The sequence below is a fragment of the Mixophyes fleayi genome, chromosome 2, assembly GCF_038048845.1.
Source record: "Mixophyes fleayi isolate aMixFle1 chromosome 2, aMixFle1.hap1, whole genome shotgun sequence".
Lineage (NCBI taxonomy): Eukaryota > Metazoa > Chordata > Amphibia > Anura > Limnodynastidae > Mixophyes > Mixophyes fleayi.
The window spans coordinates 25,292,824-25,539,450 of record NC_134403.1 but is presented as its reverse complement, the minus strand read 5'-3'; the positions used below and the strand labels follow the sequence as shown (position 1 = coordinate 25,539,450).

General features: G+C 42.2%; 1 protein-coding gene across 1 annotated transcript; it reads right to left on the bottom strand.

Annotated features, from left to right (window-relative positions):
• Window positions 1–47,614: 47,614 nt before the first annotated feature.
• Window positions 47,615–220,378, bottom strand: NOX4 (NADPH oxidase 4). Its single transcript, XM_075198699.1, has 18 exons — window positions 219,899–220,378; window positions 218,756–218,851; window positions 200,160–200,270; window positions 198,293–198,377; window positions 182,102–182,199; window positions 178,262–178,289; window positions 172,254–172,326; window positions 168,566–168,646; window positions 165,739–165,961; window positions 159,544–159,708; window positions 159,111–159,173; window positions 152,098–152,158; window positions 96,661–96,742; window positions 64,379–64,498; window positions 60,055–60,163; window positions 53,987–54,055; window positions 51,696–51,796; window positions 47,615–48,120 (listed from the first exon to the last, which is right to left on the bottom strand). Exons 1-18 carry the CDS (start codon window positions 219,953–219,955, stop codon window positions 48,000–48,002), a joined length of 1,743 nt encoding a protein of 580 aa, XP_075054800.1. The 5' UTR covers window positions 219,956–220,378; the 3' UTR covers window positions 47,615–47,999.
• Between the last annotated feature and the right edge of the window lie 26,249 nt (window positions 220,379–246,627).

Sequence of the window (246,627 nt, the reverse complement as noted above, 5' to 3'; positions counted from 1 at the left end):
TGGCAAGTATGATGTAATATATTAAACACAGTGGCTACTTTTTGTATTTGGTAGGGTATTTTGTCTTTAAAGACAAATGGAATTCCCAATCATCAGTTTATGGGATAATATTAATAATCACCAGATTGATTCTCAATCTATGTTTATGGTACAAACACAAAAGAAAATGGTTAAAAGGTAAGTTTTATACCTTATTTCTTTAAAAAGTGACATAGTATCCCATTATTTTTATTTTTTATTTTTATTAATAAAAAGCTAAGTATAGAGCACAGGCTGAACGCAGCTGGGGTCATACATCATACTGGAGAAATTGGGAATAGACAAATGCAACAGGTCTAAAGGTCACTTCAAGCCCTGCAGCAGAATGTGTTTGTGTTCTCATTAGGCCCCCATGTTTTCACTTTTTCCCCAGACACCTGAAATCTTTAACTTGCAATACTTAGGGCTAGATTTACTAAACTGCGGGTTTGGAAAAGTGGAGATGTTGCCTATAGAAACCAATCAGATTCTAGCTATCACTTATTTAGTGCATGCTACAAAATGACAGCTGGAATCTGATTGGTTGCTATAGGCAACATCTCCACTTTTTGAAACCCGCAGTTTAGTAAATTAGTAAATATACCCCTTAGTTTCCTATAATACACTCCTGATCAACCTGAATTAATAGCACAAGTTAGATACAGCCCTAGACATGAAGGGTTTCATTTAGGGGTAAATTTATCAAGCTGTAGGTTTGAAAAGTGGACATGTTGCCTATAGCAACCAATTAGATTCTAGCTGTCATTTTGTAGAATGTACTAAATAACTAGAATCTGGTTGCTATAGGCAACATCTCCACTTTTTCAAACCCACAGTTTGATAAATATACCCCCTAGAGTTTGATGCAAGCCTGTGATTTGCAGTGTCTTCATCCGTGCAGGGGGATGGGATGGGATGTGATCGAGTACAGTAAAGGGTTTTAGGTAATGGAAAGACATTTGGAGGTAGCAGCGGCAGATACACATTTTGGGAGATGTATCTATGGGTGCTAGACTCCTGGAGCAAAGATCGCTATGATCATCAGCACGGTTCTTTGGAGTGTTGGGAAAAAAAAAAATATATTTTTTTGATCTACATTAATACATCAAACATCATAATGCAATCGTCTTAAGATGTGTGGAACGGCGCCCAACTCTAAGATTAAATTGTCCAGTTGCCGAGTTCTGCCATTGCTACTTTAAATTCAGAAATCTCAATGTCACTGTTTTGTGACGTAAAAGTGAAGTGCCGGTATGTCTGCATTTGTAATAGTCTGGATGTCAGTGTGTTTGGAAATGTCCTATCTGTTTTAATGTAAGTGTGGATTGAAACCATGTCTCTGTTATAGTAATCCCAACTTTTTTATGTCTGTATACTTGTCGGTTATATAGTAGTCGGAATAACAATTACCACCGTGTGCAAGTCCAAATAAAAGTATAAATGCGCCATTTCTGCGTAATGCATTCTATGTTTGCACATGAAGCCAATGCTACATGAACCCATATATACTTATTTTTGTGTGGAACATCTGTTTTGGGGGATTCTTGTTTTGGGAGATGTACGTGTATTTTATGTCACTACAGAGGCTTCTGCGGGGGAGATGTTGGGCAGATCTAGGTGCTTGTATTGCATAAAACAAGATTTTCCTTTTGTGGACGGAGGGGTTGAAAGTACATTAATGTGGGTGTTTCTGAGCCATCGTGTGGGCACAGCCTCCCTGCTCCTTACAGTAGGATTTATTTCTATATTTTGGTTTTTTTTTACACATACTTGGAATTGGCAGAGATTGAAACCTGGCCAATACTTTCAATGGCATGACTTCAAAGGGTCCTTCATATGAGAGTGCTTTTATACGCTCGGTTCAATCAATGTAATAAAACCATAAAATATATGATAATGACAAATGTAATAAAGAATCCCCTGATGTTCTCTTACACACTCTATATAAGCATTATTTTAGAAGAAAAATATAAAAGTTGATTTGAATGTGGTAGTATGCTGGACTTTCATTTGCTGTTACACTTACTGTTATGGGCATCAACAGATGGACCTGCAATAGCCCTGTAGGTCTCTGTAATGAAAGGAGGTGTATATGCTGAGTCGTTAAAGGATCAACGGTGCTATGGCCCATGGCGCCCTAGGCACACTGTCAAAATCAGCACCCCCCCCCTCCCCGGCACACTTTACAAATCAGCACCTGGCACTGTCAAAATCGGCACCCTCCTCCCCATGTCTTTCCTTACCTTGCCTCAACACCGCCGCCTCTCTGCTCCGTCTCCTCCCCTCCACTCATTGACACTGTCGGGCCGTGCTGATGATGTCACGCCCGACAGTCAGTCAGTGAGTGGAGGGGAGGAGACGGAGCAGAGAGGCGGCAGTGTTGATCAATAGCCCCTTCCCCCCTCCCCGTGGATTTATCTGAACGCTGCGTGGCAGCCGTGGAAGGTATGGTCAACGGGCGCCGCACAGTTTTATAGTCATTTTATTTCTGAGGCGCTCTCCAGAGCCGGCGTCCTAGGCAACTGCCTAACCTTGCCTAATGGGAGCATCGGGCCTTGGTAGCAGTGTTCTTGTCACTCTCCAGTGCCATTGCTCACACAGAAACTGGGGTAGCAGTGTTCTTGTCACTCTCCAGTGCTATTACTCACACAGAAACCGGGATAGCAGTGTTCTTGTCACTCTCCAGTGCTATTACTCACACAGAAACCGGGATAGCAGTGTTCTTGTCACTCTCCAGCGCTATTACTCACACAGAAACAGCATCAGCTCCATTTTGGGCGCGTTTGAATTCTACAGCAGCCGCAGCGCTGTCAAGCAGCATCCGCGGCAGTGCTGTATTATACTACAATACAGCACTGCCGCGGACGCTTCTTTGACAGCGCCACGGCTGCTGTACAGTACCGTTGGTTCGCGGAGGGGGAGGGGTTTCTGGAGAACCAGAAACCCCCCCTGCGTGCGCCACTGGCTATATAAGTAACTGATGATACGTGTGCTTTTGAAATCGGGGGCAGCTCTGCTGTGCTCTACTACACCGGACACAGTAGTATACGTCCAATACCTATGTGGATCAAAAATTTGCAAAAGAACGCACAGGAAAATAAATATTGAATTAATGTTACCTAGTAAAACAATATAGGTGTTAATGACAAAGCAGTTTAAAAAAAAAATAAAAAAAATGTTTTTTGTCAAACAATTTCTTTCCCATGAACTACATTTTTAGGATGATCTCAATGTCTACTGAACATAAAATACATTCTTTCAGTTGCTCCTGATTGCAAACACATGTTATATCGTGCATACAAGACTCATCTCTACTGATCAGGATCTAGACTAGACCTGTGGTTGGAGCAAGAGATATGGCAAAAAATCATGTAACTTTGAGCTGGCCAGAGCTGAATTCGGACGTGGCTGCGTGCGCTTGAGTTTGGCACACCCTTACTGTGAATTCACTACGGCAAAGCTCCTCTTCCGCCCCATTCACGCCCCGAAATCGTAGGCTGTTATAACTAGAGATGGTCGGGCTCGGTTCCCCGAGATCCGAACCCCCACGAACTTCACCTATCCGAGTACCGAGCCGAGTAGGCTCAGTACTCTCCTGCCCATTCGGATTTGAAATCGAGGCAAAACGTCCTCGTGACGTCGTCGGATCTCAGAGCTCGGTTCTCGCGATATTTGAAATGCATAAATACCAGCCTCCACAGCAATCCATCGCCATTTGACAGAGGGAGAGAGCAGGATTAGGTTACAGGCAGCATTCGAGCAGGGACAGAGCAATTATTGTATACCTTATTCTTTCAATTATTATTAAAATTCTGCTAGCAATTCTTCTAGCAATTGTTAGATCAGGAAGAGAGGAGGATAGAGGAGGCTTTTTTTCTAGAGATGAGCGGGCTCGGATATCTGAAATCCGAGCCCACCCGAACGTTGCCGATCCGAGCCGGATCCAAGACAGATCCGGGTATTCCCGCCAATTGCAAAACTGAAACCGAGGCTCTGAGTCATAATCCCGCTGTCGGATCTCGCGATATTCGTATTCTATAAATTCCCCGCTAGCCGCCGCCATCTTCACTCGGCCATTGATTAGGGTAGAGGGAGGTTGTGTTAGGTGGTCCTCTGTCCTGCTGTGCTGTGCTGTGCTGTGCTGTGCTTTATTTTTCAAAATAAATCCGAATCCAAAACCTTAAATCCGAAACAAAACCTTTCGTCAGGTGTTTTGCGAAACAAATCCGAACCCAAAACCTCAAGCAAATCCGAATCCAAAACACAAAACACGAGACACCAAAAGTGGCCGGTGCACATCCCTAATTTTTTTGAATATTTTGCACTACAAGTGCTTTGGGGTGTCCCACATTCCCCAGTGTGAAACTACAATTTTTCTGGCTGCAGAAAGTCTTATCTAGCAGCACTGTCTATTGAATAATTTGCACTACAAGTGCTTTGGGCTCATTAAAATGGATTCAAAGCAGTCCACATATGACCAGGATCAGCAAGCAGGTGCTGGCACCAGTCCTGATGGTAGTCTTCCCTGTGCGTCATCTGGTAAAGCCTATGTAAAAGTACATAGTCTTTTTAAATCAGAGAAAAAAAACACACCCCAAAACAATAAGTATAAGTGTAGGGTGCAATCTACCCCCAAATAGGAAAGTGACTTGGGGCATTTCTATATCACGTACAGTCTTGAAAGGCTGCTGTTTTGTCAATTTCATGATAATGGAGGGTGTCATACACAGACAGACACCAAACTGCCTTTGTCTATTTCTTTTTATATTCTACAGTCTAGACTGGCTGAATTGTTTTCTATTTTACTACTAGTGAAGAGGGGGTCTGATACAGACTGACACCAAACTGCCTTTGTCCATTTCTTTTTATATTCTACAGTCTAGACTGGCTGAATTGTTTTCTATTTTACTACTAGTGGAGAGGGGGTCTGATATAGACTGACACCAAACTGCCTTTGTCCATTTCTTTTTATATTGTTCAGTCTATGCAGGCTGCTTCTTTTCTATTTAACTACAAGTGTGGGGGGGGCTGATAAAGACAGACACCAAACTGCCTTTGTCTATTTCTATTTTTATTGTACAGTCTAGACCGGCTGTATTTTTTTCTATTTTACTACAAGTGGAGGGGGGGGGGGGGGGGCTGATGCAGAAACCAAACTGCCTTTGTCCATTTCTTTATATATTTAACTATAAGTGTAGGGTGTAATATATACCCAAAGACGATGGCTGCATTGCCAATAAGCCAAGATGGGGAGGAAGACAATCAGGTTTGTGTGCAGAGTTAAGGACGGCCTTAAACTGTTTTTTCCTAATTTATTAGCTTTAGAATTACCTTACTTATCCAAGAAACAGGTGGAGCACTAAATTAGGTTAATTTAGGGCAAATTTTTTTTATTTTTAAACCTAATTGCAAAACAAAACCAAAACACACAAGGGCGGTTTTGCCAAAACCCGAAGGTAATCCAGATCCAAAACCAAAACCAAAACACGGGGGTCAGTGACCATCTCTAGTAATAAGTATCCTTTGCATGCGAAGACGCAGCGGACAGAGCTGTGTTTGTGGACTTTCTGGGCATGTGTGTATATATATATATATGTGTGTTTATTAGTAAAAAATAAACTTTCTTTAGTGTCCGAGAAAGGAGAAAAGAAAGAATGTCTAAGGACTGTGCTGGTACCAATGTTTAGCAGAAACAAAGTGTATTCAGTAAACTGTGGTCAGGAAATCAGGTCTAAATGAGCTAATTTCTGAAGATAAAAAATGTCATGCATTAAGGCACAAATCCCCTAAATGGTGACGCCACACAGACATGGTCGCTCATTAAGGAGTAAACCTCATTCTACCGCCATTGTGTAATGCCAGACGGCAAATTCCCGGAATGAACCAGTAGAACTAGGCTAGTTGTGGTTTTCGGCTAGAGCAGTTCTCTTTCCTATAGACCTAATGTGATCACTGGTACTCACATGTCTCCAGATCGTATGCAGATGGTAGCAGAGGCTTATTCTGGAGCCGACCCTGGCATTATAAATATAGGAGACAGCAATCAATGATACTAGAACTTAAACATGAAACGTAGGTACTCTCACTGGCCAGAAAAGGTGGACAGGTACACAGTAATATGGAGAGACAGAGTCCAGGAATACACTGCAACACCCATAAGTCCAACGTAGCAGTCAGGGCAGGCAGCGGTCCAAAGAGTAGTCAGAGTCCAAGGCAGAAGTTAGAATCAGGATCAGAACTAGACAAAACGCACTACAGGAGGTCCACTGATACTCATCTTTCATGATTAAGTTATTAAATGGTCCATTTCCATGGGTATTATTGAACAAAATAAGGAGGAACTATTCTTCAATCTCTACTTTGATATTTAGGCTGATAATCTACTAGGTACATTTAAGGACAAAGGTTAACCTGAACATCAACAATACTTCCAGATACTCTTAAGAGAGCACATACACAGAACAATTTTATCCAACCGTAAATCTCTTTGCACTTGGTAAATTCAGTTCCCTAGGATATTTTCCTGCAGAAATGTCACGGCTGAATGCTTACACTACTTTGTGTTAAAATATGCTTTACATGCAAATATATTGATAATACCATTGCTACATTTACATATAATATTAATGGTTAAATGCACTTGATTGAAAGCCACATAAATTGCAAAACACAGTTTGTTCATTATTTAATGAATTGCAGTTGGGGTCTTCAGCATGTGGGTTGTACTACAAGAAGTCAGGATTTCTGGAATATCCTATGGGGATATCATTTACATAGTGTGTCTTGACACTTCAGCAACAAACATCCATAAGATCTTCACTTTCTTTCTGTTTTCGGAGTAAAGCATATTTCTCAGAAAATTGATGCTCGCTCACATTTCAAAAATGTGTGTCAAAGGGAATCACATGGGATCTTCAGATAGCAGACAACGTCCACGTGACAGACTTGTCAGATATATATATATATATATATATATATATATATATATATATATATATATTTGTGACTCTCTTCTCTTTTTCTTTCTCTATAGAATGTAACTTCTTTCTTTAACTAGATATATGATCATTTATTTTATTCACCAATTTTTTATACCTTTGCAAATATACTACCTGACTAATTGTGTGTGTGTATATGTAATACATGTATATTTATATATCTTGTAACACGAGCACATGCAACCACCTTCTTGCTTTTTTACTTTGCTTTAATGGCAAAAATGTCAAAGTGACATGAAGATTCCATACACTTTCTTGTGACCCTAATGGTAAATTATCAGAGACCAGCTCTCTAGACACCGGCTGACTTATTCAGCATCGGTCACACTGAACAATGAAAACAGATAGGTTTTTATCCTTGACACTCCTCCCACAGCCCTAGCTTGTTGGGCAGGTGATGCTCCCACCTTCCCTTTAAAAAGGAGTTGTCGTCAGCTGCTCTTCTTGATTGCTCTCACTGCAGACACACTCCCTCAGCCTGCTGTAAAAGACACCCTCAAAACATGTAAGTTAAATCAGACTTCATACTATTATTTTGTCACACATATGTCTTCCACCTGTTTATCTGTAAGTTAGGTGCACTGCTGTACAAATTTGTGGTTCTGTTGCACGGCAAATTGGCAAGTAGCCATCTTAATCCATAATCTACACATCAACTTTGTAAATGTATGGATGTCCAGCTGTTGTGGTTTTATTAGCAAATCTGGAATGCTGGGTCTTTCAGTTTCACAACAGCTGAACAGCCATTGGTAGCCAATCAATATGAAATAAGCACTGTATAACACAAGCCGGAATAAGTTATAGTGTGTAGGAGGGTGTCCTGTTGCACATTCTTAAATTATTTATTGTTACTGCTTATCCTGTCTCATTAGCAAAACCAGATCATGCTAGTTAGGAAAGGCCAGTTCTCGTAATAAAAATAATTAATTGTTTTGAGAAGAAAACAGACACTATAGCGCCCCTGCAAATTTTATTAACAGCTCAAGTACTGCTCAACCTAGGCAAATTATGACTATAACGGGAACTCGAAGCATGATGTCCCCCATTACAATGACAAGAAACAAGTTTTATCAGCACGTGGCTGGTGCTTCTAGACATTACCAGCCTTTTTCTGAAATGCGCTCGGACTCATCCAAAACCGCCGGCTCCCTGGGCAGTGAGGATCTGGGTAATCTGGGTAATAGCTTAATAAAACCCATGGAGTGGCTTCTTTGACATCCCTGTGGTCCATAAATAACGGATAACGGGTACAAAAGACCCCTGTCCCTTATGTCTAACAGTATTTGACACAACCAGCCCTATTTAATTCAATAAATTACATACACCCCCTTTTTAACTGAGGTATTGTGACTAGACTTGATGAAGACTGGAGCCGTCATGAAGGGCAAAATGACCCGTCTGTAGCACAAATACAGCTTTGGACCTTCTGTGTTTTTTGATTTGCACAAATGCGCCTTCCTCTCCATAGGGGTACATAGGTCTCTGAAGCAAAATTGGTGGAGGAACGGAAAAATACACCAGCCAATGGAAGTAGTTGGGCGGAGTGAAGGGGCGGATTCAACTGAAGCATGGAGGAGGAGCATCGAGCAGTGAAGAACCAAGATTTAATTTTGCTGAGTGAGGTTCCTGTAATGAGTAATAGGGTGGAATATGGCAATTTTCAGGGCCCTCCAAAGCTGAGGGGTGCACTCCCATTTGTACTCCGTGAAAGGACTTGATTTTTTTACCCACTTTAAAAACCCAACAACAATATAATAAATAAAGCCGGGTAGAGTATCTTTTCCAAAAGCATTTAACCAGTGCTAGACATGGGGATTTCCCATGGCCTCTTGTGTTGAAGCTGTGGGGGAGCCAGAGCATGCTGGCACTCATGGTTCCCCAAGTGCCAGCATGTTCTGGCAGCTATGGGTATGCTGGTGCTTGTAGTACTACAAGCGCCACCATGCCCAGACACTTAATGACAGTCTGGTCACCCTGGGACCTATTTTTACACTAAATTACTATTATCCCACACCCACCACTCAGGGGTGAGGGAAGAGCCCTAGTGCTTTCAGTATTGTGCTGGGTACCCCTGGGGGAGTCTGCGTTTTATGTTTGCTGACCCGATCTCCCTACGGAATCCAGCCCCGTGCTGACCAGCTTGGGGCCGGTTTGTCATTAAGGCAGGGGGATCTCACTCTGTGGGTTACATCTGGGTTAAGTCTTACCCTTTATGTCCACATTATGAGACATTGTGGCTGTTGACTTTACAATCTGTCCACCTAATGAACTTGTCAACATTCTGAATGTCAACCTTTTAACTTTGTTGACATTTTGACTTTAGCATTATGATGTCAACATTCTTAATGTCAGCATGTTCATTGTCAGCATTTTCACTACATACTGTTTTTGCTTCTGTATTTTTTTTAATGCTGTTTTCTTCTAACAATGCAGGAATGGTGTCTCAAAGTAGGTTGAGTATTCTTCACTTTAGTTTGAGTATCGGCATCATTTCTATTTATGGGGATATATTTATCAAATATTCTAAGTAAAAGTAGAGGTATTGCTTATAGTAACCAATCAGACTCTAGGTATCATTTTCTAAAATACGTTAGATAAATAATAGCTAGAATCTGATTGGTTGCTAAGGGCAACACCTCCCCTTTTCCTTTTTAGAAGGTTTGATAATTATACCCCATTGGAATAATAGAAGTAATTTTTGATTAATATTAAAGCACTGCATACCTTCATAAGTTCCCTTATAACTTAGGCGTGTGTCTTAACTCGTAAATATCCATGTCATTACTGTCACATCTGTGTGATGTCATTGAATAGGTAATTTGTACATGAATGCTTATTATTAGGGGTGAAACCAGATCAAGCGGTGCTGAGGATTCTACAATTTCAACAACAGCCTTAAGACAAGGCAAGAAACCGTATTTGTCTTCATGCAACTGTGTAATACTTCTAGAGCAATGCCCTCTTTTTTATGATATTGAAGAGTGAAAGGTTTAGAGTAGTCTGGAAAAACCCAGAAGGGGGTTGCAGAAGAAATTGTCTGATGGATATAAAGGTTTCTTCTGGGTTTTTTCCCCCACAAAAGTAGTTCTGGGGGTTCATATTAGTCAAAGCCTGAAGAGGATTGACAGTTGAAGCATAACCCAAAATCCACTGGTGTAATGGCCAGTCATACCCAAAAATGTTCTCAGCTGAGAGACAGTGGCTGGCCTTAGAACCTTGAGTATGGCTTCTATTCTTTCAGCAGAAATGAAGCGTTCGCCTTCTGAAGTGTCATGTCCTAAGTAGTGCATGTTAGGCAAACAGAGTGGAGGCCTTATTTCTTATGAGTAAGACAGGAAGTGAAATGTAGACAATTAGTTTTGCAAACTCCAAAAGATGGTGAGTCAAGCAACAAATCATCTACATACTAGACTAGGGCAGAACCTGTTGGACAAATTATTTTATCTGGTGTTTCTTTAAGTTTTGCAAAAGAGGAACTTTCAATGTAAACTAGGGGAAGCCTGGTTCTGGTATACTGGCACCCCATTAGGTGAATGCACACAAAAATTAAATGCTGGGATGATCAGGTATAGAAAAGAAAGCAGAACAAATGTCAACCACCATGAAATGGTGTTGCTGGATTTGGAACAACAGGAAAAGCAGGTAACAGCTCTAAGGTCTTGTATAAACCTATAAATATTGTCATGTGGTTTCTTTACAGGAAATATAGGGGTGTTAGAAGGAGATAGCATAGTATTATTATTATTATTATTATCATTTATTTGTTAGGCGCCACAAGATTTCCGCAGCGCCGTACACAAAGCAAACAGTAGACTATACAGGGTATAACAATACAGAACAATAAACAAAAATACCAATGCTTCAGAAACTCCAGTTAGGTCAATGCAGTAGAGGCGGAGTAGAAGAACAGGTGTGAAGACAAGAGGGAAGAAGGCCCTGCTCATTCGAGCTTACATCCTAAGGGTGGGTGAACGAAACAGACACAATTGGAGGAAGTTGAAGTGTGGGGAGAGGGATCGGGAGGAGAGAGGGTAGAACGATTGGAGGAGATGCGGGTTAGGTAGAAGGTTGGTAGGCTTTAAGGAACAGGTGAGTTTTGAGTGCTCGTTTGAAGGAGCACAGATTAGGAGAGAGACGGATGGAGCGAGGTAATAACAATATCTTCTCAATGGGTTCTGTATAATAGGTCTTATACATTCCTCAGCTTGGAGAGACAAAGAATATATGCCTTAGGTCAGACGTGCTCAAACCCAGTCCTCAAGAGCTACCAATAGATCATGTTTTCAGGATTTCTGTCTGTAGAAGCAGGTGGAATAATTACTGGCCTAGACAAATAGATTGACTCACCTATGCATGAGTGAAAAATCCTCAAAACATGAACTGTTAAAATGGCTTGTGGATCGAATTTGGGCACCTCTGCCTTAGGTAGTATCTTGTGAGGAGTCAAACACGCTCTGCAGTGCAAATTTAGCCCACTTCATTTGTTTGTTCTTACCACAAGCAAGGTGGTACACCTGCAAGAATCTCTTTCTGTATTTGACTGTTGTACAGCTGAAACAGTTTAGTCTAACAAAATATCCAGTACCATGTTCCCTGGATAATGGTACATCTAAATAAATTCCATCCATGGAACAGGAATTAATACAGCCTTGTTTGCACATTGAATCTCTTCCTAAGAGGACAACAGGAAGGTAGAACTTGGTAAGAAAATGTAATTATCAGAGATAGGTACAATGGCCACAGAATGAAGATGAGCCAGGATGGATGATAGGATGGTTAGGAACACCTACATCTGTGATAGTTTAAAGAAAAAGAGTAACAGAAGAGAATTCAGAAGATTTCAATGCAGACTTTGAGAACCTGATGTCTATAAAACATTCTACCTCTTTACTAGTATAGTACAAGTAACAGAAGGACTCAATTGACCTAATGGGTCCAAAGGTGCGATAGTTGTATCCAGGAATTAGTCCTTGTGGTAGTAGTAGTCATGGGGGTTGAGAATTTAAGGCTACAGGGAATGCTTGTTCAGTTGTTCATCTTTCCAATGCACTACCTATCAACAGTAATAGCAGGTATTAGGGACACTGTGAGAATGAAATTCTTGCCCATTACCCATACCTCTACCTCAACTTCACCCCTAAACTCTCCTCTACCCTGCCCCCTTGTGAAAACATTTTGCAATTGTAAATTCATTCATTTGGTTTATGAATCTGTCATATTATTTTCCTGACAGATCCAACAATGGATAGCGATACTTACGAAGTCTGCAGGTGGTTCAATCTGCCATCCAACTGCAATCATTGGATTTGGACGTTATTTAATAGTGCCTGTACAAATGCATTTGACACAGCGGTTTCTGAAGCTGCTACTTCAGCAATCTGGAAACACCATTGTCATTTTAAAGTCTGTTTTAGTCTATTTATTATTTATGAACACTTATTATTATAGTGCCAGCGTACTCTGTAGCTCTTTAAAATTGTGAACAAACGCAGAAATTACAGCCTAAGTAATCTAGAGGTAGGTCATCTTTGTTTTGTTATTTTACAATTGTCATACAGTTTTTTCTAGTATAAATATCTGGAATAACATTCAAGTGTAGATTTGCCTCTAACTCTTCCCTAAATTTATGAGGGCCCTGTCTAATATCAGGTATATCTTTAACCACATTTTTTTAGGTCTGTCGAATTCATGGGGACAAGCAGAGTTATTGCCCCCCTGTTGTCTCAGAAACTGCCTTAGTGTGGAAATAGGTTGTTGAGCTGATGCCTCTCTTTGGTTCCTAGTTTGTACTGGACTCAAATAATCAGAATTCTCTGAATGAGAGCGTCAATGAGGGTGGAAGGGGAGTGGAGTAAAAGAAATTACAGGTACATGAGCTATTGGAATCTGGGACACCTTGCTCCAACATTGGATTTTGGTAGGAAGGAGATCTAAGAGATACTCATTTGGAAAGTCTCTGTGCGTTGTGGTGTAGTCAGAAATATTAAGGCTACGATACAACTGTAAGAAGAAAGATTGTCTCTGGCACTCCTTAAGTTTCCCCCATACCTTCTTAAACGTATCTTTCTCTCCCTTATGTGCTTTCTCTTGAACTTATTTATTTTTACTTTTCCTGTCTTTTAATAGCTTCATGTTGCCAATCCAGATAAGCTTTCCATTGAGAAGTACAGATTTAGAAACCCTTTATCTCAATGACTCCACCGAGGATTTTTTATCTTCCCAAACCAAACGTATCTGCCAAGGGGAAATCTGTATAGTCGATTCCCCTTTTGTTAATTTGTTCCAGTCTTCTAAACACTTGCAATCCTCTGAACCGTACTGTTTACACCTGTGGGAGGATGGTGTGCTTAACGGCAGATATTTACTATTACTGGTCCCCAGCTTATAACTTCTCAATTCACACCTTCAATCACACAAATAATAGAAATTGCTGCAGTTACTGAAGGGACACAAAGGATAAATCCAGATGTCACCAATTGAGCTGTTGTATCAACAAATAAATAGGAAAGTAGAAGAAAGACACTTGATATTTGAGAAATGTATCTTAGGCATGTGAGGTGCTCTCTATACTTGGGATGGCTTACAAAATAGGCCAATATTAGCCCTTTCTCATCCTGTCATCATATTTTTGTGTCAGAGATGGGACTACTGTAGACTGCACTTTAAACTTTCCTCTCCCCTCACTCCTCTATGAAGCAACCATGGATTCTATCCAGGTCGTCCCTTGGCACACTTCATCACTTGGTTTGATAAAGGTATATATATATATATATATATATATATATATATATATATATATATATATATATATATGTGTGTGTGTGTGTGTGTTTCAAAAAATGCATTTAAAATAATTCCTAAAATAAATAGCTTTCCAGGTGCAATCACCTCAAAGGTGAAATGCTTTAAGCATCTGCAACAAAACACTTATTTTGTAACAACTGTGTATGAGCCCTAAATGTGCCCAGTGATTGGTGGTGGTTTGAATTAATAACAGTGCAGGAAGGGTTGGCTGACAATGGCATATGTGAAGGAGGGAAGCTGTACCAAGGGTTTGCTGGTGATAAAGTAAGTGCTAAGGAGGCAGGATTGGTGATATTGTCAGTGCAATCGGAAATGGCCATATGTTCCACAAAGTGATCTGAGAATGGAGCCAGTGCAAGGTAGAAAGCAGGCAATGGAATCAATGCAAGAACCACTAAAGTATCACCAGTGATGGATTAAGGCTCTGTGGGGTCCCAGGCACTTGAGACAGGGGGGTAATCATTTTAGATAAAGACACAGGCAATACAGTGTCCACTACTGTTAGGTGCATGTAGCTCTGCCTTCACAAGCAGTACAGTGTGAAGCGGGACATACCTCCGAACTGTCCTTGGCGTCAGGACAAATCCTGACTAACCGAGACAATCACTCAAATTCTGGACTGCCCCCACCAGATTCAGGAAAGTTTTCAGATTGTCCTGCTCTCTCCTCCCTGTTCTTGTCACTTCCAATCCCTATGGCTGCCTGTGTCTTTAGATCAGTTGCTGCTTGTCTGAATCCTGGAATGTTGGGGGCCCTAAATGGAAAAAAAATGGGTACATGAAATTTAAAAAACTCCAACCAGCCCTGGTGTTAAATTAGTAGCACCCACATTTTATATTTAGGCCCCCTTCAGCCCAAACATTGAAATAATAGTACTCACATTTGATGAATAGACCTATTTCCCTCCAATCAGCAAAATATTAAATTAATAGTATTCCCATTTATTAAATAAACCTATTTTCCATCCTCCAAACAGCCCCAGTAATAAATTAATAACATTTACATTTATTAAATATACAAATTTCCCACAACCATCACTGCCATTAAATTCATATTTAATAAATAGGCGTCATTCACCCCAAACAGTCCCACATTCAATTAATAGCCCCCATACCACCTCATGATTAAACTAAAGTTCTAAAGGTAAAGCTTCCATCACTCCACTTAAATTAATAGACCCCACTATTAAATTAAAATAAATAGCCCCAGCACCTCACAAATAAAATAGCACTCATTAAATAATTAGCCCCCACCTGCACTCCACCATTAAATGAATAGCCTACCTCACACCAACATTTTTATTAAAACCCCCATCTGCTTCCATCATACATTATATTAATACCATGCCTCTTCACACATTAAATTAAGTCCCCCCTCCTTACACATTTTAGTTACATAGCCCTACATGCTATCACAATGTATAGTAATATAGTAGTCCCCATTCCCTCACACAGTATAGTAATCAAGCAGCTGCCACCAGTCCCTCACACAGTATAGTAATATTGCAGCCCCCATCTCCTCACAGTATAGTAATATAGCAGCCCTCCAATTCCGTCACACAGTATAGTAATATAGCAGCCCCCCCCCCTTTTCCTCACACAGTATAGTAATATAGCAGCCCCCCCATTCCCTCGCACAGTATAGTAATATAGCAGCCCCCCTCCTTTCCCTCGCACAGTATAGTAATATAGCAGCCCCACCCCTTTTCCTCACACAGTATAGTAATATAGCAGCCCCCCATTCGCTCGCACAGTATAGTAATATAGCAGCCCCCCTCCTTTCCATTGCACAGTATAGTAATATAGCAGCCCCCCCAACATTCCCTCACACAGTATAGTAATATAGCAGCCCCCCTCCTTTCCCTCACACAGTATAGTAATATAGCAGCCCCCCTCCTTTCCCTCACACAGTATAGTAATATAGCAGCCCCCCTCCTTTCCCTCACACAGTATAGTAATATAGCAGCCCCCCCTTTTCCCTCGCACAGTATAGTAATATAGCAGCCCCCCCATTCCCTCGCACAGTATAGTAATATAGCAGCCCCCCATTCCCTCACATAGTATAGTAATATAGCAGCCCCCCTCCTTTCCCTCACACAGTATAGTAATATAGCAGCCCCCCCCTTTCCCTCGCACAGTATATTAATATAGCAGCCCCCCCATTCCCTCGCACAGTATAGTAATATAACAGCCCCCCCACAATTCCCTTACACAGTATAGTAATATAGCAGCCCCCCTCCTATCCCTCACACAGTATAGTAATATAGCAGCCCCCCCCTTTCCCTCGCACAGTATATTAATATAGCAGCCCCCCCATTCCCTCGCACAGTATAGTAATATAACAGCCCCCCCACAATTCCCTTACACAGTATAGTAATATAGCAGCCCCCCTCCTATCCCTCACACAGTATAGTAATATAGAAGCCCCCCCACATTCCCTCACACTGTATAGTAATATAGCAGCCCCCCCACCATTCCCTCACACAGTATAGTAATATAGCAGCCCCCCTCCTTTCCCTCACAGTATAGTAATATAGCAGCCCCCCTCCTTTCCCTCACAGTATAGTAATATAGCAGCCCCCCCATTCCCTCGCACAGTATAGTAATATAGCAGCCCCCCTCCTATCCCTCACACAGTATAGTAATATAGAAGCCCCCCCACATTCCCTCACACTGTATAGTAATATAGCAGCCCCCCCACCATTCCCTCACACTGTATAGTAATATAGCAGCCCCCCCTCCTTTCCCTCGCACAGTATAGTAATATAGCAGCCCCCCCATTCCCTCGCACAGTATAGTAATATAGCAGCCCGCCCACCATTCCCTCACACAGTATAGTAATATAGCAGCCCCCCTCCTATCCCTCACACAGTATAGTAATTTAGCAGCCCCCCCACATTCCCTCACACTATATAGTAATATAGCAGCCTCCCACCATTCCCTCACACAGTATAGTAATATAGCAGCCCACCTCCTTTCCCCCACACAGTATAGTAATATAGCAGCCCCCCCACCATTCCCTCACACAGTATAGTAATATAGCAGCCCCCCTCCTTTTCCTCACACAGTATAGTAATATAGCAGCCCCCATTCCCTCACACAGTTTAGTAATATAGCAGCCCCCCTCCTTTCCCCCACACAGTATAGTAATATAGCAGCCCCCCTCCTTTCCCTCACACAGTATAGTAATATAGCAGTCCCCCCATTCCCTCACACAGTATAGTAATATAGCAGCCCCCCATTCCCTCACATAGTATAGTAATATAGCAGCCCCCCTCCTTTCCCTCACACAGTATATTAATATAGCAGCCCCCCCATTCCATCACACAGTATAGTAATATAGCAGCCCCCCTCCTTTCCCTCACACAGTATAGTAATATAGCAGCCCCCCATTCCCTCACACAGTATAGTAATATAGCAGACCCTCCATTACCTCACACAGTATAGTAATATAGCAGCCCCCCTCCTTTCCCTCACATAGTATAGTAATATAGCAGCCCCCCATTCCCTCACACAGTATAGTAATATAGCAGCCCCCCCATTACCTCACACAGTATAGTAATATAGCAGCCCCCCTCCTTTCCCTCACACAGTATAGTAATATATCAGCCCCCATTCCCTCACATAGTATAGTAATATAGCAGCCCCCCATTCCCTCACATAGTATAGTAATATAGCAGCCCCCCTCCTTTTCCTCACACAGTATAGTAATATAGCAGCCCCCCTCCTTTTCCTCACACAGTATAGTAATATAGCAGCCCCCCTCCTTTCCCTCACACAGTATAGTAATATAGCAGCCCCCCTCCTTTCCCTCACACAGTATAGTAATATAGCAGCCCCCCCCATTCCCTCACACAGTATAGTAATATAGCAGCCCCCTCCTTTCCCTCACACAGTATAGTAATATAGCAGCCCCCCCATTCCCTCACACAGTATAGTAATATAGCAGCCCCCCTCCTTTCCCTCACACAGTATAGTAATATAGCAGCCCCCCATTCCCTCACATAGTATAGTAATATAGCAGCCCCCATTCCTTCACATAGTATAGTAATATAGCAGCCCCCCTCCTTTCCCTCACACAGTATAGTAATATAGCAGCCCCCATTCCCTCACACAGTATAGTAATATAGCAGCCCCCCCCCATTCCCTCGCACAGTATAGTAATATAGCAGCCCCCCCCCATTCCCTCACACAGTATAGTAATATAGCAGCCCCCCTCCTTTCCCTCACACAGTATAGTAATATAGCAGCCCCCCCATTCCCTCACACAGTATAGTAATATAGCAGCCCCCATTCCCTCACATAGTATAGTAATATAGCAGCCCCCCCATTCCCTCACACAGTATAGTAATATAGCAGCCCCCCTCCTTTCCCTCACACAGTATAGTAATTTAGCAGCCCCCCCACATTCCCTCACACTATATAGTAATATAGCAGCCCCCTTATTCCCTCACACAGTATAGTAATATAGCAGCCCCCCTCCTATCCCTCACACAGTATAGTAATTTAGCAGCCCCCCCACATTCCCTCACACTATATAGTAATATAGCAGCCCCCCCATTCCCTCACACAGTATAGTAATATAGCAGCCCCCCTCCTTTCCCTCACACAGTATAGTAATATAGCAGCCCCCATTCCCTCACATAGTATAGTAATATAGCAGCCCCCCCCATTCCCTCGCACAGAATAGTAATATAGCAGCCCCCCTCCTTTCCCTCACACAGTATAGTAATATAGCAGCCCCCATTCCCTCACACAGTATAGTAATATAGCAGCCCCCCCCATTCCCTTGCACAGTATAGTAATATAGCAGCCCCCCCCCATTCCCTCACACAGTATAGTAATATAGCAGCCCCCCTCCTTTCCCTCACACAGTATAGTAATATAGCAGCCCCCCCATTCCCTCACACAGTATAGTAATATAGCAGCCCCCCCATTCCCTCACACAGTATAGTAATATAGCAGCCCCCCCCCCATTCCCTCACATAGTATAGTAATATAGCAGCCCCCTCCTTTCCCTCACACTGTATAGTAATATAGCAGCCCCCCATTCCCTCACATAGTATAGTAATATAGCAGCCCCCCTCCTTTCCCTCACACAGTATAGTAATATAGCAGCCCCCCTCCTTTCCCTCACACAGTATAGTAATATAGCAGCCCCCCCCTTTCCCTCACACAGTATAGTAATATAGCAGCCCCCCCATTCCCTCACACAGTATAGTAATATAGCAGCCCCCCTCCTTTCCCTCACACAGTATAGTAATATAGCAGCCCCCCCATTCCCTCACACAGTATAGTAATATAGCAGCCCCCCCATTCCCTCACATAGTATAGTAATATAGCAGCCCCCCTCCTTTCCCTCACACAGTATAGTAATATAGCAGCCCCCCTCCTTTCCCTCACACAGTATAGTAATATAGCAGCCCCCCTCCTTTCCCTCACACAGTATAGTAATATAGCAGCCCCCATTCCCTCACACAGTATAGTAATATAGCAGCCCCTCCTTTCCCTCACACAGTATAGTAATATAGCAGCCCCCCCATTCCCTCGCACAGTATAGTAATATAGCAGCCCCCCACCATTCCCTCACACAGTATAGTAATATAGCAGCCCCCCCTCCTTTCTCTCACACAGTATAGTAATATAGCAGCCCCCCTCCTTTCCCTCACACAGTATAGTAATAGAGCAGCCCCCCTCCTTTCCCTCACACAGTATAGTAATATAGCAGCCCCCCTCCTTTCCCTCACACAGTATAGTAATATAGCAGCCCCCCTCCTTTCCCTCGCACAGTATAGTAATATAGCAGCCCCCCTCCTTTCCCTCGCACAGTATAGTAATATAGCAGCCCCTCCTTTCCCTCACACAGTATAGTAATATAGCAGCCCCTCCTTTCCCTCACATAGTATAGTAATATAGCAGCCCCCCTCCTTTCCCTCACATAGTATAGTAATATAGCAGCCCCCCTCCTTTCCCTCACACAGTATAGTAATAGAGCAGCCCCCCTCCTTTCCCTCACATAGTATAGTAATATAGCAGCCCCCCTCCTTTCCCTCACACAGTATAGTAATATAGCAGCCCCCCTCCTTTCCCTCACACAGTATAGTAATATAGCAGCCCCCCATTCCCTCACATAGTATAGTAATATAGCAGCCCCCCCATTCCCTCACACAGTATAGTAATATAGCAGCCCCCCTCCTTTCCCTCACACAGTATAGTAATATAGCAGCCCCCCATTCCCTCACACAGTATAGTAATATAGCAGCCCCCCATTCCCTCACATAGTATAGTAATATAGCAGCCCCCCTCCTTTCCCTCACACAGTATAGTAATATAGCAGCCCCCCCATTCCCTCACATAGTATAGTAATATAGCAGCCCCCCCATTCCCTCACACAGTATAGTAATATAGCAGCCCCCCTCCTTTCCCTCACACAGTATAGTAATATAGCAGCCCCCCTCCTTTCCCTCACACAGTTTAGTATTATAGCAGCCCCCCTCCTTTCCCTCACACAGTATAGTAATATAGCAGCCCCCCTCCTTTCCCTCACACAGTTTAGTATTATAGCAGCCCCCTCCTTTCCCTCACACAGTATAGTAATATAGCAGCCCCCCCCATTCCCTCACATAGTATAGTAATATAGCAGCCCCCTCCTTTCCCTCACACAGATTAGTAATATAGCAGCCCCCCTCCTTTCCCTCACACAGTATAGTAATATTGCATCCCCCCTCCTTTCCCTCACACAGTATAGTAATATAGCAGCCCCCCCCATTCCCTCACACAGTATAGTAATATAGCAGCCCCCCTCCTTTCACTCACACTGTATAGTAATATAGCAGCCCCCCTCCTTTCCCTCACACAGTATAGTAATATAGCAGCACCCCTCCTTTCACTCACACTGTATAGTAATATAGCAGCACCCCTCCTTTCACTCACACTGTATAGTAATATAGCAGCACCCCTCCTTTCACTCACACTGTATAGTAACATAGCAGCCCCCCTCCTTTCCCTCACACAGTATAGTAATATAGCAGCACCCCTCCTTTCCCTCACACAGTATAGTAATATAGCAGCACCCCTCCTTTCCCTCACACAGTATAGTAATATAGCAGCACACCTCCTTTCACTCACACTTACCTTATTCCGGCAGTATTAGAGACTTCTCTCCCTGCGTCTCACCTCACACACATGGGACGGTACTCTGTCACATGGTGCGTGTCCCATGTGACATGTGACTGCACCAGAATTGGAGGAGGCCACACAGGAGGCAGAGGGAGGAGATCTACTAGAAAATGAAGTAAGGTGGCTGGTCCTGGAAGAGGGAGCAGCCACCAACCTCCATCCTATCCCTGCACTGGCACCCCCTGGCCGCGCATCCTGAAAAACAATTCCCTTTAAGAAAAGTAAAAAAACATTAGACGGCCTCATTAGGCCACCGGCCTACCTGGACAATTTCCGGTAAAGCCTATTACCAATCCACCCCTGGCGGCCTGCAATCAGCAGACAGAGTGATAGTTCTAGTGCAAGTCACTATAGAGCTTCTCCCTTTTCAGTTTTAATATATGCAATTTTATGAGCTCAATTCTACTTTAAATGCATTCAAAATTCAAATCGGCGCACAATGAAGTGACAAAGGCCTACAGGGTCTAATTTCTCAGTGCGCTTTATCCTGAGTGTATATTTGCAGTTACAACCCATGATTTATCCTCATTTTACTGTGTAATGTGAAATGATCCTCAGAGTCTGGAGTTTAAAGCTCTTTTGAGAGCCGAGCTTTCTGCTGTCTTAATCCCCTCTCTACAGTTTAATCCATTGGAGACAGGTTCTGCTTACCATGCTGATCCATATAAAATGTAACTTTTGTCCAGGGACGTACATTTCATTTTGCATTCACTGTCTGAATTGTGTCTCTAAAATAAATGAATACAGTGTTATTTATCACTTAATACACTTGCAGAATATATATGGTGCTCTCACATAGACAGATAGAACAGAACTGTGATTCTAAAGTCTGCTAGATCTCTGAGATATTTTGGGATATATGTAAGAAGAGTAAAAGAGAAGTTACTGTATTTGAGAATGTCAGTCACGATTAAGGAAAGAACTCCAAGCAAGTAAAGCAAATATTTGGTATTCATATATATATATATATATCAAAGACTGTGTATTACTGAGCTGAATAATATATCTGAAATAACTGAAGTGTTAATACTTAACTAAATATATCAGTTCATATTTTGATCAAAACATTTAAGCCTGCATCCCAGCGTCAAGGGCACCTCATTATATACATTATATATATGTTATTATTTTATTTTTATTGTTCATAGATTTGTGCTCCTGTTTCTTTTTAATCTTGTGTGCCTGACGTTAGTTGGCCACAGAAATCCTGCTGTGATTTGCTGCAATATTTGCTACAAAATGTTTACGCATACATGTTGGGTGAAAAATGTGTCAGACTGTAACGAAGGCCCCATATGTTTGTGTGGATATTATTACTATGGGGGGGGGGGGGCATAATTTAATGTCTAAAATATTCTATATTCAAAAGTTTTGATTGGCACTGCTAATCAATCAACCTAACAATTTTCATGATAGTTTGGCTACTGGGCAGTGACCCCTGCTGGATTTCAAGTGTAATTACTTGGATAACGTGCCTGTCTGAGATCTCTTTGTCCCCACATCAGGCAGGCTGCACCTGGGTAACACCAACTCTGGTTGCTGATTTGGCCGCCAATGTAAAACACTCCCCCTTTCCCTGCATACATAACCCAACTATGTTCTTTTCTCTGTACCCTGAAATAAGACATTCCCTTTATTCCACTTATTTCTAGCTCATACTTACTAGTGTCTCAAAAACAGTGTTATGTTAACATTTTTGTATTACTTTTAGTGATTTCATTTTTTACTGACAGATGAAAATCTGGCTTTGACTTAACTGTTAGTAAATCTGTTGATAATTGGTAACACTGTCATAATTAAAGATGGGCGGTTCGATTCGGAGAAATCCAACAGATCTGAGATTTGGGGTTCCGAGTGAAACAAAGTCATGACTCAGTTTCACGCACCAATTTTGAATCTCAAAACAAAGGAAAAAAGTAATTTCTGGGAATCTCGCAAGAGTTTTGGATCAATATTTTATATCTTCTATATATAAAAAAGAAGTTTGTTTATCTGTTTGTTTGTTTGTAGGCCAATATCTTCCACACCCCTGCACCAATTCGGATGAGACCAAAGTGAAGTGGTCCAGTTGGGTCCTGAGCAGATATTAAGGGATTTAGGGACCCGGTCGGACCTTCCGTTGGTGTACACTGGCCAGAAATTTGACCCGCAGAGCCTGTTCTGAGTCTTCCACTGGATGGATTTGGACGAAAATTTGAAAATACTTTTAACATTGGATCCCAGAACACATAGTAGGTGTAGGTCTCAGTCACGCCTCCCGTTGGTTTACGCTGGCCAGAACTTTGAACTGGGGAGCCTGTTCTGGGCCCTCCAATGGATGGATTTGGTTTGTTTGCATTCAGACACCTCTGTACCGATTGGGATGAAACCAATGCGAGGTGGTCCAGTTAGATTCTGTCCAGGCTTTAAGGGAGTTAGAGTCCTGTTCGGACCTCCCATTGGTGTACACTCGATAGAACTTTGACCCGGGAAGCCTGTTCTGAGCCTTCCTCTAGATGGACCGAGAACAAAAAGAAATGGACCAGGTGCACACTACTCTCTAATATTTACAATAAGATTGGGAATAGAGAGAGGTAAACATAAAACTTAACTTTTATTAATACAAACAAAAAAGCGAAATAAATCCGACTGTACTAATTTAAAAACAAATGTCTGTGTTAAAATCCACCGATTGAGTAGTTAAACCTCTTATGGTAAATGTTAGGGATTAATCCTAGGTAGTCTAGTAATCAATTACTATTGTAATGCCATCATACTGCATGGGAAATAATCTGTCTGTACACTATGATAGATGATTCTCAGTATGGTAACCGCTTCCCATACAGTGATGTTGCATCTATAAGTAGATTGTGTAAGCAAGCTCAGCTACAATAGGAACCTACTAATGAATTAAAGCACTGTGTCTTGCTAACTACCTAGCTGTTGCTCCTTCTAGCTTTGGATCTAATGGAGCGATATAGGGCAATAATCCCTGTCGTGTTTTGCTAGCTACCTAACTCTTGCTCTTTCTAACTTGGAATCTATTGCAGCAGTATAGGACAAATGATCCCTATAATAACAGAAAGCAAGGCACTCAATCAGCAGAACGCCGACGCGCGTTTCGCTATGTGTGCTTAGTCGTAGCAACCGAGGGACTGATTTGGAGGGCTTAAATACCATTAGTGTGGAATCACCATATCTGACGTCAGCGGCTTATCTCCAATCATATGAGTCTTAATATGATTGATGGCTATATCGGCCATTAGTGGAAGAGTTAAGTGACGCCCACTCTAATCCTATTGGTTCTATTATACGTTGTTATAGTAACTGTCATAAGCTGACTCGCGGTGATGTTTAAAATTAGCTATGAGATATGACCGCACGATCGCATACAATAATCTCAGGTAAGGTTCTAAAATAACTATTGTGGAGGAGGACCTTTGAAAACTCCCTATGGAACTATACAATTTGAATCAATAATAGTATCTCATCTCCACCCGAGGGTTATGTTGGAATCACCCTATCTGCCCTTAGCGGTTTATCACCGATCCTGTAAATCCTCATGTGATAAATGGCTATTAGGGTCACTGGTGATGGAGAGAGGTAACAACTATTCTGATCCTATAGGTTCTATGGCACGTAGTTATTATACCCTCCATATACCAATTCTCTATCTGTTTGTGTTAACTGTGACATATGACAATACAGTCTTCTACAAAATTCAAAAGTATGATTCTAAAGATAACTATTTGTGAAGGTGAAAATTCTTAGCAATGTAGAGTCTGTCTATGAAGCGATGACAATATATGATAGTTCACCTCCAGTTAGGGCTTGTATGCCTTTTAAAGTAGATGATTTCCTTGACACTATATCATGTTGCAGAACCAACAGTTTAACATGCTTAGCATGTATATATTGGTTGGGATAAAAACATTCTCCTCCAATAGCAATTAAGCTCTCATACCATGATTCCTCATTCATATTATTCATTGTGCTCATGTGTTAACTAATATGTTAACTAATATGCATTATAGATCCATCCAACTGGTATGTCATATTAGTTATATCAATGTAATTTAGAACAAAATGCTTGAAAACAAATTCAAGCCCGATTTATCTAAAGTATAAAAATAATAATTACTCTTGGATTATTATAGTGAATAATGTAATTAGTGCCTGTGTATATAAAATAATGTGAATCTAAATTCGAAAATTGTTGAGTGTAAGAGTCAAGCATGGGTATTTAATACCTCATACAATCAGTGTTAAAATAAAAGGATAAAGTGACGTAATTGGAATTACTGACGTGATAAACAAAACAAGGAAGAAAGGATGCTTCACAAGGAGCATCGAATGGAAACTAGTGAATCACTGATATACAAGTGAAAGTATAGGTTATAAATTAGTGAATGAACTATATGATGTCCAATAGGTTATTAGCTAATCATGTATGTGAAGTGAGAAATATAAAGGACAGTATCAAATATATTGTAGACATGTATATGTGCGTTATGTCTCTTTGCTTAATCGCTATTAGAAAAGACTCTTGACTTTTTACAGGAAGACAGTATAATTGATATTGTTATTCAAACCATTTGGGATAGCTGTACCCATCAAAAATATCATTTTTGCTTCCTGTTGTAATAATGATTGCTTAAGATCACCTCCTCTAATTCCAAGATTAATTTTTGACATGCCAAAAGCTGTCAAATATTTGGGGTCACTTTTGTGTACTTTTAAAAAATGTCGCGCTACATTGGTTAAGGTTTTCATCTTCTTAGCATCTTGTACGGCATTGCGTATATTGCCAATGTGTTCCAATACTAGAACTTTAAATGGTCTGGTTGTCATCCCAATGTAGCTCAGTTCACATGGGCAAGATAGGCAGTATCCTCTAGATCAGGGGTGTCCAACCTTTTAGCTTCCCTGGGCCACATTGGAAGACGACGAGTTGGTTTGGGCTGCACATAAAATACACTAACACTAACGATAGCTGATCATCGAAAAAACCATGGAAAACATAGTTAACATATTAAACTTACTTGGAAATGAAGTTAGTAAGAGTTAGGAAACCTGTTGCAGAATCATGATTAAAGCAGTAGTCCCATTACCAGCTGCAATTTAACTTACCCGCATCTGTCCCTTAGTGGGGTTCGGGGAATTAAATGCCAAAAACGTTTTTTTCCTCTCTTTCTGCACCCATGAATCATTTTTTTTATTGACCAGTTTGAAATGGTCACTGATATAGGTAGCATCAGGAGGACTAATAGAAATCTACAGAGATTTAAAGATAGGGTGGCGGGAAAAATGGCTCATGGAGCAGCCTCCCATAAGGGTAACAGTGGGTGATATTTTCACCCGACTCAGCAATGCACATTTAAAATGGTTTAAAATATATAAAATACAATTATCTCTTAATATTTATATTAGATATATACAGAGAACACAGCTAGTTCATAATTGCATGGTGCAGAAAGTCCAAATTCAGGGTAACAACAATAAGATACTGGATAATCTTTCACTGCTGCTGATAGTTCGCGCGGGTGACTCCTCTGTGCTGCGCTACGCAATAGATGTCGGGTGTGATGACGTCACCCCAGACATTGACTGCGAGCGCCACACGGAGGAGGAGACCAGGGAGGGAGCCAGAGCGCAAGCTGACGTGACCGCAAGGTAAGTATTTTCTTTTTTTTTTCTTTTTTAAGGATTTTTTTCTTCAGCCCTGCCCCCTTGCCACAACCAAAACTCCTGTTGGGCCACATTTACAGGCATGCTGGGCCGCATGCGGCCCGCGGGTTGGACAACCATGTACTAGACCTCCCATTGGTGTACGCTGCCCAGAACTTTGACCAGGGGAGCTTCTTCTGGACCTTCCACTGGATGGATCTGGATAACATTAAGGATGAGCGGGCTTGGATTCCGCAAATCCGAGCCCACCCGAACAGTGCGGATCCGACGGGATCCGAGCACTGTTCGGGAATTTCCGGGCGCCAAACCGAGGCTATGACAGCCAAGTCTCGCGTTGGATCTCGCGAGACTCGGATGTCATAAATACTCAGCTTGCGGGCGCCATCTTCATTCTGGCTGTGATCACTCGTGAGGGAGGTTGTAGTTAGGGAGCTCCTGATCAGTTTAGTGGTTCTTTGTGCTTTGTCCAGTGCTCTGTCCTGCTGAGTCAAGTGGTGCTTTGTCTAGTGCTCTGTCCTGCTGAGTCCAGTGGTGCTTTTGTCCTGTGCTCTGTCCTGCTGAATCCAGTGGTGCTGTGTCCTGTGTTCTGTCCTGCTGAGTCCAGTGGTGCTGCCTGTGTCCTGTGCTCTGTTCTGCTAAAGGCATTGTTATTTCAAAATTATTCAAAAGTTATAAAAAAAAAAATTTTTTTTTATATAAAAAACCTATACAAAAATATATAAAAAAATTAGTTAAAAAATACTAGGTACTGCTATTTAAAAGTCAAACTACGTTCTCTGTTGCTGCTGTACCCAAAAATACTAGGTACTGCTATTTAAAAGTCAAACTACGTTCTCTGTTGCTGCTGTACCCAAAAATACTAAGTACTGCTATTTAAAAGTCAAACTACATTCACTGTTGCTGCTGTACCCAAAAATAACTGCGGCCTTAACAGCTATGTTGGTGTTAGACGTGCATCCCGTGTCTGCCATCTGTGCAGTGGAATTCAGACCGTTGGAGGATGTAGGAGCAGCTATCTGTGCAGTGGAATTCAGACCAGTTGGAGGAGGTATTGTGGCCCCGGTACCATATTGGGTACCCGGGCCACTCCACTACGCAGTCCAGATAGATGCGTATCAGATATTAAAATACGTTGACTGTTGCTGCCAAATCAAAAATTTATGAAAATGACCTGTCATCGTCGAAAACAAGAGGTAGTGATGCGCTCGAACTACACCCTCTATATGCCGCAGAGGATGTAGGAGCAGCCATCTGTGCAGTGGAATTCAGACCGGTTGGAGGAGGTATTGTGGCCCCGGTACCAAATTAGGTACCGGGGCCACTCCACTACGCAGTCCAGATAGCTGTGAGGTGTTCAGAATAGACTGGAAATTAGTGGAAATGATTCTTATTGAATGTTATTGAGGTTAATAACAGCGTAGGAGTGAAAAAAAAACAAAAAACGGGATTTTAGCACTTTTTATGCTTTTTTAAAAATAAATCAGAGCCCAAGACCCTAAATCAGAACCAAAACCTTGAGTGGGGTGTTTTGGCAAAGCAAATCAGAACCCAAAACCTCAAGCTAATCAGAACCCAAAACCCAAAACCCTAAAAGTGGCCGGTGCACACCCCTAGATAACATTCAATATAAAAACAAAAACGAAACTGGGCAGCCATGTAATTGGTGTGTTGGAAGAGCTTTTAAGCTGCTAATTATTTTTAAAATGTTGACAGTTACAACCAACTCATTGTTAACTTAATAAGCTGAAGATGTAAACACGGGCAATGCTGGGTACTTCAGCTAATATATATATATACTATAGCCCCCCCTCGCTTTCTCAAGTGCCATTTTAGAACAGACCGCGTGTAAGGAGAATGTTGGCTGCAGTGCTCTGCTCTTAAAATAGCGTTTAGGGTGAAAGAGAGGCATGGAAAACTATAAAATTGTGTGATTATTGTAAAGCAGTTCTGTAGGGATCAGTCAACTTGAAAAGTTTACTGGTCAATTAGGTTTAATTTCTGTCTGTCAAAGAGTTTAGACATAGTAGTGGCTACTGGTTGTTATTAATTCATATATAATAGTACTAGTATATAGATTGAGTAAGATATCATTCTGAACTAAGTAGTATATTTAGTGGAGAAAAACAGTCTGCTTTTGCTGTATGACTATAAGCAGCAAAATCCCAAAAATTAATCATTTCACAATTTTAAGTTATTATAGTGAAAGAAATCCTGAGGGGGGTAGTGACATCTGACTTAAGTTTGAAAAAAAAATTGGTTGTTTGCGTGTCAGTATCAACGCAGCTACACCCCCCAAAAAAAGGCTATGTATTCTAAACATTTTTCTATTTTTCAATACTTATCAATTTTGAAAGCGTCATTTGGTGATGTCTATACTAAAAACTGGGTATTTGCGTGTGAGTTTCAACGCAGCTGTACACCACAAAAAAAACGCTATATATTCTAATATTTTCTTTTTTTTTTTCAAAAAAGGGTGTTTGCATGTGAGAGTTTTTTCTGGGGATTTTCCATTGCAGCGACTGTAAAATAAATGTCATCAGCTATGCCAGCACCTGAAGCAATAGATAAAAATGTTGAAATGCTACGCACACACTTAATTTGGAACGTTTGACAGCATGCATCATGGAGAGTGAAGAGACAGTAACAATCAGATATCATTAGATGCATCAGTAGATATTTACACAAGTAGATTCCCAATTGTAAAGAGCAACATAATTTGAGTGTTGCTATATAAATAAATGGTTATAATAGACAAAGGTGGCCTGCACTCGTACCAAAAACTTCAAAGACTATTCTTGATAAGTAGAGCATTCATCGTTAACCAAGGTTGGAGCTTTCAAGTACCTTGCCGCTATATAAATAAATGTTGATGCCGATAGATGAAGGTGGCCTACACCTATACCACAAAATGTCAAACACTGCTATGCACACAATACATTGTCAATGTTACAAGGAATCTATTATAGACAGTGAAGCTACAGTAACATGTAGTGTTCAATGGATGGACAATGGTATGAATGAATAGAGTTAGACATTTATAAAATTAAATAAATGAAGGTGGGCTGTACTCATACCAAAAACTTCAAAGACTAGTACTATGCACTTCTTGATAAGCAGAGCATTCATTGTTAGCCAAGGTTGAAATTTTCAAATACCTTGCTGCTTTATAAATAAATGTTGATAGAATGTGGCCTGCACCCATATTACAAAATTTCAAAGACTATGCACACAATATATTTTGAAAGTTACAGGGCATAAATTATAGTCAGTGAAGCTACATAAACAAGCAGAGGTCATTGGATGAACAGTGATATGAATGAATAGAGTTAGATAGTTATAAAAGTAAAAAAAAAGTCATTAGTGAAGTGTAAGAAATAAGTAAAACAGACAGTTCAGATAGGCCAATAGTTGCGCTGCCCACACATGTAAGTAAAATACATAGATGCAGATTTGGTTGTCCAAAACATGTCTTGGCAATGCAATTAAAAGTACACATTCTGAGAAATTAAGAAGATGGATTTTGGCCCTGGCAAAGAATACATGTATAGATGGAGATATGATGGCTGACAATTTACACTAAGTGATGGGGTTAGAGCACTGTAAAGACTGATTAATAATTTTTGGAATTGAATGGGAAAGCAAATGCAGCAATGGCAAAAGTACAGAATCCTTCGTTAAGGCAGCTCTCAGCAGACATTGTCCAAAATTGGTGACAATTGAGACAGTTGTGAAGGGATCATTAGAAAATAAGACTGGAAATGACTGGAAAAGAATGTTAATGCTATAAATAGTAGTATAGGAGAAAAATAGCTCAAAACGACATTATTTTACCAATTTTCACAATTTTTAATTTAATCCAAAACCAAAACCTTTTGCGACTTTTTGGCCAAACGACATCCAAAACCAAAACACGGGAGTGAAGTCATAATGCTGTTACATCAAATACTGAATATTTTATATTGTAGGTTCCCACAAATAATCCCATTAGTATATGAATGTATTTTTAAGTGTAAAATTTAGGTATTAGAACAGTGAAGTAAAATCATCTACATGGACTCGGCCTTCTGCGAACATGTCTCCAGCTGTCACAGTGTATTCCATTCCTGCCCTTTATCGTGTAGAACAGTGACGTCAATCTCCCTCCGATCTGAGCACGTGCAGGATGTCACCATCCTCTCCAGTTTAATACATGATGTGATGCACTAAGGTGGCAACCTACACTCAATTATCTCATGCATGGCATATTCTGAGTTATGACCCACATTTCCATTACATTTTATGCTCTGCTACAAATGTTACGCAGATATTCCTGTTGCAGACAGAAAATGTTTGAAATAACCATTCAAAGACATGTATATCCAAACATGAGTGCAAAAGATTTTATACACAATATATACAATACACTCCAACCACACCAATCAGCAGAATGAATTCCCAGTCATCCAGCTCTATTCATAGACTATCCCGCAAAGGACAAACTTCACAATCACAAAAGGACAACGCCAGATATGAACATTCTAACGTCTTCTGACTTTTCTTGAAGTGTCAATGATTCTTTGGACAATTGTCCTGGAAGTGACTTGATGTCTTAAAGTTTACCTGTCACCTACACAAAGAAGAGGAAGCCCTTTCTTGAGCAAATATTCACCTTAGTACTCTGTCTGAATTATCCCAGTATCTGAATTCCGATAGGCTGAATACTTGCAATCATGCACATTGGCTTCACCTACAAAATAGCTTCCTCTCTTGTGTGTAGATGACTGGTCCTCTTAAAGCTCAATTTAGTCCAATATCAGCTTTTGTCAAACGTTTATACTCTGGTAATGTAGGTAGAATGTTTCCAGCATAAAGAATACTCAATGCTAACACAGTCTGCCCAATTTATGACATCTCCTACAACCCCTAACCTTTAAAATAACAATTCTGTCCAGGCTCTGCATCCATTGGATTTGGTTAATTAAAAAAAAAAAATGCCTGAATGCTTTATAAAAATGTATTTTGTGACCAAGTCAGCAAGTTTGACCTTTAAGAAAGCAGACAGACCGCCAGACAGCTACATTGTGCATATAAACTACTGGAGGAAGATGCCTGGCAAAGGAAATATAAATCTTATTTTTATGGGAGATGAATTACTACATAACGTCATTATTCATTCAGGGTAGACCTATTCATAGATATGTGAACCTGTACAACAAATGTCAAACAATATTTACAGCGTAGCCTCATCCTGCTATGAATCCCTTGCATACTGTAAGCTTAATTAATGTTTTTCTCTAAGGGCACGATTTAGTCTTAAATGTAAAATTGCAAATGTTGCTCACATGCAAAAATGCATCCATACCCGTTTCTGGTGGTCTTGCGTCCCAATGTGCGTACTATACTGAACACCTACTCTCTAGGCACAACTGGGTGCAAGTGTACGCTGGTACGCTAAACTCAAATATGGGTGAGAGATGTGTATATGCACAATGCAACACTTTTTACACAAGTCCCATCTTACGTGACGTAAGTGGACTCAAGGGAAACCGTAAATCAGGCTCTAAGACGTATTTAATGTTGTTGCATCGCCTACACATAGCGGAAGGAGACATTTTGCTAAATTAACCAATATTTATGACAATGCAGCCTGTGAATTCACTAGGAACCAGTGACATCAATAAAGTGTGAAGCACATTGTGACGGGGGCACTTTAATAACGTGCTGCCTAGAGAACAAAAGTGTGACCACATATAGCTCAGTGTTTAATAATTTTATGTCTTGCTGGTAAAAATTGGATTTGACAGACATTTTTGTTCACTTATTTTCCAAGCACCAAAAACCAAATTGTAAGCTTGGATTGGGCAGGGGAACTGTGTCTCAACAATTCTGTGTACAACATGTATCATACTTGCCAACCTTGGAGATCACCCCTCCAAAGCTGGGCGTGTCTGTGGCGTGATCACGCTAATCGTGTCATTAGGCACCACCCCCTGCTATACAACACCAATTTTGGCCTATTACAGCAGGGCTCGAGGCCAGGATGACAATTCACCCCGCCCCAACCCACTTCACCAATGAAGTGGGCAGGATTCGGGAGGATGTCCTGCTCCCAAAAATTTGTGAGTCTCCATATATATATATATATATATATATATATATATATATATATATAAAATTGAATTCCCCCCCTTTGAAAATTGATTTGTGACCCAAATAACAGAAAAGCTCTTTGAAATAGATAGATCAGTGGTGAAATGCATGGAGATGTGGGTCCAGGGTTTACCAGGAAGGGTACGAGACTAGAGGTCCAATAGGAGACCGATGTGAGTGAATTGATAGGCTGCTTTCTGCACAAACAGAACAAGCTGTATTCAAAATCAGGGGGTAAATGTATTAATGTCCGGATTCTTCAACTCCGGCGTGTTCAGCGTCTTCGGCGATTAAATTTAAAGCGGCGCTGCATTGTAAAGGGAAGTTTCCCTTTACAATGCAGCGCCGCTTTAAATTTAATGGCCGAAAACGCTGAACACGCCGGAGTTGAAGAATCCGGACATTAATACATTTACCCCCAGGTTTCCCAAAAATATGGCCCCCAATAACTTTGATCAATAATCTCCAAGGTTTTCTTTATCCCAGGATGTCCAGGAAGCCAGGACTTGTGGGCTGAAGAAACTAGTTTACCATGAAGATCCTCAGCCCCAAATGTTTGATCTGGGGTCTCATTAAAGGGAGATGGACATGGGTGAACTATACGGTACTTCCTGTGCAAAACAAACGCTAACAAGCCCATAGCTCAAACACCAGAGAATAGCCTGAGCTGGTTAAAGTAGGATGTTAATGTCACAGACATGTGCTAGAGCACCTAAACAGATAAATAATTAGATAATACGCTCATAAAAAGACATTCTATCAGCTGGTCGCACTTTTGAAAGAGGACATATATGGACATAGCGTCTGGGGCAGTGGGTACGGAAAATGGATGTATTAAACACTTACAGGGATAACTCCTTTGCATGGGAAACTTATTTATTAGAATAAAACATTTTAAATGCAGAAGTTTAGTTAAAACATTATGTATGTAAAAAAGTATTATTTTATGCGATTGTTTATGTATGTTTGTGCTTTTTTTTAAATACTTTTGTATTTATTTTTAAGAAATCTGGGTGTTCCACTACGGAGATTGGCCTGATGATGTGGGAACTAGTGATAACACTTTGCGATTGGTGGCATAACCAGTTCCTGGTGATTTGATAGGCTGCAATACTACATAAACTTTTTTTTTTTTTTTTTAAAACAATAAGTTTTTGTACCTTTACAACATGAAGCTGATTTTTACAGCATGGCATTCTATAAGTCAGTCAGTTGCCTACTGGGAAAAATCAATCTGCATGACAAGTGTGTCACAAGTGCAAGAATTGGTTTCTGCTTCTTCCCAGAAGATCTCTGAGTAAAGTGGTCACATGATATCAGAGGAAGGGGGTGTGCCAGCTGAAAAGTGGGACATTTCAAAGCCTCTCTGCTGATTACATATGTCATGTGACTGTGGTCACCATGGTAACTGCATGGCAGTGAGCAAACTATAAATTATTAAAGAGGACTTGAGTCAAAGCAATAATTAACAAAATGAGGTGTCTTCTTACAGGTAAACAGAGTGATTTATGTTAAAGAGATACAGCTTATTTTTACAAGGGATTGTACCTTTAAGCATCTCAGTGTGAGAATTATTTCCTCTACAAAACCAGGTTTTATTATCTGGGTTTCCTCTTCTACATAACACGACAGTAACCTGATTGGCAGCAGTTTGCTAGTCCTGTCCTCACTGCATAATATATAGGTATAGCAGAGCTTTACATAGCATTATAGAATGACTTACTGGTGCTGTTTTGGACTCCATGATTGACACCTCAATCCGATCTTCGTCCATAAAGCTTGCATGGTTTAGCTTGTTGCCCCTATTGTAGTTCTGCTTCGACAATGGGTATTTGTGTAAACTTGTATCATTACATTTATCAGACATCCATTATGCTAATATCACTCCCACCTCCACCCCCCTCAGAAAAAAAACATAATAAGTTCAGACTCACAGTTCTTGTAAAAGCAATATGTTCACATAAAAACATAATAGCACAATTCACATAGAAGCAATTTGCATTGTTTTCCCCTCTATCTTCTGTATGAAAATACATTTTGAGCTAAATATAACGCTCAGAACCCAACATGAACGTCATATGTTGCATCTTGTGTGATTATTTCTAATCTAGATCTTAACTGGTAGAATTAGTCGCTGTGTATTTTGCAAAATATAGACTAGTTAGACCATCTATTCTATTAATGGTTAGTTTCAGGAATGAGCTGTGTCTATTTCATGAATGTTTCTTTAACTACTAACAGGGATATCACCTGGTACAAGGAAAATCCGGGTCACGTGTGTAGTAATCAAAGCTCTAGAAATATATGGCTAAAATATGGATACATATGTATGTCTAATATGGGAGTTGCTTTTACACGATAGACTAAATATGAATGATTTGGAGTGTTTTAATCAAATACACTGCAGCCACATGTGATCAATTTTCTTATGCAGTCTATTTTACTACGTTACACTACAGTGAGCATTCTAGTGACCCATAAACAGTACAGAAAGCATTCTACTGACCCATATAAAATACATAGAGGATTCTAGGGACCCATATACAGAACAGAGAGAATTCTAGTGATCCATAAACAGTACAGAGAGCATTCTAGTGACCCATGTACAGTACAGAGAGGATTCTAGTGACCTATATACAATACAGAGAGCATTCTAGTGACCTATATACAGTACAGAGATTATTCTAGTGACCCATATACAATACAGAGTGCCTTATGGGGACCCATATACAAAACAGAGAGCATTCTAGCAACCCATATACAGTACAGAGAGCAATCTAGTGAACCATATACAATACAGAGCACATTCTAGAGACCTATATACAATACAGAGCGCATTCTAGAGACCTATATACAATACAGAGCGCATTCTAGTGACCCACATACAATACAGAGAGAGCATTCTAGGGAGCCATATACAATAGAGAGAGCATTCTAGGGACCCATATACAGTACAGAGAGCATTCTAGAGACTCATATGCAATACAGAGAGCATTCTAGTGACCACATACAATACAAAGAGGATTCTAATGACTCATATACAACACAAAGAGCATTCCAGTGTTGATTATAATTCTATTGCAATGCCTGCAATAACACGCATTATGCCTGTTAGGAGGTGTATGTTTTGCAAGTAAGTTACTCCTGTTTTGCATCCAATTCTACATAAGTGCCCTTGTTGTTCCTCTGTATGTATGCCACAGATAAGTCATGTTGGTATCCTGTATACACTGAGCTCACGTCCTCAAAGTGTGTTCATCTGTCCCCGTTGCGAAGAACATGAACTTGCAGATCAGTATTCTAACACCTGAGAGCACACAGCAATAGTATTTCATTTTATATAGAGCTCAAAGAAACTGAATAATAGCTTTTCTCCTCATCAATGACATATGCAGCAGCTTAAACGCACAACTGAGATGTGTTTAATTATTACAAAACCACATCCATAGAAGAGTGTCCTTAATGTTCTAAGTTTATTTTTAAAATAACAGTATAATGAAAAAAAAACTGTTAACAGAATAATATGCCATTAAATTGCGTTATTTTGGCATGGTGTTACAGAGTATTGTTCTCAACAAAAATGAAGAACTGTTTGGATGAAATGGCTCAGGGTTTTAGAAAACATATTAAATGAAATCTTTGATCCATAAGAGATTAAACTGCTGGTTTATCGGAAGGTGCTAAGGTTTATCAGGCAACAACTTCAATAAATGTCAGCATAAGCGGCTTATGGTTTATAGAGCTGAATAAAGTCGGAGAATAACCTTGAACTTGGACCCCATTTACGAATCACATTGGATCCACGCCGAAAATCTCCTTGGATTGGCGCTGGTGCATGCCTATTTACCAGTCTTTGGTTTTAAATTAGACTGTTCCACATTTCTACTAAAACACTACATAGTTTAGTCAAATTATTGGGGTCCATTTTTAAAATGGAGATAAGACCTAAATCCGACACCAACTGGAGTTTTTTTTTTTGAAGGATTTATGGCTTCTCATTATTTACCAAAGCACCCAGCCAGTGAAGGTTGTGGCCAGTGGAAGTCATCTCAAGGGACCTCCTATGGGCATTATGGTGGCTCAGTGGTTCGTACTTCTGTCTCACAGCGCTGGGGTCATGAGTTCAATTCCCGACCATGGCCTTATCTGTGTGGAGTTTGTATGTTCTCCCCGTGTATGCATGGGTTTCCTCCGAGTGCTCCGGTTTCCTCCCACACTCCAAAAAACATACTAGTAGGTGTCAGGCGCCGCTCGGCGGCCGCCCGCCCGTCTGCATAGCACGTCTGGTTGCCTAGCAACCAGACGCGTCACTTCCCCTTCCGCCGGCCGGCCAGCTACTGACTTGAAAGCGTTTCCGTTGCTAGGCAACGGGACGCTGCATGAAGATAGCGCTACGGCGCTAAGGAATGACTAGCGCTACGGCGCTGGAGTATGACAGCACTACTAGTGCTGAGGGCATTGGCTAGCAGCACTATTTAAGCCTCTCTGACCCCACTTCCTGTGCCAGAGTTTCAGGTCCTTTCCTGTCCTCCAGCGTTCCAGTGATTATCTGTTTCCTGACCCTTTCCTTCCTCCAGTTTATTGCCGTTTGCCTGTGACCATTGTGACCCGGATTGCCTTTACTACCCTTTTGGATCTCCCTTTTGTACCTCGCTGTCAGAACGTTATCGACCCGGCTTGACTCACTACCCCTTTGGATTCTCCTTGTGTACCTGCATTGTCCGCACCGTTGCCGACCCGGCCTGTCTGACATTCCTCTCGTACTTCGCTATCTGACTCGTGGAAGGACCGCGACCTGCGTGTTTCCTGCAGCTAAGCCCATACCTCCTTGCGGGGGTCCCTGGTGAACACCAGCGGCACGTTAGACTCCGCACCTTCCTCCGAGTAGTGCCAACGATAGCAGGTACGCTATACTAGTCGTGACAGTAGGTTAATTGGCTGCTATCAAAATTGACCCTAGTCTCTCTTGGTCTGTGTGTGTGTGTGTGTGTGTGTATGTTAGGAAATTTAGACTGTAAGCTCCAATGGGGCAGGGACTGATGTGAATGAGTTGTCTGTACAGCGCTGCGGAATCAGTGGCGCTATATAAATAAATGGTGATGATGATGTTGGTGCTTGCCCATGCAAAGAATTAGGAAGCTTATTTACAAAGGACGACAGCATAGTATCGCAGCTGTCCTCAAATGGCTAACGCTATCTCAGGATAAAGAACATTTTTTGCTTTTTGTTTTAATTATTTACTTTTTAATTTTTTTTTTTTAACTTTAATATTTTTTTTATAGAATCTGGAACCGGAAGCCCAAGTCCTGGCTTCCAATTCCAGTGCGCAGAGGGTTCCAGGACAGGTTTGGCCAACCATCATCACTCTTTATTACATGAGACTTTTGTGTGTTTCAAGTTTCTATTTTACATTGGACAAGTGTGCCCAAAAACGCGCTTCTCTGTTGAAGTGGAACTGGAAGGAGTGAAATGCGTAACACTTATAGTATAAGTATAGTATTAGTATAGAATGATACCCAATTTCATACAGCATTGAGCTGGTGCAAAATTCAAGTGTTTTTGCAGAGTCAAATTGGTTGTGTGACCTTCTTCCAAGCAGTACAAAAAAGTTCCCCTTTCCACCACTATATTTCCCTTAAATAATCTTACTCTGCAAAATGAAACCTTGTTTATGTCCGGATCCTAAAAACTAGGTGCCCAAACTATACTTTGCAAGGATTGCCCATAATCCACCGTCTGCTTTTCTCCAAACACCTTATAATACTCTTAGATACACCATGCAAATGCCACAATTGCCAATAATGACCTGCCACACAGTTTTTCTGATACTACAGCATAGTATATTCTTTGCTGTCAGTATATACAACAATATGCACTTTGAGAAGGATCAGGACGGAAAGCCTTGGTTAACACAAGCAGGGAATTATTATTATTATTAATTTTTATTTATAGGGCGCCACTAGGTGTCCGTAGTGCCGTACAGGGACAAACAAATTACAATACGAGGTGAGACAGCACAGTACAGTAAACAGTAAGCACAGTAACTCAGTAAGCTCAAAGCACAGCTAGAGAGGGCAGGGGAGGGGAGAGGGAAGATCCGCATACGACGGAGCCCAAGAGGGAGGGTGCGGATGACAGGGAGACCCCCAGAGAGGAGAGGAGGGAGCGAGAGGGGGCGGGGGGTCCTCGAGGAGGAGGGCTAAGTAGCTGGAGAGCAGAGTTAGAGTGGAGGAAACAGGAGGAGAGATGGCCCTGCTCAAAGGAACGTACAATCTAAGGGGAGGGATAGACAGACAGAGAGACGCAGGGGAGAGAGGGATTGAAGGAGGAATGGAGGCAGATAAAGGGAAGGGGAATGAAGGGGAGAGGCAGAAGATAAGGTAGGAAGTTAAGTGGGAGACTGGAAGGCTTTAAGAAAAAGGTGGGTTTTTAAAGCCCGTTTGAAACTGGACAGATTAGGGGATGTTCTGATGGAGGGAGGGAGCTTGTTCCAGTGGAGGGGGGCAGCGCGGGAGAAGTCTTGGATATGCGGAATGCAGAAATGATATGACAGCAGCGTGCCGTACATGAATTTGCTTGTTGAGCCCTGTTTTTCCTGTACTGAGTTGCAGCGCTGCTAAACACTTTACGCCAAGGCACTTAAATCATGCATCCCTTTCAGCATAATACAAAACATACCGCATACGATGTAACAACCTACACTATACATAATGCACTATTCAGACAGTACTGAGAACAAAACAAAAGGAAGTCTGCACTAAATGTATCTCACCAGACTCAATAATAGAATTATAATCGGTTCAGAAGCCAACATATATTAACAAAGTAACAATTTATTCAACTTAAAGCAACATGTAAAATAACAGTAAGGATATCTCTGGCAAAAAAACTTTTAATACACGTGTATAATGAAGTAAATGCACATATCACAGCAATAAATAATCTCTAAGGATGCAAATAAGCCGTTAGGCTGGCATATCACGATACCGAAAAGGTTCAGGATTCAAAGTCACTTGTGTCTGTGTAACTTGATGTCAAAGATCCCCAAATGTGTATTCATCTGAGAAAATGCAAGTAATAAGTTATATTTTTAGTACAGAGCCTGTACAAGCACAGCTGATGCAAAATCCAACTAAAATGTAATGCATAATGAACATAATTTCCAATAATATAGAGCAAAAAGTCACATATTACGGAATCATTTAGCCTGTAGCTGTCAATGTTTGAGCGGGGTTGAGGCGACAAGGGTCAATACTTTCAGTACCGATACAAGCGAGCCACTAAGGTGCCACAATTGCAGGCATACAAATATCTGTGGTTTTCAATATAGAAAGATATAGCAGCCACAGGAACTACGCTAGTGCAAGACGGAAGATATCAATCCCAATACAGGTGTCTGAGCTTAGCGATCTCCATCTCCCAGTGCACATGCATTAGAAGTAACTATATTCTATATCAGCAAACTGTCAGTGCCTGTGAAGATACCGGTTTTCTGGTCCAAATCTACCCCCTTCACTCTGGCTGGCCACCCCCAGGTGTCTTCCTAGGCCAGGGAAGCCTACCCAGTACCTTCTAAGGTTCTTATTAGTCACTCAGGCAAATGCAGTTAGAAAGTAAAGCAATACATTTATTGTAATAAAAACAATCACTAGATTATTATATACACATAATGCAGTAAATAAATGCCAGACAGATTTACCACATTATCTGTCCCTTACCCCACTAGCTTAAGGAGTTCCAATCACCTGGCTTTCCGGACTTGACGACCCGTGGATCCAGGGCCGCCATCAGGGGGGTACGGGGGGTACTGTTGTACCGGGCCCGGGCTCACCAGGGGGCCCGGTACAACAGCTTAGCACAGACTTACCTGGGGTCCGCCGCTGGTCTCCACTATTCTGTCTTCAGCCTGGCTGTCACCGTGACAGCCAGGCACCAGGATCCGATCGCAGGGGTGGAGGATTCATTCCCCCTGCGATCATGTGCTCTGCCTGTGACAGATCACATGATCGCAGGGGGAATGATTCCTCCACCCCTGCGATCGGATCCTGGCTGTCATGGTGACAGCCAGGCTGAAGACAGAATAGCGGAGACCAGCGGCGGGCCCCAGGAAAGTATGTGTTGCTCAGGGGGGGCGCTCATGGGGGAAGGGGCCGCTCATGGGGGGGGGGCCCGGGTGGCACGGGGGCCCGTACTGGGCCCGATGTTTTCTGAAGGCGGCCATGCGTGGATCTGATGATGTATTTCACTGGTAGAAAACGGCAACTCTAAAACCAGCCACTCTGCAGCTTCCAGTCCCAGAATGAATCTCCCCTCCCTGCCTGTAGTGGCTCCTTATATCTAGGGTCTAATTTCCACAGTGTTTTCCCCTCCCTGGGCAAACCCCTGGGTCTATCCTTCTTAACCACTAATGGGTGCTGTATCAGGGGGTTGGAGGGGGAGTGGAGATGAGCTGTACTTCCACAGAAGGTCCCCTGCTGGGCTCTAGACAAAATGTCTGCACTAGTCATGTTGAGAACAGTGGATACTAATTGGCCTTCTCCCTCACCTGTATCCTGCAATCTGATCCTTACTCATAACCCACCTAGCTTCACTTTAAGGACAATGACAAACAGCTTCCATGCAATATCAACAAGATACAATAAACAATACACAAAAGAGCTACAATGTCCCCTTATCCACATGTAATTAGACACTGCAGTGATATTCTTTTAAGCTGGGGAACAAAAGCAAGGGCTATAAAAAGTACATGCTCTAATCCACATTTTGTGAGAAACGAGGGACAGGCTGGTTACGGTGTTATCAATCTCGTTTTGTCACAGTGCATATTAAGCATTCTAATATAGATAAAGTAAAACGGACACATATCATAGCAATAAATCTACAATGCTACCTCAAACTAAGGTACAACTGGAAATATTTCATTATTATTGCTTATAGGGAGATTTTAGAAGAGTGTTTCACAATGATGTGTACAGCTAGAGTACAGCATTCTACAGCTCAACTTCCAACACACCTACTGATTGTGAACCACAGCTCCCAAGTCATGCAGTAGCACCTTGTCTCTTAATACTGTGCATTAGAATGTAAGGCATAAACTCTATTTTTGTGGCAATACTTGGGCTGAAGATTGCAGGTTTCCGAGAGCCTCATCTGACACCATTAGAGTGGGTTCATGTGAGCACCTTGAGTTCTAGAGCTTCTCCATCTTGAGATGCACTAAAGTTCTCGTGTTGGCAGGTTGAAGTGAAGGAAAGCAGAAATATGTATTGCAGGTGAGCAAAGAGGAGCAATACAAACATCAGATGCAATAATATTACGCTACATGACAAAGTGCACTAAAACAGTAACTAGATCCATACAATTAAATATATACAAGACAAGAATATGCAAAGATATGTAACAAAATCTCAGCACAGATCCCTCTGTCTCATCAATTCCTCATCCCAAAGCAAAACATGTGACCACAATTTAGTAGATTTCCCCCTAGGTCTTTAAGGTATGCAGCATGATCACTTGGGTAAAGACCTTATATGAAGCAATTTTATGACGTCCGAGATTGGCCTTCCCTATAATAAAAAACATTTGGATACTGCTGACTCAATTATTTGTCAGTTTTCTTCTGGAGATGTAAAATAATAGACAGGCGACCCAACTGTTGTATTCAAAGCAATTCTGTTTCCATGGTTTTAATGAATTGTATTTTTGGAGGTAGAGGTAATTGCAGTAGCCGACGGCTCTTCATCCTGTAGTCTGCAGACTTGATCTTAAACCGAACGTAAAAATTGGCTACCTGTAGCAGACCCTGGGCTCCGGCTGGGTGTTGGGTTGCACTATCACATTTTACTAGTGCACCTTTAACAATGGTTACTGCACTGGCAGTTTGGGTTTTCAATCCTCTCCTCTTGAGTACACTCATCAGAGGAGGAAGTTGTTGCAGAGAGACACCCAATGCCTGTACTTATTACTTGAATGCTTATACCTATTGGAAGGTGACCCAGTGTCATGCTCCGGGCCCGCATACGGGGACCAGCGTCTGTAACCTTCTTCTCACCCACGGTGATACCGGCATAACGTTGCATCAGTTCCATTGCGAGCACCATCTTGCAGTCGAACCTGCGCATGTGCAGAACCGCAGTCCTCTTTTGAAACCTTCTCTCTTCCCTCATTGGTCGCAGGATCATAGAGCGCTATTTAAACCACCTGTGTTCACCTGTTTGGCGCCTGTTCTTCAAGCTCACTTCCTGCAGCAGTAGAATCTGGCTCTTTGTTCCTCTGTGTCCAGCTACCGCTGTTCCTGTGACTCCTCAGCTGTTGTCCCGAGTTACCATCACTGCATCAGCCTGCTCTCATCTCCGTGGCCAGCATTGCACTACCGCTGTTCCAGTATCTCTGCTACTACCTCCTGAGTTACTACATTGTGTCAACTTCGGTTCTCTCTCCGCTGCCTCTCTGAGCTACCCCTGTTCCTGTGACTCCTCAGCTGTTGTCCTAGTTACCACCAATGTATCAGTCTGCTCTCCTCTCTTGGCTCCTCCGTACCTCTCTGCTGTATACTCTCTCACGAGGCCGCGACCTGCGGGTTAGGTGCCGCTAAAACCATACTCCCTTGCGGGGGTTCCTGGTGAATACCACCTACCCATTAGACTCATGACTGAGCCTTGTCATATCCAGCAGAGCCTCGGGATCCACAGCTCGGCCAAGTAAACCGTGATACCCAGACACATGAAATAAATTGGTGAATGAGAAACATGGATCACTCTTGGCCTTAGCTATGTCTTTAATGCATTTGCAGAACTAGCAGAAAGTTGGGCGACTTGATTCTCCTTCTGGTATCTTAAACCTAACATTACCCACTTCATTTGAAGGTTATAAGATTTTATCCCATGAGCATTGTCTATGTAATTGTGACCTGGTAGATGAGCAGCTGCTTCAGCTGATTCTAGCTCAGCTTCTGAAACGCGTGATGATCTTTGTTGAATATATTTGGGAAGCTCTGCATCCTTTTGAATAAGACATTTTCAATAACTTCTGGGCTGCATTTAGCCTGGTTGAGTCACTCCCAAGAGATGCCAAGACTTACAGCAGGAATATGTATGTGAACAGCCCATAACTTGGAGACACACTATCCCATTTGTGGACTCAAATACCAAATCGGCATATCAAGTTTTTCCCTGGACAGAATGTCCAAGTCTTTACCTGCAGTCTTGTTTGTGGATCTCCAATCTCTATAGTTCTCACGACAATCAACAAGCTATGTGAGAATAGCATTAGTAAGCTCACAGCGAATCATATACCTTGCAAAGTCTGACATATCTGTTTTCTCAGTACAGAGGTGCTGGCTGAATACTACGGCTGATCATGTCGTCTGACACATAAGTGTTAGAGGGAATTACTGAGTTGCAGATGCGGTCAGTCATTCCAGGAAGTAATCTAATGCCCAGCGAACTTGATGTTTGTTCTTGAAATGGTCTATGACTACCATGAGGTTCACAATTGGCATTGACAATGAATACCTCACATATTCCTGAATAGAAACAAACTTGGCCCCATAACGATCCACCAAAACTATCAATGCAATGCCCATTCCCATTGGGGCCACACACAATTCTCTGCCAGTCCCCTTTAGCTGTTAAGAGGTATGCCAATGTGCTTCTCAGGCACAGGTGTCAGCTCTGTGGGTGCTTGGGAACCCCCAATATTTGTATTGCCACTAACCATGGAATTTTTCAGCCATATGGGGAGGGGAATAGCACGAGCAACCCCAATCAGTTTTAAAAGGTGGCTCCTACGTCATGACCGTAGTCTTGTTCTACTGCAAAGTGAGGCCTATAAGGCCTATAGAGTAACCCATAACAGCCAATCGGGTGTCTTCATTCATTTTCCAAGCTGTACTAACAAACTTAGTTAGAGTTGAATTGATTGCTGTATGTGCACCAATTTTCAGAAATGCCCCATATATACATTACAAACTAAGCGGATTTTCAGTATAGTGTTCTCGCTTTGCTATTTGATTTGTGGTATTACTGCAGGGTTTCTAAGCTCTTGTTGTTTGCCGAGCAACACAAACTATGCTATGTGCTCTGACTGTAAAACTCGGCGCAATCAATGAGTTGTGTCAACGGAATTAATTCTTCCAAGATTGCCGGAGTATTTATAGAATGAGTAATGAGGCTGCGGGTTTAATATATTGCAGAATGGGGATTTGTAGGGATTGGAAAATATCTGTTATTTCTGGTGTCGCAGAGACAGGGGAAAAAAAATAAACAATGAAGCAAGATTCATAACTGGACTGAAATAATTCAATTGTATACAACTGGATTTCAGAGGCTGTTGATTACTGGTAATTAGCTGGAAGTCAGGTAATCGATGAAGAATTGCCTAGAGACCGTACTGTAGAATGTAATCTAAGACACTGATGTACAAATGCTGAACTCAACTTGTGAATTTCGCTTCCTAAACTGAATTTAATTAGTACACAGGGAGAGTATGTTTTATTAAGGTTAATATTTTTAACAGATAAAATGGTAGTTTCATAGTTGTAAGAACTGATCAATTATTATTATTGTATACACTTTTACAGTAACTGTCTATATATCTGTAACCACAATTGTATCTTTTATTTTTAGGGGTATTTCACTAGGATCAGAGGATCTTTTATCGTTATCAATCTTTAGCTCCTGTTCCTCTTAATTTTGAAGTGGGCGGGGACAGGCAAACCTGTAGCCAATCAGATCATTGGAATGTTCAGAGCAGCTCAGTGCGCTGATTTCGTGAAAGGCAGTGACCAGGGGAGGGCTTAAAAATTGTAGCCAGGGGGTCGAGTCTGTACTCAGCAGCATATTAGGAGCAAGGTAGCCCACTCTGGGGCCGGCCCTGGGACATATGCTCCGTTGTCTCCCAGCCCCTGACAGTGACCTTGGAATGTGCATCATTATGTAAATGAGGACAAAAGTGCCTAATGAAAAAAGAAAAATTGCGCTAAATTCAAGCACTGCGAGCAAGTTCATGACATGTTCAAAAATGCTCAATATGTTTGATCTTATATTACTACACTTAAATACTTTTCTAATGAGAGCGACGAACCTTGACAACAGTTATTTTTGCTGTTTCCATTAAAAAAATTGTAACATTACTGAAAAATGTGAACTTCAAACAGTATCATCGAACCTCAAACGCAAATTGTTAATGCAAGTTGCAATTTTGGAACCGCAAAATCTAAATATCAAAGACTATGCTACAAACATGTTTGAGTCCCTGCCAGTGATATTTTTTTTACATGGGATGGGCTTTTACAGAAGTACGGCATCAAATCATCCGATCATTTAAGATACCTGCACAAGCAATGCAACCGGGTGTCTGTATGCGTTTGAAAAAACAGGTTTAATAATCTCCAACAATTGTAGGGTTGCAAAGATATAAGAACATGTTAACAGATGTATTCAACAAATGGTTCTCCCGAGACAAAACCACTGCAAGATAATTCATTCTGGGAATACTTAAAAGTCGGCAGAAGAGCCTAGTTACTTACATAGCACCAGGCTTGGTGATAATTACACCTGAGCATCATCAGAAGTTTCCCTACTATCCCATGCCTTTCTAGATCTCCAAAATGTAATTCTGGTCTGGCCTTTATAGGGGAAGGGAACTGTCAGCAGAGAGCTTAATGTGACTGCCAACACCAAAAGGGATTTAAAGCTCTAGAACACTGTTTCCCAACTCCAGTCCTCAGGGACCCCTAACGGTGCAGATTTTCCAGGTCACAAGTAAAATAATTATACCACCTGTGGATCTTTCAAAAGGTGTCAGTTAGTAATAAATACACCTGTGCTCCAGCAAAGAGATATGGAAAACATCCACTGTTAGGTTTCCATGAGGACTGGAGTTGGGCATCACGGTGGCTCAGTGGTTAGCACTTCTGCCTTACAGCACTTGGGTCATGAGTTCAATTCCCGACCATGACCTTATCTGTAATGAGTTTGTATGTTCTCCCCATGTTTGCGTGGGTTTCCTCCAGGTGCTCCGGTTTCCTCCCACACTCCAAAAACATACTGGTAGGTTAATTGGCTTCTAATAGTCTGTGTGTGCATCTGTGTGTGTGTGTGTGTGTTAGGGAATTTAGACTGTAAGCTCCAATGGGGCAGGTACCGATGTGAGTTCTCTGTACAGCGCTGAGGAATTATCGGCGCTATATAAATAAATGGTGATGATGATGACTGCTCTAGAATGTCCTGTGTCCACGATAAGTTTTCCTATATCCTTTAGAAGTCTAGGGACCCCCCTTCTACACCTCCCTAGTCCGGGGGTAGGCAACCTGCGGCTCTCCAGGTGTTGTGAAACTACAAATCCCAGCATGCCTTGCACCCATCTGCTGGTTATCTACTGGCAAAGCATGCCAGTAGTTTTACAACACCTGGATAGCCGCAGGCTGCCTACCCCTGCCCTAGTCAGTGTGGACACAAACCCTTTACATACCATCCAATTTATACACCCTTAGAAAACCTTCAGATCTTGACTTAATAAATTCCCGCACCCGGGTTATCTTGTTCTGGGGGGTTGACCCAGAAGAGGCCATTTCCCCTTTCGTGTTGAAATATTTTCCCATCTCGGTTCAAAATTGTACCCTTAGAAAATAAAAAGTGCTGCACAGTTCGAATTTGCTGAATGTCTTTGTTCATATAAACATAAACATTTTACCTGTAGTTTCTGTGCAAAGAAAAATAAAAAGTATATAAACAAAAAAAAAAATTAAAATAAAATTATAGTGCTCTGAATTGTCAGCGATTATTATAGTCCTAATATAATAATATACCATGGCTGAAATTCTGTGAGGATTATATATAATAAAAGTTAATATTTAAATAGGTCTGCATAAAAAGGTAATCTATAAAGTGTCTAGATTATGTCTCTTTGGTTTGTCCTGTCAGTATAATACATAGATGGTGCTGAGGACTTCAGCACAATGCCCTCTCCGATCGCTACATCCTTGTAAGATTCCAAAACATGTTACAATCTCAATAAATGTATGTCAAGTTATGGTTTAACAAAAAAAAAAAATACAGTGCATTGACCAAGCCACAATAAATGTTGTTTTGTAGATAATAATCCCTTCATTAAATAGCTCTAATGTGATTTTGAATCTCTGGGTTGATTAATCTTCTTTGGTTCGTGTTAATTGCACTTCAGTTTCCCGTCCATTGATTTCCTTTCAGCTAAAAGATTCTTTGTTATATTCAAATCTTGTCCCGTAGTCGTTGAGACGATTGCAGAGTTTGTGGAGATCCTTAGATAGACTTTTAGGGCCACAGCAAAACACTCCAACCGATTTCCTGAAAAGACAAATAAAAAATAAAATGATTTCATATTTTACTAATGTTAAACACATACAGTAACGCTCTGTCTTCGTCATCATTCATCATTTATTTATATAGCGCCACTAATTCAGCAGCGATGTACAGAAAACTCAATCACATCACACGCAGACACCTTCCCAATCCCATGCAGGGGCAGAGCTTAATGGAGCAAATCAATGCACTCAAAACTAGTGTCACCAGGGTAGCCGAGTAAGGCTCTGCTGCCTCTGCCATATTCAGTTCATAAATACCATCCAGAAGCGATCTTTTTGTTGCTGTGATAAAAATATTAATCACAGTAAATGGGCTTAATATTAAATACGCCAAAAAGTCCTGCCTCATTCACTCATCTCTAGTAAGAGTATTTTCTATCTCAGTATAATTTAATTTCTCTTTGCACTGCTTAAGCCGAAAAGCTCATTTTATGAACAAGAACGACGTAAGAGTCAATAAATATGGCTGATTATGATAAACAAATAAGATTATTTCCCGTGTTACGTGCACATACATTTAATTACACAAACTGGTTATTTTTATTTTATCTCTGCTATGCTTAGATGTGACTAATTCATACAGGCCTGGGGTTTACTAGCAGCTCACAAATCACTTCCCAGCAGTGTATAAGACTATATGCTATATAGAAAACATCGCCCACGCCCCACAATCAGTAGCAGAGGATGCTCTGGGCTCTCTCACGTGGCTGCATGCTGATATACATCGATGGAATCATGAAACCTCAAGGTAACAGGCAGCAGAGTAATGATTCTTTGTAGGGGGTTCAGCTTACTCTAGCACATGGGCCAGAAGATCTGGGTATAAATAGAGATTAGCACAATATACAATGATAACCTACACAAAAGGGGATCTTCACTTTCAGAAAACATTCTGGTATATTTAAGGAATTTAGCGCCGTCTGTCCCGATTTTCCAGACACAGTCCCAGGTTTTAAAGATTTGGCCTGGGAAATGTTTATGTTTTTCAGTATTAACAAACTGCACAATAAACGTCCTACATGTTAGATTACCATCTTAATATCTACTCTTACTTTCAAAGTTTTAGAAGTAACCACTTATTGAAAAGAAGCAACTATAGCAGCAATCAGTGTGTGTTTGTTTTGTTTTTTTTAACATAAATCACTGTGGTGGGTTGTAAGAAAAAACTTGACAGCACCTATTTTCCTTGGTTTGTTTCTTCTGGCTGCTATAAATGAACTATAAATTTGCACAGTTTCCACAGTGTCTTGTGACTAGCATGGCAACCACAGTCACATGGCACATGATGTAGTGACCAGAGCGTCAATGCCCCTTTGAGCTCTGTCTACACTTTGTACTGTGTACTGTAGAATCCCCCTGTAGTATGTGTATATGTAACTGGCAGCCATATTGTCTGCCCTCTAGAGATCATTTGACCAAAGCCACAGTTATCAGCAATGAAATAAACCTGCCTTATGATAAAAACGACTGACGGTTCCCCTTTCACTTTCATTGGAGGGCATTTGACCAATGAGACCTGTACATGGTATCTATGGTAACCGTATAAATTCTTCTTGCTAGTTTCATCTTGTAGATGTCACCAATACACCATATGTAGTTAGCATGTAGCAGGGTGCCTGTGATAGAAGACACTAGTTCTATAGGATAACAGAATTTTTTTGCCAACTTACTAAAAATAGAAATTATATAGTTATCCGAATTTTAAAACATTTACCAATAGATGGCGCTATAACTCTAGCACCGCAGTCTTTAAACTTAAAGCCACTTCACATGAACAGTACTTTCCCCATCAGTGGTAGCAGATAAAAGAGCCACAGCCAATGACATTAAGGAGAATTTTTTATTTATTTATTTATAATACTTCTATTTCTGCTCTTCTGTCTTGATCTCTCGGTCACCTCTTCTCTTGGATGCAAAATCTCTCGTGAAAAATGTTATACTTACATACATAATATGATAGTGTAATAAATGTGAAAGTCTCATTTTCCACATAAAATGTAATGAAATACAAACACCCTCACATTTGTGGTTTTTCTGCTCTAAAAAATTAATGTGAATCTTCTTTCGTGCAGTAGTCCAAATGGAAATGAAAGTATCCTGAATACTACAGCCGCAGTACAATCAGAATGAGGGGGCAATATGCTAACAGCCAATCAGAAGAGACTAGATAGCCCTGTTGGTATCATCACCATCACCATGTATCGTCACACCGCATCTCCAGGACCCATAGAAGGTAGAACTCTGAAGAAGCGCATTTCCGGATGCAAGCTAGTCTCATTGGGTCGCACCTCCAGGGGGCGTGCTACACTTACATGAACATTCTCCTTACTGTACTCAACTTACCACTGTCCGACCCCGTTCCATCACTCCAAGCTCAAGTGGATATAAATACATCTAGCTACGGACGTATTATGGTATTCATCTGCAGTATGGAAATACGCATATTGACAAAACTTGACATACACCCTAAAGGAGGCCCTTTGTGTTTCTCTTCTTCATTTGCACCTTGAGTGTTGGGTAACCAGATGTGGATCCACTTTGCTGCTGGATGTTTGGTCTGGCTCTGGGCTTGGATTCTGGTTTTCATCAGTGATCCCTACAAGGAAGTATTGAGCTTTGCTGCAGGATGACCACAGTGGGGGTCAGTACAGGTAGATAAAAGATCAAAGTCAGATGTCAGGGTCACTGGAGAATAAATGGAGTCAAGAGCTAGCCATGTGATAAACGGGGCCTGAAGACAAGGTCTCACATAACAAGATGCACTTCAACTGGTCCATTCATGAATGAAAGAGAGAGGTCCGGAGGATGGAAGGAACGTTCATGGGCCAAGAAGAGGAGAAGCGTCGCTGCAGACGAGGGGATCCCACAGAAACAGAATTGTATGTTATACCTTCTTAATCTGGTACCGAGGTTTCTTCAACCCTCAGTCCTCACTTCTGAGAAAGCCAGGACTCATTTTATGCCTATAACACGTGAGAGGTCATCTGTCAACGTTCCTAAGAAGGAGACTTAGAGACTTGCAGCACAAATCTTCGTACCTCACATTGTCGGCCCACATGAACCTGACTGGTCTATGCATTGGAGTGGGCCTTGGCTACACGAAAACTAGGCCGCTAGGACCATGTGAAGATGAGATACCATCCTGAGGGATATGGAGAGGTATAAAAGGGAGCTTTGTACACAATAAAGCCAAAATAAATCAAATAAACTTTATGTTCCCTTTTAAGCAGAGAAAAAAACAACCCTGGTTCTCCCTAACAGAAACAGACTAACTCTTTCATTTACTTCACAGCCGCATTCAGTGTAAAATATTCATATTCTAATCCGGCTGTTAGTTACTTTTGAAAAATGAACCCCCTTATGGCTGTTCAAATTGAAAAAAAAAAAAGGTTTTGTGACTGTTCTCCTATAAGCTGAGAAAAACATTACAGAGATAATTACATGTGACATTAGTTTATTAGATAAAGCCTGCAAACAAATAGCTATTAGACTGTCTAAAAATGCATTGCAGTTGCCATCCCTCCTTATCGTCCCACAATACCTGGGAATGGTACTTACTGTCTGTTAGATTTGGCTATCTCATCAAACAAAAGTTTCCAGCGAGGGCGGCCGATAATAAGACGAGAGTTCAAAGCCTGGTATTTTTCACCAATTATTTTCTGCAAGAAATATCACAGTGGGATCCATAAGAATTTGTGAACTAGCAGATTACATATTGTGTAATGCTCTGATAACAGCCTCCGTTGTATCACTGCTGTGTGTGTCTTCCTATCTTTAAAGGAGTGTAGACACAACAGGAGGGCAATAGCTAATAACGATCCTGCAGTGAGACAGACACAACGACAATACATCAAAAGGTGAGTTAATAAGAGACCTGAACTCTGTGGACATCATGCCACAAGCAGCTGTTCCTTTTCAGACACACCACAATCTTTTTTTTACTGAAATAATCATGGTCTAATATAGACTTAGCAGCCTTTGGCAAGCCAGGTGTTGTAAAACTACATGTCCCAGCATGCCTTGAAAATCAGAAGCATGAAGGAGCATTCTGGGACTGCAGCTACACCTGAGCAGGAGAACCACAGGTTGTAGAATATACTACATTATAACAAATAATGAGCTATACACAAACACAGAATAAGTATAAGCTGAGATTGACTTGTTTTTATTTTATCAATATGGCTTCTATCGGACAACAAAGCATTGGAATCATGTATAACATACTTAAAAAGAAACTAAGGGAAAAAGGCTTATTAGGCAGCGGGCAGTTTTACCATTGACCTGTAAGGGGGTGAATAAAAGTACTGTGTAGCAGACACTGTGCATGATAGGGCAATGTGCATTGCGTTCAGTGGAACAGAAATACTATGAGATATTACATATAGGGAACTAGAACACTGATGATCAGAGGGAGAATGTTAAATGTTTAGAATTTATTCCTCATATGAAAAAGTATACAAAACACAGCCTAAGTTACAGTGCACTTGCCCACTCTCTAGGAAATGTCCGGGAGACTCAAGAATCCTGGATCTCTCGGACTCCCGGGAAAGCAGGCAATTATCCCGCAACCTGCCAGTAGGGAGTCTAAATGCTGCCATTCACCAAGAATCACATCATTTTAGTCCCGCCTCCCACGACAAAATGACGAGATTGGTGGCGTCCCATCCCCTTCCACCCTCCCACTCCACCCCCCTCCGGCTGTGGCACTCCTGACAAGAGGACTGAATCTTATGTTACACCCAGGGACGGGCTAGACCGGGGGGCAGGGGGGCAGCGGGCACCCGGGCCGCTCAGTCTAACGGCTGTTCGGGCCGACCGCCTCCCCCCGTCCATGCAAAAAATAGGTTAATATTGCCAGCGGCTGGCCTGTGCGCTCCCCGGGCTGATACCTGCCAGCCCGCACCTGGTTACACCCCAACCTAGTTTTGGATCTGTAATATGATATTGTAGCCTTAGCCCCAGACATTAACCCTTTCATGTTACCCAGGCCTTTATCAGAGCCAAGTACTATAAAACAAAGAAATGCTCTATGAAAACTAAGGACACGCCTCACCCTATGCTAAAACACATCAAACACAAATACTGCTTTTCATTCTGGATTACAGACAATGGTAGTTATCTAGAAATACATTTCTATAAGAACGGAGTCTTGAAAAAAAAATCTGCTTTCCCTGGCAGGTAAGACACATCACAGACACAGCAATAATGGAAGTTTCTGCTGTAAATCTAAAATTATACCCATATTTGCCAACTTTTCCTCACCGGCATCAGGGAGATCCAGGGGGAGGTGGGCATGCGGGGGCGGGTCTTGATGAATCGCATCATTTTGGCACCGCCCCCTAAACGTTTGTCACAATTTTGGCCAATTACAGCAGAGGGTGGGACTAAGATAACGCAATATTTGCATCATTAAGCCCCTGCCCTGCTCTCCCGGGAGGTCTCCCAGAAATGCGGGAGTCTCCCGGTCATTCAGGGAGAGTAGGCAACTGTACATTAAATAAAAGCAGCTAATGAATCTCTAGAGACTGAAGTGTCTTTTACATTTCTGTCTCCATTACTGAAGTCATGTTGTCTTAGCTGTCAGTCTTTGATTAAATCTTGGTCTCCATGAAAATGGCCACCTCCATAGGCATCAATACATGAACATAGGACACAATTTCTGAACTGTGTCATCCTGCCACAGATGGCGAAGCCAACCACGTCTTGTACTGGCTCAGCATCAGGGAGAATGCCAGACTCTTCAGGGAGTGAGGGAGATCACCCCTATTTCAGGGAGTCTCCCTGACATTCAGGGAGAGTTGGCAAGTATGATTATACCTAGGACAAGATCCATAAGACAGAGATCTTACCTGTATCCCATCTGTCTGGCTGAGGTACAGCTGGATGTTCAAGTAGTCTGGTCGATTTTCTTGCCAAAGCTGACAGATAAACATGATGAACACAACATGAGTTCTAATGCCGGGGGGACATGTTTTCATTACCTAAATGTTCTTTTGCAAGATAGCAAATAATTTCTAATGGAAAAGCATTAGCCAGAGATTAAGGAATCCACATGAAACATTTTGCAATGAATTAAAGGACGGGAACATTATCCTTATTCTAAGTACTGAGGCCTCATGCTATTGCTTATTGTCATTGAATTTTGATGTTATCTGTGATCAGTGTTCACTATAACACTTGTGTAGTAAAGAAATTAACACACCCCTGACTGTAAATTATCCCAAGTATTATAAGACTCCTTGGATTTCCGGACCTGTATAATAGCAATCAGCCTGTGGCCTCACACCTTATAGGGTCGTAGAACTCAACAGTGCTTTCTAAAATAATATACAGGAGGGGGATACTTATCCCATACACACACATTACACTATGCGTCCCAACAGGCTCCATGTGGGCAGGACTGTTCCGATTCATGGATCCAGAAGGGGGTGTGGCCTTGTGGTAAAGTGGGTGTGGTTTGGGAAGATCTAGGTATTTTTTAGGCGGACTGTGGAAGGGGGTTATTTGTGTACCACTTTTTCAAATGCATTACATACACACATCACACTCTTACTGAAATTATGTTACCACCATGTCAATAAGGTATTGGGGGATGCTGCCAAAGTATTGATTAGAGATAGAGATCAACACATCTTATATCACAAAAAGTAATATCTCTTTCTCTCCTGCTTACTCTCTGAGGATGACACGGGTGCTTAGAGGAATTCAATGGGACATTTAGAACAATTTGGATCTATGTACTTTGACACCACAATCTGCCTTAGTATAATGGGAGCCTCACATATATAATGTTGTATTAGGGACCCTGCTCCTTCCACTATATAACTCTCAGTCTGTGGCTTCCTGCTGCCTCCATTCCCCTCCTCACATCATGTCACTGCTCCGGTCACATGCAGCCCTGGCCTTACTAACACATCACTTATCTCCTGATATACTCTGTGCTGCTGGGGGACCCTGCTTCTTCCACTATATAACTCTCAGTCTGTGACTTCCTGCTGCCTCCATTCCCCTCCTCACATGATGTCACTGCCCCTGTCACATGCAGCCCTGTCCTCACCAACACATCACTTATCTCCTGATATACTCTGTGCTGCTGGGGGACCCTGCTTCTTCCACTATATAACTCTCAGTCTGTGACTTCCTGCTGCCTCCATTCCCCTCCTCACATGATGTCACTGCCCCTGTCACATGCAGCCCTGTCCTCACTAACACTTCACTCATCTCCTGATATACTCTGTGCTGCATACTATGACGGCACTATATAAATAGAATAATAATCTAAATTTCCACAATTAGAGTTAATACAACCATGCGTAAAACCCCATATGTTTACGTATTCAATACCTGCTCAGGTATATGTACTATACTCTATATTGATTTTCTTTTCACAATGTTCTAGTGATGAATATAAATATGATCTGAGAATTCTCCATGAGCTTCGTTTTATATCTTTTTAACAGTCTGCTTAGATTTTCAGATACTCCGTCCAGCTTGATCGTTTTCTCAGAGAACTACTTGATTCATCTGAACAATGATCGGCATCCAGGCTGCGGGGGCTGCCAGGAGCCAGGTTCAAGATGGATGGAGTGTGACAATTGGTATAAAGATGTTATGAAGCAATCAGTTTGGTTTAATGGTTTAACAGTCTTCTAAAAAGAGGGACTGTAACAACGCTTTATTCAATATCATAATGACAGGCTCCACATTTTCTTTGTACGTCTGAGCCAAGGGGAGTCATGCAGGGATGACAGCCGGGCACCAGTTGTTAAAAATGGCTAAAAGTCAAGCGTTTGTAGGTTATTATTTAGGAAGTGACCTAGTACGTTTTATATTAGGTCCACCAAGATGTATTTCCCACTATAGTGAAAGTATGAGCACAATGGAATACTGACATTACATAACTTGTTATCATTAAAATGGTATTGTTCAATTTATGTTGTATTTAAAACTTAAACTATCCTGAGATAACAGTGTACCTGTCTCCAGGGGCCTATTTTGAGCGCATCGTACACAAAATCACTCTGCGCAGAAACTTTCGTGAACGCAATCCTGTTCCGTACACTAGTGAGTGCAAAGGACACTTACTACAGTCTACAATTTTGGGGAGTGATCTGGGTGGGAAGAGGCGCTTTGCCGTAGTGAATTTACAGTACGGACGTGCCAAACACAAGCGCACGCAGCCGCATCGATTCAAGCTTCGGGCACCTCAAAGTTACTTGTTTTTCTGCCGTATCTCTTGCTCCAGCTACAGGGCTAGTCTAAGTCCTGATCAGTAGTGATGACAGTCTTGTGTGCATGCTATAACATGTGTCTGCAATCACCAGCTACTGTGAAAATGTATTTTATTTTTAGTAGACATTAACAACCTTGTAATAAATGTATTTCATGGGGAAAAAAAATCCTAAAAACTGGTTTTTTTTTTTAACATTAATGCCTTAATAAATAATGCCTTTATTATTATCAGGTGACAATAATACAAGATTTTTATTTATTGTTCTGTGCGTTCTTTGGAGAATTTATAATCCACCTCGGTATTGGACGCATCCTGCTGCATCCGGTGTAGTACAGCCCAGCAGACCTGCCCCCGATTTCAAAAGCACATGCATCTAGAGATCCGTGCCTTGCTGAATTTGGGCGAGCGCAAAGCCTAAATACGTGGTGTAATACTGAACGCGGATTGCGCTCAGAATACGTGCCTTGACGTATCAGGCCTAAGGTTACCGAGGGCACCAGTATTTTGTGCTTTTACTTTTACCCTGCCTCTGCAATGATCACCAGCTACCCTACGGATTTAAACTAAAACACAATACCCATTGGATGACAATGGGGGATAATATAGTGTGTAGTGTGTGAGTGATGGCACAGGGGGCTTGTGGCAGTGTGTGTGTGTGTGTGTGTGTGTGTGTGTGTGTGTGTGTGATGGCACAGGGGGCTCTTGGCAGTGTGTGTGTGAGATGACACAGGGGGCTTGTGGCAGTGTGTGTGTGTGTGTGTGTGTGTGATGGCACAGGGGGCTTGTGGCAGTGTGTGTGTGAGATGACACAGGGGGCTTGTGGCAGTGTGTGTGCATGGTGTAACATGGGGCTTGTGGCAGTGTGTGTGTGTGATGGCACAGGGGGCTTGTGGCAGTGTGTGTGTGAGATGACACAGGGGGTTTGTGGCAGTGTGTGTGTGTGAGATGACACAGGGGGCTTGTGGCAGTGTGTGTGTGAGATGACACAGGGGGCTTGTGGCAGTGTGTGATGGCACAGGGGGCTTGTGGCAGTGTGTGTGTGTGTGTGATGGCACAGGGGGCTTGTGGCAGTGTGTGTGTGTGATGGCACCGGGGGCTTGTGGCAGTGTGTGTGTGTGATGACACAGGGGGCTTGTGGCAGTGTGTGTGTGTGATGGCACAGGGGGCTTGTGGCAGTGTGTGTGTGAGATGACACAGGGGGCTTGTGGCAGTGTGTGTGTGAGATGACACAGGGGGCTTGTGGCAATGTAGTGTGTGTGTGAGATGACACAGGGGGCTTGTGGCAGTGTGTGTGTGAGATGACACAGGGGGCTTGTGGCAGTGTGTGTGCATGGTGGCACATGGGGCTTGTGGCAGTGTGTGTGTGTGAGATGACACAGGGGGTTTGTGGCAGTGTGTGTGTGAGATGACACAGGGGGCTTGGGCAGTGTGTGTGTGTGATGGCACAGGGGGCTTGTGGCAGTGTGTGATGGCACAGGGGGCTTGTGGCAGTGTGTGTGTGTGATGACACAGGGGGCTTGTGGCAGTGTGTGTGTGAGATGACACAGGGGGCTTGTGGCAGTGTGTGTGTGTGTGTGTGATGGCACAGGGGGCTTGTGGCAGTGTGTGTGTGAGATGACACAGGGGGCTTGTAGCAGTGTGTGTGTGAGATGACACAGGGGGCTTGTAGCAGTGTGTGTGTGTGATGGCACAGGGGGCTTGTGGCAGTGTGTGTGTGAGATGACACAGGGGGCTTGTGGCAGTGTGTGTGCATGGTGGCACATGGGGCTTGTGGCAGTGTGTGTGTGTGTGTGATGGCACAGGGGGCTTGTGGCAGTGTGTGTGTGTGAGATGACACAGGGGGCTTGTGGCAGTGTGTGTGTGAGATGACACAGGGGGCTTGTGGCAGTGTGTGTGCATGGTGGCACATGGGGCTTGTGGCAGTGTGTGTGTGAGATGACACAGGGGGTTTGTGGCAGTGTGTGTGTGTGAGATGACACAGGGGGCTTGGGCAGTGTGTGTGTGTGATGGCACAGGGGGCTTGTGGCAGTGTGTGATGGCACAGGGGGCTTGTGGCAGTGTGTGTGTGAGATGACACAGGAGGCTTGTGGCAGTGTGTGTGTGAGATGACACAGGGGGCTTGTGGCAGTGTGTGTGATGGCACAGGGGGCTTGTGGCAGTGTGCGTGATGGCACAGGGGGCTTGTGGCAGTGTGTGTGTGAGATGACACAGGGGGCTTGTGGCAGTGTGTGAGATGACACAGGGGGCTTGTGGCAGTGTGTGTGATGGCACAGGGGGCTTGTGTAAATGTAATGTGTGTGTGGTAGGTGGTGGTTAATTAATGGGTGCTCTTTTGTTTGTGGGGTGATGGTGGGGCAATTGAATTTAATAGTGGGGACTATTAATTTAAGATGGGGTGGTTTGGGGGCTATTAATTGAATGTGGGGGTGAGTTTGGGGAGAATGAGGTCTATTTATTAAATGTGAATATGAATTATTTAATGGCAGTGACGGCATAGGTATATTTATTATACGCAAATAAAATTTATTTATTGCTGGGGCTGTTTGGAGGGAGGGAAATAGGTTTATTTATTAAATGGGAAAGCTATTACTTTAATGTTGGGGCTGGAGGAAGGCCTAAGTATTAATCGTGGGTCCTATTGATTTAACGCCGGAGCTGGTTGGAATTTTCTAAATGTACCCATTTTTCTTTTCCAAATAGGGCCCCCAACATTCCAGGATCCAGTCAAGCCGCAAATTAAGAAACCAGCAGCCACAGGTGGTGAAAGTGACAAGAACAGGTAGGAGAGAGCAGGACAGTCTGTGAAATGTTCTGATTCTAGTGGGACAATCCTTATTTTTGGTGACTGTTCTGCCCAATATAAGGGGCAGGACAAGACTGTGTACTCTTTATATACACACTACATTCTTTATATACTACACTATGGTTCTAGCTGTCCGTAGTGGGCTTACCACACCCACTCTAGTAGTTTGGCTACACCTCTCTAGTGGCTGGCCACTACCCCTCTGGTGGGCCTCTACCATTATATTCCCCCTGTCAGCCCTTCACGCCCCAGTCCGACACTGTACCCAAGCCCTTGTATACGACACACACTACTCCCTTCATTGTATACAATTGTTTCCAGATATCGGCTTTCTATAGAATCCCAGAGGAACAAAAATAAATGTGTCTGCCTGATGATATCAACATATTCCTGAAACACACAGGAGAAAGTGAGCCAGAAATAGCCCTGTGCTTAGTAAAAGTTATAGGAGGGGCCTGTACAAGCTGATAACAAGGTCATCTAAAAGAAAATATCACTAAGTGAAAAACATTTGAAAACACATTCAGCAACAAATAAATATGACTCAACCATTTCCCCCACATACATATTAAAGCCATTCTTGCATTTATTTATTTTTTACATTGTAAAGGGTAGTGTTGGGAGAAGCATATTATATCGGCATAGCGGACATGATGACCGAACAATGTGAAAACAGTAATAGAATATCAGAGACCTCTGTATATTGTGGGATGAGAAAAATGAGAACACAGAACTGAGTAAGGAATGAAAGGGATCTGAGCACAAAAAATATAGTCACAGCCTTGGACAGGAAGGCAAAGTAATTGGCTCCATTAAACGAGGCTTTCACATATGGAATGGGAAAACGTCTATTGCTGCAAACATTCAATTACTTTCTTTACCTTTTTGTGTAGAGTACACAGCAGATCAGCAAACCAGAGGAAAGACTGGATGTCTCGGCATATCCACACGAAATACAGCCTCCGCAGCTTGTATTCTGCCCACTTGTCTCTGAATAAAGGAATTCAAACATAATTAACAACGAAACTCGGTGTGAAAGGGACGTTACAGCCCGAGAGTGCAGACAATCCATTTATTTAAAAAAATAAAAAAAAAAAGAGTGAAAAAGAATCAATTTGTGATAATGCGCTTAATGAAACTAAATAATGACGCTGTTTAAATGCATTGCTGGCTTATTCACATTACTTTACCAATTAATTGTTCATCAACACAACATTGTAGTTTGAGACATGGGCTCAATGCCAAATGGCACAGAACAGGGATTCTCTACCTGTGGTGCAGCTCTAGGGGAACAGCAGACGTATTTAAGGGGTACTTTCACCGGTTCACAACCTCAAAATAACAATTTCATATGGAAGTGATAAACAAAATGTATTTAGAACAAATTAGAAAGGTGATTTTTAAACAATGAATGACATAAAAGGTGATTGTCAAACTGTAACATATTTAGACACATTCGAGGGTCTATAGAATAAATATACACATTTTTGGGGTACTTGGGATAGGCTGATACACACTGGGGCAGTGACACACAACATTTCCTCTTTGGGGACTGCACAGAAGAAGGAGGGAGAGCACACTTCACGCCCTCCTTCTCCGTATTGCTGCATGACCTCCCTGTGGTCATGTGACATGGAACTCTGCTGCTCCGGTCTTTCAATCCTTATCTTTGCAATAAGGATTGAAAGGGATCACGTTTAAAATGCAGACGTTAATAAACAGGGGCCATAGGGTGTGAACCAGGAGAGAAGAGTGCTGTAAAGGTGAAGGGATAGAAGGATGTCCAAGAGAAGAGTGTGGTTGTCTGTATGGAAAGTGATCAAGGGAAATGAGTAGAAAAGCCAAATGAGCGCATTAGTTCATGGAGAGAAGGGGGATAAAGAGATAAAAGCAAAGGCTGAGAACTGAGCCTTGAGGGACCCCAACAGATAGAAGAAGCAGAAGGGAGGATGTATCAGAAGTAGAGACTCTGAAGGAGCTTTTAGAGAAATAGGAGGAGAACCTGAGAGAACTGTACTGTGGAAGCTAAGGGAGTGAAGAGTATTCAGGAGAATAGGGTGGTTGACTGCATTATTGGATGAGTAGAGAGCAGTGGCCCTTCGACTTAGATGTGAGTAGATCATTGGTCACTTTAGTGAGTTCAGTCTTGATGAAGAAGAGAGGAAGAAGTGAGTGGAGTAAAAGCGGAGGGTGGGCTGAGAAAGGTTGGCAAAGATGCAATAGGGATTGGTTACCTGGGTAAAACTTAGAAACTTAAAAAGTAGGTTTGCTAGGTGAAATAAGGTAGCATATTAAAAAGATAGGATAATTTTATAGTGGAACGAGATTTTCTCCACTGGTGTTTGGCAGTATGGGCGCACCGTGGCAAGTGATGGGTATGTTCGGAGCCAGGGTTGGGTTTTTGTGTGGTTTTGGGTGTGTGTGGTGGCTGTAGCTGCCTTATCTATGGCTGCAGTGACTGTAGACAAGGAATAGGATTGGGCCAAGGCCGTATAGGTGTCGTTGTGGGGGAAGGGGGGGGGTGACTCAGAATGTGCAGCCAGGGTACAGTATGCAGCTTTCTTCCCCACCTTACCGGTCACTGGGTCAAAGATTGTGGCTCCAAAGGCTAGAGCAGCTGCAGAGTAGAGAGGAATAGGTCGTGGATGGATGGAAGTTTGCTAGGGACACATCCAGTGTTTCACACTGCATAGGGAAAGGGGGGGACGTATAATGGAGAGATGAGAATGAGGTTGGAAGAACGTTGTGGTTGAGAGATTTTGAGGTGGAAGGAGGAAGGTGAGCAGATAGTGGGGATTGTGTGGTGCCTGGGTTGGGAGCTGTCGCCAGGAAGGCATGGATGAGAAAAAGAACTGGGGAGGGAGATATGTGGGTGTTCCTGATTCTCCAGGATGTTTACAATATTAGTCACTTATATTTTCACAAATATCTATTATTACATGCCACCATTGGTGCCACATCACGGGGCCTATATTACAACGGCTGAGTGACAACAGCGACATTAGTAGTACAAATAAACAGTTTACAATACCCCCAAATGCGGAAAATCCTTAAGCCCTCCAAATTAAATACAAATATCTCATGTAAAAATCTTCAATATTAATATCAGACATCAAAATAAGTAATAAAGTAGTTAAAGTAATTACCTTCTTCACCAGAAGTCCGTGCCTCAACTTGTTAATCAAAGAGTGAAACTGGCAACTCAGCCTCACCCAGACAGACGCCCAAGAACCTAACCCCCTTACTAGTAGGGCAAGGAAGGTGTTACTTAAACCCCCATACCAAACTCAAGGGTGGACAGACCCTGGTAAATGGGTTTTTAACATGAGGGGTTAATATCTATTTTGGGCATTATATTAATTTGAGGGACGATCTTATGGGTTTATTAGAAAGCAGAGAAAGCCCATTACTCAATTCATCCTCTTTTGCAAGCTAGAATATTGTCGCACACCATCAGTAGGCTACGTGGCTGCTACTGATCCCCAAACGTAATGTTTCCACCTAACAACTAAAGCTCTAAATATAATTTTATAGCACTGCACAATCAATAAAAAAAAGAGGTAAATACAATGGGTCAAAAAAGGACAGCAATCGAGTCTGCTGCTTCTTGCTGACCCCGAATACTCTTTACAAGCTGCTAAAGACGAAACTCCAGGGAATCCATTTAATAAAGCAGATAGGAAGCTAAAAGTGTCACACAGACCTCATCAGAATTCTTGTTTGCAGCCTAACCCCAATATGACTCTTGAGAAAGTAGATAATGAAGTGGGCCAGACAGAGGCGTCTACTCCTCACATCTTTGCTATTACAAATCCAGTGCTCGGAATCATGTCAAGATTACTGAGCGCTTCTGAAATGTGAAAAACAATCATAGTAAAGGAATCTAAATGTAAATATACATGCCAGAATCATATCAATCCAGGTAGAAGACCAATGTTGCGGAAAGAAACACGAGTTCTCTATAAATACTAAATAAATGACAGTAATGTTCCTGAAGGGAGAACATCTCTACTATCTATACTGCATGCACTGCTTTGAAGATTCTATTCTCCTGTTGTTTCAGGTGTGTATGTAAACGTCACATGTAATGCACTCTACACGGATAGACCCCTTTATATGCCCCAGCATCGACATAATCATCATACATTTCAAATGCATCTTAATACACAACTTCCTGTACATACAGAATAAGAAATTATACTGAGAGCTGCATCTGGAGTAGTGGTATTGTGCAGCTGTCCATAAATACAGAATAGGAACAAGTACAGAGAACTGCATTAATTATACAGAACTAGACATTATTATTATTATCGGAGATTTGTAAGGCACCACAGTGCTCCGCAGCGCCTTTCACTAGGGAAAACAGGACATACATAAAACACGGACATTCAAGGCAAACAAAATAAATGTAGACATGAAAACAAAGGGTATGAAGGACCCTGCTCATTAGAGAGCTTACATTCTAAGTGGAAGAGGGCACAGCTGAAACAAGAGGAGCGAGTGTGGCTCAGAGTGGAGATTGGGACAGTTGTGAGGGTGTATTATTGTGAGTAGTATCATCGGGGATAAGATAAGCTTTAAAAAAGAGATGGGTTTCTAGAGAAAGTCTAAAGATTTGAAGGCTGTGGGGGAGATTGATTGGGCGTGATAGGGAATTCCATAAGTGGGGAGCAGCACGGGAGAAGTCCTGTAGGTGGGAGTGAGAGGTGGTTACCAGAGATGAGACAAGGAGCAGACCAGATGTAGATCTAAGTGGGTGGGAGAGAGAGTATTTTGATATGAGATTTGAGATATATGAAGGGGTAGTGTTGTTGAGGGGTTGGGGGTATGTGTAGGTGACACTTAAAATCCGGACAGCACATACTACGACATCATGACATTGAGGCCGGCATGCCTGACACACTCTTCATTCCAAAGCATTCCAATGAATAAAGATGCCGGCGTCTATAGTGACATCACTTTTAAGCCCGTCTGGTATTCTTGTTGCTGTTAAGGTGGTAATTTAAGGAAGACACGGCTGTACAATGTGCTTTACAAAGACTTGTACATTGTACAGCCGGTGTCCTATGAATCAGGCCCTAGATCTTTTGAATCTATTATGCATATTAAATCTTAGGCACATTAATGAATAAAGCGTTGCTAAGTCAATAAGGTAATTATCATTGTCAGCGTAGTATATATACACACAGAAGTTGGCATACGTACAATAACTGGTTGAGAATTGATGCAAATGGCGTGACACCAATACCTCCAGCGATACAAAGGCCGACCTCGTAATTCAAGGCTTCTTCAGAGGCGCTGCCAAAGGGACCATCAATATAAATTCTGTGAATACAAAATACAAATGTGTTTATATTAAACTTATATAACTCCAAAAACCTGGTAATGGTTTGCAATACTTGTTTATTTATTTATTAACTTTCATTTATATAGCGCTAGCATATTCCGCAGTGCATTGCAACTGGGAACAAAGACAGTAGACCAGGTATTGACAGACAAAGTGGTAGGAGTGCTCTGCTCGCAAGCTTACGATCTATAGGACAAGAGGAAACTTTGAGGTTAACTTTCTTACTTTCTGTGGCGTTACTATATATTGCAAATTGGTCCAGATATACAATAATGGGAAAAAGTGCTTAGTGGGCTTTATGATTCTGTAGCACAGTCAGTTTGGGGATCGGAGGGTTGTTTGAGAATACAACATACTTGCCAACTTATTCTAGTTGGCGTCCGCCCTCGTGGCGCAATGCTGCAAACGCGTCATTTTACAACGAGGGGCCAGGCCAAATGCAATTGCGGCATTTTGGACCTAAATCTGCCGACTTCACTAGGAAGTGGGCAGATGCGGGAGACTGCCATATACTCCCGGGAGTCTGGGAGACGCACCTGGAATCCGGGAGTCTCTCGGACATTCCGGCATAGTTGGCAAGTATGGAATAGAAATAGAATAAATGTAAGGTTGAGTGAACTGTGTAGATGGGTGTTGATCGGTAGAATAGCCTAAAGAGGCTAAGAAGAAGGTTCAGGGATTTGATGAACTTGCCTAAAGAGGTTTTCAGGGAATGCTTGATGGTTTGGAACAGGTCTGGCCAACCTGTGGCTCTCCTGATGTTGTGAAACTACAAATCCCAGCATTCCTTGCACGTTATTAGCTGGCTATTTGCTGGTAAAGCATGTAAGGGCTTGTAGTTTTACAACACCTGGAGAGCCACAGGTCGGCCAGTCCTGGTTTGGAGGTCAGCGGGAAGTCTTGTTGTACACAGGAGGGAATTCCACAGATACAACCCAAAAAAAAGTAACGTACCCGGGAATAGGAGCAGATAATGGTTGTGGATGATAGACGCAGATCTTGAACAGAGTGGAGATGTTGAGATGGAGATATTTTGAGATAAATATATGTTGGTGCAGTTTTGTTAATGGCTTTGTATGTAAGTAGAAGTATTTTAGATTGATTCGGTAAGATACAGACAACTAATGTTAGGACTGACAAAGTGAGGCAGCAGAATAAGTCTAGCTGCTACATTCAATATAGACTGTAGGGGTGAAAGTCATTTTTTGGGAGGAGCAGTAAAAAGGGAATTGTAATAGTTAATGCAGAAGATCGTGAGAGCACAAATTAGAGTTTTGTGTCTTGAGTGAGATACGGTGTATTCTAGAGATGTTGCTTAGATGCACGTTACAGGACTTGGATACAAAGCAAGCTTGATGGGGATAGTGTTTATTGTACAGTTATCTATAGAAATAGAGGGGTCAGGTAGGTAGCTTCTGTTGGCTGATGGGAATATTATTAGTTTAGTTTTTGAGAGATTGAGTTTGAGGTGACAAGAGGATATCCAAGTTGAAGTGGTAGAAAGATTTAATGGGGGCTAAGACATATAGCGAGAGATCTGGAGAGGATAGATTCATTTGGGTATTAGCCACATAGCAATAGTCATAGTTTAAGTGATACTGAAGTCTAAAGGAGCTTATTAGTTTTTCAAAAGAAGTAGTATAGATAAATAAGATCAGGGGACTAAGGACTGAGCCTTGTGATACTCGAACAGATGGGCAGCATGGTGGCTAAGTGGTTAGCACTTCTGCCTCACAGCGCTGGGGTCATGAGTTCAATTCCCGACCATGGCCTTATCTGTGTGGAGTTTGTATGTTCTCCCCGTGTTTGCGTGGGTTTCCTCCGGGTGCTCCGGTTTCCTCCCACACTCCAAAACATACTGGTAGGTTAATTGGCTGCTATCAAAATTGACCCTAGTCTCTCTCTCTCCTTCTCTGTCTGTATGTGTATGTTAGGGAATTAGACTGTAAGCTCCAATGGGGCAGGGACTGATGTGAATGAGTTCTCTATACAGTGCTGCGGAATCAGTGGCGCTACATAAATAAATGGTGATGATGATGATGATGATAAAAGAAGCTGAGAGTAGGTAAATCCAGATAAAGGAGTAATTTGAAGAGAACCAGGATAGGAGAGACTGCAGCATTTGCATTTAAAGTGAGTGGTGAACAGTGTCAAATATAGCAGAGAAGTCAATGAGACATACAAGCGAGCAATGACCTTTAGACTTAGCAGTGATCAGATCATTGACCACATTAGTCAGTGCAGTCTATGTGGAGTGTTAGGAACTAAAGACTGACTGAAGAGGGTCCAATAGGTTGTGTCAGGAAAGCTTCTTAAGTGACATGGGAGCTGAGAGATGGGACATTAATCTGGGAGAGATTTTTTTTTTGAATAGGAGTAATAACCACATTGCTTGATCATAATGATGTAAATATACCAAGAGGAGAGACAGTTTATAGCTGTTATGAAGGAGTTGAGCAGTTTGTTGTTCAGGGAAGAGGATCTTGTTTAAACATCCAATTTAGATAATGAAAACTACCCAAGAAAGTGCACGTATCATCTACATACAATGGAACCAGTCATTTCGTAGGCTGGACCAACATCCATCCATCGAGTGCTTCCTCCAGGTGCTCTGGTTTGCTCTGACAGTTAATTTGGATGGTCTGGATTTAGACTGTAAGCTCCACTCTGATTGCACAGCACTCCATAATAAAACGTTGGTGTCATGTGAATAACAGTTAATAATAATAATGTGAGTTCATGTGTTACCTGTGGCCCTGTGTTTTATCATTCCATCCCTGTGTTGTTCCAGTGTTTGGATTTGACAGCGCAGACAAGTCATGCTGTTTTACCCTACGCACATTAAATACAATTCTTGTGTGTCCATCTGTCCTCATTTACAAAGATCCTGAACTTACAGATCAGTATTCTAACAGCCTGATCCTCTATTCTCATCAGCATATGTTCTCTATATTTCCCTGTTGTACAGTGCTGTGGGATATGTTGACTCAGTATAATTAAGGTATATATCTCTGAACAATGAAAGGCCCTGGGCACCACCATGAATGTGGTAGATAAAAAGATGTCACTGAGGGATGAATGTAATTAAACAATAATGGAATGTGTACTCTGGGGCATAAGGTTTTATGACACAGTGATGAGTGAGAGTTAGGCGGTATGTTAAATATTGGTGATAACTTAAAGCAGTGTTTAGGGTCAGCAAACAATATAAGAAGTGTCCATTTGACTGAAATCCATGGAATTGGAGAGTAATCCTAGGAATGAAGAACAGGAAGTAGAAAATAAAACAGGGAGAGTAGTCAATCATTTAACCGACTGGTAGGCAATCCACTGGTGCATCCAGTTGCTGTAGAACTGTAAGTCCAAGCTCTTTCTTCCGAACATAGGAAACCTCATTTTTTTTAGCATTTGAAGTCCAGCAAGTAGTGTGAGCCAGACAAAGGTAACCCTCGACTCTCATGCTTTTGTGGATGTTGTGGAACTAAAAATCATCATCGGCAGCAGCTATTTATATAGCGCCACTAATTCCGCAGCGCTGTACAGAGAACTCACATCAGTCCCTGCCCCATTGGTGCTTACGGTCTAAATTCCCTACATACACACTGAGAGAGAGAGAGAGAGAGAGAGAGAGAGAGACTAAGGTCAATTTAATAGCAGCCAATTTACATACTAGTATATTTTCTTTGGAGTATGGGAGGAAACCGCAGCACACGTAGGAAAACCATGCAAACTCGGGGAGAACATACAAACTCCCCATGTTTGTGTGTATGCACTGACAGCCACAGGTAGGTAACATGCAACTGCTGTTGCATGTGAAAAAAAAAATATTCGTAGAACACTTCAGCACAAATACTATTAATTAACCACAGCATACAATGTTTCTTTTTTTTTTCTTTGTTGGTTCCTGGGTAAATCATAATTATTCATGTAAATGTAAACTACATCACTTAAAAAGACAATATGCTTAATTTTTTTTGTATCCACCATCCTTTGGTTACTAAAATTAAGGATCACATTTCTTGCCGTCTTCTTCCACATATTTAAAAAAAAAAAAAAAAAAATTATTCTCCTACTGACTGACATCCTGTGTGCGGGTCACAGTCGGCCCCAAGAGGTCAGAGTGAGCTGTCTGAGAACTGTTTTCCTAGTGCAGTGAACCACTACATCAACTATACCTTTAAGAGGATAACATAAGAGATTACTGCCCCGCAGTCATTAAAAAAAACCCACTAAAAATATCTCCAAGGCAAAAAAAAGTTCAAGAAAATAATATGCTATTGAAGATATAGCACGTTATCACCGACATCAGATAATGAAATAACGAGGCTGACAATTAAATGTCAGCTTAGTTATAATTCAGCATTAAGTTATGTTTGCAATCAAAAACAGCACATGAGAGCAGATGACAGGACAAATAAAAGCGTAATAGGGTTTTTATCTCTTATCTAGGAAGTAAACCAGAGACATATTGGTATCCGACCCTTTAGGAGCCAAAGCTTTACTTGCAAATTCCACAATGCATCCTGTATAAGCAGCACACAGCTGTTGGTTATATGTGTTTGGTTGTCTACTGGGACATGCAGGCAATGTACCAGCCTATGAGCTAGCCAGCAGCAAAAGGTAGAACACTATACAATATATCATTCTATACTAATATTTTAGTGTTTTAAGCCAATGTTAGGGTGTTATCGCACTCCATAAGGGGAAGCTCCTTCTTCCAATCTGAAGGTTCAGTAGATTTCCTTTAATTGAACACTAACGGTGCCAAGCTATGATTGCACAGAGCCACAGCATTTTCCTGACAACCCATTTGTATTCAGAATTCTCCAGGCCGTCATGCCTGGGGAATCACCCGCTATGCCGGTCATAAGACTACAAAGAGGAAAATGGCCTTAAAAGTGGTCTTGTCATCTAAATTCTACGTTTTATAGTGGCTGAATTATTACGGAAATACAGAACTGGCTTAAAATAACATTTATTTCTGCACATTCAGTAGTATAAAATGGTATCAGTTAAAATAACAAAGTCCCGTAAGCAGAGGGAAAAAAATCAGAAGCAATTGCAGATAATAAATAAAAAGCTATTGATCAAATATGTTAAAACACAATCAGTGTTATATAGTAACTAATAAGTACCAGGTATCATCGCAATGGATAATCCATCTGGAATAGTAATTATATATGTATATTAAACGCCAATGGGCTGATTCCACCAAACTGTTCTAAACCCTAAATACCTTAAAATAATGACTCACATAATGAACCTGAAATAAACCACACAGACACAGTAATACATTTTGGCTAACTAAGGTCACAGTTTATTAATTAGTTAGAAATTGTGGAACATTGTGGCAATAAAAGCGGATGCAGGCGGGCTACCGGTCACAACGAACTTTATCAGAATACTTTAAAAGGGGTTGGCCAGCCGGCCCAAATACTCCGGAGCAAACCTTACGGCGTCTGACAGACTCCGCCCCCTCTGGCCTCACAGGTACGCTTACTAAAACGATACCCAGGGCACCTGCAAAGGTGACCCCCTAAAGAGACAGGATCGAAGGGAGGATGACTCCCGCGGCCAACCAAACTAACTGCGCCCTGTGTTAACCGCTGCCTGCACCGCTGTCCCGCCTACTGGGCCTCAACTGAATGCAGAAAAAGAAGAATGGTTAGAACACATAAGACATTCTACATAAACCACAAGGGAACCTGTAAAAACACAGCTAGTCTGCAGCAGCAGGCTGCAGTTAGGGTTAAAAGTTCCCTGGGATCCTCTTTTAGCACACACACACAGGTGTTCCACATGGGTGTGATTGGTTATGCTTTGCTGTGATGTGTTTGTAGTGCTTGGGGTGGAGGATAAAACACTCTCTGTATGTGTGGGTGGGACCACCGATGCCAGTAAGTGGCCAGCTTGCAGACAGGGAAGTGATGTCTAGCCAGATGTAGGTGGGATTTTTGTGTATTGTTTCTGATATGATTGCTGTACCAGCCAATAAACAGTTACCTGTGTCGGATTCCCGTGAATGCTGTACTTTCTCACAATGCATATATATATATATATATATATATATATATATATATATATATATACACAGAGCCGTAACTTAGAATTCTAGCGCCCTGGGCGAGAAAGACAAGTGCCGCCCCCATAGCCCTCAATTTTAACCAAATTAACCTAAAATATTCCTAAATTGCGCCCCCCTTCAGCGTTATATAAACCCACTCTTATACTTGCTGAGGACCTCGTTCATCTGACAGCAATATCGATTGATTAAAGAATACTTTGTATTCATAACCTCTCTCTTTTCACAACTTACACATTTAATCACCACAGCACCTTCCTCAGAGGTGTACAGCATGCTCAAGGAGTCCCTTGTATTTAAACTCCCCGGAGATGAAATTTTACTTAATTAATTAACTAATATTCAACTGTGTATAAAGTAAACTGCCAGTTCTATGTAAAATTCACTATTACACTTAATATATGGTTTAATAAAAAAAAAGATATTTTCTATACAATACTTTTATTTTATTCATATATAATAATAAATAAAACAATATAATAATAAATAAAACAATGTCTTCAACCAGCACGGAATCCCAGGTTCTTTGTAGAGATACCATGCTCATTACACATGGGGGCCTATTTATTAATGACTACATATGCTCCCCGTCTGTACTTAGGTTGCGCATGTGCAAAGCCACTTTGTGATATAAACCAGAGCAGGAAGCCTGTGGAGAGGGATCCAAAGATTCCAATGCTCTCCCCATAGGGTAGAAGGACTAACGAAGATGGCGTTAACCAACTGGCTCAATCTCTGAAAAGCTGGGCTTTTTGGAGCTCGTTAAATTGCCCCAGACCGCAGTCCCCATTGAAACTTATGGGGACTGTGGTTTAATGCAAAACTTATCCTAATGCAGGATATATCTATGATATCTGCTGCGTTAGACTTTTATTAGATAGCTATGCAACTTCAAAATACCTTAATCAGGTAGAAAAAGTTGTTTCTGCATGGTTTATGGCTTATAAAACACAGACCCCATGGTCATACAACGACCAATACTGTTGCTTGGTGTGAGCAACAGGATCACTGTCCAATCTGACAATACAAGTCGGTAGCCACATCCAGCCAATGGTTCTCTTCAGCCAGATGGTTTCCGGCAGATCTGGGGCTTGTTAGTAGTAGAAAGATGAGCACACAAGGCTGATAGTGGTCACCTGCAGTCATCACCCGAAAACATTTGCCAACATGCTCGTTATCGACCTCCTTATTATTATTATTATTATTATTATTATTATTAAGTATCGCTGTCATTTTTGGGCTGCACTGCCCGATTTTGGGTGTAGTATCCCAGGATTACCCCTTTACCAACATGGGTAAGTTCCTCATGAATCACAAAGTTTCCAGTTATGAGACAGCCATGCTTCTACTAGGTTAGTCAAATGGGTATAGGATTAAAAATGAACTACTCACTCAAGCACCACTTTTTAACAGCCCCTGTCAGGACGGTACATTGTGCCCCGTTTGCAAAGGACTACAGGCCAACACTCAAGCTCTAAACCCTGTTTTCGTCCTAAACACACACCACACATGGTACTATTTAGTACAGCAGTAAAAAGAAACCTGCTGACAGATTCTCTTGTAATTATAATTAAGTTGTAGGCAAGGACAACTTGGGATAATTCAGCATATAAAAGTAAGGTTTCTGTAGGTTGAATTTGCAGTGATGCGGAAAGTTAGTGACTAGGATTTCCTGAAGACAGAACCCCATCTGGAAACATGGTAAACAGATATTTATTTTTGGTGTTAAGCTCCCCCCCCCTAAAACCAAACAAACAAGAACTCCTGTTCCCACTTAAGAAAAACGTGTTAGTACCAATCGTTGTAATGGCGGCTTCCCTGCCATGTAAACATATTTCAGAACATAAAAAAACATAGCGTGCAAATATTATCATGTGTGAAGTAAACAAGTTGTGGGCTGTGTGTAGGGGATGACAGTTTTCTTGACAACTAGTAATTCCGTCTGTGATGACAGAAATGGAATACGGAGGAATTTTACAGGGAAGTGCAACCTTTAGTGTGACAAGGAAAATAGTCATGCACTTCTGAAAGAGAAAACACGACGAACATCATGTCCCCAGGAACATTAGGATAATTGATGCCTTGAATAAAGCAATAGCTTTTCTCCCAAGCAGGATAGAGAGAAGAAAATGTGTATGAATGGTTCTTTACGGAGCTTTTTGCTGTATTTCCTTGCAACAACATCAGTGATGGGCAACAGGCGCCCCCTAGAGTTGCACATGACCCTTCGAGCCTTCACCTGTGGCCCCTCGGATCCACCTCGCTTTATGGTCAAATGTGCTAGTTATAACTTGTAACACATGTTTAAATTAGAGAGGTGACTCTTTGCATTGATTCAATATATTGCTTTAACTTATTATTGAGATTAAAGGGTAATGTGTGTCCCTTTTGAAGGTTAAATGTCTGTACCATGCGGCCCCCAAAGTGTTTCAGGGTGCCCCTCACTCCTCTATATACTATATTGTATAGATTCTCACAACATGTGCACATGAACAACCAACTTGCCAACTCTCCCTGAATGTCAGGGAGACTCCCTGAAATAGGGGTGATCTCCCTCACTCCCTGAAGAGTCTGGCATTCTCCCTGATGCTGAGCCAGTACAAGACGTGGTTGGCTTCGCCATCTGTGGCATTATGACACAGTTCAGAAATTGTGTCCTATGTCCATGCATTGATGCCTATAGAGGTGGCCATTTTCATGGAGACCAAGATTTAATCAAAGACTGACAGGTAAGACAACATGACTTCAGTAATGGAGACAGAAATGTAAAAGACACTTCAGTCTCTAGAGATTCATTAGCTGCTTTTCTTTAACGCATAGTTGCCTACTCTCCCGGAATGTACGGGAGACTCCATCATTTCTTGGAGACCTCCAGGGCTCCCGGGCAGGGCTGGATTAAAATGAGGTCTTGGGCATCCAGTGGGCCCTTGACAGTGCTCAACAGCGTTATTGATCGTTGTCAATGCTGCTGAGCCTGACACTGTAGTTCTTCCGCGACGCTCAGTAATCTCCTTACTGAGGAGATCTCGTGAATCTCACTCTCACGAGATCTCCTCAGTAAGGAGCTTACAGCGCGCTGCGGAAGAACTACAGTGACAGGACAGCAAAAAGAGGTAAGCGCTTGGGGTGGGGGGCGACGGGTGGCTCACGGACGGGTGGCTCACGGGGGAATGGAGGCCCCATTAGCCCAGGCTTTAATCCTGCCCTGCCGGATTAAAGCCTGAGAGCAGGGCAACCTCCCAGTTCTCACCCCTGCAATAGATAAGTGGCGGGGCTTAATGACGCACATATTGCATCATTTTATCCGCGCCCCCTGTTGTAATTGGCCAAAATTGTGACAATCAGTTAGGGGGCGGTGCCAAAATGATGCAATTTGTCAAGTCCCACCCCCGCACGCCCACTTACCCGGGATCTCCCTTAAGCCAACGAGGAAAAGTCGGCAAGTATGATGAACAGCCTCTATGGGTGCAATAAAATGTGATATGTTCTCATTATTTATACATAGTTGATTGTTAGGGTGTTTGGCCTTTGTATGTTTTCAGCTCACATTATGCTGGAGGGTTGCACAACACCGTGTTCTGTGTACATACATAATTTAATTGCGATGCTCATCTCATATATTATAGAACTCAATAAAACGTAATAAGTAAAAAAAATATATTATCAAAGTATATTTCTTATATATAGTAAGTAAATTGACCCTTCCCCTGTGCTGTCTGCACTATATTGTGTTGTAAAGACTTATAAGCATTATTATTTTTTTACTTCCTCTGTATGTGTTATGAGCGGGACAGACGGAGGGAAACGGCAGGAAAACGTTGTAAATGTGCTTCAAAGGGATCAATTATCCCTTTGCTAAAATGCTGTGATCTTTGCTCCAACAGCAAGCACAAAAAAAATCAGTATGGACTAAACGAAGTAAAGAAGATTGAATATGTACAAATGTCTTAAATTTGTGCCCATGTTCAGCAGTTGGTTGATGAATGTGTGCTAGCATAGTAATTAACGATCTCTCTATCCTGTGTCTGCAACATTTTTCTTGTAGTTTCACTCTGTGTGGATTCTGTTCTGGGTACAATGAAACCTTTTTAAGAAAAATGCTTGTGTAAATAAGCCCTAAGTAGAATAGAATGCTGCGGAACCCTTGCGGTGCCTAATAATTAAATGCTAATAAGAACTGGAGAGGAGCAATCAATGGGCAGCACAGGAATGGGATGAAATGCTGAGCTGTCAACTAGTCTCTTGAGAGGATTTGAGATGACAGACAAATTAAGCATTTCCCTGATCGCACCTGGTTGATACTCCCTAGAACAACTGGTAGTTTTGGGTTTCGTTAAGCAGATCTTGGAGACATAACTTCTACAGTTATAAGCAGTCAAATTCTCTGATCACTTTATGCTTTTAATGTCAGTAAGGGGACTATGGTTCTTATATTTGGACAGTATAGCAATCTTTTGTGACTTCTTCCAGCATCAAGTGTCCTTAATGGACATTTGCAAGCAGTAAATCACAAAGATGGGAGATGATTAAAAAGATGATTATATTATATTGCAATGTGAATCTGGAGCCTTTATTAAGTGTAATAAAAGTAGAGATGCTCACTGAGCCCCGTGTTTTGGTTTTGCCAAACCATCATTGCGTGTTTTGGTTTTGTTTGGTTTTGTTTTGCCATTTTTGAAAATAATACAATTTTTTAGGTCTAAAATAACCTAATTTAGTGCTCCACTAGTTTCTTGGATAAGTGAGGTAATTCTAAAGGTAATAAATTATGAAAAAAACAGTTTAATCCCTGGTAGGCCGTCCTTAATTCAAACACTTACCTGCAAATTATACAGAAAAACCTAGTTGTCTACCTCCTCCATCTTTGATTATTGGCAATGTAGCCATCGTCTTTGGGTGTATATTACATCCTCCACTTGTAGTTGAATAGAAAAAAAGCAGCCTGCATAGACTGTGGAATTAGAAAGTAAAAATAAATGGACCACAGTAGTTTGGTGGCCATCTATGCCCCACACCCCCGCCCTCCACTTGTACTTGAATAGAAAAAAAGCAGCCTGCATAGACTGTGGAATTAGAAAGTAAAAATAAATGGACCAAGGTAGTTTGGTATCTGTCTGCATCAGACCCCCTCTCCACTAAGAGTAAAATAGAAAACTATTCAGCCGTTATAGAGTCTAGAATATAAATAGAAATTGAGAAAGGCAATTTGGTATCTGTCTGCATCATAATCATCAACATCATCATTAGCGCCATCGTCGATTACACAAATCTCCCCCTCATCCTCTTCTAATTGAAAAGTGGCATCCTCAATTGGTGTATCAATTGGTGTATTACCGACTACACTCGGGCTGTTCAGGCACACATCAGCAGAACTGCTGAAAGGAACCTTCTTTATGGGTACACTAACAGAATGCTCACGATTAGACATACCACTGGTGGATGGACTCTCCACAGGGATTGGTGTCATTTCTGATTCAGAGCATACATTATCCTCTAATGCCTTACTGTTATCTTGCAGCTCGGCTTTCACGCGTAACAGTACTTGTGCACCACTTTTAGACTCCAAATTACTTGGTTTTGCTTTGTCACGAGTGTCCGTACAAGAAGAAGGCTCAGTAACATTTTTTGATCTGCCACTAATAGAGAAAGGCGAAGGCCTCATTCTTTCTTTGCCACTGCGTGTGTAGAATGACATGTTGGCAATTTTTTTTTATTGGCAGTTATTTTTTTCTCAGTTACACTTCTTTTTCCTTTCAACACGGTAAATTTTTTTTTGGTGTGTGTTTTTTTAACTGATTTCAAAAGACTATGTAGTTTGAAATCACCTTTCCCAGATGACGTACTGGGAACACTACCATCAGGACTGGTGACAGAACCTGGTTGCTCATTCTGCTCATATGTAGACTGCTTTGAATCCATTATGAGCCCAAAGCACTTGTAGTGCTACAAATTGTTTTAGATACTGCTGACAAATAGGACTTTTGACAGACAGAAATATTAATGCAAAAGAATGGGGGACACCCCAAAATCACTTGGGAGTGCTAAATATTATTTTTTGAGACTGCTGACAAATAGGACTTTTGACAGCCAGAAATATTAATGCAAAAGAATGGGGGACACCCCAAAGCACTTGGAGTGCCAAATATTGAAAAAAAAGACTCCTCTATCCTCCTCTCTTCTCTATCAATGACCTCCCCCACTCTCATCTCGCTCCCCTTCGATCTGTTCTTAACGCTGCTGCTAGACTTATTTTCCTTTCTCGCCGCTCCTCTTCTGTCTCCCCCCTCTACCTAGCCCTTCACTGGCTCCCATTCCCCTTCAGAATCCTCTTTAAACTCCTCACACTCACATACAAGGCCCTCGCCAACTTCACTGCGACCTACATCTCTACCCTCCTCTCTATTCACACTCCATCCCGCCCTCTCCGTTCTGCCTCTGACCGTCGCCTCTCTTCCCCCCTTATTACCTCCTCCCACGCGCGTAACCAAGACTTCGCCCGCGCTGCCCCCCTCCACTGGAACAAGCTCCCTCCCTCCATCAGAACTTCCCCCAATCTGTCCAGTTTCAAACGGGCTTTAAAAACTCACCTTTTTCTTAAAGCCTTTCAGTCTCTCACTTAACTTCCTACCTTATCTTCTGCCTCCGTCCCCCTACTCTCCCTCTCTCCCCTGCGTCTCTCTGTCTGTCCACCCCTCCCCTTAGATTGTACGCTCCTCTGAGCAGGGCCATCTCTCCTCCTGTTTCCACCACTCCTAACTCTGCTCTCCAGCTACTTAGCCCTCCTCCTCAAGGACCCTCCACCCCCCCCGTCCCCTCTGGGGGTCTCCCTGTCTTCCACGCCCTCCTTCTTGGGCTCCGTTGGTTGCGGATCCTCCCTCCCCCGCCTTCTCTAGCTGTGCATTGAGCTTACTGAGTTACTGTGCTTACTGTTTACTGTACTGTGCTGTCTCACCTTGTACTGTAACTCGTTTGTCCCTGTACGGCGCTACGGACACCTTGTGGCGCCCTATAAATAAAAAGTAATAATAATAATAATAATAATAATAATATCAATTGTTATCAGAATTGGATGAAGAATAAGATATATTCTCTGTCCCTGCTCTAATCAGCCTGTGACTACACCCTGCTCTGTCCCTCTGTCAAATAGCGATGGATTGCTGTGGAGGCTGGTATTTATGGATTTCAATTATTGTGAGAACCGAGCCCTGAGATCCGACGACGTCACAATGACGTTCAGCCTCGATTTGGATTCCGAGCGGGCGGGAGAGTACCGAGCCTGCTCGGCTCGGTACTCGGATAGGCAAAGTTCGGGTGGGTTCGGGTCTCGGGGGAACTGAGCCCGCCCATCTCTAAATAAAAGTATCCTGGATTTGAGATTTTATGCTGATTTTTAAAAATGTTCTGAGCTGGACTCAAGATGGTCAAAATAGTCAGCTTCCTTGGAGATACCAGAGTATCATTAAACTGGGAATTATCTTGTTTGGACAGTGGAATAATAGTCAATGAGGTCAGGATGGCAAAGAAAGAAAAAAAAAAGATTACTCAAGGCAGGACGTTATCAGACAGATTTCATAAATAATTTTCATGTAATTCTGAGTTTTGAATGGTGTCCTAGATGAGGAACTTCACTCTCCCTCTATAAGGGAGTCTGTCCTATTTCTACTATCTAAAAGGAAAGATCCAACCAGAATTGAGATTGGTGCTCTTCTCAATTGTGATACTGGCAAAGATTCTATTTAATCATTCAATGAGTCTTTGAGGTCAGTTGTTGACCCCTCTCAGCACTGCTAAGTGAAGGGGAAGAACACATTTTCTGTTGACCAAGACAATCGGAGAGTTGTTGGACTCAGAGGTGAGGCGAGATTGATTCTTGAGTTCTCTATTATATTTCCTTGCCATCAATCTCCTGATGAGGAGGCTTGACGGTGGACCATTGGTAGAACTATCTCTAGGCCCTGAGAAAATGCCACGAGTAATCGGCTTAGGTCAGCCATTGTCAACATGATACACTTCAAGTGCTGCAGTTGCGACACTCTATCCTTCAAAAGAACCATTAGAACAATACATTTGTTAAAAAAAAAGAAACATCACTCAACAGCAGGTATTGCAATGTAAGACAAACAAGTGTTATAAGCTCTAACAAACAAAGGTGAGAAAGAACCAATGGGGCACAAAGGAGGAAAGAGTTGGGGGTCGCAAATGAAGACTCGGAGTTGCCCATCACTGGTCTAGTCCAGCTATTGTCAGTCGCATGTTGGTGTTTAAGACTAGCTTTGGTGGTGGGCAAAAACAACGTGTTATCGATCAATTTGGTGCTGATCAAGTAGTTATTTTATTTATAGCCTTTGGAGAATTATAGTTTAATTGTCTTTGTATCTTATCCTGTCAAAATTAAAAACTAACAAGTTCTAGGCTACTTTGTAATGATGGCTGTGAATCCGGTATAATGTCATTTGCAATCACTTAGTCGTTACATTTACTGTTTATATTATTGTGTAGATGACATTATATTTGGTCACAAGAATAATAAAGCTATTAATCAGCATATACACAGTAATGAGAACGTGGGATGCATAATTAGTGATTTAGGGCATATTTATCCCCAGCACCTAGGGCCCCGTCAGCTCTAATCACGGCCACTCTTATGCAATATATGTGCACATCCGCGACTATGAGCTTTAAGGTTAAAGATGCAAATGTAAAATAGCGTTATGATTCCGACAGATCAGCATTGGTATGTAAATATATGTATCATTCCTGTTCCCTCGCTGGATTCCTCTTAATGTTAAAAATAGCTGTAGGAAGTAATCAGTATGTGAGGCATTTACTCTGCGTTAATCATTCAGTCTCAGGTCAATCTCGTTTCTTTTCTATTTTTTTAATTATTAGCCTTGTCTTCAAATGACCTCACAGGTGACCAACTAATTATTATTACAGACTGCACAATCTCGCTCATAGTAGCGACTTGGAAAAAGAAAAAAAAAAACATTGCCAAGTCACCAAGAATATCAGCATTAATTCCTATTATCTCTACTTGTTACTTGCATTGGCTGGTTTCCAATCGAGAGGCAAATTCTTCCCATTTTAAACAGCTGAAACAAGCTTTGGGTTTCTGCGTCCGATCGTTCAGGGATTGGTTACTGTAGTTAACGATACTGCTGCTTGCACCGGCAGTAGAATTGTTTTTGCTTTGTCTCGACGACCAAACTAAACTAAATATGTGTGATGTTTATATTGTTTTGTCTTCCTACTTCCATGCGGGTGTAGTTCGTCTCCTAGTGACAACACGCAATGTAAATTGTTTGGTTAAAAGGCCAAAAAAACATATTTGTATGAGAAGAGAGAGACAGTCCAGCTACTCTGATGTTTTACTGTAATTTATTTTTGTTTTGTTTCTTTTTAGTTATAAGTACTCATGTTTGTTCCATGCGCCTTTGAATTATTTTAACTGTACGAAACCCTACAACGTATAAGAAAAAAGATGAAATAATGCCCACATACATACTGATAAACTCTCTAGGTTCTGTTCATTTTATGGCTATTAAACAGATTGTTGGATGCCCAAAAGCCGGATGGGTCGCCTCTAATTCCTATTATTGTGGTGGATGTTCTACACAGGCTGTTGTCTGTTTCTACTGACCCCGCCACGGCTAACACAAAAGATTGTTTAATGTGATATGTGGAGTGTAACATTCAAAAATGTACATATGAAAGATTTTTGTCTCCATGAAGGGCAACATTGATTTATTTACGTATTATATAGTGTATTGTGCAATAAGGGCTTGACTAAAATTTGGACATGCGTCAATTTTTTGGGGAACACATATCTGTATTTCTGTACCGCGCGTGCGCACCAATTGGTGGTTGTATCTAGATTTGTGCGCATCTTAAACTTGTGTCCCCTTACGACCGTTGAGGCGAAACGTGGGGGCAGGCAAGCTTAGGTTGAGTACAGTAAGAGGAGTGTGGCATGCCCTCTTAGTGTAGATATGGCATATTTATTTCCATATACGCTTCCAAGTACGTGCATATTTTGTGGGTAGCGAAGGCATGATGTAAAGATACTTGATGATGATGATGATAACAACACCAGTAAAACCATCTAGCGGCTTCTGTTTGCGTGTTGACCCCTCCAGCTAATTGTACTTAGCGTTGCGGATATATCAACTCGCAGCCTATTTGCCTGCCATTTACATTTGGACTAAATTTATTTATATAGCGCCACTGATTCTGCAGCGCTGTACAGAGAACTCATTCACATCAGTCCCTGCCCCATTGGAGCTTACAGTCTAAATTCCCTAACATACACACACACACAGACAGACACATAGACTATGGTCAATTTGATAGCAGCCAATTAACCTACCAATATGTTTTTGGATTGTGGGAGGAAACCGGAGCACCCGGAGGAAACCCACGCAAACACGGGAGAACATACAAAATCCTCACAGATAAGGCCATGGTCGGGAGTTGAACTCATGACCCCAGTGCTGTGAGGCAGAAGTGCTAACCACTAAGCCACCGAGCTGACTACTGCGGTAAAGGATATACCCATTGGATTTTTAAAGGAGTGAGCCACAGATGTTGGAGTGCATGCATTTAATTCCATTTTATATGGAAGACGCAACTTTAGTAATAATACTGTCAAGATACTATTTTCTCTTACTCCAGGAGAGCTGGTAGTGTAGTGCTCTCTGTATACTAATTGGAAGACAAGTCGGAGTTTAGCTTCAGCCTCCTCTATGCTCTCCCCCAGGCTGTCTTCCTTGATATGTCACCAGCGCCAGTAAGACAGTGGAGCTGTGATATATGGATGAAACTGGTCTGGGAGAGAGAGAATAATTAGCATACAGAGAGGAACATTTATAAAAAAAAAATAAAAAAAAAGGCCTTTGCAGATGAATACACCGACATTTATGGTGCTCCGTAGAATGCAGAGTGCACAGGGATTTTTTTATTGGTGCAGAAAGGGGCGGGGCTTATGAGCAGTACGGCAGCGAGACACTTACGGAACAGTAAGCCTCACTTGCAGCAGAAAAAACCTGCACCAGTCAGATTTGGCATAGAACAGGCACATGGGGTAATTTGGACACTATACAATTATTTAATATAACACCCATGGATTTACAGTACCTTATAGACACAGTTAGCATTGCACCAGTTTTCATAAATACCCTCCTGACCTAATCCCACAAATTCCTGGATCAATGTGGACTAAAATAATAGACATTGAAAAAAAACCTGAAATAAATAACCCAGTATGAACATATCTATTTATTTTGTTCAAGCTTCCTGCATTTATGCAGCAAAATGTATTATATATTTTTTTTATTTCAGCAATACCCTTTGTTTTGTGCCTTCTAAATGTACAGCAACAAAGTGTTTGGGCAACGAGCCACAGGGAAAAAAAAGACTGAGTGAAATGCTTAAAACAGTTGCAGCTGTATTTAATTAAAGCCCAATCTTCGTCATAATAATACATTTCCAACATGGGCTTGTTCTCATGACATGAACACAGCTGTCGTCAAATCAAGGGTGTTTTTTTCTCTACTCTCTTTTTAGAAGCAGCTGCACTTGGGTTTTTGGATTTAAGAGTAAGAATCTCGTCAATGACTAAGTGTCTACATATCAAATGTTTTCCACTTGTCTTTGAGTTTTCCGCCTCTCACCCCCCCAGGCTCAGAGTCTACTGTTTGAGCTTTTATTAAGTCGCTTATCCAACGCCACTTGTTTCATTTTTTTGCATACATTTTAAAGCAGAAAAGCTGGATAGAATTGTATTTTTCCTTTGTAGTTGGGAGTGTAAAGTCGACACTCACAGAGACGAACGTATAAAATATTACCATTATTGGGCTTTACCATACCTCTCACCTGTTCCAGTTAGAGGGGACTGTGCAGCCATCTATACTTATATATCTATGTCCCTGCTCTTCAATTCAAGGGAGCTTTCAAGGGAGGAGAGGTGTTTTTGTGGCACCTAATGCTAGGTACACTTGCCTTCCACCCAAACGTGACCAAGCCCCCCATGTTATGTGACAACACCCCCCTTTTTTTAACCACACTCCTTTCCATCTTGGCAGGTATTCTATGGTGCTAGTCAGTTTGTTTGCAGGGCTCATCAGTCAGTAGAGGTGCCATTGTTTGCATTCCTACCTAATCCTTTACCTTCTCCCAGAACCATCCTGGGAGTCTTATTAAGAAGTGATAATCCTCTCACAATACTACAGCCTGGGGCAAAGCCTAGGGGCGCGGCAACGGAGTGAAATAATTGTGGGTGGGGCAAAATACCTTCGGGGGCAGGTTTGATAAAATAAAACATGTTGTGTGAACAGCACAGGTGTCGTCACCCTGGATTGTAATATGTGTAAACACTGATAGGCAGTTGGGGTACACAGGATAAATATATAAACAATTCAGGCTTCCAATAGATCAAAACATATTTTATTACAATGGTTAAATTAATAAAAGAAAACATTGCTCCTACAAACAAGTGCCCATGTATTGCACTGAAGGACACTTAAGGTTGTACTCCAGCATGCATCATTGGAATATCAGTACAAGTGGACCGCAATCCATGCCAGCAGCCACGTTTAAGATCCACATCTGGGAAATCTTATCTGAACAAGCCCTGCTACATACTTTGATGTCTGGCCGTAGTGTACTGAGCTATGAGAATAGATAGAAAGCAAAAACATGTCTCTTAAAAGGTTTATTTAAAGCCACTGCAAAAACTGTAACAGACCAGAAGGTGAACACAGCTTGAACAGTCCTAGGAACAGCAGTGTATAGATCCCTATGTGGAGTACACAGACAATAATGTCTGAAATGTTCAACAAACTCTGAAAACTGCTTGTTCTATTTTTAATTCATAAGGTGAAAAAATACCAGGGACATGTCACGTAACCGGTCATTGACGACTTGATGTTCATTTATTTTATTCTTCATCTCAGATATAATGGTGGGCACACTATGTAAGTATAGTGGTTGATCGTGACCCAGATTCCCACCCTCCGAATATAGAGATCTCCAGGCTTTATGACCTCAGGCTTGATACTGCCTCATTTCATTGTTGAGCCCCAGCGAGTTAAGTTGTACAAAGTTTACAACCCCGGTTCTAATCCATATTCCCTAGTAGTGGCCCTATATATTCGCTATCTTCATTCCTTAGAGTTGAATATAGCAAGTGAAAGAAGAGTAAATTTAACGGGTAAGGAGTCGATCTCCTAAAATAGGCCAGAGGAGAGGAAACTTGACCTGCTTTAAGGGAAGGCTCAATAACTGAAACTTTTATATTATTGGCTGCACAATTCTGGAGGAGGTGGAATCTGGGCCTGAGTGAAGGAAAACATGGCTGGTTCATGAAGGGAGCATCAATGGAGGCTTTATGCTAAAGTAAACGATACATTGCTCAAAGGTGCAAAGCTTCACTAACTCCATAGCAATCAATCAGTCATTAGTTTTTGCTATTTTAGTTAGATGACGAAAGACAATGTCTGATTGGTTGCTTTGGCTTTAGCACAGATTTGCACCTTTGAGCAATGTTAGTAAATAATGTTCTTTACTCCTACCAAGGCAGCTCTCTTTCATACAGGTAGCAGGTAGTTATACTGACAACAAGCTGCCAACAAAAGTGAGGTCAGGCTACCCAGACAGGCGTAGATGTCTGATAACCCGTTGGATCGCGACAACGCAGGTAAGTATTATGTTACATTTATCTTAGACTTGCGGACTCTTGTGCTTGAGCGCTCACGTGTAACTTGAGTACGGTAAGTGCATGGATACGTATGTCAAACCACACCTAAACGTGTTTGCATTTTGATTTACACGTATCCTTAAGATAGGCAGGGTGGCATTTGGGGTCATTTTGTTGTTGATGATGATGAAGAACCGTATTTGACGAGCCACCATACATTATTCTTGTAACCCCTGTATGAAGAGAGTGCTGATGATTGACAGCAGAAGTAGAGGAGGTACAAGGGATGGAGAATACCTCCTACCCATCTCCTGATCCTCCTCTACACCTACTACAAGTCACTGCACTCCTCATATAGTGACTGCATAAGGATGGGTGTAGTGATTGTATTGAACACAGGCCGGTCACCGTACACTCAGTGAGTGCACATACTCCTATACTGACTGCATGAGGAGTGCAGTAGCGCTGGTACAGGGGGGGGGGGGGGTGAGAAGCTGCGGTAGGGGTGGGAGGAAGAGGAATAGGGAACCAATATGAGAGCTCAGGAGACACAGGGTAAAAATGGCCAAGTTACCTTAATAAGAAGCACATGTTTTCCTATATGCATGTAAAGAAGCGCCATCAGCTGCCTCTAAACCAGGCAGGGCCATCTTTTCCATTGGGCACGATGGGCAGGTGCCCGGGGGCCCCACGGGCAAGGGGGCCCCATATGCAGGGCTCTTAATTAGAACAAATAATCCTGCAAAAGAAAAAACCTTAAAAAAAAACCTTCAAGGGTCACTGAGCAAGTACATCTATCTATCTATCTATCTATCCATATCTATCTGTATCTCTATATCTATATATATCTATATATATATATATATATATATATATATATATATATATATATATATATACACACACACACATATATATATATATATATATATATATATATATATATATATATATATATATATATATATATATATATATATATAGGGGCCCCGGTGCACTGCTTTGCCCGGGGGCCCATAATGTTGTTAAGATGGCCCTGACAGGGGTCTTCAGCCTTCTAATACCTACCACCCACCTTGGTATCTTTGTTGATGGTAACATTTCCTTACTGCCCACCGATGCCGCAGTAACTCAATTTAGTGTAAGTGCAAAGTAATTTTTGGAGGGGAGGGTCATTGTATTTAACTATATAAGCAGCAATTACTTGCAAAAGCCTATTTGAAAGTGTCAAACTCTGCAGTGTCGCATCTACAGGTTACTGTATTCACATATATACATGCAGATACACACTGTATGGTACGCACTGTAACTGTGACACAGTCTCTGCACGTCCCTGCAGGATACATTTCTTGTTGTGATGGACAGGCTCTCTGATACTTATATTAAGTATAAGTATAATATACTTATTAGGTGCCTCCAGTCTGTACCTATGACTATCACTAGTTAAGGGGAAATCCTCCCAAAACTGTCAATTAAGTTAAACCCAGCAATAAGGAATATGTACGCAGCAGCAACGTGATGCGTCCACTCACTGCGGGCACTAAGGCAAGACGCGGCGCTAAAGCCGAACTTCCGGTTTCGGGAGCATGCGCAGTAGCGCATTTCGGAGACCAGAGTCCTGCCCCACTTCCTCCTACCACCGGAGATCGGGCTGCCATGGAAACATGAAAGCTGAATTACCCACTAGTGGGCGGTAGGGACCCGGCTTACTACCACTGCTATAAACCAACGCTGTGTCAACATATCAACCTACAACACTATTGTCGTAATTATTTTCTTTTGCAGAATCTGGTTCAGAAATATGCTTATATTACAGACTATACGTGCAGCCGTCTTTATTAGTAAGTGAACAGCCGTTCTGTAAAGGACGATCCACGGACATATGGTATATGTAAATTGGAACCAAACTCACAAAATCATAGAAAATGATAAAAAAAAATTAAACACACGGTGTTTAACTAATATTACAACTGTCCAAGTATAAGGTTACTAGGCAACTTGTTATAAACAGCACAATGTCCTCCTACACTTGTCAGTATGACTTAGGGCTAGATTTACTAAGCTGCGGTTTTGAAAAAGTGGGGATGTTGCCTATAGCAACCAATCAGATTCTAGCTTTCATTTATTTAGTACTTTCTACAAAAAGATAGCTAGAATCTGATTGGTTGCTACAGGCAACATCCCCACATGTTCGAACCCGCAGCTTAGTAAACCTAGCCCCTAATCTAAATGCACTTTTGTCATATATAGCTATAACGCGGTCTGCTGTATGAAGGGGATTTGGGGTGTACCATCCAGAATATATCAGCACAGGACTGCTCACCATATAACGATCTCCCAACACAACGCAAACTGTTTTACCAATACACAAAGTAGGCGATTGGTCTAAAGCTACAACTTTATAATGTAACATTACTCGCATGCTACTCTTGTGGCACCACCGGTAAATGATCTCCATAGACATTTAGCAGAATTTAAAATCAACTGTATTTTCAGATTAATGGTATGACATTGTATGCAAAAAAAAATAATTCATATCCTCGTATTAATATTAGCAATCTATATTATATTTACTTGGAGCTATCGGATTTCTTTACACGAGTCCAGTAATGAGGCTTTATGGTGTTTAGATTGGAAATCACATATTCCTGTGTCCTTAAATGATTATTGTAATAAGTAAAGACATGTTTAATTCCTTCACATGGCTGGAACCTGAGAGCAGATTAATGGGTTCAACACAGATGAATTACAAAGAATGTTAAGCGAAGCCATTAAGCTGAGGGCAGTTTAAGAGCATTGGTTCATGTGTTTCAGGCACTTACCCATTCGGGGTTAAAGTTTTGCTGATATCCAGCCAATAGGATCCATGGGGAGTGGCATAGTCTCTTCAGTATTAACTCCCATGGATTGCTGGGTCTTTTCTTCCCGCACTTTCACGGATGCCTTCCCGCCCGCCCAACTAGCTGTTTTGGTTTGTTTTAACAATTTTTACTTACGGAGGAGGCGCAGTTGGTGGGAGAGCAGTGACTCACTGCCCCTTTCCAAGAAACATCACTCTTGATGCTTCTGCGTGGAGGATCCCTTGGAGTGCTTTACGTGGCCGTCAATGTTGAGTCCAGGAGGGAGCAGTCACGCTGACGCCTGTTTTAGCACCGGCCAATGTTAAGGGATTATTCCTTGAATAGTTTGAATGCCATCTTGGCATTGCAATATTTGGTTAGATGATTGGTTGTTTAGTTGACTGCAGTTTGCTCTCGCCACCACCAGGTGAATTTCATATAATTGATTTATTATTAATAAAACTGCAACCTTTTTGCCAAAGTAGCTATACGTGTCCGTGCGTGAAGGAAAGGACATTAACCATATGCATTTTATCGTTTTTATATTTCAACTAAGGGGTCTATTTACTAAGCTGCAATGAGCCAAAAACATGGAGAATGAACATCACAGCTGTTCTTTTAATTAATCAAGGGGTTAAATCAGGAGAAATCTGCTGCCCTAACCTGTCTAACGCTGGTCACCGCAGTCCCCATAGACTTCTATGGGGACTGCAATGTGACCCAAATTTAATAAGCGGTGAAAAGCTTTCTGGAGATGGTGTTATCTTACCTTGTTAATAGGACTCCAATGCTGCTGGATAAGCCTCTCATACTTGCCAACTCTCCCTGAATGTCAGGGAGACTCCCTGAAATAGGGGTGATTTCCCTCACTCCCTGAAGAGTCTGGCATTCTCCCTGATGCTGAGCCAGTACAAGACGTGGTTGGCTTCGCCATCTGTGGCATGATGACACAGTTCACAAATTGTGTCCTATGTCCAGAAATGTAAAAGACACTTCAGTCTCTAGAGATTCATTAGCTGCATTTCTTTAACGCATAGTTGCCTACTCTCCTGGAATGTCCGGGAGACCTCCCGAGTGAGCAGGGCAACCTCCAGGCTCTTGCCCACCGCAATAGATGAGTGGCGGGCTTAAATGACGCAAATATTGCATCATCTTAGCCCCGTCCCCAGTTGTAATTGGCCAAAATTGGCCAAAATTGTGACAATCGTTTAGGGGGCGGTGCCAAAATGATGCAATTCATCAAGCCCCGCACGCGCGCTGTCATGTGCAAGCTAATGTTTAGGCATAAATCTGCAAATATATGTTTGTGTATTACTTCCTAGAAATAGTGTGACCTGGTGCTCTTAGAAGCTGTTAGATCAATGGGTTTTGTGGATGTTAAACCACTCAGGGGGGCTGGTAGATAAGGATAGCACCTTATACCATTTATGGCAGGATGGCAAATGTGAATGCCTTTGAGGAGATCTCTTGCAAGACAATGAAATCTCACACATGTTTGGGAGGCCCCAGACAGGCCGACTGCAGAGACTGGGTTGTATGTTAATGACAGATTCAAGCTGAATAAGGGCACAGGAAAAGATCATATCATTTTCTCCAATATCATACATACCAGAGGCATGTGTGGTATGCAGATGAAGGGAAACTTAGGACCTGTTGTGTGAAGGTAAAATCATGTTCGTAAACCATACTGTTGAAAAGTTAGGACGGTGTAAAGAAAACTTGACTTAGAGGTATTCAAACAGCAAAGTCATAAGACCCTAATTTGCATTCTCCCCTCCTGTTGGTTCTGACTTCACAGGGAAGGGGGGCTGGGGGGCCCTGTAGCTTGACTTTAAAACTGTATTGAAAATGTAACCCTGGGTTCTTCTTCTGAGGGAGTTTAATTGAAGAGGTTCCATTTTTTCCTGCTCCTCCCGGCACCACAAACTTGATTCTAAGTGAGGTATCAATTCTGTGTTTTATCCTTTTTATTTTATAAGAAACAACTGCACTCTATTTGTATGTCTTTTTATTATCTTTTTATCTTAAGCATTGTGGATGTATTTTCCATATTAAATTACACTTAATAAGTTCTAGTCTCTGTGTTCTTATGAATTCACGCGACAGTTTGGTCCAGACGCTACCTAATTGAAACTGTGCAAACCTTGTGGTTTAAGTGAACTCTGATTAAAGTAAATTGTGTTGGATTAATGCTAGGGAGAACCGAAGGCTTCCTAAATAAGAGTGTCAGCTCTTATCCGAAACAACCTTGGTGGTGGTAATTAGTATCGCAAAGCTAGTGTGTGGCATAGATAGGGAAGGATTTAATCATTTTAGACAGACCAGGTGGTTGTCTTTGTGGTTGACCCTGTGTCACGTAAGCGTCACGCAGACTCAGGTGAGTGCTGTTCGTGACAAATTGGTGGCAAGCTTGTGGGATATATTTTTAATTTTTTTTTAAGAACTTAAGTGAATTAGGGTTGTGTGATCCCTGAGAGAGGAAATACAGACTAATTCACCAGAGACTGAACTCAATGCTTAAAACATTATAAGACATACAGCAATTGTTTCTTTCCCTCCCCTTCTCTTTTTTTTCTTATCTTTTTTTTATTTGGCATTAAGCGGAGGAGATGGCGGCTGCATATAAACGCTTGACAAAGGAGGCGCTGATTTCAGACTGTGAGGATGGAGGAATTCCCACCAGTGGCAAAAGCAAGGAGCAATTGATTGAAGCTCTTGTGCAGAGGGATCAGCAACTCACAGCTGTGTCCGAGGAAGAAAATAGCCAAAACTCAGAAGTGGACCTGACTGTGGGTATTCCTCAAAACCAGGGACTGTTAATTTCGGATGATTCTAATGGTTCATGTGTGGACACTGCTATGGATGTTTATTTGCAAACTGCCCTAAAATATTTGGGGCCAGCGGACATTACAACTAAAATGCAACTCATACAGCAGTTCCAGGAGAAGGAAGCTGCTGACCGTCAGGAGAGGCGTGCTGCTATGGAGGTAGCAGAGAGGCACGCTGCTATGGAGGCAGCAGAGAGGCACGCTGCTATGGAGGCAGCAGAGAGGCGCGCTGCTATGGAGGCAGCGGAGCGACAGGCAGAAAGAGAATCTGCCGAGCGAGAGGCAGAGAGGAGATATGAGCTGGAGCTTGCGAAGCTCAAACGCCAGCCAGAGACCAGAGATGCTGGTATTAGCAGACCCCGTCCTGAGAATTTCCCTGTATTGGAAAAAGATGGGGATTTGGATACTTTTTTGCGGGGTTTTGAAAAGACATGCAGACAGTATGGACTGGCCAAAGATCAGTGGGCACAATATTTAACCCCTGGTTTGCGAGGTAAAGCATTAGAAGCCTTTGCAGATCTTCCACCTGAGATGGACGGAAATTATGAGGCAATCAAAAGTGCCCTGTTGCAACGCTTTAACATCACCCCAGAGGCGCATAGGCAGAAATTCAGAGATTTAAAACGCAGTGCCTCTGACACATATTCAGGACTTGTGGCCCAGCTGTGTGCTTCATTCAAACAGTGGGTTGGAGGGCTACAGATCACCACCTTTGATGCTCTGCAAGATTTGATGATCCAGGAGCAGTTTCTGACTTTGTGCCCAGCTGATGTGAAGGAATGGGTAGTGGATCGTGATCCTACATCATCTGCGGAAGCAGCTAGACTGGCTGACAAGTACACTGTCACCCGGGCACCTGCAGCTAAAAGAGGAACTTTTGTGCCAGGACAGTCTGCCTGGAAAGGGGGCCGGCCAGGAGGATCAACGCCACCCCCCTCAACGCCATCACCCACTGTTTCTTCATCTTTTGGGAGGGTTGGGGCAAAGCCTGCTGTGGGAGACACCCGCAGGTGTTTTGTGTGCAACCAGGTGGGGCACATTAGTACCGCTTGTCCAGAGAAGAAGACCAGTTCACCCTCCGCTGGGGGGGTACCTTCCCTGCAATCTTCACCAGCTGTCCTGTGTGTTGCGGGACCAGAAGGGGGCCGGAAGGACAACATACAAACAGTCACTGTGGGTGACAAGGTAACTGTGGGGTTAAGAGACACTGGTGCGGATGTTACATTAGTTCATTCAGAACTGGTAGGGTTAGAGGACTTCATTCCAGGAAAATGTATTTCTGTGAAAGGGGTTGGTGGAATTCACCTAACTGTACCTGTAGCCAAAGTTTACCTTGATTGGGGTGCTGGAAGAGGTATAAGGGATGTCGGGGTCTCAGATAATATGCCTATAGATGTGTTACTGGGGACAGATTTAGGAAGAATGTTGTCTCAGTATGTCTGTAATGACGATGTCAATGCCACCCCTGTTACTGTGTCAGAATCAACTGAAAGTACCAAAGTTTGTTCCCAGGTAGCAGGAGGTGACAAGGAAAAGGTCTGTTCAATTGCACCTGAAAGGTGTAAACCAGGATGTGACAGGGACAGGGAATGTCTTATTATACCTTATGTAGGTAATGATGCTAATGTCACTGTGTTAGAATCAGCTAAGAATACCAACGTTTGTTCCCAGGCAGCAGGGTGTGACAGGGAACGGAAATGCCATATTATACCTGAAGTGTGTAATGATTTTAATGCCGCCCATGTTACAGTACCAGAACCTGCTGAGAGTAACCATGTTTTTTCACAGGCACCAGGAGGTGACAAGGAAAGAGAATGTATTATTGTACCTAATGCGAATAATGAGGATAATGCCAATAACAGTATTGTGTTAGAATCCAAACCTGTCTTCACACTGACATCTTGTCATGGGATAGGGACAGCGGACATTGTTATTGCAGAAATTGGCATTAATACTGGTGTAAATATTATGCTTACTAGAAATGGGTCAGATGCCCATGTGATTACTTCTGTTGTGCTAGAGAAAGACAATGTCTCTACCCAGGTAATATGCCCAGAAGATGCTGTACAAGGTAACTGGGAGGGCGGGCAGAGTGAAGATGTATATTCTGTGCCTAAACCAGCTGCACACAGAGCTAGTGAGCATGGGGGGGAGACACCTAGTCCTGACCAACGGGAAATAGCGAGTGACAGCAATCCTTACCTTGCTGCTGGGACCTGTAGTTCGAATGTTCACCACTCAGATCTACATCTGAGTTCTGACCATTCATCTGAGTTTTCTATAGAGACAGGGGGGTCAGTGGCTAGCCCACTCTCACTTAGCCAGCCGTCTAACAGCTTAGAGGAGGTAGATGAGGGGCCCAAACTCCCTGTTACTCTACACCCCCAGATAGATGAGTCCAAGAGGGAGGGGAGCATCCTGTTCCGTAGCCCCCAAGATAAGAATTGCATAGTGTGTCCCCACCTAGAAGTGCAGTGTCAGGAATCCCAGGCCATTGTTCCCTCAGGCTTTAACTTAGAGGACATGAGAATTAGAGACAAAGGGCACACTGCAACAGGGTTGGTACATGAGAACATGACGCAGGCCCAGACAAGCCAGAAGCAGTGGTATGATCCCCCTGCCAGGATGATAGAGACAAATTTTCATGATAATCTGTTGAAGGCTCCTAATGACAGTGATGCGTGTGCCCTGACAGTCTGTAGATTGCCAGATGAGGGGAAGAAGGACTTGCCATTGGATCTAGTAGCTGCAGCGCAAGGGATAGGACCCTTTAAGAATACAGAGGTTAGCCCACAGATATTGCCAGACCAGAATTCCCAGCAGTCTGAGATATGTAACCCCTTTTTAACCCTTCTCCCCAGAGAACCTATTGAGACCCGGCTAACAGCTATTCCATTTGAACCAGGTGGGATCTGTGGGAGATGGCTTGGGCTATGACCTGTCAGTCAATTCCCATGCCATCTCTTAAAAAGGGAAGGTGTCATGTGCAAGCTAATGTTTAGGCATAAATCTGCAAATATATGTTTGTGTATTACTTCCTAGAAATAGTGTGACCTGGTGCTCTTAGAAGCTGTTAGATCAATGGGTTTTGTGGATGTTAAACCACTCAGGGGGGCTGGTAGATAAGGATAGCACCTTATACCATTTATGGCAGGATGGCAAATGTGAATGCCTTTGAGGAGATCTCTTGCAAGACAATGAAATCTCACACATGTTTGGGAGGCCCCAGACAGGCCGACTGCAGAGACTGGGTTGTATGTTAATGACAGATTCAAGCTGAATAAGGGCACAGGAAAAGATCATATCATTTTCTCCAATATCATACATACCAGAGGCATGTGTGGTATGCAGATGAAGGGAAACTTAGGACCTGTTGTGTGAAGGTAAAATCATGTTCGTAAACCATACTGTTGAAAAGTTAGGACGGTGTAAAGAAAACTTGACTTAGAGGTATTCAAACAGCAAAGTCATAAGACCCTAATTTGCATTCTCCCCTCCTGTTGGTTCTGACTTCACAGGGAAGGGGGGCTGGGGGGCCCTGTAGCTTGACTTTAAAACTGTATTGAAAATGTAACCCTGGGTTCTTCTTCTGAGGGAGTTTAATTGAAGAGGTTCCATTTTTTCCTGCTCCTCCCGGCACCACAAACTTGATTCTAAGTGAGGTATCAATTCTGTGTTTTATCCTTTTTATTTTATAAGAAACAACTGCACTCTATTTGTATGTCTTTTTATTATCTTTTTATCTTAAGCATTGTGGATGTATTTTCCATATTAAATTACACTTAATAAGTTCTAGTCTCTGTGTTCTTATGAATTCACGCGACAGTTTGGTCCAGACGCTACCTAATTGAAACTGTGCAAACCTTGTGGTTTAAGTGAACTCTGATTAAAGTAAATTGTGTTGGATTAATGCTAGGGAGAACCGAAGGCTTCCTAAATAAGAGTGTCAGCTCTTATCCGAAACAACCTTGGTGGTGGTAATTAGTATCGCAAAGCTAGTGTGTGGCATAGATAGGGAAGGATTTAATCATTTTAGACAGACCAGGTGGTTGTCTTTGTGGTTGACCCTGTGTCACGTAAGCGTCACGCAGACTCAGGTGAGTGCTGTTCGTGACACGCGCCTCCACCAGGATCTCCCTGAAGCCAATGAGGAAAAGTTGGCAAGTATGGTTTAGATGGGGGGGGGGGAAGATTTTGCACTGCGGTATACAGCGACATTAAATTAATCTAATTGCTGTCACTGAGCACCAATGGTAAACAGACCCCTTAATGTGAATGCAACTATCTGCCTCAATCATTTCTCAACGGCTCTAGGTCATTAGTATAACAAGACAAGTGTGCTGACAAACCAACTGTATGTGGATTTAAAAAGAAACATCCACATAGCTGTTTTAATGGAACGTTTTTCTGCAGATGCAAATAATGTAAGGACATGATATAAAACTAGGACATTTGTCGGGACTGGTGTCTGGGGCAGCTCTCCAAACCCCCGAGACTGACTGGTGAACTATAAATTCTCCTGCACAGCGGCAGAGAGAGTATCTCACAAACAGCAGGTCTCCCTGAGAGATTGGGGGGCGGAGAAGGGTGCTACTGTCTATGCCCCTAGTTATGCATGCAAGTGCAAGAATTAATAAAGCATTTTTTATTGACTTTAACCTGCTATCCTGAAACTGTGATAAAGGAACAGATATTGCTGCAGTACAAGTACCCTTGCGATTCTTGTGAAATATGCTTATGGGGAAGTGAAAAGCTGGTGAAATGTACAGTATAACGTATAAGGCGAAACTAAAAAAAAAAAATGGATAACTTCTGTTAATGCAGCCACAAGATGACCACACACACACACACACACACACACACAGACTGAGGTTTCAATCATTATTGAGCATCGTGGATATGCACATGGCGATGTCGGCAACTGGCGTGTATATCTGTCATAACTAAAATCAACACTGTCCGAACCAGTAGTGGAATTGAGTGGGTATACAAGGTATATCTTCTCCTACTGCCTTCATTGTAACACTATCACATTACAGTCACCTACTATACTTATATAATTATATATATATATATATATATATATATATATATATATATATATATATATACACACACACACACACACACACATATACACACACACACATACACTGTAATACCGCCACTTCTCCTACTGCCTCCATTGTAACACTATCACATCCCAGTCACTTACATTTGTGGTGCCCCAAAGCCCTGGTGAACAGCACAGAGGAAGTGCATAAACACTTTTAAAATGCAGGGCTACAAGGGGTTAATTGTGCTCCTGAAAACTTGTGCCCAGGAGTGATTGACAGGAGGAGGATAAAGGCCCTGATTGGCTGGGGGAGTAACAGGAAGAGGATGTGCAGGAAGGAGGAGAAAGAGATAGCAGCATGGTAGAAGGAACAAGGGGGAGGATATGAAGCCGAGCAGAGAGAAGACTGAGCTGCTGCCAGAACTGGTGACATTGCCAGCAAAGCGGACGGAGAACAGCTGAGGACACGCAGCGGGGCGCCAAAGACAGTCTCCACTAACTGCAGAACCCTCTCAAGGTAAAACCCTAGCCTGCAGTGTATTGCACACACCCCAGTGTCAGAGGGAAGAGTGATGAGAGAATCTATCCAAAACTGCCAATGCATTCTTTTACAAGGAAGGATTGTGAGAGTTTTTCCCCCAGATCATACCTTTACACAGGCTGCAGGGAACAATTCAGACTGTCGTTTCAGCTATATCCTATGTGTTGCTAATATCTGGACACTATCCCCTGTTGCAGAGCAAATGTGCTAATAGAGCTTCATTGACTGTTGAGAGAACAGCGCCATCTTGTGGCTGAAGTGAGCAACAGCCCTGCTTTCTACTACAATACTTAACCCTTCTGGAAACCTCTGCAGGACATTGGAACACTACCCAAATTCCTGTGCCCAGGTCAGCCCAGGACTGAGTGGAAAATATGGTAACGTTACCGGGGATAATATTGGTGCACCAAATGTTTTAGATGATGTTAATGTTATGTGATTTACCTAAGAGTTGATTTATTGATATTGAAGGTGTGACATTCAGCGTTAGCGGTACCGCTGCGATTCAAGTTAACCCAGAGGGAATACCACGGTACCCCAAACACCTGAATAAAGAGGAGCCCTCTAGTGGGCGCGGTAGTGACCGTAAGAGTCTTGATGGGTTATTATTGATGGTTCTTGCATCATCACCAGTCAGATATTGTTAACTTGAAAGTAGTAACTGTGATTACCAGTGTGCCTTATTAGACAATGTGCATTGAAGATGTTATCGCTATTGTGCCTTATACTCACCAGGTGTATGTTATATGTTAAATGCTATTGTGCTCTATGCTGATCAGACGCATTATTTTGTCATTACTATTGAGCTGAAGGGGTCAGTGGCGCGGTGGCTTACCAAAACTATCCTTACCGCATTCTCAATAAACCCAAGTTGTTTGACCAATCCTTGTCCCTTTCATTGAAGTATTTATCTCCTGAGCACCGGATATCCGAACAGAAAACAACCTGACTCAAGTCTGGAGGACAAGGTAAGGGAAGGATTTCCCATCAGTACTCGACCACCACACATTCCCATTACATTTTTCATACCTTCACTTTTAAATTTCCACTTCCACCACTGGTCCCAACATCATATTAAGTCTTCTGTATCTTTCACTTACTTTGGGTCTTTTCTCTGCTGAAAAATTGGAATGATTTCCGTTCCTTGGTTGCTCTGTGATGTCAATAAATCACATAATCTCTCTGTTAAAGAAGAAAGGAGCAAATATAATTAAAATGCAAGAGCTATATAGAAGAACATACACAAATGTCAGTGCAAAATGTCTTACTGACTGTATAAGTAATAAATATATAATATATATATATATATATATATATATATATATATATCTCTAATATATAAATGCTTAGTGGCATCTGTCTGTCTGTGTGTGTGTGAAAAAAAAAAAACCAAGTTGCAGCGCCACCTGCTGGGCAGAGTTATACACTGACCTACTAAATTCTTAGTGTGTGTGGGAAAAAAAAGGGCTGAAATTTGGTAGGGCTCAAACTCATTTTCGTGAGGTAATTTTACCTCATGAACACACATGTGTAGAGGCGTGCGTTAGTGTGTGTTTGTGTGTGTGTGGAAAAAACTATTTTCTCAGAAAGGGCTCATCCAATTGACCTGAAATTTGGTATACTGACATTATTTGACAAAAAAATTAGAATAGTCAAGTCAGTTAACTTCCATCATTCCCCCCTTCCCCCCGTGGGAGGGGTAGTAAAGGCTAAATTTACGAGTTGAGGGGTCAAACTCATTTTCGTGATGTAATTTTACCTCATGAACACACATTAAAAAGGGCGCTTGCGTCGGGAAGTAACGCTCTTCCCCTGAGGAGGCCTGGGCTAGGCCCAAATGCATGACAAGAACCTTTTCAAGACCTTAAGTATCTTGATTTGACTAGAATGCATGAGTATCATGCACGGGTTAACTTGTATATATATATATATATATATATATATATATATATATATATATAGAGTAATAAATTATATATAAAAATGATTTGAGCAGTTTCTGCTCACAGGCAATATACTAAGACTGATCAGTGGGGATGGTTGTTTCCTTCCTCTAATTTCGACCTTCAAATTAGTTAAATACACTTTAGAGACAAAATGGAGACCTCTTATTTCTCTACAGTTGTTGTGGTTGTGAATTACCTCACTGATATCACTGCTTCCTAGTGAATTGATGAGCTCCATTGTCATAAATACTGGTTTTGCCAATAAGGCTGTTTTTCACTATGTGATGACAACAGCTGCTGTATAAATCAGGCCTGTCCAACCTGCGGCCCTCCAGGTGTTGTGAAACTACAAACCCCAGCATGCTTTGCCAGTAGACAACCTGTTGATAGCTGGAAAGGCATGCTGGGACTTGTAGTTTCACAACATCTGGAGGGCCGCAGGTTGGACAGGCCTGGTATAAATGCAATACAAATTGCCGTGGAAGCTGTACATACAGCACAAGAGTGTATTTTATTGTAGGAAACAAGGATGTTGCAGTGAAATAACAATAAATGTAGAATAGGAATGGTAATTACTTTCAAGTAGGGGTGCAAAGCGGACATTTATTTACCTTCCAATATTTAGAATCACGAAATCGGGACAAAATAAGCACCTCCCCCGTTCATACCAAACACTGCCCACAAACATGCAAATTTGTGTAAAACTCCACCCACTTTTTGTTAAGCCATTGACAACCAGCAAATGTGGAGGTCTCTACCCAAATTTTGTGAAACTGGATACACTGTTCTGCTCCTGGATTGGGAATACACACTAAAGTGTAAGTCATACTTGCCTACTTTCAGGCAGTGTATTCCGGGAGAGGGGCGTGACTAGAAGGCAGGAGGGGCGGGGGACGGTCAATCGCGTCATTTTGGCCTCGCCCCCTCGATGGAAATTATGTTTTGTCCAAAATGACGCGATTCACAGCGAATCGCGGTATTTTGAGCAGGGAATTGCGGGATGTTGGAGACTTGCCTGCTCTCCCAGAAGTCTGGGAGACCGACCCGGATTTCGGTAGTCTCCCAGTTGGCAAGTATGGTGTAAGTTGGGCCTACATGCAGAGCCACCCATAGGGAGGGAGGGGGGCGGAGGGACATAAGGAGAAGCCTATAATCTCATTGGGCCTGTGGCTATTATTGCAAGAACATACATTATGAAATAACTTTTGATAAAAGGGGGCTTTGTTCTAACCCATCACCTGTTTACTTTACCTATCCCCGTCACATGAGTTATTTATGAGTGAGCCAACATATATTTTAGATTTGTTAGATGTAGAGGAAGTTGGAGCCATTGAGCTTTGTGACGATTCCAGAGCCAAAAATTTAAATCTGGGCTTCACTGATCCCAGACCCAACATACTTAGGGACCTAAACACATGAAGTACCCTCGCACCCCCACCTCACATACGTGCAATTAGCTTGATGTACTGCTTCATGATCCCATAGTCTTATGCTTTTATTGCTATTATACTCTGTTTCTTACATAATACCACATATTTATTGTCCCGAGCTATGAAACTTAAGTATAGAGTCATCATCATCATCACCACCATTTATTTATATAGCACCACTAATTAAGCAGCGCTGCACAGAGAACTCATTCCCATCAGTCCCTGCCCCATTGGAGCTTACAGTCTAAATTCCCTAATATAGACACACACTCACACACAGACACAGACCAACAGACAGAGAGGGAGAGACTAAGGTCAATTTAGATAGCAGCCAATTAACCTACCAGTATGTTTCTTGGAGTGTGGGAGGAAACCGGAGCACCCGGAGGAAACCCACGCAAACACAGGGAGAACATACAAACTCCAAACAGATAAGGTCATGGTCGGGAATCAAACTCATGACCCCAGTGCTGTGAGGCAGAAGTGCTAACCACTAGGCCACTGTGCCTAGTACTGTGGCAAGTATTGCACGAGGGAGCTATGTCAGGTGTCAACAAAATCTAAATTTAAATTCATCTGTAAAATGAAACCAGGGAGTACTTTTTCCTCCTTTTTCTCCAACAACAAAACAGCCATCACAAAGTCTGCAGTTAGACTAAAACTCTACTGTTAATGACAATAACACTTAAAAAGCAAAAAGTAGCCATACCAAGTTATAAGCTTTAGGACCTGCGTCGACCTCTGAAGTTATAGGAGTGCTGAATTGTATGAAGCATTCCCGTTACCTAGGAGACTGCACATTTTACCCTGTATTGGCTGTCAATCATTTATCATTTATGAGACTCTAGCCTATCATTCTTTAGAAATCCGTGACATCACTGAGTTTTGTGAGGCACCTTGTGCCTTATGCCTCACATTTGCTTCTCGTCCCCCTGTTTTAAGCAACCAACCCAGGCTGAGGCACAGGTGCTACTTACTTATTTTAGGGTGTTTCATTTATTTATTTCCCCCCCGATGATCATCACAATCGGATTTCTAGTCTCTCGGTTGGATTTACGCCTAAGTTTAAATGAGGTCCCTTAAATGCATGTAAATAAGGAAATCAATACAAATGTGAAGTCCATATAGATATTAGAGTGGACCTATCTGTTTATTTCACAAATAGATTACACTGCAAACTCCATTAGCTGCAAATGATTAACCTCCATTCTAAGGGAGAAATAGATTTTTTTTCCGGGAATTATTCATATTATCCAACCTGGATAAACTGTATATGTCACGGGCTGGTAGCCTCATTAAGCTGGAGGAGATAAATAGTTTCATCACAACTATTCAGCTGTCACATCTAAGACCTGCTGGAAAATTCAATGTACGTATCAGGATGGTGCGGAAATTGGGTTACTCCATTCCTTGGTCTACTTATTTCCTGAAATGTTACAGAATACAAAGTGTGCTTATACTTATTAGTAAATACATTCATAGATTTAGATTTTTCTCTACAGCTGGACTGAAAGATAAAGGAAGAATATTTGAGCTGTTTTCTCCAACTTTGATTAATTGAAATAGAAATTTCATCACACACTAGGGGTTAGATTTACTAAACTGTGGGTTTGAAAAAGTGGAGGTGTTGCCTATAGCAACCAATCAGATTCTAGCTATTCTTTATTTAGTACATTCTACAAAATGACAGTTAGAATTTGGTTGCTATAGGCAACATCTCCACTTTTTCAAACCCGCAGTTTAGTAAATATACCCCTTGATCAGAACAAAAAAATAAACTTTAAAAATTAATCCTTATTTAAATTCATTACAACTCCTCAATACTACACTCACCACTGCACTTCACCTAGATTGTTTTCATAAAAGTATCCAGCCCTTTGTAACTAAACCTCTAAACCATTCTAATACTAAGTATCCCGTATGTCTCACCCACACTCTGTATTACACGATAATCTATTACGCAGTTGTCTCCCGTTTCTCATCTTACATATAAAGGAACCTTGTTCAGCTCTACGGAATCTATGGCATCTTTAACCGATGATGATGATGATTATGACCCCTAACCTTAAAATACAAGTCGATTTATATAAAAGAGCTCCCAATAACATTTACAAATACACACTTATATTTCAGGAGCTTCAGAACAGAACATATACATGGTATATATACACTGTTTGTAATCTCATTGAAGGATACTGAAGCCTGGTAGCCACAATTTGTAGACTAAGACCGACAACAGAGAACAACAGCTCACCTTCAGCTGTGGAACTCATGGAAACACAATGACAAATATCTCAAATTCTGTCAAGAAATGGGTCCTTTTACATATATTTTATTGAACATTTTAAGTAGCGTTTTCTACATAGCAACTTGTATTTTAAGTTTAGCAACTAAGGGCCTGATTCATTAAGGATCTTAACTTAAGAACCTTCTTATTTCAGTCTCCTGGACAAAATCATGTTACAATACAAGGGGTGCAAATTAGTATTCTGTTTTGCACATAAGTTAAATACTGACTGTTTTTTCATGTAGCACACAAATATCAACTTTAAATTTCAGTGTACAAATAAGCTATCATGTATTTGAGTGCTACATAAAAAAACAGTCAGTGTTTAACTTATGTGCAAAACAGAATACTAATTTGCACCCCTTGTATTGTAACATGGTTTTGTCCAGGAGACTGAAATAAGAAGGTTCTTAAGTTAAGATCCTTAATGAATCAGGCCCCAGGTCCCCAGGTGGTCAATGGCAATTAATAGCTCTGCAGTTAAAATGTGCCGACATCAGCAACCAAGCGTCCTCAGAGGACATCTATTAGAGATTTGACGAAGCAGATCAGAGACCAGCTACATTAAGAGCCATTATAGAGCTTACTAGAAGCAGAGGAGTACCCAGGTAAAAACAGTACATACTATGTGGTCTGTCTTGTCTTTCATGAGAGAGAAACAGCTTATTGGATCAACATTTCAAGATGGAAAGGATTCAAATCTTTATGCTTGTCAGTCTAAGAGTAAAGGATTTGATATTTATTTTCTCAACAGACTGGGTTTGGTTAGAACATTCTTAGAAACCCAAGATAAACAGTGATCCACAAAGTAGTACAAACCAGTCCACACTAAGGGGTAAATTTACTAAACTGCGGGTTTGAAAAAGTGGAGATGTTGCCTATAGCAACCAATCAGATTTTAGATATCATTTTGTAGAATGCACTAAATAAATGAAAGCTAGAATCTGATTGGTGTCCATAGCAAACATGTCCACTTTTTTTAAACCCGCAGTTTAGTAAATCTAGCCCTAAGACTAGGTATACACTCAAGCATTTTCGTCCAAAAATCGGGCAAATCAGTCGACATACGACCGTTCGGTCAGAAGTCAGGTTAGTAGTGTGTATAGTGACATCAGGGGCGCACGGAGGATTGTCGTCAGCTCTGTCCTATACAGCAGCCGCGGCGCTGTCTAAGAAGCGTCCGCGGCGGTGCTGTATACACTACAGCATCGCCGCGGACGCTTGTTTGACAGCGCCGCAGCTGCTGTATAGGACAGTGGCCACTTAGTTAGCGCAGGGGGGGTTTCTAGAGAGACTCAGAAACCCCCCCTGCGTGCGCCACTGGACATGATGGTCGAAAGTCGTTTTAAAGTGTCGATTGTAGGCTCATTTGATTGGTCGTACTGTTTAATATTTTCTGACCAATCATGTAGTGTGTATGCACTCATGCTCACGATCTCCATAGAGTTTACAGAGTCGGGCTCTTATCAGCCGATGCTAGCAATGAATGTCCCGGTGAATAAATGTAGAGAGTGCTGTAGAAGGAATAATTCATTTGTTCGTTCTGAGACAGAATGTTTTGTTTCAGAGTCACAGAAGCTAATGAAATTTATAAGGCATGTGGATAGCTATAACAAGGCATTTTAATCAGTGTGACAATAATGAATGAATATTGTGCTGCCATTCTCTGAAGACTAGAGGACCAGATGAAGAGCACAGATCGGAAGGTAAATCGTGTCAGTGTGTTTGGATGAATCGTCAGACTGATCGGACCTTCAGTCGTAGGTACAATCGTTTGAGATAACACGCCGGTCGGAAAATTCTTCAGTGTGTACCTAACCTAAGGGGTAAATTTATCAAACCTTCTATAAAGGAAAATTGGAGGTTTTGCTTACAGCAACCAATCATATTCTATCTATCAATTTATAGAATGTAGTAGATAAATGATAGACAGAATCTGATTGGTTGCTTTGGGCAACACCTCCACCTTTCCTTTTCCCTTAAGATGTCCAGAACTTTGTCCGCCATCTATAAAGTTTCTGTTTAATTCCAAGTCCACTAATGCTGTAAAAATGAGCAGCAGGCACAGCATGAACTGGGAATTAATAAATAAACTATGTTTATTTCCTAATAAATAAATAAAATAGATCAAGTCTTAAATATAGTGTAATTTATAAGAAATTGTAGAATGACCGAGCTATATAACTCACAATAGCCGGGTAATATAAGGTCATCATGAATATATCAATGGTGGTATTGTGCCATTTAAGAATATTAAGTAGATAAGCACAATACGGCTATTGCTTCAATATGTTGAATTGTTTTCAGTCATACGGCCAAGTAGTTTTTCTTGTGGAGTTAATGGAATTTTCAGTGAGCTTTACAAGAAGTGAAAACCGCCGAGGGGAACTCACTCAAGCAAAAAACCATCTCACTACTTTAAAGGGAAACCGTTTAAAACTATATATATATATATATATATATATATATATATATATATATATATATATAAATAAAATACGCTACATCAAGTCCTAGTATTACAGACATAGAATGATATACCTCACAATAACGTGGTTATCATCAATATAATTTATTTATATAGCGCCACTAATTCCGCAGCGCTATATAGAGAACTCGCTCACATCAGTCCCTGCCCCGTTGGAGCTTACAGTCTAAATTCCCTCTCACACACACAGACAGAGAGACTAGGGTCAATTTAATAGCAACCAATTAACCTACTAGTATGTTTTTGGAGTGTGGGAGGAAACCGGAGCACCCGGAGGAAAGCCACACAAACACAGGGAGAACATACAAACTCCTCACAGATAAGGCCATGGTCAGGAATCAAACTCATGACCCCAGTGCTGTGAGGCAGAAGTGCTAACCACTGATTCAACGTGCTGCTTAACTAACTTGATCCAGTGTGCTGTCTGTTCTATCCTCTAAAGAAAGCAGAAATTGCCTAGAAAGGTGGTTTTCCTCTATCTTCTATCACCCTGGGACAGGGCTAAGTCAGACCTCGTGTGACTGGCTTGCAGTCTCCTAGACAACAGAAATGGTCTGCATGGACTGATCCACATGACACGGTCAGTGAGGTTATCAGAAACATAAAGCGAATGATAGTCTACAATTTGAGATCAATAGAACCAGGAGAGCACATCAAGTGTGTGCATGTATAGTGACGGTTCAAACAAGCCACTGTGGCACTTAAATATGGATAAATAAAATCTTATAGTTTTAAGAATTGTACAGTATCCAGACATGTTTTTGCCCATGACTCGGCATCAAAATTACCATTTTATGGTCAAATAACCAGAATGCAAGCTCTCCTGGCTCACACTGTAGGAGCTCTGTAATTCAAATAAATAAATATATTTTAAAAAATACAAAAGAAATCAATAAGAAGCGCTTGTCTTCTCTCAGATTTAACTCTTGTAAAACAACCAAAAATCAACATATAAAATAATTATTTATTGAAAAACAGTCTATAAAATCAAAACACTTAAAAACATATACAGAAAATACAACTAAAATACCTAATGAGTTGTAACGGCAAATACACGAATCATATGAACTCGAAATATTCACAAATGTGCTCATACAAAGTAATTAATCTGTCTTGTGTGTAAGGAACCCGTAAAACAACAGAGAGTATATTTACTAAATTGCAGGTTTGAAAAATGGAGATGTTGCCTATAGCAACCATTCAGATTCTAGTTATCATTTATTTAGTACATTCTACAGAAAGACAGCTAGAATCTGATTGGTTGCTATAGGCAACATCTCCACTTTTTCAAACCTGCAGTTTAGTAACTATACCACCAGGTGTTTTTCTTAATTAATCCAAGATAATATCCAAACTATGGAATAAAGGTTCCTAAACGTCACCTCCAAACAGATACAGTGCTGAACTTTGATGGTAAAAGTCCCTTTATATGGAAGAAGCAGGTTTTCTGAGTTAGTCTCCAATACACTTTTTTTCCTTTTAGTGGTAATATATACTCCACTATAGTCCATGGGAATTAAAGGTTTGCCATCTCTGCCACTAGGAATTCCCCACTAGCAATCCAGCCGCTTTCACATATAGAAGTGCTATTATAATCACATATAGACAGGAGTCTTTACACTATGATTCATTGTTGGATGATCATTACTTAATTTTGTAGTAACCAGACCCGGGTCTTATGAATAACAAATTGAAGATTCACTTTTGTATTCAGATTCCAGATATATGTTCAAATGATTCCTTTAGATAGCTTGTTAAATCACTTACGCGTTTCGCCTCTTAAGTTAGCGGTTTCATCAGAGATCTATAAAAGCCATCAGTTGTCAGATATTTAAAAGAAAAGGTATCCAATCAGGAGGTTTTGATTAATATAGCTGACAAAGATCTAATTGATCACATTTGGTTAATAATATTATACCCATATGAATGTGCTGATATTTGGATTATAATTACAACCTTTGACTATATCATACAAGCTATTGCAGTAGACGATTCAAAAGAATCAAAAATACATACATAAAAAAAAAGATGAAAAGCCACTAAAAACAATAAAAAATATGCTTAAACATCTAAAACATCTATTGTTCTATTATCACACTCTACTATCATGATTTCTGTGTTTTTTTTTAACATCTATATCAGATTGACGCATCATGTAGAGCAAAAATATAGCTGAATCAATTGAGTTAAACTCCAGTTATAAACTGCAGTCACATCCAGAGTGATAAGGGTCTAAGAGAATAGATAATAGATCACTAGTACATTTAGTGAATCACAGATCAATTTTTGGAATATTGCCCTGTCCATTCAGGACGATAAATAAGGTTGTTGCCAGTTCCTATCGGAAGGAGGTGGGCAGTTATAACTTCCTTAATTATAAGAACTGCCATGTGAAGGCTTGGAAGGATAATATCCCAAAAGGCCAATTACTTAGGGTTCAATGCAATTGTACATCAACAGGGACTTTTCCTAAACAGGCAGATGAATTGTTATTGGCACTTAGGGATCAGGGATACCCGACCCATCTGCTTCATGAGGCTTTGGGACATGCTATTAAAATCGATAGAGAGCAACTTCTGTCTATAGACATAAATAAAGATGGGTTGAAAGGACTGATGAACTCTGAAGACAAAGAGTCATTGATCTTTGTAAGCCAATATAATACATAATTAAGTCAGATCAAAAAGGCTTTTAAGAAGAACCTTTCACTATTGGATCATGACAAGGGGCCTGATTCATTAAGGATCTTAACTTAAGAAACTTCTTATTTAAGTCTCCTGGACAAAACCATGTTACAATGCAAGGGCTGCAAATTAGTATTCTGTTTTGCACATAAGTTAAATACTGACTGTTTTTTCACGTATCACACAAATATCAACTTTGAATTTCAGTGTACAAATAAGCTATCAAGTATTTGTGTGCTACATGAAAAAACAGTGTGTAAAACAGAATACTAATTTGCACCCCTTGCATTGTAACATGGTTTTGTCCAGGATATTGAAATAAGAAGTTTCTTAAGTTAAGATCCTTAATGAATCAGGCCCAAGGTCCTTAAATCTTGCCCAAAAACAGGCCCAAATGTTGTTTTTAGAGAGGATGAACCTTGAGGAACAGACTGGTCCCTAGCATTTTAAAAGATCAACTTCTATAAAAAACTAATAATGCAACAGATATAAAGATACCAAATCGGTTACCAAATAAACCGAACGGGTTTTATAGATGCAATAGAACGTGTTGTATTACCGGTTCTTTTGTGGAACAGAACAGGTCACATTTTTCACCCTTTATAACGAAAGAAAAATACCCAATTAAAAGGATCTGTTTATTACCAGTCAACTTTCGTTATTCACCTGATTGAATGTAGTTGTGGTGAACAATATATAGGTAGAACAACTAGAACACTAAAGGGGGGTATTCAATTGGCCACATTACTGTAAAAAGTAACGCGGCCTGCGCACTATTACTGTTATAACGGTAATAATAAGCTTAAATACCGTTATTCGGGTAGAGTCAACGCCGGCTTAAATCTACCATAATAACGATAATAGATTTAGCTCTGCGCTAGTTTGGGGGGAACTGAATTCACCCTATTAAATACGATTTCTGGAACATAGCACGGCAGATAAGTGGTTAGCACTTCTGCCTCACAGCACTGGGGTCATGAGTTCAATTCCCGACCATGGCCTTATCTGTGCGGAGTTTGTATGTTCTGCCCGTGTTTGCGTGGGTTTCCTCCGGGTGCTCCGGTTTCCTCCCACACTCCAAAAACATACTAGTAGGTTAATTGGCTGCTATCAAAATTGACCCTCGTCTGTGTGTGTGTGTGTGTATGTTGGGGAATTTAGACTGTAAGCCCCAATGGGGCAGGGACTGATGTGAATGAGTTCTCTGTACAGCGCTGCGGAATCAGTGGCGCTATATAAGTAAATGATGATGATGATATCCTGAAACAGAAATTAAAACACAGCCTTTCAAGACATATCACTCATAAAAATGGTAGCGACATTAGTAAGATTAAAGTTACTGGAATTGAGCAGATCAATTCCACCAATGGGGGGGCTTTTGGATATTTTCAGGGTTTAAATGAGTCTGTGAAACTCAATGCCATCTAACATATTTCAGAAGGATGAAATAACCTCTAAATAAGGGCCACAAAATAAGAGGAAATCCCTTTATACCTGGGTCCTTGAGATGTGCTATATAACTGACTGCCACTGAGTCCATAGAGAAAACATTTACCATACTGTAGCTACGGGTTCATATTTGTTATATTTATATCTCCCCACATGAATAAAGTCTAATAAAAAAACTTTTTTGTTTACAATAAAATTTGATATTTGTGTTTATTTGTGTGATATTTGTGTCCTCTCTCCTCCTGTCTTCACCACTTTTAACTCTGCTCTCCAGCTACCTCACCCTCCTCCTTGAGGACGCTCTTCCCCTTGTCCCCTCTCGCTCCCTCCTCCCCCCTCTGGGGGTCTCCCTGTCACCCGTGCCCTCCCTCTTGGACTCTGTCTTAGGAGGACCTTCCCCTCTCCCCTCCCCCGCCCCCTAGCTGTGCTTTGAGCTCACTGAGTTACTGTGCTTATTGTTTACTGTACTGTGCTGTCTCACCTAGTATTGTAATTTCGTTTGTCCCTGTACGGCGCTACGGACACCTAGTGGTGCCCTATAAATAAAAATTAATAATAATAATATCATTTCAGATTAAAGGAGATCTATTATCTATCCTCTTACTCCCTTATCAGTCTGGATGTGACTGCAGTTTATAACTGGAGTTTAACTTAACTTAATGTGTCAATCTTCTATGAGCGTTAATATACCACAGAAATCATGACAGTAGATTGTGATATTTTAATTAAAACAAATAGGCGTGTATGCATATTTTTATTGTTTAAAGTGCTTTTTTTTGTCTTTATATGCTGTAATTATATTCCAAATGCCAGCACATTTATATAGGTAAGATATTATTAACCAAATGTATACAATTAGCTCTATGTCACCTGCATTAATAAAATGCTCCTAATTGGATACCGTTTGTTTTAAATATCTGACAACTGATGGCTTTTATAAACTTCTGATGAAACTGCTAACTTAAGCGGAGAAACGCGTAAGGATTTAGCAAACTGTCTAAAGGAATCAATTGAACATATATCTGGAATTCGAATACAAAGGCGAATCTTCTATTTTCTATTCATAAGACCCGGGTCTGGTTACTACAAAATTAAGTAACGAACATCCAACAATCAATCGGAGGGTAAAGACTCCTGTCTATATGTGATTATAATAGTGCTTCTATATGTGAAAGGGGATGGATTGCTAATTAGAAACTCCTTGTGACAAAGATGGCAAACCTTTAATTCCCACGGACTATCATGGAGTATGCATTAACAAAAAAGGAAAAAAGCGTGTTGGAGACAAACTCAGAAAGCCTGTTTCCTTCAAATAAAGGGACTTTTACCATCAAAGTTCTGCATTGTATCTGTTTCGAGGGGACGCTGGTGCTTAGGATCATTTATTCCTTAGGGTGTAATCTAGACCCAAACAGAAAATCTACTTTGGGCATTTCTATTTATGGTACAGTCTTTTCAGGCTGCTTCTTTCTCTCCTTAACTATAAATGTAGGGTGTAAAATACAGACAGACACCCAACTGCTTTTTTTGCTATGAATGTCAATAGTTTTTTTTAGAACGTTGCCTGCCACCCTGGATTGGTGTGTGTAGCTGTAGAATTAAGGAGGGCCTAGCAGGGTTTAAACAGTATTTTTCATAATTTGTACTAATAAGGTTTGCCAATAATATACACCCAAACAGAAAATCTGCTTTGGGCATTTCTATTGTGCAGTCTTTGCAGGCTGCTTCTTTTTCTATTTCAATTTTAATCTATGGGAATGATCTAGACCCAAACAGAACATCTGCTTTGGGCATTTCTATTTTATTGTACAGTCTTTACCGGCTGCTTCTTTTTCTATTTCAATTTTAATCTATGGGAATAATCTAGCCCCAAACAGAAAATCTGCTGTGGCCATTTCGATTGATCGTCCAGTCTTTGCAGGCTGATTTTTTTTTCAATTTAACTATAAGTGCAGGGTGTAAAATACAGATAGACACCCAACTGCCTTTTTTGCTATGAATTTCAATAGACCGTTGGCTGCCACGCTGGATTGGTGTGTGTCTGCTAAAAGCACACATCCTGGGGGATTCAGCGCTCGTTGACATTTATTAGCTGTAAAATTACCTCACTTATCCAAGAAACAGGTGGAGCACTAAATTATGTTATTTTAGCCCAAAAAATGTAATTTTTTAACAAATTGCAAAACAAAACCAAACAAAACCAAAACACGCAAGGGCGGTTTTGCCAAAACCAAAACACGAAGGTAATCCAGATCCAAAACCAAAACCAAAACACGGGGGTCAGTGAGCATCTCTAGTTTATACATACAATGTCTTTATACTGATATGACCTATGTGGTGCCAGGGAATTTATTTCTGATATACTTTGGTTTATGTTAAGCAGCTTGGATAACTGCTATTCCCTGAGCAATACTTTCTAAAAGATAGCTTTTTTGCCTATGTCTGTATGGCAGTATTCAACGACAGCCCATTAGCAATTTAAGGGAAGCGCTACTCTTTATATGTTTTCTTTTATTTTGATAATAACTACCTTGATTAAAAATGCAGTTATCCCCCAAAAGCTGCTGTTTACTGTCGATTTAAGGCTAAAGGGACCTTAATTAACAGGCCCTTTAGAGACTATCTGTGCATATCTACCCGTCGATGTCAAGCTCTGCTGCCACACAACGAATAACAAGTAGCCTTTGGCGAACCTTATGTTAGAGAGTGAGTGATGCCTACTGCAGCCAATACAGCCGGTTTTGACTACTGACATCTCTTGGTGTGACAACACTGCACATAAAAGAAACACAATACAAAATAATACAAAGTAACCTTAAATCATGCTTTTGAAAATGTATTTTACTCCCCATTCGGTTGGCACGAAAGCCTGCAATTCATCTTTGACAATCGTGCCCGAGATTAAACTGAAAAGATTTGGGAAGCAGAAATGATAGCTCCCAGTTCACGGCCTCCTGCGGTATCTTCTGGCACAATTCACTGCAGCTGACAGACTCCCATTGTTCCAGGAGAAGGAGACAGAATGTGACACATTTGCTCACTTCCCTGAATACAATCTTCAAGATATAGTGCTCTAGTCTGTAAAAAAAAAAAAAAAGAAAAAGCAATCCCTGGTCCACATTTATTGTTAATTGTGTACGCTGCTGCAGGGAACAATTCTGCAGAAATGCTTTAAGTAAATACCAGACATATGCTATCAGTTCCAGCGTATAATGTATGATTAAGTCAAAGAAGGATCGTGACCAGCCAACGTGATATGCCAAAGAGCGATAAAGAGCATAAAGTTAGATGTAAAGAACTATCCAAATCGAACAAAACACATGTTACAGTATAGTAGCATGTGTTGGTTGTCCAGATAGCTAGGCTGACTGTCTGGTCTATTTATCAGCATACTGCAATAACATAGATTTCAAAACGCCACTTATCTCAGCAATAGAAAATCTATTCGTGCTGCAATTTGACAAGAAAATATTCTATCAAAGTCAACAGTTTGTGCTCAGTGTTCTTGAGAAAGGTTCTTTGAATTACATGGGAGCTGTATACACACACACAGAGGTGTCCACTCCCTGATTGAAATCGTTTTAACGGTATAACTCAGCGCTACCCTTCGTAATAACCGTGCAGTGGTAATGCTATTACAAAGGATAGCGCTGAGTTATACTGTCTAACAAGAAAATATCGCCAGAGTACTCTTACCGCTTTGGCAGCCAGTTCTGGATGCACCTGCGCATACGTAACCAGACTTGCCACATGCGCATGCGCAGTGGAGCTGGAGGTCACAACTTGTGCATCCAATTGCACTTTCCAAGAAAAAAAAAAGTGAAGAAACTAAATATATTTAAAAAAAATTATTTTAATAGTAATGTACTTTGAGAAATGCTTTATTCAAATAAAGCATTTTCTTAGTGATTATACCCTTCTATGGCCATTGTCAGATGGCGATCGTGAAAGCAGGACTGCGGCAGAACTTGAACCTTCGATGTCCTTGCTGAAATAGGCTTCTCCATGGAGAGAAACCCGACAAAAACTCCTGGGCGAGGTCTACCGTTAGCTATAGTCGGACGTAATTCTTTGATAGATACGGAGATGCTCCGGCAAAAAACAAACAAACCATTTTCACCACAGAAAGTACTTTTCTCCCTTTCATAAACAGACCCTGAGATCACTTATCAGTTCCTCATCTCTGCAAGTTGCATGTGGTCATATGTTTGACAAAATCAGTTTGACACACAGTCCCAGTGGCAGCTTCAGTGTATGCCATAGATTTTTTTCCCCAAAAGGTTTCCATCCTTTCTTTATAAAAAGAAAACGAAATCAGGTTACCGGAGATTAAATTGTCTTTATAGTGCATCAAATTAATTTGTAACAATTATCTGGATTTTGTTGGATAGAAATGCTGGTCAGGAAGAAGAACATAAACTGGACATTGACCGCTACAGCTTTCAAATGGGGAAGATCATCTTATCCTTCATGCAGCTATCAGCAGAGGTCTATCTTCTTACCCCATATTTGTTCTATTAAATGCCTGTTACATCGGGTTTACAAAACAAGAGCTACACTTTTAGAGTCTGAGTCATTAAGGAAAGTAAAGCAAAAAAAAAAAAAAGGAGTAACTGTTTTCCAGGACAAACCATGTAACAATACAAGGGGTATAAATTAGTTTACTATTTTGCACATAAGTTAAATACTGGCTGTTTTTTCATCTAGCCCACATACTTGATAACTTTATTTTTACACTGAAATTTAAAGTTGATCTGCAACATGCCCTACCCCAACTATAAATCTGCCCCTACATTTTAAATTTACCTCCCTCCCCAATGCAACATTGTTTTGACCAGGTGCAAAGTTAGTCCTTTTTTCTTAGAGATGCTCAGGCTCGGTCCCTCAAGAACCGAAGACACACCCGAACTTAGGGGATCCAAGACCGAGCCGGCTCGGTACTGTCGCGCGCTCTCGGAATTGAAAACGAGGCAAAACGTCATTGTTACGTCTTCGGATCTCGCGAGTTTTGGATTCCTTTTTAAGATCCAACATAGTGGTGGGTGGGAAGGAGGGCGGACCCCATTTTTCTTTTCTGCCACTGCTGTGTGCCAATGTGTCCTAGATGTGCTAGAAACTGCCGTGTGTTTGTGTCATTGCTCTGTCGCTTACCATCCAGCCAGGTCGCTGCAGTATTTGTTTGAAAGTGTATGAAAATAATATTGTGATCTGTGAGGTGGTCAAAATTGACTGCAAATGACTTAAAATTAGTGTTATTGAGGTTAATAATAATAATGTAGGAAGAAAAAAAAGTGCAAAATTATGTGATTTTAGCATATTTTAGGATTTTTTCTAAAAAAAAATCCAAAACCAAAACCCAAACCAAAACACACGAGGGCGGTTTTGCCAAAACCAAATCCTAAACACGAAGCTAATCCAGATCCAAAACCAAAACCAGTTCACGGGGGTCAGTGAGCACCTCTACTTTTTTATGCTTTGGTCTTCTTAATGACTCAGGCCTTTAATGCCTATTGACGGACAGCTTATTTTACTGGAGGTTACTACAACCCATTCATCTTGAGTGCAATATGAGCCATCTACGATTTGGATAAAATGCAGACAAATTATATCATTCACAGTGTTGCGTTTAATAATGTCTATAATAATATAAACTGTTTCCCACCTGGTAAAACTCTTTGCAGTTTACAACTAACTCAACTGAGTGCAGGGGAAGGACGGCAAATAATTAATAGACCAATGGGACTACAGCATCCTTCACTAGTTGGGGTATGTTTATCAAACAATCTAAAAAGGAAATGTGGAAGTGTTGCCCATAGCAACCAATCAGATTCTAACTGTCATTTAAATGTACTAGTTAAATGACAGTTACAATCTGACTGGTTGCTATGGGCAACACCTCCACTTTTCTTTTTTTTATTGATAAATTTACTCAATTGGACTGTTGGTAAACAGACACACACTGTACAAATTCTGATGAAGGCACACATTAGGTTACTCCGAGACCACAATCATTCAGATCAGAATCCTCCCAGACCTCAATCATATCTGCGGTACAACGCACCTTTTTCTTAGCAGGCACCCTTCAAAATGCCTTTGAGCTGCCCCCCATACTAAACTTTTGAGAATAGGACTATATAAATAGTTTATACTCTTGGGTGTAGTTCCCCTTTAATAAATCACAAAACATTTTTTGTCTGCCTTGGAAGAAGCGTTACCAGCTATTACAAAGTCTATTGTGATCAATAACTTTTTACAGCGACCGTATAATAAAAGCTGATGGAGAAGACTAAAGCGATACTGTTGTGTCATGCTCTAATTACAGGACAGATTCCCTTCGGTGTAGGGGAGTTCGGCTTCAATGGCCACCATATGGATTTCCCACTGGCAATTACAAAGAAAGACTCGTCTAAAGCTAATCATTTCTGCTCCCTAGTTAACTCAAGTAAACTTATTGACTAACAGCGAATCCCAGGTGATCGGCACTAATTCCACAACTTGGCTAAAGTCAGAAGGAGCTGGTAGAAGCGCAGAAACATGTTATTAAAAAGAGAACGAAATAAAAAAGAAAACACTACAAAGAGGTATATTGGAAAAATCCAGGCAGAGAATAAGCATGTACAGCCTAATTAGTCCTCGTTATCAGAATGTTATACCTCAACACTTAGCCGATGCAATCTGCTTGGATGGGAATTAACCCTTTCTTCAAATGGTTACAAACTAAATTCATTCTCTGTCCTTTCCAGTCTAAAGGACTCATTTAAGAACCGGGGGAAAAAAAAAAAGAGCACCCCACAATTCATTTTTATTTGAAAAAATTTGTGAATTAATCTGCTTCGCCCATTCGTAGGTACACGACTGCGTTCTGGTACTTGGAACTTCCCACAAAAAAGTACCCTGCGTTTAATTTTACAGGACTGCGGTTAAAGCGCTGTCCTCTGTTGACGCTAGAGAGATAAAGGTTAATAATATTAATAATCATGGTGGAAAAGAGTAAAAACGGCACTTCAAAGTCCTGCTTACTATGATTTCAATTTACATGTTCCCTAAGGGACTCATTTAGAGGTTTACGTATTTGCACACCGTACGTAGAAAAAGACGAACATAAAGAAAGTTCATTTAAGCGCATATGTTGAGTGCGACGCAACTCAAGATATGTCCAGTTCAAAAACAGTAGATGAGGGTTGGCTTTGTTAGCAGTAAACGCTAGTCGCGTTACTTTATATCGGGGATAGGCAACCATATACATTTCAGGGTACGGCCCTCAAACCTTTAAGAGGGCCACGCATTATCCTTAAGCTCAGTAATAAGTTAAAACGATACATTAAATCGAAGAGAGAAACACTTATCTGTAATACATATCAGCAGGAATTTTATACATTATATTATATTTTTTATATTATATTATATAAGTGTTACCGGTGGTAGTCAGCATATCGATGCCGACTACCCCGACAAGACGACTCCGTAGGGCTCCTTCCCGACGATCAGCAATGACGACTACTCTTCAAAGAGACTTCAACGATCAATTAAGAAGCCGGCTCCACTTCGTGATGTCATTCACCATGACAACGCTATTATCGCTGTTTTTAAGGAGATAATGTAAGTATGTGCCCATCTACAATGTAGAAGCCTTTCTAAACTACATTGTACATAGGCGCATACTTACATTACCCCCTTAACAACAGTGATAATAGCGTCGCCATGGTGAATGACGTAATGAAGTGGAGCCAGCATCGTACTTAATCGTGATTGCTTGATGTCGCTTTAAAGAGTAGTCGCCATCGCTGATCGTTGGGTAGGAGACCTTCGGAGTCCTCATGTCGGGGTAAGTGTTGTCGGGGTAGTCGGCATTGATATGCCGTACTCCACCTAGTGTTACATGCTATAACCAACAATTCTGACATTAAAGCAGGAAGGAGCTGGGACCACACGTGAAGGCTCGGAGGGCCATCTGTTGATCATCACTGCTCCGTATGTACACAATATAATAATGTAACTAACTCTCACTCCCATCTCCATGTTTTCTCCTGTGCTGCTCCACACCTGACCAGACTCTCCCTTAAGCTTCAATCTTTCAAGCACTCTTTCAAAACCTCTTCACTATTGACCTATCGTACACCACCTTATACTACTCCCTCTGCATGTCCTGCCAGCTCCAGTCCCATGCCTACTCCTGTCCCATTAGCTTCTATTGTCTCAGCATTGTGTCTCCCCCTAGACCAGTGGTAGGCACAATCTGATACACTTCAAGGGCCTCATGGAGACCAGTAAAACAATACATTAAATTCAAGAAAGCGCCACCGATCTGTAATAACATATGAGCAGACTTTTTATCAAATGTTATACGCAATAACAAACAAATCTGCCGATAAAAGAGGAAGGGGTGGTGTCCACAGGGGAAGCTTCGGAGGGTCCATCACTGCTTTATACTGTACACTCTCAAGAGCAGGACCCTTTCATCATCATCATCTATTTATATAGCGCTACTAATTCCGCAGCGCTGTACAGAGAACTCACTCACATTACTCCCTGCCCCATTGGAGCTTACAGTCTAAATTCCCTAACACACACACAGGAAACCCACCCAAACACAGGGAGAGAACATACAAACTCCACACAGCTAAGGCTTTGAATCAAACTCATGACCCCTGTGCTTTGAGGAAGAGGTGCTAACCACTGAGCCACCAAGCTGACCCTTTCTACCCTTTGTCTGAAGTCTACTCCTCCTTTGTTAATCTCATCTGTACTTGTTCTCTGTTCATGCGCAATTGTATTTTTGTATGACTGAACGGTCCGACGCTGCCATGTTCTGTGACTCATTACAAATAAGCAATAATGATGAAAATTACAAATACATTTTTTCAATAACGACTAAACGAGCTGTCGCTATGGGCCTTTAAGTTTTGTAAATTGTACTCAAGGCACAATGTTGTCTTAGGTTACAACCAGTTGATTTATACCATATATACCACATTTAGTCCACAATCACCCATATAAAAAGTATAACATTTTCTAAAGGATTAACAAGGTATCTAAAAGCCCAGTTCTAAAGAGGAGAAAGATTTTTATTGGTTCTTTCATGCAATTCACATAAGCAATTCACATTAATGGACTTCCTAATGCCCTACTAAAAGTGTAACATAACTGAGAAGTAGCCCAGAGGTATGATACAAACTAACCAGCATCAATTAAAATCTTTTTGCTCTGGTAAACAGAAAGAGCGACCGGAGGGCAGAACACTGCGGTAAAAACATTTGTTTTAATTTACTGGCAGCTAAAATATTCATGACTGCTGCTGTTTCTACAAGATTTACACAATTTTCTGGAGATGAAATTATGAGGCTCAACCTAACTCTCCAGTAATTGTTTTTGTCACTGAATTGCTGAGTGCAGCAGGAAACACAAAATAAAACAAGAAGAAAAAAAACAAGATTTGCTCACTTCTAAAATCATTAATTTTATTAGCATGATTTATATGCAAATAAAAGGTAAAATATATTGGATTCTCCAATGCCTTTGCTACTTATGAGATCATGAAGGGGGGGGAAGGGAGTGCTACTATACTGTGCATACTGTGAGAGGAATGCAGGAATAGTGTAGGGGCGCACGCAGGGGGGGGTTTCTGGTTCTCCAGAAACCCCAACCCCTCCGCGAACGAACGGGCACTAAACATTGCCCTGTACTGTACAGCAGCTGCGGCGCTGTCACAGAAGCGTCCGCGGCGGTGCTGTATTGTACTACAATACAGCACTGTCGCGGATGCTTCTTTAACAGCGTCGCGGCTGCTGTACAGTACAGCATCGCTAAAAATGGAGCTGGTGCGCATGCGCGGCCGCATGCGCAACAGCTCTCTCTCTTTATTTTTTTTTGGGGGGGGGGAGGAAACCCCCCCTTAAAAATCCTGCGTTTACCCCTGTAGTGCTATAAGAGAGTGATGGACAGCAGGTGGCCCTTCAAGCCTTCACCTGTGGCCCTTAGCATATTCTTGCATTAGTCAGATTTGTTTGTTATAGTTAAAGTTTACGAGCTAAAAGTAATAAAGTTTGAAGATAGATCGTTCCCTCTAAAAAAACACACAACACTATGGAAATACAAATCAATTTAGAGGTAGAGTAGAATAACAGGTAGAATAGGATAACACACTTCCGGTTACTTCAGATGAAGAAAAAAGATCACTTGTAGTTCCCCCAATGAAAAAATGTCTCATTCATAAAGGAAAAAGAAAAAAAGAAAAAAAATATTGCAATACAGCTTTTTGTGTAGAAAACTGGAGGTAATTTAGAACAATAGGGAAGAAACTAAGATGATTAAAAGTGCCCCCTCACATTGATAATAAACAAATCACACATTAAGAGATCTATTAATCATTGGTGGGCAGCGGTCATAAAGGATCTGAGCCGCTGCGATGAAAGATGTACTGTTGCTATTCAAGGACACTTACCTGCAGTGCGATTCTCTGCGATGAAACTCTAGTTTTGTTGTGAAAGGGACAGGTCCCATTGAGGAAACGGAGTTGACTTACTGCGCATGCACAGGTGTTTCGTCACGCACGCGCAGTAAACTCAACTCCGGCCTAGGAAGGGGTGGAGGAGCATGCAGCCTGCAAAGAGGATCCTCGATTGCGGGACCACAATCCTTTGGAAAAGGTAAGTAACGCCATCCTGAGGGGCGATAAGTTTTTAGTGCTAGCCTTTCACTGCTTGATGAATTGATTTAATTCACCATCCCGATAGAGGTCTATGGGGACCGTGCTAAACAGTTGAAGAATGCTTAAGGCAGAGAATTCTCCGGTGATAAGCCTTTGTTAAATGGGATGAAACGGTGAAAGAGCCTATTTCTGGGATTTTTGCCAGATTTTAAACTCTTCACTGCTTCATAAATAGACCACTAAGTTATTCCCTCCTCTGGGGTTAAGCAATTCTCCCTACTGAATGTAGTGTTCTTTACAGCAATGAACAGAGATACGTTGATAATGCCCAGGTTCACTCATTTAGCAATTGTTTCAATAAAATCCCCAACATAAATGATAGAATCATCATCTCCCCAGTGATAGACCACGCCAATGTGTTTCAACCATAAGAGGCCTTTTTCAAGGAGATACAATGATGCGGGATAGCTTCCGTTATTTAAAGTCCTCTATTAATTAATGTCCATCCCATATTTCTTCAAAATCGTCCAGTATTGACCATAATCAATTTGGAACCTGCATTTCATAAATATAAAATACCTATAAATATCATTTACTATACAAATATGCAAACTATACATAATATAAAATATTCGCACAATGAAAGGCTCTCCCGTTACTTGGAGGGTTAAACAACCAAACATAACCACATATCAGTCCAACACGTTATTCACCAGTATAAGAGTCTATGTACAATATGAGAATTAAAAGACTTTATCATTTATGTAAATGGTAAGTTAAAACCGTCGCTATGGTAACACACAGCTCTCTAGTTATAAACAACCTCCCCCGATATAATATATCTTCAAAAAGAATTTCAATGTCAATAATTATTATGCGATCACACCAATTTATTAGATAAAGAAAAAGCAAACAGCCATTGGTTCAAGAAACAAGTATCACAGAAAGAAGACGTTAAGTTCCCAATGGACTATTAATAGGAACGGGGCTCTTTAATAATCACAGGAGATGTACAAACGAGTGACCGTTCACACACTCACTACATAAAGACTGGACCAATAGGCTGACAAGTCATTAACCGGTTACTAAAGACACTGAACACTGTCATCCTATGGACTGTTATACAAAACTTTGTAGTAAATGTACTAAATATGTTAATCTTGTGGACATCGAAATATGGTTCTACGCTTCTGAAAAACATTTTAACTCAAACTCAGAATTTAAGCCATTAGGAAGGAGAGTACTCATTGTATGAATATGCATCATCTCTGCCTTAGCCAGTCTTAAATTCCTATTCCTACAGTGACTCTCCAAACGTTCTAGAGGTCTATTTATGGATCATCGTATATTTCTCGTGTTCGATATCATTTCTTATCAGATTGATAAGAAATTATTTAACATGTCTATTTATTAACTGTGTCCAGCACAGGGTAGCATGAAGCCGGCCGGGGGAGGATCCAAAGATCCCTCTCCTGCGATGCTCTCCGCATAGACTACAACGGCAAACGTCCTCTACAGATGGCAATCCAGTCAAGCCATAGACAAATATGGGGACTGGATTGGCAAACGATGAGGCTAATCAATGTCAGGTAAAACACTTAATTAACCCCTGTGTGTGTGTGTGTGTGTGTGTGTGTGTGTGTGTGTGTGTGTGTGGTCCTGGGGTGCACAGGTGGGTAATGCACTTCCTCACTTGCACTTTCCTCTGCCCTGGCTATCCTTGGCATTGGCATAAATGACCAGAGGGTCCACGGCCATGCAGGTTTTCAGCAACTCAATGATTTGGGTGACAGTCCATAAATAAACTAGCATGTACACCCAATTTCTCACTCCAGCACATATATTCACCCTCCCTCTGTGGGGTCAGTATCCCTTGTTCTATAACACATGCCCGCTGTGCTCTCTCCTCCTCTTGGTATTCTCACACCCACTGGACATGTCAAAGCTCTGACACCATCTCCGTCTGGGGCACTCTCAGCAGTGCTATCACTAGTGTCCTCTTGCAGCCTCTTCACTCACCCCTTGGGCTATGACACCCTTTCTGGAGTCCTCTCTGCCCATCTGGGTCATAATTAAATACTGATACACTACATCTTGCAGATAATTGAAGAGCCATCAATATGGCCCCTGACATGTATCAGATTGCCCATCACTGGGATAAGAGGTATCTCCAAATATTCTTTCACAATGATAAACTAATAGGAATGTAGGTCACGTAGCAGTGGAAATCTGCTTGTTCACCTATTGTGGCTTGGGTAAAAGGCAAATAAACTGGTTTGCTGGGGAGATCCAACTCCATTCAGGCAGTCATAGTTTTGGCAATCAACGACCAGATAGCCAAGAGACAAGCCAGAAGGCTAGTTCTCCTTAAAGTGTGGCATAATGGAAACGGAGTGTTGTTTGGGTGGATATGGGTTAGGATTAAACATGATCTAGTCTATCGGTTTACCTCTGGGTCAACTCTAAGGGGAGCATTCTAACTAGTGCCCGGAGAGAAAACATTACCCTATATGGGCTACACACTATTCGGTAGGCACAACTTTGAGGACAGAGAAACAGCAGTGTAGCTATACGGTTGGCAGAGCAACCAATTCCACCAGGGCCCAGGGGGTCAGTGAGGACCACTGTGACCCCAATATGCTACATTGGCTCAGGGTTGCTTGGTTCTTTCCCACTCTTTTTAACTGCAGAAACTGCCACCATGCTTATCAGTTATCGGAGGCTTTGTAAATCAGCCGCACTATGCTAGAAAAACTAAAGAATCTCCAATCGTCTCATGAGGTTGCCTTGCTCGTACACCTATGCCTATGGGAAGATGCCGAAAGCAGTAAAGAAATTGGTATGCTGAAGTATAGGATTGGGGCCAGAGGCAGTGGATTACAGGCCCTGGGTGATACCAGCGCTATAACAAGTCATTACATGGATGTAAAACAGGCATTCTTTGAAGACACATTGAGATGTGGCAGACCCCTCTTTATTCACATTCTGGGGCTAACCCAATAATGTCAAACTACACGGTCTCTTTTTGACATCAATAGAACTAAATCTAAGTTTTGCTAACTGTTGGCGATTACTTCATTAAAATTAACATAATCTCTTGCCTATATGAAATCATTATCTGAAAGAATCATTAAATAACCATGAAACATTTTAATTGAATGAATACATTCCCTAATTATTCTCTCCAGGATTAAAAGATGAAAAGATGTTGCCCCAGAAGGACATGTTTGATGATGCACTATAGACGAAGCACTTTGCCTCTGTAATTAACGGAGGTGCAAGAAGAATGCCTGTAGTCCGGAAAATTGTACACAATGACTTATAAATCAATATAATTGATAACCTTACAGTGTTTTTTTTAATTGCAAATTGTCCTTTTTATATGAAGTCCATAAGTTAAGTGGAGATCTGCAGAATAGTGCCTTGTTATAACTGTCCACTGACAGAAACACAGATATACTTTGAAAAACATCTCATACTTTTGATGTAGGCTAAACCTTTGGGATAGATTTATCAAACCTTATAAAAAGGGAAGAGAAGAATATCACATTCTCTAGAATGTACTAGATAAACGATAGCGGGGATCTGATTGGTTGCTATGGGCGACACCTCCACTTTTTAGAAGGTTTGATAAATCTACCCTCCAAAACTGCATTTGCTTTGGTCTCTTAGTCCCGAAAAAACAATTTCTGAAAAGAGCAAGTAAAGTTTTTTTATGTTTTGTTTGTTTTTAAAACTTATTTTATTAAGATTTTTACAGCATTTTTACAGCTTAGAGATACATTCGATGAAAACAATCAACAGTGAGTAAAATAAACATTGAAAATGGGAGAAAAAGGAAAAGAAGGAAAAAAAAAAAAAGAATGGATGGAAGGCAATATATCCAAGAGAGGACCTTAAGCGGGTAAGAGGGAAAAGGGGCATGTTAGCAGGGAAGGAAGGGGAGGGGGAAAGTCCAACCTGGCACCACGTCAGGTGTCATATTTAGCCTGCAGGCTATCAAAGGGGAGACAAGTAAACATTTTTGACAGTCACATCATACGTCCCAAAAGTCTCTATTATGGCGGAGATATTCTTAGACCTTAAGAGCGGCGTGGCCTGCTGGAGAGTGATCGTAGCTGCACAAGATTGTGGAGGATGGTTTGGTTGTAGAGAAAACAGGACATACATAAAACAGGAACATACAAGGTAAACAAAATAAATGCAGACATGAAAACAAAGGGTATGAAGAACCCTGCTCATTAGAGAGCTCACATTCTAAGTGGAAGAGGGCACAGCTGAAACAAGAGGAGCGAGTGATACTCAGAGTGGAGATTGGGACAGTTATGAGGGTGTATTAGTGTGAATAGTGTTATAAGGGATAAGGTCTTCTCTACAAATCAGACGGGTTTTCAAAGAGTGTGTAAAGACTTGAAGGCTGTGGGAAAGTCTGATTGAGCGTGGTAGGGAATTTCATAAGTGGGGAGCAGCACGGGAGAAGTCTTGTAGGTGGGAGTGAGAGGTGGTTATCAGAGACAAGACAAGGCGCAGGTCAGAGGTAGATCTAAGAGGGCAGGATGGAGAGTATTTTGATCCGAGATTTGAGATGTATGGAGGGGTAGTGTTGTTGAGGCTTTGTAGGTAAGGGTGAGTCATTTGAATTTGATTCTGGAGGACACAAAGAGCCAGTGCAGCAGATGTGGAGCGGTGAGAGAGGAAGATTAGTGTTGCAGCAGCATTTAGGATGGATTGGTGTGGATATATGGGTGTCAGGAATGCCAAATAGCAGGAGGTTGCAATAGTCAAAACGGGAGATGATGAGAGAATGGATAAGAGTTTTGGTAGCATGTTGAGTAAGAAAAGGGCATATTCTGACAATGTTTATAAGGCGGAGTTGACAGGACTGGGAGAGAGTCTGGATGGGAGGAATAAAGCATAGGGAGGAGTTAAGTGTGACACCAAGACAGCGGGAGGGGACACTGAGGAAATTGTGGTGGGTTTGACAGTGAGGGAGATTTGAGGGCAGGAGGTGACTATGGCAGGAGGGAAGATAATAGGCTCTGTTTTGGACATGTTGAGCTTTAGGTAGTGTTGGGACTTCCATGTGGAGATAGCAGAAAGACAACTGGTTATACAAGATAGTACAGAAGTAGAGAGGTCAGGGGACGATATATAGATTTGGGTGTCATCAGCGTAGATGTGGTATTGGGAGGCCGAATGAGCGAATTAGTACCCCAAGAGAAGGTGTATAATGACAAAAGTAAAGGGCCAAGAACAGACCCTTGTGGGACCCCAACAGATAGTGGGAGTGGAGGGGAGGATGTGCCAGAGGTAGAAACTAGAGATGAGCTGTACCCGAACAGTGCGGATCCGACGGGATCCAAGCACTGTTCGGGTATTTCCGGCGGGCAAAAAAAATGAAACAGAGGCTATGACGTCCAAGTCTCGCGTTGGATCTCGCGAGACTCGGATTGCATAATTTCCCCGCTTGCGGCCGCCATGTTCAGTCGGGCTCAGATCAGGGTAGAGGGAGGTTGTAGTTTGTAGTGGTGCTCCTGTGTCCTGTGTCCTGTCACTCTGTCCTGCTTAATCCAGTGGTTACTTTGTCCTGTGCTCTGTCCTGCTGATCAGTCCAGTGGTGCTTTGTCCAGTGCTCTGTCCTGCTGAGTCCAGTGGTGCTGTGTCCTGTGCTCTGTCCTGCTGAGTCCAGTGGTGCTGTGTCCTGTGCTCTGTCCTGCTGAGTCCAGTGGTGCTGTGTCCTGTGCTCTGTCCTGCTAAGTCCATTGTTATTAAAAAATTATTAAAACATTTTAAAAAAATTATACAAAAATAATTAAAAAAATATATAAAAAAAATAATAAAAAAAGTATAAAAAAATTTCTACTGCAATATATAAATACGTTCACTGTTCCTGCAGTCCAGAAATATTAGTACTGCAATATTAAACTACGTTTACTGTTCCTGCAGTCCAGAAATATTAGTACTGAAATATTTTACTACGTTCACTGTTCCTTGTTGCAGTCAAGAAATATTAGTACTGCAATATATAAATACGTTCACTGTTCCTGCAGTCAAGAAATATTAGTACTGCAATATTACACTACGTTTACTGTTCCTGCAGTCCAGAAATATTAGTACTGCAATATATAAATACGTTCACTGTTCCTGCAGTCCAGAAATATTAGTACTGCAATATTTTACTACGTTCACTGTTCCTGCAGTTCAGAAATATTAGTACTGCAATATTTTACTACGTGTCCTGTGCTCTGTCCTGCTAAGTCCATTGTTATTAAAAAATTATTAAAAAAATTAAAAAAAATTATACAAAAATAATTAAAAAAATCTATAAAAAAAATAATAAAAAAAAGTATAAAAAAAATTCTACTGCAATATATATTACACTACGTAGTAGCAGTAAAATATTAGTACTGCAATATTACACTACGTTTACTGTTCCTGCAGTCCAGAAATATTAGTACTGCAATATATAAATACGTTCACTGTTCCTGCAGTCCAGAAATATTAGTACTGCAATATTTTACTACGTTCACTGTTCCTGCAGTTCAGAAATATTAGTACTGCAATATTTTACTACGTTCACTGTTCCTGCAGTCCAGAAATATTAGTACTGCAATATATAAATACGTTCACTGTTCCTGCAGTCAAGAAATATTAGTACTGCAATATTTTACTACGTTGACTGTTCCTGCAGTCCAGAAATATTAGTACTGCAATATATAAATACGTTCACTGTTCCTGCAGTCAAGAAATATTAGTACTGTAATATTACACTACGTTTACTGTTCCTGCAGTCAAGAAATACTAGTACTGCAATATATAAATACGTTCACTGTTTCCGCAGTCCAGAAATATTAGTACTGCAATATATAAATACGTTCACTGTTCCTGCAGGCCAGAAATATTAGTACTGCAATATTTTACTACGTTCACTGTTCTTGCAGTCCAGAAATATTAGTACTGCAATATTTTACTACGTTCACTGTTCCTGCAGTCAAGAAATATTAGTACTGCAATATATAAATACGTTCACTGTTCCTGCAGTCAAGAAATATTAGTACTGCAATATTTTACTACGTTCACTGTTCCTGCAGTCAAGAAATATTAGTACTGCAATATATAAATAGGTTCACTGTTTCTGCAGTCAAGAAATATTAGTACTGCAATATATAAAAATACGTTCACTATTCTTGCAGTCAAGAAATATTAGTACTGCAATATACAAAAATACGTTCACTGTTCCTGCAGTTCAGAAATATTAGTACCAGAGATTAAACTATAAAGGAGTACAAAAATTTGGAGGATAAAGTAGGGAAAGATCAAGAACCACTTCCTCCTAATGCTGAAGCTGCTGCCCCTAGTCATGACATAGACGATGAAATGCCATCAAAGTCATCTGCCAAGGGAGATGCCCAATCTCCTAGTAGAGGGCATGTAAAATCCAAAAAGCCAAAGTTCACTAAAATTAGCAAAAAAAGAAAATTGAAATCATCTGAGGAGAAACGTAAACTTGCTAATATTCCATTTACGACACGGCCCGTGTTCATGACTAGTGGTTCAGCTTCACCCAAGGATCTAAAGAGATGGCATCACAAATCCCCAAGGCGAGTCCAAGGGTGTTGGTGGTTGCGAAGCCTGACCTTCCCATCACTGTATGGGAAGAGGTGGCTCCTTCCACCATTTGCAGCACGCCCTCTGCATATCTGCATATGCTGGAAGGATCACCCACAGTCCAGTTACAGATTTGGCTAATGAAGGTGTGAATGTTGTACACCGGGAGGAGGATATTGATGTAGCTGGCGCTGAGGAGGAACTTGACGAGGAGGATGCTGATGTGGTTATCTTAAATGAGGCACCAGGGGGGGAAACAGTTGTTGTCCATGGGATGAAAAAGCCCATCGTCATGCCTGGGCAGAAGACCAAAAAATCCACCTCTTCGGTCTGGAGTTATTTTTATCTCAATCCGGACAACAAATGTATGGCCATATGTACCTTATGTAAAGCTCAAATAAGCAGGGGTAAGGATCTTGGCCACCTAGGGACATCCTCCCTTATAGGTCACCTGAAGAACCTTCATAATTCCGTGTTTAGTTCAGGACCTGTGGCTAGGACCGTCAGCAGTCCAGGGACACCTAAATCCCTTGATCCTGTTGTATACACACCAGCAACACCCTCCTCGTCAAGTTCACCCACGATCTTCATCAGAGATAGTACTGCAGGCCATGTCACCGGCATGACTGAGTCCTCTTCAATCCGGGATTCTTCCGGAGGATCCTGCAGCGGTACGCCTACTACTGCCGCTGCTGTTGTTGCTGCTGGTAGTCGGTCATCTTCCCAGAGGGGAAGTCGTAAGAACGCTACGTCTTTCACCAAACAGTTGACCGTACAACAGTCGATTGCCATGAGCACGAAGTACAACAGTAGTCATCCTATGGCAAAGCAGATAACTCCGGCCTTAACAACTATGTTGGTGTTAGATGTGCGTCCGGTGTCCGCCATCAGTGGAGTGGGATTTAGACGGTTGATGGAGGTATTGTCTCCCCGGTACCAAATCCCGTCGAGATTCCACTTCACTAGGCAGGCGATACCCGGGATGTACAGAGAAGTACGAAAAAGTGTCCTCAGTGCTCTGAAAAATGCTGTTGTACCAACTGTCCACTTAACCACAGACATGTGGACAAGTGGTTCAGGGCAAACTAAGGACTATATGACTGTGACAGCCCACTGGGTAGATGCATCGCCTTCTGCAGCAACAGCAGCAGCAGCTGCATCAGTAGCAGCATCTCCACAACGCCTGCTCGTTCCAAGGTAGGCAACGTTATGTATCACCGGTTTTAATAAGAGGCACAACGCTGACAACCTCTTAGAGAAACTGAGGGAAATAATCTCGCAGTGGCTTACCTCTTTTACACTCTGCTGGGGATTTGTGGTGTCAGACAACACCAGTAACATTGTGCGGGCATTACATATGGGCAATTTCCAGCACGTCCCATGTTTTGCCCACACAATAAATTTGGTGGTGCAGCATTACCTGAAGAGTGACAGGGGTGTGCAGGATATGCTTGCGGTGGCCCGCAAAATTGCTGGACACTTTCGGCATTCTGCCACTGCCTACCGCAGACTCGAACAACATCAAAAAAGGCTGAACCTGCCCTGCCATCACCTCAAACAAGAGGTTGTGACGCGCTGGAACTCCACCCTCTATATGCTGCAGAGGATGGAGGAGCAGCAAAAGGCCATTCAAGCCTACACAGCCACCTACGACATAGGCAAAGGAGTGGGGATGCGCCTTAGTCAAGCGTATTGGAGACTGATTTCCGTGTTGTGCAAGGTTCTTGCCACACGAGAAGTCAGTTCCGACACTGTAAAGCTTGAGTCAGGTGATTCCCATGATCAGGCTGTTGCAGAAGCAGCTGGAGAAAGTGAGGGAGGAGCTGTTAAAGCATTGCGATTCCACAAAGCATGTAGCTCTTGTGGATGTAGCCCTTCGTATGCTTTGCCAGGATCCGAGGGTGGTCACTCTTTTAAAGTCAGAGGAATACATTCTGGCCACCGTGCTCGATCCTCGGTTTAAAGCGTATGTTGTGTCTCTGTTTCCGGCGGACACAAGTCTACAGCAGTGCAAAGACCTGCTGGTCAGGAGATTGTCCTCTGAAGAGGACCGTGATATGCCAGCAGCTCCTCCTTCATTTTCTTCCACACCTGTGGCTGCGAGGAAACAGCTGAGATTTCCGACGCGCTGGCGGGGATGCAGACAACATCTGATCCGGACTGAAGGACCTGCCAACAATTGCTGACATGTCTACTGTCGCTGCACTGGATGCTGTCACTATTGAAAAAATGGTGGAGGATTACTTTGCTGACACCATCCAAGTAGACATGTCATACAGTCCTGATTCTTACTGGCAGGAAAAAAAGGCAGTTTGGAAGCCCCTGTACAAACTGGCTCTATTTTACCTGAGTTGTCCCCCCTCCAGTGTGTACTCCGAAAGAGTTTTTAGTGCAGCGGGGAACCTGGTCAGTGAGTGGTGAAGGAGGTTGCTTCCGCAAAACGTTGAGAAGATGATGTTCATAAAAATGAATTATCAATTCCTCAATCAAGAACAGCACTGGCCTCCAGAGACTACAGAGGGACCTTTGATTGTGGAATCCAGCGGGGATGAATTGATAATGTGTGAGGATGAGAAAGTACACACTGTAGGAGGCGAGGAATCAGAGGATGAGGATGACATCTTGCCTCAGTAGAGCCAGTTTAGTTTGTGCCCCCCCCCTAGTAGAAACACTAAAAGGAGCCGTTCGATAGGTAGGAAGTGTCTGCCTAAGTTTGGATGGATTGTAGACCTGGTTTGTATGGATCATGAATGGGTTTTATTTGTTGTGGTTTTACTTTTTAAAATGTTTGGAGGTATGATAAACATATATAGGACTACTGATGTCATAGTAAGCATCACTGGCATGCAATGCTTTGTATTAAAACTTTTTTTTGTTACTATAAAACAGTAGAGGTGGTCAGTGCAAATGTTGTTTGATGACGTCACAAACCAAGTTTTGCACCAGTTGCACATGGAATTGTCTGGATTTGTGGTTCTAGATGGATGTGTGAGTGGCAGTGCAAAATGTCGCATTTCCCAATCAGAGGATCTGGGGGGATCATGGTGAATGCGTCTAACTATAAACCCAATTGCAAAATAAGTGTTGATTTTTCTGAACAAGGTTATTTAAATAAGAAGGTGCGTTTAGGTCGGTGTTGCCTATTTAACAAGAAGCGCAAAGCATTTAATTCCCCACAAATGGACTTGTTTTATTGTATTTACATGTCCTCAGAAAAGGTGGAAACTTACATTGGACGCATTTTGCACCTTTCAGGCACAATTAAATTGGTAAGAGATTTAAGCACACTTCTAACAAAACAATATGAAAAAATAAAAAAACACAATACATCAAAAAATACATTGTTTAGACCCTCACTCTTAAAATTAATTTAAGCCATTGCTCTGATTTAAAGCACCTATGGATAAATGGGTGTGGTGCTGAGCCAGAAAGAAGACAGCCACAACCTTCAAAATCTACAAAATTTCAACCAATCTATCCATAGGTGTGACATTACCCATCTGAAAGAGGTCATCTTGACGTGGTAAATGAGCATCCACAGTTTGATCAAAATGTACACTAAGAACCTGTTACGATTTTGATGCCTTAGTCAGTATTAGCACAGGCTTACCTAGGGCGCGGAGTCTAACGGCCTTCCGGTCTTCACCAAGAACCACCGCAAGGTAGTGTGGGCTTAGCTGCCGAAGAACCGCAGGTCGCGGCCCCCATATTAGCCTACTGACGTAAGGGAGAAAGTTCTAAGTGATGGCAGGCAGACAAGAAAATAGACAATGCGGTGCAAGTACAGGCACTAACCGTTAATTCCAGGCGTAGTAGGTCTGGAACAGTAACCGGTAGATGCACGGAGGCAATGGGTGCGTGGCAGGATCCAGAGAATAGTTGGTAACACAGCCGGGTCGGTGCACAGAAGGTATTAGGTATACGGTGCCAGAGGGAGATCCAGAGAATAGTTGGAAACACAGCCGAGTCGGTACACAGAAGATAGTCCAGTTGCGTAGTGCCAGGGATAAGCCAAAGAATAGTCAGGTCACAGCCAGGTAGGTACACAGGAGTAGGAGGAATAGAGGGGTTAACAGGGAGCAGGTTCACAGGAGTCAGGACACAGGAACTGTAGCCAGGAACAGGAAACACATTGCTCTGACACAGGCAGCATGTCAGAGCAGGGAAGATATAGGAGTTTGAATTCCCCGCCCAGGAGTCACGTGATCAGCAGCAGAGAGAACCCGGAAGTGCGGCAGCGCTATCAGAAGAAGCGCTGAAGAGATGGACACCGCTGTCAGCTCCCGCTGACAGCGCAGCGGAACGGGAACAAGGTAAGTTCCTAACAGAACCTCATAGTTACTCTAGTTCTATCATAGAGTTTTATTATTGCAGAGTTTAACATACAGTACTGTGCAAACGTTTTACGCAGGGTCATAACTGGAAAATACCAGTGGGACCCAGGTACACCGATTTACTGTTCAGAGAAGTCTGGCCAGGAGTGGTCTTCATGAAAGAATTGTGGCCAAAAAGCACACCTTCAACGTGGAAACAAGGCCAAGCGACTCAACTATGCACAAAAACATATATTGAAATTTTTGGCTGTAACAGAAGGCAGTTTGTTTGCCGAAGGGCTGGAGAGCGCTACAATAATGAGTGTCTGCAGGCAACAGTGAAGCATAGTGGAGGTTCCTTGCAAGTTTGGGGCTGCATTTCAGCAAATTGAGTTGGGGATTTGGTCAGGATTAATGGTGTTCTCAATGCTGAGAAATACAGACAGGTACTTACCCATCATGCAAAACCATCAGGGAGGCATCTGATTGGCTCCAACTTTGTTCTGCTGCAGTACAAGGTCCCCAAACAAACAGCCAATGTCACTAAGAACTATCTTCATCGTAAAGAAGGACAAGGAGTCCTGGAAGTGATGATATGGCCCCCACAGAGCCCTGATCTCAACATCATCAAGTCTGTCTGGGATTACATGAAGAGACAGAAGGATTTGAGCCAGCCTACATCCACAGAAAATCTGTGGTTCGTTCTCCAAGATGTTTGGAACAACCTTCCTGCAGAGATCCTTCAAAAACTGTGTGCAAGTGTCCCTAGAAGAATTGATGCTGTTTTGATGACAAAGGGTGGTCACACCATATATACTGCCCCCTATATCTCTAACCTCCTCACCATTCACACTCCGACCCGCTCCCTGCGCTCAGTCAATGACCGTCGCCTCTCCTCCACTCTGATCACCTCTTCCCACTCCAGGACTTCTCCCGAGCTGCCCCCTTGCACTGGAATGACCTCCCTCGCTCCATCCGTCTCTCTCCCAACCTGTGCTCCTTCAAATGGGCATTTAAAACCCACCTGTTCCTTAAAGCCTACCAACCATCCACCTAACCCCTCATCCACTCTTTTCATTCTCCCTCTCTCCCCTGGCCCCTATCTTCTCTCCCCTTGCTTCACTGGCTCCCTTTCGTGCCTGTTTTTGTTTCACCCTCCCTTAGGATGTAAGCTCTTATGAGCAGGGCCCCCCTCCCCTCCTGTCTCCTTACCCGTTCTTCTGCTCTGTCTTTACTCCATATGTCTTCCTGGAGTTCCTGAAGTATTGGTACTTTGTGTTTATCGTTCTGTACTTTGTCACCCTGTTTTGTACTACTGTTTGTACTGTGTACGGCGCTGCGGAAAGCTTGTGGCGCCCAACAAATAAAGGGTAATAATAATAATAATAATATTGATTTGAATTAGATTTCTCTTCTGTTCATTCACTTTGCATTTTGTTAATTGATAAAAAATAAACTATTAGCTCTTCTATGTTTGAAAGAATTCTTACTTTGCAGCTTTTTTTCGTAGTGTAGCACCTTTAATATATTTGGAAATTAGGGTGTGTGGACCATCTCTCCTTGAAACGTTACATCACAGAAATCACAGTCCTACCAAGTTCAGTATTTTCTGAATGTAAATCTCTGGAGAGCCTGTGTTCCGCTGGCGATCAGCACATAATCCAATACGTGGACACTTAATAAGAAAACCATCAATACAAGTGCAGACATATTGTTAGCACTTACACACAAGCAGTAACCTCTTACAATTAAATACCTGCTACGGTTTGACAGCTTCCCCTGGGATCCTACCACTCTGAAGTAAAATAATTACTTTTCAATTATCCCAAATTATTAAAGCAATGAAAATCCCATGCTAGCAAACAAATTGAACAAAAAGGGATCGTTGCAGTGGCAGGCTAACTTTTGCATGTTGCCGCATTGGATTTCCCCTATCTAGCAGACCAAAAGCAATTTATAGTATTCCTGGCAACACATTACAGAGCACAAAATAATCCCAAGGTAAACAGCTGCCAGTGATCACTAACAATAATTGGTTAATTAACACCTTTAGCAGGCAAATGATCAACCTGACCATCTGCTGCTATCTTCTAGGAAGTGTAAAATGGAGGAAATACAGTAAATGACGGGTAATTATGTCCTAGGGATAAACAGACAGGTAGATTTCGATCAGCGATGGGCAATCTGATACGCTTCAAGCTCTCCAACCTTCAAAAGGGACGCACGTTACCCTTAATAACAGTAATATAAAAACATCCCCGAAACAATCTCTGCGTGGCCGCTCATCCCCAAATTCCCAACACGAGCCTCAGACTCCACACTTGCTCTGAAATTCCCCACATCATCATCATCACCACCATTTACTTATATAGCGCCACTGATTCCGCAGCGCTGTACAGAGAACTCATTCACATCAGTCCCTGCCCCATTGGAGCTTACAGTCTAAATTCCCTAATATACACACATACAGAGAGAGAGAGAGACTAGGGTCAATTTTTGATAGCAGACAATTAACCTACTAGTTTTTGGAGTGTGGGAGGAAATCGGAGCCCCCGGAGGAAACCCACGCAAACACAGGGAGAACATACAAACTCCACACAGATAAGGCCATGGTCGGGAACTGAACTCATATCCCCAGCGCTGTGAGGCAGAAGTGCTAACCACTAAGCCACCGTGCTGCTGCTGCCCACATGCTTCTCAGATACAGGGGCTGGAAGGCTGGCGGGCCCATAGAGGGCTACCTTGGTCTGGATCACTGGGCTACCTGTCTCTTTTTTTCCCGTTAAAATGATCTTAATAGGCTGCTGTCTTATACCCGGGGTTAAAATTTTCCAGCCTGCTCCTGCTCAAACCCCACAATTGTTCCAAAATTCCCCCACATACTCACAGATCCCCACTTGCCACATAATGCCCCACAGGCCACTGAGACCTCCCGCATGCTCCAAAACTCATGCCCATCCATGACCACTGACCCCAACTTGCCGCAAAATTATTAGTGGTTTCTGTCCTAGTGCAACAAGGCTGGGGGGGCTGCCGCTGAAGTCTGGGGCTCGGGTTAGTACCCCAAAGAGGTCATCTATAAAGCCAAGAATTTGGCTATGACATTTCACGGCTCAGATACATAGCATTTATAAATAGTCAAATAGATGCCCAAACATCCATAAACGATCTTTTGCTGAATACACTTAACACGACGCTGCTGTGCTGATATTGCTGCCACTGGGAGTAGAACAGGATGCAAAGAGCGCACTCATACCAATCATTTATTAAAAAAAGATTTAATAGTTCCTGCAAATTAAAATGAAAGCACTACAAGTATAGGATCTATTATCCAGAATGTTCAGGATGCAGGGGGTTTTCTGTAATTTGCAGTAGAGTTACAATATACAAAATTACAATTTGTCAGGATTATTTTTATAAGGATGTGGATGAGGCGCACCCATACATTAACCCTTTCAGTGCCCTGGGTTTGAGTTGAGCTTTGCCAGACCTACTGTCATTATTTATATATTTATCTTTTTAATTTATAGGGACTCCGTAAGAAAAGAAAAAAGAAACAAAATACACTTTTCCATGATTCTTCCTTCAGCAACCTTTACACAATTAATTCGAGAACACGAAATATAACCAAAGCTATATTCTACCTCTTGGAATAATCATAGGGATTTCGGATACTTTATTAGACGCTAGATTTATGTGTAAGTCATAGTAAAGGAAGTATATGGACGTTTCCTTTTTGTGTCTTTTAGAATTTTATCTTGTTTATCTATTTTTTTTTAAATCATTTTATTTGTTTATTTTTGTTGTATTATTTATTTTTACCATAGTTTAACTTAACATGCTATAAAATAGTCTTGAATGTCTCGGACATCCAAACTGTGAGCCTTATTCAGAATCGGGCGTAATATACGCCAAAAGTGTTGGCATAAATTACATCTGTTAAAACCAGGTAATTTACTCAGTATTCAGAGTCTGTGCGTGGGAAATTCCCAGGTTATAATTATTACTAAGGGTTTTTTTTATTTTGTCACGCCAGGATTGACAGAACAATATACTTAGGTGAGGAAATAAATGGTCTAAAGAGGGTAGTGTGGGTCTGTATTTATTTCAGTTCAATGTATTGTTAATCTGGTGTTTTTAATTACACTTCTCCCTAGTGCGCTAATGCCAGCATGTCCTGGCATTGGTGGATATGCTGAAGTGTGTAGTACTACAAGTGCCAGCATGAACAAACACTAAAAGAGAGCCCGGGCATGCTGAGCCCTGTAGTGCGCCATAAACAAAATGATGATACAGCCCTTAAATTTGCATTATTAAACCACACCCACCACCCAAGGTTATTCCTGGGTGGGGGAGGGAGGACACATTATTTTGTGGGCCTCTTTCTCCACCCGGGAGTTTTAGTCCAGTGCTAACTAGTTGATACAATAGAAAGGGGACCGAATTCTCAGTTTTTCCTGTTATAGTGCCACCAGCCTTAGCTGGCATAACCTAGTACTAAATCTGTCGATTTTGGAGGAACCCCAATCTTTTTGTCACCCCAATCTTGCCGATATCAATCTAGGCTGGCAGCATTATTTTTTTTTTCTTTTATTTATTTTTAAACAGGTTGGGCAACGTCCGTGCTAATCATCATCACCAACATCATCATGATCGTGCACCGGGGGGGAAGCAGACATAACAGATATGACTTCTAATTAGAGATGTTCACTGACCCCCATGTTTTGGTTTTGGTTTTGGATCTGGATTACCGTCGTGTTTTGGTTTTGCCAAACTGTCCTTGCGTGTTTTGGTTTTGGTTTTGTTTGGTTTTGTTTTGCAATTTTGTTTAAAAATCAATGTTTTTGGGCATAAAATGACTGAATTTAGTGTTCCACCTGTTTCTTGGATAAGTAATGTAATTGTACACCTAATAAATTATGAAAAAAACTGTTTAATTCCTGGTAGGCCTTCATTAATTCTACACACAAACCAGATTGTATTCCTCTCCATCTATGCATATTGGCAATACAGCCATCATCTTTGGGTGTATATTACACCCTACACTTATAGTTAAATATGTAAAGAAATGGACAAAGGCAGTTTGGTTTCTGTCTCTCTAGGCCCCTCTCCATTTGTAGAAAATAGTCAAAAATTCAGCCGTTATAAACTGTACAATATAAATTGAAATGGACAAAGCCAGTTTGGGGGTCAGTCTGTGTATGACACCCTACCCTTATTGAGAAATTGCCAAAACATCAGCCTTTCAAGACTGTATGTGATATAGAAATGCCCCAAGTCCCTTTCCTATTTGGGGGTAGATTGCACCCTACACTTATACTTATAAGTATACTTAATTTTTTGGGGGTGTGTTATTTTCCCCGTTTTAAAAAGACTATGTACTTTTACATAGGCTTTACCAGATGACGTACTGGGAACACTACCATCAGGACTGGTGCCAGCACCTGCTTGCTGTTTCTGCTCATATGTGGACTGCTTTGATTCCATTTTAATGAGCCCAAACCACTTGTAGTGCAAAATATTGTATAGATAGATTGTCACTCACCGGACCGTGAGTGCCTCTTCCCGGACATTTAGGAACCGTGGCCGTCCGCCATCCTGAGGGTCTGCGCATGCGCAGCCCTTTTCTATACTTCAGTGTATACTCCTTTAACTTAATTGGCAGATCAGGCAACCTCCCTATATTAAGCACCTGTGGTCACCACCACGTTGCCTGATCTTGGAGTCTCATTCCTCATGAGTCTCTGAAGGTGTTCCTGTATTACTCGTTTATTCAGCGCTGCTGATTCCTGTGGTTTCCAAACCACTTCTACTACTGTAGTTCCATACCACTTCTACCATCAACTGTATCATCATGACTGTTTGCTGATTCCTATCCGCTGCCTCCGTGCACTACAGTCTTCTACACCACTTCAATGTTATTTTATATCAATGTGACTGTTTGCTCATTGCTATCCGCTGCCTCCGTGCACTCCAGCTTTTACCTCACTCACCTGCTTCTCATCAAGTCTGTTTGCTGATTTCTATCCGCTGCCTCCGTGCACTACAGTCTCCTGCTTGCAACTCGCCTGTGTTCAACATCGTGACTGCCAGCTGACTACTATCCGCTGCCTCTGTGCACTACAGTCTCCTGCTTGCAACTCGCCTGTGTTCAACATCGTGACTGCCAGCTGACTACTATCCGCTGCCTCTGTGCACTACAGTCTCCTGCTTGCAACTCGCCTGTGTTCAACATCGTGACTGCCAGCTGACTACTATCCGCTGCCTCTGTGCACTACAGTCTCCTGCTTGCAACTCGCCTGTGTTCAACATCGTGACCGCCAGCTGACTACTATCCGCTGCCTCTGTGCACTACAGTCTCCTGCTTGCAACTCGCCTGTGTTCAACATCGTGACTGCCAGCTGATTACTATCCGCTGCCTCCGTGCACTACATTCTCATCTCATCTTTGCTGTGGCTTCCTCGAGACTGCCGCTTTTCATTACCATCTGCTACACTTCGTGATCTACAGCTCCTGCCCTGCGCTGCACTCCTGTTTCCCATCGCTGTTGGTTCCTGTGGTTGCTACTGGTTACCTCCGTGTGCCGCTGAGTCCTGCCGCTGTGGTCAGCGCTATCGTCCATCTCCTGCTGATCCACTCTCCACGCCTTCACGTGTTCCACTGGTCTCTACCCTCCTGTCAGCATTGGATTTGTATCTCTTCTACTACCCTCTGCTGGATCATCTCCATTCTCCTGGGTTTCCTATGAGTCCAGTTCCACGTGTTGCTGACTCCTGTGGATTCGTGTCCCTGTCGGTCTACTCACCTGTGCGCTGCACCTGCTAGACCGCTGCTTCTCCTATCCAGGGACTTCCTATCCAGTCGGTCTCCAGCCGCTCAGGTACCGCTGCAATCCCATCTGACTGCTACTGCTGAACCACGGTATGCATACTTCTCATTGACTGTGCTGTGTATTGCATATCTTGCTGGACTGTGTTTGGTTCTCTCTGGAGTCTGCTATCCGCTGAGTCTATTGCCATCATTGACTGTGTTATCATTGTGCTGGACTATTTCAAGAGACTTTCTAGATTGCAGACCTGATCAGTCATTTACATATATATATATCTATGTTGTGCATATTACTGTGGATCGTGTATAAGGTGCCTGTGTATATCCTGTGTTGCAGTCTTCCCCCGTGCACCTCCTCACATATATATTCAGTGGTACAACTTGCTGATGTCAGACCACTGATCCCTGTTTCCGGTATCACCTGTTCCATTATCCTCTCACATAGCAGTGGTACAACTTGCTACCGCAGACCACTGACTACCTGGATACCTCCACTTGGATTCCATTCCTTCACTCAGACAGCGGTACAACTTGCTACCCGCAGACCGCTGACTCTCATCACCTCCTTGTTTCCGTTGGACATTCCTCCTCACTATAGCAGTGGTACAACTTGCTATCGCAGACCACTGACTACCTTCACGTGTCCTTGTCCATACAGTTCCTTGTGTATCTTTACCTCATTATTACCAGTGTTGCTAGTCATAGACTGTCCTGAGCATCTCATCGGCCATCATTTCATGTTCCGTGATCACCCAGCTACCAGAGTACCCTATTACCATCTACATTGCTCTGGTAAGCCTACCATCTGGTGATCCCTGGGTAAAGACTCCTAGTGCCCGTGACAGTAAGATCAGGCCATGACAGACCCAGATGTGGAACCTACCGCCAAAGAGATGCTGCAACATCTGGTTAGCCGTGTGGAGCAACAGGATGCCCGCCAACAGCTGTTACTTCAGTGTTATCAGTCATTAACCTCCCAAGGAACATCTGGACAGACTGTGACAGCTACTACTGAAGCTCCTGTGCTTTCCTCCGTTTCCCCATTGCCATCCCAGGTGTCTATAGCTTCCACGCTTCACCTGCCTACTCCGTCAAAGTACGATGGAGACCCCAAAACTTGTAGGGGTTTCCTTAACCAATGTTCAGTCCATTTTGAGCTCCAACCTCAAAATTTTTCTACCCATCGTTCCAGAGTGGCCTATCTTATCTCTTTGTTTTCAGGACAAGCCCTGGCTTGGGCCTCCCCTCTGTGGGAGAGGAACGATCCAATATTACAAGATAGTGCCAAATTCATTTCTACATTCCGAAGTGTGTTCGATGAACCAGGTCGTGTGACCTCCGCTGCTTCCAGCATCCTCCGTCTGCGACAAGGATCTCATACTGTAGGTCAGTACGTCATTCAATTTAGGATCTTAGCCTCTGAACTTCAGTGGAACACTGAAGCCCTAGTTGCCGCCTTCTGGCAGGGGCTTTCCGATAAAATTAAAGATGCACTGACTACCCAAGAGCTTCCTTCGTCACTTGAAGATTTGATCTCTCTATGCCATCGTGTTGATATGAGATTTCGTGAAAGAGAGGCTGAGAAAACGACTTCTGCTAAAGCACCTTTTCGCTCTAACCCTCAATTTCGTCCAGTGTCACCCGCTGTGACTCCCATGGAGATTGGACGTTCCAAGTTATCTTCTGAGGAGAGGAAACGAAGAGTCAAGAATAGACTCTGTATCTATTGTGCTGATTCCACTCATGTCCTCAGCTCCTGCCCTAAGAGATCGGGAAATGCCAGGCCCTAACTAGTTCTGGAGAGGTGAAGTTAGGGTCCCTGGAGTCCTCTCCATCGTCTATGAAATCTAAAGTCTGCGCTTTTGATGTGACTATTTCCTTTGCTACCAAGACCTTTGAGTCACAGGCATTGATTGATTCCGGAGCAGCAGGAAATTTTATTTCCAAATCGTTAGTTAATCAATGGTCTCTACCAATGATTACCTTAAAAACTCCCATTACTGTGACGGCTATCGATGGATCACGTCTCATCAACGGTCTCATCACCCAGAGTACGTCTCCAGTAACCCTTCAGATTGGTGCTCTGCATCATGAAGAGATATCGTTTTTAATTCTTCCTGTTACGACAAGTCCGATTGTCCTAGGCCTTCCATGGCTTCAGTGTCACTCTCCCCAGATTGACTGGCGCACCCCTCAAGTCACGTCTTGGGGGCCTGAATGTCATCATCATTGCCTTTCCCAAGTCATCCCTCTCAAGGTACAGCAAGCTTCCATCTCAGCTATTTCACCGGGACTCCCTCCTCAATATGCTTCATTTACCGATGTTTTTGATAAAGCTCAGTCTGAACGTCTTCCTCCTCATCGTTCTTGGGATTGTCCGATTGATCTTCTTCCTGGCAAGACTCCTCCCAGGGGCCGGGTCTATCCACTCTCGTTACCTGAAACTCAAGCTACATCTGAATATATACGGGAGAACCTCCAGCGTGGGTTCATTCGACCTTCCACCTCGCCCGCTGGAGCTGGGTTCTTCTTTGTCAAAAAGAAGGATGGATCATTACGCCCTTGTATAGATTTTCGTGGACTCAATGCCATTACTATCAAGAATCGGTATCCCATTCCGTTGATCACTGAGCTATTTGACCGCATCAAGGGAGCCCGTATTTTTACTAAGTTGGATCTTCGTGGTGCCTACAATTTAATCAGAATCCGTTCCGGTGACGAATGGAAGACGGCGTTTAACACCAGAGACGGGCATTACGAATATCTGGTAATGCCTTTCGGGCTATGTAATGCCCCCGCTGTTTTTCAGGGCTTCATCAATGAGATTTTTCGGGATTTATTATATGTATGTGTCGTCGTCTACCTGGACGACATATTGATTTTTTCACAGGACCTGCCTTCTCACCACCAACATGTGGCAGAAGTCCTCTCCAGGCTACGGAAAAATTCATTGTTCTGTAAATTAGAAAAATGTTCATTCGAATTACCCCAGATTCCATTCTTGGGGTATATTGTTTCCGGAGTTGGTCTGAAGATGGATCCTGACAAAGTAAATGCTGTACTACATTGGCCCCAGCCAACTACTCTTCGTGCCATCCAGCGTTTTTTAGGTTTTGCCAATTACTATAGACGCTTCATTCAAGACTTTTCTTCCATTGCATCTCCTATTGTGGCCCTGACTCGAAAAGGGGCTAATCCTAAGCAATGGTCTACTGAGGCTATTCAAGCCTTTCAAACATTAAAAGAGTCCTTCTCTTCGGCTCCAATCCTTCGTCAGCCTGATGTGACACTCCCCTTTTTTCTAGAAGTAGATGCCTCTAATGTGGGCTTAGGAGCTATTCTCTCCCAACGCTCGGAACAGCAAAAATTCCACCCTTGTGCCTTCTATTCTCGGGGTCTCCTACCCGCAGAGAAGAATTATACCATCGGAGACAAGGAATTACTGGCTATCAAAGCCGCATTAGAGGAATGGAGATACTTGTTGGAGGGAGCTCGCCATCCGGTGACGATCTTCACGGATCATAAGAACTTGTCATATCTCCAGTCTGCCCAATGCTTGAACCCTCGTCAAGCAAGATGGTCTCTTTTCTTTTCCCGTTTTGAATTAATAATTACCTTCAAACCAGCTGCCAAGAACAAAAAAGCTGATGCCTTATCTAGAGCCTTTGTTACGTCCTCTGATATAGAAGAGGTTTCCAACCATACCATTCTAGACCCCAAATGTATCTCACTGGCTGCTTCATCCACCAAAACGCTACCATTTGGGAAGACCCTCGTGCCTCCTACTCTAAGGAGGAAAATCCTTTCGTGGTTCCATGCCTCTCGTTTTTCTGGACACGCCGGTGAACACAAGACTTTTGAGATCCTCTCTCGAAGTTACTGGTGGCCTTCAATGAGGAGAGACGTCAAAGAGTTCATTGCTTCCTGTGAATTATATTCGCAATTCAAATCCTCCCGCAGAACCCCAGCAGGGTTGCTGCGACCACTACCCATTCCGTCCAAACCATGGACCCATATTAGTATGGATTTCGTTACTGACTTACCACCTAGTAAGAACCATAACACTATTTGGGTGGTAGTGGACAGATTTTCGAAGATGGCTCATTTCATCCCTCTGTCTGGTTTGCCTTCCTCGTCTATCCTGGCTGAACATTTCATTAAAGAGATCTTCCGTATCCATGGATGTCCATCTGAGATTGTGTCTGATAGAGGAGTACAATTCGTGTCCAGATTCTGGCGAGCCCTTTGTAAAACCTTGGGCATACGATTAGCACTCTCATCTTCTTACCATCCACAATCCAATGGACAAACCGAACGTGTCAATCAAGATCTTGAGACTTTTATAAGGATATTTTCATCAGCCAATCAAGACAACTGGGTAGAGTTACTCCCTTGGGCTGAGTTCGCCCATAACAACATGTACCATGAGTCATCATCCAAAACTCCATTCTTTGTGGTCTACGGTCACCATCCGTCTTTTCCGGAATTTCCTGCCCTCCCGCCCACCCAAGTTCCTGCGGTGGAAACGGTTTGTCAGACCTTTAAAAATATCTGGTCTCAGGTCAGAACCTGTTTAAAGAAGACATCTGTCAAATATAAATCTTTCGCTGATAAGAAGAGGCGGGCTATTCCACCACTAAAAATTGGAGATCGTGTCTGGTTATCCACAAAAAATATTCGTTTGAAGGTTCCATCCATGAAATTCGCCCCTCGTTTTATTGGTCCATATAGGATCATTCAAGTTATCAATCCAGTATGTGTGAAACTCCTTCTTCCTAAGAGTCTTCGGATTTCTAATGCCTTCCATGTATCTTTGCTCAAACCTCTTATTATCAACCGTTTTTCAACTCCTCCCTCAGCTCCGCAGCCAGTTCAAGTTCATCAGGAGGAGGATTTTGAGATTACCGAGGTACTAGATGCAAAAATTTCGCGAGGAGTCCTCCACTTCCTCGTTCATTGGAAGGGCTTTGGTCCTGAGGAGCGCTCTTGGATCAAAGCTGAAGATCTTAATGCTCCTGCCCTTTTGAAGAAGTTTTACTCCAAAAATCCGGACAAGCCCGGTTCCAGGCGTTCTGTGCCCACCTTTAAAAGGGGGGGTACTGTCACTCACCGGACCGTGAGTGCCTCTTCCCGGACATTTAGGAACCGTGGCCGTCCGCCATCCTGAGGGTCTGCGCATGCGCAGCCCTTTTCTATACTTCAGTGTATACTCCTTTAACTTAATTGGCAGATCAGGCAACCTCCCTATATTAAGCACCTGTGGTCACCACCACGTTGCCTGATCTTGGAGTCTCATTCCTCATGAGTCTCTGAAGGTGTTCCTGTATTACTCGTTTATTCAGCGCTGCTGATTCCTGTGGTTTCCAAACCACTTCTACTACTGTGGTTCCATACCACTTCTACCATCAACTGTATCATCATGACTGTTTGCTGATTCCTATCCGCTGCCTCCGTGCACTACAGTCTTCTACACCACTTCAATGTTATTTTATATCAATGTGACTGTTTGCTCATTGCTATCCGCTGCCTCCGTGCACTCCAGCTTTTACCTCACTCACCTGCTTCTCATCAAGTCTGTTTGCTGATTTCTATCCGCTGCCTCCGTGCACTACAGTCTCCTGCTTGCAACTCGCCTGTGTTCAACATCGTGACTGCCAGCTGACTACTATCCGCTGCCTCTGTGCACTACAGTCTCCTGCTTGCAACTCGCCTGTGTTCAACATCGTGACTGCCAGCTGACTACTATCCGCTGCCTCTGTGCACTACAGTCTCCTGCTTGCAACTCGCCTGTGTTCAACATCGTGACTGCCAGCTGACTACTATCCGCTGCCTCTGTGCACTACAGTCTCCTGCTTGCAACTCGCCTGTGTTCAACATCGTGACCGCCAGCTGACTACTATCCGCTGCCTCTGTGCACTACAGTCTCCTGCTTGCAACTCGCCTGTGTTCAACATCGTGACTGCCAGCTGATTACTATCCGCTGCCTCCGTGCACTACATTCTCATCTCATCTTTGCTGTGGCTTCCTCGAGACTGCCGCTTTTCATTACCATCTGCTACACTTCGTGATCTACAGCTCCTGCCCTGCGCTGCACTCCTGTTTCCCATCGCTGTTGGTTCCTGTGGTTGCTACTGGTTACCTCCGTGTGCCGCTGAGTCCTGCCGCTGTGGTCAGCGCTATCGTCCATCTCCTGCTGATCCACTCTCCACGCCTTCACGTGTTCCACTGGTCTCTACCCTCCTGTCAGCATTGGATTTGTATCTCTTCTACTACCCTCTGCTGGATCATCTCCATTCTCCTGGGTTTCCTATGAGTCCAGTTCCACGTGTTGCTGACTCCTGTGGATTCGTGTCCCTGTCGGTCTACTCACCTGTGCGCTGCACCTGCTAGACCGCTGCTTCTCCTATCCAGGGACTTCCTATCCAGTCGGTCTCCAGCCGCTCAGGTACCGCTGCAATCCCATCTGACTGCTACTGCTGAACCACGGTATGCATACTTCTCATTGACTGTGCTGTGTATTGCATATCTTGCTGGACTGTGTTTGGTTCTCTCTGGAGTCTGCTATCCGCTGAGTCTATTGCCATCATTGACTGTGTTATCATTGTGCTGGACTATTTTTAAGAGACTTTCTAGATTGCAGACCTGATCAGTCATTTACATATATATATATCTATGTTGTGCATATTACTGTGGATCGTGTATAAGGTGCCTGTGTATATCCTGTGTTGCAGTCTTCCCCCGTGCACCTCCTCACATATATATTCAGTGGTACAACTTGCTGATGTCAGACCACTGATCCCTGTTTCCGGTATCACCTGTTCCATTATCCTCTCACATAGCAGTGGTACAACTTGCTACCGCAGACCACTGACTACCTGGATACCTCCACTTGGATTCCATTCCTTCACTCAGACAGCGGTACAACTTGCTACCCGCAGACCGCTGACTCTCATCACCTCCTTGTTTCCGTTGGACATTCCTCCTCACTATAGCAGTGGTACAACTTGCTATCGCAGACCACTGACTACCTTCACGTGTCCTTGTCCATACAGTTCCTTGTGTATCTTTACCTCATTATTACCAGTGTTGCTAGTCATAGACTGTCCTGAGCATCTCATCGGCCATCATTTCATGTTCCGTGATCACCCAGCTACCAGAGTACCCTATTACCATCTACATTGCTCTGGTAAGCCTACCATCTGGTGATCCCTGGGTAAAGACTCCTAGTGCCCGTGACATAGATACTGCTAAATATGACTTTTGGCAGCCAGAAAAATTATTGTTTCACACTGGGGAACATGGGACACCTCAAAGCACTTGTAGTGCAAAATATTCATCATCATCATCATCATCAACATTTATTTATATAGCGCCATGAAATTCCGTAGCGCTTTACATTTGGGAACAAACACTGATAAGACAATACTGGGTAATACATACAGACAAAGAGGTAAGAGAACCCTGCTCGCAAAGCTTACAATCTATAGGACAATGGGAGTTAGAAACACAAGGGCATGTGCTACATCATATTGCACAATGGACCAGCTAGAAAGCAAAGGTAAAAGTATTGAGTGGGCTGTGTGTGTTGCAATGTTGGTCAGAGGGTTGTTGTCTTGCGTTAGCAGTGTAGAGGATGGTAATAGGGTAATCTAGGGAAATTAAGATGGTGGTTGAGGAATATCATAAGCTTGTCTGAAGAGGTGGGTTTTCAGTGAACGCTTGAAGGTTTGAAGACTAGAGGAAAGTCATATTGTGCGTGGGAGGGAATTCCACAAATTGGGTGCAGCCCGGAAAAAATCCTGTAACCGAGAATGGGAGGATGTGATGAGAGTGGAGGAGAGACATAGATCTTGTGCAGAACGGAGGTGTCGAGTAGGGAAATATTTTGAGATAAGTGAGGAGATGTATGTCGGTGTAATTTTGTTGATGGCCTTGTATGTTAGTAGAAGAATTTTATATTGGATTCGTTGATATACAGGCAGCCAATGTAGAGACTGACAGAGTGGCTCAGCAGAGGAATAACGGTTAGTAAGGAAAATCAATCTAGCCGCTGCATGCAAAATAGATTGTAGGGGTTCAAGTCTGACTTTGGGAAGACCAGTAAGGAGGGAATTGCAATAGTCGATGCGGGAGATGATGAGTGCATGAATTAATGTTTTTGCAGTGTCTTGTGTCAAATATGTGCGTATTCTGGAAATGTTCTTTAGGTGTATGTAACATGATTTAGATATAGAGTTGATGTGGGGAATAAATGACAGTTGTGAATCAAGGATTACACCTAGGCAACGAGCTTGCGGGGTGAGATTTATGGTCATGTTATCAACAGAAACAGAAATGCCAGGCAGGAAGCTTCTGTTTTTGGGTGGGAATATTATTAATTAAGTTTTTGAAAGATTGAGTTTGAGTTGGCGAGAAGACATCCAAGATGAAATGGCAGAAACACAGTGAGTAACGCGAGACAGCACAGATGGTGAAAGATCAGGAGAGGATAGATAAATTTGTGTATCATTCGCATAGAGATGATACTGAAATCCAAAGGAGCTTATTAGTTTTCCAAGAGAAGTGGTGTAGATAGAGAATAGCAGAGGACCTAGGACTGAGCCTTGTGGTACTCCAACTGATAAAGGAAGCGGAGCAGAGGTAGATCCAGAGAAATTAACACTGAAAGAGCGATTAGATAGGTAGGATGAGAACCAGGATAGGACAGTGCCTTTAAGACATAGGGATTGTAGCGTTTGTATGAGGAGAGAGTGGTCAACAGTGTCAAATGCAGCAGAGAGATCCAGGAGAATTATAAGAGAGTAATGGTTGTTGTTTTTCGCTGTGATCAAATCATTGACATCCTTGGTCAGCGCAGTCTCTGTGGAGTGTTGAGAGCGAAAGCCTGACTGAAGAGTATTCAATAGGTTGTTTGCTGTAAGAAAGTGTGTGAGGCGAGTGTAGGCAATTCTCTCGAGAAGCTTGGAGGGGCATGGGAGCTGGGAGATGGGGCGGTAAATTACGAGAGAGTTAGGGTCAGAATTCTGTTTTTTTAAAATGGGAGTAATCACTGCATGCTTGAATAGTGATGGAAAAAAAACAGTAGAAAGAGATAGATTACAGATTTTAGTTAGAGGGGGAATGAGCACAGGAGACAGGGATATACCAATTTGTGAGGGAATGGGATCAAGAGGACAGGAGGTAGAGTAGGAAGATGAGAAGAGAGTAGAAACTTCATCTTCATTTGTGGGATCAAATGAAGAGAGAGTGTCAGAGAGTGCTACAGAGGAATTGAGTTGATTGCTTGTCCAGGGAGATGATACCATTTCAAGCCTGATCTTATCAATTTTGTCCTTGAAATAGGAAGCAAGATCCTGTGCACTGATGTAAGTTGGAGGATTTGGGGCAGGAGGATTCAGAAGAGAGTTAAATGTGTTAAAGAGGCGTTTGGGGTTAGAAGCCTGAGCATAGATGAGAGATTAGAAGTATGTTTGTTTTGCAGTGTCCAGAGCATTTCTATAGGAGTGGTAGATATCAGTATATGTGGTGAAATCATTCCAGGCACAAGATTTACGCCAGTTACGTTCTGCTTTACGAGAACGTTTTTGTAGAGTTCGTGTTACTGTTGTGTGCCACGGTTGGCAACGAATTCTACGCAAAGTATGTAGTGTCGCTGGAGCCACTTGATCCAGGGCAGTTGCTAGAGTTTGATGAAAATGGGGTACTGCCCGATCAGGGGAGGAGAATGTAGAAATTGGAGAGAGAAGGTGTTGGAGAGAGGTGGAAAACTGTTGAAAATCAATAAATTTGAAATTCCTCCGGTTGTGAGGAGGCTTGGAAGAGTTTGACACTAGGGAGAGTAAAGAACTGGGGGTGAGCGAGTAGCTAATAAGGTGATGATCTGAGAGGGGGAAAGAAGTGTTAAGGAAATGAGAAACTGAGCATAGTCTAGAGAAAACAAGATCAAGACAGTGGCCATCCTGATGAGTAGCGGATTCAATCCACTGGGAGAGGTCAAGTGAGGAGGTTAGAGAGAGTAGTTTGGAAGCAGCATTTGAACGTGGATTAGAAATAGGGATGTTGAAATCACCCATGATGATGGTGGGGATATCAGTAGATAAGAAGTGAGGGAGCCATGCAGAGAAGCAGTATAAATACTGCTGCTAAATATGACTTTTGGCAGCCAGAAAAATTCTTGTTTCACAATGGGGAATATGGGACACCTCAATGCACTTGTAGTGCATAATATTGAAAAAAAAAAGCCTCCTCTATCCTCCTCTCTTCCTGCTCTAACAATTGCTAATAGAATTGGTAGTAATAATAATAGAATTGAATAGATTAGAATTGAAATAATAATACAAAGAATAAGGTGTACAATTATTGCTCTGTCCCTGCTCTAATACAGCCTGTGACCTAACCCTGCTCTCTCCCTCTGTCAAATGGCGATGGATTGCTGTGGAAGCATGTATTTATGCTTTTCAAATCTCGTGAGAACCAAGCTCTGAGATTCGACTACATCATGATGACATTTTGACTCGATTTCGATTCCGAACGGGCGGGAGAGTACCGAACCTGCTCGGCTCGGTACTCGGATAGGCGAAGTTCGGGTGGATTCGGTTCTCGGGGAACCGAGCCCGCCCATCTCTACTTCTAATAGACATATCTGCTCCTGATTCTCTCTCTACACAGGCAGTTGGGGGCATTTACAAGCCTCCCCTGTTCCACCTCTCTACACACAGAGGATCAACGGCAAGATACGTCTTCCTTCTTACTGAGCAGGTGCAGTACTAAAAAACGCATTTTGCACTTCTGTTTGGACCTGCTCCCAACTCTACTTGATCCTCTGTATGCTCAAGCATATTAACATCTGCTCTAATGCGAAGGCTGGGGTGGGATATGCAGGGACACAGTGGTGATCATGTCACTATTATCAGTGGTATGTTATTCAGCCCAGGTAGCGGCTCCGGTAGCATAGGGTAGTGATCTTTGTATGTGAGCCAAGTCCCTACTGTCCGCAACCTGTGTCCCTACTGACCGCGATCTGTGTCCCTACTGACCGCGATCTGTGTCCCTACTGACCGCGATCTGTGTCACTACTGACCGCGATCTGTGTCCCTACTGACCGTGATCTGTGTCCCTACTGACCGCGATCTGTGTCCTTGATTCCCTACTGACCGTAATCTGTGTCCCTACTGACCGCGATCTGTGTCCTTGATTCCCTACTGACCGTAATCTGTGTCCCTACTGACCGCGATCTGTGTCCTTGACTCCCTACTGACCGCAATCTGTGTCCTTGACTCCCTACTGACCGCAATCTGGGTCTCTACTGATCGTGACCTGTGTCCCTACTGACCATGATCTGTGTCCCTACAGACCGCGATCTGTGTCCCTACTGACCGCGATCTGTGTCCCTACTGACCGCGATCTGTGTCCCTACTGACCGTGATCTGTGTCCCTACTGACCGTGATCTGTGTCCCTACTGACCATGATCTGTGTCCCTACTGACCATGATCTGTGTCCCTACTGACCGCGATCTGTGTCCTTGACTCCCTACTGACCGCGATCTGTGTCCCTACTGACCGTGATCTGTGTCCTTACTGACCGTAATCTGTGTCCCTACTGACCGTAATCTGTGTCCTTGACTCCCTACTGACCGCGATCTGTGTCCTTACTGACCGCGATCTGTGTCCTTGACTCCCTACTGACCGCGATCTGTGTCCTTGACTCCCTACTGACCGCGATCTGTGTCCCTACAGACCACGATCTGTGTCCCTACTGATCGTGATCTGTGTCCCTACTGACCGCGATCTGTGTCCCTACTGACCGCGATCTGTGTCCCTACTGACCGCGATCTGTGTCCCTACTGACCGCTATCTGTGTCCCTACTGACCGCTATCTGTGTCCCTACTGACCGCTATCTGTGTCCCTACTGACCGCTATCTGTGTCCCTACTGACCGCTATCTGTGTCCCTACTGACCGCGATCTGTGTCCCTACTGACCGCGATCTGTGTCCCTACTGACCGCGATCTGTGTCCCTACTGACCGCGATCTGTGTCCTGGACTCCCTACTCACCACGATCTCTGTCCCTACGGACCGCAATCTGTGACCCTACTGAGCGCGACCTGTGTCCCTACTGACCGTGATCTGTGTCCTTGACTCCCTACTGACCGCGACCTGTGTCCCTACTGCCCGCGATCTGTCTTCTTGACTCCCTACTGACCGCGATCTGTGTCTCTACTGACCGCGACCTGTGTCCCTACTGACCACGACCTGTGTCCCTACTGACCGCGACCTGTGTCCCTACTGACCGCGATCTCAGGTTTGTCAGAGAGCTCCACATTGAGGGAAAATTACATAAAGTAGAAAGAAATCACTTGACCTTACAACTGTACTTTGGTGGAACTTTGAACAATGTAATAAAATCTTTAAACATCACAAAAAAATGCCATAATGCAATAAAGACAAAATGATGTCCCCTCACTTTAATGATTATGCATAAATTAGGCTAAGCCAAGCCATATTCTTGTAATAGGTCGGACTTTAATGTGACATTTTTATGTTTTGCACAATATGGCTTTTCCGGGGCATCCACAAGCCCACCAATGCACGCACATCACAATTTATAGGGAGGGGTTACATAGATTGGGAAATGGGTGTGCATCGTGAAATACAACAAAGGACGATCTTGTGCAACCAAAAACAAAGGACTGCAGGTCGTAAATGAATTTTATTGTGTCTTTGTAGAAGTACAAGTTAAACTTGAACATTAGGAGAGCTCTGAATGATTGTCTACCATAAGGTGTCTTTAACTTATTTACTTTTATTTTAAAAAGGTTTTTTATCTTCCTAACTTTTTCCTGTGCTTTTCAGCTGTACATTTATATCACCAGGTAGTTTTGTTTTCTTGCTACCCTTGGATATCACACAGTTTTTGGATACAGCTGTATGTGGAGACCAATTTAGTGCTGTTTTAATGGTGCATGTATGCGCTTTACATACTGAAGACAAGGGGACACCAAATCCTGAACTTTGCACAAACTATTTGCCTTGTCCCACAGTTGGTTGTTGCATGTTTCACCAGCGGAATTTGAGTTAACCATTCTATGCAGAATTCCTACTATGATTTTTGTTCCACCCGGACTAAACACTCCCCATACGTACTGTATAACAACAAAATAAATAATAATGGGCAGCGTGCCCTTGACCCAGAATCCTCTATGAGCAGGTTTCCACTGTAACAGGGGAAGTGTGGAGTCTCCCTTCTAAATTGAAAACCAGCCACAGTCTGGAGTGCTGGTGCCTTCACATGGGAGTGTTAACGAAAAAACAACATCCCCCTCCCAAAGACTACTAGCCCCACGCTGAAAATAGCTGGGTCTCATCCCGACCCCAAGAGTCAAAATAAACACAGTTTTCAGATTGATAAACGAAATGCACAAAAACCCACTAAATATTCTTTACCCCCAACCCATCAGAGTTGAAATGGGGGAAAAAAAAAAAAAAAAAAATACAGAAAACTTCCCATGAAAAAAAAAACAAAAACCCTTACCCATCTGCACACTACGACCACCACTAAATAATAGCCAATCAGAAGCGTTTCTGTGCCTGTCGTTCGTGTGAGCAAGTGGGTCATTTTTATGGGGATATTTTTTATTTTATTGTTTTGGAAGCCGGTTGTTTTTCAACAATCAAGAAAATTAAAGTTTATTCTACATTTAATAAAGTGGTAAGGGAGTTTTGGCGAGTTTATTTGAAAACTGTGTATGTGTGTTTATTTTATATTTTTTTTACTCTTTTGTTATAATGGACAGGGGTCTTAGAGACTTCAAACCAACCACTGTGGTCTCTTAGACTATTAACCACTATTGCCCATAGAGGCCGGAAAGAGCACTAGCATCTGGGAGGGGGGGGGGAGGGGGGGAGTCACTCAATATTTTGAAACCCCCTCCCCAGTGGATGCAAACTGTGCTGGTGTTTACTACATGTTAGGACTTCATGCACATTTTGGGATCATTTGGGTAAGGGGACACACTGCCTGTTATTTATTAATTTACAGCATTGTACATGTATTGACAAAGCAGAATTATAAGCGTGTATAGCCGAATCTTCACACCTCTGCGAACCAGCCTATTCTGCCGTCAAACCTTGATCAGCAGAAAAACCACAATTCCACTAACCTCATAATTAAAGCACTTTCATAACGATTGTCCTTTCTGACAATATTACCATTAATGCAGCAATCCCACAGCGATTTTTTTTCTTAAAATAGCAAGTTAAGAACTATAAGGGGCCTATTTATTAATTTAAAAAAAGCTGAGCTTTTCGGAACTTGATAAAATTTCCCAGACCACAGTCCCCAAGGACTGTTATGGGGACTTTGGTTAATGCATTAATTTGCCTAATGCAGGAGATATCTCCTGTTTGTAGTAAATGAACATTTTCCTTAAAAACGCCTAAACCAAGCTGAAAAAGCAGTTTACGCATGATTTAGGGCTTCATAAGTTAAGTATGCAGTAATTATGTTAGTTATTCACCTACAAAACATCTCCTTTTCAAAAATAATAAAAAAAAAAAAAAAGGGAGAAGACAGAGCTCAGAGTGGAGATCCAAAGCCTCTCTGCTCATTACGTCATTTGTCGTGTTACTGTGGTTGCCATGGTAGTCCAGAATCAAAAATCATTAATACCAGTTTGAAGAAAACAAAACAAGAGTCAATGGTAAATACAAACATCCTTCTTCCAGCTTGCCAGATTGATTATATATATATATATATATATATATATATATATATATATATATATATATATATATACTTAGAATTCACAGATACTGAATAACATGAAGAATATAGTTCAGCATTTCTGCAGTACATACCTGTCCAATCTCCCACTATCTTTATGTGAACTGAGAATGTCGCTTTTGTCTCTGTAGGGCACTAAAATTTGAATACAATCAAATCAACTTCAAGCAACACTAGAGACATTTAATTTAAAATTAAATAAAACAAAAATGAAAAGCAAATAAATATCCTACTCCGTTTAAAACACCAGACGTTCTGATAGGGAAATTAAATGATAGTCTGTCTATTAAAACAAAAATGGCACCGTAACACCATCAATTATTTAACCAGCCACCTTATTTATTAAAGTCAATGATTGGGGATGTAGGATGGATTTTTATGGGAATATGGAAGCATGCAAGAAAAAATGTCAGAAAAAACTCAGATGAACAAGAACTGCTTAGAACTTGTTCTAATAATTGTTGAAAACCCTTTATAACATAACAAATTAAAATATTTAAGTGGTTCAATTCCACTTTAAAGGCAGCAGATAGAGATAAGTCAACAACAAGATCTTCCCTTCGCATAACAGATGCTAAGAGGTATTTACCAATACAGGTACAATATTTACCTGAGCAGCAGCCAACACTACAAAATAGTAATTAGCTTTGTACATGCAGAGCCAGCTACACACGTTCCTCGGGGGTGGGGTTTATCCCAAGAAGGGACTGCACCAACCCCTGAGGATGCCCTTGATGGCCTAGTGTACAATAAAATAAGCATATATTATCCCTGACTCATTCTTCAGGCACAGTCCTCTGAGGGATGCTCCAACACATCTTCATTATAAAATATAGGTAAAAATATAGAAAATATTAAACGTGAAACAAATTCATTTTAATAATAAACAACACAAATATTTCTGCTTTCATTAGTCTGTCTTACCCTGTATTGGAAATCAAATATCATAATATGGGTTTCAGCACAATTGTCTGCAACATTATTAAAAAAAAGGTAAAAAAAAATACAGATTCACATTGCAATATGTCGTACCTCAAACTAATAAAATGTGCTTTTGAATTTGCAGTTTTCCGCTTAATTCTTTTTTAATGAAGGAATAAATTTGATATATACAACATGTATTTCCGATGGAAGAAAATGTAGTATAACCTTAAGTGGAAGGCATCTGAATTGGCAGTTTCTTGATATTGTAAATGAAGTCACGGCCAGAATATATATCAAGAAGCTTCGAAATCAAGGCCTCTTGCAATTAGCAAGTGTTTGATTATGCACGAACAGCAGCTGTTTGCATTCGTATATAAAATCTAGCAATCTTATTTTAGTACCACTTTGGTTGGAAAATTTACAGTACTGGCAAAATGGATCTAGTGGTCCATTCTTTAAAAGCAATAGTAACAGAAAAAGTAGTTGTGTAGGTAACATTATAACCAAATTCAAATATATTGGGGAACTGAAGGCTACGGTCATACAACCACAATGCTCCGCTTTTGGGGCAGAGTTGTGTCATATGTAATATTGAGTTATTAGATATAACGCAGCTCTGCTGAAAAATGAATTTCAGTGCAGGGAGGAGGGGAAAGAGCAATGCTACACCCCGCATGGTGCTAAGTAATCTCATTACTAAGTCTGCACATCCTCCTTCTGCCATGACTCCTCCCCCTGACACACCCCCAATGGATGGCAGTGCAAAATGGATGTCCGGAGGTAAATATGGAGGTAGGTGTGGACATGCACCTCTCTTTTCTTGATATTTGATTCGAAAGATAGCCATTTATATAGCGACAGTTGGCAACCACACCAGTAAAAAGCAACAAAAGCAGGGGCAGGCTGGGCTGGGGGCAGGGGGGAATTTGACACCCCCCCCCCCCCCTTCCCCGAGCTAGTCCCATAGTGAGCTACCTTGGGCTGGGTCACTGGGCCACTTGCATTTTTTTCCATTTAAAATGTTCCTAGTAGGCTGAGTTGAGTCTTGCCCCCCGAGCTAAAATTTGCCATCCCTGCCCTAAACAAGAGTGTTACGTGCAGGATTGAGAGGAATTTGTTGGTGGGTAATGTTAATGTAGAGCAGTGGTCAGGGAACAGGGGTAAATTACACCAAATGGGGTAAAAATGAAATTCCTGGGGGTAATGCTGCCGATTCACATGCTGTCAGTTGGATTGTAGACACCTTTCAATGTGAAATTGATTTTGTACCAGAAGAGCCTCAATGGTTGGCAGAGGCACTTCTTGAGCTTCGATGTAATAATGAAGCACATATTGCATTTGAAAACAAAGCAGATCTGTTAAATTTTTGGATGTCAACAGCTGCAAAGGCATTCATTGTACATGAGGAGGCAGTCAAAAAGTTGCTGCCTTTTGCAACAACCTACCTTTGCGACCAAGGATTTTCCACTCTAACAAACATAAAAACAAAGCAGAGAAATCGATTGGACGCTGAAGACTGTATCCAAATGGCTCTGACATCAAAATGCCCCAATATTGATGCTCTCGTATCAAAAATGAAGCAACATCATTTCTTCAAAACCTGAAGTTTTGAAGTTGAAGCTTTCAAAGAAATTTTGAATAGATTCAATAAAATTTTGAATTCCAATAATAATATCAAATCAAGTGGGTAACGTCGGCGTATCTAAATATATTTTGGGGTAAAAGGTAAAAAAAAGCTCCCTGACCCCTTGGTTTAAGTGGTCAGAACGTTTGTTTGCTGCTGACTTTTCATGTTTGCTGTGAATTTCAAAATGAAAAATTAAGAATAGATTTAAAAAACTTGTACATGATTGATCAAAAAAACAACAACACATCACTAACCTCGTTTTTGTACCGTGCCACGTTAAGGGCAATATAGTCACTGTTGTAGTTTGTAGAAAAGTTTAATTAATAATATATGATTTCCTTCCTTTCAAATCAAGGGGGTAACGTCAGAGTATCTAAATATATGTGGGGGTAAAAGGTAAAAAAGTTCCCTGACCCCTGATGTAGAGGATCCTTAGTTACCACCTCCTCACTTCATCGGGACCTGTCTGCAAGGACCAAGGAGCTTTTTGCAGCCTACTTTGCTATAAACATACTTTTCCCTCCTTTGGGAAACCTAGTAATTGGATTTTATAACTTGATTACAATAAAGTTATGTACACTTATAACCTTTAGCAGGGGTCTCTGGTCTATATCTAGTACTCCCAGGGACCGGGTGTCAAAAAGCAACTCAGCCAACAAGGGATCGTGTTGGACCTACCTGGATACTTCTCCAACTTTCAATCTCTTTGTATGGGAAACTCAGTGTACAGCAATCCATATATTACATGTTCATGACCTATGGGTTTTAACCCAAAACATAACCACCCCCACCACACAGGGTTTGCTCCTTGTAAACCTGTTGCTTACAATGCACTGATGTATTCATTGGTAATTATGTACTCTCTGCTAATCATTTTTTTAAAATGTTTGTTTTGTACAAGTTCCAAAACATCCTATTAATTATATTTTCATGAATAAAGGTAAATTAGTTGTAAACTTGTTGAAAATTATTAATGAAAAATGGTTTGTAAACACTGAGTAACAGACATATTTTCCGAACAATAAGTCACACGAATTTGCCCATAAAATGGGCAAAGGAATGTCCTGAGTCTTATGGTGTGAATGGGACCCTCAACCTTCACCGTGAATGTTGAATATCTCTCTACTACTCCACTTATTAAATGAAAAGGCTTTATTCTACAAAGACATGTGACATCTAGGGGCGTGGCTGTAGACATGAGACAGTGTTCCATTGGATGACAGAATACAGAGGTGGAGCGGGAGGCAGCCTATCATATTGGATACCATTTTGCTTGCTGTTGGCTTTTCATACACCTGATGAAGGGGAGGCAGGTGCAAAGTAAATCATGTCTGTTCACTGCTGCTCTGCATGGTGATCGGATGCTGTGCACTCTGGTGCGCACGGTAATTGAGTGTTTGGATGGGAAGAGAGCATGGGGCAGCCTAGCGATTCAAAAGCAATTAGGCACGTCCTCAGGGTGTGGCCCCACCACCGCAATGTGGCCCCCCCACCCCCACCGCAATGTGGGAGGCAATATTGGGAGGCATGACATTGTGGTGAGGGAAGGGGACAAGATAAGATAACACAGTGGCACAGTGGTTAGCACTGCTGCCATAAAGAACTGAGTCCCGGGTTCTATTCCAGGTGCTATCTGTGTGGAGTTTGTATGTTCTCCCCATGTTCACATGGGTTATCTCTAGGTGCTCCAGTTCACACTTACCGACTTTTCACTCTCTGTCTGGAGATCCAGGAGGGAAGGTGAAGTGTGAGGACGGAAATGGGCGTGGCAAAATGCCTCATTCATTTTGCCACGTCGGCGAGGCCAAAATTAAGTGTTTCACTGCAAAGCGCGCTGTGGAGGTTCACATCCTGCCCACTTCCTAAATCTACCCCTAACATAGGCAAACCGAGGGGTGCTTTCTAGCGCATGGAAACCCCCCTTCAAGCCTGAGGCACTGTATAATTGAGGTGGCTGGACCCTGCTTCTGCTTTACATGGCTCTGCATGAAAAGGGAGAGCTGCGTGCACCTAATAGTAGTGCACACAGCATTGCTCATGCATATTATGGGGTTAGGGAGAGTTGGAGAGCAGCCAAGCACTGTCTAAAATTATAGCCCCGCCCCCATACATGCTGGTCACGCTCACTGGCGGCGTGGTGTGGAAACCCCCCTCTACAAATCCTGCGTTTGCCCCTGCCTAACAACATTGAATTCAAGAGCACTTTTCAATTATGGGGTAAAATCTACACACAAGTGGAAGCAGCCATTTTGTCATTTGAACAAATATTCATGGAAATGTAGACACATAGGAATAAGAGCCTAATGAATATTAGTCACGGAGTGCTTCAGTTTTGCCGCTGGTTCGGCTGCCATTTCATGAATATTGTCTCAGACCACAAAATGGCTGCCTCCACTGTGTGCAGGTGATGAATCTACTTTAATTTATGGGATAAGGAATACAGAGGTTGTGGTATGTGTTAATATACATAAACCTTTCATTGCCAGTATCCTTACTCTAGATACAAACCTTACTGTTCATAAAAGGTACAAATTAAATATTTGCTACTGAAAATAATGTAATAAACGTTGATTATTTTTTGTTTTGCTTTGTTCCAACATCCATTAGTATTAATAAATGTCATCAGTCTGTTACATTCATACAGTTAACACTGCAGGATACTGCGGAATAAATGAAATTACTCACTGCTCTCTAGCAGGTTAGGCAGTAGTCTGTAATGAGTAACACAATCAAACAAAAATACAGACTGAAAACTATTCCCTACCGCTGCCCACGGGTAAAGGATGACCTACAAATAACATCTGGAAGGACAGCTCTGTCTAAAAGTCAAAATGGAAGCTGGAAATAGCAATAATTACTTCACAATGGCTATTTGTTACCAATTAAACACAATTTAAAGCATTATGCATTAACTTTAGCGTTAACATTAACACTCTACTTAATTAAAGTGAGAACTAAAATTTTAAAAAAACAGCCCGTTTTTCAGAAATTGGAGAAATTTTATGATAAAAAAAACACTATATTTGACTTATTTTGAGATGCATTCAAAATTTAGAGCTTATTTCATAAAAAGAAAATATATTTTATTATTAAACAAAAACCCCAATAACTGATCTTAAAAGAGGTTTCCCATTTTAAAAATAAGATTTTACTAAATAATTTTCCTTAGCATTAGTAGTACTTTGGTAGTGTCCTCTGCAAAATACAGCAAAGGATGGGGGAGTTAATATATTAAAACCGATTTTTGTTTAAATTGGAAAACCATTTTAAACAACTGTCTTAATTGCAGGCGGGAAAAAAAAAAAAAGTTGCATTTACAGGTTGTTTCCTGTTTTTGTAACTTGTATCACTTTTAATTTAAAGCGGCAATGTCAGGACCCCGCAGGTTAAGTGTTCAAACACTTAACCCGACATTGCCGCTTTAGATTAAAAGTGATACAGGTCGCGATGATGTGAAAGTCTACTGACGCACACCTGACTAGTCGGAATAACTTCCAGTCAGCATCCTGCTGCGATCGGAGATCTACAGCGTCGGTTTGGAGGTAAGTCTGCTTATATTACAATCAGTTTTTGCCACAATCCCTCGGTGTCGGAATTATCCGCGCCGTTAAAGAGTACCCAACCCGCTTGTGAGATAGCTGCCATATGCACCAACCGACCAATTAAAGCCATAAAGACGTGTAAGTCCTTTAAAGTTGCCCGTGGCCTCTTGGTAGCTTTCCTGATCAATATCCTCCTGGTTCTGACATCCAGTTTGGAGGGATGGCCGGACTATGGCAAGGTGTTGGTGGTGCCATACGCTTTCTACTTCTTAATCATGCTTTGAACGGTACTCAGAGGGTAGAGTAAAAGTCTTTTAAATCCGTTTGTAGCCTTCTCCTATCTTGTGCCTTTCCACCACTTTATCCCGGAGCCCTTATAAAAGCACCTTCCAACCATGGTGAATTCTTTGGTTGGAATCCTCAAGGAACAGACAGTTTTATTCTGAAGAAATCAAAATCTCTACAACTGATATCAGGTGGTGGCCAATTAGCCTGTTGTGAAGTAGGTTGGACATGATGAGACGTACCATCTAATTAGGATACAGGCCCTAATTTGGGGGTAGGGAATTAGAGAAGTGGGAGCAGGTGAAGAGGGTAATATTTGTGGGTGTACTAAAAGGGACTTGATGTGATAGTTTTACTTTGCATTTTAATCCACCAGTTACTGAAAGTTGCCCATAAACTTTCACTTCAGTTGGAACCAGGCAATATTTATAGGCTTGTACTACATAAAGAATAACATCATCTCTACACTTTATTAAAAAGATATTTAATGAGCATCCAGTATCCATTATAAAAGCACTCGGAATGCGGTCACATAAATGTTATCATAAACTGTGACAGCAAATATCAATATAAATTATTATAGAGGTTATACTATCCTATATATATTCAAATTCACATCACATTTGAGACTCAACGGTCATGTCCTTGGACCATGATGTAAATATACAACTACAAATGATCACAGCAAGAGAATAAAACAAGTTCTCACCATTGTCAATGTAAATGGATGGTTTTCCAGTGCTGAAACTCTCGGACACTGCAGAATGATGTACTAAAAATATATAAAAGCATAAAAGATTACTTTAAGCTACATGTAAAACCTTAACTAATTACAACAGGTAATATTACAGTGGCTGGTGCCCTAACCAAATTCCTTTACCTGACAGGTGTTTAGGGATGTACTGAGGCAACATTATATATCACTAAGGATGCTGAGCAAATAATGTTAGGGCCATGTGATACCTCTGGTACATCCACACAGACCCGTCTATCAAAAATTCTCTGTACATTTCTAACACAGACAGATCAAGACAAAATTCTAGATTTAAGTTAAAGTTACACAATAGGCATCTTTACAACTAAAAAGGTCATTAATTAACAGACACATTAATCAGAACTTTTAGATCTTTGTATGTACTCACCTGTCCAGGACTCGCTTTAAAATTTTCCTTTATCATTCTGATTTCAACGACATGGCAAGGATGATGTATAACGGCGGTGATCGTCACAGGTTTACTGCTTCGGAAGTATCGATATAATCTTTCAGCGCAGTACAAACACAGAGGGGCCAAAATCCACAACCACGTCTAAGCGGGGAACAGGTGGAGAAAGAACAGAGAATGGCTCATTACAATGCATATAGAGTGTTGCTGTAGAAAACGTCATTGCTCTACGGAGCTAGGGTGTAAAAAGGACTAATGGAAGGGTCTGAGAGATGTCGTCCACTACAGGTTTCCATGTAGTCTAGATTTGGCAGATAAAAATGAAAGAGACGTTATACGGTGGCTCAGTGGTTAGCACTTCTGTCTCACAGCGCTGAGGTTATGAGTTCAATTCCCCACCATGACCTTATCTGTGTGGAGTTTGTATGTTCTCCCTGTGTCTGCGTGGGTTTCCTCCTGGTGCTCCGGTTTCCTCCCACACTCCAAAAAACATACCAGTAGGTTAATTGGCTGCTAACAAAATTGACCCTAGTCTGTGTGTGTGTGTGTGTGTGTGTGTGTGTGTGTGTGTGTGTGTGTTAGAGAATTTAGACTGTAAGCTCCAATGGGGCAGGGACTGATGTGAGTGAGTTCTCTGCACAGCGCTGCGGAATCAGTAGCGCTATATAAATAAATGGTGATGATGATGATGAGCTCAAAAATATCTGTAGCAGAAATCCATGTTTTGTTCAAAAGTTATTGTTCTGTGAAGCCAATATTATAATAATGTTGATACCATCAGACTCCTTTAATAAGGGAAAAACCACCTTCTTAAATGCTTCGCTACCACCTAAGAAAATATTTTCCTTAGGTGCCTGCTCTTTGATTTTGCTTATTTTGATTTTACCACTATTTGCATTTCCACCGAATAAAAGCCCAATTTACTAATATTGTGAGATTTGCACTGAACCACAGCAACCAATCAGATACTTGCTTTCAATGTCAAACGTGTACCGGACATATAAAAGATCATTGCTGGTTGGATGCTGTGGTTCAAGGCACCTTTTGCACTTAAATGAAATATTAGTAAACAATGCCACCTGCCTTGAACACAGATTGCCCTTTACAAAGCTTTATGACTTATACATTGGGTATGCTTTCCTTTAGTTCCATAGTCCTGTATTATTGTAAACATATATTCTTCTTCATGATTATGGAATTTCAAGGACATTTTAGAACATAACACATAAAAGGTGTACAGTACACTAGGCCCCAGACTGAACATCTCTTTATATCCGGAATTGTCAAAGCTTAACCAACAATCACTTTCTTTGTATCAGACATATTTCTTCAGCTACCGCTACATTCTGAATCCACCAAGCCGCCTCCAGATTGCAGTTTTAAAACCTAATTACTTTCAGTGATGCAATGTAAACAACATGTTTTCGTCAACCACCAGAGACCGTTGCTTGTTGTTTCCATATGAATATGTAGGTTTTTCTGCACGTTTAGGTTTTTTCCCGCATACCGAAATTATCCCCCATGGATCAAATAAAATAGTTCAGTTCTGACTAGCAAATTAAACAGTTGGGTGGATTGATACAGGGAATTAATTAATATCATATTTTTCTCTGAAGTTAAATGATCAGACGCCTTGCTGATGTTTTCCTCTCCTCTAGAATAACGCATCTAGAATTCATAAAAATATTTAACTTGATAGACCATTTTTCGCCGCAACATCAATATTATTGATGCTAGGCAACTATTTAAAAGAAACCAGTGTATGGTCGATAAACAAAACACAACACAATGAAAAATAGCATAATAATAAACTATGCATGGTGAACTCGAGTAGATAATGGTCGGGAAAATGTAGAGATGACAATGATTGTGCATTTTCTTGTTGCAATTGTCTGAATAAGGTGCATCTCCTTTAATCATAGATGTAATACTGAATAAGGTGGTGGTATAGATTTCTTATAGCTTACAATATACTTAGGAGCTTTGTCATGAAGTATTGAAAGATCTACCATTATGCAACATAACTGCCTTAAGTATTATTTAAATTATCTAGTAGTGTAACTAGGAGATCTCATGAGACGGATCTCATGTGATCGTTCAGAGCCAATGTACTGAAAGCTGGCAGCCTGATGACATCACAGGATGTTTCCCAGGAGCACACTGAGCATGCTCCTGCCAGTACATGGGCTGTTCACACTCTTATTAATATTCATTATCTATGGGTGTGACCAGAAGATCACATGACACTGATCTCATGTGATCATTCAGAGCCAATGTACTGAAAGCTGGCAGCCTGATGACATCACAGGATGTTTCCCAGGAGCACACTGAGCATGCTCCTGCCAGTACATGTGCTGTTCACACTCTTATTAATATTCATTATCTATGGGTGTGACCAGAAGATCACATGACACTGCTCTCGTGTGATCATTCAGAGCAAATGTACTAAAAGCTGGCTCTGTGAAATCAGCCGCCGCGTTACAAACTAGCAGCATTGGGGGACTGTTGTGGAGTTGATCATTAAAACTTAATTTTATGGCGTAGTTAGCCTTTAAATAATTGACTTTACTGAATTGTGTACTGTCAAAGTAAACATTAAGGGCCTGATTCATTAAGGAAAGCAAAAAAAATGAGTAAGTTTTCTCCTGGACAAAACCATGTTACAATTCGGGAGGTGCAAATTAGTTTATTATTTTGCACATAAGGAAAATACTGGCTGATTTTTGATGTAGGACACAAATACTTGATAACTTTATTTTACACTGACATTTGAAGTTGATCTAGGACATGCCCCATCCCAACTATAAATCTGTCCCCACATTTTAAATTTACCTCCCCCTCCAATACAACATGGTTTTTCCCAGGTGAAAAGTTATTCATTTTTTTGCTTTACTTTCCTTAATGAATCAGGCCCTAAATGTGGTTTCCCAGCGCAACACAGATTTCATGATTGTTCCTCTACCATTTTTTTTAAAATCACGTTTCATTAGAATCAATCATTTCAGACCAACTTCATTAAATAATCATCAGCAGAAAGACAAAGAGGTATCTAAGGAATATGATATCTTAGCTTCCCTTTAATGCTGGATGATACTTTCCTGCAAGTTAAAGGAGACAAGAGAAGAATTCTGAGTATAATTTACTTTCTAGTCCCAAAGGGTTCTTTACAGTACAAGCAGTAAATAACCCCCCAAAAAAAACTATTAAGTGAAGAAGCACCAGTCGTAATATAATTTAACTTAACTTGATTGGAGGAGTGAAGTTAATATAACCTCCACAGGCCCATCTGTAGTCTAGTAAACAATGCAGTGATTATTATGGTGTCTACGGCATACCTCCCAACTGTCCTGATTTAGGTGGGACAGTCCAAATTTGAGAGCTCTGTCCGGCTATCTCGAGGGGCACAGCTTTGTCTATTGAGTGGGAAGCTTTGGAGGTCTCGTTCACTATTGCCCTGCGCTACCTCAGAGCAACAGTGAACGAGTGCCGCGTTCATGGCAATTAATGGTGTTTGGAGGGGAGGAGAGTACGGGGCAGCCTAGCACTTCAAAAGCGCTAGACACACCCCCGGGGATGTGGCCACAACCCCAACATGGTATGACCATACCCTGTAATTATGCGACCACGCCCCCGATTGTGACATGGCCACGCCCCCCTGACCCAATGCCGGATACCCAAATGTTGGCAGGTATGGTCTAGGATGCAGCAAGGAAAAAGTGGAAAAAGATGAGCCCAGAATACTCACCAAACCCCCAATTCTATTGCCAAGAGTCAAAGCTTATCTTAGTGAACACCGTTATTGGCTGCCGGAGAGAAGGACAGAACATGGAGCTCTATCAGTGAACAATACCCGTGATCAATAGAAGGTTCATTTCCCAACTGACTCTCTACCCATCTCAAGCGCACTACCAAGGACGCTGAAACACAAGCAGGCCCACTTCATGATTACCTCACAGGACTGGTTAACAGTGAAATGATCAGCTTAATTTAATTCATATACGGTATATTGATGACGTATGATGTTTTGGGTATAAGATGCTTCACTCCAACAATTCTTTACTTGCTGTAACGGTAAACGGTTTAAAGACTTACGTGAAATGTGTTGACTTTGTGGTGTAAGAGCATAGAAATGAGTTTCAACTACCCTAACTAACCTGAAATTATAATCAAAACTAAAATGTCTCTATAGGTAGAAATTTATCCGGATCATCACTGCAATTCACTAAATATAATCAAAACTAATGAGATACTTACTTTTACTAACCATATTAAACACTTGTATTTTGACTGTAATTTTCTTTTAAGAAAATATAAAAATGCAAATTACAGGCAGCAGCCAATTACTTGAAATATTATCAAATTAAAGGAGTTACGTTATTTCTGGAAAGTTGCTTAAAAAGTGAAAACATCCTTCAAATCTTTGCAAAGAGTTTAAATATAAGTGTACATATTAATTCGGTCACTCCTAAGACCCTTTTTACCATTTAAACAAACCCAATTTATGATTATTTTCCTTTCATTAATAATATCTTAATGTCTCATAGACAGATGCCCAAAACTCTATCCTGAATTCAAGGCATGATCTAATTCCAAGCAATGACTATAAAACCTACATTAGATTCTTGCACATCATAAACAAAAAAATTGCCTTACTAGGATTAAACCACCTGTTTAACCAAATTGTCCTCAAACACAAAGTAAAACATCTAAAAAGTAGAACACTCAATTTAGGAAAGTTTGGAAAAGAGCTCATTTCAAATTATTGGAATTTACATCTTGTGATTTAAGCTCCCAAATTAACTTACTGACCCGACATCCAGAAGGCCAGTCCAGGCTAATGTATTTCAGAAAGATCAAGTAATGCATAATAAGAAGTACAAGACAGAATGATTTAGCAATTACCGTAGTTAGTATCTGTGTAACGTTTACTGTTCACCAGGATAAAAACTTTAATGCAATGTAATTTATAGGGAAAATATACATGGATAAAAAGAAGGGCTTAGATTCCCTTTATTTTTCTAGAAACGTACAGTAAAACATGGTAACAACTCTGAAATGCATATATAATTACATTCTTATGTGGCTTAAAGTTATATTTCACGAAACACAATTATTATTATAATTTTTTTATATAGTAACAACATATTACGCTCTGCTGTACAATCAGAGAATATTTGTTCAATGCCTGTCCCGGTGGAGCTTACAATCTAACTTATCTATTTTAGGCGCACAAACACACAATGACCAATTTAGTTAGAAGCCAATTAACCTACCAGACACCCACGTGGGCATGGAAAGATGACGAAAACTGAATGCAGATAGCAACTTGGTCGGACTGGAAGACAAGACTAATCGCATCATTTGGGCCCGCCCCTATACGATTGTCACAATTTTGCCCAATTACAGCAGGGGGTGGAGCTAAGATGGCATGATATTTGCGTATTAAGCCCCGCGCCCCAACACTTATCTATTGCGGGGGCGAGAACCAGAAGGCTGACCTGCTCGCCTTAGAGGTCTCCCAGAATTCCGGAGTCTCCCAAACATTCCGGGAGAGTAGGCAACTATACTTTAAAGAAAGGCAGCTAATGAATCTCTAGAGACTGAAGTGTCTTTTACATTTCTGTCTCCATGACTGAAGTCATGTTGTCTTACATATCAGTCTTTGATTAAATCTTGGTCTCCATGAAAATGGGCACCTCCATAGGCATCAATACATGGACATAGGACACAATTTCTGAACTGTGTCATCATGCCATAGATGGCGAAGCCAACCACGTCTTGTACTGGCTCAGCATCAGGGAGAATGCCAGACTCTTCAGGGAGTGAAGGAGATCACCCCTAGTTCAGGGAGTCTCCCTGACATTCAGGGAGAGTTGGCAAGTATGATCTTAAGGATCTTCCAGGATGTTAGAGACAGCAGGGAGAGTGCTGACATTAAGCCGGGATGCCCGTTAAAGGTCCGGGTCGTAGGGCCAGGTAAAAAATTAAAGTTTTCTTTTCAATTGTCTTTACCCCTATACAGAGTATCACCTGAGGTAAAGTATTCTCCACTTGGAAAGAACGCTGGTGCCAGGGGGGGCCAACACACCAATCAATACTACGCACTACTCATTAGATTATTACCTTCACATTGTTTTGCTGCTTTTAAGCTAAATATTGTCAGCACTTACATACCTCAGGGAAATGAGGGTGAAACATTGGATCTTCGGTGCATGTCTTTAGTGTGCTGTTAATTAAAAGTTCTTCACGAGAGGGACCCGGGGCTGCGTTTGATATATTCTGCAAATATCCTTCTCCATTAACCCAAGTGAGCGACACCGTATACATGTCGGTCCTGTTTAGCTGGAGGCATCCAGGAGGATGTTCTTCCACATTAGTTTGATATTTTAGCATACCTCTAGAAAAGAGAGAAAAGAGGGATAAGAGCTGGAATCAGTATGCTGAAGTGCCAATTAACGTGATTTCAAGAGTGCTTGAACTGCAACTGGTTACTTGGGTGATTAGAGAACAAGTGCTCGAGATTTGACTGCTTCACGAAAGGTTCACTATGTACTTGTTAAGTTGCTGTTCCTCTCCTGATCAAAATGTAAAAAAAAACCAAAAAAAAAACAACACATTTCAGGCATCTTGTTATAATTGGTCTGATGAATGTACGTTAATATTCTGCCACCAAACCGGTTTGGAAAGTGATGTTCAATGAATGAAATATTTTTCCTTTAAATGCACCTGTCCAACAGACACCCTTGTGCAAAACGATGCACAGTGCACCATCGGCTTTGTACTGTGATTTGACGGTTATTCTTTTTTTACAATGTCCAGTGGATGCAGCCATTTTTGTGGGCTGAACCATTATTCATGACAAAGCAGCCTACAGCTGTGTACACACTACACGGTTTTCGTCCAATAATCGGCTCAACCAGCCGACATACGGCCGCTCGTTTAAAAGTCGGGTCAGTGTGTGCAGTGATACGATGGTCGAAAGTCTGCCCAAATGGACGATTGTCGCCTCATTTGGTTGGTCGTACCGTTTAATATTTTCGTTACAATCTCGTTTCCGTTGTGCAGTGTGTATAAACTTCCAACCGATCCACGACAATCCTCCGATACTTCCTCGACCTGGGGGCGTGTGTATGTAAATTTGTGATGTCTGTACCAGTCCCACGTGGTGCGGTATTCGCACATCACAGGCTTGTGTTTTGTATAGATGTGTATTGCACCTGGTATAACGTTACATGCCCCACAAATGTTGCTTCAGTGTGTACGAAATTAAAATCATTGCTCACAACAACATGGCTGTAAAAAGTCGCTAAAGGGACGTCCGCTCTTCCCTTTATCGTCCTAAACAAGGCTAGTGTGTATGCAGTCCATGGACCGAGCGATCGGACCATCGATCGCATGTAAAATCGATCAGCATAAAAAGTTGGTGGAAAATTCTGTAGTGTCTACCCAGCTTTGCAAATCACTAGGAGCCAGCAGCATCACTGGAGGTATGATGCACTTTGATATTCTGAGAATGTTATATGCACCTCTAGCAAAGCAATGCAACATAGATTTTTCTGCCCTTCTATATAAAATTTTGGCCATTAGGCAACAATGTATTATTTGTGTCTATGTTGTGACGTTATTAAGGGATTTTCCACCTTAGTGGTTTGTACATGCCCAGTCATAATATCAGAAGAACAAACATCCAAAGAAATAAGATTATTATAGGGACACGATATTCGTGTATACTATATCTTTTTTTGTTAATAAACAATTTATTTCTAATTTGTTTTTCGATTGCATCTGTATTTTTGTATGGGGCAGTTCCATTCCAAATTGCTCCCCCATCTCATCACCGACCCATTCCCGAGGGGCCCTTCTTCCCACTCATTTTAATTCAATCGACATTAGACTATTGATGTATTACATGTTTGCTTTTTTCCTAAAGGTTATTACGCGTGTGTGATATATGCATTGTTATTCAATTCCTCTATATACAAGGAATCCAATACGATGAGATACGAAGTTAAACATCAATAACTTAAAAGATTAAGAGAGAAACGTCCATTACTTAATTTATCTCCGCGCTTAATAAATGGCTCTCCGGCTCACGACTTCTTTAAGTCATTAATTATTAATGATTTTCCCTTAAAGCTACAACGCACATAAGACTGTAAATTAATTCAAAATCGCCGAGCAGATGTCCCCTCCGGGAACGCGCTCAGATATTGTGTTGAATATCTTAATCCTCTGTTATAGCTCCTCAGTTCTTTAGCTTATATAAATGATTGATTTTTTAGTTAAAGTTATAAAGATTGGAGGAAGACAATTTGTCAGTTAAGCCGATGTTCAGAGTCTCGAAAATCTCAAACCGATTCGATGGCCGCTACATTGTTCACGGTACGTTCACCTATTGACCCCAATTTAAAGTGGTAGTTTGAAATCTGCAGTCTGAATACGCCATTCGCATCCGAATGTTTTTAAACGCAGCTTAAAGAATATTTTTAAACAATAAAACGGTTCAAAATGTTTTTACATTCAAATTGCTAACACTACTGTGTCAGGTTCTCCATTCATCATGATCATCATCATTTATTTATATAGCGCCAATATATTCCGTAGCGCTTTACAATTGGGGACAAACAGAGTAAACTAATAAACAAACTGGGTAAAACATTCAGAATTAAAAAAAACTTAATTTTCTGGGGAGAGAAGAGGGTAGATCTAATACAACTTATTATAATTATATCTACCATTACATGTTTATGCAGCTAAGCTTTTATTTTAGCTCTGCAAACAATTAAAATAAACACATTATCGCTGGTCCAGCGAACAGACACATTCCTCTGAGGTTTGTCCCAACAAATTCAAGTATATTATTAATTGCAGCGATACACAGCCTTTATTATAGGTTAGTGACAAATGGTGACTTTACTGCACTTTCAATAACAGTAATCTGCCAAAGTGGCGGTAATGACCACAGATGTTTCACGTAAGAGGCGGCTTTAGGATAACTTACCCAGAAGCATGAACCAGCAGCAGCACGTAGAATATGAAGAACAGATTGTGTGTGTGCAAAAAGATATCAAAATTAGAAGCCCTGTTAACAAAAAAAAAAAACACACAACAAAGAGATGGATGAGTTTATGATTAGAACACACAAGAGAATATAAAGCATAAACTAATAATACGATTACTCACAAATACAATAAATAAATGTCACAATTTGTTTCTGCAAGTTTTTGCCTGAAATTATGTTTTGAGTAAAAAAAAAATAGTTTATGCATATTAATTATAGCAATGCTCGGGCTCGGTTTTCTGAAAACCGAACCCACAGGAACTTAGGGGATCCGAGTAGGCTCGCGAGCCGGCTCTGTACTTTTGAGCGCCCTCGGATCTAAATCCAGGCAAAACGTCATTGTTGCGTTGTCGGATCTCGCTGGTTTTGGATTCCATAAGTACCTCCCTCTCCAAAAAATCCAGCTCCATTGCTCACACAGAAATAGGGGTAGCAGTGTTCTTGTCACTCTCTAGTGCCATTGCTCACACAGAAACAGGAGGGGTAGCAGTGTTCTTGTCACTCTCTAGTGCCATTGCTCAGTGCCATTGCTCACACAGAAACAGGAGGGGAAGCAGTGTTCTTGTCACTTGACAAAAATTGACTGTAAATGACTATAAATTAATGTTATTGAGGTTAATAATAATGTAGGCACAAAAAAAAAAGCCAAATTATGTGATTTTAGCAACAACAAAAAAATAGGGATTTTAGAAATAAAATAGGGATCCAAAACCAAAACACGAAGTTAATCCAGATCCAAAATCAAAACCAAAACCCGGGGGTCAGTGAACATCTCTAATTAATTATAGTGTGCTTTAAAGCTACACCTGCACCCTATATATTGTAGAATGTAAGCTCCTCATTACCCTATGCCTCACGTCTGTCTACCTCGTTTGTCCTTTGGATGTCCTGCGCTGAATTCTTCTTGTAACCGCACAAACACGGAATTCATACTGTTGTTGTTCTACCCGTAATTGCTCGAGCATCTCTCATACTTGTGGTTTGTTACGTCTGTTATTATGCTTAATTATATTTGTTATTATACTTCCTGAACTCCAGTGATGGATTTGAAAAACAGCAGCATGAATCACCACCCGGCTCGGGGGTAGTAGAGTTTAATTAGCACTACTCTGATTTTTTTATTCTATTTTATTCATACTTTTATTTTTCCTTTCCTTTCTTACAGAACTGTGAATGTTGGGGGAAGGGGGGTATGTAGTATGCAGCCTAGCAGTTTACAGCGCTAGGCAGCTCTCTGGGGGCGTGGCCACCCCCCCCCCCGTCGCGATGTGGGCGCTCTCGCTGTCTAGATGGTGGGGATAGCCATGTTGGGATGTACAGTACACAAAATTTCTAGGCAAGGTCTTATCGGTGACCTATAACGTGTCAATATAACCTTCCTCATCCTGCTGCTAATACCTCTTCCTATGCAACCACGAACGCTTATTTAACAAGGATCACAGTGGTATATATACCGCCACAATCCCCTTATCACTATCGTCATCTCAGCATGGTGGTAACAGGGTATATTCATAGGAAGAATGCTTTACTTATTTAAATAAAACATTTTTTCTAATATTATTTTTTTAAATATTTTTAAACATTTTTTTCTTTTTTAAGTGGAAGTTTAAGCCAGAGCTCCCAGTTCCAATGTACAAGTGTGATCCAGCCCTAAAATCGGGACTGTCCTGCTGAAATCGGGACAGTTGGGCCGCACGGTGGCTCAGTGGTTAGCACTTCTGCCTCACAGCACTGGGGTCATGAGTTCGATTCCTGACAATGACCTTATCTGTGTGGAGTTTGTATGTTCTCCCCGTGTTTGCGTGGGTTTGATCCGGGTGCTCTGGTTTCTTCCCACACTCCAAAATACATACTAGTTGTTTAATTGGCTGCTATTAAATTGACCTTTGTCTCTCTCGGTATTTAGACTGTAAGCTCCATTGGGGCAGGGACTGATGTGAGTGAGTTATCTGTACAGCGCTGCGAAATTAGTGGTGCTTTATAAATAAACAGATGATGATGTATGACATTAGTCAGAGTGGGAATTTGGAAGTGCAGGTACGGAAATTGTAGCTGAATGGTCAGTGGTGTCGGGTCCGCCTAGAGCCTCAGAAGCTTTAGGGATTTTGATAGCATGAAACAAATTTTACATGCTATCAAATAATAATAATATAACAGGAATATTTTAAAGGATGGGAGGCTGTCTGCCATGTGTACCCCACCCCACCTCTCCCTCCAGTCTCCTATATTATGCTCCTTAAGGTCTCCTCCTCATCTCACTAATGAAATAGGACCATAGGGACGGGATTACTCTGGTCAAGACGGCTGCACTGCTTTGTCCAACACTGAACTAATAAAAATACATAACTATAGGACAATCATATCTATGATACATGAAGCAAACCATGGAACATGGTGCTAGGCTTATTAGGAAGTGACTAGAGATGCTCACTGACCTACGTGAACTGGTTTAGGATCTGGATTAGCTTCGTGTTTTGGTTTTGGCAAAACCGCCCTTGTGTGTTTTGGTTTTGGATATTTTAGAAAAAACCCTAAAATATGCTAAAAGCTCATAATTTTGCTCCTTTTTTGTTCCTACATTATTATTAACCTCAATAACACCAAATTCAAGTCATTTGCAGTCAATTTTGACCACCTCACAGATCACACTATTATTGTCATACACTTCCGGACAAATACTGCAGCGACCTGGCTGGATGGTAAGTGACAGAGCAACGACACAAACACACGGCAGTTCCTAGCACATCTAGGACACATTGGCACACAGCAGTGGCAGAAAAGAAAAATGGTGCAAGATGGGATTGTCCTTGGGCCCGCCCTCCCTCCCACCCACCGTTATGTTGGATCTTAAAAAGGAATCCAAAAATCTTTGAGATCTGAGATCTGACGACGTAACGATGACGTTTTGCCTCGTTATCAAATCCGAAAAAGCTCGAAGGTACCGAGCCGGCTTCTCGGGAAACCGAGCTTGAGCATCTCTAGAAGTGACTAACTTATTGTATTACTCATTTCAACTATTTCATTTATCATAACAAAAGCAAGCATCGTTAGTATAAAAAAGAAAATGTTTATGTTACAATGTGTGCTGATATTTGCCTAAATGCCCTACATCTCATATTGTATAATTCCACTTCTATTCCTGTGCATGTATAACTTACAACCCTGTTTTGCTCGATGAATATAAATGCACCTCAATGGGTGTGATCCCTGCATAGGGCAGTCACTCACACAGCAGCACAGAAGGGGATAATGTTTTGTCAGCTTGTTAAATGATCCCCCAGCGCTGCAAGACTCAGATGTGCTGAACTACACACTCACACAGCGATCTGACACTATCCCGGAAAGTGTGTGTTTGTGTTGCACATACTGGACTGGTACCCAAACTTTTACCTGCAGCAGCGTCCGGGAAACTGACAGCTTCACTAGATTATAGATATAGATAAATATATGTATATGCTCTGTGTGTAAAAATACATTTTAATTGTAAATGCACAGATTGCTGATAAGTTGTTAAAAATGAAGTAAGAGTGCCTTGAAATTGAAAACGGACTATTGTGACTTGCCACGTCAGACCCGTACCTCTCAGTATCTGAACGGATGATACTTATGTAGGGCGCCGGATAATTACCTTATTGAAGCCGTTGACGCTGTGGACATTAGGAATAAAATCAGCACCATTAGGACACCGGTCAATCCAGGAACTAAAAAATACAAAAGGCAAATAAACTTTCTGAAAACAAGTATGTGCCCCGGATATAGCTATGAAAAATAAAATAATAAATACAATTTTGCCATCATATTCAAACAAAAGACAGAATAAACTTTATTTATTTCATATAGAGGAACGGTTGACAACCCCAATCTTTCTGTATGTCATGAATGTCAGGTAGATCTCCTGGACTGCCAGGGGAGCGCGTCATTTTCCCGCATCCTGCCCGCTTTCTAATGAATGTGCGGGGCAGCGTCCTCGATGATGAAACTCACTGCAAATCGCACCATTTTTGCCATGGGATGTGGGGGTGCAATAATGACATTGCAGCACGGGGGCTGGGGAAAATGATGCGATTCGCTGCACCAAGACCCCACACTTGGCAATTGACTCCCTCCCCCAAGGGGCCCAGATTCGCCATACAGGGAAAGGGGATAGGTTACATTAGGGAACCGGGGGCCCACAGCTCACTAGTTCCCCATGCAGCGGGCCCCATTATCTCCATGGGCCCCGATGCACTGTACCTGAAGCACCAATGATATTCCGCCACTGTATACAGCAGTGTTGGCTAACCTATGACACTCCAGGTGTTGTGAAACTACAAGTCCCAGCATGCTTTGCCAATATATAGCAGCGTATTGCTGGAAGGGCATGCTGGGACTTGTAGTTTCACAACATCTGGAGTGTCACAGGTTAGCCAACACTGGTATACAGTATATAAAGACATATAAACTACCACCAGCAGCTGCCTAGTCAGAATTCTAAAGAGTAATACCATACCTCCCAACATTCAGATTCACGGAATCAGAACAAAAAAAGGCCCATCCCATTTACTTAAACCACACCCACTTCCTGTCCAGAACAACCCACTTTGGGACTAAACGCCAACTGGTTTTGTAAGCCCCACCCTTTTGTAGTGCTTGAATCGGGACAATTGGGAGATATGGTGCAACAATCAAATCCTCAAAATAAACTACACATATACATGAGAAACAGCTATTAATGTATTTAAAACGATTTTTATAGCACATTATCTAAATAGCAAGTATAAACTTCAATCCATTCTCAGCAACGTCTGCAACGCAGCTTTCGAAATAAAAAAAAATAACATTTACAGTAGATTTGAGCTTGTGATTTGTTTCACAACGCTGGTCCTGGATTATCCTGCTGTAAAGTGATGGGAGATTTCACGCGACCTTCCTATGTGTGAATCCGTGAAGCAATCTCTAGACAGCGACACTGAGCCACATTGCCAGTGGGACTACAGATGAAGCGAGAACTTATATCCACCACTGAAAATAAGATGAACTTAAAATAATTGTGATTCATTTTTTTCCTGATGCTTCAATAAAAAGCAATAAAACCAATAAAACCACGTTGATGATTTACAGATAAATTAAGGCGATAGAAGGTTTTCTATCACTGATTATTAATAAATAGGCCGGTATGTAAACAGAGAACTAACAAACCCAACAATCTTTATATTTGTAAAAGAATGAAGCAGAAGAATGAAGCGGAAGAAGATTTTGATTTGCAGTATCCTACAAAACTCTCTAATTGAAAGATTGAGATAGGGTGAACGCTTCAAGCCCCTGTATATCATATAAATAGACATAGCATTGAAAAATATTCCCATAAAATAATAACATGATCTTCTAATAATAAATTCAAGAATTCATGAAAGGTATAAAAGCTTTTTTTGATCGTTGAAGATGCAAAGCAATAAAATAAACCGCTACCACCAACGCCAACAAGACTCTTTTATTTTATTTGTAGTCTGTCTGTTTATTCTCACTTTATCTATCTTTAATCAAAGAAAAGCGGTCACCCGCCTCCATGCACTTACCCTACGGACCCAGATTTACTTACAATTATGAGATGCAGGATTATTTTCCAGCCCTGTGCAGATATAAACCTGACCTTGATAAAAGTCAGCCCTTTGCATTTGCAAAAATTAAATAACATGGTGAGGGGAAGCAGCGGCCTGTTGCTAGGATATACGTGCCATGGTGATTTCTATGAATTGCTAGATGAGTATTCTATAGTTAGGAGTTACACAGTGAGAGGCAGCTAATCATTCTGCATGGAAATGATGAGCTATTTAAAGGGCAGGATAAAATCACACCTATTATTATTAAATACCTCTGAATAATTTCTAAATAGGTCCTGAACTTCTCTATACGTCAATATGTGCTGGGTACTAATAGAGAACTTCAGTAACTCAGTTGATGCTTTTATCGTTGAATTTACACTACAACAGTCCTAATTTTGCTGGTTTATTTTGGATACATTATATGACGTTAAGAGTTATGTATTGAATTTAAAGAAATAGTTTTTCTGAATCTTATTGTACATATTGTAAGTTATTTTTTAGTTCTACTAATAAATCAAATATTTATTATAATTTTATATATTATGTATTCAATTACATGTTCCTTGATCTAATATTATTTCTTGATTGAGTTCTCCTTTTTTTTTATTTATTTTTTTATCTCTTTTGATCATTTTCGCTACTTTATTCCTGCCCATGCCCTTTTAGGATCTAGTTTGGTAGATGAAGAGTGATTTTATTGGTTTTTTTTAGGAATTATTTAATAATCTTTGTGTATGTTTATGCACCCAAAGTGGTTTCTGTTTTGCTTTTGTGCTTGGTGCTATATTATCTGGGTTGTGTATCTGTCAGTGGCGACGACGGGGTCAACTGAGCGTACCAGTTCCTGACACACTACAGTGGACGAGATTCGTAATGTTGCCTACGGCATTCACAGAGATTGTCAGCGGCAGCGCGCCAGAAACTTATTCGCTGGATATAGGCGAACGGAGAGAGTAGAGGCCCCGCTAAATGCGAGTCCACTAAAAGTTACATAGAAACACCCCAGTTATTTTATTCAGCTTGGTAATACGGACGTAACCCTTTCATGTATTGGGAGAAGGGAGACAAAGCTCTATCGCTGGCGAAAACATCCGTTTCTGCGGCAATAGGGCTTTTCGGCCACAGATAAATGAGCCCGATGGTCACCAAAGACAGTTCCTATATCTGCCCAGACAATATTACGCTTTCTCTGCTGCTCAGCCCAAGTAGTAGAATGTATTTACAGTGTCACCAGCTGGCTGGCCCCTAATCCTCCAGCTGTGTAAGAATAGAATCCAACAGACATGAAACCTACTAATAACCAGTTAATAAGAAGCCGTCTGACACATCCCCGGCAGCAGCCAGTGAGATATTGCACAGCTTGATAACATTTTTCCTATGATTGTCTTGTTTGTCTCTTTCCAGAAGTCATTAAAGAGTGTCACAAATCCCAACAATGGTGAGCACAGCGTCTCAATCCAGCTTCATTTTCAACAGAAAAAAGGTCCCTTGACTTTCGCAGCTGCGTATGGACGGAAATTAATATGTGATTGCATTCTGACCCGTGTACTCGTGGTCAGGCAGTGCATTTTACAACGGAATTAACTGGATTATAGCAATTAACTGAATCATAGCTGAAATAAGTCCAGAACTGCTGAATATATAAATTCCACACTAAACAGTTCCCTACAAGCAATTTGCTCACTGATAGATTCAGAAAAAAAAAGGGGGGGGGGTGCTCAGAGCAATTTCTTCCTGGGAATTGGTATTGATGCTGTTGCAATGCAGGTGTTACCCACAATATCTCTGGCTCCAGTACACTGCTGCTGATGGGAGGCTGATATCGCCTACAGTATTTCTTCCCTGGCTCAATGTTGCTGGTGTAACAACAACTGGCTCCAGTCTTCTCCCTGGCTCTAGTCCTCCATTGCTGCACTTTCACTAGTGTGCTTCTTGCTTGCTCCAGTATAGGCACAGGTGTGTGGGTGCACAAGTCAGGAGAGAGCATAGGTGTGTGGCTGCACACATCAGGGGAGGGCGTAGTTAGCTGTGTGTGCGTACAAGTCATGGAATGGCACAGGTGTAGTCAGGTTACACTGAAGCACCTGGACTGCGGATGCTGCTCCCCAGTCCTGGCTTTGCTGGCAGATCTGTGTTAGTGTATGAGTCTCAAGCTCTTGTTTACAGCATTAACTTCAGACAGAGAGAGAAAGAGGTATTACAATGAGAGCACTGCATCCGAGGCCAGACACCAACCTGAAGCGGATGACATGGACGCCGAGGACTCGGAGCTACACGCTGCAGGTGTCTGTGTTCAGTTAATCATGTGTAACGCATCCTAGCAGCAGGGCTAATGCTGAAAACACTGTGGGGATTCCCCCAGGACTAACTCACTACAGCCAGACTGGATACTGTGCAGCCGTTTAGAGGACTCCGAGCTTACAAACAGAGAATGCGGGGGAAGTGCATGACGTCACTTCTGTTACACGTTTTCATTTCCATGAACAATATTTACTAGGTGCCATCAAAGAAGCTTCATTCTGAAATGCTACTTGAGAGAAGTGACACCACAAGAGCAATTTATCACCATCATCTTAATTTAATTATATGGTGCCACAGAATCCGCAGCACCACACAACCAACAAAAAATAGAACAAACAAAATATACAGATTATTATTATCGTAGCTTTGTAAGGCGCCACAGTTCTCCGCAGCGCCGTACAGTAAGGAAAACAGTACATACATAAAACAGGGACATTCAAGGTAGACAAAATAAACGTAGATATAAAAACAAAGGGTAGGGAGGACCCTGCGCATTAGAGATTATTACATGTATTTATTATTACAAAGGGACAAGAGAAAAAAAAAAATCAGTAAAAATCAATGCAAAAGACTATCGAGAAAGCAACTCCGTAAAAAGACACAACTAGAACAAAGGACACATTACACAGAGGATGAGGAGATGGAAGGTAGAGAGGGCGAAATGCGTGAGGATTAACATTAAGAGGACTAGGGTAGTAAACGGAGACGATTGAGGTGAAATGAAAGGGGCAGATGGAACGTGAGGAGGGAATTGTCTTAGGAAGGTGCTGGGTAGGCAGGTGCGAAAAGGTGAGTTTTGAGGGAGCGTTTAAAAGGTTCGAAGTTAGAGGTAAGTCTTATTGGGTGGGGCAGGGAGTTCCAAATGTAGGGAGCAGTGTGAGAGCAAAGTCCTGAAGGCGGGAGTGTGAGGTGGTGATAGGTGATGAGGAGAGGCGAAGGTCATTGGCAAAAGAGGAACGTCGGGAGAGGAATATTAGTCGCAACGCTGCATTCAGCACAGATTTTAGGGGTTACAGACGTTTGTCAGGCACGCCAAAGAGGAGAAGTTTGCAATAATGAAGGCGGGAGAAGATAAGAGCATGGATGGCATCCAGGTCTTGGTGTCATCCAGGGAGAGGAAATTGGCTACTTTCATCCATCACCCACTTATTTTCACGCCTTATGTGTCATTACACAATACTCTTATAAACACAGCAAGAGTAGGCAGAAGCCTGGAAGACATTTGTTAAATCCCACAACGATCTTTAGGCCATCTTAGTCATATGCTGGACCGTACACTAGTCCAGGCCCATAGCAGATTGTACCTCCTTAATACACAATGCTTCATCTCTTCTAGTAGCCCTGGTAAGAAGGGGACAGTCCAGTCAGATAAGTAGATGGCCTATCAGGACAGGGGGCTAGAAAGAAATGGAGTTGTCCAAGTAGATCAGGGAATGTCCCACTTTGTCCAGGTTCTTCATTCCGGGATATTTGGTTTGTAAACTAGACAAGATCACCGAAGCGTTCGGCTAATACAATCTAAACTTTTCTTTTACAGTTTAAATAACTGGAATTCACATTTGGACCTGTATGAATCTGTAGACTACACTGAATGGCAAATGACTAAATTGGCTGCAGAGTCGCTAATCTCCATACTAGCCACAACATATCATGTCATAGCCATCCTGAGTTATACATATAGCATATACACAACACAAAACGTCGCCCACCATCATCACCACAATATAATCACATCTGCATCAACGACACTCACCGGTAGTGAAGAGAATTTTCCTAGGATCCTGAAATGAGAATAATATACCGTAATAAAACTGCATGCCTGAAATTGCATTGTGTTAGGAATCAAATCTGAGGCTCCTTAAACTGCCTCGATGTAATTATGAAGACACAAAACCACCGACAAGGCAAACAGTGACAAATGACATATTTTTTCACATGAATCTATATTTAGGCAGCACACAGGTCCTCAATCTCCTGTCATTTCCTGGATAAAAATTTGACAAATATTGTTCCCTCATTTATGTTGATAAATGTGTGATGCTAAATGAACAAGCCTTTCCTTGTTTCGCCTGCGCCAGACTCTAATGTCTCTATAATACGCAATTGATTTATGAATAAACTCCTCTAAATAATATCAGTACAAACAGTGAGTTTTGATGCTGTTGTTACTAATTGGTAAGTTGTGATGTCATCGCTTGTAATTTATAAGTTGTGATGTCATCACTTTTAATTGGCGTCATCACCTCAGTATTCAATAGTAAAATGTGTTTATTACAAAGCTTGATCTTCAGTATTATATTTTTTGGGGAATTCCTGGTTCATCAAGAAACAGAAAAGTGTTTTTTTGTTTTTTTTCATTAAACAGATGGAAATTACACACTCGTACAGCCGTATTCCAGTACAAGCGGATCTAAAGAAACGTTTCCATTTGATTACAGGCATAAGTACCCTCTGGTATACGGCACTTGCCTATGCAGACTGACTGAACACACGGCAGGATGTAAACTATTAAATACATATAACACCTGTAAATACTACTTTTTTTTTTTACATGAAATACATAAAATCAGGATGTACATAATGCCTACTGTACATGAAATGCATTGTTACCGTTGCTCTTCATTGCAAACACATGTTCTGGCACGCACACGTGGAGTCATCTCTACGACTCGCCCTTGCACCTGCCTTGCGGCTGGCGCAAGTGATACGGCTAAAAATCAAATAACTGAGAGACGCCCAGAGCTTGAAGCGAGCGAATGTGCGTGCACTTGATCTTGGGACGTCCTTACTGTACATTGCCCACGTGCTTATGCCCCTTCCGTCTCCAGTTCTGGCCTTCATTTATAAGCTGCTGGAAGTGCCATTTGCATTCACAGATGAATTGGATGCACTTCCGTTCACTGGCGCAAAGTCCGTTTCTGATCATGCAAAGTACGGCACGTAGCGGGTCTTACGTTCCTTAATGAATCAGAACCTCAGTGCTTATTATTCCTAGCTATTTATTCACATGACAATAATATGTGGTTTCTATGAATAAATATAACGGAACACCTGAAAAACTCCATATATTTTGAGGTGTATCATTTTAAACAGGTAGGAAGGGGGGTTGCTGGGAACAGGATTCCAGGATGTCAGTGCTGGGAGAGCAGGGGCAAATGCAGGATTTGTAGAGAGGAGTTTCCACACCACTCCACCAGTGAGCTGCTCTCCAACTCTTCCTATCCCCATAATATACATGGGCAATGCTGCGTGCACTACTGTTAGGTGCACGCAGCTCTCCCTTTTCAAGCAGAGCCGTGTGAAGCGGGGGCAGGGTCCAGCCACCTCAATTATACAGTGTCCCAGGCTTTGAGGGGGTTTTCGGGCACTAGTAAAAACCCCCTCAGTTTGCCTATGGAGAGGGTTACATAATATTCAACACCCCTCCCCAATATAATGGGGAAGGGTCACCTTTGTATTAGCTATTCCACCCACACTTTCCATTATAGGGGCAGCCATCCACTTAATGTTTCATAAATAACGTTGTCTGCATTGGGACCCCAGTCAACCGCCACAATTAGTATAAGAACAGCGGATACTGTGGTCAGACATAACAGAGAAGAGCGTCTTGGGGTAAATGTATCAAGCTGAGAGTTTTCCGGCGAGTTTGAAAACCCAATCAGATTCTAGCTATCATTTATTAAGTACATTCTACAAAATGATAGTTAGAATCTGACTGGTTGCTATAGGCAACACCTCCACTGTTAAAACCCGCCGGAAAACTCTCAGCTTGATACATTTACCCTCTGGTTTCTGTGAAAAATGCCGGTGGAGAGTTATTATTATTATTATTATTATTATTATCTTTTATTTATAAGGAGTTTAGAAGATCTTTGAATGATACAAGGGTTCCTGACTGTGGGCAAAACAGATGGGGAGTTTTGGGCTACCCTGAAAACTGGAATCCTTAATTTAAAGGAATTTTGCAACCCCTCCTTAAAATTATCACATCTATTAGACATCATCTCAGCTTTCTTTGACTATGCCATATATATAATTTATTATGGATATAATAGGCACTGCTAGGACAGAATCAACACTTTAAGCGATAATCTAGAACTGAATATCACTGTTATATTATTTCAAGTTACATTATATTATATAGTGCGGATATGGTTGTTTACTTAGTTTCCTATAAGAATAACCAGAGTTCACTTAAAGGACCAGTGAGTCCAAAGTTAAACCTAGCCAGGTATAATATAACTCATACTTGCCAACTCTCCCGGAATGTCCGGGAGACTACCGAAATTCGGGTAGGGCAGGCAAGTATCCTGCTTACTTCTATTTGATGGGCAAAATGATGCGATTCGCTGTGAATCGCGTCATTTTGGCCCCGCCCCCCTCAGCGAAATTATGTTTATGAAGCCGGGGTGGGGCCAAAATGACGCAATTGACCACGCCTCGTCCCCTCCTGCCCTCTAACCGCGCCCCTGCCCGGGATCCCCCGGAATTCAATGTTAAAAGGTTGGCAAGTATGATATAACTTCCTCTGCCCCTCTACCCACACTGAAAACTGTCCTGACTATATGAGAGATGGTGGGGGAGGGGAACTCATCTTAACTTTGGTTTTGCTTGTCCTTTACATCACTGATGTGGTTCTAAAATATTATTCATTTAAACTCAGTTTAGGCTTATGCAATTGGAAAATAAGTAGAAAAGGCAGAAGCAGAATGTTTGTCACACTCTGGAATGACTTAATAAAGGGGTGGCAGCTTTATTGCATGGATTGGAAACTGAACAATGAAGTCCCACTTTACCGTTGGACAATCTGCACTCTTGTACTTAATGCCATTGCATTTATTTGGTTTAAGTCAGTGCTCAGGGAACAGGGGTAAATTACCCCAAATGGGGTAAAAATGAAATTCCTGGGGGGTAATGCTGCCGATTCACATGCTGTCAGTTGGATTATAGACCCCTGTGCATGTGAAATTGCTGTTGTACCAGAAGAGCCTCAAGGGTTGGCAGAGGCACTTCTTGAGCTTCGATGCAATAATGAAGCACGTATTGCATTTGAAAACAAAGCAGATCTGTCATATTTTTGGATATCAACAGCTGCAGTCATTCAAAATTGCACATGAGGAGGCAGTCAAAAAGTTGCTGCCTTTTGCAACAACCTACCTTTGCGAACGAGGATTTTCCACTCTAACGAACATAAAAACAAAGCAGAGAAATCGATTGGACGCTGAAGACTGTATCCAAATTGCTCTGACATCAAAATGCCCCAATATTGATGCTCTCGTATCAAAAATGAAGCAACATCATTTCTGCAAAACCTGAAGTTTTGAAGTTGAAGCTTTCGAAGAAATTTTTAATAGATTCAATAAAATTTTGAATTCCAATAATAATATCAAATCAAGTGGGTAACGTCGGCGTATCTAAATATATTTTGGGGTAAAAGGTAAAAAAAAGCTCCCTGACCCCTTGGTTTAAGTGGTCAGAACGTTTGTTTGCTGCTGACTTTTCATGTTTGCTGTGAATTTCAAAATGAAAAATTAAGAATAGATTTAAAAAACTTGTACATGATTGATCAAAAAAACAACAACACATCACTAACCTCGTTTTTGTACCGTGCCACATTAAGGGCAATATAGTCACTGTTGTAGTTTGTAGAAAAGTTTACAGCGTTGATTACGTGAGCTCCGACATGTATAGCTACAGAGAAACGGAAGACAAAAAAAACTAATTAGGTGTTAAAGAAAAACTAAATCTAAAATAAAATAATCTTAATATGTTAATGGGATGGGTGAACTTTATTCTCTTGCCCATCTTTAAGAAACATTCTCAGGTAAAGTTAAAAACATAATTGGAAGACAGTCTTAAACAATGTACTTTTAGACTTCTCTACTTAGCCGTGGTGGAAGATGCTGAAATTTTGAGATATACAGAATTGTGATATTTTCCAAAAACTGCTACAGTGGTTGTTCTAAGAAAGCAGTTTAATTGAGGATCTTTTTGGTCAGTTTTGACTTTGAAAAATGAATATCTGATTAAATGACTATAGTTCGAAAATGTCGTTGTGCTTGGGTTTGCATTCTTAATTAACTGAAATTGTAATTGCATTGTCAGATGATTTACAATTCTAAATCAAAGTCCTTTATCGGAAAACCTCAGGCTAACCTTTCATGACAGAGAGGGAAAAAAATAGGTTTTATATGCAAGTTATATTTACGGATACGAGCGTTGGGTGTGTTATCCAAGTTGCTTCCTAAATTATGTTGCATTATATTTAAATAAAAACCTGTATCCGTATAGTCTTCTTATTGCATTGTTTAGCAGTTGATCATTATTATTAACATTTATTTACATAGTGCCAGCATACTACGTTGCAAAATTGGGTCTGTGTATATCAGTTTAGAACCCAGTTACGCCAATAATTTCTTTATTTTTCATCCCTTTCTGGCTTTTTGAACTTCCTTGATAACGGGGTTCCAGATAAGAGATCAAATACCCATATACAAGAGTCAAGGAATAAATTTTATGCTTACACAATTTGCGTGTATCTTTCTTGCATAAAACTAGGGGCAGTTATGAAACCAGGTACTCAGGTACTGAAGTCCATGAAAGCCAGACAATGTTCTTATATTTTCTAAACTGAACTAGTAAAATAACACCTTGGAAATGATTGTTTGCTATGTATTAAAGCGCCTATTTCCTGAGCACTCTTTGTCTACAGGCTCCACCCACCTGTGCTTTATGAATCTTGTTTGAAAATGTTCTATGATGGTATGAACAATTATTATTTTCAAGGTAATATACTGCATATATAAGGATGAGCTCCCACATGCAACCTGCTTATTCATACCACCAGACAGGACAGTGCAGATTCTAGGAGGCTGTCAAACCGCACCTCAGAAGCGCTAGAGGCGCCACAAAAGTAGTGCAGTCCCACCCCCAGCTCGAAGAGACAATGTCCATTTATCCGGAATCCAAAAATTGGAATTTTGGCAGTTATGGTTTAACCAATAATGGAGAAAACTAGAAAAAAAATACTAAGCCTAAAACAATATTTGATTGATGTTACTAGACCTATAACACGGGCTTCCCAACCAGGGTCGGATTAGCTATAGGGCTAACTGGGCTACAGCCCAGGGGCCTATGGCATCCAGGGGGCCCTTGAAAGTGCTCAGCAGCAGTATTGATCGGTCGGGGTCGGGGGCGCCCCCGGCGTGACCATTGCTGCTGAGCACTTTCACTGCGGTCCTTCCCCAGGGCGCTGTAGTCTCCTTACTGAGGAGATCTCGTGAGTCTCACTCTCACAAGATCTCCTCAGTAAAGAGCATACAATGCGCTGGAGAAGGGGGTAAGTGCGGGGGGGGGGGGGGGCAGGCAGCTCGGATCATGGGGGGGGGGCCCTCACGGGGGAATGGAGGCCCCCTTAGCCCAGGGGCCTCCATTCCCTTAATCCGGCCCTATTCCCAACATGAACATTTCTTATAGGTGTACTCCAGGAATCAAGTTAGCCATAATTAATGTGAAATGAACAAAGAGCAGCACATAGTAATTAGTCTTTTGTCTTAGATAGCCACAAGGGAGAGGTACTATCTGTGTGTATCCAATTTCAAAGCTGGAGGCTCCTCTAAGACTGTCTTTGTCTGCAATACATACTTCCCATGGAATTACACATTGTTAAAATAAACTACTTTTACTGCATATTGTGTGTTGCATATTGATTTAAAGACATTGACCTTAAGGTCAGAGCTACCTCCTGCTAGGAAATACTAAGTAGGTAACAACTCTTTATTATACACTCTCATGTGTCTTGAACAAGAGGGATATGTCTCCCTTGAGCTCCAAGAAATGAAGGAGTTGCACATGTTCACCACCGATGTGTTCATTGGCCCAATAAAATCCCACCCGGTTTGGTTAGCTATGGCACACAACCTCCCCTCAGCCGATTGGGTAGTTTTGGTCAGATACCCATCAGAGTTAGTGCAGATTTCAAGTCCTTATCTGAATTTATGGTAGGAGTTGGACAGGCTGTGATTTTATACAAAGAGCACATGTGCTGTGCTCTCTTTCACTCACTAAGATAGTGCCTGCTGCTCTGCTCATGAAAGTATCTGTGGATCTTGTAGCTTTGCGAAGCTTGTACCTTTCTGAACTGAGAAAAGCAGGAAGACATTGGACTTGATCCCTGCTCAGCTGGTAGAGTAGTGAACTTTGTGGCCCAAGGACTCGGTCTGTGCTCCAAAAGAAACGGCAATTATAATCCCCTAGTGGTAGGGTTAGTAGGCTCTCTGTGCAGTGAACCTCCCCCACCCCTACCGGCGTTTGTTACCTGTGTGGCAGGTGGGGCTGCGAGAACAGCTAAAGATGCCCCATGAAAAATGGCTATAAGGGGGCTCTGGGAAATGCAATCCCCATCACTTAAAAATTACATGGACAAGTCTTTCAAACCTGTGACTGTCCCTGGAAAAGAGTAACAGTTGGTAACTCCAACAAAATAGTCTGGTGTACATCAGATCCAACTCTCCACTCATATATAGCCTATATATATATATATATAATAGCCTCATGCAAATTAAAAAATAAACTTGAACAAAATGTACCCTGTTTCATCAATTGCATGGTGCCACAGTGGTTAGCATTGCTGGCAGGTTATTGGCTACTGACAAAATGGACCTGTGTGTGTATGTGTATGTGTAACACTGTTAATTAATCCCTAATAAATAGAGCTTCTTCACAAACATTTTCATAACGATACAGATAGTAGAATTCCGCAGAGACTGCGCCACCGGAGCCTCATTGTGTAAGTACACCGCCAAGCATTCACTAGACATCGCTCTTCAGTCAGTTTCAACAAGAAAATGAAGGTCATTGTCTTGCGATACAATCTCCACTGTACTGAGTCACCATAACACTTCCCTGTCCATGAACTGAATGATATTGTTGGAACATCTGTGAACCGGCAATAAACACATATGGACGGCTGGTCTGTGAGCTACAGAAATAGGAGATTAAGCTGCATGAAGTGCAATAATGGGAATTCAGCTACAAGAAACGACAAACCTCACAGGCAGAAGGCAGGTTTATAACACAATATACATCTGTAGTGAATACGGACACAAGAGATATAGGACAGAGTCCATTATGACATGATTCCGCTGTCTGCTGAAAGCGGACTACAATGTAAACCACAAGATAATTGAAATTCGTGGTTTTCCCATCTGCTTCAGACAGTTAGCCAGACAATTACATCATCTACAATCTGTAAAGAAAAGTTTGACACAGACAGAATGAAGGGAAAATTCAAAGCACTTTAAATGCTCATTTACCACAGGCTCCAGACCTGCTTATATGATTCACACAGTCATGGATGGTGAGCTCTACTACAAGGAGAGTACAATGCTCAGGTGCCCAGATCCTCTACAGAACAGAACAAAATCCTGGTTAACGTGGTTTTGTTGCTTTTCCTACCCTGCAGTCTAGCGGCTTTACTATTGGAAAATAACCACAACACTATAACCAATGGCAGCGCAGGCTACTTTCTATTGGCTACTAAATCCAGAACACTGATGAGAAACCAGCATAAAAGGCCATTAGTAATATGCTGGACATGGGCTGTGTGTACTGTACAGGGGCTAAATACTAGACATAGTACTGTGTGCTAGATAGGGGGCTGTATATGATGATTAATATCACAGTCTCCCCATTTCCCCAAGCCTGCCACCTTGGTGTTTGTTTTCATGAACTCCTCGCTCCACTCATGGAGTATATTATGCTGTCTTGTCACTTCCTCTTTCGACACATAGCCAGAATATGACTCTTTCTTACTCAGGACATTACCAAAATCCTCATGCATTTGCTCATTATCTACGGCCTTGACTACTGCAAACTCCTGCTATCTGGCCTACACTTTACCTGTCTTTTCCCTCTACAATACATTCTAAGTTCCTCGGTGAGGCAAATCTTCCTCTCCCACCGTTTCACATTCACTCCAAATCCCTGCACTGGCTCCCCTTCACTTCCAGAAACCAATTCAAGCCCAGACATTCAAAGCCCTCACCAGTCCACCCTCTTCTACATCTCTGACCCTCCTGCTCGTCTGTGTTAGATATGCCTCTGACCTACGCCTTTTCTCCTCCTTGATAGTCTCCTCACTCCCCCAGAACTTTTCCCATGTTACCACCCACTTATGAAACTCCCAATCCCACCTGAGCAGGCTATCCCCAACCTTCAGTTTTTTTTCAAGCACTCACTCAAAACCCACCTCTTCCTTATAGCCTATGCTACCCCCACCTCATACTACCCTACCTGCATGGTCCATCGACTACAGTCCCATCTCCACTCTGAGGGCCAATAGCTCCCACTGTTCCAGTGTTGTCCTCTCCCCCTGGTCTGTTAGCTCTCACGAGCAGGATCCTCTCTACCCTCTGTCTCACATCTGCCCCTCCTTATGGGTTTTGTTTTTATGTATTATTTGTATTTTGTATGGTTTATCATTAGGGCAGTCCGGCACTGCAGTTTTGTGGCACCTTCCAAGATGATGATGATGATGGTGATGATGATGATGAACACTTGGGGGTAAATGTATGAAGCTCCAGGTTCTTCAACACCTGCGAGTTCGGCGTCTTCAGCGCTTAAATTTAAAGCGCGCTGCCTTGTAAAGGGAAGTTTCCCTTTACAAGGCAGCGCCGCTTTAAAGCGCTGAAGACGCCAAACTCGCGGGTGTTGAAGAACCCGGCGCTTCATACATTTACCCCTTGGTTGTATACGATTGAGAAGAGGCTGTGTAATATTCTAAACAAGTGTGGCTGCTAGGCATAGTACATTGTTTATAGGGAACAATCATTTTAATTGTTTTTTCTGCACTGCAAATTGGCATTGGCAAGTTCTTTTCATCGCACTTGTGCCCATGGAAATGCGATCTAAACAGAAAAACCTGACAGGTTTATGAAACACATCATGTTTATACATTAATTTGTATCTTAATGTTGAAAAAATAAGGGTAGAACAAGCAGTAAAATGTCAGTTCTAAGGTCAGGAGGCAAGTGCTTGGAAAAGAGTTTACCAACACCTCCCAAATGTCCCAATGTAGGCTGGACAGTCACAGATCTGTGGGACTGTCCTGACAGCAAGGACTTTTGTTCGGACTGCTGGGAAAGTTAGTCTTTGTGAGTTTCGTCCTACTCAGCATGGCCAGTGGAGTAATGGAAGGGTGTTTTCTGGGGAGCGGAGGTGGTTTGTGGGCCACCTAGTGCTTCAGAAGTGCTAGACAGGCAAGTCCCCAGGGTCCTCCCATGGACCAATCATGATTTTGTTATGCCGACATTGTGAAGTAGCCAAACCCCCATTGTGACAGTTCACGGCCCCTTCTACCAGTTTCCCGCTGCTCACCTTATCAGGGATCTCATCACCGCCAGGTTACTAACCATGATCTACTATGTAACCTTGGCCATGATCCGCTGTCTCACATTGTCAGCAGATACATTTAATTTGTGCAATGTATGTAATGTGCATTTATACAATGGCTATAAGAAGTATTCACCCCATTTTTCCCAAGCGCATTTTCTTACACATGGAGTCAAAAGAGATTTATTCAGGAATTCACTGATCAAACACAAAATATTCTGTAATGTCAAATAAAATCCTATAAATAGGTTTGTTAATTATTTACAAATAAAAACAGACCATAATTGATTGCATACATATTTGAGTCCTTTGATAAGTTACACCTAAATAAACCCTGGAGCAATCAGATCTCTTTAGAGGTCATATCATTAATTGATTTGAGAGTACCAGTGTATATTTAAAGTGTTTCAACGATTATCAAAGTAAATCATAGCTGCCAACTTTAAAATGTTGGCCTCCGGGAGATCCCAGGGGAAGGTGGGGATGTTGGGGGCCGGGCTCAGTGAATCGCGTAATTTTGTCCCCGTCTCTGCAACATAATGATGCAAACGCATCATTTTACCGAAAGAGGAGGGGGGCTGGCCAAAACGATGCTATTCCCTGAGAATCGCATCACGGAGGCTCCAAATTCTGTCCACTTCACTAGAAAGTGGGCAGCTATCTACCAAGTTTTTCTTCAACATAATTAGCTCCTCGAAGACCCCCACGAATAGGCGTGGGAGCGAGACGTGGAGGAGGTTCTGGACGCGAAGGAATGATCTAAAATCAGGTTTAATCTTGCTAAAACACCTATATCAGTGAGAGTAAAAGAGAACGCTCACAAAATCATTTACAGATGGTGCTGGGTCTCCTCCCGCATTCACACAGTTTTTCCCAATTCTTCGGATCTCTGTTGGCGCGGCTTGCGATCAGTGAGGCACCCTGCTGCATATATGGTGGACATAGCCAAAAATACACCGCTACTGCCAAGAAGTCCAGTCTCTTATACTATCCATCACTGACATTAGCAGGTCTGCCTCCGTACTATACACACTTCTACCCAGGCCTATCCCTGATGTCCCCCGCCACTCACAAAAGTTGATCAGACACATAATAAATGCGGCAACATGCCTCATAGCCGCCAACTGGAAAAACTCACCGCATCCACCAATACTATCCAGAGCATTTGGACAAAATATTGTATGGATACCATTACAACCACACTTCATGACACCTCTACAGCTTTACGGCCTGTGTGGTCGCCATGGACCAATCACTATGAAGCAACCCCCCCTTTAAATACAACTTATTCCCACTTACTAAACTCTCATAACCCGCCCCTCACCACACTAGAGACTCTTCGCTGGCCAACAATCACACCTCCGCTCTCACATTCAGTCCATATATTCCCCCCCCTCCCACATTTCCCAGGCTCCCCCACCTCGTTCCATTGTATGTCCTCCCTTGAAAAACATGGCATATGGATATCCCTCGGTATACATAGGGTCATTCCCTCTGTTTAGAATTTATCTGTGCCTTCTGACATTGTGCTTTTGACTATTTATTATGACTGTTCAACACACAGATATCTATGTATCCATTGACTTATTTTTATTCACCTTTGAGCCTTGTAAAAACCAATAAAAATTTTTGGTTATAAAAAAAAAAAAAAAAAAAAAAAAAAAAAAGAAAGTGGGCAGATGCAGGAGACTGACCTTCTCTCCCTGGAATCCGGGAGACCCACCCGGAATTCGGGAGTCTCCAGACATTCCGGGAGAGTTGGCCAGTATGAAGTAAAATACAGCTTGGTTAGTACATATCCAAACATCCGGGAACTTTGTTTGGGAGTGCGGTGCCCCTGGGAAACACGTACCACATGGTCATTTCATGTACACAGGGGGCATAGTATACATGCGTGCCCCCTGACCCTCTCTCCTTCTCCCCCCCCCTTCTTCCTCCATTGCCCGGAGCTAGCAGTGGAGAGCAGAGACACACCTGTCTGCAGGAACCGTGGCTCCTTTATATTATAAAACTTTATAATATAACTAGGGATGTGCACCGGCGACTTTTGAGGTCTCGTGTTTTGTGTTTTGGATCCGGATTTTCGTTATTTTTGAGGTTCGGATTTGTCTCGCAAAACACTTGACGAAAGGTCTCGGTTCGGATTTAAGGTATTGGATTCGGATTTTTTTTGAAAAAAACATAAAAAGTTTAAAAATCAAGTTTTTGGGCTTATTTTCACTCCTAGGCTATTATTAACCTCAATAACATTCAATAACAAGCATTTCCACTAATTTACAGTGTATTCTGAACAACTCACAATATAGTTATTAGTCCAAAACGTTGCAACAAGGTATCTTTCTGGACTGCGTAGAGGAGTGGGTCACCACAATATATATTAAAAACCCTGAACTTTTATGATTCGCACCAATAAATGTACCTGGACTGCGTAGAGGAGTGGGTCACCACAATATATATTAAAAACCCTGAACTTTTATGATTCGCACCAATAAATGTACCTGGACTGCGTAGAGGAGTGGGTCACCACAATATATATTAAAAACCCTGAACTTTTATGATTCGCACCAATAAATGTACCTGGACTGCGTAGAGGAGTGGGTCACCACAATATCTTAAAAACCCCGAACTTTTATGAATCGCACCAATAAATGTACCTGGACTGCGTAGAGGAGTGGGTCACCACAATATATTAAAAACCCTGAACTTTTATGATTCGCACCAATAATTGTACCTGGACTGCGTAGAGGAGTGGGTCACCACAATATCTTAAAAACCCTGAACTTTTATGATTCGCACCAATAATTGTACCTGGACTGCGTAGAGGAGTGGGTCACCACAATATCTTAAAAACCCTGAACTTTTATGATTCGCACCAATAATTGTACCTGGACTGCGTAGAGGAGTGGGTCACCACAATATATTAAAAACCCTGAACTTTTATGATTCGCACCAATAATTGTACCTGGACTGCGTAGAGGAGTGGGCACTGGGCACCACAATAAAATATATAAAAAACCTTCAACAGATCTGCATTACACTACACATACGGCTGCTCCTCCATCCTCTCCATCATATACATGTTGGAGTTTTAGCGTGTGACAACCTCTTGTTTTTGATAATGTCAGTGCATTTTGAATATTTTTCAATTTGCCCCACACCACTGAATGTACTTTATCTATGATACGCAATACGCATCTATCTATCTTGACTGCGTAGTGTGGTGGCCCCGGTACACAATTTGGTACTGAGGCCACAATATAATTAAAAAACCCTCCACGTGTCAGAATTCCACCAAACAAGTATCTGGACTGCATAGTGGGGTGGCCCCGGTACCCAATTTGATACCGGGGCCACAATACCTCCTCCAAACATGGTACAGACAATTCGTCATTGAGATCCCAGACAGACAGGGTCAAAGTGTTATTGTTTGACTTTGTAAACCCAAAAAACTGTCCCTGTTGCACATAGTCGTGCAATGAAGACTGACTTTTTCATTTAAAGGCACGATCTTTCAAGTGTAGTGTTTGTAAGTCTAAGTCATATTATACTTTTGGTAAAATTGGTTTATTTTGTTCCTCTTTATGGTAATTAATTAGTAATAGAATTAAAGTATGAAATAGAATTAAAGTATGAAATAGAATTAAAGTATGAAATAGAATTAAAGTATGAAATAGAATTAAAGTATGAAATAGAGTGGTATAGAGTTGTAGTGTGGTATAGATAGAGTGGTCCACACAATATAATAATAATAAAACCCTCAACTGGTCTGAATTCCACCAAACAAGTATCTGGACTGCGTAGTGTGGTGGCCCCGGTACACAATTTGGTACCGAGGCCACAATATAATTAAAAAATTGGGCATCAACTGTCACCGTTGTTTAATATCTGATACACCTAAATATGGACTGCACAGTGGAGTGGCCCCGGTAGTAAATTTGGTGCCGGGGCCACAATACCTCCATCAACCCTCTAAATCCCACTCCACTGATGGCGGACACCGGGCGCACGTCTAACACCAACATTGCAGTTACAGCCGCAGTTATACGCTTTGCAATAGGGTGACTACTATCGTATTTTGTGGTCATGGCAAACGACTGTTGGACGGTCAATTGTTTTGTGAAAGACTTAGCGGTCTTACGACTTCCCCTCTGGGAAGATGACCGACTAACAGCAGCAACAGCAGCAGTGGCAGTAGTAGGCGTACCGCTGCAGGATTCCTCGGATGAATCCCGTATTGAGGAGGACTCAGTCTGGCTGCTGACTTGGGCTGCAGGACTGAATCTGATGGAGATTGTGGAGGAAGTTGACGAGGAGGGTGTTGCTGGTGTGTATCCAACTGGACCACGGGATTTAGGTGTCCCTGTACCGATGAGGGTCCTAGCCCCAGTTCCTGAACTAACCACTGAACTATGAAGGTTATTCAGGTGACGTATAAGGGAGGATGTTCCTAGGTGGGCAAGATCCTTACCCCTGCTTATTTGAGCTTTACATAAGCTACATATGGCCATACATTGGTTGTCTGGATTTGGATAAAAATAACTCCAGACCGAAGAGGTGCATTTTTTGGTCTTCTGACCAGGCATGACGATGGGCTTTTTCATCCCATGGACATCAGCTGTTTCCCCCCCTGGTGCCTCATTTACAATAACCACATCACCATCCTCATCATCAAGTTCCTCCACAGCGCCAGCTACATCATCAATAGCCTCCTCCCGAGCCACCTCTTCCCGTACAGTGATGGGAAGGTCAGGCTTGACAACCACCAACACCCTTGGACTCGCCTTGGGGATTTGTGATAATTTCTCTTTAGAAGGCAGAGTTGTTTGCTGTTTTGTTGCTGACAGCATAACTCTCTTCAATTTTTTGTAGGGGGGGGGAGGAGGAGGAGGGCTAAGATCCGTGGGTGAAGCTGAACCACTAGTCATGAACACGGGCCAGGGCCTAAGCCGTTCCTTGCCACTCCGTGTCGTAAATGGCATATTGGCAACTTTACGTTTCTCCTCAGATGATTTAAAGTTTCTCTTTTTGCTACTTTTTCTTAACTTGGGCTTTTTGGATTTTACATGCCCGGTACTACGAGATTGGGCATCGGGCTTGGAAGACGACGTTGATGGCATTTCATCGTCTATGTCATGACTAGTGGCAGCAGCTTCAGCATTAGGAGGAAGTGGGTCTTGATCTTTCCCTACTTTATCCTCCAAATTTTTGGTCTCCATTATATGTAGCACAAGATACTGCAGAATGTGTGAACTTGGTAATATTGCAGTACCAATGGACTTATACTGCTGTATTGGTTTTGCAAATTTGGTTATAATTATTATATATATTTTTTTTTTTTTAAATTTTTTATTTTTTTTTACTTTTTTTTAATTTTTAAAAAACTTGGGAATAGTGGGGAAAAAACTATGCCCTTAGAAGCACAGAGCACAGGACACAGCACCACTGGACTGAACAGGACACGGCACAGGACCCAGCAGCACTACGGAACTCAGCAGGACAGAGCACAGGACACAGCACCACTGGACTGATACTGCAGAATGTGTGAACTTGGTAATATTGCAGTACCAATGGACTTATACTGCTGGATTGGTTTTGCACATTTGGTTATAATTATTATATATTTTTTTTTTGTTTTTAAATTTTTTATTTTTTTTTACTTTTTTTTTATTTTTTAAAAACTTGGGAATAATGGGGAAATAACTATGCCCTTAGAAGCACAGAGCACAGGACACAGCACCACTGGACTGAACAGGACACGGCACAGGACCCAGCAGCACTACGGAACTCAGCAGGACAGAGCACAGGACACAGCACCACTGGACTGATACTGCAGAATGTGTGAACTTGGTAATATTGCAGTACCAATGGACTTATACTGCTGGATTGGTTTTGCACATTTGGTTATAATTATTATATATTTTTTTTTTGTTTTTAAATTTTTTATTTTTTTTTACTTTTTTTTTATTTTTTAAAAACTTGGGAATAATGGGGAAATAACTATGCCCTTAGAAGCACAGAGCACAGGACACAGCACCACTGGACTGAACAGGACACAGCACAGGACCCAGCAGCACCACTGACCTCAGAAGGACAGAGCACAGCACACAGCACCACTGGACTGATACTGCAGAACACAGCACAGCACAGCACAGCACAGCATAGCACAGAACAGAACAGAACTAAACAGCACAGAACTAAACAGCACAGAGGACCACCTAACACACCCTCCCTCTACCCTGATCAATGCCCGAGTGAAGATGGCGGCGACTAGCGGGGAATTTATAGGATCCGAGTATCGCGAGATCCGACAACGGGATTATGAGTCAGAGCCTCAGTTTCACTTTTGAATTTGGCGCCAATACCCGGATCTGTCTCGGATCCGACTCGGATCCGCAACGTTCGGGTGGGCTCGGATTTCATAAATCCGAGTGCGCTCATCCCTAAATATAACACATTTAGGGTTATTATACTACTGTTCACCATGTAAGAAAAATGATGCTTAATATTAAAATACAGCTCATCCAGGAGATTCCCAAATGGTATGTCACAAATTTGTTTAAATCAAGCAGTATTTGTTTAATGTTTTAATGTTGACCAGCTCATCACTTTAGAATAAACCTTTAGGCAAAGACAAACATAAATCAGAGTCTGATGTAATATAAATCAGGCATTCTTAAAATGTTACATCCTGTTTAAAATGTCCATATCAGGACAAAAATTGATGTTTGATTTTATATTTGCCCTAGAGTCAAGTGCATTTTTTTTTTTTTTTTTTTATGCTATTGTAATAGTTTTGCAAAGACCAGCATTATGAGAACTAATATAATATAATTGCATTTCAAATTTCAAATTCATCTTATCATGTATCCCAATGAAAATAGGAGCAGAACAGGTATATATATTAGAGATGCTCACTGACCCCCGTGAATTGGGTTTGGTTTTGGATCTGGATTAGCTTCGTGTTTTGGTTTTGGTTTTGGCAAAACCGCCCTCATGTGTTTTGGTTTTGGATTTTTTAGAAAGAATCCTAAAATATGCTAAAATCACATAATTTTGCTCTTTTTTTGTTACTACATTATTATTAACCTCAATAACACTAATTTCAAGTTATTTGCAGTCAATGTTGACCACCTCACAGATCACAATATTATTTTCATACACTTTCGGACAAATACTGCAGCGACCTGGCTGGATGGTAAGCGACAGAGCAATAACACAAACACACGGCAGTTCCTAGCACATCTAGGACACATTGGCACACAGCAGTGGCAGAAAAGAAAAATGGGTGTCCGCCCTCCCTCCCACCCCTCACTATGTTGGAACTTAAAAAGGAATCCAAAGCTCGCGAGATCAGAGATCCGACAACGTCACAATGACTTTTGCCTCGTTTTCAATTTCGAGTGCCGGCTCGGTACTCGGATCCCCTAAGTTCTGGTGTGTTTGGTTCTCGAGGAACCAAGCTTCAGCATCTCTAATATATATATGGTGAATAAGGGAGTGAGGGAACAGGCAGTGAGGCACAGAGGGGAGCAGGAAAAAAGGGAGAGAGGCAGTTACCTGGGATGAACACAGAGAGGGAAACAGATAAGGAAGAAGAGAAAGGACACATGGAAAACAAAAGAAAGAGGTTAATGGGAGACATTATGGAAAGTTGAACAGGATAGATGAGGAAAAATTAAAATACCAAAAGGAGACATATGAGACACGTGGGAACATGGAGATATGAGAGAGAAACAGAGACGCAGAGCAGAGTTATTGAATAAAGAGGATACAGAGTCGATAGTTTTATATAATTTAATATTTTTTATATTATATCAAAATTCCTAAAGCTTATTGGGCCGAGGCGTCCCCCACAGGCCCCCCGACCATTCACTTCAAGTCTCCATATTGGCACTTCTAAATTTCCACTTCGACCACTGGGTAAATATATCAGACCTTCTAAAAACTAACATTGGAGGCGTTGCCCATTGCAACCAATCACATTCTAGCTACCATTTATCTTGTACATGCTAAAAAATGGTAGCTAGAATCTGACTGGTTGCTATAGGCAACATCTACAATATGCATTTTTAGAGGGTTTACCCCTTAATATATAAACAAATGTGTATATATATATATATATATATATATATATATATATATATATATATATATATATATGTATATATATATATATATATATATATATATATATATATATTTATTATTAAAAATATATAGATTATAATATATACCTTATATTATATATGTCTCTTTTTGCACTGCCCCTGGTATACCCCACCTCAATAAACTGTTTAGCAGTGCTCCTCACAGTGTCTTGTGACACGGAGATGACAGAGACATACTGTATGTGAAAGGAGCTGAATTGGTTTATACAGAAACCAGCACTGTGATCCCATCGGTAAAACTGTGTGTGAAATTATCCAGTGTTTATATTTGTTTGTCATTTACAAAACTTCTAACATGCTGAGAACTCTAGCAGTAAAAGCCCTATTGTACAAAACATTAGATCATAATTCGCTGTTCACTTTCCCCAGGAAAATCTTGATGTGATTGTATATCTTATTCTGGCTGTTTCCATGACGATGTTTGCTAGTTAGAACCCTCAACCTCCTCTACTTCCTCCCGTTAACCTCGTCCTGTTTGCTGACTAACAGACTCAGCAGTGCAAAAAATATAGTAAGAGCAGTGTAGGAATTGATAAGGGCAGGTTGGTGTGACCACCACTCGTTCACAATGCATTATTTATTTTACACAGTCTCCTAAAAAGAGCAATCCGATTAATGACAACAATATCTGAGAAGACTCTACCAGACATCACAAATACATTTTAGGAAGGGTAACGGAATGTGCGAGTGCCAGGAAAGCGGAATAACTGTTGAAGTTTCAGGGACTATGACTACAGCAGGGCCCCTGGGGCCACACACCACCATCTCTGAATGTTGGATTACATGTAATTATATCGAAATGAGGAATTCTAGGGTTTTTTTTTTAACCAAAAGTGAATAAATGAAGCTATAACATCACACAATTAATTATTTTGAATATTCCTTATGTTAATTAACCTTTTAGAGTGTAGTTGCAGCCTACAATCAGCGATGGCGCTACCACTAGGCGAGCCTAGATGGTCTCCTACCGTCCCAATGTTAGGGGGTCCCTAAAAACACTAAATTAGTGTTTAGCTCCATTTATATGTAGTCCACACAACATGCTTTTTTTAGAACACAGAAGGAACATCATGAAGAATGTATTAACTCACAGTATTCCTAAGCACATTTTCATGTACTAAAACAATAATTCAGATCACCCTAGTTCAACAGGCATTGAGTTTGTCAAACCCACCAACATAGGCCTGGCCAAGCTGTGGCTCTCCAGATGTTGTGAAACTACAAGCCCCAGCATGCTTTGCCAATACATAGCAAGCCGACTCCTGGGAGAGCAGGCAAGTCTCCCGCATCCGGCAAAAATCTGGCCAAAATAATGCGATTCGCTGTGAATCGCGTCATTTTTAGTTGACTGTATTTCATTATCATTTTGATTTGTTAAAAAACGTCAAGCATTAAAGTATATCAATTGGGTCCATCAATAAGTTGAAGACACGTATCACGTCTAAGCTGAGATTGTGTTCTTCCTTGGCTCAGTTGAGTTTACGAAGGACCATAGATATAACCAGGATAAGATACAACTGGACATTCACTGCTCGATTTTCTCACCCCTGTGGACGGTATATCCGGAACATCTAGATTCACATAGAGGTATTCAATTGACTTTTCATCACTATCGAGTTTACATCTCAGAGCTCAATGAGTCCGGACCCATCACTATCAATACATTTTGGGATATTACTGTTTCTAATTAGAGTGTGCATATTAAAATTTTATACATTAATTCTATACATTAATTTAAACTTTAATTATTTTGTACTGTTTTTCGCTGTATGGTCTACTGTTTTTTATTGTGTACAGCGCTGCGGATATCTTGTGGCGCCATATAAATAAACGATATTAATTATTATTATTAATACATATTTGACCGTGGCTCGGCTCTATTTTCAGGACTTGCTTTTTCGGCTGCTAATTCTCCAGCCAAATAACAACAAGAGCATTTGACTTTAGCCTGAAACTGCCTTGTAGGTCTCAAATAAGGTAAAACAGTTGTAGGAACCTAAGCATTCCGAATTAATGGTTTGGAGTGAAAGAAAGGGGGCCGTCCTGAAAAAACGGGGAAGCTCTAGTGCAAGTTAGATAATGAAAACAAGTATCTGATTGGTTGCTATGGGTTGGTCCGCATTTACACTTTGTTAGTAAATAAATTCAATTGTTAAATGTCTGGTCTATGCATAATAAGTTTTATTATTAATAATAGCAATAATTGTAATAATAATAATAACTACCTGAAAAGAGACATATTGCAATACCACAAGCAGCATGGAATGATTTGTACTTATCCAAAAGTCTCCTTGCCTTCCTGCTGACAACCTTTGGGGGGAAAAAAATGGAATAGATTACAATCTAATTACAATAATGTAAATATAGAGGTGGATGTAGACAGACTAGGCATGGTTTCCATGGCAACACTACAGTACATTTGAATTTCCCAACTTATATAACATTTTGGAACTGACCATAAGTGACAAAGCTCACTGTATGTAATGCAATCGCCTGGTACAGTCTCACTAGACGGTAAACTGGATGGCAGGTTTTGAGCACAGCAGATTAATTCTCCCAGGAGATTCAAGTTGACATATTCTGTTAATTGTGCATGCAGGAATTTGCCCAAATCTCTTACAGGAGATCTCGGGAGATGACATTTACACCGTCAGCTGATGTATGCGATTCAGGCAGGTTGACATGTTACGGCCTCATTCATATTTAATTACAAAACACATGTACAGTAGATAGGATCAAATAACACGAATATGTGCCCAGCCCGCTAAAAAAGAAAAGGCAATTCCCATTTATGACAGGTCTGTCGGAATCCAGAGAGGAGCTTCTTGGCTGTATTTCAGGAGATGCAGCTAAGCAAGCAGAGCAGCTTAAGACCAGAATTTAAAATGATTGACAAAATATTGTAATAACCTAAAAACATTCCCAGTAAAATATAGGGAGCTGCAGTAATATTATGTAGAAGCTGTTTAAATCCATCAGAGAACTTTTATTTATTTTGTTTGTTCACGACCTAGTAAAAAGTGTTGCAGCCTCTTCCTAACTGGCAGTAAAGGACCAATCACAAGCCTGGTGATTGTTGAATCCCAATTCAATTGGTTTAAAAAGTAAAATTTGCTGGGTGACCTGGGAAAAACTGCTGGGGGGGGGGGGGGACACTGCGCTACCAAGTTGTATTAAGCAACAGTACAGTTTCAAGACGTCATGTACAAATCCCGTCATAACGAAAAGAATAATAATATTTTTTTGCCAAGATTGTCTGAAACTCATGACTTGCAACCAGAATTTTTTTAGCCTACAACAGTTTTTGGCCAAAATATTGTCCTACATTCTCATACATACTTTTCCTACCTGCACTCAGAGAGATGCGGAGAAGAAGGTATGAAAAGAAGAGGTGTCCGTATGATGCCATTGACCTCGTAAACTGAGGGGAGCAAGGGTTCATCATGCCCCTGTCAGTTCAAATTTCACTAAGGTGCATGTTTAGCCATCACTGCAAACCCCTGCCCAGCGCCGGTGCTAGGGTCCTTGGTGCCCTAGGCACAGTGTGAAAATCGCTGCCCCCCCCTTTAAAAATCGCCGCCCCCCCCCCCCTTTAAAAATCGCCGCTGCGCTTCCCTCCCCTCAGCTCCCCTCCCCTCCCCATGTCTTTCTTTAACTTACCTGCATGAAGCTGCTCCTCTCTGCTCTGTCTTCTCCCCTCCACTCACAGGCACTGTCGGGCCGTGATGATGACATCATCACGGCCTGTCATTGTCAGTGAGCAGAGGGGAGAAGACAGAGCAGAGAGGAGCAGCTTCATGCAGGTAAGATTCATAGCCCCTTCCCTCCTCTCCTCCCCGTGGATTTCAGGTTTTTTTTAATTTCGAGGCGCCCTGCAGAGCCCGGCCCACTTTAAAAGCGGGTACACATCCTTGCGGGTCCATTGTCTGCTCTCTTAGAAGTCTGGGAGGTCTCAGCAAATACTGGAATCTCTCCGATATTCCGGGAAAAGTAGACAACAATGATATTATAATGTGAACGATACCCTAATTTGCCACCAACAAGCAAAGTGACATCCAAATCTAGAACAGTGCAAAGTAGGAGCGCTCTCACCTTCCTAGTACCACGGAGAGCAGCCAATAATGTCCGACACATCGGCAACAGAACCAAACTGCAGTTGAAGTTAAGGACGGATGCTGATGCTCTGCTTAGGCACAATCCTAACTGGACAAATAGAACAAGTGTCAGGGTAATATATAAAATACAGCAAAAATGTACCCCATGCAGAATAAAGCAATAAACATAAGATCCAATCACCCTCGTTCATACAGTTTGAGTAAGATAAAGAGCTGGAGGTTAAGTAGCTACATGATGCACTTGTTAGCTCTGAAACATATTAGGCCTGAGTCATTAAGGAGAGCAAAGCTTTAAAAAGGAGTAACGTTGCACCTCGAAAAAACCATGTTGCATCGGAGGGGGAGGTAAATTTTAAATGTAGGGACATATTTATAGTTGGGGTAGGGCATGTTCTAGATCAACTTTAAAATTGTAAAAATAAAGCTTTCAAGTATCTGTGTGCTAAATGAAAAAGCAACCAGTATTTAACTTATGTGCAGAATAATAAACTCATTTGCACCCCTTGCATTGTAACATGGTTTGCCCCAGAGAACATTTACTCCTTTTTTTTGCCTTACTTTCCTTAATGACTCAGGCCCATACTCTGATATTAAAAAATCATAAGATGACAGCAATAAATAGAAAACAAATTACCAGCCCTGCTATTCAGTCTTGCTCTTAGATATTTTTGAGACTCAAGCATGTCATGCTTACATGAGTATTACATCTCTACAGTCAAGAAAAAATGAAAGGGGCAGTTGTTAGCTTTTAAAGACTCGTTCTCTTCCTTCGGAGGAGCTCAATTATGCCCAAGAATGTACGTTTGTCAAATTGACGTGCTGTAAGACAGTAAGGTAACTGACCTACCACAGAGAATAAATAAACTATTATAATGCTACTACAGTGATTACTGCAGACAGAGAACAGAATAATATTATATAGCTGGCCCTAAGTTCAAGAGATAGTACTAGGTTTTATGGATTTTTCCTTACAAATTCCACTATTTTTTCAATATTGACTAACCGCACAGTACAATTCCTGTATATTGACTGCAATATGGGCAATAGGCGGCTCGGCCGATACCAGCCATCTGACTTATTGTCTGCTTTGTTGTAAGGCAAAAAATAAGACTGACAAGAGCAGCCAACGTCCGCATCATGTGACCTCCTCTGCACTACGCAGGGAGGTCACATGGCACACCAGAGGAGGGAGTGTGGTGTTCTCTGCACTGTGTGCTCTCCCTTCTTCCTCTGAAAGGTGTGGTCTCCCTTCTTCTTCTGAACGGTGTGCTCTCCCTCCTTCCTATGTGCGGTGTGCTCTCCCTTCTTTCTCTGAACGGTGTGCTCTCCCGCCTTCCTATGCGCGGTGTGCTCTCCCTTCTTCCTCTGAACGGTGTGCTCACCCTCCTTCCTCTGAAAGGTGTGCTCTCCCTCCTTACTCTGAACGGTGTACTCTCCCTCCTTACTCTGAACAGTGTGCTCTGCCTCCTTCCTATGCGCGGTGTGCTCTCCCTCCTTCCTCTGCACGGTGTGCTCTCCCTCCTTCCTCTGAAAGGTGTGCTCTCCCTCCTTCCTCTGAAAGGTGTGCTCTCCCTCCTTCCTCTGAAAGGTGTGCTCTCCCTCCTTCCTCTGAAAGGTGTGCTCTCCCTCCTTCCTCTGAAAGGTGTGCTCTCCCTCCTTCCTCTGAATGGTGTGCTCTCCCTTCTTCCTCTGAATGGTGTGCTCTCCCTCCTTACTCTGAAAGGAGTGCTCTCCCTTCTTCCACTGAACGGTGTGCTCTCCCTCCTTCCACTGAACGGTGTGCTCTCCCTTCTTCCTCTGAACGGTGTGCTCTCCCTCCTTACTCTGAAAGGAGTGCTCTCCCTTCTTCCTCTGAATGGTGTGCTCACCCTCCTTCCTCTGAATGGTGTGCTCTCCCTTCTTCCTCTGAATGGTGTGCTCTCCCTCCTTACTCTGAAAGGAGTGCTCTCCCTTCTTCCACTGAACGGTGTGCTCTCCCTCCTTCCACTGAACGGTGTGCTCTCCCTTCTTCCTCTGAACGGTGTGCTCTCCCTCCTTACTCTGAAAGGAGTGCTCTCCCTTCTTCCTCTGAATGGTGTGCTCACCCTCCTTACTCTGAAAGGAGTGCTCTCCCTTCTTCCACTGAACGGTGTGCTCTCCCTCCTTCCACTGAACGGTGTGCTCTCCCTCCTTCCACTGAACGGTGTGCTCTCCCTTCTTCCTCTGAACGGTGTGCTCTCCCTCCTTACTCTGAACGGTGTGCTCTCCCTCCTTCCTCTGAATGGTGTGCTCACCCTCCTTCCTCTGAATGGTGTGCTCACCCTCCTTCCTCTGAAAGGTGTGCTCTCCCTCCTTCCTCTGAATGGTGTGCTCTCCCTCCTTACTCTGAACGGTGTGCTCTCCCTCCTTACTCTGAAAGGAGTGCTCTCCCTTCTTCCACTGAACGGTGTGCTCTCCCTCCTTCCACTGAACGGTGTGCTCTCCCTCCTTCCACTGAACGGTGTGCTCTCCCTTCTTCCTCTGAACGGTGTGCTCTCCCTCCTTACTCTGAACGGTGTGCTCTCCCTCCTTCCTCTGAATGGTGTGCTCACCCTCCTTCCTCTGAATGGTGTGCTCACCCTCCTTCCTCTGAAAGGTGTGCTCTCCCTCCTTCCTCTGAATGGTGTGCTCTCCCTCCTTACTCTGAACGGTGTGCTCTCCCTCCTTCCTCTGAATGGTGTGCTCTCCCTTCTTCCACTGAACGGTGTGCTCTCCCTTCTTCCTCTGAACGGTGTGCTCTCCCTCCTTACTCTGAACGGTGTGCTCTCCCTCCTTCCTATGCGCGGTGTGCTCTCCCTTCTTCCTCTGAAAGGAGTGCTCTCCCTTCTTACTCTGAACGGTGTGCTCTCCCTTCTTCCTATGCGCGGTGTGCTCTCCCTCCTTACTCTGAACGGTGTGCTCTCCCTCCTTCCTATGCGCGGTGTGCTCTCCCTTCTTCCTCTGAAAGGAGTGCTCTCCCTCCTTACTCTGAACGGTGTGCTCTCCCTCCTTCCTATGCGCGGTGTGCTCTCCCTTCTTCCTCTGAACGGTGTGCTCTCCCTCCTTCCTCTGAACGGTGTGCTCTCCCTCCTTCCTCTGAATGGTGTGCTCTCCCTCCTTACTTTGAACGGTGTGCTCTCCCTCCTTCCTCTGAACGGTGTGCTCTCCCTTCTTCCTCTGAACGGTGTGCTCTCCCTTCTTCCTATGAGCAGTGTGCTCTCCCTTCTTCCTCTGAGCGGTGTGCTCTCCCTCCTTCCTATGCGCGGTGTGCTCTCCCTTCTTCCTCTGAACAGTGTGCTCTCCCTTCTTCCTCTGAAAGGTGTGCTCTCCCTCCTTACTCTGAACGGTGTGCTCTCCCTCCTTCCTCTGCACTGTGTGCTCTCTCTTCTTCCTCTGCAGGCTCAAGCTGTAAAGGTAAGTAAAAGTGGGGGAGGCCTGAATGGAATTTAAGGGGCATGTGGAGAGGTCTGAGGAGCATGTAAGGGGCATGTGGAGAGGTCTGAGGAACCGTTTTGAAGTTTGGCTGTTGAAGTGTTTCGTGTTGCCTATCACTGTGCTAGACAGTAAAGAGAACGATCGGGTTAGTTCACTGGCTCAGCAGAAATGTGTCACTGGAAGTTAATTCGAAATGTTGCCAATTATGGGCCTAATTCATCAAGGAACACAAAATGAACGTATTATGCATTTTTATTAGAAGTGCATGTAATTTCGAGCATATGTACGTCCGTATTCAACTACAAGCGAATCTGAAGAAACGTTTGTTGTGGAGTATGGGTCTAAATAAGCATTATTACACTTTTGACAGGAGCGAGTTCTCCCTTCCCTGGGGGTATGCTAACCAAAGTTGCCAACAATGAGAAAACACGAGTTACCATGTTGAATTGCATCAACATGCTGGGTTGCGCTTACTGTTTCTCTATCTGGCCCTGGCTTCAGAGAGATTACCAGACTCTCTAAGGACTCTGGGAGCTCACCCACTACTGCCAGGATATTCAAGTATGATATTACGTAGAAGTCAGCTTTTAGGTACAGTTATTTTTTTAAGAATGATTGCTACTGATTATAGTACAGCACAATGCCCATTTAAAAAGTAAAATGGAAATACATACATTTGGCTGTTTGATTAATGTTTTCCTTGGTTGACAAACACATTAATTAATTCCCACAGGATCACATGTGAACCTTACGGCTTCTGCAGCTGCACGATTAGTTTGAGAAAATCCATAATGTGGTTAAAAAGTTCATATAATATTGATTTTTGGATACATATCTGGGTTTACATGTCTCCGGGGCATATTTTTTCATACAGCTTTTTCTGCAGCTGCATCTAAACTAAAAATGAAAAAAAAATGGTGTCCTGGTTTTCAAGCTGCAGTTTCAAACTAATTTACATTGGCCTGAAAGGAGCACCAGGCTGAACTTGGTCCACTACGGTACCTCAGCATCGCGGATTCATCCTCGCACCTCTATGGGGTGCAAGGAGAAATCCACAATGTTACATTGCTGCGGAGTGCCCCAGTCACCATTCCGGAGGCACTTTCACGGGTAATTGAATTCACCCCATAGTGTCTACTAATAAAAACCCATCGGACAATCATTTCTTTGGACTCATTGCCTAAGACACCAGAATGCTCTTTGTTTTGGTTCACACATGCCCGTTAGATCAAACACTTCCTAAGGTGTCCTCACACATCTGATGTCCCTCCTAATAGGTGCTTCTGCCTCACAGCGCTAGGGTCATGAGTTCAATTCCCGACCATGGTCTTATCTGTGTGGAGTTTGTATGTTCTCCCCGTGTTTGCGTGGGTTTCCTCCGGGTGCTCCGGTTTCCTCCCACACTCCAAAAACATACTGGTAGGTTAATTGGCCACTATCAAATTGACTTTAGTCTGTCTGTGTGTTAGGGAATTTAGACTGTAAGCTCCAATGGTGTAGGGACTGATGTGAATGAGTTCTCTGTACAGCGCTGCTGAATTAGTGGCGCTATATAAATAAATGGTGATAATCGGTGCGCTTTGCTGGGATGTGCCTGGGTGCTTTGACCTTTTCTCGATAACACCATTAGCGTCTCATATATAAGACCCCATCAGACTTTGGTTCTTTGCCGGAGCATCAAGTTATTGTACCGACCTTTGCTATTTTAACTGCTTATTATGTAATTAATCTGGCTTCCTTGACCTCACAAGAATTCTAATCGCCCTGACCTTGCCAATGATTTATTTAACCTGAACCATTAGTGATGTCTCCGGATTCTGATTATCCATACACGACATTAAATTAAGTCAGCAGCCAAGTTAGTCTGTGGGCTCCAATCTGTGCTGTCTCCTGGCGAAATCCGAGATTTCTTGTGCCTGCAACAGGAACGTGTATCATCATCACCATTTATTTATATAGCGCCACTAATTCCGCAGCGCTTTACACAAAACTCACTCACATCAGTCCCTGCCCCATTGGAGCTTACAGTATAATGTCCCTAATATAGACAGACAGACAGACAGACAAAGAGACAGAGACTAGGGTCAATTTTGATAGCAGCCAATGAACCTACCAGTATGTTTTTGGAGTGTGGGAGGAATCTGGAGCACCGGGAGGAAACCCACACAAACAGTGTACACCGACAACACTTAGTTTTAAAACCTTAAGTGCCACACTAGGGTCCAGCAAAAACTATGGCTGAGCAGGTAGCAACGTGAGTATAAGGGACATATAATTACTAATTAGAATCCATTCAATCACAATGTATCAGGCATCATCAACCCTAAATATAACCCTGTAAGAAAGGAATTCTTGCTATGAGCATTGAAGACTGACGGAGCCTAGTGACTGCACTGATGTACTATTATGTACATTTTTTTTCCCCAGTAGAACCCGATGCAATAAATGAAGTAAATTAGAACATTCCGCACAGTGTATTCCCTATACTTCAAAGATGAATCAGTTATCCCCACCTTGGAATAGTTTATTCATGACAAAGTATGAGACAAATCCTAGCTATGAGGGAACCGGTAAGAGTACTGACTGTAAATACACACAAATGCATAAAAACTAATTAGAGCCGCCATATTTCTAGTAAAGTTTAGAAAATAATTGCCAATATCTTATTGGCTGCCATGTGTTACAAGTAACTTTGCACAAAGTACTATATGTATGTTGCATTCAACATCAAAAAGAAAATGAAAAATTAGTAACTTTGCACCTTGATAAAACCATATTGCATTGGAGGGGGAGCTAAATTTAAAATGTAGGGACAGATTTATAGTTGGGGTAGGGCATTTCCTAGATCAACTTTAAATTTCAGTGTTAAAATAAAGCTATCAAATATTCGTGTGCTACATGAAAAAGCAGCCAGTATTTATCTTATCTGCAAAATAATAAACTAATATGCATCCCTTACATTGTAACATGTTTTTGTCCAGGAGAAAAAAAAAATGTACTCATTTTTTTGCCTTACTTTCCTTAATGAATCAGGCCCAACATGTTTTGTCAGTCCCGAGGAAAGGCTCAGTGCACACTTGATGGCACCCCGATGGCCAGTCCTTGCCAAGCAATGCTGCTATATCAAACATTGGCTCTTTAGCGCTGCGTGAGCCTGGAAATACTATAAGACATGCATGTCTAGGAGACAGTAATTTTACTCCCTAGGAGTAGGCTGCTAAAAATAAGATTAATCACCGTGACAGGGACCTCTTCTTGTGCGACTGCGACACGGAAGGCTCACACTCGGGGGAACAGAAGGGAGGAACGGGGGTAGAAGCAAGCCGGTGAAATCAGAGGGAAGACGAAGGAGCATTATATCTTGAATCATATGGAAAGAATAGGAGAGGGCTTAATATTTAGAGCGATATACAAAATAAAAGCTAAATAATAATAGAAGGAATACAAAGACATTAACAAGGGGGAGGATAAGAACAGGGTAATAACAGAAGAGTGATTTATGGTAGGGTAAAGCAATGGGGTCCTTTCCACAACTGCATTAAATCTCATCAGCCAAAGCACCCATGTTACAATGACCCTGGGTGCTAACAAGGATTACGGGGGGAGGGGGTGAAATAATATTGCACAGTATGGAAAGGAAGCAAAAGTTATCCCTGTTTTTGGAATATCAGTGCTCCTTACCTCACATAGGGGTCGATATATAGAGGGCGAGAGCCCTATTGCCAGTGAGCGCTAGTCTTCGCTTTGTCCAGTATATGAACGAGGTTACTGCTGGCAATCACCGTGCAGGTATTGGGTATTGTAAGGGTAAAATTGTATGATTATTGATTTAATATCTATCATGTGCTAAGCTTTAGAAAATAATATGTTATAGCCTTAAAAGAAATTAGCAAATATTTTACTTAGATTGAGAAGAGAAAAAGATTGAAGCCTTGAAACAATGTTACAAAAAGATGTTCTCGGAGAACATGAACCATCCTAGGACACACAGCTGAATGGAACGTTCTATGTAAAGTAACAATAATACTGGTGGCAGAATTAATGAGAAGATAAAAACATAAATAAGAAAGATGCAGAGTTTTGGTTGTTAAACTACTATATACCCCTAATATTCTACTGTATAAACAAAGAGTCTGAAGTAAGCTCTGGTTTGAACAGAATCAGAATTACTCAGCATTATATCGCACCATACATGTGTTGGGTGTTTTTTCTGTTCACCAGTCGACTGAAAATCAAGGAAGATCTGATTGACATTGAAGGTGATTAATAGAAGTATCGGTGAACCCCGATACTCTAACAGTATCGCTGGCTAGGGCTGCCCCATGCAAAAGCCTTATCATCAAGTATCGTGGAGGTACAACATGCCTCCCAACTGTCCCAATTACGCTTGTCCCGTGGGGTTGGGAATGTTGGGGGAAGAGAGATATCTAATGGGCAGCTCGGTGCTTTACAGCACTAGGCAGACCTCTGGGTGTGTGGGCAGACCTCTGGGTGGGTGCGTGGGCAGACCCCCTATCCCGCTATCGGAATGTTGCATGTTGGGAGGTATCTCCGGATGGCCTTAATAGATGAGATCACTGTCAAAAATAATTTATTGATTAAATAATGTATATTTTTCTGTCTGTATCTCTTGAAAAGAATAGGAGTATTCCTCCGGTCACCAGAAAAAGAAATATGTTTATAACTCCTCCTGAGCGATATGTAACTTTTATCGATGTGAATAGCTTTCTGTAAGCTATTGACACCGTGGCAGCTGAGTAATATCGCTGTGGCAGCTTAGTAACATCGCTGTGGCAGCTGAGTAATGTCGCAGTGGCAGCTGAGTAATATCGCCGTGGCAGCTGAGTAATACACTCAGCTGCCACGGCGATAAAATATTGTGAAATAAGTGTCATTTTAAAGAAGTGGCCCCTTTAAATTGTAAGCAATTTGTGGTCAGCGCCCCCACCATTTGTTTTGATACACTATTGTTTGTCTCATGGACCCTGTTGTACCCCCTCCTCTGTACATTGCTGCAGAATATTTTGGCACTTTATAAATCAAATTTATTATTAATATCATCATGATAATTTTTGTTATAATTTATTTATAAAGCGCCCCCAAGGGTCTGCAGTGCCGTGCAAAGAGCATACAGCAAAATATTACATTAAATGAAGAACATTACACATTATTACACAATAACAGATGGCAACAAACAACAAGGAGGTACACACAGAGGACCCTGCTCCTAAGAGCTTACAATCTAAAGATGAGGGGTGTACAAGAGAGAGAATGTGTTTTATCATAGAGCTATGAAATATGTTAGAATTACAAAATTATTGTAGATGTAGTTAAAATTAGAAATTAGACGAGATGACAGATGACAAATGTCCTCGTTGCAAATTAATTGGCTCTTAATAAATATCTGTGTTCTCATAATGTTGACGGCAATTTAAATCTGAATAATATGCAGTATGAAACATATAAACAACAAGAGAATTTCCTATACAATAAGTATCACTATCAATCAAAGCTTTACATAAATATATACACGTCAGACAACAGCTCTCCCCCACATACTGAAATATGTATGAATGTGTCAAATGTGTAAATGATTCTGCTTGTATTAAAAGCGGGCCTCGTTAATCAAGATGATTCATGCACCATGTATGAAAGAAACGGTGATGCTGTCTAGGTCGTCCTTCGTCATCGCTGGTCCATATTCTACGATAGAAGAGATGTTTCTGCTAAAAAACCAAAAGATGAGCAAACTACTTAAAGAGAAACTGTCAGGGGGGCTGCGGAGGGAGTGTGCCTAATTTAATAAAAAAATATGTATTTAAAATGTATTTATGCAGCATATCGTGACCAAAATAAGTTAAACGTTAAGGGAGATATGTGAAAGGAAAAAAAAAAGTAAAAATATTTGTCGTGTCTCGCCGGAGAAAGCTTATTTAACAAGGATTGCTGCGGTAACACTTCTTCTGATTTCGCCATCTCAGGAAGTCGGCAGCATGAGTATCGCTCAGCTGTCCTGGCAAGATTGTAATAGGAAATGTCGATAGACTGTGTTCTATTTCAGCGATAAGATGTGATAGAAAATCAGCCCTATCGCTAGATCTTATTAAATAAATCACACTGAGCAGTCTGAAACCAGCTTCACTGTGGAGCTGTTGGCATTCGGCACCGGCTAAATGCAGGATCTCTGCCAGGTTACCTGCCGCCGTCCTTGTCTCTCCGACTCACCTATCCTCAAGCACCCGCCCAAGGATGACTCCACGGGCCTGATTCATTAAGGAAACTCAAGCAAAAAAAAAAAATGAGTAACTTTGCACCTTGGCAAAACCATGTTGCATTGGAGGGGGAGGTAAATTTAAAATGTGATATCAGATTTATATTTGGGGTAGGGCATGTCCTAGATCAACTTTCAATTTCAGTGTACAAGTAAACTATCAAGTATTTGTGGGCTACATGAAAAAACAGCCAGTATTTAACTTATGCGCAAAATAATAAACTCATTTGCAGTGTAACATGGTTTTGTCCAGGAGAAAACTTACTCATTTTTTTGCCTTACTTTCCTTAATGAATCAGTCCCATTGTCTTCCATGGGCATACGTCAAGATTAAAACCTTAAACATTTTTCTTTTATGTTCTCCCTTTTTACTTTGGAAAACAACTATTCTCTTAAATGTTAAGTTTATACCTCTCCCTGTCGCAAATTTGCACCCCCAAAAATCTTGAGCTCCTCCCACACCCAGCCCTGCAACCTATAGTAGCCTACTAGTCAGCCTATTGGATAATCAGGCCTTGGGGGAAGCCGACCTGGAAGATAACAGAGCTCAGACTGAAGATCAGATCAGAAGTCGAGAAAAGTACTTGTCTCAGGTGAACAGACTGAACAATAAATAAATGAACATCTTCCGGACATTGTCATTCCTGTGATCATTCCTAATCATCTTAATAGTTCAGACTTCACCTTAATTACAATCACATTAAAATAAAGCCAGCGATGCCCATCACGTTTTATTTCTATATTTCTCTTGTAACATAGCTTAGAGATTGTGACACTTATGTATGTTACCAATTACTCATTCTTACAATTTACCGCTATGTATGTAATACCTTCTGTCTTAGAAGCATTATGATGAGCAAAGAGACAATATCTGGGCTCTTCATCTGTCATAGCCTTTGGCTTAAAAGATCGTGAAACACTCCATAGAGATCTATGGACACCGCCGGTCCTGAGTGCATACACACTGCAGGATTGGAACAACATTGCTCCATCGTTGAACAAGATTTTTAGTCCAGTTTAAAAATCAAACAATACAATGTGCTTTGGAACGATTATCGTTCATCGTTGGAGCGTGCACACTAATGCAATATCGAATGGTTATTTATCGTGCGGCGGTTCCCAAAGTGTGGGCCACGGCTCCCTGGGGTGCTGCGGCGCTATCACAGGGGTGCCGTGGCGCTATCACAGGGGTGCCGTGGCGCTATCACAGGGGTGCCGCGATCGCCATAGCAAAAAAAAAAAAAAACGTACCCATCATGCAGCGCCGGATGCTCCTCCTCACTGACTGCCGGGCGTGACCTCATCATGTCCGTCAGCCTCAGTGAGGAGCAGCAGCAGAGAGGACGTCAGGAAAGAAGGTACGTAAGGGAGAGTGCAGGGGGGCACAGAGAGACAGGCTGAAGGGGGGCACAGAGAGACAGGCTGAAGGGGGGCACAGAGAGACAGGCTGAAGGGGGGCACAGAGAGACAGGCTGAAGGGGGGCACAGAGAGACACTGAAGGGGGACACAGAGAGACACGCTGAAGGAGGGCACAGAGAGACAGGCTGAAGGGGGGCACAGAGAGACAGGCTGAAGGGGGGCACAGAGAGACAGGCTGAAGGGGGGCACAGAGAGACAGGCTGAAGGGGGACACAGAGAGACAGGCTGAAGGGGGACACAGAGAGACAGGCTGAAGGGGGACACAGAGAGACAGGCTGAAGGGGGGCACAGAGAGACAGGCTGAAGGGGGGCACAGAGAGACAGGCTGAATGGGGGCACAGAGAGACAGGCTGAAGGGGGGCACAGAGAGACAGGCTGAAGGGGGGCACAGAGAGACAGGCTGAAGGGGGACACAGAGAGACACTTAAGGGGGACACAGAGAGACACTTAAGGGGGACACAGAGAGACACTTAAGGGGGACACAGAGAAACACTTAAGGGGGACACAGAGAGACAGGCTGAAGGGGGCACAGAGGGACAGGCTGAAGGGGGGCACAGAGGGACAGGCTGAAGGGGGACACAGAGAGACAGGCTGAAGGGGGAGACAGGCTTAAGGGGGGCACAGAGAGACACGCTGAAGGGGACACAGAGAGACACTGAAGGGGGGCACAGAGAGAGACGCTGAAGGAGGGGGACAGAGAGAGACGCTGAAGGAGGGGGGACAGAGAGAGACGCTGAAGGAGGGGGACAGAGAGAGACGCTGAAGGAGGGGGACAGAGAGAGACGCTGAAGGAGGGGGACAGAGAGAGACGCTGAAGGAGGGGGACAGAGAGAGACGCTGAAGGAGGGGGACAGAGAGAGACGCTGAAGGAGGGGGACAGAGAGAGACGCTGAAGGAGGGGGACAGAGAGAGACGCTGAAGGAGGGGGACAGAGAGAGACGCTGAAGGAGGGGGACAGAGAGAGACGCTGAAGGAGGGGGACAGAGAGAGACGCTGAAGGAGGGGGACAGAGAGAGACGCTGAAGGAGGGGGACAGAGAGAGAAGCTGAAGGGGAGGACAGAGAGAGAAGCTGAAGGGGAGGACAGAGACACGCTGAAGGGGGGGACAGAGACGTGCTGAAGGGGGGGACAGAGACGCGCTGAAGGGGGGGACAGAGAGAGACAATGAAGGAGGGGGACAGAGAGAGACACTGAAGGAGGGGGACAGAGAGAGACACTGAAGGAGGGGGATAGAGAGACAGGCTGAAGGAGGGGGACAGAGAGAGACGCTGAAGGAGGGGGACAGAGAGAGACGCTGAAGGAGGGGGACAGAGAGAGATGCTGAAGGGGATGCTGAAGGGGGGTCAGAGTGTAAGCTGATGAAGAGGGGGACACAGGGTGTGAGATGGCGAAAAGGGGGACACAGGGCGTGAGATGGCGAAAAGGGGGACACAGGGCGTGAGATGGCGAAAAGGGGGACACAGGGCGTGAGATGGCGAAAAGGGGGACACAGGGCGTGAGATGGCGAAAAGGGGGACACAGGGCGTGAGATGGCGAAAAGGGGGACACAGGGCGTGAGATGGCGAAAAGGGGGACACAGGGCGTGAGATGGCGAAAAGGGGGACACAGGGCGTGAGATGGCGAAAAGGGGGACACAGGGCGTGAGATGGCGAAGAGGGGGACACAGGGTGTGAGCTGATGAAGAGGGGGACACAGGGTGAGATGGCGAAGTGGATACAGAGTGATATGGTGAAGGGGTGCAGTGATATGATAAAGGGGCACAATGTGATAGTGAAGGGGTCTGAATACATCTTACGTCATTTTGACCCAACTACTTAAAAATCGGGACTACCCGGTAGTTATTTTTGCTTAGGGGTGCCTTGGAAAAATTATGGTGACCCTAAGGGTGCCTCGAGCTGAGAAAGTTTGGGAACCACTGCTGTAGTGTGTACCCAGCCTTATACAATCACACAAGAGGACAGATCACAGCAAGATCAGCTCACTCATCTTCTTAAATAATCTATGTTTCAAATTGGTTACCAGTTGTTCTACCTCATCAACTTCACAGCTAAAGAATGAATACAGTAATTGCTCTGACTTAATCAAATAAACCTAAACAACACAATGCGCGGCTTTTAATTACGTTATAAATCTTACAAAATAAAACCATTTTAAAACTATTACTTAAAGTTCAAATTCTTCTCGTCAATGCAAAGGTCAATACGGCCTTAACTGACAACATGTGTCTAAGTGCTGTCTATTCCATGCACAAGACATTCAAATGCTTTAAACATATTGCATCCAGGAGGTGACGTTAGGCCAACCAGCTGTCACAATCATTTTCTCAAGTTGCTGCATACTATATATTTTGGGGGGGATTAATCGACAAGTACCCTTGAACAGATCTTGTTATACTTTTCACAAAAAATAAGTCAGGAATACTTCAGCGAGATGTCAAGACTCTTATGCTGAACATCACTTACTAAACATAAAAAAAAAGAAAAAAAAAAGAAGCTATTTGAATGCGGAAACTTACAAGCAGGTTTCTAGCACATAAATAGTATAATACAGCAGGAGGAGAAGACAAAATGCATATTTGACATAATACAATAACTCTCATCAATCCTCATAAGGATTAGCAATAAAGGGCAGCACGGTGGCTGAGTGGTTAGCACTTCTGTCTTATAGCACTGGGGTCATGCATTCAATTCCCGACCATGGCCTTATCTGTGAGCAGTTTGTATGTTCTCCCTGTGTTTGTGTGGGTTTCCTCCGGGTGCTCTGGTTTCCTCCCACACTGCAATAACATACTAATGGGTTAATTGGCTGCTATCAAAAAATTTACCCTAATCTCTCTCTCTCTCTCTCTCTGTCTGTCTCTATGTGTATGTTAGGGAAATTAGACTGTAAGCTCCAATGGGGCATGGACTGATATGAATGAGCTCTCTGTACAGCACTGCGGAATCAGTGGCGCTATATAAATAAATGGTGATGATGATGATGATGATAACGACTTCTTCAGCTTAACTCCAGGCCTTTGGCTAAGATTAAGTATAGAAGTGTATGTACAATGTGGGGCTTATAGGGACCCCACTAGGCGATACACCTTCACTTGGCCTTCTGGCCAATGGGACGCTGCAGGAAGCCAGAGGTTCTGCGTGGCCTCAGGTTGCCCGAGCCGGGGGCTACCTGAACCTGTGCACTAAGTAAACCACATTGCAGTTTTCTTCTTTGAAAGACTAGATTTCTTTGCGTGACCTTATGGCTGGACAGGAAACATTCTTTACCCACTCCCCAAATTTATCAGCCTGGGAGGCTTATTTGGGCAGAGCTGAAGATTCTATTCCCTGGGTGGGAGTTTAAGCTACCCTTGAGGGAGAAAAGGCACCCACTGTAGCTCTGAAGTGAAGATAATGCACTAAAGTTGTATTATGGCTCAGGGGGTTGTTGAGGAAATAGGCACCTGCAAGCTTTGGCAAAGGGGGGCCTGGAGACCCTTTGCCTCCAAGGGGCCTTGTGGCTCTGGGAGTCTTTTGGAAAAGACTTGAGGACCCAACCCCCATGCACTTTTTTGCACCGGGTGAGTGGAAATTCCAAATGCAAATGGATTTTCATGGGTCTTATTCTACAGTTACTTGTGAAATGCCACATCATCATCATCATCATTTATTTATATAGCGCCACTAATTACGCAGCGCTGTACAGAGAACTCACTCACATCAGTCCCTGCCCCATTGGAGCTTACAGTCTAAATTCCCTAAAATAGACACACAGACAGACAGACAGAGAGGGAGAGACTAGGGTCAATTTTGATAGCAGCCAATTAACCTACCAGTATGTTTTTGGAGTGTGGTGGGAGGAAACGGAGCACCCAGGGGACACCCACACAAACACAGGGAGAACATACAAACACCAATCTAATATATATATATATATAAAATTTGAGAAGGCAATTCCGGGAGATCCCGGTCAGGGGGCGTGGTTGGAGGGTGGGGCACAGTCACTCATGTCATTTTGGCCCCACCCCATGACAAAAATGCAGTTTTTGTCACGGGGCGGGGCCAAAATGACGCGATTCACCGCAAAGCGTGTCATTTTGATAACTGAGTTCCGTATGCGGGATACTTGCCTGCTCTCCGGGGAGACCTACCCGAATTTCGGGAGTCTCTCGGACATTCCGGGAGAGTTGGCAAGTATGATATATATATATATATTTATATCATAAACACATATGAATTTGAATGTAACAACAGGGATGCAAAACAAATGTTCTATTCACTAAAGTGCAACACATCTAAAAGTGGCAAATATTACTCTATTTACAGAATTTTGCATCCATCCCCATAGATAAGAGTTGTCTCTGTTTTACCCTTAAGCCGACACTCGCAAGGTTATTCATAGATTTGTTGTTAACAGGTCTCACCTTCAGTAAATGACATATAGCACACATCAGCATAATTATTACATCACGGCCTGCAGGACAGGGTAGTTCTGGTCAGATAACTTATTAGGCCTGTCTCAGAAAAGCCGGTGCGTATTAAACGATTCCAGTATTAATTGCTCAGACTCCTGTATCCATTACAGCACAAGCAGTGGCAGGTTACAGGACACAAGCAGCGATTGCTTATAATGGATACAGTAGACTGAGCAAGAATGAAGGATTATCTTCAGCCAGGTAAGTACGGCATCCAACAAACTTCACTTTGAATAAGTTACAGTAAATCAATTATGGAGCTATATGTGGCTGCTTTTAGAACCAGATTACCTTGAATCTAAACCCCCTTCCCTCCCATAATGCACTGCAATACAGTCATCCGCACGTCCAACAAATCTGTTTCCAATTTAGCCACTTGGACATATATATGGAATCTCACTTGTCAGTGAGACTCTCAGAGCATTCTCAGTAGAGCAAAACGGGGCCCCAGAACTAACGCTCTAGATAACCTTCGCTACGACAGCCGAGTATCACTTAGCTGCCATGATGATAAAATAAGATTCATTAATTATTCACATAAAAAGAAATTGCACTTATTTCTGCGATAAGTTTTAGTTTCATAAATAGACCTCTGTATTGCAAAAACAAAGTAATTTTATACATTTACAGTGGTACAAATCTTGTTTTTATTCAGATTAGAGCTGTATAAACACCCGGGATAGTTTTTGAGCTTCAGGTAGGTTTACGTATAGGACGTCTAAAAATGTATATTTTTCAGATATGATTCATGAAGTTAAAATACACTGTTAATCGTTACCCCAGCATTCCATTGCTCCTCTGTTAAAAAACAATGTATTTACCTCCACACCCCCCATACACATTTCACTACAGACGGTTAAAGCTCCTCTTACGTCCACAGGACATTGTCCAAATAGGATCTGATAGACCTGGAAAAGCTGAGAATGCAGTTATCTGAGCTGCTGTGACATCAGAATACAGTTATCTGAGCTGCTGTAACATCAGAATACAGTTATCTGAGCTGCTGTGACATCAGAATACAGTTATCTGAGCTGCTGTGACATCACCAGAGCTGCCATGGAATGAGGGCAGGGGAGGGCTGGCAATTTGTAGCCCAGGGTGTAAGTCTCAACTCAGCAGCCTATCAGGAACATTTTAAAGGAATAAAAATGCCCCCAGCCCATCCTGCTCCTGAATGAGGGAGAGAAATGGAGAAATGCATTTTTATAGTTGCTCCCGATTGCAAACACAGACACGGTCGTCATCACTATCACTCACCAATAACACCGGACTTGTAGCTGGTGCAAGTGATACGGCAGAAAAATATGAACCTTAGAGATGCCCAAAGCTTGACTCGGACGCTGCTGCGTGCTCTGGAGCTTGGCACGTCCTTACTGTACATGGACTACTTGCATACGCCCATTCCTCTCCCTGTTCCGTCCACAAAATAATGGCCTGTCTTAGGTGTCATCTGCGCCTGAAGATGAATTGCATATACTTGCGCTCACTGGCATGTGCAGAGCAATTTAACGCTATATATATACGCCACGTATTGGCATTTGCGTTCCTTAATGAATCAGGTCCTCTGTCGTTACAAACAGAACTGGGAGTAGGGGATGTAACATGTATTAATATATATAAGTTATGCGTTTTTAAAATCAAATATGAATTCATCTCAACGGGGATTCCCTACACAATCTTTTGTCTTACAAATGAGCAGTTAGTAAACAAAGATATGATACATTTTAATAAAGAGGTGGACAAAATAATAAAAGGTGGGCAGCACGGTGGCATAGTGGTTAGCACTTCTGCCTCACAGCACTGGGGTCATGAGTTCAATTCCCGACCATGGCCTTATCTGTGTGGAGTTTGTATGTTCCCCCTGTGTTTGCGTGGGTTTCCTCCGGGTGCTCCGGTTTCCTCCCTCACTCCAAAAAAAAAACCATACTGGTAGGTTAATTGGCTGCTAACAAATTGACCCTAGTCTGTGTGTGTGTGTGTGTGTGTGTGTGTGCATGTTAGGGAATTTAGACTGTAAGCCCCAATGGGGCAGGGACTGATGTGAATGAGTTCTCTGTACAGCGCTGCGGATTTAGTGAAATAAATGGTGATGATGATCATCATCATCATCAGATATTTATATAGTGCCACTAATTCCGCAGAGCTGTACTCACCAACATCAGTCCTTGGAGCTTACAGTCTAAATTTCCTAACATACACACACTGAGGTCAATTTAATAGCAGCCAATTAACCTACTAGTATGTTTTTGTAGTGTGGGAGGAAACCGGAGCACCCGGAGGAAACCCACGCAAACACAGGGAGAACATACAAACTCCACACAGATAAGGCCATGGTCGGGAATCAAACTCGTGACCCCAGTGCTGTGAGGCAGAAGTGCTAACCACTGAGCCATCTTGCCGTCCCAAAATAATGTAGAAAGTATGTGAAATCCAGGAGCCAGGAAGATGTACACTCATTCACTTCAATAGGAATGGCTCCCAACAGAACAGAAGGAGCAGGGTCCCCCAACAGCACAGTGTAGCAATGTGAGATCTTTATAAAACTGATGCAAAGAAACTAAGGTGTCCAACACATTTGTATATGAAGCAAAATGTATACATATCAATTATTTCTAAATATATTTATATTTATCACACCTACAAGAAATCAGTTCTCTCCCTTCCATCTAATCAGAGGCTTAAGTTATTTGCTCTCTCATTTGTATTTATGTAGCCAGGATTGACTTTCCACATATCAAAAGGAGAGGAAGTAAAAAAGGAAACTAATTGAGTCTTACTGCTTCCTCCTTCCACAGGCTGAGTGTCAAACGCTTTGAGGACCCTGCAGCAGGGGGTGGGCTCAGCAATCTGTCACTTCATTCATGCCCAGCCAGAGGAAGCCACTAGGCAAATGGCAGCTTTTGTTCTTAACTTGTCAGCTTTCCCACTGCAGCAGGATCAGTAATAGTAATGCAGATACAGGTCACCCAAAAAAACATTTCCTCTGTGATCGCTTACCCCCAACATCTGGTACAAGTAATAATACTCTGGGCCGTTGTAATACAGTGTAAAGGTTTTCCAAAACAGCCAAGTGTTGATAGCAAGCCAGGCACACTGGGGAAAGGAAGAAACAGCTTTCAGAAATTAGCAAAAGGGACCAGAACATCATCAGTGAACAGTGCATGTAAAACAGCTTTGCATTTTTCCACTTTACATTTGTTAATATCTCCTTTTACATATAGATGTGTTCTGTCCTGGTTTATCTCCCATTGAAGATTCTATAGTCAGGCGGAGCCTATTTCTTGAGTACACATGGACAGCCAGCATGATGGGAGTGTGGTATGGGGGAAACACAGCAGAGGGGATATATTGCTTTATGACAATGCACTCCTTTGGCACCTACAGGGTTAATTCACTGCTCTTTGGGTAAACTCCCCACATAGATTAACCCATTAGTTACTAGAGGAGAGCCCTGTACAGTAAAATGCCACCAACTAATGTCCAGATGTGTTATTACAGCCTAGCTGTCTGTCAGAAAACATATGCTATACATCACATATGCTATACAATGGGGTGCCCTGGCAGGGAGTGTAACCATTGTTTGTGTAAGTGGAAGCAGCTACCGTTGATTGCAGCCAGCCATATAGAAAACTCTATAATAGTCACCTATATAGGATTGTCAGCTGATCTGTGGGAATACCTACATATTTGTGTAATGACACAACTTGTGCAAAAATAAACATCAAGACTGTATAGTATTTATTAGTCTGACTATATATAGTCTGTACAAAACATTTTTAGTTATTTATAACTTCTTAACAGTTTCTGTAAATAAAATGTCCAATTATTTACTGCATAGACATACATCTACTAACCTCTATCAACTATGGCTTTAAATGATGTCTGTATAAGGTAATTATCAATTGTGATCTGCATAAGGTCACACACACTGATTGACAAGTCAGTGGTGGCTCCCAGTATTATTAATCGTGCAACACATTCATGATCATAACTGTTACACAAATATAATTAAAAAAGAAAGTTTCTAAAAGTTAAGAAAAGTGCTCCAGAGAGTGTTGTAATTGGCAGGAAGACAAACTTAATAACGATTGTTAGAGAAAGAAAGCAAATGAATAATAATGAGTAGAACACAGATCCTACCAGGAAGAGGTGCTTTAAGCCTTCATTGGAGAACCAGCTGTTACAAGGTGAAGCCATCCTGACTCTCTGCTGTGTAATCCACAATGGTCAGTATCCTACCCCCGGCCACAGGCTGTTTCCTGCCTTCTCTCCTGTGATCTTCATCAGTATTTGTTCTCACCACAGTGTCTGCCTAACTCACCATTCCCCAGTCTCTCTCTCTGTGGTTAATGATCTGGGACCGGCTACTTTGTTTCACACACACAGCACAGGCAGCAAATCTGCTTCAGAGTCACTGATCATCAATCAGGTCAAACTTTTACCCATCTTCAACTTTTCCTGAGTGTTCTGATTAAACAATAGTCAGGATCACACATGAGTTTCATTAGGTGCCAATAAACATACATTATTCCATTCCCCTACAGAACAAGCCATGGAACATTGGAACGTTCATCACCCATCAATTCATCCCATATCTCCGGCTTCCTAACTAACTTTTTCCATTCAGATATTGTCTAACAAAGAGGGATTTGGGGAGGGGGGCTGCTAGCTACAGTGGCCCTGATGGGTCAATTTTTTTTTCCAGAAATATTTGCTTCTTTTTTCTTCCAGCTAAACAATTTGACTCATTTGTGAAAGAAAAACATTTCATCATTTAAAATGTAAAAAAAAAACTATTGCAGAGAAATAGCTGGTTTGTAGGTCTGCAGGAAAAACGTACTAGGTGCATTCTGATGGCTGATATTTACACAGCTATGCAGCACCAACAAGCTATTGGTTTGGATGGTAAGCTCTTGGGGATACTTTACTATCATAGATCCTGAGCAAGAGTGTATTACTTACCATAGGTGAAGCTAAACAAAATGAAATTCATAACAAATATTACAGACAGTGCATTCTTATTTTTTATTATTATTGTATCCTTGTATAGAAAACATTATGTTTGGTAATAACCTTTTGCAGTTATACAAAAGTTAGTTTGATGGACTAAATAGTGATTTACATACAAAAAATAATGTTTTGATGATTTTTTTTTGTACATTTCCACTGTAGGATAACAAACTTCAAAATTGCACCATGTGGAGCTGTGGACTGGCAGGGCATGCTGGTGCATGTAGTCCCACCGCAGCTGGAGCTGTGGACTGGCAGGGCATGCTGGTGCATGTAGTCCCACCGCAGCTGGAGCTGTGGACTGGCAGGGCATGCTGGTGCATGTAGTCCCACCGCAGCTGGAGCTGTGGACTGGCAGGGCATGCTGGTGCATGTAGTCCCACCGCAGCTGGAGCTGTGGACTGGCAGGGCATGCTGGTGCATGTAGTCCCACCGCAGCTGGAGCTGTGGACTGGCAGGGCATGCTGGTGCATGTAGTCCCACCGCAGCTGGAGCTGTGGACTGGCAGGGCATGCTGGTGAATGCAGTCTCACCGCAGCTGGAGCTATGGACTGGCAGGGCATGCTGGTGCATGTAGTCCCACCGCAGCTGGAGCTGTGGACTGGCAGGGCACGCTGGTGCATGTAGTCCCACCGCAGCTGGAGCTGTGGACTGGCAGGGCATGCTGGTGAATGCAATCTCATCGCAGCTGGAGCTATGGACTGGCAGGGCACGCTGGTGCATGTAGTCCCACCGCAGCTGGAGCTGTGGACTGGCAGGGCATGCTTGTGCATGTAGTCCCACCGCAGCTGGAGCTGTGGACTGGCAGGGCATGCTTGTGCATGTAGTCCCACCGCAGCTGGAGCTGTGGACTGGCAGGGCATGCTGGTGCATGTAGTCCCACCGCAGACATTTTTCAGTTTTGAGTGCAATTATCCTTTACATATATTGGAGACTAACTGTTCAGCTGGGCTTTTTAATTCTTTTCTGACCATACCTTACTTTTATTTCAGGGATTTACTTTTTTATTTATTTTTAAAAAAAGATGTAAAACTTTATACCCTTTTGTGCCCGGTTCCTCATTAGAATCTCTGCCTTAATGGTTCAGTGAAGCCTTAGGCAACAGTGTGCTAATTGGAGGGTTATAGAGATCACAGGAAACAATTTTTGAAGTCTTTTTGCTGTCTCACATTCAGTTGATCATTATTTATGACTGCAGACTGGCTGAGGACATTTCTGTGTTAATCAGGATGCTTTGTCACATGACCAGTCTAAAGGATCTTTCATACTCAGTTTACAACAGGCGTACTAAACCTGCGCTTATTTAGTTCATCCTGATCTACAAATCCAATTCATCTCTCAATTAAGGCCATATGCATCCATTTTAAGCATTCTTAAAGCATGTTTGAGGGGACTATCCTGCCACCTCGACTGTGTGCTAGTTGGGAGGTATGTCCCATTCTCTACCATTCTGCACAGCAGGAAAGGGGTAAAGGGCAGCATACAAGCACACGGTCATACACCCCCCTTCCTCTGGCTTTTTCTGGTGCTGTAATAATACAGTAGTGGGTAATGTCTGGGGATAAACGGCCCTAGTGTGCAATTCAAAGGATTCCACTAAGACAGATACACACATAAATACATAGTAAACAGGAAACTGAGGCACAATTATTTATTTAGGTATCTTTTGGGATAGTGTAGAGGAGAGCAGATGTATAACTGTGACTAGATGGACTTACATTGGCACCCGGTCTGTAGGGAGAAGAGGAACGAAGGGATCTTCTTTCTGCCCAGTTTATCTTGGTGTCCTGCTCAACGTCAGTAACCGACCGCTACTGAGCACTCCTATTGGTGTCACCTTGCCATCAGACACCTGCCGACTGCAAATACCAACTGCGCACTAGTAGTAAGACAATTCTGCTGCCATCACTGGACCTTTGCGGCACCCAGAATCACTTACTTCTGGGATAGCTGGTAAAGCTGCTGTAATGCCTGTTTGCTGTGGGCTGGCTGGTACCTCCTGACCGTTAACTGTGGATCAGGACTGCTGGGTAGCGAGCAGAGCATTGACACAGAGATGCTGGGTTCAACACAGGACAGCCGGGGAGCAGATTAGAGTGTAATCTCTTATCTGTTGGTCACAGGATACAGCAAGTAATAGTCGCAGGTAGAATCTTCAAACGGTAATGGTTTATTGTTCAAGAGTCCTGACAAGGACTTTTACACACCAGTTTGTGATACAGGTGATCATCCAGAAGTCAGATGGAAAATGATACATTACATGGTCAAACAGTCCTCCTTTTATATAGATTTACACACATACCCTGGCAGGAGGTAATCCAGTCCCCCTGATCCTAGCTGGCACTGAGATGTCTGATATTACATCAGATAATTTAATATCAGGATGTGATATATCCTGTATTTTTGCATTTAAAGCAATTTAACTTACAAAACTCACATAAATCTGTGATTTCCTGAAACTTGCAGGATAAAGGTAACTACCTCCTGCCGGCCATTCAGGCTGAAGCAGGTGTCTGTCGCTTCTGAGATGAAAATACTTACTTAGCATTTCCTGCCTTCAACAAAACCGGCTTCCTCTAATCTAGCATAATAGATTAGAAATCAATATATTTCCTATACCGAAATACACACAATATAAAAAAAATATCAGTACATTTGCAATGATATACATAGGTGCCCCGCACCCCTAATTAAAAAAAATATCTACAGTAAGTTATTTATAAGTGATTCAGCCACAATATCTTTGCACCCAGGTTCCCTATTCCCTAGTTCTACCACTGATCAAATGTAATTAGTTTCATAAAACAGCAATAGCCTTGTAGTCTTGTGCTTTCTATATAAAACAGAAGTAGCCTAGTAACACCTAAATTGGGTTTTTAGGTGCTAATAAAAGTGAGTTGACAACTACAAATTGCATCCATTTATTTTACGGTTAGTGGACACTATTCATGGTCAAGATGAAGGTCTTGTAACCCTACAGTTTGTGCTCACTCTAGAAAATAGTGCATAGACCTAATGAATTTATAATAACTAGCACTCCATGCTACAGGATGGTACATGCATACTTGCCTACCCTACCGAATTCCCCAGCTCCTCTTGGACTACCGGTAGAGTAGGCCACGCTCCCGGATCCCGCTTCTCGTGTGAAGTGGGTGTGGCCTTGACGAGACGAATCATGTCATCAGGCCCCGCCTCTGCTGCTTGAGGACATGATTCACATCCTTTCCCAGTGGTGGGTGGGACGTGATGAAGCAATTAAATTATATTTGAAAATTAATATTTATATAAATGATTATACTGAGAACAGTTGTTATTTTTATTTTTTTAACAAATAAAGGTTTTATGCTTTCTGATGTGATCTTTTATTGCACATAGTCATTTTCGTATCCTGCAGCCTGTTCTGTGTGGCTACATACGACGAGTTCTGTTAAGGCAGAGCGTACTTACACCCAGATTCAAATGGAAACGTATCTTGAGACAGGCTTGGGTTATGATTACAGTCTGAACTACACACAAGTTCTATGTTCTGTTTTAAAAGACAACTTACGTGCAAGTTGTGTTCTGACTTGAATCAGTCTCTCTTCGTTCACCGAGGTGGGTGGGGCTTTATGAATATCTTTGCATCATTACGACATATTCCCGCCCACTTTGCATGCACCTGAGTGGCCTTCGTGAAAAATTGATTGCTCCATCGTAAGTCTCCCAGGCATTCTGGGAGAGGAATCACTTTTCTTGACACCCATGCCAGCCCGGTACTGTATGTAACTGCAGCACACAAACACAAATATTTGACTTGGGTTTTGGTGCAATAGGTTCTTGAGACAAATGAAGTCACCAACATTAAGGTAGTCATTGGCAACTGACATTTATGGTCAGCTACAAGAGGTGTGGTAGAGATACAATGAGAGATGGACGAAGGTGGAGACATGAAAAATGAACTAGTCATTGTTGAAATCTTAATAGCTGCAGGAGCATCTCAAGTCTAGTACTGGCAGAAGTACTACATCTATTAGTGAAGGTCATGTAAGAAGAAAGTCTCAGATGTGGCTCCCAAAAAATACTTGAAGAACTCTCCCAAAATAACTAGTCTTTCAAGCATTAAGGGAAAACATAAGAGGAATAATGATCGTGATGAATTTCATAAAAAAAGAAACATCTCATACACCACTCACAGTGGCAAGGGTCAGGCCATGGCCTACTTCTTTTTATACTAGTACTAGAATGCCCAGTGCAGAAGTGTGTGCATCTTCTGTAATGTCTCATGCACCACTAGCTCTAAGTTTAGGTCCAAAACAGGCACATCCAAGAATTAGAAGAACATAAATCCTGAAGAAGAACCTTGCTTAACCCTGAGGAGAGTGTGGCCATGAGTTGGTTCCATTCATGGTGTACCCTAATCAATGGAATAAGTGGAGGTTCCAATAACTATTTATTTCATTTGGGGTTCAAAGAAAGAGGTGGAGATTAGGGTGGATTTTAGGGCCTCCTGGTCTGCACAAATTATGCTTTCAATGAACAGCCAATTACGACGGCGAGACAGGAGTACCTAATAAAGTGGCCAATAAGTGTAAACTCTAGACCACTTTTGTGTGTTTTGTTTAGAACACATAGCAAGCCCGTAGCTCCAGAACTATATTACTGTTTGTGAATTGGGGATGTTGTTGAGCACAAACAATACTGGCTAAGAGCCATCTAGACCACGTTGAGGTTGGGGATGATAAAATGTAACAGTCACCACAGGCGGAAAATGAGAGGAGGGAGGGGTGTATAGGCGCTCTATTCCTGCTCTAATTGGTCTGATCTGTGTTCTCACCAGAAAGTACCTGCTCTACAAAGGAGTAACTTTGATCAGGGAAGATAACAGCTCCAACCACAGTCAATGCCTTACTGCTAATAGTCCCATCATGTTGTCTGTCTCCACCTCTGCCCCAGCCCAATACATCATACAATTAAAACACATTACCTGCGGTGATCAAAATATCACAAATTTAAGACTATATCCAGATGAGCATTTTTGTTGGAGCATACGCTTGATTATTATCTATGAGCATTTTCTTTTCTTTTGTAAATGCCAGAAACAGGAGTAGACAGTTTATATATATATATATATATATATATATATATATATATATATATGACACCTAAAAAAAGGAAAGAAATGACCGTCTGATCGTAGCCCAATCATCACCTTCCTTTATCACTTCCAAATACCCTCCTGCAAATAGTGCTGTGGGCAATTCATCATCATCATCATCATCATTTATTTATATAGCACCAACATATTCCGTAGCGCTTTACAATTGGGGACAAACATAGTAAACTAATAAACAAACTGGGTAAAACAGACAAAGAGGTGAGAAGGCTGCTCGCAAGCTTACAATCTATGGGCAATTCTGTACAGATGATCAAAACTACCAAAAGCACAAACATGTCTGGTCGGTGCACACCCCAAACACATCATGTGGCAGAACATATTGACCGTTGTCATTCTAGCTCTATGTATTGTCTATAAATTCTCCAAATTTACAAATACACTGTGGAATGACATGTCACAGAGTGATGAAGCAGAAGCGTTACTGGAAGACCGTATCGCTGGAACCATACATTCCAAAAACATACTAGTAGGTTAACTGCTATCCAATAGACCTTGGTCTCTCTCTGTCTGTCTGTCTGTGTGTGTGTATGTTAGGGGATTTAGACTGTAAGCTCCAATGGGGCAGGGACTGATGTGAGTGAGTTCTCTGCACAGCTCCGCGAATTAGTGACGTTATATAAATAGCTGATGATGATGATGTCTGTGACACAGGTAGTTCTGTCACAAAATTTAATTAGCTAAATTTTTATCTTTACTTTGATACTACTACTTATATTCTTCTCTACCGCCCCCTCTTTTCTCACTACACAGTGATCAGACATGTATATCACTTATTCCGACAAGCTGATCAGCCGTGCATCCCACCACAATGCTATAGCTAACCACCCATAGAACTAAAACAGTTTATCTTCACATGCCAAGTTTGTCCTTTTCTACCGTGCAAACGCATACACCATTATATGGTAATAACTGTTTATGTACTTTTTAATTAGAGATGAGCGGGCTCGGATATCTGAAATCCGAGCCCACCCGAACGTTGCCGATCCGAGACAGATCCGGGTATTCCCGCCAATTGCAAAACTGAAACCGAGGCTCCGAGTCATAATCCCGCTGTCGGATCTCGCGATACTCGGATCTTATAAATTCCCCGCTAGTCGCCGTCATCTTCACTCGGGCATTGATCAGGGTAGAGGGAGGTTGTGTTAGGTGGTCCTCTGTCCTGCTATATCTCGTGCTGTGCTGTGCTGTACTGTTCAGTTCTGTGCTGTGCTGTGCTGTGCTGTTCAGTTCTGTGCTGTGCTGTGCTGTGCTGTGCTGTGTCCTGTTCAGTCCAGTGGTGCTGTGTCCTGTGCTCTGTCCTTCTGAGTTCAGTGGTGCTGCTGGGTCCTGTGCTGTGTCCTGTTCAGTCCAGTGGTGCTGTGTCCTGTGCTCTGTCCTTCTAAGGGCATTGTTATTTCCCCATTATTCCCAAATTATAAAAAATTTCAAAAAAAGTTATAAAAAAAATTACAAAAAAAGTAATTATAAAAAAAATATCCCAAAACAATCCTGCAGTATAAGTCCATTGGTACTGCTATATTACAAAGTTCACTGATTCAGCAGTATAAGTCCAGTGGTACTGTATATTACAAAGTTCACTGATTCTGCAGTATAAGTCCAGTGGTACTGCTATATTACAAAGTTCACTGATTCTGCAGTATAAGTCCAGTGGTACTGTATATTACAAAGTTCACTGATTCTGCAGTATAAGTCCAGTGGTACTGCTATATTACAAAGTTCACTGATTCTGCAGTATAAGTCCAGTGGTACTGCTATATTACAAAGTTCACTGATTCAGCAGTATAAGTCCAGTGGTACTGATATATTACAAAGTTCACTGATTCTGCCATATAAGTCCAGTGGTACTGCTATATTACAAAGTTCACTGATTCAGCAGTATAAGTCCAGTGGTACTGATATATTACAAAGTTCACTGATTCTGCAGTATAAGTCCAGTGGTACTGCTATATTACAAAGTTCACTGATTCAGCAGTATAAGTCCAGTGGTACTGATATATTACAAAGTTCACTGATTCTGCAGTATAAGTCCAGTGGTACTGCTATATTACAAAGTTCACTGATTCTGCAGTATAAGTACAGTGATACTGCTATATTACAAAGTTCACTGATTCAGCAGTATAAGTCAAGTGGTACTGATATATTACAAAGTTCACTGATTCTGCAGTATAAGTCCAGTGGTACTGCTATTACAAAGTTCACTGATTCAGCAGTATAAGTCAAGTGGTACTGATATATTACAAAAATCACTGATTCTGCAGTATAAGTCCAGTGGTAATGCTATTACAAAGTTCACTGATTCTGCAGTATAAGTCCAGTGGGACTGCTATATTACAAAGTTCACTGATTCAGCAGTATAAGTCCAGTGGTAATGATATATTACAAAGTTCACTGATTCTGCAGTATAAGTCCAGTGGTACTGCTATTACAAAGTTCACTGATTCAGCAGTATAAGTCAAGTGGTACTGCAATATTACAAAGTTCACTGATTCAGCAGTATAAGTCAAGTGGTACTGCTATATTACAAAGTTCACTGATTCAGCAGTATAAGTCCAGTGGTACTGCTATATTACAAAGTTCACTGATTCAGCAGTATAAGTCCAGTGGTACTGCTATATTACAAAGTTCACTGATTCAGCAGTATAAGTCCAGTGGTACTGCTATATTACAAAGTTCACTGATTTAGCAGTATAAGTCCAGTGGTACTCTCCTGTGCCGCATATAATTTTTAAAGGCTTTGCCGAGTGTGTGTGGCTTAGGGGTTCGCTCTCTTGTGCTACATATAATGGAAAACAAAAATTTGGAGGATAAAGTAGGGAAAGATCAAGACCCACTCCCTCCTAATGCTGAAGCTGCTGCCACTAGTCATGACATAGATGATGAAATGCCATCAACGTCGTCTGGCAAGCCGATGCCCAATCTCCTAGTACAAGGCATGTAAAATCCAAAAAGTTCACAAAAAGTAGCAAAAAGAGAAACTTAAAATCATCTGAGGAGAAATGTAAAGTTGGCAATATGCCATTTACGACACGTAGTGGCAAGGAACGGCTTAGGCCCTGGCCCGTGTTCATGACTAGTGGTCCAGCTTCACCTAAGGATCTAAGCCCTCCTCCCCCCCCCCCCTACAAAATAATTAAGAGAGTTATGCTGTCAGCAACAACAACAAAACAGCAAAGAACTCTGCCTTCTAAACAGATAATATCACAAATCCCCAAGACGAGTCCAAGGGTGTTGGTGGTTGTGAAGCCTGACCTTCCCACAACTGTACGGGAAGAGGTGACTCCATCCAGCATTTGCAGCACACCCTCTGCATATGTTGGAAGGATCACCCACAGTGTAGATCCAGATTTGGATAATCAAGGTGTCAATGTTGTACACCGGGAGGAGGCTATTGATGTAGCTGGCGCTGTGGAGGAATTTGATGATGAGGATGGTGATGTGGTTATTGTAAATGAGGCACCAGGGGGGGAAACAGCTGATGTCCACGGGATGAGAAAGCCCATCGTCATGCCTGGTCAGAAGACCAAAAAATGCACCTCTTTGGTCTGGAGTTATTTTTATCCAAATCCGGACAACCAATGTATGGCCATATGTAGCTTATGTAAACCTCAAATAAGCAGGGGTAAGGATCTTGCCCACCTAGGGACATCCTCCCTTATACGTCACCTGAATAACCTTCATAGTTCAGTGGTTAGTTCAGGAACTGGGCCTAGGACCATCATCAGTACAGGGACACCTAAATCCCTTGGTCCTGTTGGATACACACCACCAACACCCTCCTCGTCAACTTCCTCCATGATCTCCATCAGATTTAGAACTGCAGGCCATGTCACCAGCCAGACTGAGTCCTCTTCTATACGGGATTCATCCGAGGAATCCTGCAGAGGTACGCCTACTACTGCCACTGCTGCTGTTGCTGCTGTTAGTCGCTCATCTTCCCAGAGGGGAAGTCGTAAGACCGCTATGTCTTTCAAAAAACAATTGACCGTCCAACAGTCATTTGCCGTGACCACAAAATACGATAGTAGTCAGCCTATTGCAAAGCGTATAACTGCGGCTGTAACTGCTATGTTGGTGTTAGACATGCACCCGGTGTCCGCCATCAGTGGAGTGGGATTTAGAGGGTTGATGGAGGTATTGTGTCCCCGGTACCAAATCCCGTCGAGATTCCACTTCACTAGGCAGGCGATACCAAAGATGTACAGAGAAGTACGAGCAAGTGTCCTCAGTGCTCTTAAAAATGCGGTTGTACCCACTGTCCACTTAACCACGGACATGTGGACAAGTGGTTCTGGGCAAACGAAGGACTATATGACTGTGACAGCCCACTGGGTAGATGCATCCCCTTCCGCAGCAACAGCAGCAGCTGCATCAGTAGCAGCATCTACACAACGTCTGCTCGTGCCAAGGCAGGCAACATTGTGTATTACAGGCTTTAATAAGAGGCACAACGCTGACAACCTATTAGAGAAAATGAGGGAAATTATCTCCCAGTGGCTTACCCCACTTAGACTGTCCTGGGGATTTGTGGTGTCAGACAACGCCAGTAACATTGTGCGGGCATTGCATATGGGCAATTTCCAGCACGTCCCATGTTTTGCCCACACCGTTAATTTGGTGGTGCAGCATTACCTCAGGAGTGACAGGGGTGTACAGGAAATGCTTGCGGTGGCCCGCAAAATTGCTGGACACTTTCGGCATTCTGCCAGTGCCTACCGCAGGCTCGAGGCACATCAAAAAAGCATGAACTTGCCCTGCCATCACCTCAAACAAGAGGTTGTGACGCGCTGGAACTCCACCCTCTATATGCTGCAGAGGATGGAGGAGCAGCAAAAGGCCATTCAGGCCTACACCGCCACCTACGACATAGGCAAAGGAGTGGGGATGCGCCTGAGTCAAGCGCAGTGGAGACTGATTTCTGTGTTATGCAAGGTTCTCCAGCCGTTTGAACTTGCCACACGAGAAGTCAGTTCCGACACTGCCAGCTTGAGTCAGGTGATTCCCCTGATCAGGCTGTTGCAGAAGCAGCTGGAGAAAGTGAGGGAGGAGCTGGTAAACCATTGCGATTCCACCAAGCATGTAGCTCTTGTGGATGAAGCCCTTCGTACTCTTTGCCAGGATCCGCGGGTGGTCACTATTTTAAAGGCAGAGGAATACATTCTGGCCACCGTTCTCGATCCTCGGTTTAAAGCGTATGTTTTGTCTCTGTTGCCGGCGGACACAAGTCTGCAGCGGTGCAAAGACCTGCTGGTCAGGAGATTGTCCTCTGATAAGGACCGTGACATGCCAACAGCTCCACCCTCATTTTCTTCCACATCTGTGGCTGCAAGGAAAAAGCTCAGTTTTCCTAAAAGAGCCGCTGGCGGGGATGCTGATAACATCTGGGCCGGACTGAAGGACCTGCCAACCATTGCAGACATGTCTACTGTTGCTGCATTGGATGCTGTCACAATAGAAAAAATGGTGGAGGATTATTTTGCTGACACCATCCAAATAGACATGTCAGACAGTCCATATTGTTACTGGCAGGAAAAAAAGGCAGTTTGGAAGCCCCTGTACAAACTGGCTCTATTTTACCTGAGTTGTCCCCCTTCCAGTGTGTACTCGTAAAGAGTTTTTAGTGCAGCGGGGAACCTGGTCAGTGAGCGGCGAAGGAGGTTGCTTCCTCAGAACGTTGAAAAAATGATGTTCATAAAAATGAATTATCAATTCCTCAATCAAGTACAGCACTGCCCTCCAGATAGTACAGAGGGACCTGTGGTTGTGGAGTCCAGCGGGGACGAATTGATAATGTGTGAGGAGGAGGAAGTACACACTGTAGGGGGAGTGGAATCAGAGGTTGAGGATGAGGACGACATCTTGCCTCAGTAGAGCCTGTTTATTTTGTACAGGGAGAGATGAATAGCTTTTTTGGTGTGGGGGCCCAAACAAACCAATCATTTCAGGCACAGTTGTTTGGTAGGCCCTGTCGCTGAAATGATTGGTTTGTTAAAGTGTGCATGTCCTATTTCAACAACATAAGGGTGGGTGGGAGGGCCCAAGGACAATTCCATCTTGCAACTCTTTTATTGCCATTATGTGACCATTCAACAGTCGTTTGCCATGAGCACAAAGTAAAACAAAATTAAAACAAATTCAACAAATTAAACCAAAAGTAAAATGCCCTGTCATAATCAAAAACAAGAGGTATTGACGTGCTTGAACTACTGTAGTGTTTATAACTTATAAACACTACACTTGAAAGCTTGAGCCTTTAAATGAAAAAGTCACTCTTCATTGCACGAATATTTGCAACAGCGACAATTTTTGGGTTAACAAAGTCAACAAATAACACTTCGACCCTGTCTGTCTTTCACATACTTGATGGGATCTCAATGATGAATGCTCTGTACCATGGTCGTCTAAAACAAGAGGTATTGACGTGCTTGAACTACTGTGGTGTTTATAAGTTAGAAACACTACACTTGAAAGCTTGAGCCTGTAATAGAAAAAGTCACTCTTCATTGCACGAATATTTGCAACAGCGACAATTTTTGGGTTAACAAAGTCAACAAATAACACTTCGACCCTATCTGTCTTTCACACACTTGATGGGATCTCAATGATGAATGCTCTGTACCATGGTCGTGTAAAACAAGAGTTATTGACGTGCTTGAACTACTGTGGTGTTTATAAGTTAGAAACACTACACTTGAAAGCTTGAGCCTTTAAATGAAAAAGTCACTCTTCATTGCACGAATATTTGCAACAGCGACAATTTTGGGGTTAACAAAGTCAACAAATAACACTTCGACCCTGTCTGTCTTTCACATACTTGATGGGATCTCAATGATGAATGCTCTGTACCATGGTCGTCTAAAACAAGAGTTATTGACGTGCTATAACTACTGTAGTTTTTATAAATTATAAACACTACACTTGAAAGTTGGAGCAGGTATTGTGGCCCCGGTACCAAATTGGGTACCGGGGCCACTCCACTATGCAGTCCAGATAGAGGCGTATCAGATATTAAACAACGTTGACTGTTGCTGCCAAATCATAAATTAATGAAAATGACCTGTCATCGTCAAAAACAAGAGGTATTGACACGTTTGAACTACACCCTGTATATGCTGCAGATGATGTAGGAGCAGGCAGCTGTGCAGTGGAATTCAGACCATTTGAAGGCGGAGGTATTGTGGCCCCGGTACCAAATTGTGTACCGGGACCACTGCACTATGCAGTCCAGAAAGCTACCTCTGTGAAACGTTTTGGACTAAAAACAATATTGTGAGGTGTGAGGTGTTCAGAATAGACTGGGAATTAGTGGAAATGATTGTTATTGAATGTTATTGAGGTTAATAATAGCGTAGGAGTGAAAATAAACCAAAAAACTTGTTTTTAACACTTTTTATGTTTTTTTCAAAAAAAATCCGAATCCAAAACCTTAAATCCGAACCAAAACCTTTCGTCAAGTGTTTTGCGAAACAAATCCGAACCCAAAACCAAAAGTGGCCAGTGCACATCCCTATTTTTAATGCTCTAAACCTAAATCTTCCACATGACAATGCCTGGGTCACTTTTGCTAGCATATTAATAAATACAGCATCAGTGCCGTAACTAGAAATTTTGGTGCCCTGGGCGAGACAGGGCACCGGCGCCCCCCATTTAAGTGGGAGTGGCATGTGACAAGTGGGTGTGGCCAACCTAATGTGGGTGTGGATAGCACTTTACTGAAAGAATTCTATATATATATATATATATATATATATATATATATATATGCACACACACGCAGAGAGAGAGAGAGAGAGAGAGAGAGAGAGAGAGACACAGGATATGAAGCACTCACAAGACCTGAATAATGTACAGAGTAGGGATGTGCACCGGCGACTTTTGAGGTCTCGTGTTTTGTGTTTTGGATCCGGATTTTCGTTATTTTTGAGGTTCGGATTTGTCTCGCAAAACACTTGACGAAAGGTCTCGGTTCGGATTTAAGGTATTGGATTCGGATTTTTTTTGAAAAAAACATAAAAAGTTTAAAAATCAAGTTTTTGGGCTTATTTTCACTCCTAGGCTATTATTAACCTCAATAACATTCAATAACAAGCATTTCCACTAATTTACAGTGTATTCTGAACACCTCACAATATAGTTATTAGTCCAAAACGTTGCAAAAAGGTATCTTTCTGGACTGCGTAGAGGAGTGGGTCACCACAATATATCTTAAAAACCCTGAACTTTTATGAATCGCACCAATAAATGTACCTGGACTGCCTAGAGGAGTGGGCACTGGGCACCACAATAAAATATATAAAAAACCTTCAACAGGTCTGCATTACACTACACATACGGCTGCTCCTCCATCCTCTCCATCATATACATGTTGGAGTTTTAGCGTGTGACAACCTCTTGTTTTTGATAATGTCAGTGCATTTTGAATATTTTTCAATTTGCCCCACACCACTGAATGTACTTTATCTATGATACGCATCTATCTATCTTGACTGCGTAGTGTGGTGGCCCCGGTACACAATTTGGTACCGAGGCCACAATATAATTAAAAAACCCTCCACGTGTCAGAATTCCACCAAACAAGTATCTGGACTGCGTAGTGGGGTGGCCCCGGTACCCAATTTGATACCGGGGCCACAATAAAATAAATACACCCTCCACGTGTCAGAATTCCACCAAACAAGTATCTGGACTGCGTAGTGGGGTGGCCCCGGTACCCAATTTGATACCGGGGCCACAATAAAATAAATACACCCTCCACGTGTCAGAATTCCACCAAACAAGTATCTGGACTGCGTAGTGGGGTGGCCCCGGTACCCAATTTGATACCGGGGCCACAATAAAATAAATACACCCTCCACGTGTCAGAATTCCACCAAACAAGTATCTGGACTGCGTAGTGGGGTGGCCCCGGTACCCAACTTGATACCGGGGCCACAATACCTCCTCCAAACATGCTACAGACAATTCGTCATTGAGATCCCATCAAGTATGTTAAAGACAGACAGGGTCCAAGTGTTATTAGTTGACTTTGTAAAGAAAAAAACTGTCCCTGTTGCACATAGTCGTGCAATGAAGACTTACTTTTTCATTTAAAGGCACGATCTTTCAAGTGTAGTGTTTGTAAGTCTAAGTCATATTATACTTTTGGTAAAATTGGTTTTTTTTGTTCCTCTTTATGTTAATTAATTAGTAATAGAATTAAAGTAGGAAATAGAATTAAATAGAATTAAAGTAGGAAATAGAGTGGTATAGAGTTGTAGTGTGGTATAGATAGAGTGGTCCACACAATATAATAATAAAACCCTCAACTGGTCTGAATTCCACCAAACAAGTATCTTGACTGCGTAGTGTGGTGGCCCCGGTACACAATTTGGTACCGAGGCCACAATATAATTAAAAAACCCTCCACGTGTCGGAATTCCACCAAACAAGTATCTGGACTGCATAGTGGGGTGGCCCCAGTACCCAATTTGATACCGGGGCCACAATACCTCCTCAAAACATGCTCCAGACAATTCGTCATTGACAGACCCCAGACAGACAGGGTCGTAGTGTTATTGTTTGACTTTGTAAACCCAAAAAAATGTCCCTGTTGCACTTGCACATAGTCGTGCAATGAAGACTGACTTTTTCATTTAAAGGCACGATCTTTAAAGTGTCAGAAAGAGAGAGAAGACACAGGAGAGGAGAGTTGTAGCTGGGGACCTGGGGTGGAAGCTCCCAGGCTCCCCCAGCATTGCCTGGAAGTCTGAGCGTGGTGACTGAGCCAGGGCAAGGAATGTGTGCCCTGGATGAGGGGGAGAACTCCATGCCACTATAGTGAACCCAAGAGAGAGGGGGACACTGCACATGGAAGAGGCCCTGGAGTGAGGGCTGCTACAAGAGGCATGGTAGCTGTAGTGTCAGATCCTGAGGCTGAGAGTACACAGAGTGACGTGTCAGAGCACAGGAGACATTATCCCCGCAGAGGAGGGATGAGCTGCAGTTGAGAGGTCTGTTGTTGAAATAGGACATGCACACTTTAACAAACCAATCATTTCAGCGACAGGGCCTACCAAACAACTTTGACTGAAATGATTGGTTTGTTTGGGCCCCCACACCAAAAAAGCTATTCATCTCTCCCTGTACAGACTAAACAGGCTCTACTGAGGCAAGATGTCGTCCTCATCCTCAACCTCTGATTCCTCTCCCCCTACAGTGTGTACTTCCTCCTCATCACACATTATCAATTCGTCCCCGCTGGACTCCACAACCACAGGTCCCTCTGTAGTATCTGGAGGGCAGTGCTGTACTTCATTGAGGAATTGATTATTCATTTTTATAAACATCATTTTTTCAACGTTGTGAGGAAGCAACCTCCTTCGCCGCTCACTGACCAGGTTCCCCGCTGCACTAAAAACTCTTTCCGAGTACACACTGGAGGGGGGACAACTCAGGTAAAATAGAGCCAGTTTGTACAGGGGCTTCCAAACTGCCTTTTTTTCCTGCCAGTAACAATATGGACTGTCTGACATGTCTACTTGGATGGTGTCAGCAAAGTAATCATCCACAATTTTTTCTATTGTCACAGCATCCAATGCAGCGAGAGTAGACATGTCTGCAATGGTTGGCAGGTCCTTCAGTCCGGACCAGATGTTATCAGCATCCCCGCCAGTGCCTCTTTTGGGAAAACTGAGCTTTTTCCTCGCAGCCATAGATGTGGAAGAAAATGAGGGTGGAGCTGTTGGCATGTCACGGTCCTCTTCAGAGGACAATCTCCTGACCAGCAGGTCTTTGCACCGCTGTAGATTTGTGTCCGCCGGAAACAGAGACACAACATACGCTTTAAACCGAGGATCGAGCACGGTGGCCAGAATGTATTCCTCTGACTTTAAAAGAGTGACCACCCTCGGATCCTGGCAAAGCGTACGAAGGGCTACATCCACAAGAGCTACATGCTTGCTGTAATCGCAATGGCTTACCAGCTCCTCCCTCACTTTCTCCAGCTGCTTCTGCAACAGCCTGATCAGGGGAATGACCTGACTCAAGCTGGCAGTGTCGGAACTGACTTCTCGTGTGGCAAGTTCAAATGGCTGCAGAACCTTGCACAACACGGAAATCAGTCTCCACTGCGCTTGACTCAGGCGCATCCCCACTCCTTTGCCTATGTCGTAGGTGGCTGTGTAGGCCTGAATGGCCTTTTGCTGCTCCTCCATCCTCTGCAGCATATAGAGGGTGGAGTTCCAGCGCGTCACAACCTCTTGTTTGAGGTGATGAGAGGGCAGGTTCAAGCTTTTTTGATGTGCCTCTAGTCTGCGGTAGGCACTGGCTGAATGCCGAAAGTGTCCAGCAATTTTGCGGGCCACCGCAAGCATCTCCTGCACACCCCTGTCACTCTTGAGGTAATGCTGCACCACCAAATTAATGGTGTGGGCAAAACATGGGACGTGCTGGAAATTGCCCATATTTAATGCCCGCACAATGTTACTGGCATTGTCTGACACCACAAATCCCCATGAGAGTCTAAGTGGGGTAAGCCACTGGGAGATAATTTCCCTCATTTTCTCTAATATGTTGTCAGCGTTGTGCCTCTTATTAAAGCCTGTAATGCACAATGTTGCCTGCCTTTGCATGAGCAGCCATTTTGTAGATGCTGCTACTGATGCAGCTGTTGCTGTTGCTGCGGAAGGGGATGCATCTACCCAGTGGGCTGTCACAGTCATATAGTCCTTCGTTTGCCCAGAACCACTTGTCCACATGTCCGTGGTTAAGTGGACAGTGGGTACAACCGCATTTTTAAGAGCACTGAGGACACTTGATCGTACTTCTCTGTACATTTTTGGTATCGCCTGCCTAGTGAAGTGGAATCTCGAGGGGATTAGGTACCGGGGACACAATACCTCCATCAACCCTCTAAATCCCACTCCACTGATGGCGGACACAGGGCGCACGTCTAACACCAACATTGCAGTTACAGCCGCAGTTATACGCTTTGCAATAGGGTGACTACTATCGTATTTGGTGGTCATGGCAAACGACTGTTGGACGGTCAATTGTTTGGTGAAAGACTTAGCGGTCTTACGACTTCCCCTCTGGGAAGATGACCGACTAACAGCAGCAACAGCAGCAGTGGCAGTAGTAGGCGTACCGCTGCAGGATTCCTCGGATGAATCCCGTATTGAGGAGGACTCAGTCTGGCTGGTGACTTGGGCTGCAGGACTGAATCTGATGGAGATTGTGGAGGAAGTTGACGAGGAGGGTGTTGCTGGTGTGTATCCAACTGGACCACGGGATTTAGGTGTCCCTGTACCGATGAGGGTCCTAGCCCCAGTTCCTGAACTAACCACTGAACTATGAAGGTTATTCAGGTGACGTATAAGGGAGGATGTTCCTAGGTGGGCAAGATCCTTACCCCTGCTTATTTGAGCTTTACATAAGCTACATATTGCCATACATTGGTTGTCTGGATTTGGATAAAAATAACTCCAGACCGAAGAGGTGCATTTTTTGGTCTTCTGACCAGGCATGACGATGGGCTTTTTCATCCCATGGACATCAGCTGTTTCCCCCCCTGGTGCCTCATTTACAATAACCACATCACCATCCTCATCATCAAGTTCCTCCACAGCGCCAGCTACATCATCAATAGCCTCCTCCCGAGCCACCTCTTCCCGTACAGTGATGGGAAGGTCAGGCTTGACAACCACCAACACCCTTGGACTCGCCTTGGGGATTTGTGATAATTTCTCTTTAGAAGGCAGAGTTGTTTGCTGTTTTGTTGCTGACAGCATAACTCTCTTCAATTTTTTGTAGGGGGGGGGAGGAGGAGGAGGGCTAAGATCCGTGGGTGAAGCTGAACCACTAGTCATGAACACGGGCCAGGGCCTAAGCCGTTCCTTGCCACTCCGTGTCGTAAATGGCATATTGGCAACTTTACGTTTCTCCTCAGATGATTTTAAGTTTCTCTTTTTGCTACTTTTTCTTAACTTGGGCTTTTTGGATTTTACATGCCCGGTACTACGAGATTGGGCATCGGGCTTGGAAGACGACGTTGATGGCATTTCATCGTCTATGTCATGACTAGTGGCAGCAGCTTCAGCATTAGGAGGAAGTGGGTCTTGATCTTTCCCTACTTTATCCTCCAAATTTTTGGTCTCCATTATATGTAGCACAAGATACTGCAGAATGTGTGAACTTGGTAATATTGCAGTACCAATGGACTTATACTGCTGGATTGGTTTTGCAAATTTGGTTATAATTATTATATATTTTTTTTTTTTATTTTTTTATTTTTTTTTTTACTTTTTTTTTATTTTTAAAAAGCTTGGGAATAGTGGGGAAATAACTATGCCCTTAGAAGCACAGAGCACAGGACACAGCACCACTGGACTGAACAGGACACGGCACAGGACCCAGCAGCACTACGGAACTCAGCAGGACAGAGCACAGGACACAGCACCACTGGACTGATACTGCAGAATGTGTGAACTTGGTAATATTGCAGTACCAATGGACTTATAATGCTGGATTGGTTTTGCAAATTTGGTTATAATTATTATATATTTTTTTTTTTTTAAATTTTTTATTATTTTTTACTTTTTTTTTATTTTTTAAAAACTTGGGAATAATGGGGAAATAACTATGCCCTTAGAAGCACAGAGCACAGGACACAGCACCACTGGACTGAACAGGACACGGCACAGGACCCAGCAGCACTACGGAACTCAGCAGGACAGAGCACAGGACACAGCACCACTGGACTGATACTGCAGAATGTGTAAACTTTGTAATATTGCAGTACCACTGGACTTTTACTGCTGAATGTGTGAACTTGGTAATATTGCAGTACCAATGGGCTTATACTGCAGGATTGGTTGTGAAAATTTTGTGGTAATTAAAAAATATTAAAGTAGTTTTTGGTATTTTTTAAAAAAACTTTTTTTTATTTTTTTAAACACAGGGGAATATTGGGGAAATAACTATGCCCTTAGAAGCACAGAGCACAGGACACAGCACCACTGGACTGAACAGGACACAGCACAGGACCCAGCAGCACCACTGACCTCAGAAGGACAGAGCACAGCACACAGCACCACTGGACTGATACTGCAGAACACAGCACAGCACAGCACAGCACAGCACAGCACAGCACAGCACTAAACAGCACAGCACAGCACAGAACTAAACAGCACAGAACTAAACAGCACAGAGGACCACCTAACACACCCTCCCTCTACCCTGATCAATGCCCGAGTGAAGATGGCGGCGACTAGCGGGGAATTTATAGGATCCGAGTATCGCGAGATCCGACAACGGGATTATGAGTCAGAGCCTCAGTTTCACTTTTGAATTTGGCGCCAATACCCGGATCTGTCTCGGATCCGACTCGGATCCGCAACGTTCGGGTGGGCTCGGATTTCAGAAATCCGAGCGCGCTCATCCCTAGTACAGAGTATATAAAAATCAGTTTTTACAATATTCATGTAACCTCCAGGTGTTCACCACTAATTCAGAGTGTAATAGGTAAACAAGAAATGTTGGCAAATACTGAGACCCCACACATTTCAATTTAATGGAACCTCAACATACAGCATCTACATAATATGGCTAGGAACAACTTAAATCTATGACCATTTTTGATCAATTATTACATATTTTAATGTATCTGTATTAATATTGTGTCCATTTCCCTTTTTGTAAACCTTCCTATACTTCCTCATTGATGTACTAGTCCCCCTCTATTTTTTTTAAAAATAAGGCTAGACCTCTTGTGCCACTATCTGGCTGCGTAGTGGAGTGGCCCCGGTACCCAATTTGGTACCGGGGCCACAATACCTCCTCCAACTGGTCTAAATTCCACTGCACAGATGGCGGACACCGGACGCACGTCTAACACCAGCATAGCTGTGCCGGTGACATGGCCTGCAGAAATATCTCTGATGGAGATAAAACTAGGCCCCAAAGAGCACATAATGCCAAAAAAAGAGTTGCAAGATGGAATTGTCCTTGGGCCCTCCCACCCACCCTGATGTTGTTGAAATAGGACATGCACACTTTAACAAACCAATCATTTCAGCGACAGGGCCTACCAAACTACTGTGGCTGAAATGATTGGTTTGTTTGGGCCCCCACACAAAAAAAGCTATTCATCTCTCCCTGTACAAACTAAACTGGCTCTACTGAGGCAAGATGTCGTCCTCATCCTCATCCTCTGATTCCTGGCCCCCTTCAGTGTGTACTTCCTCATCCTCACACATTATCAATTCGTCCCCGCTGGACCCCACAACCACAGGTCCCTCTGTAGTATCTGGAGGCCAGTGCTGTACTTGATTGAGGAATTGATAATTCATTTTTATGAACATCATTTTTTCTACATTTTACAGAAGCAACCTCCTTCGCCGCTCTCTGACCAGGTTCCCCGCTGCACTAAAAACTCTTTCCGAGTACATACTGGAGGGTGGACAACTCAGGTAAAATAGAGCCAGTTTGTACAGGGGCTTCCAAACTGCCTTTTTTTCCTGCCAGTAAGAATATGGACTGTCTGACATGTCTACTTGGATGGTGTCAGCAAAGTAATCCTCCACCATTGTTTCAATTGTGACAGCATCCAATGCAGCTGCAGTAGACATGTATGCAATTGTTGGCAGGTCCTTCAGTCCAGACCAGATGTTCTCAGCATCCCCGCTAGCGGGTCTTTTAGGAAAACTGAGCTTTTTCCTCGCAGCCACAGGTGTTGAAGAAAATGAGGGTGGAGCTGTTGGCATGTCACGGTCCTCTTCAGAGGACAATTTCCTGACCAGCAGGTCTTTGCACCGCTGTAGACTTGTGTCCACCGGAAACAGAGACACAACATACGCTTTAAACCGAGGATCCAGCACGGTGGCCAGAATGTATTCCTCTGACTTTAAAAGAGTTACCACCCGCGGATCCTGGCAAAGCGTACGAAGGGCTTCATCCACAAGAGCTACATGCTTTGTTGAATCACAATGGTTTACCAGCTCCTCCCTCACTTTCTCCAGCTGCTTCTGCAACAGCCTGATCAGGGGAATCACCTGACTCAAGCTGGCAGTGTCGGAACTGACTTCTCGTGTGGCAAGTTCAAACGGCTGCAGAACCTTGCACAACACGGAAATCAGTCTCCAGTGCGCTTGACTCAGGCGCATCCCCACTCCTTTTCCTATGTCGTAGGTGGCTGTGTAGGCTTGAATGGCCTTTTGTTGCTCCTCCATCCTCTGCAGCATATAGAGGGTGGAGTTCCAGCGCGTCACAACCTCTTGTTTGAGGTGATGGCAGGGCAGGTTCCGACTTTTTTAAAGTTGCTCGAGTCTGCTGTAGGCACTGGCAGTATGCCGAAAGTGTCCAGCAATTTTGCGGGCCACCGCAAGCATCTCCTGCACACCCCTGTCACTCTTGAGGTAATGCTGCACCACCAAATTAACGGTGTGGGCAAAACATGGGACGTGCTGGAAATTGCCCATATGTAATGCCCGCACAATGTTACTGGCGTTGTCTGACACCACAAATCCCCAGGAGAGTCTAAGTGGGGTAAGCCACTGTGAGATGATTTCCCTCAGTTTCTCTAAGAGGTTGTCAGCGTTGTGCCTCTTATTAAAACCTGTGATACACAACGTTGCCTGGCTTAGCACGAGCAGCCGTTGTGGAGATGCTGCTACTGATGCAGCTGCTGCTGTTGCTGCGGAAGGCGATGCATCTACCCAGTGGGCTGTCACAGTCATATAGTCCTTCGTTTACCCTGAACCACTTGTCCACATGTCCGTGGTTAAGTGGACAGTGGGTACAACCACATTTTTTTTTGTGGGCCAGCACGGTGGCGTAGTGGTTAGCACTTCTGCCTCACAGCACTGGGGTCATGAGTTCAATTCCCGACCATGGCCTTATCTGTGAGGAGTTTGTATGTTCTCCCTGTGTTTGCGTGGGTTTCCTCCGGATGCTCCGGTTTCCTCCCACACTCCAAAAAACATACTGGTAGGTTAATTGGCTGCTAACAAATTGACCCTAGTCTGTGTGTGTCTGTGTGTGCCTCTCTCTGTCTGTGTGTGTGTATGTTAGGGAATTTAGACTGTAAGCTCCAATGGGGCAGGGACTGATGTGAGTGAGTTCTCTGTACAGAGCTGCAGAATTAGTGGCGCTATATAAATAAATGATGATTATGATGATGATGATGATTTTTCAGAGCACTGAAGACACTTGTTCGTACTTCTCTGTACATCTTTGGTATCGCCTGCCTAGTGAAGTGGAATCTCAATGGGATTTGGTACCGGGGACACAATACCTCCATCAACCGTCTAAATCCCACTCCACTGATGGCGGACACCAGATGCACGTCTAACACCAACATTGCTGTTATTGACACAGTTATCCGCTTTGCCATAGGATGACTAGTGTCGTACTTGGTGCTTATGGCAAATGACTGTTGGACGGTCAACTGTTTGGTGAAAGACGTAGTGTTCTTGTGACTTCCCGTCTGGGAAGATGACCGACTACCAGCAGCAGCGGCAGTAGTAGGCGTACCGCTGCAGGATTCCTCAGATGAATCCCGTATTGAAGAAGACTCAGTCTGGCTGGTGACATGGCCTGCAGGACTAAATCTGATGGAGATCGTGGAGGAAGTTGACGAGGAGGGTGTTGGTGGTGTGTATCCAACAGGACCAAGGGATTTAGGTGTCCCTGGACTGCTGACGGTCCTAGCCACAGGTCCTGAACTAAACACTGAATTATGAAGGTTCTTCAGGTGACGTATAAGGGAGGATGTCCCTAGGTGGCCAAGATCCTTACCCCTGCTTATTTGAGCTTTACATAAGCTACATATGGCCATACATTTGTTGTCCGGATTTGGATAAAAATAACTCCAGACAGAAGAGGTGGATTTTTTGGTCTTCTGACATGGGCATGACGATGGGCTTTTTCATCCCATGGATAACAACTGTTTCCCCCCCCTGGTGGCTCATTTATGATAACCACATCAGCATCCTCCTCGTCAAGTTCCTCCTCAGCGCCAGCTACATCAATATCCTCCACCCGGTGTACAACATTCACACCTTCATTAAATCTGTAACTGGACTGTGGGTGATCCTTCCAGCATATGCAGAGGGCGTGCTGCAAATGGTGGAAGGAGCCACCTCTTCCCGTACAGTGATGGGAAGGTCAGGCTTCGCAACCACCAACACCCTCGGACTCGCTGGACTTGGACTAGTTGTTCATGACAGCTTAAGTCTCTTAAATTTGTTAGGGGGGGGAGGAGTGCTTAGATCCATGGGTGAAGCTGAACCACTACTTATGAACACGGGCCAGGGCCTAAGCCGTTCCTTGCCACTCCGTGTCGTAAATGGCATATTGGCAAGTTAACGTTTCTCCTCAGATGATTTTAATTTTCTTTTTTTGCTAATTTTTGTGAACTTTGGGTTTTTGGATTTTACATACCCTATACTATGAGATTGGGCATCGCCCTTGGCAGACGACGTTGATGCCATTTCAGCGTGTATGTCAATGTCTTGACTAGTGGCAGCAGTTTCAGCATTAGGAGGAAGTGGGTCTTGATCTTTCCCTACTTTATCCTCCAAACTTTTGTACTCCATTATATGCAGCGCAAGAGAGCGTACCCCTAAACCACACACACTTTGGGACTACAGAAACAACGAACGTAGTAATAGAAATGGCAGTTCCTCTTTTTTGGGACTGCACAAACAATGAACATAGTAATAGAAATGGCAGTTCCTCTTTTTTGGGACTACAGAAACAATGAACGTAGTAATAGAAATGGCAGTTACTCTTTTTTGGGACTACAGAAACAATGAACGTAGTAATAGAAATGGCAGTTCCTCTTTTTTGGGACTGCACAAACAATGAACGTAGTAATAGAAATGGCAGTTCCTCTTTTTTGGGACTGCACAAACAATGAACCTAGTAATAGAAATGTCAGTTCCTCTTTTTTGGAACTACAGAAACAATGAACGTAGTAATAGAACTGGCAGTTCCTCTTTTTTGGAACTACAGAAACAATGAACGTAGTAATAGAAATGGCAGTTCCTCTTTTTTGGGACTACAAGAATATATTGCTCTATAATATTTTTTATACTTTTTAAATTATTTATTTATATTTTTTTAAAAAAAAAAAAAATTGGGTATTTTTTTTACATTTTTTAAAGATTTTTGGCTAATTAACAAATTGCTATGGACTTATCAGAAACAAATACAGGACAAAAGCACCACTGGACTCAGCAGCACAGACACTGGCAAAAGTACTACTGGACTCAGCAGGACAAAGCACCACTTGACTAAAGTAATCAGCAGGACAGAGCACTGGACAAAGTACTAATGGACTCAGCAGGACAAAGCACCACTTGATTAAAGTAATCAGCAGGACAGAGCACATCAACCTCCCTCTTCAGTAACCACAGGGAGAATGAAGATGGCGGGCCGCGAGCAGGACATTTATGAGATCCGAGTCTCGCGAGATCCGACGTGAGACTTGGATGTTATAGCCTCGTTTTGCATTCCTTGGGCGGCCGGAAGTACCCGAACAGTGCTCGGATCCCGTCGGATCCGCACTGTTCGGGTGGGCTCGGATTAGCGAAATCCGAGCCCCCTCATCTCTAATACACACTAGGGTCCATTTCTTGTCAGAAGCCAGTAACCTACCAGTATGTTTTTGGAGTGGGGAAGGAAAACAGAGCACCCCACACAAATACGGAGAGAACATACAAAATCGAAATCCGACCCCAGCACTGTGAGCCAGCAATATTAACCACTGTGCCCCCGTGCTGCCTATATTTTAAGTGTTGTGCAATACACAGCAAGAACTTCTCCCCAAGTTCAAGGCATCATAGACCCCCATATTTGTACCACTGAATTTGAATGGAGATAGCCCCCAGCCTGTAAGTCTTGGCCCCCCAGACACCCACACATAATACTCTATTCCATGTTGTATGTTCACTATGACGTCGCCCTAATTAGATTGAGCTCCGTTCGTCTTTGATTCCAACTAGAGAATTATCTGGAAGTTGCACAATCCTATCCCAGTCTGAAAATAATTTAGTTAGATCAATATAGAATTTGCTCAAATGGAAAGCTCAATGGACTCAAATCAGCTCTTTAAATAAATTTTAATGTTATCAGGCTCCCAACAAGCATCAGCCGGCTGGACAGTTGCAGTTTTATCAGGTTGTGCAGAAAATGTTCATCAGATGTAATTGGTCTCGTCAAGCATGAATCGACATGCACTCTGCTGGTTATATGCAGCATTTAACTCATGTACTGTGCTCCAGATAGATACATTCCTCAGTAAGCTGGGGAGGGTGTTGTTATTTCGTTATAATGCTTGGAATGTTCTGCCTTTGTCTTATGCTCCAATAACTGTGACCACAAGATTGACAAGCTCGGGTCTTATTAGATCACAACTCTGCTTAGTTCATCTATTAGGTGCCTGGAATGTGCTCTCTGTGCCACAACATTCCATCCAATCATGCTCTTAAAAAAATCTTCCTGAACGTAAAAGTCCAAATGGTTTTCCACCTCCAAACGACCTTAATTTATTAGCTTGTAAATGTTCTCCTGAAACTTTTACTAAATGCATGCCTCCTTCTGACATCAGCATAGGCATTTCAGCCTTGACTTTATATAATCAAAGCTGATAACTTCCTTTGCCCTTGGATATGGCTCAAAGCTTCTCTCCTGATACGACGGTGTCGCAGAGCAACAAAAAAATAAACAG

Excerpts from the sequence above, each read along its gene's own strand:
- NOX4 (XM_075198699.1), bottom strand. The coding sequence starts at position 219,955 with ATGGCTTCACCTTGTAACAGCTGGTTCTCCAATGAAGGCTTAAAGCAC. Across the intron at positions 96,743-152,097 it reads GATAGTGGGAGATTGGACAG|AGAGATTATGTGATTTATTG; the intron begins GTATGTACTGCA and ends CTTCTTTAACAG. Across the intron at positions 48,121-51,695 it reads ATAGCCAAATCTAACAGACA|GAAATCGGTTGGAGTGTTTT; the intron begins GTAAGTACCATT and ends TTGTCTTTTCAG.